The 286,465-nt window shown below is 42.8% G+C and overlaps 4 protein-coding genes and 2 long non-coding RNA genes across 17 annotated transcripts; 4 read left to right on the plus strand and 2 right to left on the minus strand.

The window, feature by feature from the left end:
* Positions 1 to 1,165: 1,165 nt before the first annotated feature.
* RGS16 (regulator of G protein signaling 16) lies at positions 1,166 to 7,634 on the minus strand. Of its 2 annotated transcripts, none has more exons than XM_019427631.2 (5): positions 7,198 to 7,634; positions 6,187 to 6,297; positions 5,366 to 5,427; positions 4,911 to 5,077; positions 1,166 to 3,025 (listed from the first exon to the last, which is right to left on the minus strand). In XM_019427631.2, the coding sequence occupies exons 1-5, from the start codon at positions 7,239 to 7,241 to the stop codon at positions 2,804 to 2,806; spliced, it is 606 nt and encodes a 201-aa protein (XP_019283176.2). In that variant the 5' UTR covers positions 7,242 to 7,634; the 3' UTR covers positions 1,166 to 2,803. The 2 variants fall into 2 exon arrangements, with proteins under 2 accessions (XP_019283176.2, XP_019283167.2); XM_019427622.2 differs by having other exon boundaries at positions 5,366 to 5,430; positions 7,198 to 7,633.
* LOC109254071 (uncharacterized) lies at positions 7,529 to 10,655 on the plus strand. Its single transcript, XR_002074634.2, has 2 exons — positions 7,529 to 7,614; positions 9,909 to 10,655. It is a non-coding gene; the product is annotated as an uncharacterized LOC109254071 (long non-coding RNA).
* Positions 10,656 to 38,658: 28,003 nt separating this feature from the next.
* Positions 38,659 to 40,422, plus strand: LOC109254066 (uncharacterized). The gene is made up of 2 exons (XR_002074630.2): positions 38,659 to 39,726; positions 40,244 to 40,422. It is a non-coding gene; the product is annotated as an uncharacterized LOC109254066 (long non-coding RNA).
* Positions 40,423 to 43,128: 2,706 nt separating this feature from the next.
* Positions 43,129 to 175,685, minus strand: RGS8 (regulator of G protein signaling 8). 7 transcript variants are annotated; one of them, XM_019427530.2, is made up of 7 exons: positions 175,583 to 175,685; positions 169,161 to 169,276; positions 71,691 to 71,764; positions 67,130 to 67,231; positions 66,001 to 66,065; positions 49,426 to 49,592; positions 43,129 to 48,196 (listed from the first exon to the last, which is right to left on the minus strand). In XM_019427530.2, exons 1-7 carry the CDS (start codon positions 175,635 to 175,637, stop codon positions 48,014 to 48,016), a joined length of 762 nt encoding a protein of 253 aa, XP_019283075.1. In that variant the 5' UTR covers positions 175,638 to 175,685; the 3' UTR covers positions 43,129 to 48,013. The 7 variants fall into 7 exon arrangements, with proteins under 7 accessions (XP_019283075.1, XP_019283141.1, XP_019283150.1 ...); XM_019427596.2 differs by lacking the exons at positions 169,161 to 169,276; positions 175,583 to 175,685 and adding exons at positions 69,685 to 69,814; positions 85,743 to 85,765; XM_019427605.2 differs by lacking the exons at positions 169,161 to 169,276; positions 175,583 to 175,685 and adding exons at positions 69,685 to 69,814; positions 71,893 to 72,102.
* Positions 175,665 to 213,447, plus strand: NPL (N-acetylneuraminate pyruvate lyase). Of its 4 annotated transcripts, none has more exons than XM_019427511.1 (12): positions 175,665 to 175,777; positions 180,340 to 180,425; positions 190,222 to 190,295; positions 192,254 to 192,341; positions 196,089 to 196,146; positions 201,252 to 201,327; positions 202,879 to 202,971; positions 203,676 to 203,824; positions 203,944 to 203,990; positions 206,555 to 206,639; positions 209,765 to 209,804; positions 212,855 to 213,447. In XM_019427511.1, exons 2-12 carry the CDS (start codon positions 180,358 to 180,360, stop codon positions 213,037 to 213,039), a joined length of 963 nt encoding a protein of 320 aa, XP_019283056.1. In that variant the 5' UTR covers positions 175,665 to 175,777; positions 180,340 to 180,357; the 3' UTR covers positions 213,040 to 213,447. The 4 variants fall into 4 exon arrangements, with proteins under 4 accessions (XP_019283056.1, XP_019283040.2, XP_019283048.1 ...); XM_019427503.2 differs by lacking the exon at positions 175,665 to 175,777 and adding an exon at positions 175,886 to 175,992; XM_019427495.2 differs by lacking the exons at positions 175,665 to 175,777; positions 180,340 to 180,425 and adding an exon at positions 175,784 to 175,992.
* Positions 213,448 to 228,505: 15,058 nt separating this feature from the next.
* DHX9 (DExH-box helicase 9) lies at positions 228,506 to 279,616 on the plus strand. Of its 2 annotated transcripts, XM_019427470.2 has the most exons (28): positions 228,506 to 228,617; positions 231,202 to 231,334; positions 232,615 to 232,755; positions 248,830 to 248,944; positions 250,418 to 250,530; positions 251,303 to 251,451; positions 253,774 to 253,820; positions 255,443 to 255,579; positions 255,942 to 256,031; positions 256,128 to 256,289; positions 256,431 to 256,508; positions 257,475 to 257,666; positions 262,041 to 262,182; positions 262,617 to 262,699; positions 265,141 to 265,297; positions 267,260 to 267,360; positions 268,370 to 268,583; positions 268,777 to 268,871; positions 269,163 to 269,236; positions 270,437 to 270,589; positions 271,925 to 272,085; positions 272,838 to 272,949; positions 273,518 to 273,679; positions 273,776 to 273,903; positions 274,829 to 275,058; positions 275,460 to 275,575; positions 276,281 to 276,481; positions 278,668 to 279,616. In XM_019427470.2, exons 2-28 carry the CDS (start codon positions 231,224 to 231,226, stop codon positions 279,032 to 279,034), a joined length of 3,831 nt encoding a protein of 1,276 aa, XP_019283015.1. In that variant the 5' UTR covers positions 228,506 to 228,617; positions 231,202 to 231,223; the 3' UTR covers positions 279,035 to 279,616. The 2 variants fall into 2 exon arrangements, with proteins under 2 accessions (XP_019283015.1, XP_019283025.1); XM_019427480.2 differs by lacking the exons at positions 228,506 to 228,617; positions 231,202 to 231,334; positions 232,615 to 232,755; ... (1 more) ...; positions 250,418 to 250,530; positions 251,303 to 251,451 and adding an exon at positions 252,847 to 252,957.
* Positions 279,617 to 286,465: the final 6,849 nt, after the last annotated feature.

Below are 286,465 nucleotides of genomic sequence, written 5' to 3' on the forward strand. Positions count from 1 at the left end.
GCTGCCCTGGGCATATTCCTTGCCCCACAAACTTCAGTTTCCTTGGTGTTATAGGCTAATACACCTACCTCACAGAGCTGGCCTAGGGACCAAATGGGACCAGGGCCTGCCACAGCATCTGACCCAATCTTCTCTGGCCCTAAGGTCCGGATCCCTCCTAGGACTGCCCACAGAATTGCCCCCTTAGATCTGGGTTTAGAGTGCGAATCTATCAGGTTTTCTGCCCGTCATACCCCGAGTCTGGCCACTAACTCAGACTAACAATAGAGGAGAAATAAAAGTCAATAGCAGGTCCAGATCTGTGTACAAACAGATAATTCAAGAAAAGTTCTTGGGCCGACAGTACTAGGGGGACCCTGAGCTCACCCTGTCCCACATTTTCAACTAGATATCATCCACATCCAAGCCAACAAACTGCAGAGTACAAACAGATAATTCGACGGAGAAGAAAAGTTTAAATACTGGTAACGGGGTGGGGCAGAGGATTGGTAGGGTAAGCAAAGGGAACAAATAGGCTCTTGGCAAAGGATGAGCAGATATGATCCTTGCAAACCTACCCCCAGATTCTTGCAAGCCCAGCTCAACCCCCTTACTCCCCTCAGCCCCTGGAGTGGAGCGGCCTTGCAGACAGAGTGGCTTCCCGGAGCTCATCTCAAAGACTTCTACGAAATTATTTTAGAAATATGAATCCTTTGAATGTGCATGAAATTCTAGTGCAAATTAAGAATGGGCAAAAGTGAAGATGCCCAAAAGCCACCCCCTAAGTGAAAACATGTGGCTACTCGACCGAGGAGTCCCGCCCCTTGTGTGTCTGTTAGAGGCAGAGTTGGGAATGGTTCGTGCTGCGTCAGCCAGGCAAAGGCCATGGGCTCCGAAATGACAGCAGGCTGACAGGGTCCAATCAACACAACAGCCAGACACCTGCTGGGGCCATCGTCAGCTGAAGGAAGTTACCAATCTTGGTGGCCACCCTTAGCACCTAGCCCCTCCTCATCAGTTCTCCCAGTCACCAGACAAACATGGGTCTTTCCCCTGTGCCTCTGCCAGGAACACAAAAGCTTTCCCTCGTGCCCTGAGGGATTTCCGGAGGCCAGCTCCCCCACAAGGCTTTCCATGGCGTTTCTCCTCACCTCTTCCAGACCGCACAGCCCCCGCAGACAGAATCTCATATCTGGGCTTTATGTTTATTGTACAAGAATATAACATGTTAAAACAGGGAAACAGGGATTGAGTACACATTCCTATCTAGGAAACCAGCTCCATTGTCAACAATAAATAAATATTTAACCAGTGAGGAGTCCCTGACAGGCGCTAAGAGGTTCCCAGCACGTAGAGGTAGAGTCTGGTGGAGAGGGAGACAGTCAGGCTGCCAGTTCCTGCTGAGATTCTCCAGCAGAGGCAAACTGAAATTACAATAATAATAAATAACAACAGCAACCACACAACAGTAATAAAATAATATGCTATGACAATGGTCACAAAACCAACAATACATTATACTTAAATAATTTTCTCCTGGAGGAGCTCACAGCACAGAGAGAACAGTGTTGCTTTTCCTGGGGCATAACGGGGCTGCCGGGTTCATTTGCCTCCGTGTCCCGGGCTCGTGCAGAAGTCTCACCAAAAATAGGTGTTTGGTGTTGCCCTGAGGTGACAAGCAGGTTCTGATTTCTCCCAGTCCGCCTCCTCCAAGCAGTCTCTCCCCCCAGCTGCACTCCCAGCTTCTAAAGTCTTCCAAGGGCCATCTCAGTTCCAGGCCCGACTTCCCCCCACACTCTGGTAAGGGCACCTCACATCCACAGGAAAGAAACACAAGGCTCCCCTTCCACTGAGGGCGGCCCTTTTTCCCTGTTCTCACACCCACAAAAAATACTGGCTTGATTTCAATGGAACTTTTGGAAACTGCCAAGAGAGTTCTCATGACCCTTTTCTCCCTAGCTCCACCCTGCTGGGCCCAAGAGCTGGGCTAGCCACTCACTGAGGGGCCCCACACCTGCCTCCTCATGGGCCCTATGTTCAAGGGCAGCATGGAGCCACGAGAGGGCACAGCCCAGCAAGAGGCCCCACAGACCCTGCTCACAGGCGGACCTTGCCGCAGGCACAGGGTCAGGGACCACCTACAAAGGTCACCAAGAGCACCAAGATTAATTTCACAGGCGCAAGATGGCCCCTTTTCCAGGCTCTCTACTGACTTGCAAAGGGGCTCAAAAAGCCAGTTTTTGAGGTATAAAACTCTTGCTTGGGGAAAGCATCAAATTGGTTCTCCAGCCTCAATAAGACTGTGAGGCTGGACACGGGAATGTTAAGAAGGGCAAGCTAAGCGACCCTCGGACAGCCCAGAGGTGAAGGGGACAGACTGGGAATGCCCTTCTGTGTCCTGGACAGCCTGGGAACTAGGAAAACAGGATGCAATCGGAGTCAGCTGTTCAACAGGCGGAAGAGCTGATCTGGTGGTCTTCCCCTCTCTCGTTTACAAGTTCCCCTTATCCAGGCTGGAATATTTCCTGCCTCATGGAGAACAAGAGCCAATGATCACTCCACCACCACCTTTCCTTTCCCCGGAGAGCCCCACACAACCCTCATCTCCAGCCCTATCCGCTGGTCCTGGAAGCGGGCGGTGGGGGGACCCACTCCTGCACAGAATTCAGTCCCACAGTATCTAGAGGAGAGGGCGCTGCTTCCAAAACAGGCGGCCAGATGGGCTTTTTCCTTCACTGTCCTCTCGGGCCTGCTTTGCAGAACCTGCCTCAGGGATGGGCGACTCCACCTCTCTTCCTGGCTGGCTTCCTCACTGCCACAAGGCTCAGGTGTGTGAGGGCTCCACCGGGCCGCAGCTGGACGGAGAGGCCAAGGCGGCCGCGGCTTGGGCGGCCAGGTCCTGGTAAGCAGGTGACTTCAGGAAGCGCGGATACGAGTCCTTCTCCATCAGGGTGCGGGTCTTCCCCTGAGCCACGTCAAAGCAAGTGGCTGTGGCGGCCTGCACATTCGTCCTGGTCAGCTCCCTGGTCTCGTGGTCTATGTTTACCTGTGGGAAGGAGGGCAACAATGTGGGTGAGTGGAGAGTGGGCAAGGCGAGGGGGTCAAGGGGTCAGGGGGCCGAGGAGGGCCTGACGGGCAGGTGCAGCAGTGGAAGGGGTACCCGACTGTGAACCTGGAAGCTGGGGTCTCCTGAGCTGACCATTAATTGGCTTTTCAACTGTGGGCCTGTCCCCACCTCAGATCCAGCATCTGCCATCAAATCTCTCAGTTATCAAGAACATATTAAGAATGTATACAAATCCGGGGCCTCTGATTCTTGATTTGGGCTCAGGTCATGATCTCATGGTCATGAGTGTGGAGCTTGCTTGGGATGCTCTCTCCTCTTTTCTGTCTGCCCTCTCCCCCACTCACACGCACTCTCTCTCATGAACTCACTCTCTAAATAAATAAACAAACAAACATTAAAAAAAAAAGAATATATACAAATCCAATCCCATTTCATCCCTGCCTCTGTACAGTCCTGGTTCAATTCGCCATCACCTCTCTCCTAGGTTAGTGTCAGAGCCTGCTAACTGGTCTCTCCCCTCCACCCTCACTCCTGTGGTCTATTCTCCAGCCAGCAGCTACAGTGAGCCTTTTCAAACTCAAGTCAGTCTGTCAGCAGCAGTGTTGTCTTCCCTGGTCACTCGGAGGAAAAGCCAAAGTGTATGCTGGGCCCGCAGGGCCACCTAGGCCCACATCTGGCCACGTGTCTGACCTCATCTCCTACTCTCCCTCCCTCACTCTCCGTGCTCCACACAGGCTCACTGCCTGGTTCGTAGTAACTAGGACATGTGTTCTCTGGCTTTTGCACTTGCCATTTCCTGTGTTAGAATGTTCTTCCCTCCCTTATCTGTTCATATGTCACTTTATGGAACAGCCCACCCATCACTTCCCTTTGTAAAAACAAAAAGACCTCACACGTCCACCCATCCGGTACTCCTGTGCTCCCCTTTTTTTTTTTTTTTTAAATGTTTATTTATTTTTGAGACAGAGAGACAGAGCATGAACAGGGGAGGGTCAGAGAGACAGGGAGATGCAGAATCTGAAGCAGGCTCCAGGCTCTGAGCTGTCAGTGCAGAGCCCAACACGGGGCTTGAACTCACGGACCGCAAGACCATGACCTGAGCCGAAGTCGGATGCTTAACCGACTGAGCCACCCACGTGCCCCCTGTGCTCCCTTTCAAATCCTGCTTTGTTTGGATCAAAACACGCACCATCACCTGACATATATTTATGTATTTCACCATTATTGTCATCTTCTCCCATTAGGGTAGAGACTTTTGTCCCTGCTATGTCTCTAATAACTATAACAGTGCCTTGCATGTAAATGGTGCTCAATAACTCTTTTATGGAATAATGTGGTAAAAATTAAAGTGCTCAGAAAATACAATACAAAATAGGATACAAAAGCAAGGTATTACTATATTCTCTCCACAAGGTGGCCCCGTGCACTTTACCAAACGCTGAGGCCAGCCATGGAGACCTGAGGGAAGGTGGAAAAATTCACCAACCACATACCAACCAGCCTGAGGCACCGTCAGCCAGGGGACTGAAGCAGGTCACACAAGGTCCCTAGGGTGACCTGTCTCCCCACTTGTATATTTTAACCCTCTAATAAGGGCTTAGTTTACAAAAGCAGGTATGCACCAAAGCCAAAACACCTGCCAACCCCTCTAAGCCCCATCAGCGAGTCTGAGGGTAACAGCACCCATGAGTGGCACAGAACCTGGTTTTCCTAGTCTCCAGCCACAGAAGCCCATTCATGCCTGTGCAAAATAAGATCACTCTCTATACTCAACCCTTGCCCTGATGGACACCCACCACCCCCAGTTCTCAGTGGGGAAGGAGCAGGCAGGTGGAGGGTCCACAGGACATGTGGAGGCTCTGACCTCTTTTGGGGCTTCACTGCGGATGAATTCATCAAAGATCTTGTGAGCCCGGGAGGCCAGCTTGGTAGCCGACCGGAGCTTTTTAAACTCCTCACAGGCCAGCCAGAACTCCAGGTTCTCCTCGCTGAACTCCGTCTTCAGGAAAGCATGGAAGGCGGCTACTCCATCTGGGGTTGAGGGGAGAGAGGGAGAGACAGGTCAGACAGTGGGACAGCGAGGAATCAAAGAAGAAAGACAGCAATTGTAGTTAATGGCTCTATTTTTAGGATGTAATTTTCTTGAACAAGGACCTGCCTTTGTATTCTGAATAGAGGCTGGCACACTAGGGGATGGATCATTATTATTATTACTACAACTATTATTTTGCCCACGCTTTCAGCATCCCTCAGGCTGTCTCCAAAGCACATGGGTACACATGTGCCACCCCCGGACGGACACAACAGGATCCTACTCACTTTTACTGCTCAGTAGCAAGTCAAATGACTCTTTCCACCCCAGCACATCTTCTGAGAAGTTTCTGCTAGAAAACAAAACAAAACGCAAAGATTTTACTTAAAAAAAAATCAACAAACTAATGCCTAGCATAAATCCTAGCCAGAACTCTCATGGAGGTTGTAGAATTCACACAAAGTGATTACTGGAGCAGACTCCTCCAACCCTTGGTTGAGGCTACAGGTATTTTTGTAGGGGACAATTAATTCAGTAATGAGAAACCAAAGCCAGGGGCCTTCTAGTCCTCAGTAGATAACTCTAAGACTGTCTCTTCACAGTCCAAAATTGTTTCTATTCCTCTGACCGTGGGCTTTGTTTTCTACATTTCCCCTCGTGGAAATAAGGGCCTCAGGAATAGAGATTAAGTCTACCCATAACCCCAGAGCCTAGAGCAGCACCTGGCAGTGTTGATTTTCAATATGAAAGGGCTTACAGGCAAAGTGCACACTAATGGGAGTAAAGTCATTGACTGAAAAGCCTCAAGTGTTCTTAGACCTTGTCCTAGCCCTGGTTGCAGAGACAGTGACATCTGCAGGTGGAGGAGTCTGGTAACTAGACATTCCACCCTGGGCACACATATCTGTCGGTGGGCCGAGAACCCTGGAGCCACCGACCCAATCACCCATAGCAGACCAGCAGGAATCTTCACTAAAATCCTCAGGAAGGGGTCACCAAGATGCACCCTCACATGTCCTAATTTCTGCTTGTATTTTCCTCCTTGTGGCTCCTCTCCTCAATCTGGATCCCTCCCCTCTAGGGCCCTAGGCCGGCCAGCAGGACTCACCCCTCTTTGCCGTGTTTGCTACTCCACTCGAACTTGCCAACACTGCCAGTATCAGAGCCCAGCTCTGATTTGTGAAGAAAGATCCCCAGCCGTGTCTTGAACTCTTTGGCTCTGGAAGACAAAGCAGGCACATGGGAGGATTCCCCATTTGCTCAGCCAGGGCAAAGAGGCGTCCCAGAAGAGTTGGGGCCGGTGCCACCCACCTTCCAGCCTCAAGGGTTCCTGGGAACCTTCAGCTGTTCCCAGGGCCTAAACTTTGCTTCTCTTCTTAATATCACCAACCCAGAACAATGAAAGTAATGTTTCAGCTGTTCCTCAGTAGGACTTAAACTTTCTGGGTTCAGAGTACAGCATACATGGCCTCTTTCCCACTTAAGTCACACTAGTCTACATTTGTGCCTGTTGATTAGCAGAATGCAGCTCGGCACCCTCTAGGCTTGTCATGAATATTTCTGGAACTTTGTGGAAACTGATTCCTGCCTTCGCCTTCACAGCCACCAGCTCCAGCAAGGGCTAGAGGTGGCTGAGTAGCTCCCTGGGAAGTGGGCACATCCCTCACTGGTGGACCCAAAACACACCTCCCTGCCTTCTCAGGGCAAGGGGACTCATGCTCCTAGATCCGGGCTGTAGAATGAAAACCCAGTGTTTAAGAAACTAGAAAGGCAGTTCTGCCTGCTGATGCCAACGTGCTCTTCGTGTAGCCGATCTTTGGCAGGTCACCTGACGACTGCCATTTGTCAGAGGCTGGGCTATAACAGTAAACAGTGGTCCCTCCACTTCCCCTTGTTTTTCCTCCTCCCTTCTCTTGGCCCGTGGCGTCTCTAGGACTCTAAGGGAAGCATCTGAGAACGTGGAACTAAGGTGACCTCTGCCTCTCCTCTCAAGTCAGTAGAGTCTCATTCTCCCGCCCACCCGGTCCCCAAGCCTGCCACTCCACTCCTTAAGGACTGGTGGGACTAGGACTTCTTCCTCTGGGCGGCTGGCAAGCTCCATGGGACAAGCTTCTCTTACCTCTCCAGGCAGGTGGTGGGGAAGGCGGTCAGGGTCCGGCACATAGCTGCGGGTTCAGAGCAGCACGTCGTGGGGAGGATGGTGATGGGCTCCAGCGGTCGCCGCGAGCGCGACGAGGCAGAGGGGCAAGAGGCGCGACTGGCACCGTTGAGCAAACTTGAGCTTTATCGGACTGCACGCAAGGAGGCGCAGCTACCGCGGCTTTTATTTCCTCGGAGGGAGTGGGGCGGGGCTGCGCGCCACCGACCAATCGAAGCGTGGAGGTGGAAGGTGGAGGCGGGGCCAGGGAGATCGACGGGGCGGGGCGCCCGCCACTTGCACGCAGCTGTGAGTCGCTGGGCGCACGCGGCGGCCCCCTCCTCCGGGCGGACGCGGCCACGCGGAGGGAGAAGCAGCAGGGAAGTTACACGGCACGAGGTGCGCCCACTCAGTTTAGTAGGAAAAAACCCGTCGGCCTCTAGTAAAAGCAGAAAGTCAAGTCAGCGGTAGCAGGCGGATTTGCGTAGGGGGTGGCACGTTGGGGAGGCACACACACAGTGCCAGTCACAGCCTGAGCCTGAACCTGCGGGGCCCTGAAGGACGGGAGCGAGGGGCGCTAGCCCGGCAAGACGGCGTCGTGATTATACTGATAGCAACCATTTACTGTGCTCCTACTCGAAGAGCCATCCCATCACCTCCATTTCAGAGATGAAGAAACTGAGTCAGAAAGTTAAAGAGGGTTGGAATTAGCAGACAAACGGCCCGGGGTCGGGGAGCTCTTTATTGAGCATCTGTATGCCAGGCATTTTTACTAAGAGTCAGGTTACGTAATTTGCTCAGCCTTACACAATTAGTGTTATGCCAGCATTCACATATGAATTTCCCATGCTTTTTCCACTGCCCTACCACCCAAAATTAGAATCCCAACACCTCTGTAAACTGATAAATGATCGACCCTGGGTTTAAGCAGCAGCTAACTCAGTGTCCTTATCTCTGAGATCAAGGACATCTTCCCTCTCTCCCCATCTTCCCATGAAAGCCTTGCAGCCACCCCCACCCCTCACCCCCGTTGCCCCTCAGTTCCCTTGGAATTGCTACTGAAGAGGCTGCATGTGAGGTTTAGAGTGTGGAATCCAGAGCTGGATTTCCAGGTTTCAAATCACGGCTCCACCACTTACTAATGGGAGACCTTGGGCAAGATTCTTAATCTTTCTGTGCCTCAGTTTCCTTATCTCTAAGATGAAAATATGATACACCTATTTCATAAAGTTATGAGGATTACATGAGTTCTTAGAGTTCCCTAGGAGACAGGAAATGCAGTTCCCCTGAGGCATTGCCTTGCTGGGGAAAGTTCTCAGATCAGAGAGGGAGTGAGAGAAGCAGGGTTAGACAGAGGGAAGAGTTAAATGCCATGCTGCTGTGATAGAGACCACCATTGGCCCCAGGGGATGCCCCCATTAAAGCAAGGGGGCAGGCCTTTGTACCTTACATTAATCATTCAATGTATGAGGTGGCCCCAAGAAGATGCTTAATCTCAAGGCAACTGCCTCTGTCAAGGGCAACTCCCAGAGAGACTGTGCTGTGAGCCTACAGCAGACCACAGGCTGGAGAATGAGGGCCTCGGTCCCAAACAAGAAATCTTGGTGGTATGCCACAGCACCCCTACCAAGGTGGTTAGATCAGTGCTGAACACATAGTCTGCACTCAATAACTTTAGCTCTCGGGTTTACTTACTAGGAATACAGGAATCACCAGACAATAAGGAAAAGTAGTAAGTTTTTTGTGCCTCTTGGAATTTAGGTTTCCATGAGGGGCATCTAAGAGTTGCTGTTCTTTAGCAAAGCCTGGGAGTAAAGGGTCAGAAGAGAGAGACAGGAGGAGAAGAGGTCCTCACCTGAGAGAGTAGGGTGACACAGCCCAGAAAAGCTGGTCAGGGAAGGAAAGGTTAAAACCACAGAAGGGGTGAGGACAGGAAGGCCTGGAGATTATCGAGGCATTGCTTGAGCAAAAGAGACCCAAATCAGAGCAACATGTGGGGCCATTTGACAAAACAGATTCTCTTGTTAAGCCAGGGCCTGTAGAAGATGACCCGGTTAGTAAAAACATAATGCGCTCTGAAGAGTAGAGTCAAATCCTTCCCCAGCCTCCCAGTGGGTCAGTGGACAGAGGCAGGTACAAACACTGGCAGCAGCATCTCAGGTGCCAGCATCCCACCTTCACCCCCATCCCTGGGTCTTCCTTTCTCACAAGTGCAGGGCTGGGTTGGTGTGGGGCAGGGGTTGGGAGGGGGGCAGTGGTGTGCAGCCGGGCAATCGAAGAATGCCTCTTGAACATCTGTGTTGCTCAGCACAACCCTCCATCCACACGAGGAAGTAGCCCACCCTCCCCATCAGCAGCACGTTCTGCTGGAGGAGTTGGTCAGCTGAGGGGAGGCCCGATGCTGCACCCGGTGCTGCTCAGCTCAATCCCCAGCGTGGGATTGATTGTATTATGCAGCTGCCAGGTGGGGATGCAGGTGGTATCCGGGACAGCTTCTCTTCAAGCGACAAAAACAAGTTTATGGACGGACTGAATGCCAGGTCTTGCCCCCAGTAGCACCATGTTGGAATCAGCCCAGACATGGCCACATAACAACAATGATAGTGATTATGCACAGACCCTCCCTAAACCTTCCTGTTCTGTCTGCATCCCTGTGAATAGGCCAGAGGAGCCTCTTAATTTCTATTTTGCAGACAACAAAACAGCCAGTGCCTGAGGTGACCTTACTTAAGGACCCTGGAACTGAAAACAGCTGAAACCCGGGCCCGCTCTCCAGATCCTGAGCTAGTGCTTTCTCCCATTGGACAAACAAGGCAAAAGAGGCAAGAGAGACAAAGGCTTGCAGCCTGGCAAATCCAATCCGAGAGCACAAAGCTCCCGGCTCAAGATGAAGAGCCCTCTCTGAGTTCAACCTGCCTCCCGGTTGCCATGGTTACCTCTTCGGTTTCCAGACAGAAACTTTTTGAAGTTCACAATGTATCCCAAATTCTCTTCCCAGCAGGTGGGCTGGTTCATGTCTGCAATTTCAGTAATGACTCCACAGTTGCTGGAAATCCAGCATGTTGAGCCCACCTGTGAACCTCACACGCTTGGGCATGAACCTGACCTCGTTTTTGCCCAGCGCTCGCAGCACAGCTGTGTTCCCTTTAATGGAGGGTGTGGGGACACAACTCGGAAGCCTGGGTCATCTGGGATCAGGATTAAATATCCCACAACATCCCGGCCACACTGCCCTTCACTCCCGCCCCTGCTCCTCTGCAACCCCACCCAGCACCACCCTTTCCACCGAGCTGCAGTCTACACAGGACCTTGTCTGCTGAAAACGATCCGGGGAAATGGAAACATTTTCTCGACTTCTGATTTGGTGCAGATGATCCTCACCAGGGTCCGAATGTTCCCAATTCCATCATCGATCTACCAATAAATATTTAGTAAGAATTGATTATGTTCCCTGGCCGGTAGAGGAAATCACAGCTTTTAGGCTCTTCACTGAGTTTAATGACCTTCTATTTCCTCCTCTCTGAGGAAACAGAACTAACACAGTAGGGAAGGAGAGGTGAAAGGAAGTTATTGACAGGAGTTGCAACAGAAGTCCCGGAAAGTGAGAGCTCAGGGAGTGTCTGCGATGTTTTAAAAAGGAGTGAGTGGGGTTTGAGCACGATGGAATACAGCCAGACATGCTAGATATGAAGGAAGGAGCGTGCTCCCAGTGGGAGAGCTGTACAAGCCAGTTGTAGTTTGGGAGTGCGGGAAGATTTAGGAATCCCTCGTATACAGCAAAGGCTCTCAGGATGCACAACTGCATATCACGGTTTGATAGAAGCATAAAAACAGCAGGAGCAGCACATACCGTGAGGCAGCTCAGTGAGGAGAGAGATATCCCTTCCTGAATGCATGAAGTAGACAGTCACCGGGGCCATCTCCCTGCGAGGTCATGACAACAACTATGGGTGCCCTCCCCTCGGGCAGGGGGACTTGAAGGACTTCAGCCTGGATGCAGGAAAGGACTGTTTTTCCTGGTTACCCTTCAGAGCACTGGGTACAGCTCACTTCAATGGCTGTTTTATTCTTCTCCCACTTCTTCTCCTCTTTCCTCTCCCTCCTGTCTGGGAGAGGTTCTGAGGGTATGGGGGTTTGGGAGGCCTGCTTTCCTCCTCCCCCACCAGGCTAATGGACCCCTGGCTTCCAAGGCAGGGCAGTCTCAGTCACTTGGGAAGGAGGCTGAAACTCTTCAGCGGTACCTATGGCTTATAGGACCATGTCTACACTCTTCTGTACGGCATCTAAGGCTCTGACCGCCTGATCTCACATCCTTCATCTCACACCCTAAAGCCCAACCAAATTCAGCAATTGGCAGGTTCTCATGTCTCCGTGCTGCCTTGCACATAGAAAGCCCTGAGCATGAGATTCTCTTGGCCTAAAGGTCTCTCCTCTCTCTGTAATACTCACTTTAAAAGAAATTTCCTTCATGTGCCTTCCAGCCAACCCCACCTACCCGCCCCCCCATCAGAGGCAACCATTATCCTTAGTCCTAAAACCACAGGACCAGTGTTGACTCTTCTTGACTTTATCACCGAATTTTGAGACCTAATTTTGATTTCCAGTCTGTTTGCTCATGAGCTCCTGGAGGGTAGGGACCATTGCCTTGGCCACCTTTTTATTATCTTCAGCCCCTAGCACCATGCCCTGTCCAATGTATGTATCTAAGTAAGTGTTGAATAGATGGATGGCTTCTGTTTCAACACCAATCATAACAGCTAGCATTTATTGAACACTTACTAAGTGCCAGGCTCTGTTCTGTGTGTTTTCCTCTGAATTATCTTCCAGTTCTCATAAGTGCCCCCACAAGATGAGTACTTTCTTGTCCTCATTTTACATTTGAGGACACTGTGGCAGAGGCTGGTTAAGTAATCGGCCTCGGGTCACACAGCTACTTAGTGGTCAAGCTGGGTTTTGATCTCGGATAGTCCAAGTCCAGAACCTGTGCTCCTAAGCACATGCCATGCCTGCTGGAGGTATGGCACTCTCCAGAAAGCGGCATTTGCTCACTATGAGAAGATAAAGGCTGAGCTTGGGAAATCATGGCAGGATGCTACAACCCCTCTTTCTGTTGTAATTTCCTCTTCTCGTCTCCTCTCCAAACATCTCTTCTTCGCTCACTCCATCCTTCTCTCGTCATGCACATCTCCCACTTTCTATCTTTGCCTTTAGTGTATGTCATCACTGGCCCTAGCCTTTTCTGCTTCCTCAGTCCCTTGTGTGTGTGCAGTTCCCAAGAGTGGTTGCAGAGACCCCCCTTTTCTGCTGAAGTCCTTCCATTAATATCTGGGCTTTGATTTTTCTTTGCAGGAAAGCTCCGAGTTCAGCTGCTCTGCCCTGCCACCCTTTCCAGCTGTGTTTCTCCATCCCTCTTTGCTCTTGTGGGACTGCGATTCCCATCCGGAAGGAGCCCCAGAGCAGCTTCTGAGGGAGGCAGATCTTCATCTCCAGAAGTTTTTGGGATGTGTTGGACCCTGGGGACCTTTGCTTGTCCTCAGCCTCCTGGGAGCCTGGCTGCTGATAGATGTTGCTTCCAGTGTTTATGCTTTTTCCTAAAGGCTGGCTGTGGCCCTTCCGCAGGCTCCTCGCTCGGTGTATGACGTCTGACCCACACGCATGGTCTTCCCCTCCTGCCTGTGACTGTCAGCCCTACCCCACACACTAACCAACCATCCACCTGCCTCAGACTCCTGAATTCTCACTGACTGCTGGTGCCCAGCATCCTCCCCACAGCATGCCTGTCCTCAGCCTGTCCCCATACTCGCCCCCTGTCACCTTCACTCTCACCTGCAAGTGCTCCTGCTGTCATATTGATGCGTTCTCTAAAGTACCAACTAAATTAATGGCTGTAAATGACCCCCATCTCACATAAGACTGCCAATTCCAAAATAGGAGAAACTACTCAAGAACCCTGGGTTTCTAAATGTCTTCCTCTTTCTCACCCTCCCTCCTCATCCCTTTGTTCACTTTTGTCACAGATGTCATATTTCGGAGAGCATTTCACTTCCACTCACTGAGACATAGAAACAAGTTTGTCAGAATGCAGATTTTCCTCCTTTAATAATTTTCCAAGGCCCTGAGGAACCACTTAGGATGAAGGATGAGGGGGGAAAATGGGAGGTCTGGGATTTGCATACGACTGAAAGATGATGTTTACAATTCCAACTCCCTGCTTCTTCCCAGGCTGAGGATGAGCACTTTTGGATCCTAGAACTGCAAAATCAGACAGGTGCTACATGCTGGGTTGTGCCTCTCTCCAGGCAGGAAGTAAGCCCCGGGATGGGGGCGGGGGGGGTGGTGGTGGAGGGAATCTAACATGCCACCCTCTAGCTGGGGAGTAGAAGGGGAGATTCTGACCACTCACTGTCTCTGCCACATTCCTCAACCAGGGCAACCACCAGCGCTTGAGATGGGCAAGGAGAAGGCACACTGTTCTCTGGGAAGACTCTGAAAACAGCCTAATTGTTGTTTTAAGGGAGGACAGGGATACAGAATAGGTGACGAGGAAGCATTGTCTTATTCTCAAACTGGGAGTGTGTTTGTATGAGTATGTGTGTTTGTGTGTGAGAGTGAGTGTGTAAGGCAGGGAAACCTCTACTGTAGCCGATGAAGCCCAAGCCTACCACCCTCATTTCTCAGGGAGCCTCAGCACATCAGACTATCCCTGATCCCAGAGACACGCAGTGTTGGGAAGTTAACCATTGAGAAGTGGGTGTTCACTTGGGCAGATCCAAAATGGCCCCAGGGAGGCCTGGCCTCCTGAACCTTGGTGCCCAGCACGGTCTCTGGCACAGCACAGGAACTCATTAAATCGTCAACGAGGAGTGAAGGAAACACATCCCATTCTAGATGAGATCTTTGGGATCACAGACATTCTTGGCTGAACTTCAACCAGACAGCTTTCTGGAAATGGGTCACAGACCGGCTGGATTACACAGTGAAACATGACTATGCATCTCCCAAACTCGTCTCCCACTGTGGCTTGTGGAGTCCCCCAGTGCAGGCGAACTGGCACTAAGTCGGGGAAGGGTCTGGCAGATGTGAGTAGTTCCAGAGCACAGCTCAAGTGGGAAACAGGGCACCAAACACACATGGAATCTGTGCCTCCTCGTCATACTTCTCTGAAGGTCTTGAGTAAGGAAAACCCCAACACACCTTGTCCCCTTCTCTCCCTCTCCTCTAAGTACTTCAGAGAGGCATGTGCTGGGAAGAAGCCGTGGGCCGGACCCAGCTCTGTGTTTGGGAGTAAGGACAGACTTCAGCCAGCTGGAGGACACCTGGCCCTACTCTAAACCCGGTCTAGGAGGAAGAGAAACTGCTCTTTGTATGCCCTGCCATGATCTAGCAGTGAGCTCAGTGCCTTATAGACACCACCACAGATGGGGAACTGGAAAATCATGGGTAAGTAGTCTAACCAAAGTGACATACCCAGTAAATGCAGGTGCCAGGACTGGAACCCAGTTCTGTGTGGCAGGTCCCAACCCAGGGCTACTCAATGCCTGTTCTCTGGTTTCTGAGCAGCTCTTTCACAGGCCCCTGGCCACTGCTTCAGGCCATGTCTCCACACTGCCCTCGTTAGGGATTTCTAGGTGCTTACGTAGGCCACTGAAGAGACGTAAGGACTGCGGGAACAGCAAACCCAGCATGTGAACATCACAAGCACATGCGGAGATGTTAGGTCAGAGCTGCAGGAGGGCCTTTGCCATCTGGTGGGAGTTAGAGACCTGCCCTCCACGCAGCCCTCTTTCCCTCCTTTGAGTCACCTTCCATGAACCCCCATGTCAACAGAGAGAGTGAGGGTGAGGGTGGGGAGGGCCGATGCAGGGACACAGAGGGAAAGCAGTTTTATGGGAAACGGGAGGGCAACACTAGCCGTGAGTGCCGGACAAGTTGTAAGGAAACGTGCCTCTCACAATGTGCCCGAGACACCTGAGCAGAGGGAGGAACGTGGTTTGATATGCGAGCAGTTGGAGGCTGGGGCTGGCGGCGTTGGGGTGGGAGGGAAGGGGCAGGCAGAGCGAGAGGAACAGGTGGTCCTTTCACAAGCTCCCAGGCCATCAGCCCCTGACATAGCAGCTGTCCTAGAAACAGGCCCAGGTGGACGGAGGGAAGAGCACAGCGGGGGGGTGCGTGATGTTCTGCAGAGAAAGAAATGAGCCCTCCCTAATGGGCCCCACGCATCTGAGCACGGGGAGACACGAGGCGAGCTGTGTGACTGAGCCGGGCTGAGCCCCTCCCTTTCCACCAGCCCGCTGGCTGTGCTGCTCCAAGTATGGCCCCAGGGAAACCTGCTGGATCCAAATCCCCAGGCTTCCTGAACCCCCACCCCACCGGGGCTGCAGTAATAACCATGATAATCACTAACATTTAGTGAGTGCTTTCTGGCTCTATATTTATGGTGCTTCTGGTCTTCATCTCATTTAAGTCTTGCACTAATCTCTGGAGAAGGTACTCTTACTGTTGTTGTTCTACAGATGGGGAAACTGAGGCAGGGAGAGGTTAATGGAGGAAGGGACAGAAGGCAGAGCCTGGTACCTGGTCATCTGACTCCTGCGCCCGTGCGGTTAGCCACTCACTCCACACACTGCCCCCACCTTCTCTGGAGCTGCAGAAAGCCCTTTCCTGGCCTGGATTTCAAAATGCTCGTTTCTCAAGCTCCAAGAGGATTCGGGAGATGAGGGTTTTTATCTTCCCTTATAGTTCAATCTGGTCTTCACTTCTTGGGAAGGGGCAGAGGGAGCACAAGAAAAGAACTTCCTGCTTCCAAGACACAGGTTAGAGAGGGCCAGTCCTGGGACGCCCAGCAGATTTGACCCCGGGGCTGTGCCATTCATCTAGAACATCCCTCCCCTCTAGAAATGGTATTTCACCTATCCAGCAACTACAAAGTCTTCACCTGGAGCTTGGAATTTGGAATTTCATGCATATGAGCTCATTTAATGCTCACTGTGAACCTGCCAGGTGGGCTGCCCACCCTCTGGCTTGCCTCCCATGTCTGTGGCTGCTCCTCTTGTCTTTTGCCCGTTCATCCAATACGGATGCTGCCCAGGGCTGTGGCCTTGACCCACCTCTCTTCCAGTATGATAGCCTCTTTCAGAATAAGCTGTGATTGCTTCTGCCACATCTGTATGCTGATGACCCCCAAACCTATCTCCCTGGCTCCTGCTAGAATTCAAGAGCCTATATCCACCCGCAAGTTGGGTGCCTTCATACTTAACTTGTCCAATATGAATTCAGTATTATATACACACCACCACATTTGACTAGATTAGTGACATTATTTAATGGTAGTAAGGCATCTATTCACTTGGCTCTAAAAGAAATCTCACTCACCACCAGCGATCCCTTTCTTCCATCCTTTCTAACTCCAGTCAGCCTCCAAATCCTATCTACTCTGATCTGATGTCTGCAATCTTCTCCTCCCATCTCCACAACCTTTGTCCCCACCCTCTCTCATGCTAACCAGTCTTCTTCCACCCACTCTGGTGCCGGATAAAGATAAATCAGAGCATGGCATCTCTCTCTTCCAGAGCCTTCAGATTCTCCCACTTTCCCCAGGGTCACGCAGAAACTCCATATCAGGACATTCCAGTTCCTCCACAGTCTGGTTCCAATCAGTTGCTCCAATGTCCTCTTCTTCCTGCTCCCCTACCCCTTCAGCTCTGGTCACCCTCCACAACCTTTTCGCCAAATACTCCATGTTGCCCACCCATTTGCTTTTCCTTGTATTGTCATTGCAGCCTGGAATGACATTCCTCTTTTGTCTGATAAACTCCTACTTATCTGAAAAGACCCAACTCAAAATCCACTCTTTGAACGTCCTTGTTCTTAGAAGATGCATGCTGAAATGTTTCAGAAGGGATGTCATGATTCCTCTCACTTACTGTCAAATGATTCAGCCATAGCTGTACCTTGAGAGGGAAAGATAATATGGCAAACTATGGTTGAACCTAGGTGGTGGTTGTAATCATCTTTCAATTCTTCCGTATGCTTGAAAATTTTTCACAGATAAAATTACCTCATCTCTGATAGTTTCCTCATTGCCTCTGACAAAATGAATGACCCCTTTCTCTGAATTCCCGTAACACTCTGCATTTGCAGCAATATAGCACTTCACTACATTTTACTTTAATTTTGTGTTCGACAACTTTCTCTTCCATAGACTGTGAACCTACAAAACCATACTAGCTGCACATAGTAGGCACTCAATAACTGTTTATTTCCTGTTTACGTCCCCTCCTGCAAAGCTGAACTGAAGGAGCAATAAGCCACATGGGGCACCTGGATGGGTGTCCAACTTCGGCTCAGGTCATGATCTCACCGTCTGTGGGTTCAAGCCCCGCGTCTGGCTCTGTGCTGACAGCTCGGAGCCTGGAGCATGCTTTGGATTCTGTGTCTCCCTCGCTCTCTGCCCCTCCTCTGCTCAAGCTCTGTGTCTATTTCAAAAATAAATAAACGTTTAAAAAATTTTTTTTAAATAAGCTGCAGAACAGGCAGCCCAGCCCCTGATGCTTCATTCTCCAATACATGGATGGATGCCTGTGAGCATAGGACAGGCACCTTGGGGGAAGATAATAGATGGCTATTTACTGGATAACAGAACATAATTTAAAACTCAGGAGATCTAGCCTCTGTGACTGGTTCTATGAGTAGCTGTGTGATCACGGGCAACCACCAACCTCTCTGTGTCTCAGTTTTCTCACTTGTAAACAGAGAGTAATAATGTAAGTCTTACCCATCAAATGGGAGGAAAGTGTGTGAATGAGCTCTGAGAAGTCTAAGAGATGTACAAAGAAGGCGGTGCTATACTGATTTTTGTGATTAAAATGAGCAAGACCTTGTCCTGACCATGACCGGTGAAGAATTCTGAGTCACTGGGTTTTGGGGCAGGGGAAGTGCTTTGCTTCCGTGAAGAATGGGAATTTCCACCCAGCTGGAAGTAATGAGCAGCTGTGGCTTGGGCCTCATTTTCCCCACCCCGCTTTCCCTTTCCTCTGACCAAGTGACAATTGCTGGGAAACAGACAGAACCAGGGATCTTAAAATAGAGCAGCAAATGTCTGGACTCTCTGCCCCAGGCTTGGTTGCACCATCAGTCAACTCACACTGCATACACACATACACAAACGACTGGCTCACAGGGGCATCCACCCCTCCCGGAAGACCAAGGCCGTGGAAAAAGTAACACATTGATTCCAGAGAAGAGCAGTCATCCAGGAATGCAGTGTTGTGGTTGGCTGCCGAGGCCCAGCTCCGTCGGGAGGAGATGCCTTCCCTGATGCTCCTGTATCCTCTGAGGCCTGGGGCTCCCCCAAGGACCAGCTCTTCCTGGAAACAATAGCAGTCGCACTGGCCCCAGCAAGCTGGGGAAAGACAACGAGAGGCCTCTAGGGGAGGTTCTATGACTCACTGGTTTCAGAAAGCTCGACTTCCCAGACTGTGAGCGCTTCAGTTGGGGATGCTTATGCAACAAAACACGGGCAGCCTAAAGTACTCTGAAGTGGAGAGTCACCTCGAAGACCGGACCCTTCACTGTGTGACCCCGCAGACCCAAAATACTAATCTGGTAAACTTTCAGCCTGATCCTAGAGAAAGGGTCCTTTCAGAGTGTGAAGGTTGAGGTGATGAGACAAAGATCATAATCCTGAAAAGCAACTGTTATGCTCATTTGAAATTCTCCTAAGTTCATTCGTTCGTAAACAGTCGGTGCCAGGCCGCACATCCCATATATGCACTCATTTAATTGTCACTGTCTACAGGAACCGTCATTCTCCCTGCTTTAATAATGGGGAAGCTGAGACACACAGAGGTCCAAACTCTCACAATGGCAGCACCGTGATTCAAACCCAGGCAGGCCGGCTCCAGTGTCTGTGGGTGTAACCACTACACTACAGCCAGCAGCTGCTGGGAACCTGGCAATGGAGGGGCCCTGGTGAGGATGGGGAGGAGGTCTGGCAGGTAGCTTACTTTCAAGGAAGGAAAACAGATAACGAACGACTATCAAATTGCCAACAGTGATTAACACAGTAAAGAAAATAGAAAGTCGGGTGGGGGGGTGAGGAGACTAGTTTAAGTAAGGTGGTTTGGGAAGGTGTACTAGTCAAGTTTCTGTTGCTAAGGACAGAAATGAACTTTCTCTGACTTAGAGAATAATTTTTTGAAGGGAGTTCGGGGCAACCCACAGAATTTTCAGGCAGTCTCAGAACAAAGATAAGAACAAAGGGAGGCTCAGCAGCCAAAAATCCCTACACAAAACCGTCCTGATGAAGACCCAACAGGTACCAGGGCTGAAGGCTAGACGTCTCAGCCCTCTCCACAACCACGGCTGGAACTCCCCAGGTACTGCTGCTGGTTCTGCTGCCCTGGAAACCGGATACCGCCGCCACCACTAACCCCAAAGTGGATTCTCCACCACCCCATTTCTTTGCACCACCAGCTCCTGACTCAAAGTCCCAGATGGGTGCACCTAATTGGTGCCCTGCTGCTTCTGACACAAAAGTCCCAGGCTGTGCTGGGAAGGCATTGGCAGCTCTTGGCACTGGTCCCACCCTGTGCTGCTGGATACGCAGGCCTGTGCTTAAGGCACTGTTGGGGGGAGGGCAAGAGGGGATGCTGACTATCCATCCACTCTTTTTTGTTTTTAATATTTTATTTATTTTTGAGAGAGAGAGAGAGAGAGAGCGTGAGCAGGGGAGGGGGAGGAGGGGGGACAGACGATCTGAAGCAGGCTCCCCTACTGACAGCAGTAAGCCCATGTGAGGCTTGAACTCACCAACCCTGAGATCATGACCCAAGTGGAAGTCGGCTGCTGAGCCACCCAGATGCCCCTATCCATCCACTCTTTATTGAAGTCCACTCCCAACCGAGTTTGGCTGATGCAGCCTTTCTCTTCCCACCAACCACCCCCACCCCCCCGCCACTGGCAATGGGATTTCAGCCTCCCTTCCAATAAAAATAATAGCTACTAATTTTGAGTGCCTATTAAATGCAAATCCTTCACAAACATCATCTCTAAGGCTTACTACCTCTTTGCAAGGTAGTTAATTACCCTCTCCATTTTCAGATGCAGAATCTAAGACTTGGAGAGGTTAGAAATCTCATCGAGGAAGTTGCTGAGCCCATATGTGAATACAGGTCTGTTATGCTCTCAGGAGCACAGGCTACCTCCCAAGGGGATTAAAATTCAGGCAAATTTTCAGCACCGATGTGACCCCCTCCTTCCGAATCCAGGACATCATACATGGGGGGAGGGAACAGTAAACTCCATCTGGATTTAGGACCAAAGGTCCTACAGCCCTTTACCTGCCAATCACCTATGGTCTTCCTGATACCCCAAGATTGCAGCTGTCCCAGCCTTTCAGGTGGCCAAGCTCTGTAAGACCATTTGGCAGGAGTCTCTGGTGCCTTCTTTGTCAAGGAGGACCCACACCCCACTGAGGCTTGCCCCACCAAACCTCCATAAAGCCCCTCTGGGGTTCTACACTTCTGGACTTATACTGCTATAAGCAAGGCTCACTTTCATAAGATACATATGGCCCCTAAAACTACATCTGAGTTGCATTTTTGTGAATCAATTCTATATACTCATTGGCTTACACCATCACTTCAGATATCATTGTTAATCTCCAAACTCTCTTCACTGCGCATTGACCACCAGATGCTTCAGCTTAAATTATCATCCCCCTGCCCCCTCAGGGCACTCCAGTGGCTCAGTTGGTTAACCATCCGACTCTCGATCTCAGGTCTTGATCTCAGTGTCATGAGTTTGAGCCCTGCATTCAGTGGAGGCTACTTAAAAAAAAAAAAATCATCCCCCTCTGCCTTCCCTACTTTTCTCTGAAAAGATCCATAAGCCAACATTTAAATGTACCAGGGAAGCTTACCATTAATGCATTTCCAAGGGGAATCATCTTAAAGTGAAAAAATTGCTCCTTGAAAAGGAAAATCATCCCCTAAGACATTCATATTATGAATTGGATGGTTTTTTTCTTGGTTTTAATGCATCATATTCCATGTATATACCTAGGAGTGTAGTAATAAACTGGTACTGTAAAATGAGTAATTTGCTCAAAGAGAATGAAGAAAGAAAGAGAGGTAATGAGAATGAATATAGATTTCTGGGCCTTTTTGTTACGGGTTAATCACAGGTCACCCAGCCAGTCATTCAGGACTCAGTTTCTCTCTTTGACACACAGAGCATAGATCTTCTGTATATTTGATGAGGCTGTCATGAGATCTTAATGAGGCTCTCTGGTTAAGGTCCTTTGAGATAAGCACAAAGTATTATTAGAATGCAATCCATATGCATCTATTAAGAGAGCAGCGTCTCACCTACCACTGCTTGCTAAGTGCCCCCCACCCCTGGCCAGGTTTCTATTTTCCCAAAGTGCCAGTGCCTGCATCATTCCTAAAAAGGAGGTTTGGCATTGCATCATTCACACTTTTCCCCAAGGCCTGAACAACAAGACAAACAAAATGGCTGTAAGGTCGAAGACTTGGTCTCTGGCTGCTGCTGGAAATGTGCGCAGCAGTATTTCCCCTGGCAACAGACAGCTGCTGTGTTAGGTGTGAATCAAACATGTAAACCTCTGGAGATTTGTCTTTCACTTCTCCGAGACACAACTTAGCAGAATTGCTGAAAATATGGTGACACATTGCCTTCGCACAGGGCTGTCAGGGAGACGGAAGAGAGGAGTGAGGATTACCCTTCACTAGTGCTCAGGAGTGACTCCAGTCCCTATCCCCATCCTCCCCTGAGCCTCCGTGCCTTGACATCATCTCTCTTCTCCACTCTGAGTTTCTGGAACTATCAGACTATAAAAGCAGAGCAGGCCCCTAGCTGCCCCAGACACCTTGGACGGTGATTACATCCCTAGAGGTGCCAGGACTCTGCCTGGAGACCCTGGGCAGGAATCAGGCTAGAAATGAGCTTGATTCCTTCATCTGTCCCCTGATTACTTTGGCTAGGAACCTAATCCATGTGTACATACATGTGGACCTACGTGCACACACATGTGTGATCCCTGAGCTAAAGGACAAAAATTCTCTCCAGAAATGCCAGTAGTTACAGCTGCATTCCTTTGTCTTTCTTGTTGGAGGGTTGATGATCCCCTGATGATGTGTGAGCAGGAAGAGACATTCTGCATCCTCCTCCAATGATGGATGTAGGCAGGCTTAACAATGTAGAAGCTGGGGGCAGCCAGGCAACCAATAGAAGCCTATCCTGAACTCTCGCACTTGGGGCCCAGGGAATTTATTTTATGTCATTATTATTTGGTACACTTGGCATTAGTTTATATGTCAATGTACACATATCAGCTAGGAATCCCAGCTCATAAACTGTTTTCTTTATTTCCTGTAGCCTAACCTAATTTTTTCAATTTAAGCACCCATTCCACAAACTGCTAGAAAAGCAAAAAACAAAGATCGGATCTACCAAAGGTACTCTCTGCAAAATGGTACCAGGGCTATGAGGCTTTCTATAGCACCAGGCATCAAGTAGTGGGAATGAGCGGCCCTCTGATCTTTGATCCTCTGTCCATTCAGGTTTCTGCTCAGACAGCTACAATCCCTATCTGTGATCAGGTCCAGAAGCTCCCTGCTGCTGTGCTACTTCTCTTGTGGAACAGGAATCTTTTACACAAGTATTGTCTTGTGGACCCCTTGCTCTCCCAGGCCTTCCTTTCTAGCATCTTGCTGCTCTCTGGAGACAACCCTAGCAAACAGATTACAGGCTCCCTCTGCTTTGATAACCAAAGCTATTTACTCCTTCCTGCCCTAGCCCCAGGGGAACCTCTTTTGAGTGGTAAGACCAAACTGCCTCAGAAAGGAGACTTACAGATACTTACAGATGCTGACATTTGGGGCTGCCCATGGGAAAACAAACAAACAAACAGGTTTCCTAAAAGCCCCACTCATGCACACAGAGCTTCCAATGATGTTCTTAGTGTTTTACTCTTAAACACAAGTGAACAACTGAGGATCGCCAGACCTTAGAACAAAATCTTGAACACAAAAGAGACTAAAATAAATGGTAAAAAGGAACCTGGAAGAAACAGAAAGGATTGAGGGAACAGAATAAAAAGTAAACAAACTAAAACAAAATAAACCCACCATTAATATCCTTAGAGAAGTAGGAGAAAATATTGCATTTATGAAATAAGATCAGAGTTTTGTTTTGTAAGAAATAATCAGAGAAAAAGCACAAGCTCTTGGAAATTAGAAATATGATAGCAAAAAAAAAAAAAATGATTTAGAGGATAAAGCCCAGTAGTCTTATTTCTAACTAGTAGGAATACCAGGGGGGAAAAGCAAACAGAGAAAACAGTGGGAAAGAAATTACCAAAGAAATATTATAAGCAAATTTTCCCCAAAGTGAAGCATAAATCTCCAAATTGACAAGACCTACCAAGTGCTCATACTGAATGTAAAAAGTCCCACATCAAGCCCCACATCATTGTAAATTCAGAACCCTGGCACATAAAGGAGATCCTAAAAGTTGAGACAACAGAGTGAGGGGGACCAGGGAACAGACCAAAAATGATGAGCAGGAATTAGAATGACATCAGTCTTCTCAACAACATTGAAAATGGAAGACAATGGTAATGACTCCAAAATTCTAAGTGAAAATAAGTTTAAGCCTGGAATGCTATCCCTCCCACCCCTGCCAAATCAAGAGTACATAGAGAATGAGATTTTCAGTCAGAAAAGTCTCAAAAAAATTTTATCTCCCATGTACTCTTTCTTAGAAAGCTACTAGTGTCTGGAAAATATGCTCTGTTAAAGTGGAAACAAGAAAATAAAAAGAGAGGATGGGGTAGGAGACAAGAATTAGGAGACAAGAGAGAGGTGAAAGGAATTTTCGGGAAATCAGCAGAGGAAAGGGTCATAACAGCTAGACAACAGAGAGAGCAACCAATCTCCATACAAGGTCAGCAGACTCCAAGAGAGCCATCTGGGAGGGGTTGAGGGGGTATCTGTCAGGCTCGACAACATGAAAATGTTATTGAGCAATGTTTCACAGAGCTATGGGAGCATGTGGGAGAACTTAGTCAAGTGTTGATATAAAACTAAATGAATGAAAATTAAAGGCAATTATTAACCCCAGGAAAAATTTTTTAAAAATGTGCAAGAACTGATATGTAATTAAAATACATTAATTGGTTTAATAGTAAACAATATTTATACAATTATGATAACAACAGCATTGTTAACCAGAAACAGGGGCAGACTAGAAGAAGAGAAGGAGGGAATGTACATGGGTTTAAAATCCTCATTACCATAATAGGAAGTCTATAACTAACATCTAAAATTGATAAGTAAGCAGCACATTCTGTGAATTGGAAATCTAGGGGAAATACCAGATGAATAACTTAGAGTTGAAAGTGGTTTTCTCTTTGCAAAAGGAGGTGGGGCAGAAGGGAGACAAATAAGAATAGCTAATCTTTATTATGTGTTTTTCTACAAATATAACTTAAAACTAAGTATCCAGGAGTAGTTTTATTTAAAATAAAAGTATATTAAGTAAATATTAAAAATGAACCCCTGGTCATGTATGTGAAACAGATAAACAGTTCTGACACATAAACAGATCAGTAGAGAAAAGAACTACAGGTGCTACCTATACTCAGGTAAGGTGTGGACACCAAAGAGAGGGGAGATGACCAAGAAATTCCTGACTTCTACTCTTTCATCTTATCCAGGGACATTGCTGCCTGTGTGCATATACAGATGTGGCTCACTTGTAAAAACCTGAGAAGCAAGGTAGAAACTCACCAAACACTCCTGGAAAGGTGACAGGGTCTGTAGGTTAGGACGCCAAACATAAGCATCACACTGCCTGGGTTTGAATCCTGGCTTTACCACTTACTAGTTGGGTCGTTTTGGACAAGTTACTTACCTTCCTCAGTCTCCTCAAATGTTTCTACCTCAGGGGATTATTTCAAGGGTTCAGTGAGTTATTGTGTAAAGGGCTCAGAACAATTATTGGTATATTTCAGTATTCTCTCAGCAGCCACCAGGTGAATCTGCTGAGTGCAGACACTGGATAAACAGTGTGTGTGTGTGTGTGTGTGTGTGTGTGTGTGTGTGTGTGTTGGGGAGGGGGTGTGGATTACAAAGAGCTCTAAGCCTGTCCCTGCCCTCTAGGAGCTTAAGGAGAGGGTAGGGATTGGGGAAAAAGAAACACCTGTAAGTAGGCATTTTACCAGTACTAGTGACCAGTAGCTGGATGCAGAAAGGGGGGGCGGGGGGTGGGGAGAAGGGCTAGTTTCCTAGAGACAGTGACTGTCAATACATGCTCCATGGGAGGGTCTAGGAGACACTCTCTGGATGGTAGCATCAGTCTCCTTTCTCTAGGAATTTCTCCTTCCCCTCCCACCTGCATGCAGTAGAAGCAGAAGCTGCTACTGCCTCTTTGCCTCCTTGGCCCAAGGAAACACATCCAAATCAAGTTAGCCTCTTACCTGAAAATTTTGGACACAAAACTGAGACAGAATTTTTTCCCTCTTGATTTCTTTGTGTTAGGACTCATATGTCAACATGAAAGCTATTGGTCATTTTTTTGCCATGGGAACTGGGAACTAGGAAACAGAAAAACAGTCTGCAAGCAGAGAAAAGGGTGCAGCCAACGCACAGATGGACACCAAGGCAGGAAGAGAAACAGGGCTTCTGGGTTCCTCAGGCTCTGCTCACTGTTTCTGATGCCAAACAGGCTATATCCCTGTGTAGGTTCCATGGGGACCCCAAGTACTCTGGCCACCCCCCATTTTATTAATGTTGCTTAGAGTTGAATTTATGTGGCAAACCAAAATTTCTTTAGTAAAAGAGGAGGTCCCTCCACTCCTTGCTCCTGTACAGGCAGCAGAAAAAAAAGATTTGACCATATTCCCTGATCTAGTGAGACTTTTGGTAAGTGTAAACCTGGAAAAACCCAAAGGAGTCCCTGGGGTTGCATTGAGATGTAGTCTGGCTCTGGGCCCAGACCAGAGCAGCTCTGCTTCCTGGGAGGGACTTGGACTGTGGAACAGGCTGAAAGAGTGGACAGAAACTCTGGGCTGTGGGAGAAGTCGAGGCTATCTGGCTGAGGCTCATTCAAGCTTGAAGGACAGAGGCTGAGGTGGGAGGACTGACAGGGAAGGACCAATAAGCATGGCAACAGGAAGGCGAAAAGGAGTGTCAGTAGCTACTAGAGGCAAAGGTGAACTAGAGGAGGGGGTGACAAAGCAAGGCTCCGGTGCAGGCCAATGAGTGGTAACCCTTCCACCTATTAACTCTGGCCTCCTCTGCCCATTGTATGCTAGGCAGCAAAACTTGGGGTCAAAGGAATGAAAGGCCAGCTTTTTGAGGGCTCTGCTATGGAGATGAGTCACAGAATTATGGGGTGTTACCATTGTGTTCCTCTTGGTGGGTATGGCTAAGGAATCGCTGATCAGCAGTTAGAAGCACCACTCAAAGCTACAATTCAAATACTCCAAAGAGCGAAAGATCAGAGGTTGGGAAACCTGGTAAGGCTTCCTAGAGGAAGTAGACCTGGAAAGATGGATAGAATTTAGACATTTAAAGACCAAGCTTTGGGAATGCAAGCTGGTGCAGCCACTCTGGAAAACAGTATGGAGGTTCCTCAAAAAACTAAAAACAGAACTACCCTAGGACCCAGCAATTACACCACTAGGTATTTATCCAAGGGATCCAGGTATGCTGTTTCAAAGGGGCACATGCACCCCAATGTTTATAGCAACACTATCAACAATAGCCAAAGTATGGAAAGAGCCCAAATGTCCATCGATGGATGAATGGATAAAGAAGATGTGGTATATACATACAATGGAGTATTACTCAGCAATCAAAAAGAATGAAATCTTGCCATTTGCAACTATGTGGATGGAACTGGAGGGTATTATGCTAAGTGAAATTAGTCAGTCAGAGCAAGACAAATATCATGTGACTTCACTCATATGAGGACTTTAAGAGACAAAACAGATGAACATAAGGGAAGGGAAACAATATAAAAACAGGGAGGGGGACAAAGCATAAGAGACTCATAAATATGGAGAACAAACAGAGGGTGACTGGAGGGGTTGTGGGGGGGGGGGATGGGCTAAATGGGTAAGAGGCATTAAGGAATCTACTCCTGAAATGATTGTTGCACTATTAGTTTTGATGTAAATTAAAAAAAATAAAATTAAAAAAAAAGATTTAGATAGGCAAATTAGAGTTCTGAACCCTATATTTCTTTTTTGTTAAATTATGTATCATAATTATGATATCTCTGTTCCATTGGTTAAGATTAACAGTAAGAATTAAATAATATCTGAAACATACTAGGTGCTCAATAAATGGAAATCGAATGTGAAAAAATAAATAAAAATAAATAAATAAAGACCAAGCTTTGCAATATCCAGTAGACAGAGAGGATTCCTCTTTGTAGCTCCATCTCCTGGAATGCTCAGAAACTACCTACTTAGTTGAATTGGATTCCAAGCAAAAGGAATAGCATAATAAAGGCAAGGGTTTGGGCGATGCATATGGGGCCACACGTAGCAGTCCTGTGTGTGGTAATACGAGGCACAAAATAGATCAGTGAAGACATATTGAAAAACAAGTTGAGGCCAAGGCTGTAATTTCGGAATGGCTGGTCCGTTCTTGAACTCCCTGAGGACTGGGGCCATGACATTCATCCCAGCCTGCCTCATCATGGGATCAAGGCCTGTGCAGAATAGACACACAGAAATTAGTCCATTTAATTTAGGACCTAGTGCACAGAAATTATTTTTGCACACAACCATTTACATTGACATGGTAAATGGTTCGGCGTGTAGACCTGTGTCTGAATCCCACTTGACTGTTGGAGGTATACTTTTTTCTGACTCCTTACGTTTTCATGCGAAGGGACTGCCCTAAAGTTATCCTTTGTGTCCCCAACTTGTTCCCTAACTTTACTCAGTCCTACTCATGGCAGTAGCAACTCCCTGGTCTGAGTTTGGAAAAAGGAACTGGGCATATGCCCAGAGTGGCTTGTCCTCAGGAAGCCGGCAACCCCTACTCTATGCTAAGTTTAGTGGGGCCTCGGGAGAAGCTTGCAATTACAGAGTTCATTTCAGTTCAGGAGAGCCTATTAGCAGACCCATTTGGCAGCCCTCTCAGCCAAGCCTTCCAAACCAGCTTTTATCAGTAATGAAGTTGACATTTTCATCCTTGTATGCCTGACTCCGGAGTCAGACGGAGTTAAGAACTCAGGAAATGACTGGGGGAAAGAAGTGTTAGTTATTGACTCCCTGAAATCCCAACTCTTACTGGCTTGAGAATTTCTTACCAGTAAGATGGTTATGATGATAATAGCCATTATATAGGCTTTAGTGAAAATTCCAAAAGGTAATATGTTAGATGTTTCTCAGTTCAGGCTGCTATTCACAAAAATATCATAGACCAAGTGGCTTAAATGACAAACATTCATTTTTCTCAATTCTGGAGACTGGGAAGTCCAAGGTCAAGGCATGGGCAGATCCAGGCTGGCGAGAGCTGACTTCCTGGCTTGTAGATGGCCACCTTCTCACTGCGTCCTCATGCGGCCGAGTGAGTACTCTGGTTTCTTCCCCTTCTCAAAAGGACACTAATCCCATCATGGGGGCTCCACCCTCATGACTTCATCTTTACCTACTCATCTCCCAAAGCCCCCACCTCCTAATACTATCTCACTGGGGGGTAGAGTTCAACATATGAACTTGGGGGAGGGGACAGAAACAAGCAGTCCATAACAGATGCTCAGTAAATGTTTCTGACATCCTCCTCTTTAAGCATATCCCTACGAAGGCAGAGTGTGTCCTATTCTACATGTCTAGCATATTTTTTGATGTTTTGTAGAGATTCGAAAAGTGGAAATGATCATTGTAGGGTCTCCCAGCGACTGATTCATTTCTGCCCATATATTTTAAAACAGTTTATTGAGGCATAGTCAACACACAGTAAAGTGTACATATTTAAAGTGTGAAATCTGATGTTCTGACATATGTAAACACCAGTGAAATCATCACAATCAAAATAGTGAGCAATCAACTACCACCCGCCCTCTCAGATTCTCTCAAATCCCTTTGTGATCTCTACTTCCCACTTTGCCCTGCTCACCTGTCCCCAGGCAGCCACTGATCTGCCTTCTGTCTCTAAGGATTAGTTTACATTTTCTAGAGTTGCATATGAAGGGAATCACAGCATATTCTTTTTGTCTGTCCACACTTTGAATATAGTGAAGGAACACTGATCCTGAAGTCAACAGATCAGGGCTCTTGTTCTGAGTAGATAATAACAGGTTGTATGATCTTGGACAAACCACGTAATCTTTCTGTGCCTCAGTTTCCTTATCAGTAAGATGGGGAATAATGGTGTCTGCACAACCTCACAGATTCGTTTATGGTAGAAATACTGCATAAGGTATAATACTAGAAGACTGCTTAGTCTCTTCAAGCAAATAACTGACTCTGTAACTTCTTTTGTCAGGGAAGTGTTATACAGAGTGGAAAACCAGAAGCAGCCCACAGATCTTCCTGGCTTTAGCTTTCTCAGACCCTAAGCCTTGATAAGGGTATATAGGTATGTAGAAAAGTAAAAGGAGAAGGGATTTGTGGGCTCATAATGATGGTGTCTTAGGGAAGCAGTAGGGAGGGTGTAGTGAATATTTCTCACCAGGCTCTCCAAAAATCCTTCTGATCCACCTCCCTCCTGATTCCTCTAATACCTGAGTCTCTCTGGGATTCTGAAGGCATATGAACTTGTATCTTATCAATCAACACCCCCCTCCTCTCCCTCCTACCCCCTCTGGGTTCAGGTTTGGCCTCTATCTTCTCTGGTAAGTCATTTGTCATTTCTCCATCTGCTATCTCCATGTATTATTGTGGGTTACAGATATGATCTAGTTTCACAGAGCTGAAGTTTATTTTGCTGTTTCTTATTCTCCTAGTGGTTTGTGAGTTATTCGTCAGAGAGGAAGGGTACAGAAACGTCTTCACGCTGCCTGCTTGAAATTGGAAACTAGTGATTTCTTTGCCTGCCACTTTTTTACGAAGATATGATTCACATACAGCAGAACACACAGGTCTTAAGTATTTTAGGCTGAGGAGTTTTGACAAACATATCACCCATGTAACTCACACCATTAGTAAGATCTAGAACATTCTCATCACCCCAGATAGTTTGCTCATGTCTCTTCCCAGTTCCCTACTACCATCCCACCCATTCCCATCCCCAGCCAGGCACTTACTTTTCTGGTGTTTTGTTGTTCTTGCTTTTCCCATTGATTGGTTTGCCTGTTGTAAAATTTCGCATAAATAGAATCATACAGAACGCAGCGTTTGGCTTCTTTTTGGAATTATATTTATCAGTAGTGTATTCCTTTTAATTGCTAAGCAGTGTTTTCTATGATATGATAGACCACAATTTGCTTATCTATCTTCCTGTTTGTTTTTTTCAAGTTTTGCCTGTTGTGAATACAACTGTTATGAACATCTGTGTACATGTCTTTTTGTGGACCTATGTTTTGAGACCCGTGAGTGGAGTAGCTGGGTAAATACACATTTAGCTTTAAAGAAACTGTCAAACTGCTTTGTACGAGCTTGTGTTCACACCAGCACTGTATAAGAATTCCAGTTATTCCACATGCTTGTCCAGCCTTGTTGTGATCAGGATTTTCATTTTACATATTTTGGTGGGTGTGCAATGGAACCTCACTGTTGGTTTTGGCCTAATTTTTCCGAATGTTCCCTCATCATTGGTAGAGCCTCTCAGAGCTCTGAACAGGGGTTTCTTGGCACTCTTTTGGGTTGTCATTTGTACGTCACAAGTGTGGCTATTTATGGGCAAGAGAGAATCATTATGAGGCTATGCTAACAGTAATGCGGGTTTCTGTGTTTACAGAGGGTGGTGACTGTAGCCCATTGGGAGATGGCTCCCTGGCAAAGAGAAATGTTAATGTGTCATTTGCGAACTTAGAAAAGAGGCCTCAGAGGCCACAAGTGAAAGATTATATAAGCATTGACATCTATTTAAAAAAAAAATCTAGCTTCATGGGTTTGGTGCTGTGGATAAAAATAATTTGGAGGCAGAGAAAAGATACAAGAAAAAGTTTTATAACTAAAATATAAAGAAGCACTTGGAAACCCATCGAACTGTTAAGGACACAAAGCTGTCTCAAATGCTGGCACCACTATTTACACAGTTAGCTGTTGGCAAACTGTTTGATTTGCATTTTCCTAGTGATTGATGGTGTTGACAAGTTTTTTAATTTGGTGTACTGGCCATTAATGTACATCCTTTTGTGAAGGGTCTATGTAAGTCTTTGAGCAATTTTAACGATTATTCTTTGTTTTTCATTGCGTTCTAGAAATTCTTTACATATCTCGGCTACAAGTTTATTGTCTGATGTGTGTTGTAAACATCTCCTCCCAGCATGCCTTCCCTGTTCATTTTAACAATGTCAATTGATGAACAGAAGTTTTAAATTTTCACATAGTCTCATTTGTCATTTTTCCCTTTTATGCTTAGTGCCCTTTGTGTCCGAAGAAACATTTACCTGTCTCCAAGCCAGAAACGTATTCTCCTGTTTTCTTCTAGAAGCTTTATGGAAACTATGGCTTTTTGAACTAGCCTCTGAGAAACCCTAGAAAGGCCTTGAGGGGAAATGTTGAGGTCTAGCCACCTTAACCCTGACTTTCTAGTTCCTTTGCTTCCTCCTTCTTCTGCCCCCACCTCAGTCAAAGCAGCCTCTCACTTCACTTTACGTATTGAGGCTTTAACTAAAATTCCACTTAACCAAAAGATCCACTTTTTCTCTATTTCTTGTTCCTTGAATACAGGAACCATGCAATCTTTTATTCTTCTTTCTGTCCTACGTACCTTGTGAACACTTAATACAACTTGTTAATTGAAATAAATCTAACCAAACTTGAAAATGAGAAGAGAAGGTCTACTCAGTTTAGCCGAACCTTACATAATATGTACTCCCGGGATTCCAATCTGGGCCAGGCTCCGCTGAGGGGAGCGAGGCTCCCAGTGAGAAGATCAGAGGCCTCTGTCTGCAGCAGGGCTCCATAGGAAGCAATAAGAAAAGCATCATCTTACACTTATGTAACCTTTTACTATTTATAAAACACCTTCATGTACCCCATATCCAAAAAAGAAAAGAAAAGCTCCTAAATGTAAAAAGACCTTTCCCTACTCATAAAGACGAACGAATACCCTAGAGTTTTAAATATATGGGGGCCATGGGGAGTGGGGAGGCTGGCCACATTTTCAATTTGAACAATTCTGGCCCCTTGGAGTGAGGAGAAAAGACACCCAAATGGCTCTTTCTAAGCTCCCCACTACCCCACACCTTCTCCAAAATTCCCACTGAAGCTCAAGATGAGCCCAGCTTTATCCCTTCAGGCGAAGGTCTTTATCCCTGGCAAATGCAAACGCTGTGGGAAGACAGGCACACTTTAGTCCCCCTCCGCAGTGAGGCAGGAGGCAGGATTGGCGGTGTGAGGTCAGCAATGGCCATGGTGGGAGGTATTTCCAACGGGGACACTGGGGGACTCCAGGGTCTCCCTTCCAAGTCTCATAGCTGTGCTCTGGTCAAAATCCGCAGACACCACCCCCGCCTCTGCGTTAGACAGGCAGGTGTGACCTAAAATACAAGATGCCCTCACTTCCTGTCTGTGGCAGTCGCCTCCACCCCAACGCCTGGTTTCTGCCCCCACATTTTCACTATTGATCTCAGGATAACCCCATCTGACCTAAGAAACTGTCTCCAGTCTGTTTCACACCTAAAAAAAAAATGAATAGTTGGAGACATTCCGATGGTTAAGATATCACGAAGATTTTTTTCTTAAGTACATAAAAAGCTCAGCCCCATGCCTACACATAATGGGTGTTCAGTAGATCTGTTTTGGAAATAAGTACAGAGTTCACCCCAGCCTTCCGGTCTGTCTCACAGACCTCGAACTAATCATGCTGCTGGGCTGGGCTAAGTCACTTTTTTGAGGGAAAAGAAGGTTAACTATCTCAGGACAAGCCTAATGATTTTTAAAAGACCGGTGGGTTGTGAAATCACCAGTACCCCCAAACCATCTGCCTGATTTCCATCACCATGAGGGTTCCCCAGAATTGCTTCAGTGACTTCCTTTCTCCTTCCTCTGCTTCTGAAACAAGGGCTGGGAAACAAGGAGACTTGTTTTTTGTCATGTCTTTCCCAGGCATCCTGCTCCAATGGACAGGGGGCTCAGGACGCAGGGATACAAATCAGCGATCCGCTTCCATCCCCGTGACAAACATCACCCGTCTATTCCACCAAACTTATCGGCACTGAAGCTTGAAATGACACTTCCTTGTCAAATCTGGATTAGGCATTTTTCACTCTGACTGGTGTGAGTCTATCAGTCCGCTGGAGGAAAACCCGAGCTCTGGAGAGGATTCAGATTCAGCAAAGTTTTTGGAGGTCTACTCTGTGTCGGGCACACATTGCATTGTGTGTGTGTGCGTGTGCGTGTGTGAGTGGGTTTAATTTATAGACCAAGCTGCATAGTACAGACGAGGAGAGCAGGGAAAGTTCGGGATCCTAACCCAGGTTTTACAGCCCTAGGTCCAAGTCCAGTGTTCTTCCCATTAGCCCATAGGAGCCACATTGCGCGCAATCCCAGGCCGCCTTCTGCAGCGTCCTCCTAGAATATTACAGACCACATTGGGCTCTCTCCTCTCTGGACATCAGCAGCATGGCCATGTGTCTGTGTCACCTGGAGAAACTGCCCAGGCCCGGGAGTTGTACCTTGTTCTTCCCATCCACTGATAGGGTGCAGGGCATATAGGAAAACAACCATTTACTGGGGGCACTTAACAGCCTGAGCCTTCTCTTATATACTGTCCCCAGAGCTCTGCAACACAGGATGGATAAGCTTTATTATTTTCTCTGGTGGGAGAGAGGAGAGGAGAGCAGGAGAGGAAGGAAGCACAAGGAAATTAATAAGTCACTTAGACTCCATCCCTAAAGGACCAAAGCACTAAGAATCCTGATTTACGGGGAGCAAGATAAGGTCCATGGTTGGCTGGGAAAATGGAGAGATTAACTTTATTTCTTGAGTACCTACTGGATGCCAGAGAGTGCATTAGGAGGTTGTTAAGAACATTATTTCATTTGATACAATCCTGTAATCTCTGCAGTCATATTTTTAATGGACTTCAGTGCACAAAACTGAATTAATCTTCTAATACTTCATTCATTCATACTATCCTTATTGGTCTATGCTTGGGTCTTAATGATTTTTTTTTCAATCATCTGTTTTAGTGATCTGATGAACACCCTCGAACCTACATCTAACCCAAGAATTGTATCTATTCATATGCTCCTTACCTATATTGTCACAAATTAAAATAATGTACCGGCCCTCTTCTGTAGTTAATTTTCATAACAGGCTATTAAGAATTGCTGGCTTAGCCTCCCTTGTCCATAAACTCTTGAAATAACAAAACAAATAAGTTTATCTGCTTGATTAAAAAAAAAATCCTTCCCTACCTCCCCTTACAACAGGCAACCCCATCCCCTATCACTTCCTGTCTCTTTTTTTAGATTGTATATCTATGGAAACTTTAAAAAATATTGTTTTAATTATATTCAAATTTTAATAGAAGGACTTGCTTTTTTAGCTCAACACTATTTTGCCTCGATTCATCCAGTGTTGCTGCAGAATCACCGGACACCATCCACTTTCACAACTATGTGATACTCTGTTGAGTCAACGTACCATAATCTATCCTCTTCTTTTGAGAGCTTTTTATGTGGTGTCCAGTCTTTTGCTACTGCTACTAAGTGCTACTGTTGCTATTTCGTGCTACTAAGAACACTCTTGTGCACACCTTTTGGTGTCCACGTATAAAAATGTTTCGGAGGTTTATATATCTAGGAGTGGAAATGCTGGGCCCATTTTACAGGTACGGAAACTGAGGCTCAGAGAGGTTAAGGAAACTGTTCAAGATCACATGACTAGTAAATAACCAGATCCAGCATTTGAATCCAGGACTACTGTGAAGAACAGAAGGTGAGGAAATACTGGGGGATAGGAGATAGAGGGGGTAACATAATTATTAAATTATATTTAATAATCTTAGCTTGAGACTAGAACTTATAATCACTGAATGTTCTCAGCACTTTGCATACCTATTCTCATGGCTGTGGCCTGTGCTGGGCATGGGAAGCTCCAGAGGTTGGAAGAACCTCTAGGCAGCCCTGGTTCTGGAGGAAGTCACTTGACTCCTTAATCCTCCGGGGCTGACTGCTTAGCCACAGAAGTGGCAAACCTTTCTGGGTTTCAGAAGCTGCCCTTTCCCAGGGCACGTCCTCCCTCCTACCAAAGATGGTGCTCCCAGACTCTGCCCCTGCCCAGCCTGCCATCCCCCATGGTGCGCATGCACACACACACACACACAACATACACACGCACAACACCAGAGCCTCCTCGCTGTTGCTGATGGGCAGGCTGGATCCTCACCCGCTCTGGCCCAGCCTGCCCCCTCCACCCCATGCATATGCACTTCAGAGGGAGGCCACCCACAGAGCCATTTGATCATCCTGAGTGCAAGGCCACACCACAGGCACAGGCAACAGGCAGGGAAAACAGGACCTGCTGTGTGGTGACGTCAGTGATGGGGCAGATGGGCATTCAAATAAAAATGAGAATTACCAGACAGATACACCCTTGGCAGAGCAGCTGTTCCCTGGCCTCGGGCTTACAGGATTCCCAGATCTGTGTATATTTAAGTAATGGCAGGGCCTATAAAACCCCTCCCCAGAGGGCCTCCAGGCCCAGATCTTGTTCCTCCGATAGAGGCTTCACTCTTTCCCAAGCCATAGACCTGCCCTCACCCACACCTTCACCTTCTATTCACCTTCTAATGGAATTTGCAAGCAGTTTTAAGGGAGATTGGAACTGAAAAAACTAATATTGAAGCCCTACAGAGAGTCAGGGATATCTATGCACAGGAAGGACAGCCCAGTATAACCTTGACTCTAGAGGGAACATCCAGGCACTCACTGTGCATCATAGAAGAGCCCTGGGCAGCGCAGGCTGCCATCCAAGAAGTATCAGACTTGACACTGGCCCTTTGGGAGCTTATAGTCTGGGTAAAAAGAGAAAGAAAATGAACGACAGATGAAAAGTTAAATAGGTAGCTTAGCTCTCCTGTAGAAGAAGTGATCTAGAGAGGTCTTTTCTTCAGGAAGGCAAAGTGCGGGCCCAGGAAGTGGTGGAAGGCCATGGCTAAGAGCTTGGTGCTAATCATTCACATTCGGTCTGCAATCCCATCCTGCCATTTGCCTGGGGAAGCGGCAATAACCCTCAGAGACCAACGTACCTTTCTATAAAATGGGATAATAATGCCTGCTCCATAGGGCTGTGCTGGCGCTTAAACAATGAAATGTTTGTAAGTTCCAGTGTATCAAATAAACAAGTCCTGGGGATGTCCTGTGCAGCATGGTGACAATAATTAACAACACCGTACTGCATATCTGCAAGTTGCTGAGAGAGTAGGTCTTCAAAGTTCTCGTCACAAGACGAGAAACTTGTAACTGGGAGGTGATGGATGTTCACCAGCCTTAACCATGGTGACCAGTTTGCAATATACACAAATAGCAGATCGTTATGTTGCACACCTGAAACTAATAAAATGTTATATGTCAATAAAAGCTCAATTAAAAGACAAAAGCAAAAGCCAGGACAGCCCTGCCTTGTGATGATGAGGGGAAAAAAAAAGAAAGAAAATGTTTGTAAAACATGGGCTTCTAAGACACGCTTCACGAATAGCAGTGATCAGTGATCCCTATGTCAAGAACTGCGTGACCCCATCAAGTTCTCTGCTCCAACTCAGCGATTATAGGGTGTGTTTTACCTCTCTCTCTCTCTCTCTCGGTCATGGATGTGTACATACGGCCTTGTTTTTCCCTGCAGCTTCAAAGAGCATCTCCTCTTCCTCTATCCCCACCAATGTGCCCCCTCCACAAGCACAGACCCCCCCCCCCAAATGGCGTGAGCCTGTAGGGTAAGCTGAACCTGTCCTCGTAGAAGAGCGAGAGCAGTAAATAGGCCGAGCCCCTGAATCTCTCCACAGCGGCCTGGCATGGCTGGCCTCTGTCTAGCCTGCTGCTAGCCTGTCTGGCTCTGGGACAGATGCTTCCCTGGGGACAGGGAAGTAGAAGCAGGGGCAGGTGCTACTAAGACAAAAAGGCTGGCAGACGGGCCAGCTGCCAGAGTGTGGAGGGGGCCCCTGTGTGTGGGACCTTAGGTGGGGCAGAGCGGGGCACGTGACGAGCATCTGGGCCGCTGCACCCTGCTCACGGCTCACCTCCCAAAGCTAATGGCCCAGGCAGGCAATGCTGAACGCCTCCTTTATTCTAGAGGCCAGGCTGTCTCACTCCTCCTCAAAAGAGGGCTTAACCCAGGCTGGCGAGCAGGTGGCCAACAGCTGCTCCCTCCACAGAGCAAGACTGTCTCCGTGGCTACAAAGCAGGTCCAGATGCCACCCCTCTGCGTGAGAATGTCTCCTCTGGCTGAGACCAGCCCCTCGGAAGAGCTGCCTGCAAAGGGCCATTTGCCAGTGGGAGGGGCCGGGTCCTGCAAGCCCCCTGGCTGCCCACAGGCACCACCTCCCCTCTTCCCTTGCAAGACCCCTTTATCTTAGCAACTGCCAGCCCTGAGTCAGGAAAGCAAACCAATAGATTCTTATGGGTAATTGCTGCATATTCGTGTCCCCAGGACTCAACTCCCTTTCTCCCCTCTATGGGGAGACTGCCCTGCTCAGCATGCCCCCACCTGGGGGATTCTGCGATTTGAATGTGATGATGACGCATAAGGTCCTAGAAGCTCCCTTCCAGCTCCTCACCCCTACCTTGCCATTTCCTGGCAGTTGTTGCCAACCTAAGCCCTGCGGAGTTGTGGATTCAAAGCATCCTCGCTATCGGTGACAGCTGACCTGGGAAAGCACTGACTGGAAAACCTCGACAATTTCATTTTATTTAAGGTTTGTGTGGTTTTTTAAAATTTATTTTGAGAGTGAGAGAGATAGTGAGTGCAAGTAGGGGAGGGGCAGAGAGAGAGGGAGAGAAAGAGGATCCCCCGCAGGCTCCGTGCTGTCAGCGCAGAGCCCTACGTGAGGCTCCGTCTCGCAGACCGTGAGGTCACGACCTGAGCCAAGACCAAGAGTCGGACGTTTAACCGACTGAGCCACCCAGGTGCCCCGACAATTTCATTTTTAAGACATAAGATTAAAATAATTTCCCTTAACCTCCCAGCAAACACATACACAGCTATTCTGCACTCGAGGTGGGTTCCGGAGCCACTGGGACCTTGAGTGAGAACATGCACATCAGTGACATTTCTCACATGTCTCCAAAGGCTACAAGTCAGGAGTAGCATTCTGGCCCCCCGCATAAAGTAGGGCAGGGCATACCAAAAGTGCTCCATCAGATAATTTGGTTTTGCAACTCACAGGATCTTGTTTTTAGCTCGGTCAATTCAAAGTTCGGGTCATTTGTGTGTATTCTGTGTCTCACGGGAAAGCCTGCATGACAAGTGAATGATCCCTGCTAATTTAGGTCGTAGGGCATGTCAGGCGGGGACCTAATACTCTGGCTGGGGCAGAGCACCCTCCAGAATGAAAGGCACCTTGTTCTGCTTCCAGTGTCAGACATCCCATTTGTCAATACAGCTTACATTCAACCTACCTCCCTGGACTTTCTACTGCCCACAGCCCCATGATCGGTTCCGGGATGGTTGCAAACCAGGGCCGAAATCTCCAATACCTGTGGGTACTATTTTGGCCTACACATGCCAGCTCCTGCCCAGTGCTTTGCCCATCTCATCTCCAATCCTCACAGCCACCCTGCCTGGAAATGTGGGTACTACTATCCCCCTTTTGCTAACAAGAAAACAGAGGCTAGAAGAGGCAAAGTTCCTTCCCCACGGTCACACTCCCTAAAAAGCAAAGGTTTCAGGATTCAATCTCAGGCATCCGAATCTCCATGTTCTCGCCTGCCATGTGTCTAAGAGGAGAGCCCCTGTCCCTTTTGGCACCTGCAAGACTAATCTTAGTGCCTGAGGAGATGGGGCTGTTTCTCCCTCCGTGGGAAGGGCATGCCCAGAGCCTGCCCCACGGCAGACGCAGGAGACAGAGACTCAGCACGTCTGGGGTTGTGGGCAGGGCTATGACTCAACCTGCCCCGGGGAGAACCACGGGCTTGGAGGAGACGGTAGCAGACCCATCATCCTAAAGGAGACAGAGCACAAAGAGCAGGACAGAAACCAAACAAACTGGCACAAGGGCACCTGAACGCACAGCTGGGAAAAAGCTCGGGCAGATAATCGGCGAATCCAATTTCCAGCCGGCTCTGCAGTGCATGCGTCAGCCACCAGCATTTTGCATCAGGCCTTCAACATCTCCGGGAGCCCAGATTTTTGAGCAAGTAAAAGATAAGGAACTGACCCCCATTCCCACCCCAACCCTCACCTCCGCCTCGGCCTGTGTTGGCGTATACATGCATCCCTCCCACCCCAGGGGCAGCTCAGCTCCAGCACCCCCTCCCCTCCCCTGCACCCACGCACCTCACCCCACCCATGCATTCCCTTCTAGTCTACAGCAAAGCAGAGGTTAAAAACACCAGCTGTGGGTTTACAGGGCTGGGGTTCTACATCCAATTCTGTCACCTGCAGGTTGCATGACCTTGGGTATATTAAGCTCTCTGTGCCTCAGTTTCCTCATCTGTATGCGGGGATAAGAACCCAAAATGGTATCTACCTGCTATGGGCTGAACTGTGTCATGTCCCACTCCCCCCCCCACCCCCCACCACCGCCAGCAAATTCATATGCTGATGCCTTAATCCCAAGTACTTCAGAATATGACTGAATTTGGAGATAGGCCTTCAGAGAGGTGATTAAATTAAAATGAGGCTGTTGGGGTAAGCCCTAATCCAACCCGACAGGTGTTTTCACAAGAAGAGGAGGAGACCCAAGGGGCATGGTCACAGAGGAAAGATGGCAAGAAGGTGGCCTTCTACAGCCAAGGAGAGAGGCCTCAGAAGAAATTAATCGTGCCTGCACCTTGATCTTGGATTTCCAGCCTGTAGAACTGTGAGGAAATACATGTCTGTTGTTTAAGCTACTCAGTCTGTGGTATTTTGTGACAGAAGCCTAGCAAATCAACACCCTACCGCATAGCATTGTGGTGGGGATTCAACGAGACAGAGCATCTAAATTGCTCTACAAAGCTCCTGGCTCCTAAAGTGTCTTCTATTATATGGCCGCTTTTGAATCTACAGCCACTCACTTTCTATACCCCTCATTTGGTAAGCCTTGTGCCAATGCTTGTGAAGGGCTAAGTTCCAGTGAGAGTTAAGTAAGTTCTCTGAGGGCCCAGGTAGTAGATTTCTGACCTCCACATCCAGCCTACCCTAGAAGTGCCTAATCTAGAAGGGCTGCTCAAAAACATTTGTAGAAATAATATTGTTTCAATAATTATCCAGGGACTGGAGTAGGGAGCAAGGCAGACAGTCTTCAGGAAGTTTATGGTTTAGTGGGAAAGGGGGAGACACTGATCACGTAACACCTTTTGCCTTCAATCAAGAAGCCAAGCGGACTTGGAATGGAGGTGCTGGCTGGAGTCCTGGTGATCCGTGGGAGAAAAGGCACCAGCTGGTACCCACTGTGTGCCTGCTATGTCCTAGGCATTGGGATAAACAGGCTTCCGTGTTAACGTACACTGTGTTCACAACAGCCCCAAGCGGTTGGCTCTGTTTTTATTTTAGTTCTACAGATGAGAAAACTGAAGCACAGGGAAATAACTTTCCTAGGCCCACATAACTTGTAAGCAGAGTTCACAGCTGAGATTCAAACTCAGACTGTCTAGCATCAGAGCCCCAATTATCTGGAAGAGTGTGCTGATGGAACCCCAGTCAAAGATGGTTCTCTCAGGCTCGCGGCTTTGTTTTCATGGCTGGGCACACAGCCACTGTGACGTGTGGTGGGGGGCTTGGTGTCCCCTCTGTGCTATAGAACCAGTCATGGACAGGGGAGGCAGCACCCATGACAGGTCCCCACACTTTCCTTCTAGCTTTCGAAATGGCTTTGCCCCCTACCTCCTGGACAGGGGACAAGAACAGACCTCAACTAAGAAATGCATCCGCAGGAGGGAGTTATATCAATGACTTCTCTTGTTTTCCGCTGGCCACTTGCTTGGTGTAGACAATAGGACAGAAGGGATTTTGCTTGTTCTCCCCACATTTACTGCGTGGTAATGAGATGCTCAGCATAGTGTTAAGTGTTTTCCATCTGAAAGAGGCTCTGTCAAGGCCTAGGAGATAGATCTCAGACCCAAAGGGTTCCAGACCCAGCGAACACTGCAGGGAAGGAGCAGAGAACCAGTGAGGGGCACTCCAAAGCTGTCCCACCAGAGAAAAAGGTCAGGGCCAGAGAGAATTTGTGAAGGTTTTTGGAACTTTTAGTGTACTATGAGTCCAGCCTCCCTCCCGAAGGGCTAAGTGCCTGCCTCTCACCTCACCCCCAGAGAGTGTGGGTATACAGCATTCCTGGGAGAGCCTGACATGTGCCTCTGAGGCTTGGAAACTTAATCCCAGCCTAGAAAATCAAAAACATGAGCTGGGGGCTGGCAGGGGGCTCTGGCTGCAGAGCAGAAGCCTTGTGATTCTAGGGTCAAGTACGCCCCAAATGCTTCTAGTCGGCCAGCTGTGGGTCTCTGAGACGAAGACTGGCATGGGGTCATCTAAGGAGCTGTCCCAAAGGGTGGCCTGGAGGAACAAACAGAGTGCAGCAGAGAGAAGCTGGGGCACTTCCCAAGAAGGAGCAAGCACCAGCCAGAGTAGGAAAGCATTCAGCCTGTTTAGGGGAGCTGGAGGTAAGAGGGAAAGACTCCTCAGAGGCAGGGTCTCCAAGGAACCCAGGAAGGACTCACCAGAGTTTTCCCAAGCCCAAAGATCCCGAGGCATGTGCATCAGGGAGGACCCCACTGCCCTGCTCCCTTCCCTCTCTTCTTTCCCTGCCCTTCTCCGTTCTGGAAGGGTCAGAAACCCAAGTGGCAATAAGGGTAAGGGGCATAGCTGGAAAGAGAGGAACCAATCACACACCCTCCCCAGCAGCAGGTCCCTGTCCTGCCCAGGCTGCTACCCCTCAAAGCCCAGTCCTCAACACTGGGTTTTGGGAGTGATGGTTTGCATGACAAAAGGCTTTTTCAGTTAACCCAAAGCATTCCACCTGTGAAGAAACACCCGCTTTCCTTTAGACAGACCTTCTCTGGTGCATTTTAATGATCTGGATTATTAACATTTCGTGTATCTCTAGCTTTTCCCCACACATGCAAAATGAGCTTTTACAAGCAGACACTGCACCCTCTTCTCCTTTGGTCCCCTCCACGGACCCCATCACCAGAGACCCTCGAAGGCTTGATGACTAAAGCACACTTTTCAGGGACACGCCGACTGTATGAAGTGCGCCGCAGTCATGAGCAAGATCAACCCCCCTCCATTTTCAGACTGCTCCAGCTGAACAAATACATACACCGTCCCTCAGCCTTGTCTCTCCCTGCATTCCAAGCGGTAGGTGGTGCTAATAAAAACCTCGTATTTGTGTAGCACTTTACGGTTCCGAAGCCACCCTCGTCACCTAAAGTCACCCTCCACCCCCCACACCGTCCCAAACCACTCCCCACCCACACGGCTGCTTTTCCTGACGGCCACCCCGTGCCAGCCCCTGCCTGGGGAGGCCACGTGCCCCCCTGGGGGAGCCCGTGTGTTGTGCGAAGCGTCTCCTCATAAAGAGTCAGCTGGCCAGAAACGTGGGCAGAGAGCGAAGGGCAGCGTGTTCAGGGTGTGTTTATTATGTTCTCACAGCCTTGTTTATAGTAAAGGTGAATGACATTATCCCACTTTGCACAGTAATGAGACAACTCAATGAGGACTCCGTCAGCCAAGCGGTTTACATGGCAGCTGGGCGGCTACGGATCTGTGGTGCACGCCGCGTGACTCAGCTAGGGCTCCCGCGGCTGGAGCGCGCGCCGCCGGCCACCTTTCCCCGCACGCGGCACACGGAAGGCGGCCGAAGGGTCCAAAGGGAGTAACGATCCACAAGGGAGCAGTTTCTCGAGCGGGCCTGGCCCCCAACCCTGGGAAGGCCAGTGGCCCCGTCCCGCAGCCTCCCATCTTGGTCCACGGCATCCCTGGGCGGTCCCGAGAGGCCACAGGGACAGGAAGACATTTCTGCTCTTGGCTTCTTCCTCCACGATCTCAGGCCAAGTGGCACAGGTTCTCAAAGGCAGGGGTGACTTTTGCCGCCTCTCCCGCTTCTGACCCGGAGAGACGCATATTGAATGAGGGCTGACGCTCGGCGCACTGAAGGACAGTGTCAGGTGGAAAATCAGATTCCTCTGCTTTGCGTGGAAGTAGGCACGGACAGGGTCAGGATGGTTCTGGGCGCTCGTGTCGATGGGGCATCTCTGCCTCTGCCTGTGCCGCTTTCACCTCTCCCTTCTGCTTCATGGAGAGGCAGCCGGCACCTCAGCCATTCATCTTTCCCACCCTGTTCCTTCCTCTTCAGTCTCTTCCCCCCCCTCCCCCAGCTCTCAACACAATGGATTCGTGTCTTTCCCTCACAGTCCAGGGCCCCGGGGCACGTGCACACCCCGGCCCGCTCGCTAGCTCCCGGAGGCTGGGCCTGCCGCCCGGGGCAGAACACCGTTTCACAGCTTTGGTTTATTCAGAGCAGCAAGTTCTGGGGCGGGCGGGGAGGGGGAGCACCAGAGAATAAAATCAACTAGGAACTTTCATCTGCCCACCCAGCCTGCGACCAAAGAGGCGATCGTGAGGGCTAACAGCAGGCACTGAAGCCCCACTGTGGCCTTGGAAAAGAAAGCTCCAAAGAGCATATTCCTGGGGTGGGTGACCCTCCGATGAGAAACCTGGAAGTTGTCGTGCTTCTGCCATTATTACCCCGACACGCCCTTTCCCCTGCTACCTGAGTTTCAACTACCACGTCATCCCATGGCCTTGGATACAGAGGCACAACCAAACGCAGACAGCCAAACACAGAGTGCATGAGAGCAAACAGACGAGGGAGCAGCCCAGGAGGCAAGCCTGGAGGAAGCACTGCGAATGAGGCTCAGGATGTGTGGGAAAACCTCTCTTAATCAAATACCCTCCAGAGCTCCCCGCCATCGGCACACCTGCTGCCGAACACTGCATGCAGCTGGAACGTTTTGATCTCAAAGGGGCGAATCAGACTGAGACAGCACAGAGGCAGCCTCCCCGAATCAAGCTCAGGGCTGGCGGGTTCCGGGTGTTGTGCCTGATTGCATCTTGGCTTGCTCCAGCCCTCTTGGCCACACGTTTGCATAAGCTCAGCCCTGCACATCCTCACTCCTCAGGCCAGTGCTTCCTCACCTCACCTGCACGTAGAATCACCTGGGGAGCTCTGAAAACTGCTGATGTCTTGGGTCGTGGCCCCAAGCTGTTCTGGGGTGGGACCTGGACATTTAGATTTCAAAACTCTACAGGTGATTCCAATGAGCAGCCAATGGTGGGAGCCACTGTCTTAGAACATCTTTTTTCAAAGCATGGTCTATAGGGACTTACTAAAAATGCAGTTTTCTGGGTCTGAAAACCCAGGTCTTTTGGATCAGCATCTCTGGGTGTGCAACCTGGGAATGAGCACTTGTAACAGGCTTTCTGGGTGAGCCTGGGCATGCTCAGAGGATCCTTCCTCACCCCAAAGGTGCCCTGGGGCTATGAATGGTTGTTACTGATTATGGTCTATTTGGTTTGCCAAAGGCAATGGGATATCTTACACCTAGCCTAAAAACAGGTTGACGCGCAAGTGGGGCCAAAAGGCCACTTGGGGGTGGAGAGCAGTCCTAAAGATCACAGCTCTGCCTGGCCTCCTGCCCTGGCTTGCCCTGGGTCTTCAGAGGTTCCAGGCCCAGAGCAAGCCTCAAGCCCAGAAGGCAGTCCACAGCACAAGCCTGGCACGAGGACAAAAGGAAGACCTTAAATGGAAGAAGTGGCACCTGCAGAGGCCCACCTAGCGAGGCAGATGAGGGCTTGTGGAAGAGGAGACGGGCAAGAGGGCAGGACCGGGAGACATGGACAGTCATGGATGAGGTATGCTTTGATATTGCTCTAGATGTTGTAAACATTTCTCTTTGTTTCGTCACAGACCAAAATCTGGGTTGGCATGACCTAAGTGCCTGAACATAGGCATCAGAGCAGAGAGCTCTGTGCCTTTTGTGGGAAGCAGGAGAGAAAGGGTGTGAGGACAGCTCTACCCCATGGGAGGATGGTCTCTGTGGTGTCCTGGACTCATGCTCACAATGGTCTCACACACACACACATGCACGCAGACACTCCACGGGAGTACCATAAATATAGCCATCACATTCCTCTACACACAGACACATGCCCACATACGCTCACATAGCGGCAAAATTCAGGATACCCAAGCTTGGTCCTTCGCGCCTCCCCATCGTGGGAGGAAGTCACTGGGTGCCATGACACCACCATCTGCAGCCTTCATTCCACCAATAGTTGGCAAGAACTCTAGGCCTCAAGTGAGGCCACTGCACAACAGTCTTGTTCAGACTTCTCCTGGGGATAGTGGAAGTGGTAAAAAGGCCCCTCTGAAACATTTCATTTTTCCATAACTCTGCTGTTCCAATTTACATGCACCTCATATTCAACAGTAGAGTTGGCAGCAGATGTACATTTCATATGTAAACAATGTTTAAAATACCCTGTTCAAGAATTTGATCATTAAATTAATTCCGGAAGCTTTAGATAAGAATGGTTTTTTACCAGTGGGGGCAGGGGAACACTACCTGATCTAACTAACAACACCTATTTGAGGCATCGGAGTTCTTGAACATGAGATTTCACAGAGTGCTTCGGTGTGAGGGCTAAGAGGTATGTGTTCTCTCCTTGATGGTTCAGACAGACTCACCAGCCCTCACTTACAGATACAACGTGCCATGGCGGAGCAATGGACCCTAACACCAGTGGGACTCAAGAGCCTTCTTGAACTTGTCTAGCTGCAGCCAAGGAAGGAAGAAATTCACAAAGTTACTGGACAGGAGTGCAAACACTAGAATCCTGTGTACCTAAAGAGGCCCATCACCCCACAAAAGGAGAATGCTTCAGCCCAGTTCTCAATCGCCTGCACTCCAGAGCTTACGCCTAATCGCAGCTATTTCATTTAGTCAAGCTGAAAGTTGTGGAGATCTGCAATGACTCCAAATCCACTGGCTGTGAATTATCCCAATAGTAACTCCACCATATTCTCTACGATTTGGTCCACCTGGAGACCAGCCTCTTCCAGACTCCTCTTCCACTTTCCAGTCTCTCTGCTGAGGATTCATATCCCTGGCACTGCAAATTTGTGCCGAAGTCCACTTTTTTTCTCAGGAAGCTAGGGTGCTTTATGCTCACCCTCCAAGGAAGAGTATCCTGACACATTTCCAAAAGGAGCCTCAGGGTACCATGAAAGCATTTTAGGAAGATTCTCCACAGCCAGATGTTCACAGTGATCTTAGCCTCACCTCCTGTTCCATGTTCAATCCCAAAAGGTCAGAGATCAAGAAGGAAGTTGCTGAATAGCCAAGATGGCCCTCATGAGAGAGACCTTTCTAAGAAAGCATGCTCCCAGGAAGCAAGCTGAAGAGTTACAGCCTAAGTTCCCATTCTCCCCCATCATAATTACATGACCTGCATGGAAGGGGGGACAGGGAGAGACAAGGAAAGTATTAGGCACCATGAAAGCTGTCCATGCTATGGGAATTCACCTCCCTTTGCCAAGCTGTCTTTCTAAGAGATCAGTGATGTGTGATGCCACAGGGAGGTGACGGCGGAGAATACATTAAGCAACAGAGAGGTTATATGGCGCCCCATTGCACAAAAGTCTACTGGAGCTATGTTCCCTGGTCATTCGACTTCTGGAATACTTCTTGGTAGAATCAAGGAAGATCTGCAAGCTGTATCTTTCTTAAAAGCAGACCCCACATCAGAAATCATATAAGAGATCTCCCAAGACCCTTCATGGAATTGTGAGGGTAAAAATGTCTTGTGAATTTCCTAGGCTAAGATGGGCAGTGATGACAGCTTTTCACACTGGTCTAATGGAAATGGAAGAAATAGCCAGCTCCATGGAGTTTGCCCCTTCTCCCAGAGGCCACCTGTCAATGACAGCGTTAGAAACCTGGGATTCCCCACAAACCTCTCTCCTACACTAGCACTGGCCACTACATTGTGACAGCAAATCACCTAGGTGAGCCGGAGTCTTCTAGCTATTCCTCACAGGGGTATAGTACAAGTTAGAGCCAAGAATCCTAACTGATGAGGGTGTGGAAGTGGTGGGAATTGCATCTGCATTATTTACACATTAGCCCAGCACAGCAAATCTGCCTTCTCAGCAGAAATGACCCAAGGCATTGTGAAGGGCAAGTTGCTGACCCAGAAGGAGGGTAACAGCAGCAAGGTGCTACCGCTAACCAAAACACAAACATGGGTTAATGGAATAGAGTCCGAGCTCTGGTGACTGGATCTTACTTTGGAATGGCCCTTCATCCACTCCTCATCCCCCAGGCTCCCAAACTAAACGCCATTGCTTTTTGAACACCTATGACATTTCACATTAGAATATGGTCTTGGCAGCAAGGGGAGGGGGGAAGCCAGTGATCTCCAAGAGTCCCCATCTGAGGTCTAACTGAGCCTCCTCTGGCTTTGGGACAGCAAATCTAAGTACATTTTGGACCTCAGGAACCTGGGATAAGAGTCTTTCTCCATGAGGCTGTGTACTTTTCCCTGCGCTTGGTCAAAGCAAGTCAGGGATGGCTCTTGCATGTTCTTCCTCGTGGCTTCTCGGGTCTGGAAGTCTATGTTTACCTGGAGACACAAACAGAGAGCATGGTCACAGGCCCTCAAGGGCCGTGGTGCCTGGCAACTGCTCCTAGCTATGTAATAATTACTAATGACAGTATCTTATATATGTAAGCTTAGTCATGCTTTTCAAACTGTTTTCATGGAGGTTATCCCTTTTAATCCCAGCAAGAATCCTGTGAGGTCTGAAGACCAGACATTCTTTGTCTCAATTTACAGATAAGGACACTGAAGAAAAGAGATACTAAAAGGCTGCTCTAAAGCAGTATGGAAAGTTAGTAACAGAGCCAAGGCAAAATCCCAAATCACTTAACTCCTAATCCAGGGGTCTTCATGATGTCAAGCAAAGAGTGAGACTGAAGGTAAGTATTAATGTGGATTCCCTAAAGGAAGCTTGCCCTCTTGTTTGTTCTTAACCACTAAAGAAACAAATGCCCCAGGAGGAGAGATTATGGTTAGAATGGACATCTCCGTTCTAAACAGCATTTTAAAGGGTCTACAGCATCCTGGGCACTGGGCAAAGACCTCCTACCTCCCAAGTCAAAGAATAATTGAAGAGTCCTAGGTATATAGCACACCAAAACTCGTAGACAGCAAACATTTTGCTTCTATAAAATCCTCCCAAGTAAAATTCTGTTTTATAACTCAGCACAGCCATATATAGAGATTCATTTTATTATTATAAATGATAATAACTTATTATAAAATAATATAAATGACTGTAATGACTCATTAATAGGCAGTGACAGATGTTGATGAGGTGCTTTATCCCTAATACTCAGAGTAGTCTTGAAAGGTACACTTTCACTTTGGGGCAAATGGGAGTCAGAGAGACTAGATAACTCGGATAAGACCACACAGCTTCTAACTGGTAGAGCTGAGACTGGAATAAGATTCCAAAGTGGATGCTCATCCCATTAACCTGTGCTGCCTTCCACTAGGAAAACTAACATGGATTCAATGGCATCTATCCTTACAGAATCCCTACAGAAACACAGGTCTTGCAGGCACATGTTTGAAAGACAACTAAAGCACTCCTAATAGAGCCCCTCTTTAGAAGCCCTGGGCTGTGCACTTTAGAAGTGATCCTCTTTTCATTAAGAGCCATCAGAGCAGCGAGGCTCAGTTCAGAAGACAGTCCCCAACAAGACTGGCTCAAACCCCCGCCAAGAGAGAGATGTGAGCCAGGAGCCATGGATAGAGGTCTTACAAGACTCTCGCCACCGCCAACACACCTCCCTCGGAGCCTGCACATCCACAAACTCCTCAAAGATCCTATGGGCCTTGGAGACCAGTTTTGCAGTTGATCTGGTCTTCTTGAACTCCTCACAGGCCAGCCAGAATTCTAGGTTCTCCTCGCTGAACTCGGTCTTCAAAAAGGCGCGGAAGGCGGCCACCCCATCTGTGGGTGTGGGGAAGGTGAAAAGGAAGAGAGATAGGAAGAGGCATAAGCTCACAGACTGTAGATGAAAGAGAGAAAGGTAGTAATAATGTGAGACTGGCCCTGATTGTCCAACCCCCACTGCTCCTCCACATCCTCTTGGAGACTCTACCTCTTAAACACACCGGTATCCCCGGAGGCAGGCTCTGCTTCCTACTCAAGGATCAGAGTGATATTAGGGAGAAATGTTTAGGAAGCCACAGTAATAATGACTGTGGGAAACCCTGGTCACTGCTCATTAGCCCTCAGTGGTCACTGTCTGTCCCCTAATGCAGAGTCAGCTGTCCCGAGTCTACTGGTGAGCCCATGTTTCTAATGAGGCCAAAGTGATATTCGTAATGCATTCTGTACCCTAATCCAAGTCAACCACCCTAAAAAAACAATCTTTTACAAGACAAACTATGGGAGGGTGTGAATGCCTCAGGGCAAATCCTTCACTACTACCAGAAGAACTTCTGAAAGTAAACACCCTACTGAAATTCAGTCGCTGAAGCCATTCTATTGCCTGTAAAAGATTCCCAGACTCTTTTAAAACCTTTTGAGGCCCCATGTTTTAATGGTTCATCCCATGGATACTTTATTTTAAAAGATCCTGCTTACCAAATTACGTGTTTTAATTAAGATTAACTATAATTTTCTCCCAATGACTTAATGATGAACACACCTTTTCATTTTTTAAAATCAATGTCATGCGGGGCGCCTGGGTGGCTCAGTCGGTTGAGTGTCTGACTTCGGCTCAGGTCATGATCTCACAGTCCGTGAGTTCGAGCCCCACGTCAGGCTCTGTGCTGACAGCTCAGAGCCTGGAGCCTGCTTCAGATTCTGTGTCTCCCTGTCTCTCTGCCCCTCCCCTGCTCATACTCTGTCTCTGTCTCAAAAATAAATAAAAACATTTAAAAAATAAATAAAATAAAATAAAATAAAATCAATGTCATGCATGTTGCCAAAACAGAGCAACGTGCTCTGATTCTAATCAGAATAAGATGAGCAGAATAAGATTACCACATAGATTTGGAAAACAACATTCATTGATTGCCTATATACTCAGCTAATGTTTTTATATTAAAATATATTTTATGAATTATCTTAACCCTCAATATACTCTTCACTATTCAAATAAGAGCTACAGCTTTCTACAAACTGTCCTCAGGGGATGGTCAGACATAGCCTAGAATAAAGTGACTGCATTGGTTAAAAATGACTCTGAGGGCACCTGGGTGGCTCAGTTGGTTAAGCGTCTGACTCTCAATTTCAGCTCAGGTCATGATCTTACCATTGCGAGATCGAGCTCTGAGTCAGACTTTGCACTGGGTGTGGAGCCTGCTTGGGATTCTCACTCTCTCTCCCTCTGCCCCTCTCCCACTCTCTCTCTCTAATCAAAGAAAAAAAAAAAGACTCTGGCTACAATGTTTTCTTTCTTTTCTAAAATTTGTCAAAAGGACAATACATTAACAGTTCTTAATTCTAAGGGATGGAATCACCTGAATATCTGAGGCCCACCAATGTGCACCAGGACAATGTGTTGCCCAGGATCATGGATTGGTGGTGCCATGCTGTTGCCATATTTAAATGTTTGTTTTTTCTTTTGTGAAACATTTTCATTTCTCCTAATTAAAGTTATTGGGTATCTTTGTCTTTAAAATGGATGTTATGGGGCACCTGGGTGGCTCCATCAGATGAGCACCTGATTTCAGCTCGGGCCATAACCTCCAGGTTCATGAGTTTGAGCCCTGCATCAGGCTCTGTGCTAACAGCTCAGAGCCTGGAGCCTTCCCAGGCCTCAGATTCTGTATCTCCCTCTCTCTCTGCCCCTCTCCCACTTGTGTTCTCTCTCTCTCTCAAAAATAAATAAACATACATTAAAAAAAAATAGATGTTATAATTCCCTCATTAGAACAACAGTCATAAAAACCAAGCCTTTACTTGCAAGGGGCAGGAAATTGGGGTAGAAAAGGGTTTTGATGCAATTCCCAAAGCCAAGCTTTAAATCAAAAAGAAATCTAAGTTTGGAGGCCTGAGTTTCACGTGTTTATCAAAAGCAGAGTAGCCATGAAATTTACCATCTAAGCCAGGACGTTTTTGAGAACGAAGAGGGGCATGCCTATTAATTACACAGAGACAATGGGCATAAACCATGACCACCACAGGCAAAAACCAGGACATACGGTCACCTTAAGACAAGACATATGGTCCTCTAAGACAAGGAGTATGGAGAAAGCAGAATATGATGTAAGGTTGTTGTCCATCAGGGAGGATGTAAATAAAATTGCTCCTGTGCCAAGGAAGGAAGAGGGGGGTAACATAGGTTAGACTCCTATGAAAGGTTGGCTCAGGGCCCCACTCACCCTCATTCCTACATTGGGTTTAAAACCTTGAAGAGGGAGTAGAAATCCAAGATAAAATGAGAATCAAAGACAGCATGAAACACTAACGTGGCAATGATTAGGCAGAGAGATGGCTAGAGAATCACTCATTCAATGATTTCTTTTATAAACTACTAATGCACAAAACACTTACATCAGAAAACAGGTCATAAAATCCCTGCCCATAAAAACCCTTGTGGATGCTCTTTTTTCCATACCTTGTCTCCTCCAAGTTCTTACGAAGGTAATCCAGAAGTTTCCACAGGCTCTGAGGAACTCAGACCTGAGAGTTAGCCTGCCTGCCTGCCAGGAGATTGCCATTGCTTGCAGAAGAGGTACCTGTAGCAGGGGCTAGAGGCAGAGGCGGGGTAGAATACCATTTGGAGCTGTGGAAGCCTCCAAGGAGATTCAGTGCCCATGAGAGCCAAGGCAGAGCTGGCTCAGCAAGGTGGTCTCTAAGCAGTGGATGGACACTATCAGTGGATGCAAGGAGGACCTAAAGACCCCAGGCCAAAGGCTTCTCTGGCTGCTTTTCCACTGTGGGCAGGGCGTGGGAAGGAAAGGGCAGGGAGAGAATGCTAAAACACTGCATTTATCTAAAACAGTAAATTCAGGGGCACCTGGGTGGCTCAGTCGGTTAACCACCCGACCTTCAACTCAGGTCATGATCTCACGGCTCATGAGTTCGAGCCCCGCGTTGGGCTCCGTGCTGACACCTCAGAGCCTAGAGCCTGCTTTGGATTTTGTGTCTCCCTCTCTCTCTGCCTTACTCCCCGCCTCCCTCACTCTCTCTCTCTCTCAAAAATAAATAAACATTAAAAAAACATTAAAAGAGTAAATTCAAAGTGACTTGGAAGAGTTACTTGGACGAGCCTGTTGTTTTTAAATCAGAAGAGACTAAATAAATACCTTGAATGGCAAAGCTGAAAGTTTGCTGTTAATGTTACATTTCGTGTTATTTTCCATTGAACAAAAACAAGCGCTTGCGAGCAACCTGAATCAAGTTACAGATAAAGAAAGAACATTACCTTTCTGCCTTCAACGATGGCATTGGTGAAGAGAGCCCTGCTCGGGAAACCATCCATGCTAGACAAGATGCAGACATTATCTCCTTTCATCAAAGTCTCAACTGTGTTGGGCGTTTGTGCAGATTAAAAAAGAGAGAGCACCTGCAAAGTGCCCTCGGGAATATTGCTGAACTTTTCTCAATTGTATAGAGCAAGAAGCTTGGAGGAGGGGCTTGACAGAGTTCACACAGGTAATACTATGTAGCATTAAAAATATAAGGTATACTAATTCCCAATCCAACACAGCAATAATGCCACCTCCACCCATCCATTCACTCATTCGCACACACCCATTATGGGACCCAGGCATTCTGCGAGGGGCTAAAAAACAGGCACAACGAAGCCCTCAGAACTTACAGTGAGAGGCTATTTGAGCCAAGAAAACATAATTTGGTAATTACGGTATACATGAAGAGTGGTATGACAGGGAAAGCAGAGGTTGCCGGGAAAGTACCCAGAAGGGGTGCCTGAGCCAGACCTAAGGAGGAAAGGCAAGATGTGCAGGAGGGAGAAGCTTCTAAGCTGAGATGTGAAGTTGAAGAGCCAGAAGCTAAGTGAAAGAAGGGAAGAGAAGGTGGAGAAGAGTCTGGCAGGAAGGGGGAGCCACACAAGTGAAGGCCTAGAATTAAGAGTGTTCGAGTAATTAGAAATAGTTCAAGAAGATTAGTGTTTAACAATAATAATAATAATAATAACAGCAACAATAATAATAATGTTAACAATTATTGGGGTGCCTGGGTGGCTCAGTCAGTTAAGCGTCCGACTGTTGATTTTGGCCCAGGTCATGATCTCATGGTTCGGGAGTTCAAGCCCGGAGTTGGGTTCTGTACTGACAGCACAGAGTCTGTGGGGATTTTCTCTCTCTCTCTCCTTCTCTCTCTCTCTCTCTCTCTCTCTCTCTGCCTCTCCTCTGCTCTCTCTCTCCAAATAAAAAAACATTAAAAAAATTAATGTAAACAATTATTGAGCCCACTCATAAGATACATCAAGAGGTCTGTGAAAGAGCCTGAGAGGTAGAAGGATAACACAGCACTGCAAAAAGCCAGGGAAGCGAACGTTTCAAGGAGGAGGAAGCGGCCACGTGTCCAGCACTACCCAGAGGTCAAGCTAGCTACGGGCTGAGATGTGGCTGTTGGATTCGGTGGTGAGATTCAGCAACCATGGGAGGGAGCAGCTTTAGTGGTGTAACGGGGATCCTGGGCACACTGTGGTGAACGTGGTGGTGAATGAGAGGAGAGGAAGCAGAAAACAGTGAACTCAGATGTCTCTTGCAAGAAGGGGAGTAGAAAGATCAGATAGCTTTACTAGAAGGAAACAGGAGGTCAGGAAAAAATGCGGTTTTCTGTGTTTTTGTTTTTTGTTTTGTTAGTCTTGAGTATGTTTGATGTGGATCTAATCAGAAAAGACTGGTTGAATAGGAGGAGTTGAAATTAAAGGAAAGAGTTTAACTAATAAAATGTTACCCCTAGGAAGGTAGAGAAGTAAGCCTGAGAACAGAATTATGATGGAGAGAAGAGGGCTGCGTGTGGATACCAGGAAGTTTCTAGTTTGGGTGCCAGAAAATGAAGGAAGGAGTTCCTGTCTGAGAAGGTGGTGGGACCTAGGCATGGTAGGGTTTTATTTTGATGTATTTATTTGGGATTTGGGGCAGGGAGTTTTATCTATTTACTATATGCCACACTTTTTGCTGGAGATTTTGCAAACACTAGCTCAATTTATTTTCACAACAATGCTGATCCATAGATAGTAGCACTCTCATTTTCCAAATGAAGACATAAGGCTTACTTACAGAAGTCGAAGCAATGTCCCAGTTACACAGCTGGCAAGAAAAGCCAAGTTTCCCTACCAGGTCCCTATGACTCCAAAGCAAGATCTTTCCAGATGTATTGCAGGCAGAAGGAAAAGAGCAAGGGAAGATAAAAGATTAAAGAAACAAAAGAATGTATCTGGTGAAGGAAAATTCTGGAGAAGGAGGGGGACCCAGAAGTAGAAGAACTTGTGCTCCTTAAAATCAGAAGTAGAGTAAAAGAAAGTAGAGTGGATGAAGACGGAAAGAATTGGTCAGGGAAGGGACATATCTGAGATACGTAAGTTTGAACAGCCTTGATCTTCGTTAATTTGCGGTGAAGTCCCTGTGAAGGTGGTCTGCCTCCATATGCTAGGTTTGCAGGATACGACATGAGTAAATCAAATGAAGTCACCACCTCACAGAACTCAAAAGCTAGTCTAGGGTCACAGATAGTGAGCAATAATTTAAGATAATTAATTGAATAATTATAAGTCCAGTGTGTGTGGTAGGGGTTTGGGAAGGGTTGACAACAGCTACTTTGGAAAAATGAATAGGAACATGATAAGAAACAGGCAAACACTTGTAAAGGCCTAGGTTCTAGTTCCTGGACAAGGTTACGATGCACCAAGAAGGAAGCAAGAACTTTTAGTTTGGGGATGTGCCTCTCAGTCAAAGAAAGGACCATCAGGTCCAGGTTGGTAAAGGAAGCTTAAACCCAGAGAACAGCAGGATTTAGGATCTAAACATTGGGACATAGGAAAAGGGGAGAAGGATAAACAGGAGGTTTAAAAAAAGTTGAAGTTAGAGGAGGAATCTTGAAAACAACCACCGCAGGCACTGATCGAGCACTTTGGGCCAGGCACTGCATTAAATGCTTTAGGTACCTCTGGCATACTTATAGCACAGGTCCTCATATTATTGCCATTTGTAGAGAAGTAAGTGAAGCTTAGAGAAGTTAAATAACTTGCCTGAGGTCACATGATTAATAAGTGGCATGGATACCAAATTATAAAGCAGGCATTCTTATGTGAGTCAGGAGTCCAGTCTCCAGCTCTGCATCATGGTGGGGCCCAAGCGATGCCTGCACCAGCAATGGCTGGGGGGAGGGGGGGTGGAGGGAGTGCTATCTCAGCCCAAGACAAGGGGGCCATGAGTAACTCCATGGATGGTGAGGTTTCCAGGAATGATGGCAATAGATGAGATGGGGAGAAATCGAAAGAGTCCCTGTGGAAGGCGGAGTTGGATCTTGGGTAGAAGAACAACCTAGAGACAAGGATGGGCACTGGATTACATTAGAAGCCATGGAGATGGACTCAGGAGGAATGGAGATTTGAAGTAAATGTATGGCAAACTCATACCCAGCTCATGACTTCCTGTCAGCTTCACTGAGGCAGCCTACAGAACCTTTCTGGTCCCACCTGGGATGGGAGCACCACTGTCCCAGTTGGGAGCATCCCTTCTGATCAGAGTCAGGCCCATAATTAGCTCTATGACCTTGGACAACACATTCGACTTCCCTGGGTCTCAGCATCTTCATCTGTAAAGTGAGGGGTTGGATCTTATTAACTCTCCCTGGGGAAGAGTCTGCTCTGCGCTCCCTTTGCAAGTCAGGCCTGCATGAGACACAGCTCTTAGCTGATTGTTTTCTGTCCTCCTCCTTAGCAACATCATCACCACAATGCACTGAGGATTTACCCCGAACCAGTTCTACATTGTCCAGTCTACATATGTCAACTCACTCAATCTTCACACCAACCCTATTATCAAGGCAGAGGTTCTGGAGCCAGAGAGCCTGTCTGGGTCCGAATCTGTGCGACCTCAGAAAGTGTCCTCACATCTTGAAGCCCACATCATCTCATCTGTAAAATGGGAATAATGCTGGGACTTACTGCACCGGATTGTTCTGAGAACTGAATGAGGCGATCCACGTAAAAGTGCCCAACGCGCATTACAAGCAGTCAGTAAATGTTAGCTCGGACGGGAGTTTGTCTCACAAAGAGGGAAAGTGAGACTTGGAGAGTTTGGGTTCAATGTTTGGAGTCACATGGCCAGTAACAGGGGACAGTGGGTTCACACACATCTGTGTGACTTCAGAGACCACTCTGCCTGTGTCTCCTCTCGTGATCGCCCGAGAACCTCACGTCATCTCTTCCTTCAAAGGAGGGATGGACAATAACCCCAAATCAAGCTGTCGCACTGAAAGTACATCACAGTGGGGCAAATGTGACACCTAGCTTACAGAGCTGGAGATTCTCCCACAGGAGGACACCTGCCATCACCTTATCTGTGGTGACAATGGAGGACTAAACTCTCTTCTTCCCGCAGCACCTCCCTGAGCATCCTTCCCAAGACACAGAAGCATCACATAGAGCAGACTGGCACGTTCCCCAACGGTGGCCTGGGGACACTGTAACAAAGCATGGCTGAGTGACCTTGTAAAGATGCCGAGCGCTTTCAGGCAGCCTCAACCCAAAAATGCGGTCATCTGCATTTCCAGGGCTGGTTTCAGACACAGTGGGAGGGGAACCAAAGCAAAATATGGCCTTTAAAATTTGTCAGGGATTTCAAAGGAAGAGCTTGAGGAGAGATGGGGAGGGTCCAGACCTGAGAAGCAGTAGCGTCTAGAGAACAGATTGTGGTAAAGAAAAAGCTCACAAAGCTCTGCACAGACTGTGCCTGCCCACAGCCCTCCTCCTCTGCTCCCCCACCCCTCTCCACCCTGATCTCTCACCACCCTCCATATTCCCAGGGCTGGCTCTGGAGGCAGGGGTGAGGGTCACTGTGCAAAGAAAAACTTCACCTGGGAACAATGGATGTGAGAAGGGGTGGGAGCCCCTCCCCCTCCCAGAGCAGATGGTGGGAGTGGGCTTTGTGTACAGACCACCTGGCCCACCTTTCCCACTTCTGGGACCCAGCAAAGGAATGGGATGGGACCAGAGCCAGAGCCATTCCTCCTCGTCAGCTACATCCTTTCTTCCTCCTTCCATCCCCTCCCACCTCATCCCTGCAAACTCTCTGTCTGGTCCTCGCCTGACTCTTCAGCATCTTTTCCCAGCGTCTCTCCCTTTTCTTCTGTCCCTTGTTGCCCCTCCTCCCCTCTTCCCCCTTCCTTCTTTCCACCAGGACCCTCTCCTTCCCTTCTGCTTCTCCATAAACTGCAGTTGGTTAGAATGAAGGATGCCAGTTTATCTCTGAAAGGCTCATGAGCATTTATGGGCATCTCTCAGCATGACCTGCTTTGCATGAGCTGTGCTCCCCAGCCTGGGGCCCTGTGCATGCCAGACCCTGCTCCCTCCCAGATACCCAGGTCCTGGAGTTTCTGAGTCCCCACAGATCCCAAGTAGAAGGAAAGAGTGACTCCTTTCTGATCCCTGAAGCCATTCTGCCTGGGATTGTGCCCTGGCTCTGACACACACTAGCTAGGTGTGACCTTGGGCACTATGCTTAACCTCTCTGTGCTTCAGTTCCCTCATCTGTGAAATGCAGATCCTAACAGTACCTGCTCCATGGAGCTTTGGGGGTGAAGGGAGTTAGGACACGCAGGGCCCGACACTCAGGGAGTGCTCCATGCGAGTTAGTGACCATGAAGCCTGTATTTTGGGGGCTTAAGGTGCCATCATACAGAATAAACATGCCTAATGCCCCAAGACAAACCTGGTAACTTAAAGGTGGTGGGTGGTGAATAGTTCAGGAAGATGAGAGAGAAACAAAAGGATCTGTCTTTTTTTTTTTTAATTTCATTTTTTTTTATTTCACTTTGGTTTTCTCTGTATGACATTCTAAGAAGTCAAGGCTCTATGAACATTACACATCTTTTTGAAATTAGTGTCTATCTAGTGCAGGAAGGGAGAGGCTCGTGTCCAGAATTCCTGGAACACTCAGCAGAATCTTGGCATCCCCCTGGGCATGCACAGAATCTCCAAGAACATACCCGTGGCCACACGTGCTGCCTGCTGCCGGCATCTTCCTCTTAGTTCTGTGATGCAGGGTGCTTACATAAGAACCGAAACTGGGTCACTATGAATGAGCGGTACAGCTGGTGCAGCGGGGAGGGTGGCTTAGGTAATAGTTCGATGTCCAGGAGCCCTGATTCAGCTGGCACGGGGTGGGCTGGAGCCCAGCTCAGTTCCCAGGCTTCGAAAAACCCAAGATCGCAAGAAATATTTTGGGGGTACCTCTCTGTTTACCAAAGTGCTATCCCAGACACCAGAGTTCTCTTGCATCCCTGATCAATAGGAAAAATAAACTGGTGAATGGGTTTCAATGTCAGAGGATAAGAAAGGCAAATTTATTTATAAAATCCAGGATGCATATACTAATGGTGAAGTCAAAAATCTCTTTGATGCAGAACTGAGTTCACTCCTTTGAAATCTGTGATGAGAACAGCGTTAGGATCAAAGTCTTTCTTTTGTGTTATCTCTAAAATAAAGGTTTTTAAACAAATAACTGGGGCTTAGCAAGGTTTAGGTAAAGAGATTATTTAGAGGACAAACTATTTCCAGTTACTGACATTTATTGGCAAGCAACTGGCATGCTAATTATACTTCAGCCTTGTGATTAACATAATTTTCTTCAATGATCTTCACTTTGTTAGTGTACGTATAGCAAAATGGTATGTTATAACAGTAGTAGGATTTGACAGGTGTTAGACTCTTCGAGCCAGAAAGGACATGAGAGATTAAGGCCTACATTGGACACAAAGAAATGGTGAGGCTCTAAGGTTGGATGGTTTCTTATTCCTAGGACGTGGTAGCAGAAGCCTAAGGACAGCCTGGGTCGTACAACTCCTATTCCAATGTTCTTTTCTATTTTATCAAGCAGAAGCTAGGTCAAGTAACAACAACGACAAAAACCAAGCTAGGGCCTGTATCCGCAACTAGTATAAGAAATTAGCAAGGAGTTTTCTATTGAAAGGGAAACAAAGAAAAATGTCCCTAATGGGTAAAAGCATTCACAAATGACTCCTTTAATACAAGGGAAGTGTTATAAAGCTCCAGGTACACCAATGCATCACCTAAAAGGTTCCCAAAATTAAATGTCCAGGAATATTTATCTAATTAGTTTGATACAGGAACACTGCAGGGAGTCTCAAAGAGGGACCACATCAGATTCGCCTGCTGGGTTGTTAAAAAACTACATCCCCAGGGGGGATTCTCTCACATACACTGAAGGGAAATTGGGAAGGGATGAGGAAAGGATACCCAAAGCTCATGACACGAAGGGGGTGAGGTATTATGGAATATGAATAAGCGCCCCCCCCCCCCGCGATTCTAATACAGTCCCCATCCAACCCTCATGTTCAACCCCCAGCTGCCCATGGAAAGAAGCTGATGCCATCTCTAGCATACAGAAAGTGTGAAATCCGTTTCCTCGATGAATTTAATGTTGTGTTATCACGAAAATAATTAAAATAGTTCTCTTTTGTGGAGCCCTTCTACGTCATGTTATCATACTTAGCATTTCACAACTATAGCCACATTTAAATCTCAAACAACTATGCAAGGCAAGGCTTATCATTCCCCTTTTACAGATGAGGAAAGCAAGGTTTAGAGAAGTTGTGTAATTTGCCCAAGGTCACAGAGCCAGTAAGCGACAGAATGGATGTTGGAGGCCCATCCAATTGCTTTTCATTCAAACCTTTTCCAGCAGACTTTGAATAGTTACCTTATCTATTCCCGGCACTCCTTCTATAAAGGCTAAATGCACCCACATTCCTGGGTGCAAGTAAAAATCATAACAATGTAGAGAGGTTGGCAAAGAGGAAGAGAAACTTCTTTTCCATCCATGTCTGCTTCACATACCTCTTTCTAACCCTTAGCCTCAGTTTATCCAGAAAACACACTTGCCATTTTGTTTATTTATGGCAAACACCGTCCACCATACCCGCTGCATAGGTAGCATCATACCATCAAAGGGTTGTGCTGCCTTAGAACTTTGGAAGGCTGTAACACAGTCTTCAGCGTGTTTCTTGGAAAGCACAGGCCACCCGTGTCACCAAGATGCTCCAGATTCATCGCTTTACGTACTTATGTTTTAGAGTGTTTCTCAAGATTTAGTGGGCATAAATATTACTGGAGGGCTTGAGGAAAAACAAATTACTGAGTCCCACCCCTAGAGATTCTGCCTCTGTCGGTCTGAGACCAAACCCCAGAATTTTCACTTCTTACAAGTACCCAGCAGCTGCTGGGGCTGCTTTCTTTGGATCACACTTTGAGTAACACTGTTCCAGAATTTTTTGGCTTGGAGAAGGATGTGGGGAGGGCTATGCAATGAATGGAAACCTGATACTTAAACTGTACATTCTAAAGCTAATGACCATTTGGATGAATAATTAAGGAATTTCATTAGCTCGTAATCTTAACGTTGTTGTTTGTTTTGGGTTTTCTGCTTGGTTGCTGTGTGACCAGATCAAGTCATTATATTTTTCTATATCTCAATCATTATCCCAAAGAGGCCAATTTTTAAAAACCAACAGCTTCCTTATTTATTGGTCTCCTTTTCTTAGAGGTGGATACTAACTCTGTGAATGCAAAAGAGCTTTCAATTATACTATTCCACTCGCCTGACATTCCCTGGGCCTGGTGGGGACAGGTCAGCACAGACCCTCCATGCTCTGGGCAAACAATGCAACAAAGCCAAGACCAAATGGATGCCCAGGGTGAGGTGTTCTGTCATCCAGGTATAGGATCAGGCTAAAAAAAGTGAGTGAGAGAAAGGGAAAGAAACCCTGTCTACACTTTCCTCTTAAAACTGGAATGAATCCAACTTTTATGTGAAAACACACACACACACACACACACACACACACACACACACACAAAGGAAGGAGGGAGGAAGGAAGGAAGAAAGGAAGGAGGAAGATTCAGAGTTTGAACTGAATCAGAGTTCAGGACTGAGGGTCCCACTAAAAGTTGGACATGAACATCAGGAGGAAATCAAAGCACACAATTTTGTGCCTACTCTCCCGTAACCCGTCAGAAAAGAATTCTCCCACAAACTGGGAGTCTTTGCTGTCCTGGGTATGAAGTGCAGAGGCAGGAAGTCTTCTGGATGTGTACATGTACATGCACACACACATGCATACACACAAACCCTCCAAGGCAGTGTAAGGAGCACAGCTCACAGACACCAAGTCTAACTGTCCCTGGATGAGCAGGAAAAAGACGCCAAATTAGCCCACATTAGAAATCCTTCTTTGGCTGATCAAGTCACCAGCAATTTCATTTTTCATTTGTTAGTTGGGGGAAAAAAAAGAAGCCCTCAGCAAGTGGCTGTCCCCCAGACCTCCATGGTATCTCTTCAGCTTGGTCCTGCACTTGTAAGCAAATGTGATTGGAACTCAAACTGGTCCAAATATTTGCTTTCCAGATTTTTCTCTTTCTAAAGTTTAAAAAATGAAGTTTCTTTCTTCTTTTCCTGAGGTTTGAGCCTGAGAAGAGCTCCCCACATGGTGGGACCCTGTCGAGGAGGGAAGGCTTCGTAACCCAGGTGCTTCAGCCCCTCATTTGGTTGCCTGAACAATTTCAGCTTTGAAGCAGCTTTACGTAACCCTGCAGGCAGTGCTGACTCAAACCACCTGCCGTAGGTGTTTGGTTATGGCTCAGTCTCCGGGATTGCTACAGACAGCATCCTAGAACAAGAGAGTAGTCCTGGATCCAGTCTCTGAAACACCGTATTCCAGATCCTTCATTGTAGAGATGAAGAACCAGATTTTCCAAGAGATTGAGGGACTCCATCAAGGCTGCCCAGCTATTTAGAAGCAGAACCGGGTTAAAATCATTTGGACACAGGTCTGACTACCAGCTAATGTTCTAAACTTAATTGTGCAGAAGCATACTCTCCAATTAAGTGCAAACAATGCTCTAAACTAAAAACAGACCCGCTGCTGCCAGGTCAGTAAGGACTTCTAATACTGACAAAATGGAATTTAAGAGGAACACCCAGTATCAGGATTCTATCTGAAATCTTGAAACTCCCTAGCCTGTAGTCAGCACACTATTATTTCTTATGTCCACGTCTCAGAAGGCTGCATTCTCCACCAGGGAGGTCCTGTCCTGTCCACCCCCAACCAACTGCTTAGCACAGACTTCAAACATAATGAACACTTAGTACACCTTTATTGAAATAAATGAGTGCCCAAAACACTCAAGCAGAGCAGGGAAGGTAAAGATGCTCTATAAACTGAGAATGGGGGAAAAAAAGAATTATCTGAAATAGAAAACTCAGGGAGGACAGTTGCCTACATACAGAGGATTACCAGGGGGGTGGGTTCTAGACTAAAGCACATTGTTTCCGGAGCTCATTCGTGATTCTCCTTTCTTTACTTTTTAGGACATTTTGCTATCTTAATTGAAAGCCCTGCACACCTCTGATCAACCACTGTCCCTCCTGAGGGACCAGCACACATGCAATCCCTTTGGAAAAGCTTAATCAGCCCTAATTGAGTCACAGCATTAACCCAAATTAATTAGACTTTAAGAAAGTTGTCAACACCCTTCAAGGTAACCTGGGCTCCAACTCCTCCCTAGCCTTCACAGAGAGAAGGCTACGGAAATTCTGCCAGTGACCTGTGAATACAGGCCTCTTTCTTCTCAAAGATGTTCGCTTATTGGCTTTTTATTTCTATGCTAAACAGAAATAAAAACAGAACATCAGACTCCAGGAAGGATCACAGAACCTCAAAGTCCAAAACAACCTATTTCTGTTGTGCCTTGACAAAGAAGCAATGTGGTGGCCCCTTAGTGGAATCCCCATCTCAGAAAGGAGTAACTGCCTTCCTGGAAACCAAATACATCCAGGATGGAAGGAGAACCAAGTGTCTGCAGTTCTAAAAGTCACTGAATCAAACAAATAAAAGTAAAACTTTTAATCTCCAGGTCTTGTCACTGCAGCAGTTCAAATATACCCTAAGATTACATCCGCTAATTTAATGACCATAAGCTTTGACTCTAATGGCTCAGCATTAATAACTGGCAGCCAAATTTGCAAACTTATTCTTAAGGCACATTTATTTTGCATTTGATAAATAAGCATCATTAAAAAAAATACCACCATATTCTTACACAACACCTTTAAGTAGAAAACCCCAATAAAGGTGTCTTCTTGTGAAGATTCTCATACCCAGGTGACAGGTAGCACACAGGTGTTTCTATCACCATTTCAGAATGAGGAAACAGCCTCAGGGACTTGAACTAAGTGAGTCAGTTATGAGGCTGAAATAGAAACCAAACTTCAAGATGACCTTGAAGTAAATCCAGCCAGAAAAGAAGGTGTAAATTAATAGTGACACTTGTTTAGCCTAATGTGACTCCAGAAAACAAGTCAAAAAAATAGCCTCATAAAAACCAGCCTTCCTGCCAAATTCAAAGTATTATTGAACATATGCCATTACCTTGGCAAATTTACCACAGAAGCTGGCTGTTTGGGGTACAGCCACATGTCACACACACTCTACCTATGCTGGCTTGTTTTCCTTCCTGACTGTAGTCCACAGAACACTCAAATGACTATGTGTCTCATGAAACTACTTGCTACAATATATGCTTAGTCTTAGATCTCACATTTCATTTTAAAATCTGTTCAAGAGCATTTGTTAACTAGTTTACTAAGATCAGGGGCATAGTTAGAGGGAACAGCCCATCCAGCAGACAGAAAAACCAGTTCTAAAGACATCTGAGGATTGGGGGACTCCATCAAGGCCACTCAATTACCTAGTAGCCGAGCTGGGTCAAAATCCAGAACACAGGTCTGAGTATCAGGCAATGCCCTTAACCTCCTCTTACAAAAATCAAGTTCCCCAATTAAGTGTAAACAAGACTCTAAGCTAAAAGCTACCCTTCTGTACCTAGATCAATCAGGATTTCTACTATTGGCAGGAAGGGTATAAAAGGAACTCTGAAGGTCTGGGTAAAACCTTTCCTCTGCAAAAGACCCTCTTCTCTTCCTCACCCCTGCTCGCCCACTCCTATGTATTTCTTGCCACTAGGATTTCTTTTTTTGTTTTTTAAGTTTTATTTATTTATTTTGAGAGAGAGTGAGAGAGAGAACATGAGCAGGGGGAGGGAGGGGCAAAGAGAGAGAGGGAGAGAAAGAATGCTAAGCAGGGGCTCGAACCCATGAACTGAACCCTGAGATCATGATGTGAGCCAAGATCAAGAGTCGGGGCTTAACCGACTAAAAATTGCCCAGACACCCCACCAGTAGAATTTCAAAGCCTGATAATTTTGGACTTGCTTATGATGAGAAAAAAGCAAGAGCTGGAAAGTTTGGCCGGCATCAAAGCACCCTTCCCACCCCAAAATATGCATGATTACGTCTGTATCTGTTGGGGGACAAAAGGCATGAGAAATGAGGAAAAGGGAAAACAGAAAAGAAGGGGCAGCAGAAATATGTTCTAGTAAAACCCACACCCATCCAGAAACTGAGGAGTGTGATACAGCCGGAGTAGTAAAGCCCCAAAATAAAAAGCAACAAGAAAACACAAAACTATGCCAACTCAAGAGACTAACAAAATGCACAGAATATACATTTGATGGATGAGTAACCCAAGGCTCTCCAGGGACTTGGAGGGAGGTCATTCAATTTTTTTTTTAATTTTTTTTTTAACGTTTATTTATTTTTGAGACAGAGAGAGACAGAGCATGAACGGGGGAGGGTCAGAGAGAGGGAGACACAGAATCTGAAACAGGCTCCAGGCTCTAGCTGTCAGCACAGAGCCCGATGCGGGGCTTGAACTCACGGACGCGAGATCATGACCTGAGCCGAAGTCGGCCACTTAACCGACTGAGCCACCCAGGCGCCCCTCATTTAATTTTATAAACAAGATCTGGGGTGGAAACTAGACGGTCATTCCACTGAGCCCATCACTCCAACTCCCTAAACTGAATTCTTTCTTGCCAGAACTGCTGAAAATATGAAGGCTTCTTGGGACCATACTTTCAACCCAGAATGCAGGAAAGAAGGCCCTCTTCCCACTACACTTAAACTGTGTTTTGTTATCCATCCACTTCCCTAAGCAGGAGGCTCTGTGAGGGCAGGGACCTGAGCTGTGTGGGGCACCCAGTACAGTACCTGGATCATGGTGGGAATTTGGTGCATCTTTTGCTAAACGGGTGATTTGCTGCGACACAATGAGACCTGACTCTACTTACACTTATGGGAGAGAAGCACGTCAAAGGAATCTGCCCACCTCGTGGCTTCTTCTGTGGATAGTCTCCTAGGAAAGAAGAAACATCTCTCTTGAATATTTCTGAAATGACCCCCCACCCCCGCCCCGCCATCAGCAACCATTGAGATTTGCTCAGGCAAACAAATCAGAACAATGAGAGGAAGGGGTACAGACGAAGAACCACACCTGGATTCCTACAGTTCTGTCACTGTCGATGGGTACATTCTTAAGTAACTGATGGCAAACCTCAGTACTGGAATTCAGTGTGTTGAGTACATTAGGTTTCAGTCTAAAAAACCAAGCTAAGTAAGCACATGATATAAAGATGCCAAGACAACAATGGAAATAAACCAGCCTTAGAGTCAGAAAAGGTAGGCTGAGCTCCTGACTCCATATTTTACTGTGACATAAATCTCTTCACCTGTGCAATGGGTATCATGATGCACATCCCAGAACCTCACAAGGGTTAAAGGAGGTAACATCTAGGACATCATTTAACACAGTATTTGCACAGTACAGGCACTGAATCCAGATTATCTGAACCTAAACACATTTTTAGACTATTTTTGAGTGCTTGTTTCCAAACTAAGAGCTCAGATGGCCAACTAAGTAGAACCAGGGAGTATCCTTCATCACAGATTCGTAAGAGTGGTGGATAATATGGTTCTCTTAAAAGTAAAAAGAGCCGGTGACACCTGGGTGGCTCAGTCAGTTAAGCATCCGACTTCAGCTGAGGTTATAATCTCGTTTGTGGGTTCGAGCCCCACTGTGCTGACAGCTCGGAGCCTGGAGCCCGCTTCGGATTCTGTGTCTCCCTCTCTCTCTGCCCCTCCCCGACTCACACTCTGTCTTTCTCTCAAAAATACAGAAACATTAAAAAAAAAAAAGTAAAAACAGGGTTCCTATTCTGAATTAAATCATGCATTTTGAAAAGGAAAGTACACGTCCACGCACTCGCGTTTAGGGATATAAAAGAAGCTGCCAAGTGGCAGGGATTTACTGTCACCCGGCTCATCTGGTCAACAACTCAGTAGAGAAGAACAGGTCCTACAGCCCCGAGGTGGGCACCCATGGTGAGCTCCCTGGGAATTCCAGGTGGCCACACTACTCACTTTAGAGCACGGTTGGGTTTGTCGGGAAGAATAGCTGTGAAATCACTACACGAGTCTGACTTGTGAGACAGGCATCCCAGGCGGGTCCTCATCCCTTTGTTCCTGCAACAACACAGGGCAGAAGGACGGGAAACTGTTGTGATCGTACCTGTCAGCTCTAGAAAGGCCCCCTGGAACTGCTGCTGCAGGAGCCTCAGCTGCCTCCCCTGACCCCCCATCCTGCCCCAGGCAGTCCCTAAAGATTTCATGAACAAGAGGAGAGATACCTAGAAGATCAAGGGATATACTCACTCCCTAACTCGACTACTGGAATGGTAATAGGTACCCTACCCCCTAGAGGCTTAAGGCTTTTTCAAAGCTAACACTCAACTTGATAGTAAGTCAATGAAGGTCATTAGCTTGGAAGAATTTCTAAATTGGGATTCTCTGTAGGGAAAGGAAATACGGTGAAGACAAAATAACAATCCACATTTTGCTCTCCCACTAGGAGGGCAAAGGAGCAACAGCAGCAGTTTCTGATTGCAAAGCCTTGGAAGTGGTACCCACACGGAGGGTAGAGAGTTGTTCGCATAAGACAGGGGTGCAGATCACAGAATCTCAGCACACAAATGAAGCTTTAAGGCAAATTAATTCTGACTCAGGTTCTCCCCACTCATCCCAAAACCTGGGGGGATATATATACATATACATAAATGGCTACGGACCAGCAAGGACCAACACCCATAGGTGACTGCAATGAATGGTCAAGAACCAGGACCTCTTTCTCAGTTCTTTCATGGACTTCACTCATCTCTCATATTCCTACTTATATTCTGGCTTATCTCAATCAGCATGTTTACAATTTTAACACATATGTGTAAAATTCTTGTACTTTATATTTTCCTAAGACGTTTAAAGGTTCTGTTATGGAGAATCCAATGGGAAATTACGTGAATGTCTCTTTCTGACTTACAACATTAGTGCCTTTTAACCTTTAACCATAGATCAGCAAACTATGGCCCCACAAGATGCCTGTTTGTGTAAATAAAGTTTACTGGAACACGACAGCACCCATTCATTTCCATATTGTCTAAAGCTGCTTTCAAGCAGGAGGGCAGAGTTGGATGGTTACAATACAGACTGTATAAAACTCAAAATATTTACTCTCTGTCCCTTGACAGAGTAAGTTTACTGACCCTGGACCTTTAACCGTGGCAGCTCCTCGCATGCAGAGCAAAGGTAAGTGGGAAGGGTTTGGGGTAATCAAATCAGGACTTTGGAGTGACCTAAAAGGGCACCGCCACATGCACACTGGTAACAATTTGCCACAGAAATAGTCCTGGAGAAGTTATTTTCCATGTGGAAGGGAAGTTCTTCCAGCCTGGCTTTCCCTTCCCCCGTTTCACGAATCCTGGACCTGGGCAGAGACATTAGAAGCCATCCAATTCAAACTCTTCCTTTCACTCCACATGGGTTTTCATCCCTGTCCCAGCTTCTCCAACAAACGTCAACTGGGATGGTATTATATTTGGCAAGGGTGGACATTTGTATTCCACAGCCCATCTCCGAGAGCCTTTTAAAGCTGGAACATCCAAGTTCCCAGAAATATCCCCTCTCCTGCAGAAAACTGGGTGTGCACGTCCTATGTTCCCACCTCTGATCTCAGCCAGGCACATTATGAAGCCATCGATTTTGTGGCATTTTAAAACATTAGTGCTAGCCATTCTATCTCCGGCGATGGTGAGCATGTTATGTCCACTCACTCTTACAAATCACAGGGTGCTCTGACACCAGGCCATGTGAGCAACTGATTAAGGGCCCCTGAGTCACCACATTCCATGAATTCAAGTAAAGGTCTTGCTCTGGCTGCACCAAGGCCAAAACCCAACTTTCAGGGAGTACATTCACTCCTCGGTGCCCCAGAATCATCAATCACATAATAGTCAGGTCAATGCCCCCGAAGAGCAATTAAGAGGACTTCAAAAAATGGCAAATCCACAAAAGCCATCTAACCAAGTTTAGCAGGGGCTAGTGTACAGGGTATACTTGTTACCAAGACAACGGTGATTCTCCCAAATAGTTTGCAAAGATCTTCCACAAGATATTCTTTGGGGCCAAATGGTTTTGATTTTCCATCTTGTGTAGCTGAGACCTGAATTATAACCCTGTTAGTTAGGTCTGAAATAATGGGAGCAGAAGTGAGAGTCAAAGGTTAAGGTTACTTAAAAACAACAACAACAACAACAACACAAAACCAGAAATCAAAGCTTGCCCTCATCTCTCTTCCCTGTTCCAGTACCTTATAGAGGTTCCTAAATGGTTCAGTACAAGCTCATGCACAGTCCCACCCCATGAGTCCCACCAGTCAATAGGAGGGGTCGGCGCTAAGGCAGGTCCCGTTTGCAAGGCCACAACTTTGCAAGAAGCACCCAGGAAGGACAGCATGGTCCACACAGATGGCCTGAGGGGCTGGATGCAAGTGGACCACCCGTGGGATTAGAAGGCTGGGGCAGGCTCAAACAGCAGGGGAGAAAGGGGAAAGGGACAGGCGCGGGAAGACAGGTTAGCATCATTACCTGCGTGGCATCAGTAAAGCGGCCATGCAGGCACACGCTTACGGTTAACCCTCTGGCCGGTGTGCAGGGACGTCAGGGCGGGAGATAAGACTGCGGGGCACAGGGGTAAATCCCTCTCACGTCCTCTCACCTAAAATCAAAGAATCTGCTGTAAGAGGGGGGCCACCCTCTCTTATCTGACTGTGCTACAAATCCTCTTGGATGGCTTTCCGCTGACAGAATACCTTCCCACACACAGCCCGCTCCCCACAAATGCCTGCTTGTCCTGAGGAAGGGTGACCAACTAAGGATGAACAGGGACAAATTGCTGGGTGGCTCCTACATCCCCAAAACACAGCCCATCAACAGTGAAGTGGGGCACATGCCCCAGGGGAGGGAGGCATGGGCCTGGCAAGCCAAAAATTACCATTCTCTTTGTCTTACTCCGGTGGGGCCCAAGTGAACAGCCAGCCAGGGGTGGGGAGTGGGTGGTCAGCGCTTGTTCTAGAATTATTTGGCTGCCTCTCTGATTCTTGCCTTCCTCTAAGGATGGGATGCAAGGAGCCTTGGGAGGGTATAAGCAGGAGGAAGGGTGAAGGCTCATCGAGCACTGTCACGGCATAGGCTTGCTCCTTTGCAGGGATCACAGGCACAAGCTGACAGAATGAATATGCCAACCTCTCTGTCTTGCCCACGGGGAGGCTGCCTGACCTTCCTCAGCCTGGGCACTGGCCTGTTCCCGACCTGAAGCAGGGAGGACATCAGGAAAGGGGATACTGAGGCTGAGGGCTCATTGACTGATCATCTCTCTCTCCTGAGGGTCCCACTCTCAGTACTTCAAGCCCTTTGTTCCCACAAAAATGACAGGAAGAAACACGTGAAGAGAGCAGCCTATCCATAAAGGGCTCCCCCGGGGAACCCTGACACCAAACATAGAATCCATTTTAAAAGAAACCTAATTTAGATAGATAAGGTCCCCACTCGATCTTACTCCATGTAAGTTATTTTGATATTACACGGAACACTTCAACAAATACTTTTTGAAATACCGTCTCGAATAATACCATAATTAATAAAATTAAAAGACTGCTTTAAAACTAAACTAAAAAATAAATAAATAAAACCAGTTAGACTTTGTGTAAAAGCTCATCCCCAGGTGACTGAGCTTAGATCATGTTCCCTGCCAGTGAGGACGTCTCCTTCATCCTTGTCCTAATGGTGCGCACACCTGCCTGGCCAGAAGTCAGGAAATCGAATCTCTTTGCAGCCTTAAGGTTCTCCTACAGCTGCAAGAAATCACTGTTTGGGGCACCTCTGCCTCATTTCCTCCTGCTTATGGGAAACAGCCACAGAGGACGGGAAGCCTGTGCCAGGGGCCTTCATTACTCTGGTGCTGAACAGAAGCAGGGACTGCTCCCCACGTACAAGGCAGGCAAGGTCATTGGGGGCAGGTGTTACCAGGCCTCCGGTCACTGCCTTGCCTCTCTTCCCGTTCCCACTGCTAGCTCCTACTGGCTTGCCGGGACTGCTTCCATGCCTGCCTCTCTCCCTTCCAAATCCAGCACTGCCCACCGCTGCCCCTCGGACCTTCCACCATCCTTTTACTCAGCTCAGCCTTGGATTCGATTAAATAAGAATCTACAGGACACTCTGGCCCCCGCTGCCTGCTTCACCCCAGCACCTTGGGACTCTAATTCCATTTGGCCCTTGACTTCTAGGGGACAGAATTCGGGGTTACCAGAGCCCAGACAGGCCTGCGGCAATGTGCCCTCTTAGGTGGACACCAAGTTACAGGTGACTCTGAGGCGGACAGGATGGGACATAATGGAAAGAGAGGATACTCAAGGAAAAAACAAAGGTTAAAAGCAAAGAGCAACGATTTTTAAAGAGGGGAAGAGAAACGAAGAGTCTCAGCAGGGAGAAAGCAATCAATATGCATGGAGAGGCAGGTTAATTAAATATGGATAATGCAATCAGCCCACATGGGCACCTTGAAGAGGAAAGAGAAAAGCAAAAGCCATACTCACTGTCTTTGACCGGTCCTCATGGCCTGCAGGTCTTTGCCAACTGGATGGTCAGAGAGGCTGCAGGTTAAGGAGTTCTGGGGAAAGAGTAGATCTTTCTTTTAGCAGTCAGATCCTCGGTGGGTGAAGAACATGTGTGCATGGATGCACAGGCACACTCGTGCGTGCACACACATATATACACACGCATGCACGCACAACACACCTCCCACCACTCGAGCCGGGCAGCAGGCGGCCCCGCTGAAAGCTCTTCTCTCTGCTTGTCACATCCAGTAAATACTGAAGCAGCCTACACCCAGCGGGCGGCGGCTCAGCTCCCGGGCACAGTCTGCACGCCCATCCTCATTGGCAGGATGCAGGAGGTGCCCCTGAACAGAGCTCGCCTGGCACTCCTCCCGTACCTTCCTCTTCAGCCTCACTAACCTGCTTCCCTGCTCTTCTGGCTGCAGCTCAGGGAGAAGTCCCCACAGCCCAAAGCTGCCTCCCTCTGCACCCAGAGGCTGTGCAGGGGGCAGCGAAGCCGTAGGTATTAACTCTTTCCGGCCACCAATGAGCTGAAAATCAAGTGTCCAGGGGGCCCTCTTCTAATGAGCTCTGCTGCTGGCTGAAGGCTGGTTGCTGCTCAGGGAGCAGGGAGCATAAAGATCTTGCCCCAGACAGCTGCTGACAGCAGGAGCCAAGCCGAATCAAATCTCCTAATGAGCCAGGAGGAGGGGGGCTGTCTTGCTGGGTGTGATGTGATGTGATAAATGCAGAGAGCAAGAAAGCTACGGGGCAGGTCACACATCTAAATTCCACCCCCTTTCTCCCAATTTCTATTGTGCTTCACTACCAAGCCGAACCACACAGCCCTGAAATTACCCCCTCTGCCACATCTCAGCTGTCCCCCTTACTCTACGAAGGCACTTCTCCCCCGTCCGTCTCTACTCCCACCCCCCAGCACCAAACACACCATCACTCCTGACTTCTTAATGAGAAATTTCCACCTCTTCTGCCTCCTTAAAACATGTATATTTCCAATTCTGCTGGCTTTTCCTACAGTGGAAATTCACCTCTCTCCCTCATCCATCACCTAGCAACTTCCCCCTACTTGCATTTGTTATGGAGTGAGACTTTTCCCTTTGTTCTGCCCAATCTGCACATTATCCCTATTTTTCTGTCTTCTGCATTTTTTGTCCTTCCAAACCACCTTACCCACATGGACCTTCACACTGTCTGGTTCAGTTCCAGAAGGAGGACTCCTTCTTCCTGCTTGCCCTAGTACAGTAGTTCTCTGAGTATCCACCCCCCCCCCCCCACCCTCCACCAGCAGCTGTCAGCATCACCTGGGAATGTGTTAGAAATGCAAATTCTCAGGCCCAACCCCCAGACCTACAGAATCAGAAGCCCAAGGGATGGAACCCACTCTCCCAGGTGATTCTGATGCATGCTAAAGTTTGCAAACTGCTACCCTGGGACAAAGCTGACCTTCTCCACATTCTACTCTAGTCTCTAAGGCTGGATCTCCTGCTCCCACTCAGGAACTAGCTCCAAGCGTACCGAACCTTTGCCGCAAGTCATATCGGACACCCAGAAGGCAGCATTTGCTACAGGCAGCAGAAATCTCTATGGAAGGTGATGGCTTTATAATAAAAATATTAGATTCCATTTGTTTAACCTTTCATAATGTGGAAAGCATGTTCGTGTATTGTTTCTCAACAATCCTATTCCATAGTCAGAGTATTAATCTCCCCAAGTTACAGATGAGAAGATTGAGGCTAGAAAAGGTAGCATGCCTTTTTCTAAGTGACACAACACGTCAGGGGCAACTCAAGGACCAGACTTGTTTTCTTAGAACTCTTACAGCAGAGCTTTCCCTACTACGTCATGCTGGGACCGAATCCCTGGCAGGTCTGTTGGTGCAGAACCCATATTCTCGCAGTGATAGGAGTATGCCTCAAGCACACACTGACGAAGGATGAAATAAAAAGTCTGATGCTGCCTCCACAGTGACTCATTGTCTCTCTCTGGAAATGTCCACAGTGTGCCTCTGTTAGGTAAATGGAACTTCGTGTTATAAAATGAGATGCAAGAGAAATGTTTTCCATTCCTCAAAATCCCTGTCTTGAACCCTGATGCTACCTGGGGTTTAGAATTTAAGCATAGGGGGTGCCTGGGTGGCTAAGTTGGTTGAGCGTCTGACTCTTGGTTTCGGCTCAGGTCCTGATCTTGCGGCTTCGGGGGTTCAAGCCCCGCATCACACACACTCCATGCTGACAGCAAAGAGCCTGCCTGGGATTCTGTCTGTCTGTCTCTCTCTCTCTCTCTGCTCCTTCCCTGCTCGCTCTCTCTCTCTCTCGCTGTCTCTTGCAAAGCAAATAAATTTTTGAAAAAAGAATAAGAATTGAAGCATAAAGAGAATCCTTTGCTTCTAGACATCTTCTTGATACATGGCAACCGTAAGAAATAGGTTCACATATAAACTGTGAATACGGCCCATTGATAAGCACTTCCCTAATCCAAGAGAAGTTATTCCACAAGGTGGATCCTCCCCGATTCCATGCATACAGCCTTTTTTTAACAAGCACTCAGTATGTGCCAGACATTGTGCTCAACGTTGCACCGCTGCTGTCTTATTTAACTCTCACAACAAACTTACAAGGCTGACATTTTTATCGTCCCCATTTTACAGATGGAGAAACAGAGACAAGTCACTTAAAAGTGGCAGAGCTGGTGCCTGATACCAAACTTCCTGTTTCCAACCCTTGCTATGCCCCTTGCTTTTAACACAAAGGTAGTATCATCGTGGGACTCCTCTTCTGGTGCTAAAATTGTGAGATAACGGCCTCCTCCAAGTCCCAGGCTGCCCCATCTGGCATCCAGGATTGAAAAGCACTGAGGAGTTAGGGCAGGACTGCAGATGGGCCCAAGTCTCACGTGGGGGCTGACTAGTATTAACTTGGCATCAGAATCTTCAATTAGCCATTGGAGAAATGATATAGTCCTAGGAAGTCAATAAGCCAACCCAAGTGTTTAAGGAAAGATAGAATCATTAATAAAAATGTAAGGAACAGCAGGAATATAAAGAGCTAGGACATGCATCTAACATGAGTAAAAAGAAAAAATTAGGGGCACCTGGGTGGCTTGACCAGTTAAGCCTCCGACTCTTGATCTCGGCTCAGGTCACAATCTCACGGTTTGTGGGTTTGAGCCCCTCATCAGGTTCTATGCTTACAGCACGGATCCTACTTAGGATTCTCTCTCTCTCTCTCTCTCTCTCTCTCTCTCTAAGTAAATAAATAAACTTAAAAAAAAAAAAGAAAAATGAAAACTAGTCCAAACTTTTTTTTTTAACCCAAACATTCCTAAACATCAAAGTGTAACTACACCGTACCCTAGTTTGAGAAGCATAGACCTAGTACAGGGTCCCTCTCAGGGGAGGACTCTAACTTAATCTTTCTTCCTATAGAGGCAGGTACACTAGGCATTCCAGCGAGGGCAGGGTGGGGGGCTCAGCAGAGCGGAGGGGGTCCACATTTGGGCATGGTCTCCTCTCCTGAAGGAGAGAGACAGGGAAGGGCACGCAGGGAGGGGTAGTAGTGACAAAGGCACTCACCTACTTGTACTGTTTCCCCGGGGTTAGAGCCCTGGATTCTCTTCTGGTCACTGCTCCTGAGTTGCTGGCTGCAGACTCAGCATAGGACATCTCAGCCGGGACACAGGGTTTTTCCCAGGAAAACAGGCATCACAAGCCCTGCTCTCACTCTGAGTTTCTCACTCTTCCCTGCCCCTCTCAGCTCTTCTCCCTCTCCGTTTGTTCCTCCTGGGAAACCCAACCTCTGGCAACCGTGCTTCAGTCCTGCCTCTTTTCCAGAGGACAGCCAGACAACTCCATCCCCCTTAGACTCTGCAGATGCAACTGTGTCCGAAACAACCTCCTTTCCCTCCAAATCCTCCCTTCCTGCTGGGCTCCCTATGCTTGCTCATGACAGTGCTCTGTCCTAGCCCCAGGGTAGTGAGTATAGGTATTTCTGGCTTCTTTTTCTCTTGCCCCGTTGAACTGATTTTTAAAACTTCTCATTACATTTCTGAACTATTTCTTAACTTTATCCCCTCTCATTCATTGACACTGCCGTTCAGAGGTCATTGGGCACCCAGCTTGGTGCATTCCTCTTCCACTCCCTCCTAAGTAGTTGATCTTCCTGCCCCCATTTCGATGCCTCCCCCCACCCCCCATAAACCTCATGGCACACTACACTACCACCAGAGTGACCCACTGAACAGGTACCATAAAGTGAATCGTCTCTATAGTCATTTTCGATGGGCTTCATTGTGGCAATGTGTCCTACCTGACATCCTGACAATTTGGTCCCATTTGCCTATCCGGTCTTGTATCCCATTGTGCACACACATGTGCCTGATTCCTCTGCTGCCTCCTCTGCCCAGAATGTTCCCCCCACACCCTGGATCTACCCTCTTAATTCCCAGTTCCTTCTCTCAACCCAATACCTCCAAAATAAAAATTCTTCTTTCCAAAGCTTTTTCAGAACACCCTCAATCAGAAAAGGAATCCCTCCATCCCAACACCACCACATTGCCGTGTGACTCTGACAGCCCCCATCACAGTCTATAGTTTATCCTTGTGATTTATGTTTTCCGATCCTCCCAAATGACTACGTGTTCCACAAAGACAGACTCTCTGACTTACTCCCCTTGCTATCAATTCTCATTGCCTCGTCTGAAGCAGGTGTTTAATAAATGTCAGCTGGATTTGATTTTGAGCTCATAAAAAAAAATTCTGAAAAATCACCGAGGATTCCTTATGGCGCAAACACTTTGGACTACCACAGTCTCAGGGTCAAGACTGCAGTCAGCCTAACGCTAACGACGCTCAGGGGCAGCAGCATGGGTATTTGCGAACTATTGTTCCCAACAGTGCAGTCAGGGCAGGGTGGAATTAATCAAGAGCAAAAGGAGCACCTGGCATTGTCACACAGGCCACAAAAATGTAATTAAATTGAAGATAAAGGGAATTACAGTCTGCAATATAATATTTTTAAAAGCCATGTTAGTAGAGGAGGAGGTTTACTGCCAAATGCCCCCTGTGTGTTTATTTAATCAACATACCACCTAAGACAGTGCCACATTAAAAGCTTTTAATGAAACAGTCATTCAGATATTAGATTTGAATTCTGGTCAGCATGCTAAAGCTCTTCCACAAATCTTTTAAAAGCAATTTCCACTCTGTAGCTTCCTAGTAACAGCAGAAACATGAATCAACATATGCTGCATTGATTTGGGGTTTCCATGGAGACTGGAAGGACACAGGGAAGGGAAGGACAGAAAGAGGCCACTCGGCCCAAAATTCTACTTAAAAAAAAAAAAAATACGTCTCGATTTCATCCCTCTGAGTATTAGCAGCCTCATTTCCTGCTCATCAGTTCAAGCATCCAGATATTTAATTTGTAATAAGTCTGCTCAACTTCTCACGAGGAATATCAGAGGGGATGCGGAAAGAAGTCAGCAAAGGTGTGGGCCCATGAGGTTTGCACAGAGACCCGAACGAGCACAGGATCTGGAATGAGAAGAAAAGACCTCTGGTCCTAACTCTGCGTCAACTAGCTCCATGACACTCACTATCCTAATGTGGTCTTAGCTATGTGGTCACTAACATCATGAAGATAAAGGGAATTACTGTCTGCAATATAATATTTTTTAAAAGCCATGGTAGTAGAGGAGGAGGTTTATTGCCAAATGCCCCGTGTGTTTATTTAATCAACAGAGCTTTGAATTTTGATTTCTTCTCCCATAAAACACAAATGAACTGTCCTGTTTATTTTTCAGAGTGGCTATAAGAAAGAAAAGGATCCTATAAAGGATCCTATAAAAAGGATGTGGGAAGGAAGATGCCTTGCAAATTCTAGTCCACTGTATGCCCTACCACAGATGGTCCCCGACTTATGATGGGTCCACCTGAGATTGTTCCCCTTATGACTGTGTGACTTTGCTGTGGTGAGAAAGGGACACACATTAAGTGGAGACCAGACTTCGTGTTTTGCATTCTGCTCTTTTTCTCAGGCTGGTGATACGTGGTAGGATGCTTGCTCATGATCCTGCACAGCGGCAGCCGCGAGATCACAAGAGTCAACAACTAATACCCTTACAACCAACCTGTATGCTTACAACCATCCCGTGTTTCACTTTCAGTGCAGTACTCAATACATTATATGAGATGTTCGACACTTGATTATAAAATGGGCTTTGTGTTGGATGATTTTGCCCAACTGTAGCTAAAGTAAGTGTTCGGAGCATGTTTAAGGTAGCCCAGGCTAAGCTATGAAGTTCGGTAGGTTAGATGTATCAAATGCATTTTTGACTTAGGATATTTTCAACTTATGATGAGTTTATCAGGACATAACCCCATCATAAGTCAAGGAAAATCTGTATTATACTTGGTGATACTCTGGACTTCTCTTTAAATAGAATTTTGCCAGGGGTGCCTGGGTGGCTCAGTCAGTTAAGCATCCGACTTCGGCTCAGGTCATGATCTCACAGTTCGTGAGTTTGAGCCTCGAGTCGGGCTCTGTGCTGACAGCTTGGAGCCTGGAGCCTGCTTTGGATTCTGTGTCTCCCTCTCTCTCTGTCCCTCCCCACTTCACACACTCTCTCTCAAAAATAAATAAAAATATTGAAATAGAATTTTGCCAGCAAGTAAGTATATATGTCTTTTTAAAAAAATCGATTTTTTTAAAAAAATTGATTTAGTGGGGAGTATACTGACCTGGAAAAAAGAAAAGTGGGTTGGACAGGCCTGAGTTTCAATCCCTACTCTGTAATTTTCCAGATCTGTGACTATGGGCACATTACTCCTCCTGAGTCGTTTTCATCACAGGTAGAATGAAGATAACAGTACCAAAGCTGTAGGCTTATTAGAGGATTGTTACATGGATTAACCGAGTGGCTCGAGCAATGCTTGGCAAACGGCAAACGGCAAATGAGTGTGTAATGTGAGCCACGATCATTAGCCGTCTCGTCTGTTTCGTCACCTGTAAAATGGGAATTAGGATTCCTACTACTTCCCTACTTCACATAGGGGATTACTTGGATGACATCTGCCCACTATTTGATACACTGTTCGGGAAAATGCCCTAAATGAATACAACGTTGTTATTAAAATATTCATGTGTACTACCTGCTAACCGAGGTGACACAAAAATGTATGAAACACGTTTGTGAGGCTTTTCAAGCGTCTTGGTGGATAGGGGGTTACATGTGTCTCTGGTACCTTTTTCATTCTCTTTTGTTCCTCTTGAGCTCTCATGTGTCTCCTTACCACTCACTGAGCCTTTTCTGTCTTCTTTTCTTTATTCACTATTGTTATGCTTCTCCTTTTAAGTGTATCTAGAAGGAATTTTAAAATTAAACTTCAGAAACTTTGGAGTCTAATGCAATTGTTCCTTAGGCCTCCTAAAATTAAATGGTACACCAACACGGGGCAAAATGACACAAAATGAAATGTTATAGGGATTTTAGGAATTATAGGACTGTTCCTCCAACAATGGTCACCAGTGTTAGATGTGTGTGTGTGTGTGTGTGCGTGTGTGTGGACACACGCACACACACACACACACACACACATATCTATCTATCTATCTATCAACCAAATGCAATATGTGGAGTTTATTTTGGACCCTGATTCAAATTTAAAACCATAAAATATTACAAGAAATTTAAGCACTGATTAGATATTGATATTAATGTGATATTGAGGGGTTTTTTTTCTTAAGCAACTTATTATATAGAAATACATTCTGAAATATTTAGAGTTGAAATAATATGTTATCTGGGAATTGCTTCAAAATCATTTAGGGTGGATGGGAGTGCAGGGTGTTGAAGCTGGGAGGTTATACACAGGTGTTCCCTGTTCTATTCTCTTGTGTATATTTAAAATTGTGCATAAAACTGTTTTAAATAGTGTGACCACTGACAATATATGCTTCAGTAAAATAAGCCTATGAAGTGTAAACTATTAGTGCAAGAAAACTGAAATACAGAAAGAGGCAATTTGAATAGGAATTGATTTCCTGTATTGTAAGTTTTCTTTCCCACGAATAAATCCATTTTCAGAAAAACCTTTTATTTGACTTCTATGGAGCAGTTGCCAAAATTCATAGAGGTTTCGAGGGGGTATGAGTCTTTGTTATCACCTACAGAAAGTAAACTTTAAAGACTTTGCCCAAGGTCACATTTCGTAAGGCATGGTCAGAACTCCAGCCCAGAGCTCCTGGGGTGGAATCCCGCCATATCCTTTCTTCCCACTGCTGAGCTGCCCATCTCCACAACCAGAATCCAGGACGGTAAGTAAGTCTTGGATCAGGATACAAATGACGACCTGTGTGCTTACCTCCCCAACCCTTCTTCATTCCTATTGTAACCTCAGCCTCAAACAGTGAACTTGGCTTTTACAAACTAGCTTCCCATTGGCCAGCTGGCTTCCATGAAGGCAGCTGAAGGGTGGGAGTCCACAGTGGAGGCAAAGAGAGGGCTCATGCAACACACACAATCCTTCACACACCCCTACCCTGATCTCCTGGTTCACCAAGATAATTGAGGCCTCAGATATGAAGTATCTCAAGCCCTTTCCCTGTCTCATCCCCTGCGATTCTAGCCACACTTACACACAACTTTCCTTCCTTCCCACCATTCATGGATGTGTCTACTCAAGGTAAATCCTTCCTCCTGTGGCCCTGAGCCCCTCCTTCCCATCTGCCCTGCTTTATCAACCCTGTACCTTTATTCTTTCCTTCTCCCATGTTATTCTATACTTATAAATAAAAATACTCTTTCATTACAAAAATATTCTCCCCTGGGGTGGGAGGTTCCTCCTTTTGTCAGCAAAGCTCCCTGAAAGAATTTCCTGTTTCCCCACTTCCTATCCCTTCCTCCATCCTTTGCAGTTTGGTTTCTATCCCTACCGCTCCCTTGAAAGAGCAACTTCCATATTGTGAGGTTCAGTGGTCCATGGTCCTTGTCTTCATGGACCTCTGGGTGCATTTGCTATGGTGGTGATTTAGTTTTGGCACCTCCACCCCCTTGACCTCCTTGGTCTCCTTTGCTGGCTCCTCCTCTGCCCACTCCATAATGCTGACATTCTCCTGCCCTCTAACCTTGGTTTCCTGCTCTTCTCTCTTTAAATGCTCCTTGGGCAATCTCATCCTCGCCTGTAGTCCCAACTACATTGGGTATACTGACCACTTCTGAATATTTTCCTCTAATTCTGGTCGCTCTTCCAATCATATAGATTCTTTACAGCCCATGGGTTGCTGAACATACCCGTCAGGTATCCCACAGGCACAACAAATAAAAATATGTCTAATAATTAACGATATCATAGCCCCTTCTTCTCCTGACCCATTTTATCCCCCACCCCACCCCCATCACCTTACATACACATACAAATCTTCCTCTGGAATTCCTGGTCTCAGTTTCTGACACCACCAACCACTGAGCAACTCAAGCACCAACAACTGAGCAACTCAGAAATAAGGAAGTAATTAGACACTACTCCCTTTTCTCTTATCTCCTATAGTCAACCAATTACCAGATCTTACTGGTCAAATCTCCCTCATCATTTTCACATCTGTCCCCTCCTCTCCATCCTTACTAGTACTGCCCTGCTACATGTCCCACTTGTTCATCCCTGGTTCTTGTCCTCGTTGTCTTTGGTATCTGTGATCAACCTACCCCCTTAACTTCAGCTCCATTTTGCAGCCATAGTAACCAGTTTAAATCACAAATATGACTACATTCACTTCTCCTCACAACCTATAAGCCCCCTGGCCTATGGATAAAGTTAAACATCCTAACACATGAGCTCCCCAAGAGCTGGGTCCCACCTGCCTCGAGGGCCACCCACCACTCCCCTGGTTTGTTTTTCATGCTCCAATGACTCCATGTGGTTCACAATCTTGAGCGCATACCACAGGCTCCACATCTCTGGGCCTCGTTCATGCCTTCTCATCCTTCAAATTGCACTTCAGGACCACTTCCTCCAAGCAGCCTCCCCTGCACACCCAGATTCCATAAGTGCCCTACCATGTGCTCCCAGACATGCTTCTGTGTATCAGAACATGGCCTGATCTGGTGCCTGCAACTCTCTTCTACTAATCAGACTCTTAGGTTCATCAAGGGCAGGAAAGTGTATTCATTCATTCATTCATTCATTCATCCATTTATTCAACTAACATTGAGGCATTTCCTGTGTGCCAAACAATGTACCAGGCAGAGTACATTACCTGTGCACATTATGTAAGTGAAAGCTGTATTTGCCATCTCTACATCTCCAACACCACGTACAGTGCCTGGCACCAAGAAGATGCTCAATAAACATTTGCTGAACCAGCCAGCAGACAAGTGAGTGAGACCATGTACAGAGTCATAGAAATGGTACAGGCTCCAGGATCTGGGGACAAGGGTTCACGTTCCAACTCTGCCCATTCATTGCTGGGTCATCTTGGCTGAAGACCTTGCTTTCTTATCTATGAAATCAGAATTACTAAGGCAATGCCAACCTCCTGTTTTACTGTAAGAATTCAGTGGGATATATAAGCAAACATGGATTGTACATTATTCAGTCTCATGAAAACATGAAGTCACACTGACGGTGTCAGTCACAGAGCAGAGGCCCAACACCAAATGGGTGTGGGGATGGAGGCTGCAGAGGAAGGGGCAGCAGGCCAGAGAGAGAGCGCAGCAGGACCTAGTTTTCAAAGCCCTGGGGCTGTGATGTAAGCACGAGGGACTGCCACAACTGAAATGTGTCTCTCTCCTCCTATCTTGTGGTGCCAGGGCGCTGGCTATCAATCTCTTCCCCTCCTTAGGCAGTAACAAAAGCTCTACCATTTGCCATCAGGGTCTACAGCTGTGGGCAGAAGGCAGCTTCGGCCCTCTCCCCTCCTCTGAATATAAAACAAGCTGTTTCTAATCCTCCATTTTCAATGACTTCAGCCAATGGCTTTCACCAGCTCCATTCTGGCCAGCCACTTAGAGTCACGCGAAAAGGAAACTCCTCATAGCCATCAGACCAGGGGCGGGCTCTGGTGCAGCAACAGTGGTAGAAATCAGTGGAGTGGAGCCCCGGCCTCCTCCAGGGACAGCTCTCCCACTGGGATCTGCTCCTACCTTCACAGAGCCCTCAGGGAAAGGAGGCAACTTGCTTTTGAGCCTGTGCTGGGCGCACATTAATGTCCGCGCTGGGGGCAGGAGGAGGCCCCAGGGCTGTGTGAGTGCACTCTGATGCACAAAGATGCCGAGCAGATTCTAACACTTTTCCTTGAGAGACAAGGCCTGGTCGGAAGAGGCCCTCTTCCTTCGAGGACCTTTTGTTGAAAAATCAGAAGCCTTTTGGAAATTCCATACACAGCACACTAGCAAAGGACCCGATGAGAAGGCTGAAGCTTCCTGGCCAGTGAAAAACATCCTAATCCCTGAGGCGCAGATGGGGAGCAAAGGAGCACTTCTAGCATCTCTGGAGGTGTAGATGTGTGGACCAAGAGGAAATAAAAGAGCACAAAACAGTCTGGGATAGGATGGGCAGCACAAAAAGTCTAAGCCATGAAGCCATCACACAAAACAAAGCTTACATTTATGTGGCACAATCACAACCTACAAATTGCTTTCACTTCTCTGGCTGAATTTGATCAGTTCTTAACCTCCTAGCCTCAATATGCTCTGGGAAGTCGAGAGGATTAAACAGCATCATGTAGGGAAATTACCTAGCAAAGGTGTCTGGCACATCTTGGTAGCTGGGAGCTACCATTATTCCTTCTAGTAGATCTCACAAAAACCTTTGGAAGTAAGCTGGGTGCTGATTATTGTGCCCATTTTACAGACTACAGAAGCAAAGTTGTTCAGTAGCCCTGAGTGAAGGGCCCATGGTAATTCCATTAATGGCCCTAGGGAGACTTGAACCCAGGACCACCAGGGCTTTCCCTACTCTATACAACATATCGGCGTGAACAGATCTTCATCACTGAGATCCACGTTTGGAGGCTTTTGTTAATGGAACTATGATGGGATTTGCTCAGCCATCCATCCACACTCTCACTCACTCCCCTAGGAGTACCTGGCATTTGTGAAATGGCTATCGTAGCTAAGGAACCATGATCTTCAGGTCAGAGTTAACTGACCCATGAAAGAAAGACCTTGGCTTCAGTATCAGACTTAATCCAACCAGACACATATTATGAGAAAGTTTTGCAATTCTTTGTGTATTAGGCACTGGGTGAATTTTTTTTTTTAAGTGACTAATGGAGCCGGTCCCCAGGGGTGGCTTAGTGACGCCTGGACACAGTGGACTACAGGGCTGTCTACATACTCTAACAGCCCTGTTCACCCCAGGCCCATGGACCTTCTCTAGGAAACCTACTCTAAGGACTGAGAAGAGAGCAAATGGTTAACAAAAACTAGTTTACGGGATTGATTCAGTGCTCACGGGGCTATCACTCCCAAAATAACAGCCATCGATAGCATAATATCACATTGCATGTTTACAGCTCTGAGCTTTTCCCAAACACTGATATGATCTCAGGATCACAGCTATCTCATTCCCCCACTTTCCAGCACCTCCTCCATCTTCCAAGAAAACCCTCAAGTTTTCCAAATCTGTAGGAACAAATAATCCAAAAAACAACCCACACTGCAGGATGCAGCAGGTTTTCCTTCTTATTTCATTACTTTGAAAGCACCCCAAGATCAGGACTTAGAAGGACCTGAAAGCCAGATTTTCAGGATGTGTGTGAAACAGTGGATTGACACTGAGTGGCTCTAACACAGAAACAGAAAAACCACTCTCCTCCTCCACACCTCCCAAAAGTCACTACCGAGACAGCCCCGAGAAGCACCCATTTAGCTGATGCCAGGGACTCATCACCTCCTATAAGTGGCAACTATGCCCTCAATTCACTGCTTAGCAATTGGTGACCTGCCAGGAAAAAAAAACACACACACACAAAAAAACAAAACAAAAACCCAGTAGCTATGTATGATGATGGATACTAACTACATTTATTGTGGCAATCACTTTGCGATACATACACAAACCAAATCATTGTGTTGTACACCTGAAACTAATATAATGGTACATGGCAATTATATCTCAGTTAAAACAAAAACAAAAACAAAAAACCTTGTCCCAGCAAGTCTAGTTTTAAGAATATGTTCAAGCAAACAATCCAGAATGTGAGCAAAATTTTAATTATGATGTTATTCCAGCAATGTATATAATAATAAAACAAATTTAATTAATAAAAGAAAGAAATCAGTAACCTGCCGATGGATGTTAGTTACCTCAATGGTGGGAATCCTTTCGCCATGTGTCTACCAGATCATCACATTGGACATTTTAAACATATCACAATTTTATTTGTTAATTCCACCTCAACAAAGCTGGGGGGAAAGATAACAACAGAAAAAACTGGTGACCTCCAATGTACCTTCATCTGCCTCCGACTCATTGTGATTGTGAATCCTGCACTGGAATGTGTCACCAGTGTTAGTCACCAGCAACACCGGGACCTGCACTTGGACGAAACAAAACAGATGCTGTGGGCAGTCAGACTGCTGTGCAGACGACCCACTTAAAACAGCAGCAGAAAAGACATGAATGGAGCGAAAAGAGGCAGTGCCACAGTCCTGATATCAACCCCCCCCCCCCCCCCCCCCCCGCCCAACAAGGGATCTGAGCGAAGAAATGGCATCTCTTGGGACCAGGAAACAGGTTTCAGGGGGTATGAGGAGTTAGGACTGGGGAGAAAAAAAGAACACAAAAAAAGGACATTTGCAGCTTGGCGCCCACTAAGTGGGAAGAATGGGCATATTCCTGCACTCTCGCTCCGGGCAAGGGTGACAGGCTTGCCCCCCTCTGCAAAGCTCTGTGACAGAATGAACAAGGACTGACAGGAGGGCAGTGCCTCTTCTGCCCTGCGGTGCCCTGCCCTTCTCAGCAAGACTTGTGGCCGGGGTTGGCCAGTCCAGAGATCCATCCAGGCCCTGCTGGAAGGAGCTGCTCTCTCTTACCTGTCTGGCGGTGGGCAGTGCCGCCGGGAAGGTGTGGCTGGCCCCGGCCCCAGCTGGGCATGGCTCGGTGAGGCCCTGAGTGACAGAGTCAGCCACCTCCTGGTACATGGGAGAGGGTGGCAGAGGGACACGGCCCACCTCACCTCTGCGCCCCTGGCAGAGCTGCTGCAATGTGCGGCTCCTGCTCCCGATCCGCTCCGCTCACCCGCCCGCCAGGGCTTTGCATCTCATGAACGGGGAAAGAGCTGGCGGCAAGGGAAGGGGGTGGGGAGGCGGAGGGAGGGAGAGGGGCACTCTGACAGATGATGCGCACTGCCACGCCGAGTTGGGGGAGGACTGAAGACTGAAGCAGGATGCCACTGCCTGTGTTGTGTGGCTCTCCCGCTGACAGCTCATCACTGAGGGGCCGGCTGCTCTGGAGAATTCAGGGAGAGGCAGAGAGCAGGGGGGTGGCAGAAGGAGGGGGAGGAGGGAGGAGGGAGGAGATCCCCTGAGTTGCACAGAGGGGAAGGAGGTGAACTCGGGTAACTGGCATGGGGGAGAGAGGAGGCACTGCCTTGGCTCAAAGACGGACCAGGCTGGAAACATCACTTGACTAGGTGGTGTGGGGGGAAAGATGAAGCACCATATTCCTAGCCTGCTGTCAAGGTTGTCTCCATCTCCTTCCATGACCAACTGGCAAGGCCACTCTGCCTTAGGAATTTGGAATAGCTAGACACTTTAGACCAAGCACAGCTCCAACTTTCTCAAAGAGAAGGGAAAAGCTGGCAAGAAAGACTATAATGCACGAAACGTTTGGTGTCACACATCACTCTACACTGCAGGCAAGTCTGAGTGCCCCTCTGCCACCTGACCAACCTGTGACCAGGAGGTTGCCGTGGCAAGAACAGGAGCAAAAGGGAGCACCCATCCAGAGGGGATGGAGCATGTCACATGACGCTTCTGTCTGTAAAGTTCCATTTGGATGGTCAAGAGCAAAATCTGCTGGGCAGCTTGGGCCAGTGCCTGGAGAAGCTTCTTAGCCTGAGGGCTAACCCGCAGCATCTGATGCTAGAGTCTACCTGACCTGCCACTGACATGGGGCAGGTTCACTGCACAGGCCCCGGAGCTGACAGTCATCAGCTCTATTTACAACCACAGCAGAGGAAGAGGCTGACAGGAAAGAAAATAAACAAACAGTGGAAGCCGGAGAAGGACCAAAGGAAGCTGCAGCTGGGGAACACTCAGCAAGCTCAGCTAATGAGGGGAAGAGAGATCTCAAATAAGGGCCTTCTCCGGAGGGAGGGGACGGGATGCTGCAAATTTCCAGGGACTTGTCCATCCCTGGTGCAAGCTAGTGCTCTTCTTCAGGTCTGTCTCCAGAGTCCTGCCAAGCACTGCCCCAGATGACCCCTCGGGTATGGCGGATGGTCAGCACACTGCCTCTACAGATGGCCACAGTCACCATCTCACTGCTGCGTAAAAACATCACACCAATTCAACAAGATCAGGTCAATTCAGCCAGCCGTCATCGGAGCCTACTGTGTGTTGGGGGGATGCAAAGATGACTAAGACAACCTAGTTCTGTCTCACAGGGTCCAGAAGGAAGACAGATTTAAATAAGTGACTCCAATGCATGGACATAAGTAAGCTCAAGACTCAGTGCCACCTCAACACTGAGGGAGGGGACAGCCACCTGACAAATCACATACGTCCTCCCAGAGGAGGCCTCATCTGACCTGCACTTTGAAGATGACCTGTGGATTTTGACAAGCTTGAGTTCAATGGGGGAGAACTCAAGGCAGAGGAACAGCCTGGGCAAAGGCAGAGTCTGAAGGTGCCTGGTGTGTTTGGAGCAGAAAGTGAAGTGGGATAGGAGGCCACCATGGAGGATGTGGTTTAAGGGGCACATTGTGACCAGATAGGAAAAAAAAAGCTTTAAATAAAAGAGTGTCATTTTCATGATCAGACCTGTGCTTTGAGAAGACACATGTGAGTGATGAGGGACTGGGAGAGAGGGAATCCAATCAAGGTTATGTTGTAAATCCCTAGGCGAGAGGATGAGAACCAAAATGAAACAGTGCACCTGAGAGGAAAGAACAAAGTACAGAGATTTGGGAAGGCTGGATTGGCAGGGCTTGATCTGATGTGAGGGACTAAGGGGGGGTGTTCAGAACAGGAGAGGGTGGGAAGGAGTTGAGAATGGACCTACAATCAGTTTGCTAGGGGACCTCAGTCCTACAACTGCAAGGAACTGAATGCAGCTAAAAAACCTGAGTGAGGAAACAGGTCCTTCCCTAGAGCCTCCAGAAAGGAACGCAGCCCTGTCAATACCTTGGTTTTTATCCCAGTGAGGCCCATGTCAGATTTCCTGGCTACAAGACCATTGGGATATAGTTTGTGATCATTTGTTATGACGACAGCAGAAAATAATATACAGAGGCTGTCCTTGGTTGTAGTTAGCACATTTCTTGCATAATGTAGACGTACAGAAACAGTTGAAGAACCAAAATCAGAAATTAGATAACCTCTGCTTTTGGACATCTGGGTGGCTCAGTTGCTTAAGCATCTGGCTCTTGATTTCTGCTCAGGTCATGGTCTTGTGGTTCATGAGTTTGAGCCCCACATCAGGCTCTGCACTGATAGCTCAGAGCCTGCTTGGGATTCTCTCTCTGTCTCTCAATCTCTCTCTCTCTCTCTCTTTCTGTCCTTTCCCCCACTTATGCACTCTCACGTGTGCAAAATAAATAAATAAACTTTAAAACAAAACAAACCTCTGCCTTTCACTGAAGTGTAAGTTCTAAATATCTCCCTTAGAGTATATCACTCTCACACATACACGCACACACACATATGCATGCACACACACACACATCCCATAAATGAATGTCTGAGCTCAGTCTTAAATGATTTGTTAGCCCCCCTCCCTTTTTCAGGCATATTCTACTCCCAGCAAAAGTGGCTGTGTCTCTCTGATTGATTAGCCATTGTTGAGGAAGGCTTCCTTTGCTCTCTCATATAGTATCACCTGTCATAGGGAACCTAGTCAATGCTTAAGGTTTAAGAGAAGGAAAGGAGGGAGGGGGCCACCTCCTTTGTCAGCAGAAGGGAACCTCTGGCAATGAGAAAGCAGAACCTGACAACCTGAAGAAAAAAAAAAAAAAGGAAACAAAAACAGGAAGAAAATCCAAATAACCCAGTCCCAGGGTAGGAAGGAGATTCCAAATAGAAAGAAATTAGAATAGATGAATGGACAGATAGATACAGTTAATTAAAGGAACAAAGAAAGCTGAAACCTACCATATGGACCAATTTATATATCTATCTGTTAGAGTTCAATCCTCTCTATACGTGGGTGCATGTGGGCACAGGCCTGCGTGTGTTCATGTGCAAACACACACATGAGCATCACTCACAGAGATTGAAACTTGCAAGTATCCAAAGGCTATTTACAGAGAATAGAACTTATACCTATCCAGGAATTCAGCTCGGAACCAAGTTATTCTGTAGGAAGTCTGAATGATCCTTCAATTATACCCACTTCTCCCCTATCCCCATTTCCATAGGCAGCAAATGGAAATGGTCAAGAACATGGATTGTGGCAAGCTAAGAACAGGTACTCTGTACACAAATTCCAATTCTGCCACTTACCAGTTTTGTGACCTCAAGCACATCACTTAACCTTTCTGTGATCCAACTTTTCTTTTTTCTGTAAAACAGGGATACCCATAGCACCTGCCTTATAGGGATGTTATGAACATTAAGGAGTTTATATGTAAGCAGCCTAGCCTACTAATGGATATCCCATCTACCCACTCAGGATCAATGTCCCCCTTGATTCCTCATAACATCCTATACTTACCCGTGCGTGTGTGTTTCATTATCTGGTTTCTCATCTGTGTATTCCCATTAGACTATAAACTCCATGAAGGCAGAAACTATATCTTGTTTCACTTTGCTTTCCTCACCTCATCCCATGTGCTCAAAAAATCAAAGATGAAATGGAGCTTTCTTTCTTACCTAAGATTAAATTCCCAGGGTACAGGCATAGGTGTTTCAAATATTTATCAGTGCCCAGCTCCTGCAGCCTCTGTGGAGATGTGAGGAAATCTCCACAAGCTTACTGGATGAATAGAAACATGTGATCTAGGGGCGCCTGGGTGGCGCAGTCGGTTAAGCGTCCGACTTCAGCCAGGTCACGATCTCGCGGTCTGTGAGTTCGAGCCCCGCGTCAGGCTCTGGGCTGATGGCTCGGAGCCTGGAGCCTGTTTCCGATTCTGTGTCTCCCTCTCTCTCTGCCCCTCCCCCGTTCATGCTCTGTCTCTCTCTGTCCCAAAAATAAATAAAAAACGTTGAAAAAAAAAAAAAAGAAACATGTGATCTAGTCACCACTATGGTACCAATCGACAACCAGTCAACTGCCAGACTTGTGAGTGAGCTCATACTAGATAACCCAGGCAACAGTCAATCCACCAGCTGACTCTGGACACATGAACAACATTAGCAAAGCCAACCCAATCAGGATTGTCCAAATAACCTACATCATTAGGACCTTAATATATGTTTGTTGTTTTAAGCCAAGAAGTTTTAGAATGTTTTGTTACACAGCAAAAGCTCAGATACATCATTGAGTAGCCCAGATTTTGAAGCCCATTCTGGGTACTTCTAGCTCCACTCCCTGAACACCATTTTCATCGTAACTGCCCAACTTTATTTCTGACATTAAAGAGCAAAACTGACATAGGTAAATCAATGAAACCCAGGCTTTATGAGAAAGTCAAGTTGTGTTTGTTTCTTCTGAAACCTTGGACAACCTTTCTTTGTCTCAGGATGGTAAATATTTTTTCAGGGTGGTTAAATTGTTCTTGTATATAATAGGTATGTTCATCTACCCACCTATAATGGCACAATCCACTTATCAAACACAGCTTTGAAAGTTAACTTCGTGCAGGCTATTTTGCCTAAGTGTCTAATTTTCCTACAGGAATTGCTTACTCTTGGAGAGCAAAGAGTCATTCCTTTTTACCCTTCACAGTGCCTCGTGTAGCATTTCAGTGATTTCCAGACCTATACATCATGGCCCAGTTAAATTTATAAAATTCCCAAATGGCAACCACAGGGTCATCAAACTTTTATTTTTCCAAATAAGAACATTAAAAAGAGTTATCTACCATTGCCATAATTTTATACAATAAAGATAAATTTTTAATGTTTATTTTTGAGAGAGAGAGAGACAGAGTGTGAACAGGGGAGAGGCAGAGAGACAGGCAGACACAGAATCTGAAGCAGGCTCCAGGCTCTGAGCTGTCAGCACAGAGCCTGATGTGGGGCTCAAACTCACAAACTGTGAGATCATGACCTGATCTGAAGTCAGATGTTTAACCAATTGAGCCACCCAAGCACCTTAAAATAAAGATAATTTTGATGCCAAAAACATACAAAGGACATAATCTCAGAATAAAGGATAATTCCTCCCATGAAAGTACAGCTAGCAACCCTGCACCCACATTTAGGTACATAAAATTAATATAAATATTTAAACACGTACACATTCATATGCACATGTATGTGTGCATATGTGTACATACGTGTGTGTGTGTGCGCATACACACACACACACACACACACACACACTGCATTGTGTTATTTTTTTCTTCCATTTTTCTGTGACCAGTGATGACTTTATCTTTGGCACCAATAGATGAACTTGATTTGGGAACCACTGGCCTACAACATTGCATGTACAAAACAATTACTTGGTGGAACAGCTAGGGGATATCTTAGCATTCACAACTTCTGCTAAAGAGGTTAGTCTTTCTTCAGACCGACCTGGAAGCTGACACTAGAGCAAGTACTGACCTCCCACCACTGCAGCAGATATAAGTGAGATAAATTTTCAGCACCATGAAAATGGACGTATTGTAACAAAAAGCTGCCAACTCACATTTTCCCAGAACACTTTGAGGGAAAACAATCTTCTTCCATTTCAGCACACTCAGAATTGTGCAGCTAATGGAGCTCAGGAATCCTACTGAGGGGACTCTGCAAACCAATTCTGAATTTTGAGAAACTGCACACTGCCTACAGTCACTCTTAAACAGGCATTTAAGAAAGCATCGCCTCTGACACTAGTATCTAACATGAATGGCCCAGTACACAGAACTGGTCAACGGACACTGCAGAAGCAAATGAAAGAATAAGAGAGTTCCTGCCTGAACTGAAGAGACATTTCCCAGTCTACATCGAGTCTTTAGATATGAGAGATGGGACATAAATAGCAGAACACACTACAGTCCAATGTACATGTGCGCAAGCTTAAGATAAGTGTTTAGTAAACTGCTTGTATATATCCTGTGTCTCATAGATGTGGAATTTCAAAACTTCCATAGAATCAAGCACCTACATCTACCCACTTAAGAGCATCTATATAAATATATGGTGCTCAATATAAAATTTGATGAAAAGATGAATGAACAAATGAACTTCTACAAGAGAGACGATTTAATTATTAACTTAAGCAACATATGTTTATTTAATGCCTCTTATGGGCCAGGCACTGTGCTAAGGCTACCTACCATTGCTAGGAATACTCCCATGGACAAAACAATCTTGGTTTTTTGTCTAGCTTTCATTCTCTCTACTCTGCTTCTTGTCCCTTCGTCAAAGTCCATCTAATTTAAGAATCCACCAGCTAGTCCTGAAGATAACTCATAGACATCCCAAGGCCGTTCTCAACGATGACCTAAGAAGCCCATCTTTTGTTTTTCAACCACTGTTGGCTCCAAATCTAGTCTGTTATTCTAAACCCTTAGGTCTGAATTGACTGCTAGAGTTTGAATCTCTTCACTTGCCCTGGTGGATCTCAAACCTGGCTCACTTCCCTTGAGGTTTTCAATCCTTCTGCCGTAGGTAGGAATCTTCACGCAATTTCCAGCCCATTAGGGGGCAGCCACTGAAGACAGCTCCTTCCTAACAAGAAAGAAGCTCTGACCCTTCTATGAGTCATTCCCTTATTCTTAAGTAATCCTTCTCTTGTCTTGAAAAAGAGCAACCCTTCAGCTATTGTTAAAAATAGATATCTGAACCAGGCTGAACTCCAGCTGACAACTGTAATCAAAATTCTGATACCCAGAGAGGGCAGACCATGTATGAAGAACCCTTATAAAATACTACCTTAACAAGGCTTATTCCTTGTTGAAAGATGGAAATAAAATACTACATTTTCTCAATTCTAAGACACATTTTTTTCTCACATTTTAACATTTCTGTGGCCAAGATGTTTTACAATCAGCATATACTTATAATGTGGTAAGGTTGGTGACCCCGATCCGCATCAATGCCCCTCAAAAAATAACGCTGTATTAAAAACATAACTCATCTTTCATTTGATGGAATCTTGTAATTGGGAAAATGTAGTGGGCCACAACTCTTCATTGCCAAAGGCCAGGCGAGTGCTTATTAAAATGATTCAAATTGAAGTAGAAGAAAAGAAAGGCCATGAGAAAGGGTAGGATTTCCAAAATCTTTAATGCATTAATAATGTCTCCAATTCAGGGAACCAGAGGCAATACTAGGAAGGAGGACACAAATAATCACTTTCCTCACTTGACAGTTACTAGAATGGCTGATGATCATGTAAAGTGAAGGATTTTGAGTTCCTCTGTTTCTCCCTTCCCCTGCTACCCTCTGCTAGAATGGTGAACAATATAAAATCAGGGAGAAGGAAGAAGCCAAAGCCATGAAAATTCAACAAACTAGTTGACAGCCTTTGATAAGGAGCTGACACCATCTGGGTCATTGTATGGTTTATTTCTTTGTTTAGATTTTTGTTTTATTGTATTCATCATAGGACTTAAGAGGGCAGGTTCTGGAACCATAAGACTTAAGAGGGCAGGTTCTGGAACCAAACTGTCTAGGTTTGAATCCTGACTCCACCACTTAAAAGCTGTGTGACTTTAGGCAAATGATTCAATCCTGCTGTGCCTCAGTTTTCATATCTGTAAAACAGGGATCATAAATAAGTTGATACCTGTACACTTACAGAAATGTCTGCCACATAGAAGCACTCAATAAGGTCATTTATTATTAATACTTGAAATTTCCTTGAAGAAAAATAATCCCTTCTCTCTGGAAAGCCAAAAAAGAATTCCATAAAGCCCTAGAAGAAACTTACATCTTTCCCTGATGCAGAATTATTTCCCCTCTAAGATTAAAGTCACATAAACCTTTCCCCAGGACTTTTCCTTTTTGTGGATGAAAAAACAACATCAGCAATCTTATCTAGGTGAAGGTGAATTTGCTGCCGAGCAAAACCCTCTTTCAAGTGTTGAAAATTTCACCAGTCCTGAATAAGAAAAGGGTAGAGTGGTCCCAGCTGGAGTCAGATGCTTATCATGATTTTGTTTGACTCTGAAATAAGTCTTACCTCATAAACACAGAATTTCCTGAGGAGACTGGAACAAGAGGAATTAGCAACTGTGTGCACACATCTCTGTAATGAACGCGTAGTTCCATATGTCACCACGTCCATGTAAGTGCTCAGAGACTTACTGTATGTCTGCAAAAAAAAAAAAAAAAAAAAAAAAAAGCACCCAGAGAAACATCAAGTATTTATTTGGGTTAGACTGTTTTTTATAATCCTGCAAAAAGTTACACACAGAAGATGGGTTATTGCATACAGGGAGCTAGGACTCAGGCATCCTGATTCATCCTCTCATATTAAAGGCAGCCTCTCCTTTCTTGCAAATGACATATCAGATAAAGAGTATCTAAAATATATTTTAAAAATGTATACAACTCAACACCCCCAAAACAAATAACCCAATTAAAAGTGGGCACAAGATGGGGCGCCTGGGTGGCTCAGTCGGTTAAGCGTCCAACTCTAGGTTTTGGCTCAAGTCATAATCTCACAGTTTGTGGGATTGAGCCCCGAGTCAGGCTCTGCGCTGACTGATAGAATGGAGCCAGCTTGGGATTCTCTCTCTCTGCCCCTTCCCCCACTCTCCCTATCCATCTCTCTCTCTCTCTCTCGCTCTCAAAATAAATAAGGATTAACACAAATGGGGACAAGACATGAACACACGTTTCTCCAAAGACATTAAGATGGCCAACAGATACATGAAAAGATTCTCAATATCACTCATCATCAGGGAAATGTAAATCAAAACTATAATGAGATATCACCTCACACCTGTGAAAATGGCTAAAACCAAACACACACAAAAAACACAAATATTGGCAAGGTTGTGGAGAAAAAAGAACTCTCATGCACTATTGGTGGGAATGCAAACTGGTGCAGCTACTGTGGAAGTCAGTACGGAGGATCCTCAAAAAATTAAGAAAAGAACTACCCTATGATCCAGTAATCACACTACTAGGTATGTATATGAAGATTACAAAAATATCCCATGTTTATTGCAGTTTTTTTAATAATACCAAAATTATGGAAGTAGCCCAGGTACTGAATGATAGATGAATGGATAAAGAAGATGTGGTATATACACGATGGGAATATTGTTCAGCCATGAAAAATGAAATCTTACCATTTGCAACAACATGGATGGATCCAGAGAGTACAATGCTAGGGGGATTAAGTTAGTCAGAGAAAGACAGATACCACTCATATGTGGAATTTAAGAAACAAAATAAATAAACAAAGGAAAAAAAGAGAGAGAGACAAACCAAGAAACAGACTGTTAACTATAGAGAACAAACTATGGTCGCTAGAGGGGAGGCGGGTGGGGGGATGGGTGAAATAGGTGATGAGGACAAGAGAACACGTACCGTGATGAGCACTGAGTAATGTCGAGAATTGTTGAATCACCGTAGTGTACATCTGGCACTAATACAATGTTGTATGTTAACTATATTGGAATTGAAAGTAAAAAGTCAATTTAAAAAAAGCACCTTCTCCTCCTGCTGCACTTCCATCATCCTGAGCTCCTCCATCTCTGGGGCAGAGGGTTTTTGGTATCATGACAGAGACAGGCCCTCATTCATTTCATCTATTTCATCTGATGTAAAAGACATTGAAAGGGGAGCTATGGCTGAGTGGGTGTTTCTTTTTTTTTTAAATATTTATGTATTTATTGGGGGGGGTGGGTAGGGGAAGAGAGAGAGGAAGAGAGAGAATCCCAAGCAGGTTCTGTGCTGTCAGCTTAGAACCTGATGCGGGGCTTGATCCCACCACCATGAGATCATGACCTGAGTCAAAATCAAGAGTGTGACGCTTCATGAGCTGAGCCACACAGGCGCCCCTGCTGAGTGGGTGTTTCTGTCTGCAAAGCCTGGTATGGGAAACACCAGAGGAGTTCGCTGGGTGTGTGGGGGTAGAGGAGTGGAGGGAGGATGGGGGCTTCTGCAGACAGACAACTGCTCCAGACACCTCCCAGGGAACAAAGATTAGCTTGGACACCCAGCCCTCAATGGCAGGAGGACAAAGGAAGCAGGCCTGAGAACTTCCCTAACCTCAGCCTCTGGAAACTGACGCTTGCCACAGGGAACGTGGAAAATATTTTACAAAAGAGGCTAGACGCACGCCATATGGCTGTGTCCGGAAAACTCCCATACACATCCTTGTTGGAGGCTCTTCTCCCTGTGCAGTGGCTCCCAAAAGTCAGCTTCATTGCCGTGGGGACTTAAGGAATCCGAAGGGACTCCAGGAACCACGGGGATTGCAATGAGGATGCAGGGAAGAAAAGTCTCCTGAGTGGGCTGCAACACGCTTCAGACTTGGGGACTTCCCGGCAGAACGGATATCTCTATTCCAGGAGCCAGGGGTCTGAAATCTAGAGAAAGGGATCCCTCAGGGACCATAATGAATGCTGTGCTCCGGCAGTGCCGGCATGGTTCAGCTGTTTGATTAATGCCACACGAGAAGGCAAATTTAATAGAGAGCAAACCCTTCTAGGGTGCCTGCACTGGATAAGATCCTGCACCTCAGACCCAGTGAAGAGGACCACAGAGGGATTTGCGAGACTCCTTCCGGAGCTCTGGGCCGAGGGCAGAAGTGTGTAAAGAGTGTGCCTCTGTCTCAGCTTCTGAGTCCTGAATGCATAACAATGTGCCCTGAGAGCCAGCCAAGGGGAGAAGGGTTTCCATCTGCTCCTTCCCCATTCTCTGCTCCAGCGAAGGGGAGGGGGTGTCCTTCAGCTGTTAGGCCGGTCCTGTATGGCTATTGGCTGACACATTTTCAAAGCCACTCTCAAAGGCTTTGATTAGCCGGCTGTTGCTGGGCAGCAGCTGAAGCCATTTGCCCTGGAAAATGGAAGGAAGCAGGTGTAACCACTCACCCCAACCTGACCCCCCAAAACACACCCCCTCCCACCCCACATACACTTTAAAACCGATTGGGTTACTTTGTCCCTATACATTTTAATGAGTGCACCCCCTTAGCATCCCTTCCCTAAAATGTAACCAAGGGCAACACTGTTCTTGACTTCTCTCTCAAGAGAAAGGAAGTGCCAGGGGTGCCTGGGTAGCTCAGTCCATTAAGCATTCGACTCTTCATTTCAGCTCAGGTCATGATCTCACAGTTCGTGAGATTGAGCCCTGTGTTGGGCTTTGCACTGACCATGGAGCCTGCTTGGGATTCTTTCTCTCCCTCTCTTGCTGCCCCTCCCCCACTCGCGTTGTCTCTGTCTCTCTCTCTCTCAAAATAAATGAATAAACTTAAAAAAAAAAAAAAAAAAAGGAAGTACCAGCCCAGGGTGATACCTGGGTGAGGCTCCAGGTTCTCCTCAGGCTGACTCTGGCTACAGAGGGTTCAGGACAGCTCTCCCATGGTCTGATTTCCATAGCCTTCAGGAATAGCAGAGTGACTGGAAGCCATAGGCATACTGGGAAGACCGAATACTTTTTTATTACATTCTCATTTTATTAAGTACACCCCTCCCCACCAAAACAACACTATACTTAAGAATTAATGCAATCTCAGGGCGCCTGGGTGGCTCAGTCGGTTAAGTGGCCGACTTCGGCTCAGGTCATGATCTCGTGGTCTGTGAGTTCGAGCCCTACATCGGGCTCTGTGCTGACAGCCCAGAGCCTGGAGCCTGTTTCAGATTCTGTGTCTCCCTCTCTCTGACCCTTCCCCGTTCATGCTCTGTCTCAAAAAATAAATAAACGTTAAAAAAAATTTAAAAAAAAGAATGCAATCTCTAATTTTTATTCACTAAATGAGATTTTGTACTTGAAAGTGCTTTGAATTTAAAATTTAATATCTGAAGGGACTCTTGCGCAATCCTCTAATCTGATCACCTTAACAATCCAGTAGGCTAAATACCTTTGGGGAAATTGAGACACCAGAAGAAAACCAAATTACCTAAGGATTTATAATAGTAATATAGAAGAACTGGCTTCATATTCAAGTTTTCCTAATCCCAGCTGAATAGCCTCTCCTACCATCCCAATTTTAATAAATAAATTGCATATATTGTGAATCATTATTGAAAAACTGTCATATATGTTTACCCAACATGCTTGTTGTGCTTTCTTGCAAGCCCGTTAAATGGGTCCCACATGACTTTTAGCCTGCTTCTTCCTCTACCTGCAGCTCTATCTCAAGTGAGGCAAAGAAGTGAAATTGGTGGCAGAATAAGAGTGGGAGTTCGAGCTGATGGACAACAGACAGCATCGCTGAGCAGGACTGTGACGCAACAGCAGCATTTCAGGAAACTTTATCTGGTAGCAAAGTACTAGCCTCAGAAGAAGAGGCAGATGGGAGTTATCACTTCTCTTGGACCATATCCATGCCCGATCTTCCTTGGGGACAAATGGAACTTTTTGCCCCTCAAAGTGTACCATGCCCCTCAAAGTACCTTCAGTGCTTGCATCACAGGGAGCTGCTGCTCCTGGGATGAGCTAAGATTACAGAGATGACCCCAAGATTAGTCTTTAGATGCATCCATCATATCTGGCAGCCTAGAAGACTGAATGCTACTTACAAAGGATTTCAATTTCCAGCTGGTGATGGTGCAGAGCCTGGATGAAACTGGAAAGCAGGTTCTTCTGTCTAAATAGGCAGAGGCAAGGGGTGCCTGGGTGGTCCCAGGGGTTAAGCGTCTGACTCTTGATCTCAGCTCAGATCATGATCTCACATAAGACTGAGCCCAGCGTCAGGCTTCAGGCTGGGTGTGGAGCCTGCTCAAGATTCTCTTTCTCCCTCTTCCTCTGCCCCTCTCCTGCTCATGCTCTTGGGCTCTCTCTCCCTCTCTCAAAAATAAAAACTATTTTAAATAAATAAATAGGTAGAGGCAAAAGTTCCAATCAGTCTTTGAGCTGAAATCCTTGAGGGGTTACGTGTGCTCTGATCTTTCCTCCCACCGACTCTTGGTTTTAAAGGACTTGCCTTGTATCTCATATACTCATTAACAAAGGACTCAACCAGCTAACTTGGGAGAGGGGTAAAGGTCTTAAGTAAAATACCAACATTATCTATGATGTTCTAAATAAGCACATATTACATTTTTCTGTGACTTCCTAAAGAAATCCAATTCTTTAACTTTGCTATCTGACCCCTAAGCGATAATAATGATGGGAATTTTAGACCAGGTCAAAGGCACAGGTCACCAGGGGATGACCCAATACTTCCAGAGACATAAAAACTTTTGTCATGACTGACACCAAACAGATGCCCATCTAACGTACTTCTATCACAGTTATCTAACTGCAGGTACGTGGCTCAGTAAGTCACCTCTAAATGGGAGTGCAGTGGGTCATTGGAAAGTGTAGGCAAATGACAAAAGGGCAGGAACAAACTTGACTGTTTGCAGCCAGCGGTTTCATGTGCTCATCCACTCATTCACTGGAGGGCCTGTTTTGTGCCCTGCACTCTGCAATGTTGAATGAGATAGAGGGGTTCCGAATGGTCCAGACTGAACATACAATTCCAAGTCAGAGCCCTGACATAAATTTTGCAAAGATTCCACCTCTAAGCTTCCACCTCTCCAAACTCCCAGCGCCTCTGCTCTGAAGAGGAAGGATCACTTTCTCCTGCAACCCAAATTTCTGGGACAGATGCCTATGTGGTAGCAAAAGCTATGACCCAGAACTGTTCCCTGGGGACTGGGGAAGTGGTGGCATCTGATGTGAATGGCAAACTTCTCTGGTCTCACAAATCCTACCTACCACCCACAGCCCAATCCTGAACAACCTAAAGAGAGAGCAAATTGAACTTGTCCAGGGGTGGTCTAAAGGTCAATTCAACATAGAATTCAGCTAAGAAAAATACCACCCTTTTGTCTTGTGTCTTCAGCTCACCACGACTTTGTTTTCTCCTAAGCCGTGCTCACAGCATCCTCCTGTCTTTTCCCTCTGTTCTAAAGTAGAAATGCAGAACCAATATCAACTATAACCTGATTATCTGCAAGAATTGGGCCAGCACAGGGTCATGGATAATAACCACAGACAATTCTGAGAAATCATTTAAATTTGCCTTTGGCCTACATTTGTTTATATGTGTGCATTTCCAAATAGATTTACCTTCCTAATTGGGTTTTGTTTGCATTCCCTCGGCACACACTGACTAGGATGTCAGGGAGGGGACAGGGGGTGGGCTGAGTGTTGAGAAAAGCTGGGTTGAGATAAAAATTTGTAGGAGTGAAACTTCTAGTTGCATCGTTCACTTAACAAATATTTATTGAACAGCAACAAATGGCATAGCACGGCACTTGGTTTTACAGGAGATGCACAGTAGGGATGAGATACAGTCTCTGCCCTAAAGAAGTTTTCCATCTTGTCAAAGGGAGTACATGAAGACTTTACATTTATACACTTGAGATTTAACTATAGCCTTAAATGTGAGCCGAAATAGCGCTGTTTTTAACTCAAACATCCGCTTTTGATCTAATGGGACTCAGATAAATAGCGATTCCTCCAGTTCCCATACTTCAGGTTTCTGTGTTTCTCTGCTTGTATAAAATGCAAGTTTCTCAGCTTATATAAAACAGCACAGGAATCATTTCCCAGAGTACGCGAGCGTTGGCGATAATGGGTTGGAGGGGTTTCCCCTTGAGACTCCATGTCTGAATTTACTGACGAGTTAATCACTGAGGAAGCAAATACTCAATGTCTTACATTGTCCTCAGTTCAACAATTTCCAGGCAAGCCCCACCACCCCTTTCTCTTTGGTGTATATTCCCATGCCTAGAATCTGCTACACTCCCCCTCAAAAGGCAGAGGCTCTCCCCAGTTCAGTTGTCCACTGAAAACATGCCAATTTTGGAAAAGCAAGTAAGGGGCAAGGGCTGTCTTGTCTTGGACCTGTATGGAAAGTGGGACAAAAGTGTAGCACTACACCTCACCCAGATTCTCCCCACTAAAACCGGTTCCCTCCCACTTTCTCTGTCATTTCCGCTACACCAAAAGGAATTAGTGATGTGGATTATGTGTGTGTCTCTCGTTGGACTAGGGAATCCCAGATCTACTCTTACTACCCCCATTTCCAGGAGACCACCTCAGACTCAAGACATCCTTGGTAGACTGCTGGGAGGAAAAAGTGGCCTCAGGCTAGGAATGAGTGATGAATTTACAAAAGGCACCGCCAGCCAGATTACCAAAGGCCAACATTATCAGCACCATCATCAGAGGCACTCATGCCACACATGACCATTTATGTACATGCAAGCCAGGTGCAAACATGAGCCCTGGCCCCCTGACTGCAAGTGACCTATGAAATCAATTTCAGACATCAAATGACACTTTTTTACGCACAGTGAAGGGAACTGTTGTTATGTGAAATGACATACGTCAAATATATTCTTATTTTGTATCATAGTTTTTAAAAAATGCTGTACAGTATACAGCATTAATATAGGTGAGCATGAAGCAAAGAGCCTTAGGAACAATCCTATAATATTTACTGAATCAATGCTAAAGTAAGAGTAAATATTTGTACATGTACAAGGAAATGACAACCTAAATTAAAGGATACGGAATGTGGAGGGTGAAGTTCCTTTTAAAACAAGGCTGTGTATAGAACTGTTGGCCCTTCCCAATTCTTGGAAGGCATTCAAGTTCCCAGAAATGTCTCTCATTCCCCTGACTCAGCAAGGAAAAAGGAGCCATCTATTTTAATAGCTTCTTCTGTAACTGAAGGGGTTTAGGAACAAGTCAGGGAGAGACGGTGCGATTCATGCCTCAGAATCCCCAATAAACTTTTTAGAAATACACTCTGTAAATCAGGATAGCAATTTGGCTCTCCTGTTCAGCTGGTGCTAATCATGCCACCTGCTAAAGTTGAGCCACAGAGGAGAAATTTGAACACCAAGATAGAGCAGGTAACTAACCACCTAAGTAGGAAGACCTGATGTTCCCAGAATGCCTTCCCTACTCTTAAAATTAGTATGAGAGTATGTTATTTTACATGAAAATCTTGGGGCACCTGGGTGGCTCAGTCGGTTAAGCATCTGACTCCTGATTTCAGCTCAGGTCATGATCTCACAGTTTGTGAGACTGAGCCCAACATCAGGCTCCGCACTCTCAGTGCAGAGCCTTTTTGGGACTCTCTCTATTCCTCTCTCTCTCTCTCTCTCTCTCTCTCTCTCTCTGCCCCTGCTTGCACTCTATTTATCAAAATAAATACATAAACTTTTTTTTAATCCAAATTCCCCTGAAGAAGTAACACTTTCAACTGTCAGTCATTTACATTTCAGTGTAAATTTGTTTCAGATCATTTTCTAAAACACGGTATTGAATGGAACTAGAAAAGATTGTGAAGACCCCCCACACACATGCCTTGGAGGATACTACTATTATAAAAGGGGCACCGAGGAAGACAGCTGGAGAGGCAATGACAGCCTTTCGACTCTGCCTTACTCAGAGCTGGCCCAGCTGAGGAACATGGCCTCCTGCCCACTAAGAACACTGGAACAACTGTGAACATTGGCCATTTGAGCTTGGCTTTAAACCTAGAAGTCCAGCTTTCTAAGAACATTGGCTTTGAACCTAGAAGTCCAAATCCAAATATAAAGCAGGGTAGGGTGTGCCCAGAAGCATCAAAAATTTGATTTTAGTATTTGTGAAACCATCTTTATTCTTTTTCCTATTCCTACCCCCACCTGCCATCAAGAGAATCATTCCAATAACCCCCTAACTTGGGAACAGATGATCTCCATGCTGTGGCCAGAAAAAGTTCAAGGGGCATAGGCATCTAAGACAGCTGTGTGGTCATCATCATCAATAAATAGCAAGTATTAGATACTTTCTATATGTCAGCATGGTGCTAAATTTTTTCTGTGGATCATTTCTTTTGCTCATCACAACAACCCATGAGATAAGGTTATCATTGTGCAATAATAACACCGAGACTTAGAGAGGCTAAGCCAAGGTTACATGGCTTGTAAGTAGTGCAGCTGAAAGTTAACCAAGGCAGTCTAACTCCAAACTCATAACCAATAGATTAAGCAGCAGCAACTCTTGGGAAGAAGTGCTAGTTGTTGAATAGTCAACCAGAAAAGTCAGCTTCCTTCTGTGTGTCTTCCACTCAGACCTCATGTCTTCATAATATGACCTGATAAAAGAATTTCTGCTCACTGTACCTCCCAGGTCATAGTGGGGAGGAAACCCTGGCCTGGGCCCTATGGTGTCCTTCAAGGAAGATGCATGAAGGAGAGACAGGACCTGGCTTACAGCCACTGTCAGCCCTGTGCTGAAAAAGCAGCCCTCTCTATGGAGGCGTGCCTGGGCTCCCCCACCCCTGAGGTGAAATAATGGCTCAGACAAGGGGTTTGAAGGCATCAATGGACTGACAGCATAATACCCATGACTTTCACAGCATGTGTCTTTCAGCTGCAGAAATAAGGGCAGGATAATTTTAGCTCTGCGTGTCTTAACACAGCTCCACCTCTCCTGCCACCAGGCTGGCTCCAGACAGGGGCCCATTGTGTCCTTCAGCACTGAAGCTCCCAGACCCTGCTAAGAACTACTGACTGCAAAGTCTGGGGAGTAAGTTTGGGCCTCAGTGGGCAACAGGGCTCTGGGCTACCACAGCTCTCGCCCCAGGCTCCAGAGCTGTGCGTCAGCAGGAAACCACTTCCTCTCTGACCACAGGCCTGAGGTGGTGACCTCTGAATATCCAAGGAGACACCGCTGCCCCAACATCTGCTCACTGACACACAGCTCCCCTCAGCAGCTCTACACAGGCAGAGGACAGGGAAAGGAAAGGATCGCCTGTGCTGAATGCTGGACAGCCGACATCCTCTGACCTAGAAAGAGTGACCTGACTGAAGTACCTTTTCTCATTGTCCACATACCTTCTTCTCCTGATTTCTTTCTTTGGTTGTAGTGGCTCTTCCTTTTCCTGATTTTCCTCCTACTTCTTCAGCTATGGTTTTATGTATGTGTAGGGTTGTGTGTGTGTGTGTGTGTGTGTGTGTGTGTGTGTGTGTGTTTATCCTACATAGGAGATTGTATATCTCTCTTGTGAAATCCCCATTTTATGGGTCTTATTTCTTAGTGGGGAAAACCTAGGGTCTCATCATCTACACTCTGGCCAATTTTGCTCTCCTCAGCCCATTTCCCTTTGCTCATCCAAGGCCAGGCATAAGTGCTTACTGAGGGAAAAGACACAGGAATCTCTGAGCCTTGAAGTATACACACGTACTCCTCCCACCCAGCCACAATATGCTTGGCTCAAACTTAACAGAGCCCTTTGAAAAGATGACCTTTCTCTTTTATGGTCTAATTATGTCTCCGTATCAATGTGGCACCTCACACCTAATTGCCTTTAGAACCCAGGACTGAGCTTCCATAGCTCCTGGTGAACTGTCAGTTACTCCACAGGGCCAAAGGCTGGATGGGCACTTACCACAGGGCATACGAGCCATTGCCACTGCACGACCCCATAATGACACCATATCTCATTGGCACTTCCCTACGTAGTTGGAATTTAAAGTTCTGACAAGCTATCTCTAGTTTCTGTCTTTAAGAGGAAGATATGAAGTTGCAAACTATTGTCAAGCTAACTCTTGTGTGTTTTTTTTTTTTTTCAAATATCACTACTGCCCTTTACTTCCTTTGTGATCTCAGGAAGTCTTCACAATCTCCTTGCCTCAGTTTCTTCATCTTTAAAATAGGGATAATAAAAACCGCCTATCCCTTAGGGCTATTGGGTCAAATAAATGTGAAACGCTACAGTTCTTGGTTGCAAGCAACAGAATCCAAATCTGGACAACTGAACCAATGAGACAGCTCCCAAACTCAAGAGGAAAAAACTGAACGCTCTCATCCCAGAAAAGGCAGGGTCCAGGGAAACACCAAGATTCTTGGTTACAGAAATGAACGATTTCCCCAGGGCAGCTCTATTTGGACTAATCAGCTCTATTCATTTTTCCCACTTTGTTTCATCCAACTCAAGTTTCGTATTTCCAAGAGAGAGACCCTGACTGGTGTAGAATAGGTCACACACCCATCCTCATTACCAGAGGAGGGCACAGAACTTGGATACACAGATGTGGTATAAGGCTTAAAATTAAGATCCAATATCATGTGTGCCTTGACATCTGGGGAAAACAGGGAGGACCTCAAGTGGCCTGACCACAAATTCTCCTCCCCCTCTGCTCCTGCAAATAAGGTCCTCTAGCCAAAGACCCTTTGTATCAAAAGACCAAAGGCAATACCTATTTGCCCTGGAGGAGCTGGTTTCACTGCCGACTCATGGAATTATTCAAACAACCCAATCACATCCTTGTGTGAGAACCAAGGGCCTACAAAGTCTGCCTCCCAGAGCCCCTGCTGGTTTACTCTACTGCCAAGTACGATCTCCACATGGCTCTGTGTGACATGTGGTCTTCTCCTCCCCCAGTGAGTGTATATGGCTAATAAACTGCTGTCAACCCACCTGTCTGCATCAGGTATCATGCGTCCAGCCATCCCTATCACCCTCACCGATGGAGTGAAGAAGTGGTGAATAAAACAGGTCCCCCAAGATGGCACACACCAGGGGATGGGTGGGTCCTAAGAGAAAAATCCAGGTGCTATTACCAGAAGTTGAGGAGGAAAGCAGGACAAGCACAAACAACGGGTGTTCAAGACATCATGAAAACTGTTCAACACAGAGCCTGAAAACCAGAAAGTGAACCCAAAAATGTAGGTAGTAGAAATACTATTTCTACATTGTCATGGAAATCAACAGTCCCTGGAAAGAATCTCCCAGTGTAGCACTTGCCATGTTTATAGAGTACTTTCTGCCCTCTTCCCTGGCACTTCTTCCCAGCACCTTCACGGCAGTGCAGAGCAACAGGCATCGGGAAGTCAGAGGGAACACCCCCGTGCGTGACACCCCCTTGCGTGGGATTCCTGCCTTGAGCAGATGGATGAGGCACCAGGGGTACATCACACAAGCACCTTGCTCTGCAATTAAACTCACTGTCAGCCCAAAATGCATCAGGCTGGAAGTGAACAGGTGATAAGCCAGTCACTCCCTTCACTGAAGCACTCCCCTGATTATCTCCCTCCTCCAGGTAAGAGTTAAAAACACTATTTCTGGCAAGTACTGGCCTTCAAGGCAGAAAGCATGGCCACTGGATGACGTATAATCACAAATGCTAGACAGAGCCCCCGGACCTCAAACATCAACCTGTTGCCTATCATTCTGTCATTAAAATGTAATTCTTCCAGTGTCTGAGAGTCCTTTTCAAAATAACACAGGTCCCACCTCGTTGGCAAATACCTTTCCAGAGGGTTGCTCTCTTTATGCTGAAAACCAAAATAGGACACAGACTGGGTACCTGACTGGAAGCAGAACACCTGACTAGGACAAGACCCAGGAGGAAGGAAAGGAGGACTGAGAAGTGGCTGGGGACACACACCAGTGACAAATATCAAGACAGCTACTCAGTGGGCTGGGGTCAACCAGCACTGGCCCCTTCTGCTGTAGGACCAGCCAACTTAGTGATGTGGCCACAGTCAGGCATCACCTTAACACCTCTGTCTGCCAAACACTTGGCATCTGCATTGACAGCCAGGAATATGCTGGCTCCAGATATTGGCTAAGTTCCAAACATTTTCAGATGCTGCATAGAGCCTGGGATCTCAGCTCCTTGAGCACCAGGAAACCCTAACTTGGGCTTCCCACCATGTCAGCCCCTATTTTCCTCCTTGGCTTCCCATCATCCTAGCGCTTCACATTTGTGTTATGTTTAGAAATAAAAATTCTTGAGTAGCTGCATACACAGCTCTCTGCAGCTTAAAAGTGCATATAATAACAGTATAGGCAACAATTAAACTAAAGACTTTCTTAAATGCCAGGGACTTTATAAATATTATCCTATTTATTTCCCTACAATAATCCTGAAGGTGGGCTTTGTTACTCCTGTTTAACAGGTGAGAAAATCTAAGTCTAGATGTCAACGGACTTGTTCAAAGCCACACAGATAGTAAGCGGTTTAGCTAGGACTCAAATCTAACTGCAAGGCCTCTAATATACTCATTGCCCCTTGAAAAAAGGTGCTGACTTATCATCATGGCCTAATCATGTTGGGAAGGTTTGCCATATACCCATGCAGGATGCATGAAAACATGACAGTTTTTCCTGGAGTTTTTACTCAGGTGTTCAGGATGTAAACTCATCCAACCACTTAGACGTCAATCCATGGCCACATTTGACCTTATTACCCAGGTCTCGGAGAGCCCAGACCCTGCCCTAGAAGTTGAATAAATAAGCATATCTTGCCACTTCTGAATTCTACCCTGAATCTTTTAGTCTCTTTCTAGAGTCCTTATTGATACATCTTCTCAATGTGTTCACATTATCACCCACGACTAGAACATAAAAACATCCCTGGCTTGGAGCACCATATGAACAGCATTTATACCTTTTTAAAATGTGGGCATCCTTTAAAATATCCACATTTTACAATAAACAATGCCATTTAGGATGTGCCGAGACAGAAGTATTCTTTTCCTTCTGTTCTTCTATTGTAGTCATGGAGACCTCAAATTTGGTTGAAATGAGCAGACAAAATTAAAACCTGCACAGAAAGTTGGTATCAGGGAAAATAATGACAGTTTATATTTCAGTGGTATTTGTGTGTGAGGCAATCAATCATTCTACAGACGTTACCTCATTCTGATCTTTCACTAAGGTAGGAAAAGGACAGGTGCTTTTCATCCTCCTAAAATCCACACTGGATAAATGGTGAAGACCATGAAAAGGAGAGACTAAGTCTACACTACATGAAACTACACGGCTGAGACAAAAAAAAAAAAAAAAAAAATGCACCCACCCAGTTGTTTGGCCTGAGACTGGTCTTAAATTAATCATTTGAAGTTAATGTTTTAATCACTCAACTGAGATGCACTGGTCCACACAGACAGGAATCACCAAATTTACCAATAAGCCATCAAGAGCAGCTGAGGTCTCTCCATTGAATGTGCCACTTAAAAAAAAAAATACATTGCCCTACCCTATGATGCTCACCTTAATGACTGCCACTGTCCCGTATATCTCCACACCATCATCATGGGGGGGAGGGGGGTTCTAAAATACAGATCTGATCACCTTACTCCATATTGACCACAGATGGACTTGAAACTCTTCCTGACCAGACCTCTTGCCTACTTTCCTGTTCTATCTCTCAACCCCTCCCCCACTGCCATGTTGTAGTCCTAAGAAGACATTCAAATACAGTAACTAGCAGTAATTTAAACACTACAAGCTGTTGCCTAGCAAGACTACCTCCCCCCACCCAACCCCACCCTACCCGGCCACCACATACACCTAAACCTTGACCCTCTCATTGCCTATCTGAAAACACCCATTTTTTTCTCCTTCTTTTTAGGATTACTTTTTAAACATTATTATTATTATTTTACTATTATAATCATCAGCATCATTATTATTACAGAAAAGTACACCAAAGATATAATAAATAAAAACAGAAAAAAGAAAATTAAAAAATATACATAATCCCATTACCCAGAGATAAAACCCTGTTAGCATTCTGGAATATTCCTTACAGTCTTCTCTATGTGCACATATAGAGACATTTTCCACCACACCAGTTTGACTTCTGAGACTTGACTCTAGTGCCACTTCCTGTAAGAAGATGCTTCTAACCTTTCCTCCCCCTCCTCCCCCAAACTTAATCATGTTCGCTCCCACTCACCCTTCAGGTCGCCACTTAAATGTCACATCCTCAGACAGTCCTTTCCTGAACACCCAAAGCAAATGACATCACCCCAATTACTCTCTCTGGTAGCACAGTTCTTTTCTCTCATTGGATTATCTGAATTTATAACTGTATGTGTGTTTATACATTCATGTCTTTCCCACTAGACTGTAAGCCTCATGAGACTAGAGACCAGAGCTGGTAATGCTGATCACTGTACCCCCAAGCCTAAAACAGCATCTGTGTCATCAAACCCACAAGAAGTATGAAAAGCTAAGTAAATGGCAGCTCCCTTCTCCACACCCCCACAAACACCTTACCAATCTCTAACACAGAATTTATTCCATCCTACCAGTTGCTCTACCACTAAACTATTTGCTCCTGGAAGACAAAGGCTATCTTTCCTCCTATGACGTATATTTACAACTGAAGTCATAACTACCCCCCCCCCCCATAACACAATACCCTGCACACGGCAGATTTCAGTTCTTCTGAATGATTGAAAAAGTGAATGAAGCAAGAGCCGTATGGGCAGGGCACCTGGTCAGCAATGCTCTTGGGTGACCCCATCTCTTACATAAATCTTTATTCCTGGCTTTTCTTAATAATGGTCTCCGTATGATGCCAAAATATAGCTGAAAAGTGAAACCATTGCTTCACGCTCCAGATGTCTCGTTTTCAGAAGCCGAACATCCAGATGACTGGACACATGTGAACAACTCAGTATCTCTTCACCAAGCTGTCTGACATCTTGGCTCATTCAGAGTCTAGAGAGAAAACAAAATGAATGCTTTGCTCCTCCATCACCAATAAAACTAAATAAATATAACTAATTTTAATGGAAACTAAAATAAATAATTACTGTGATTAAAGCCCACATTTTCAGTGCACCATAATCTTTCTACACTCCAAAGAGCACTGGCTTGCATAAGAGACAACTGTTATGTGGGAATATCAGAGAGTGCAAATAAGAAAACCCAACGAAGAGTAGCTTACGTATCAATAATTTTATTATAGCACATAAGGGGGAAGTCTAGAGGTTGGCTAACTCAGCAGTTCAGCAGCGTTAACAAAGACCCGGTTCTTTCTACCTTTCTGCTCTGCCTTTCTTAAAAAATCATCTTCCTCCTAGTTTCAGAGTGGCATGAATAATTCCAGGTATCCCGTACACCACAAATAGCATCTTGCAGAGAAGAATGCACCTCTTTAAAGGAGCAAAGAAAACTTTAGCACACTTCCCCTCCCCAGCTGACTCCTTCTCAGGCCCTACAGACCAAGACTGGGCCATATGTCCATGCTTAACCCAATTATTGGAAAGGGCGATAATATGATCACAGCTGCTTCAGATCAGGGGTTTTTAAACTGTAACAGAGTCACCTAGAGGGTTTGTGAAAACAGATTGCTGAGCTCTCCTCCCAGGGTTTTGGATTCCATAGATCTTTCTCGGTTGGGGCCTGAGAATATGCGTTTTTAACAAGGCCCCCAGTGATATCTATACTGCCCATCCTAGAACCACATTTTGAGAACTTCTGGCTTAGACCAATCATGATTTACCTACCAGGGATGGGGAGAGGGTCAAGCCTGTCAGGTATTATAGCTGCTTGAGAACTGTAGAGAATTGTGATTTTCTTTGCAAAGAAGCGGGTGGGTGGCTGTAGACTGGTCATATTGGAGTCCACCACAGTGAAATAGAATGATAATGGCTAGAATGTACTGAGAATTCACATGCATCAAAAACTGCCCTAAAAACAACATACATTATTTAATTCCCCCAAATAATCCTTTAAGGTAGGATTCACATCAGAAAACTGAGAGTCAGAAAGGCTGCATAAATTGTCCCCAGTCATGCTGCTAATAAGTTCTACGGCCTGGATTTAAACGGAGATCTGTGTGACCCCCACCATGGCCCATGCTCTTAGATACGATGCAATTTAGGGACCCGAGTTTGAATTCTGGACCCGCCGCTCTTCCATGCCTCAGATCATAGAGGTTCTGGGGTCAAATATAAACGCCAGATTTCACTGTAGAAATGATCATAGTTTGGTGGCAAATGAATGGTGTTTGGGGTCAGGCAGAAAATTAGGCCCAGTACTTGTGTGAGTTGACAGTCTTCATCTCTCCAACCTCAACTTCTTTCGACACACAATAAGCGTGCTTAATGCTTGTCTCCTAGGAAAACTGGAGCAGATATGTGGTAAAACACCTTAGCTGTCCCTGGCACATAGTAGGCAATCACTCTGAGTAGCTCTCATTACTATTACTAACCTCTGACCTAGAACATTCATCTGTACAGAGTAGTTAGGAAGACCATATAAGCTCTGAGAAAATGCCTTGTGCATTTGTGTATTTTAATAACCTGCTGCATTATAGTTGCACACCGTTAAATGAGGGCCACACTATGTCCTGGTACAAGAAGGTGAAAATTATGCTGAGGTTGGAGCGGGCAGAGGGAGGGGAGAGGGGCAGAAAAGGCTACTGGAAACCTCAATAACTTCTGTATGGAAAATGTCAGGCCCATTTTTCCTCCTGAAATGAACAGCGTCTCCTTCTCTTTACATGCCAATGACTCTGAACTGAAATTGTTGAAACAGGATGACACCTCTAACCTCAGCACATGGATATAATCACCTCCCCAGCTCATTTCATCAACAACACCCAGAAGTAACCTGCAACACCCAGAACACCTGCAAGTAAAAGGTTTAAAAGTCTATTGTTTCAGAGGTTCTGAAAGTCCTGCCCTGATGGACCACCCTAACTCAAAGAATGTCTCCCTACACCCGCACCCACTGTCACTCTTGATTCCCTTTCTGGTTGTATGTCTTCAGAGAATTTATCACTATCTGAAACCACCATGTTGGTTTACTTGTTAATTGTCTACCTCTCCCGTGGGAAGGTGAACTCCAAGAAGGGAAAAAAATTGTCTGTCTTGTCACTGGTATGTTCTCAACCCTAGAACAGTCCCTGGTGTATAATACTTACTAATTAAATATGTGTTGAACGAATCATGATGGTGGCCATGATGTCAAAGACATCATCTAGGCTGACTAGAAAAGAGAAAATTGGTGGAACCAGATCGTAGCTGAGAGGATTAGTTCATGAGTACATGTTAAGCAGCACGGAATCTGGAACCCCAGAACAGTATGAGAAATTTGAGAGGGCTAAAGAAGAAAAACACTGCTTTATAGATGTTGTCATGACCCTATTTTACAGAAAGTCTTCTTTTTATAGTTTTAATCGCCATAGAATGGTATATTTTTTTTAAAGTAACCCAAATAAAACTGGGCCATCTTCTCCTTTCACCTTGAATCCAATCTCAACACTGTGATAAATCAAAAAACACTTGCATATTCACAAATCTGATCGTAAGATCAACAAATGGAAATAGGATGTTTTTATGGGAATCTGTAAGGGATTCAGTGGCGGGTGTGATGCTTTTTATCCCCAATCAAAACTTCCTTAAAATTGCTTATACAAATGGTTTGTCCCCACCACCAACTCCCTCCAGTAGTTGCTGAGATCTTCCCACACTCCTTCAGGTTATTTCTTGTTTCCACAGCTCCTTAGTCCCTATCAATCCCAGATGTCTCATTATATCCAGCCACGTCCTCACCATGTCTGTTGCCTTCTGCACTCATCACCATAAGGGCCAGGAGCTGAGCAGCACCAAGTAGACTTCGAATCATTTTTCCCTCTATCACAGAAAGCAAAACCAGAAGATAGAATTTTAAGTGAGAAGAGAGTAAAAAGTTAAACGCTTTCTAATAATGTACTTATTAAATAATAAATGCATTTTCACAAGTGATATCACAAAAAGAAGAAGAAAACTAATGTAAATTCAGGAGATGGAGCAAGATACCTTGAAACCAGAAATATAAAATTTCTGAAATTTTCTACATCAAAAGGAAAAAACTTTTTTTATTTATATAGATTGGTAAAGGAAGAAACAAATAACATGCTGCAGAATAATCAAAATAAGTTCACTACATTTACACAATTTATGGTCCTTTTGTTAGTTGAGGGTATAAAATATGTCACATACTCTAACTGGATTGCTCACAAAATTGTTCTTTTCCTCCATGCTCCCAGTCTAATTTGACCACACCCTATTTTTTCCAGTCTGATTTATGTCACTTACCCTAGGTTCCAATCAGAGTATGCTAAATTGGTCTTAGTTTCTACGCTATTCATGTAATTTCTGCTTCTTCAGATGCTTCTCTTTTAAGTCATCTGATGGTTTTATCACTGCTGAAAATTTATCGTTTTGAATTTTTCCAAAAGATAAAATGAACCTGAAGAGAAAAAAGGCTTCTCTTCATTTTTCTTGTTTTTTCTTTCCTTTACTTCCTTTTGGGCCTTTGTGTTTCTATTTCAGAGTGCCAAAAGTTGCAAATAGGTTTTTGTGTAAATGACTGAACCTAAGCCCAGATTATCACAGGAAAATAACTAGTCATAAAATAGCAGTGGCCTACATGGTGTAATCTGAGACTACTGAAAGTTCTTTCACAAAAATCTTCACTGACCTGCTTTATGACCTTAAATCTCTATTACGTAAAAGTATATCCTTTTAGGTAGAAGCTTTGCGTTTTCTGTTAAAATGAAACTACCCATAGGAGGGATAATAGCTCACTTCTCTGCTTGAAAATCATCCACTGATTTCCCCATTGGCCAACAAATAAATTTCAAGTTCTTCAGCTGGTCATCCAAAGCTCTCAGAGATGAGCTACCCGCCTTCTGAACATCACCCCCACACCCCCCAACTCAATACCCAACAGGACCCCTGCACTCACAGGCTCTGAGCATGCCCAGTGTATTCCTTTCTCTAGACCTTAGCTTATAATGTGCCCCAAGTGTGCTGCCTGATTAGCCCAAATGTATGCTTATCAATAGCCTACCTTTAGCATTCGGTCTATATTCTACCTTGATTATAACTAATTTTTTTTTAATCTTCCTGATTTAGTAAGGCCTTCTCTGGCTTAAAGAAATCCAATTTATTCATTCATTTAACAAATATTTATTTAGGGCTTGTCATGTCCCAAATTCTAGGGGTTGAGGATACAACAGAGAAAAAATAAGGAAAAGACAAACAGTTCCAGCTCAGTTAAGCAAAAACAAGGGAGTCTGGAAAGTCTTGGCTCATGTCACTGAAAAAACTAAATTTGGTTTCAGTCACAACTGGGTCTATGGATGTCATCAGAAAAAAATCTCTCTCTATCCCTCTGTCTCTGTCTCTTTATTTCCCCACCCCACCCCACCCCCAAACACTTATCTTAATTCTGCTTTCCTTGGATAGGCTTCACTCTCTGGCAGGATTTCTTCACAGAGATATAGAAATGGCCATGGCAGCCTTATGCTTGCATCATCCTTGAGGCAATAACGCCAAAGAAAAGAGACTGCTTCGTTCCCAGGGAAAGGGTATTTTGGGGATCTGCTAAGACGAAGTTGAGCCAGGGACACATTTAGTTTGAGCTTATCTATGTGTCTATCAGTCACTTTCCCGTATATTTCAAGTCATTTCTAGCCACCCTGGTGTAGGAATGGTTTCTAGGAGGACTTTTATCACCCACTGTGCTAACTCATTCAGCTTTACAACACAAAGATGCAAGGCTAGAGTTCATATCATGACGTGAAACTGAGCAACACTGGAAGTATGTGGGAGTAGAGAAGCCATGTTTCAAGCTTACGAAGTCATAGTTAGTCTATGGAAAACTCTTATATTCACATACATATAAAATTGTAAGCAGAGAATTTGGTTTCGTTGATGTCTAGTCAAAATGTGCACTCCCTAACACACTGCATGTAATTATAAAATACCTTCCCCACCCTTTGATAGAGATGGGCCAAATCAAACATATCAGAATTGCTGTGGATAGGGCACAAGCTTATGCCAGCACCACAGGTTTTGTGTATGAAGGTGCATGCTTTAAGCATCCCAATGTGCCATGTCTTAACACGTCTGTACCCCTCTTGCCCTGATCGAGAAAGTAAATCCAGGTAAAATGTTGCAAAATTGCCAAAAACACAGAAAAACGGCCCAAAGAAGTAAGTGTCTTTTCCACATACTTATTCATTGAAAAAGCAAATATAGCATAAGAGTAATTTGGTTACATAATTGTATCTGTTATCCCTTGCTGCTTCACAGACTAACCTGCATTGGGTTGCTAGGGCTGCCATAACAAATTACCACAAACCAGGTGGGTTAAAACAACGAAAATGTATTCTCTCATAGCCCTGAAGGTCCTCAGGCCTCAGTTCCTTACCAAGCGGGCTTGGTTCCATAGCCGCCTCAGTTTCTTCATGACATGGAAGCTGGCTTCCTCCAGAGTAATGAGTGCCCTAGACAGGGAGAATATGAGCAAGGGAGGAAGAGAGAACCCAAGACAGAAACTGCAATCTTTTATAATCTAACGTCAAAAGTGACACATCATTACTTGTGCTACATGCTTTTGGTCCCACAGACCAACTCTGGAACAAGGTGGGAGAATACTACACAAAAGTGTGAAAACCAAGGGGCTGGGGTCCTCGAGGGCATCTTGGAGGCTGTCTCCCATAATAACAGTGCAGCTCAGTATATCAGGACGGCAATTTTTAAATGTATCTAAATTGTTCCACTGTATGCCTTCATTTCAGATTAATTTTGCATTTTATTCAGAATTATTGATGATTCTCAATTGTAAAAGTATTATAGAAGTGTGCCATAAGGTTAATTACTAAAACAGACGCCCAAATATAGCAGATGTTCACCATACCCCCCAGCAGGACTGCTGCTAACTTCTGTAGACTCAGACTGGATGTGTCCTAACACTTCTTTGTACACTTCCTAGACCAAAAAGAGCATTTGAACCTTTACAGTTTCAAAACTAGAGAGACCAACCTGTCAGCCAGCATAGCCATGAGAAGGAACACACACAAGGGGGACATGGTGATAGGAATTAGGGTGGGTGATAGGACAGGGATCCAAGAGCCACCTCCTATGAGGAGGAGGAGTAAGTGCTGGGGTAGCTGTGGGATCCCCAGAGCGCTGGAAATGGGGAGAAGGACCCAAAAGTGAAACTTGGTAATATGTGCCACCATTGTATAGGACTGACTTTGTAAGGCTGGTGTTCTTGGTTCTAGAGGTAGTGTGTTTTCTACTCAATTCTATGTCTTGAAATCCAGTAGGTTCAGCTACACAGTGGTGCCGGAGGTTAAGGTAATGTGACTTAATTACCCAGACATTCCCCACTCACAGGCAAAAAAGAAATATCAGAGGAGCTTTAAAAATAAAATGTAACCCCATCAAAGCAGCAAAACATGAATGTTAACAACTCATGAGTAACATATGTGTGCATTTTAAAGGTTGCACGTAAAGAAGATAGTTAATAAATTATGAACACCTAGACACAAGTAAACCAGCTGTCTCAGCTTCCACCACTCTATTAGCACTGCTTCCATTTCCTCTGGATCTTTAACATCTGGGCCCAAAACTCCTATCACTGGCTTCTCAGTAGCTTGCAGCTTGATGTTCTTAGTTAATTACAGTAAACTGGCAATGATTGCCCTTAGGAAAGAATTTCATTTGTGCCTATGTAGCGCTAATCCCAGAAAAGTCCTTAGGTTTCCAAACCTTCTCTGTTTTCAAGAAAACAGCTTTGAGTTCTACTAAGCTTTCTCTGCAGAATGCTTACAAGTATCCTCTGAGCAACCCCAGGTAACCCTCTTTTCATCTAGGGGAAAAGCTAGTTCTACAAAGCCCCCCAAACCCAATGCTGTGCTAACGTATCACTCCACTGAAATCTCCATTCCACCATAACCCTCCCTAGCAGCACTGGAAAGTAGTGCACCCAATGTTGAAGAAACTTTCATGTTGCTGCCACTTCTGTGGTTACTCTTCCAAAGCGAGAAGGAAGCTGGTGGTGGAGCCCAGCCACAGCAGCCTGTGAGTTGTACCAGGTCCCTGGCCCCCAGGAACCCGACAGCCAGGCTTGAGGTTTTTGATGGAGGCTTTTGTTATCTTAGACCCTCCTAGCTGAAGCTGGCTTCTTGGCTTCCTGGGGCCATGTGCCCCCACCCCTGCATCCCCAACTTCCAGAGACTGGGGGAGTAAAAGGTGAACAACCCATCAGCTCCTCCCTCTCTCTCATTCCAGCACTCCCCACTCCATGCCAACAACTGATGATAAGAGCTAAGCATTTTTTTGGATGCTTACTTCATGTCAGGAACTCCACTTAAGCATTTTTCAGGTATCTCTTATGTAAGAGATGACACCTTGGTAAAGAGCACAGACTTGAGTCAGGATTGCCTGAGTTCAAGTCCTGCTCTCCCACTTCCTATCTGTGTGACCTTGGAAAAATTGCTTAATGTGAGTCTTAGCTTCTTCATCTGTAGGATGAGCTAATAAGACCCATAACTTAAGGGCTCACTAAGAGCATTATGTGAGTTAATATACAGAGAGAGTAGTAGAACAGTACAATTGAAGTATTGGCTACCAATAATATGTCTGGATTGAAGACATTTATGATAAATTGAGATTTTCATGATTTGGAGTTTTTCTCTTCATGGCATTTCAAGGAAGTAAAATTGACATTCTGCTTTTTACTTATTCTCCTAAAATGTGAAGAATTTCCAAACAGAACCTTTCCTTGAGAGACTCATGACCCAAATGGAATTAAATAACTAAAAACTAAATATAGTTTTATAGGCTATTTTGTTTGGTGTTATGAATTTTAGAACATCAAATAATTCTACAAAGATTAGAATTCTGATATTGTCTATTCCACATTTCTCGACTTTGTGTTATAATTAATCTTATAAATATTTGCAGACTCAGAAAGCATATGGGTCTATCTAAAGTAACCTAGCTAATGTATTCTTTTATTATGCATATTAACTGACATTCTTTCCCTATTTATTTATCTGAAATTTCTTATTAATTATTTTTATAGTTATGTATTATATACATTATATATTATATACTTATATAATATATCTCACAATCATATTAACTATTGCAGAATTTTACTCTTGCAAAAATAACGTTTATACTTCATCTAAGAGACTTAACTAAATAAAGAATATAAAGACTTTTCACTCCAAATTACATTTAGAAGAAAACTTATCCAATATTTGAATGTTCCAGTATCCCAATACCCCAATATTGACAACAAATCCAAAAAACATGAAGTGTTCATTTTACAGGTATTGTTACACTTATATTTGATGATGGTAAATAAGCAATTACACAATCACTTCTCACACTCAACTTCAGAGATGTGAGAAATGATATTGTACTTAGTAGATATTCATCTATTAGGGCTTCAAAGACTAAGCCCAAACTAATGATGAATAGCATGTTCTGGCTAAATACCAAAGCCAAAGCCAAGCTTCAGTGTGTCTAATATATTAGAATAGTCTGCAGCCATGACGAGTGATAGTTTAAAAAATAAAGATATGGGGAAATGCTCAAGACAGCACTAAGTACATAAGAAAATGGGACACAGAATTATATAAATAATATGTTCCAAATCATTTCCATATGGACTCTTCAAATCCTGAAGACTAGAGACCCGCTCTAGATAGCACAGGTAAAAGAAGTTTGACATAAGGATAGACACTGTATGTTATGGATAATGTCAATGAAATCCAAGAGCAAAGACTTAATGGAACTAATAAAGAGGGAAAAAAATAGAGGAAGGATAAGTGTGCTAAATTCTTCGTCTAACATACTGGGTTATCAATGTCTAAAGTTGATTGAACAAGAAATGGAGATTTGAGGAAAATTTTTTTGAAGACTGAAAACAGGAAACCAACAGAACAAACAATTGCATTAAAAATTAGAAGGGGAATGGGGCGCCTGGGTAGCTCAATTGGTTAAGTGTTCAACTTGGGCTCAGGTCATGATCTCGTGGTTCATGGGTTCAAGCCCCATGTCAGGCTCTGTGCTGACAGCTCAGAGCCTAGAGCCTGCTTTGGATTCTGTGTCTCCCTCTCTCTTTGCCCCTCCCCAACTCACGCTCTGCCTCTGTCTCTGTCTGTCTCTCTCTCAAAAATAAATAAACACTTACAGCAGCACTATCAACAATAGCCAAAGTATGGAAAGAGCCCAAATGTCCATCACTGGATGAATGGATAAAGAAGATGTGGTATATATATACAATGGAGTATTACTTGGCAATCAAAAAGAATGAAATCTTGCCATTTGCAACTATGTGGATGGAACTAGAGGGTATTATGCTAAGCAAAATTAGTCAGAGAAAGACAAATACCATATGACTTCACTCATATAAGGACTTTAAGATACAAAACAGATGAACATAAGGGAAGCAAAAATAATATAAAAACAGGGAGGGGGACAAAACATAGGAGATGCTTAAATATGGAGAACAAACAGAGGGTTATTGGAGGGGTTGTGGGAGGGGGGATGGGCTAAATGGGTAAGGGGCATTAAGGAATCTACTCCTGAAACCACTGTGGCACTATATGCTAACTAACTTGGATGTAAATTTTAAAAAGTTAATTAAAGGGGTTCCTGGGTGGCTCAGTTGGTTCGGCATCCAACTTTGGCTTAGGTCATGATCTCGCTGTCTGTGGGTTCTAGCCCCGCGTTGGGCTCTGTGCTGACAGCTCGGAGCCTGGAGCCTGTTTCAAATTCTATGTCTCCCTCTCTCTCTGCTCCTCCCCCACTCATGCTCTCTCTCTCTCTCTCCCTCTGTCAAAAATAAAAAAAATAAACATTAAAAAATAGAAGGGGAAGAGGAGAATAGTGCAATACTCATGTCTGATGGGGCAATCAATAGATCTATCTTAAAATAATCAAACAAAAATTATGCAGGACAGGGGTGTCTGGGTTGCTGAGTAGGTTGAGTATCTGACTCTTGATCTCGGCTCAGATCATGAACTTATGGTTCCTGAGTTTGAGCCCCACGTTGGGCTCCATGCTGGAGGTGCAGAGCCCACTTGGGATTCTCTCTCTTCTCTCTCAAAAATAAATAAACATTTTTAAAACATTACACAGGACAAGTATACTACTTAGAAATGAAGGTAACTACCAAAAACACTAAAAACAAAACCACTTAAAGATGGTTGCCTCTGGTGAGTGGGTATGTGGTAAAGCAGATACTATTGCTTCTTTTAAATGCTCTCTACATGATCTTTTTCAATTCAAGGTTCGTGTATTACCTGAATAAACATTTTTTAATGAAATGGCAGACTGTTTAGAGACATTATCTCCCTAGAATGTGTACACCTGCATGGATGATGAAGATGTTGGCTTGTATGCAACTTCTTCCGGAATACCTGGAGGTGAAAGAGAGTGGCCTGGGTTGGTGGAGTCCTGACAGAGGTTTCTTCCATATCCATCCACTATGCTCCCTTCTACCGGCTCTGTCAGTTCTGATCATTGGCAAAAGTGGGAAACTTCCATTTTTATTCAAAAATCACATCCTTTCCTTACGCCAAAGACAGCACAGTGAAATTGTTTCTAATTTACATTTTGAAACTCCCTCACATAATAATTCATTATCCTATGAAAATGTGCATTATTCTATAAATGTGAACGGCTTCAAAAGGCAAGGCATTAGTAAAAAAAAAAAAAAATGTAATGTCCTTCCTTGCCACCTAAGCCAAATCCTGATAAAGCTACATTAGCCTACTGATTAGTAATTTTTGCACATTAAAAATTTTATATAGATTTGATAAGATTTTCAACTTTTGTTTAATGAATATTTAATTCAGAAAGCCACGAAATAATAGGTAATTATAGCTCTACAAGAACACATATTGACATGTAGTTTAAGAGACTGTGAAAGGTTCCTTGTGCTTGCAGTGAGTTTATAATTTAAACACAAAGAAAAATTTTAAGGTTGCCAATCAAATATTCATCAGCAGAAAGAATGCACGGAGGATCTCACTTCCTCAGGGCACGTATGCAAAGGAGATACTAAAAATAACATAGGTACAGGTTTGGCAGACCTTGTTTAGGCAAAATTCCAAACACATGCAAAAAGAGCTGATGAAAAAAGTTTCCCTAGCTTGGAAGCAGAGGCAATGGCATATAAGGGTCAGGTTTGGAAAAGATGGTGGAGGGAATAAGCAAAGGGCCTTAGAGGCAGAAACAAATGGGCAAGCCCAAGAATTTTATTTGAATTTTATTTCCCCACCATTTCTTTTAATCTTTTTCTTAAACCTTTTTTTTTTTAATGTTTATTTACTTTTTGAAGGAGAGAGAGAGAGAGAGAGAGAGAGCATGAGCAGGGGAGGGGCAGAGAGAGAGGGAGACACAGAATCCAAAGCAGGTTCCAGGCTTTGAGCTGTCAGCAAAGAGACCGATGTGGAGCTCGAACTCACAAGCTGTGAGATAATGACCTGAGCTGAAGTCGGGCACTTAACTGACTGAGCCACCCAGGTGCCCCACTTTCAATCTTTTTCTTAACATGAGCTATCCTCTAATATCTTTAGTCCTGACTCACAATGAGACTCAGGTCCCTCTTGCTGTCCCTAAGAAACTCAGTGATTCTAATGCATAGGGACTTAATGGGTTCTCTCTCCTGGGGCTTGGGGGGGGGGGAATTACATTTTAAGGGCCCACACAAGTTTAAAACACATATGCCTTATCATTCTAACAGATGATCACCTTTTCTTGCAAAGATTTGCCAGGTTTAAAAAAAAGAAAATTTTAGGGGCACCTGAGTGGCTCAGTCAGTTAAGCGTCCGATTCTTGATTTCAACTCAGGTCATTATATCACAGTTCATGAGATCAAGCCTCGCATCAAACTCTGTGCTCACAGCATGGAGCCTGCTTGGAATTCTCTCTCTCCCTCTCTCTGCTCCTCCCCCACTTGCTCACACAAACTCTCTGTCTCCAAATAAATAAGCATTTAAAAATTTTTAAAAAGAAAATTTTAGAGTCCTTCTAGCAACTCACCTCCTACCTTGTAGAGAAAGTCCCTAGGCCAGTAGACCTCAAATTCTAACACACTTAAGAATTTTCTGGAATACTCCAACTGACTGGTCTCATTCCCTGATATTCTGAGATTCTGAGTCAGCCCCAGAAAGCTATATTTTTAACCAGCATTACAAACCATCCCCTGGCCCACATTTAAAATGTGTGCATTGCACTAGAAGACTGCAGGGTTACAGAAATCTTCACTTCCCTCTGTTGCAGGGAAATCCACCAGGGCAGGTTTTCTGAGAATTTTCTCCAACCTGCATTCTATATTCTTGTCCTCACCCATGACTTGCTTCTGAAAATTATCAAGAATCCTTAATTGTCCTTCCTTCCCAAGCATGGACATGGGCACTAATCTGCCTGCTACCTGGTAGCTCCTACAACGCTCACTCAGAAGCATCTGCAGCCCCTGAAGATTTAGGCAGAAACTAGCTCAGTAATCCTGCACCTTCAGCCCTCACAAACCTAGCCGTGCAAAGAGACCTGCTCCACTCTGGTATTTTTAATTTCTCCAATTAACTGCCTGTTGGTTGACTGACTGGCAGTTGGATTCCTTCCTGTTTCTTGTTTACCTGATACTATAAAATAATTCCTCTTTGCCTATTCCACAAGCTTTGTGTCACCCATGTGAGTCCATCCTGCCCCCAAGGAAATAGGATAAACCCTCCAACTATAGTTAAAACATTTCCTTAGAGCTACAAAAGTTGGGAAAGTCTTTTTCTAAATCAAGATTCTTGCAATCACTGCTGAAAAAAATGTCTCAATCTGCTTTTTTTTTCAAAAGCCAATCCCAATTAAAGCAACATTACTCAGCCTCAACATTACAATGAGCACAAACACAACAACTGAAACCATGCTGCAGTCCTCAGCAAGGAAAGGGTCACTCTGGTGTTCTAACATAATCTCGAGGTTGAGGGGTTATGGTTTAAATGAAAATAAAGTTCAAAAACCCTCACAGAGTACTTGGGAATGTCCTTAGACCTCCAGGGTTCTACAGATCACAGTTTGAAAAACACTAGTATAATAGAAAGAATTCTTGTCCCTGCCACTTGTTACCTATGTGACCTTGTTTGTGGTACCTAATCTCTCTGAGTCTCACTTATAACTAAAGAATGCTCAGGAAAAGGCTACAGTATGGAGGATGGATTGCACTGGGAGAGACTGAAGTCTCCAAGACCAGATGGAAAGTTATTGCAATGGCCCAGGTATGGCAGGTAACGAATGGGACTAGGGTACTTGCAGTGGGAATGAAAGGGGTATTTACAACTTTAGAAAGGCTAATTTCGAAAGAACCAATATCAGTGACCAACTGGGTATTTTCCCCAACTATGCTCCCAAGATGTTGTTTGGTGTTCTGTGAAAACTATGATTCTATCTTCCAAGAAAATATGGGAAACTTTGCTATAAGGTAAGCAGAACAATCCTCACATATCTTATTCCAGAATAATATTTGCTAGATCCACAACTACTAACCCAATGAAATTAGAAATGAAAGTCTGTTTTAGTGTCCTCTCTAAGGGAACTCTCCCTTTCTCTCCTTCTCTCTCTCCCTCCTCCTTCTTTTCCCCTACACACACACACTCTCTCTCCCTCTGAATGCCTCAATCAGAACCTGTCCAAAAACAGGTATTAAATGAATAAATGAACAATGAGCATATAAGGAAACAACTAGATAGATGAATTTTAAGAGCCTGGAAAGTATGTATAACATTCACTCCAAATCCTCTTCCCTGATAGTTAATGTTAAAATTTCAACATTAGAATTTAAATCCTAGGGTGCCTGGGTGGCTCAGTCCATTAAGCATCAGACTATGGCTCAGGTCATGATCTTATGGTTTGTGAGCTTGAGCCCCGCATTGGGCTCTGTGCTGACAGCTCAGTACCTGGAGCCTGCTTCGGATTCTGTGTCTCCCTCTCCCTTTGTTCCTCCCCTGCTCGTGCTCTGTTTCTCTGTGTCTCTCAAAAATTAATAAACATTAAAAAAAAAATAAAAAGTTTAAATCCTTTGGCCAAAATCTCTCAGGAGAAGATACAGCTTCAGCAAAAGATTTTTCAGACTTATGAAGATGGCAGAGAACTTAAGAGTGGATGATGGTCATTGTAAAGCACTTGGGCTAGAAATAGTTTTGTTATTAGGAACTGAATGTTATATGTTGGTAATGATTGACTAATAGGAACGTGCTATTATGGAATAAGGAATGGCTGATTGAGTAGAAGCTCCTGGAAGATTCTTCCAAGGCAAAAGTAAGATAGCGGCCATAGTAAAAAGAATCAAGAGTCCTTCACCCTGGCAACTCCAAAGATGATTTCTTGTGGCACATGCCTCAGGTAGAGTCCTGGCTACAAAGACAAATGTTATTGTGGCTTCACAGAAATCACAAAGTGAAGCCATCACAGCTTAATACAACCAAGTTGAAAAGTCACTTTAGGAAATTAAAATATCCAATGAATGAAACATACAGGAAACCTGAACACAGAAGCAAATGTATCTCATGGTTCCATAGCCTGCTCTGACAAAGGATTTCAATGTCAAAAGTGTGAGTGAGGTGAATCAATTTCACAACAGAGGATATAAGGATATCTGAATGCTATATTTATAGGTAGTGACTCCTCATAGTACCTGATACATGTGTTATACAGGGTTTTCTGTTAATTAAATCTCAATGCAATTTTGTGGCAATTTTATTTGTTCTTTGTTTTAGATACTCCCAAGTGTGTTGGGTAAGAAGTGATATGCCATGCTCAAGGGGTGCCTGGCTGGCTCAGTTCGTAGAACATGTGACTCCTGATCTTGGGGTTGTGAGTTTAAGCCCCATGTTGGGTATAGATATTGTTTTAAAAAAATGAAGTCTTGGAAGGAAGGAAGGAAGGGAGGAAGGAAGGAAGGAAGGAAGGAAAAAGAAAAGAACCATGCTCAAAATTCCAGGAAATTAATTACCTAGGAGAATTCATGAAAGATTGCAGAAGTATGATGCTGCATTTTTTTAAGTTTATCTACTTTGAGAAAGAGAGCAAGCAGAGGGAGCAGAGAGACAGGGGAGAGAGTGAATCCCAAGCAGGCTCTGCAGGTCAGCACAGAGCCCGATGTGGGGCTGGAACCCACAAACCATGAGATCATGACCTGAGCTGAAATCAAGAGTCAGACGCTTAACCGACTGAGCCACCCAGGTGCCCCTATGATGCTGCATTTTTATATCCATTTGCTATATATTTATTGACTTTGATGAGTGTTAGAACTTGCAAGCTGACACAGGGCATCAGGTATCAAAATCCTTAGGAATTTTGGCAGGGTAGGATAAATGGAGCCAGCCGGTAGGAGCTAAGCTAGAACTGGGATTTGGACCCAGATGCAAGTATGGCCAGGACAGGACTGGGACAGTACACTGGAGTGACTCACCCATTTCTCAAATCTCAAGCCACACTGGAGCACAAGGAGACAGGGACAGCTTGAGGATTGAGGAGGCAAAGCAAATACAGCTAAGGACCAGGGTTCAAGGTAAAAAAAAAAAAAAAAAAGTAATGAAGAAAGATTCAGGCATATCCACCTCCAGTACCAAGTGCTCATCTATACTGTCTAATAAAATTAGGAATATATGTAGACACAACATCAACAGACTAAACAGAGGCTCTTGACGTCAGTATTCTGTTTAATGGCATGGCCAAAACAAAAGACACAGCTTGGATGCCAAAATTATTTATTTCGGCTTCCGATCTGGGTAAACAAGAAGCAGGTCAGTCACAATATGATCTAACACTCCACATTCATAGATGGGCGATGACTGACTGGAAGCTGAATAACTCAATTATAATGATGATGGTTACGATTCTCAGAGCCGAGTGTTATGAGATCTGCAGCAAAAAGAGCTTTATGAAGTCCAATCATCCCACTTGAGAAGAGGATAATACTCGCCAGATAAAAAGATTAGAAGATTCGCATCAATAAGCCAAAGAAAAAAATAACTGAAGGAATCTTGGGCTTGTTACAAACATATTTTCAATATCCTGATACTCCTTTATTCTTCTTTGACTTTGTAGTTGATCCAAATACTTTTCTATGCATTTTTATGTTGTTTCATTATAAGGTATGGTTTTGTAAGAATTAGGCTTGACCAAGATGATCTTTCCATAATAGAATCTACTAATATTAACTAAGGAGGTAAGGGAATTGACCTAAATACCCAAGTTAGGAACCAAAGAGCCAGAATTTTGTACTGTCAGCACTGAGAGGATGTTGGGAAATCCAGAGCACATGACCATTTAGTGTCAAGTCAACAAAAAGTTGTGATTTACTGCAAGTTGAACTTAGTATTTTCTAAGGCAACTGTGTCCATGGAAATATGTGAACCACTAATATGCTAATATGAGTAGCACTAATATGCTAATATGTAAATTTAAATTTTCAAGTAGCCATATTAAAACAGGTAAAAAGAAACAGGTGAAATTAATTTGTATAGTATATTTTAATGCAATAGAGCCAACGGTATTATCATTTCAACATATACTCAATATTTTAAAATTATTAATAGTATACATCCTCTTTTGTTACACTAAGTGTTGAAATTCGATGTATATTTTACACTAACAACACATTTCAATTCAGACTAGCTCCATTTCAAGTGCTCAACAGCCCCATGTGGCTAGTGGCTACTACCCAGGGCAACAGATCCTAAGAGATCCTAAGATCCTAAGATCTCATATGGGTAGTGAAATTCAAATAGGCAAAAGCACTTACTGAATATATCATCTGATGAATCAAATTCCCCAAAACATCAAACTGTTCTAACATATATGTATTACATTATTTATAGAACATTATAATCATCTGTAACTAAAGAAAAGTCACTGCTATATATTTTTTAAAAGAAAATAAAGTGGGTTTTTTTTCATCTCCAATAAAATTTATTTATCAGTTAATTTTTGAGGTAAAATGCTTCAACCCAACAGAATTTGAAAACAAATGCTTTGGGATAACAGGGGTCATTTACAATTCTGAAAAAAAAATCTCAGCAAAATTTGATGAGCTCAGGGTGAAAGAGAAGGAAGAGGGAAAGAGAAGGAAGGAGGGGACAGGAGGGCACTATGCCACTGACAGAGGACCCAGTTGGGGGGAGGTGGGAGGGCGCTTTGTCTCCACTGCATTTTTACCAAGAACCAGTCCTGATATTGAATAAATTTATGCCTCTATACAGCTCCACTGCACCAGTATGCAACTACTTATTCCTCTGGTTCTCTCTTTTCTACATTCATAAGACACACCTTGTAAGGGCGTGGCTCACCTATTCACTCTGACCAGCTTCATGACTGATACTGACCACCAGCACCTCCCCGACATAAAGGAATCAGCAGTGACCTACAAAGGGCCTTTCTGCCCTCAAAATACCTCCTTCAGTTCCCACTGTGATGCCTGAAATCTACAAAGAGCTTTCCCTTGGGTTAGGAGAGTGTTTCCCAAAGTTCAATCATTTGATTATGTCTGTCATATCATTATTTATTATATTTTCCTTAAATCTATATTTTTTATTTGTATATTAATATATAATATTATATATTATATTTTCTTTAAATTAACTTTTTTTAATAAAAATACATTCATTGAAGAAACTCTATCACTCCCAAAAAAGTAAAACCTATACAATTTGCCATAAATACTCTAAAGATAACTAAACGACTATTAACATTTTAAGTGGTCATACACGTAACAACTGAAATTCTTTTGCCTCTCACCAGTGGTAAAATTATCACTAATTAAGAACTACTGAGTTAAATATTTCCAAATACTTAAAAAGGCGACTGTGAAAACACAAATATCATAGAACAGGTGTGTCGCATTCACAAACAGCTACGAAAACTGCTTGAGGTGGGAAAAGGGTTTAGGTTAGCGTTCTCATCTTTATTGTGCATAGGAATCACCTGGGAAGCTTATTAAAAATATAGGTTTCTGGGTCCCACACCAGATTTCATAGATTTAGCAAAACTGGGTTGGGCCTAAATATCTGCATTTTCCTCAAGCTCTTCAGGTGATTAGGATTTAGCTGGTCAGCAAATGATGCTTCAAGAAGCCTAGCACAGAGCACTATGACCCAGTAAGAGATGTGAAGCTATGTCATGGATTATAACGCCCTGGGATAGTAGCAGGACGCCAGTACAGAAGAGATGCATGGAGAGAGAGGAGGGATCTGAACATCAGCTCCATCAATTCCACTGTTTTGTGGAAGGTATCCTTCCAGAGGAACAGAGCTAAATGCAAACAGTCTACCTGCTTCAGCATAAACCCAGCAACAAAACTGCTTCCATATATCAAAAGTACTTGTATATATCAGTCCTACACAGAATCTTTCTATGGATGTCTCGTTTTTCTCCTCTTTCAGAAAAGATAAAGGTCATGTGTTTATTATGCTTAGAGTACTGGGAATCCGTATAAAACTTCCAGTTGATCTTGAAAGTCTATATGAAAGATACGAGATTTTAGGTTGGTGTAAAAAAAAGAGGGGTAGAGATTATGTGATCGGACTCTTCCCAGCAAAGCAGGGTGAATCAAAATGGATTCTACAGGAAATTATGTCATTCCTAACAAGAGCTCTCCAGGTAAACGCCGCCGCAGCAAACGAACGAAGTGAGAAGCAGAAAAACACTCAGCAGAGGCCTGTCTGCAATTTGAGATGCTTTCTGGTTTCCCCCTTATCTCACACCAAATACTGTACAGCTTGCTGTGTGGGAAGCTTCTGAGACGGCCCCCAGTGATCCCTGCCTCCTGGTATTCATGCCCTCCTATAATCCCCTCCCCTGCTGTGTGGGCTGAACCTTAGTAGTTTGCTTCTAATTTGTAAAATATAGCAGAGGTGTTGGGATAGTATACTTGTGTTTCAGTTCTACAGCCATGACTTCCTTCTTGCTCACACTCTGTCTTGCTTGCCGTGTCTGATGAAACAAACTACCATGCTGTGGACGCCCTGTGAGGAGGCCCATATGGCAAGGGGCTGAGGACAGTATATTAGTTCCTGTGGCTGCTGTAACAGCTTACCACGGACTTGGTGGCTTCAAACAACAGAAATGTGTTCTCTCAGTTCTGGAGGCCAGAAGTCTGGGATATGATCAAGGGTCAGCGAGGCTGTGCTTCCTCTGGAGACTCTAGAGGAGAATCTGTTCCCGCCTCTTCCAACTTCTGGTGGCCACCAGCATCCCTTGATTTGGGCCTCTGTCATTCCAGTCACTGGCTCTGTGGTCACACTACCTCTTCCTCTTCTGTGTCTAATCTCCCTCTGTGTCTCTCTAATACTTCTGATGGCAGTTAGGGCCCACCCAGATAGTCCAGGATAATCTCCTCATCTCAGAAGCCTGAATCTCATCATGTAAAGCTTTACCATAAGGTAAATCTTACGCTATGTGTATTTTACCACAATTAAAAATTGTTTTTTAATTTTTAAGGTAATGTTCCCAGATTCCAGAGATTAGGACCTCATAACATTGGGGGCCACCAGTCAGCCCACTATAGGTTGTCCCTAGCCAACAACCAGGAGGGAACTGAGGCCCAGATCAACAGCAAGCAAGGAACTCTGTCCTGGTAACAAACACATGAGCGAGCTCAGAAGCCAGTCCTTCTCCGGTTGAGTCTTGAGATGACTACCCAGCTGAAGCCCTGAGTAGAGCCTGTGAGAGACCCTGAGCCAAAGAACATGGCCATGCATAGATTCCTGACTTAACTGTGAAATAAATACTTTTGTAAGCAACTGTGTTCAGGAGTTATTTGCTACCCGGCAGTAGATAACCAACAGTTGCTTTGTCAAGGCTCATAAAATGGCAATTTATTACATTGTATTCACATCTATTTAAGATGACAAGCCAAAACTATTTTATTAATGGAGGCAAACTGATATTGTGACAAGAGCAAAAGCCATAGATTTAGAAAAAGCCCACTTACTGCATGACCTTGAACTTCCCTGGGACTTTGTTTCCACTTGAGGTAGGTGGTGATAACAATACTTTCCTAATGGTGTTGCTGATAATGTTTAATGACATATGTAAAGCATCTATTTCAGGATCTGGCACATAGTAAGTGCTCAACAAGTAGTAGCTTATACTACTTCTATATGCCTTAAGAAAATATTTTTTTTTTCAAAATAAAAATAAATATATTTTAGACTTCTCATCCTAGATTCTTTAATGAAATTATAGTTTTTCAAGGCCAGTTATTTAGCGTTACTTGAAAAAAGAAAAAAAGAATCTAACATCTCCTGTGATGGACTCACCCAATTCCATGGGCCATGGGCCAGCTATACTATGGGCACCCTTTTTATGGCCAATCCTTTTTGAAACATCAAAAGAAGTTAATATAAAGGACACCTGGGTAGCTTAGTTGGTTAAGTGTCCAACTCTCATCTCATGGTTCATGAGATCAAGCCCTGCATCCGGCTCTGCCTCACAGCACGGAGCCTGCTTGGGATTCTCTCTCTCCCTCTCTCTCTGCCTCTCCCCCACTCATTTTCCCTCTCTCTCTCAAAATAAATAAATAAACAGTTTTTAAAAAGTAGTTAATATAAAATATGGAATCAAGAAATGAGGGAATAAAGAAATCAAGATGAAATTCTTTTGCTGGAGTCAGTGAACATTTATTGACAGAAAGAGGGAGAGAGATGATGCAAGCACTCAAGAGTAAATAAAAGACCTTGAAACCAAGGATGAGTCTGGGAAACCAGTTCAGGGATGGATGGCCATTCAATTCAGGCAGCTGAGGCAGAATGAAGAGGCTGTAATATCACTTGGAGAGCCAGGGAGACAGTTTTAGAAGCATTTTGTTGGGCAAGAGGCTGAAGGTTAATGGCAAGGACACTAAAAGATGTGAAAGCTGGAGAATTAAGAGAACATTCTCTGTCTTTCATGGAAGGTTTGATCTGGAGTCTCATCCCTGAACCTGATAAACACTTAACCTCTGGTCTTTCCTCATCCCTGAAATCGGGGATCATCCTGGATCGTCTCCCAGGTCCCTTCTAGCTGACACTCATGGCTTCTGCCCGGGTGAAAATGGATTATTCTGCCACATGTGTGCTGGACAATACTCAGCTTTCAGGTGAACAATGAAATATGCTGGTCAGAGTCAGCTGCTGTTTTGCTTCTCTATCTGCTCTCTCTCTCGTGTCAGTATGTTATTCCTCTTTAGGAAGAGAACCAGTGCTTAATACACAAGAGTGAAGCACCTGAAAGATGGCTTTCCAAGGGGGTTCTGCATAGTCTGGTAAGACAATTTATCTTCTCCCTGTGCTGACAGAAATAGTCACTGGGGCAGCTGACATTGAGTACTGAGATGAAGGAACTGATGTGCTTTGGATGGGGGTATTAAGTCACTGGCAATCATACATACACATACATTTTCTTGGAATTTATGAAGAATTAGGTTTCCTTTTAAAGAAGAAAAGAAAAAAAAAAACAAAAAGAACAAGCTAAACTGTTTTTTCCTTTTCCAAGGTATTTTATATTTACTGGCTTTTTATTGCGCCAGAGATTACTATGAATGGGAAAAGGCGGTGCTGAGAATTTCTTTATTATTTCTAAGTGTTCAGGCCTCCCCTTCTTCCATAAGCCTGGTGGGGATCTCCGAGGCACTGATGCCTCTGGTATGTGTAGAGGTATATGCGTAGAGGCACTGATGCTTCCTTTCCTTTTGGCCTTGACCTCTGACTCCTTGCACCTTCCTCCCAGCCACCCAGCCAGCGGGCAGCCAAGCACAGCCCACTCCTCCAGAAGCCCTTGCAGGTGCCAGCCAGTTACCTGGCAACAGAGACAATCATACAGGAGACAAAACAGCAGTGAAGACCAGAGAGAGGAGCTTCCTCCACAATCTAAAAGATGGAAGAGGCAGGGAAGCAAATGACCCTTTTTATCAATAGCCTTTCATCCCTGCCCACATTGTTCTCCTGAATCTCTAACCCCCAATTTCCATCACTGCCTGGTAAGAATGGCCTCCAATTGGAGAATTCAATCACAGCCACAGAATTCATATGAAATAGTGTACTTGGGGGGACTCAGTAATCACCAACCCCTAACCCCGGTGTAATGTTCAGGAGTTAATCAACCCGAATTTCCATCTGTGCACATGTTGTGTTCCATCCGATCCAAGGATGTATTCTGACCATCCTTTCATAACAGCATCCTAACTGTCCTTTCATAACAGCATCCTAAACTCTATGTCCTGAGAAGCACCGACAAGTGATTACCTCACTTCTTGCCTTCCTAGCCATCATTCTACAGTGAGTGGTACCAGAGAGGGAGGCATACGCAGGCTAGCTACTAATAGCTGACATTTACTGAATGCTTCCTCCATTCTAGGCACTTCCCTGAGCACCACACAGGCACATTTAACTTTCAAAACAGCCCTATGAAATCAAAAGTATTATCATCTCCATTTTACAGATGAAAAAACTGGGACTTAGGAACAGATGGTCAAAGAGTGTGCATCTACGAAGAACAGGGTCAACACTGGAACTCACTTCAGGATTTCAGCTTATGTTCCCAACCACTTTGTTACGCAGATAAAAGGTGAGAAATGGTAGGTTTGCCAAGAGGGAGTCTGGCTAGTATGGCAGAGATGAAAATTACCAAACTGTAAGAGTCAGTGGATAAAAATGAATTATGCTAAAGTCACCTAACAGAATATGCTAAGGAAACTTTACTTCCTCAGGTAAGGTGGGACTGTGTAATAATAAGAGAGTCTAACCAATGCCTTTTAGCAGAGTCCTGTGAAACTGCATATACACCCACAGGCTGTAAATGTCAAAGAAGACTCCTGAAGACTCTGTCACCCTCATCATCCTTTGATTTGAAGAGAAAAGTAATATGGCCCATTTGAGTCAATGCAAACAGAATGGGATGTGGAGTTAGATGTCCAGAATGTAAGTTCTGGCTTGGTTGTCCACTCACTTTGAGATCTCAAAGAAGTCAGGTCCATAAATATTTACTACTCCTATGTTTTACACCAAGTGCTGATTTAGGAGAGGAGGATATAAGAATTACCAGACATAGGCCAAGTTCTGAAGTGAGAACATGGGATCATGGAACAGGGAGAATTATGGACAATTTCCTACATTTTTCTTTTTTAAAAAATTTTTGGATTTTTAAAGTTTTTAAATTCTAGTTAACATACAGTGTAATATTATTTCAGGTGTACAATTTAGTGATTCAACACTTGCATACAACAGCCATTGTTCATCACAAGTCCCACATTTTTCTTATCTATAGACTGAGATGGCTAGTCGCAACTTCTGTGGTAAGCATCAAACAAGATGGCGACTGTGAAAAGCACTTATGGATGGCATAATACATCATGCAAAGTTAACAGTGATTTTTAGTGCTAAGATGCAGTGGGTATAAAATTCACAGATATTACCATGATTATTACCTACATGATCTGACTCCTGCCAACCTCTCTAACTTTCTTTCCCACTACCTCCCTGTCCCTCTTCTTGGTGGTACAGTCCATGATACTCCTGCCTTAGAGTCTCTGCACTGCCTGAGATATACTTATCTCACTTATCTGGATGGCTTACATTTTCATTTCATTCAGATCTCTGCTCAAAGTGATATTCCCCAGGATGGCCTCCTATTTCACCCTGTCTAAAATAGAGAACACGTGTGTACTCACACACACACATACACACAGAGATACACACGCAGTGCACACATTAGAACACAGGCACACAACACGCACATGTGTATACAGATATGTTATACACTCAGATACATACACACATATACACATACACATAAGTATACAAACACAAATCACTCTCTATTTCCTTATCCTGCTTTTTTTTTTAATCCGTAGTACTACTTCTTCCTAAAATTATGTTTTTACATGTTTGCTTACATGTTTATTGTCTGACTCCCCCACTGGAATGCAAGCTCCATGAGGGCGGGGACTCAGTGTCGTTCAATATTCTATTTCTTTTTTTTCTTAAAGGTTTATTTTGAGAGAGAGAACAAGCAGGGGAGGGGCAGAGAGAGAGGGAGAGAGAGAATCCCAAGCAGTCTGTGCTGTCAGTGTGGAGCTCCACTCAGGGCTCAATCTTGTGACCTCAAGATCATGAGTTGAGCCGATATCAAGAGTCAGACGCTTGACCAACTGAGCCACCCAGGTGCCCCAAGATTCTATTTCTAGTGCCCAGAGCACTAGCTTATAATCCAGCTCCATAATTATTCAGCAATAGTTCCCATACCATACAATTCCCCTATTTAAACCATAAAATTCAATGTTTTTAATATATTCACAGAGTTGTACAATCGCCACAATCAATATCAGAACATTTTCACTGCCTCCGAAAGAAACCCAATACCCATTAGCAGCCACTCTCCATTCCCCTCTAAAGTCCCCACCACACTCCACCCCGGGCCTACTAACCTACTTTGTGTTTCTATAGATGTGCCCATTCTGGACATTTCATATAAATACAATCATATAATATGTGGTCTTTCAAACATTAAATATTGAGGAATGAATGGGGAAAAAAGTTAAATCCAATTTCTTGCCACACCCTGTAGATATTAACAGCCCCTCAGAAAGTTTCCCTCTTACTGAGCAGTCTATTATCCAATCTAGAAAATGAAGAATTCATCCAGAAAAAATATGGCAAAAATATCATTTATGGTACATTTCTATTTGTTTTTAATTGTGATATTTGACAGGAGTTTATCAGAAACTTCCCCTTGAATTATCAACAGAAAGGAGGAAGGGCTGACAACAAACAAATACTTGACATGAAATTCTGAGGGGTCTATTTATTTCCTTAAGAGACCAACTGTTTTCAAACACTCCGAATTACAAACGATTTAATTCTAATCTAAGCAGAGACCAGCAAGCCTGGTGCTCTGATATGCTGATTACAAATCATTCTCTATTCATTAAAGCAGAATCTTGATCAGGCAACTTGGGTAGACATAACTCCATGCACCCATGGACTTGGAAGTTATAAAATGGCCTTTTATTATTTATAAGCATTTCATAATTGGCTTCATCAACCAAACTGTCTTTCCCCTTCAATTATTTTAAATCAGTGAGGTTTTAGTGCATAAATATGCTCTTCCCCAACATACATTGTTAAGCCATTTCTCATATTTGATTCACATACGAGCAAATGACATCAGCATCTAACTCAAACCATGAGCGAAGTTCTTAGAACTGGAATGGAACTTAAGGTCATCGGGTATAACCTCTCACCCGATGCTGGAATCCATGCCATCACTTCCCTAGCTTGAATGTGTCCCAGGGATCTGGAGCACATCATTGCTCAGGGCATCCCCCACTCCCACCCCCACGCCACCCCTGCATCATTGCAAACAGCCTCAACTGTTGTTCCTTATAGTAAATTCCCCTAAGTATCCTAATTTAAAGATTTCTCCCACATATACATGACTGTCCCCCTGCATCTACCTTCTTTTAGTCCAAGTTCTACCCCCACGGTAAGAGGGGAGCAGCCTATTTCTTTCTACCCAGGGCAAGTGAGTCCCTCAAATATCTGAAGACAGCTTGCCTCCCTGGGGATTCTTCCCTGAACTAAACATCCCCTAGCCCATCTTACAACTTGGTTTTAGACCCTCTCGCTGCTGCACTCCCACACCACTGTCCCCCACCCGCCAGGTTTCTGATCACACACCACTGCAACAATTCATTGTTGTCCTTCAGTACAAATCAACAATATGGGTATTTAATCATAAAGCTGCCCAATGGACAAGGGGCCACACATGTCTCCTGTTGTTTGCTAATATAACCTGTTAAGTGCAAACACAATGATATGAATTGTTGAGACTGTATCAATGAAATAATCCATATTTACAGACTTCTGTGGGCGTTTCACATTCACTTGCGGGCCAAAGACTGCTTTGAAAAGCTAAAGTGAGCAGATTCCCTTTAAGCAAAGGACGATATCCATTCAGGAGGTCTGACCTGCACATCCTATCTTCAGACACATGTAATTTCAGCTGCAGTTATCATGAATTGAACCAGGAGAGCCAGAACTATTTCAGCAACCATGAGAAACAAAAGCAATAATACCAAGCTACTTATTTCCTTTTAATTTGGAGCTTTCCCAAGCAGAAAGAAGTAAATTTCAGTGTGCTTCCCATTGAAAGATATCATACAATGAACACTGTGTGGTTTCACAAGTCCCTTCCAGTGGCTCATCAGCGCTTTAAGGGGAAGAACTGCCAGCCTATTTTTGAAAGGGCCACAGAGACACTACCTCAGTGAGAATACTGCATCTCCTGCCACAACAGTCTGGGCTGGATCACCTAATCAGACATTCTTGAGGGATTACCTTTCATCCTGGGCAACTGTAGGATGTGCATCGATCTCTCCTGCTCAGGGATGGCCAATGATCCCAAGCCTTGACATGGAACATCCACAGGTGGTTCCTCTCGGGAACAGCCCTTCCTGGCGTAGGCAGCCTGTAGCTTCTGGGGATGCTCAGGCAGGCGAGACAGTGGCAGCTCTGTCTCCTTCATTAGAATTTCCTCCCATTGTGCACCTCCAGGAGGGGAACTGACTGTGCGGTGGTGACTCCAGAATGATGCTAAAGTTGGAACTGGGCATAATCCAAGTTGGCTGCCGCTGAATCATGAGGAGATTGTATGCTGCCACTTGATCTTCCATCAAGCTCCAGTGACTCAGTTGTTTAAATCTTGTGGCAAGACACCTGGAAGCTATTTATCTTTTTTACTAAGGATTCATTCACAGAGTAAAAATGTAATATAATGTTCATTTACCATCACTCCATTACCCTGAGAACCAGATTGCTGCTAATTCAATGTGGAGCTGATTCAGTCATCACATCACTGAGGCAACATTCTCCTGCCATAGCTATTTATGTCCTAGGACCATCTGAAATCCTTTCTGAAATGTTCAAGTCCCAAGAGAGGCTGCCTGAGCTGATGAGAACGGCACTGAATGTGGGTCCAAGGGGAGCACGTGTGAAGGTCAGCCAACCACCCTGGAGTCATGCCGGCCCCCAGCTCCAGGGACACCTCCCCCTTATCCTCAAACTTGTGTCAGGACAAACTTCCTCAGATTCAGAGAGTCACAGCCCACCTCCACTCTGGAGCAGTCTCCTGCTCACTGAAGGCAGGAAGAAGGTGGAGAAACGTGTTGGTAGCTGAACATTTGATAACATTTGCTTCAGACTCACCAGTGGTCTGGCATGAGAACTTGGTCATCCTGCCCGGCTTCTCTGTGCCTCAAATTCCCCATCCAGAAATGAGGATATTTACCTCCCATTGAAGGAAGGCAAATAAATGATGGGATGAGGGTAATTACACACTAATGAGTGGTTGGACACCCAATGTGAAGCCAGGAGAGGGGCAATATTTGAGCCTATTTATGCAGTGAGGAAATCCTTGGGTTTGTTTCCCCATCCTCTCAGAGGGCCTGAGGTCTCAGCTAAAAGAGTGATCATCAGGAAGAAAACAAGCCAATGCTGTCCTTGCTTCCTCCCTCTTTTCCAGGCACCCAGGTGAGAGCAGTTGATAACATGCTCGTGGAGGACCTTAAATTCCTGAGAGACCGGTGCTATATGACTAGAAAGTGTTCTTATACCACAAAACACCGGAGAATGGCTTCCCCGGAAGTCATCACGCACCAGAGGACAGATGGAATAATTTATTTTCCTTTCTTCTGGTCTCTGGCTAACAGCTTGTCAGTCATTTAAGGAGGATTTAATCCACTAGTGGACTGTCCCCAATTGAGGACAGCAGGGCTAAAGTTAGTACTGACCTGAACACAACAACCACAAGGGGGAAGAGACCACAGTTTCTCTCTACTGCTGCAAACTAGTCACCAGCCAGTTTGCACACCTGTTGCTTCCCCGGAGTTTGGGGGGACAAAGTGTTCCACCACAGTCTCTCTCCTTTGGAATGCCTTTAAGCCACAGCAGGCTGAAAAAACACCCCTCTGGCCCTTCTCTCATCCCTGATTTTCACTGCTTTTCTTCAAGGGGCCTACTCCTCACTGGTATAGGGCCTCGCTCTCAGCTGCTAATCATTACTCCAGTTATATTGTGGTCCCTCTAAAGACCCTCCTGTAACCACAACCGATTTTAAAGCTCTGAGGAAGAGTCTTCCTAGGGGCTAAGGAAGAAATTGTGAGAGTAGGAGGCCCATTCTTTTCCCTTTAAATTCCTCCATAAAAGTAGCTTTCAATTCCAGCCTTCATATTGGTCCTTTTCTGAAGGTCCAGAGAGGACCAAAGAAGAAGCAGACACACACAGCATGAAAATTAACAGGTAGAACTGGAGGTGTTTCACTTAGAAAAGGAGTCGCTCAAGGAGATGCATAGGTGTTTTCAAATATGTGAATGTATGTTATTGTAGTTTGGCTTTTATAATAATAAACTACAGGGGCGCCTGGGTGGCTCAGTTGGTTAAGCGTCTGACTTTGGCTCAGGTCATGATCTTGCAGTTCGTGAGTTTGAGCCCCGCGTCAGGCACTGTGCTGACAGCTCAGAGCCTGGAGCCTGTTTCGGATTCTGTGTCTCCCTCTCTCTCTCTCTCTGCCCGACCCCCACTTGCACTCTGTCTCTTTCAAAAATAAAATAAACATTTAAAAAAATTATAATAATAAACTACAAAAACCCATTCAAGCTAGCTCAAGTAAAATGGGATAGTTAGAGGACTTTTAAGGGGACTCCCAGGGAAACCCAAAAGATGGAGCCATAATAGGCCTGGGCCTCCTGGAGAAATGGGTGGGAGTGGATTTGAACTTAAGGTGGTCTAAACACGACAGTAGCAGAAGCTCAAGTGCTTTTTTTAGAAAAGTCACCTTTCACATGACTCATCTACAGGCCACCCATCTGCTTCTCCCTCCAACAACTAGCAAATTCTTTTCAAGTTTCTTCATTTAAATACCATTGAGTGAGAATCCCAGTGGCTTGGCTTTCTTTCTTTTTTTTTTTTTTTAAGAACTTCATGTTTTTAGAGCAGTTGTAGGTTCACAGCAAAATTGAGAGAAAGGTACAGAAATTTTCCATATACTCTTGCCCTCACATGTACACAGGCTCTGACATTATCAACATCTCTCACCACAGTGGTACATTTGCTACAATGATGAACTTGCACTGACACATCATAATCACCCCAACTCCACAGTTTATGTTAGGGTTCACTCTTGGTATTGTACATTCTGTGGGTTGGACGAATGTATAACGACATGTATCCTTCACTGTAGTATCATATGGGCTAATTTCACTGCCTAAAGAAATTAACCCACTATTCATCTCTTGTGCTCTGCCTATTCATCTCTTCTCCCTTGCCTCCAACCCCTGGCAACCACTGATTTTTTTTTACTGTCTCCATAGTTTTGCCTTTTCCAGAATATTGTATCATACGGTATGTGACCTTTTCAAATTGACTTATTTCACCTACAAATACGCTTTTAAGGTTCCTCTTCATCTTTTCATGGCTTGATAGTTCATTTCTTTTTAGCACCGAATAATACAATGGATTACAATAATACAATAATACAATGGAATATTGTCCGGATGTACCACAGTTTATTTATTCATTCACCTACTGAAGGAAATCTTGGTTGCTTCCAAGTTTTGGTAATTATGAATAAAGCTGCTATTAGTATCCATGCACAGGTTTTTGTGTGGACATCAGTTTTCAACTCCTTTGGATAAATACCAAGAAGCAAGATTACTGGACCACATGGTAAGAATATACTTAAAGTTGTAAGAAACCACCATACTGTCTTCCAATGTAGCTGTGCCATTTTGCATTCCCACCAGCAATGAATGAGAGTTCCTGTTGCTTCACATCCTCATCAGCATCTGGTATTGCCAATGTTTCAGATTTTGGCCATTCTAATAGGTGTATAGTGGTACTTCCTTGCTGTTTTAATTTGCATGTCCACGATGTCATATGATGTGGAGCATCTTTTCATATGCTTATTTTCTTTTTTTAAATATTTTTTAATGTTTTTATTTAATTTTGAGAGAGAGAGCAGGGGAGGGGCAGAGAGAGGGAGACACAGAATCCGAAGCTGGCTCCAGGCTCTGAGCTGTCAGCACAGAGCCCGACAGGGGGCTCAAACTCATGAACCGCTAGATCATGACCTGAGCCAAAGTTGGATGCTCAACTGACTGAGCCACCCAGGCATCCCTCATATGCTTATTTTCTATCTGTATATATCTTCTTTGATGGGGTGTCCATTAATGTCTTTAGCCCATTTTTCAATCAAGCTGTCTTCTTGTTATTGAATTTTAGAATTCTTTGCATATTTTGGAAACAGTCCTTTATCAAATGTGTCTTTTGCAAATATTTTCTCCCAGTCTATATCTTGTCTTCTCATTAGCTCATTATGGTATTCCCAGAGCAGAAGTTTTTAATTTTAATGAAGTCCAGCTTACCAACTACTTTTTAGCAGATCACCCAAATAATAAGTTGCAGTCTACCTATGGATGGCCTAGCATGGATCAGGGATCCACCTCTCTTTCAGTCAGCCTTAGCAAGAGGGTAGAGTTAAATAGTATATTAAAAAAAAAAATTGTTCCTGCCATGGCAATCTGGTCTGGGGGCAAGGCAGCAGCAACTTCTCAAAAGAAGCGCAAAAGGATGAGCAAACTAACATGGAGGTAAAGGGCATCGATCCTGGAATTACACTATCTGGTTTGATTTTGTGCACACTGGATAAATTCATCTTCTCTGTGCCTCAATTTGTTTAACTGTGAAATGGGAAAATAAGTAAGATTGTTAAAAAAGTTAATCAAGCAATCCACATAAAGCACTTAAAATAGTGCCCAGCATAAAGAGGTGCTCAATAAATATCTGCTGTTGTTACTCTCTCCAATACAGTGCCTCTCCAACTTTAATGTGAATATGAATACTTGAGGAGCTTTTAAATGCAGATTCTGACTGAGTAGATACAGAATGAAACTGGAGATTCTACATGTCTAGTCAGCCTCCAGGTGATGTCAAGGCATTTGGTATATGGCTCACACTTTGAATAGCCAGGCTCTAGTCCATAGGACATGGAGCAGAGGGATTAGACTATCACTAGGGAAAAGAACTACTATAAAAGTCTTTAAATTAAAAAAAAAAAAAAGCGGGGTGCCCAGGTGGCTCAGTCGGTTGAACGTCTGAGCTCAGGTCATGATCTCACAGTTCATGGGTTTGAGCCCCGCGTCGGGCTCTGTGCTGACAGCTCAGAACCTGGAGCCTGCTTCAGATTCTGTGTGTGTGTGTGTGTGTGTGTGTGTGTGTGTGTGTGTGTGTGTGTCTGCCCCTCCTCCACTCCTCGGGCTCTGTCTCTCTCTTTCAAAAATAAATAAGTGTTAAAAAAATAAATTAAAAAAAAGCAACTTCAACTCAAAGTAAGAAGTTTCTATAAAATGAAATCATCCTTAAATAGAATATATGAGCTGCTTTGTAAGATAGTCAGTATCCCCTTCTGGAAGCAGGCCCAATGTCTCCTTTAGGTACAGGAGGCAAGCGCCTAGGACCCATGATTCTTTTAAGGACCACAAAATGCTTTAATTTCTTTCAAAATCATAGGAAAAATGAATATATAACCATGAATCCAGCCTGGATTATAGTTGGTTGTACCAAGAGAGTCATAAAATACAATTTTAAGTATTTTTTATGGAACAAGAGGCCTACAAAAGCAAATGTACCTCAGACCTATGAAATTCATAATGTGGCTCTGGCAGGGTGTTTTCCCAGGGATTTGAGCTTGATATAAAGGATGGAGATGAAGGAACTCTAAGGTTCCTTCCAACTTTGAAAGTCAATGCTTCTTTAAGTTCTATGACTTTGCTCTAGGTCAGCTACCTCAAACCTCACATCTGCAAAAGTTCACTTCCTGCTTGTTCCACATTCTTACACATAGACTAACATTGCTTACCCATTGTAATGAATTAGCACTTTACAAGCCACCCCTGCAATTTATAATCCACCTCTGCCTTCTCCTAGTTTGCTTCCAAAATAAAAGTATGATTTTTATTCTTACAGAAGACATTTGATTCCAGAAGCATTTTGCAGATATTTCCTCATATAAACCGCTTTATCGAAGAAGGTGAAGTTTTGCTTTGTTTCCACTTTTTTAAAAAAATTTTTTGTGTTTATTTATTTTTCAGAGAGAGAGACACACAGAGCATGAGCGGGGGAGGGTCAGAGAGAGAAGAATACAAAGAAGGCTCCAGGCTCCAAGCTTTCAGCACAGAGCCGGACGCGGGACTCAAACTCAGGAACCGTGAGATGGTGACCTGAGCCAAAGTTGGACGCTTAACTGACTGAGCCACCCAGGCACCCTGCTTCGTTTCCACTTTTGAAGTGAAAAATGAAGCCAATAAAAGATGAGAGGTATGCTTTCAAACTCAGAGAAAGAGAAAAAAAATGCCTAAGGTGATGCCTATTATTATTATTATTATTATTATTATTATTATTATTATTATAGTTATGGGTGTGAAGCATATTAAGCACTCAGAAATCACTTAGGAAGTGACTCTCAACCATTGGTACAAATTAGAATTACCTATGTAGCTTGGACCCCATGGCAAACCTCCCTAAGACCCAGAGAGCAAAGCCCCAGCTCTGTGTTTTGAAAAATCTCCCTAAGTGAGTTACCATTATAAGGGTTTAAAAACCACTATGTCAAATCCAGAGAGAAGGACACAGCAGAAGCCTTGGAAGGATAAAGTTCCAAGCAGGGAATGGTTTGGAGTTTGAGGATGCACAAAGATGAAACAATATGGAGATGGAAAAAGGTACTTTGAATTTGGGGGAACATTAGTGACTTTGGTGAAAATAGTGACCTTGGGCCATGACGACAAAAACCAGATTACAAAAGTTTGCTTACGCTAATAAACAGTGCAGATACAAATATCTGCAGTCAGCAGATACAAATATCTGCAGTCAGCAGATATTTGGAGAATCATAAACCTGAGATATGAATGGAAGATAATAAAGTAGGTAGGGAGTACAGGGTTTTTAACCTGGGGTTCCTATATCCACCCCCCCGCCCCGCCTCCAAAGGATCAAGGGATCCATGAATAGAATTCAAGGAGTTGATGAACTTGGAGTGGAAAAATACTGCATCTTGATTTTCACTCCCCTCTGAAATGTCGTCTTTCCTTCTATTATAAATATAGGCCTCACTGTTCATTAATGCCAAATTATGGCTATTTTATTTTTTATTGAAGTACAATTGACAATGTTATATTAGTTTCAGGTGTACAACATAGTGATTCAACTTCTCCATACATTACGCTGTGCTCCCCACACATATAGCTACCATCTGTCACCATACAAGCTATTACATTATCATTGACTATATTCCTTATGCTGTACCTTTGATCTCTGTGAATTATTCATTCCATAACTGGAAGCCTGTACCTCCCACTCCCCTTCATCCATTTTGCCCATCCTCCCACTCCTTTCCCTCTGGCAACCACCAGTTTGTTCTCTGTTTTTATGGGTCTATTTCTGTCGCTTTTGTTTGTTCATTTGTTTTTTTTCTTTTTTTTAATGTTTATTTATTTTGAAAGAGAGAGAGCAAGAGTGCAAGCGGGGCTGGACGAGAGAGAAAGGAAGAGAGATAAAGAATTCCAAGCAGGCTCCATGCTGCCAGCACAAAGCCCAACATGGGGCTTGAACCCACAAACTGTGAGATCATGACCTAAGGTGAAACCATGAGTTGGACACTTAACCAACTGAGCACCCGTTTTCTTTCTCAGATTCCACATATGAATGAAATCATATGGTATTTGTTTTTCTCTGTCTGACTTATTTCACTTAGCATAGTACCCTCTAGGTCCATCCATGTTGTCACAAATAGAAAGATCTTTTTTATGGCTGAGTAGCATTCTGGTGTGTGTGTGTGTGTGTGTGTGTGTGTGTGTGTGTGTGTGTGTGTGTGTGTATACGTACATATGTACCTCATCTTCTTTATCCATTCATCTATTGATGGACACTTGGATTGTTTACACATCTTGGCTATTATAAATAATGTTGAAATAAACACAGGGTGCCTATGTCTTTTCAAATTAGTGGGTTTTTTTTTTCATTTTCTTTGGGTAAATACCAAGTAGTAGAATTAGTGGATCACATGGTAATTCTATTTCTAACTTTTTGAGGAACCTCCCTACTGTTTTCTACAGTGGCTACACCAATTTACACTCCCACCAAAAGTGTGAAAGGGTTCTTTATTTTCCACATCCTCACCAGCAATGGTTATTTCCTGTCTTTTTGATACTAGCCATACTGACAGATGTAAGGTGATTATCTCATTGTGGTTTTGATTTGCATTTTCCTGATGAATAGTGATGTTGGACATATTTTCATGTATCTGTTGGCCATCAGCATGTCTTCTTTGGAAAAATGTCTATTCAGGTTCTCTACCCATATTTTTTTCAATTTTAGTTTCACTATAGTTAACATGCAGTGTTATGTTAGATTCACATGTGCAACATAGTAATTCGGCTATTCTATACATTACTCAGTGCTCATTGTGTTAAGTGTTCTCTTAATCCCCTTCACCTATTTCACCCATCCCCCCATCCACCACCCTTCTGGTAACCACCAATTTGTTCTCTATAGTTAACAGTTTGGTTTTTTGGTTTGTCTCTTTTTGTCTTGGTTCATTAGTTTTGATTCTTAAATTACACATATGAGTGGAAGCATACGGTATTTGTCTTTTTCTTATCAACTTATTTCACTTAGCATTATATTCTCTAAATCCATCCATGTTGTTGCAAATGGCAAGATTTCATTCTTTTTTATGTCTGAGTAACATTCCATTATACACACACATTTTCTTTATCCATCCATCTAACAGTGCACACTTGGGTCGTTCCACATCTTGCTATTGTAAATAATGCTCTAGAGGGGTGTTTTGTTTTGTTTTGTTTTTCCTTTGGGTAAATACCCAGTAGTAGACTTACTGGATCATATGGCAGTTCTATTTTTTTTTTTTTTTGAGGAACCTCTATACTGTGTTCCACAGTGTCTACACCAGTTTGCATTCCTACCAATAGTGCATAAAGGCTCCTTTTTCTCCATATCCTAACACTTGTTGTTTCTTGTGTTTTTTACTTTAGCCATTCTGAAAGGTATAAAGTGATATCTTATTTTAGTTTTGATTTGCATTTCCCTGATGATGAGTGACACTGAGCATCTTTTCAAGTCTTTGTTGGACATCTGTACGTCTTTTTTTGAGAAAAGTCATGTTCGTGTCTTCTGCCCATTTTTAATAGGATTACTTGGGTTTTTTGGTATTGAGTTGTATAAATTCTTTCTATATTTTAGAGACTAAGTCTTCATTGGATATGTCATTTGCAAAATATCTGCTCCTATTCAGTAGATTGTCTTTTAGTTTTAATATTTCCTTTGCTATGCAGAAGTTTTTTATTTTGATGTAGTTCTAATAGTTTATTTGCTTTTGTTTCCCTTGTCTCAGGAGACATATCTAAAAAAACGTTTCTAAGGCTGATGTCAGAGAAATTACTTGTCTTCTCTTCTGCGGGTTTTATGGTTTCAGGTCTCACAATTAAGTCTTTAATCCATTTTAAGATTATTTTTTGTATGGCGTAAGAAAGTGGTCCAGTTTTCCCAGCACCATTTATTGAAGAGACTATCTTTCTCCCCATTGTATATTGTTGCCTCCTTTGTCGTAGATTAACTGACTATATAAGAGTGCGTTTACTTCTGGGTTGTCTATTCTGATCTATTGATCTATGGGTCTATTTTTTTATTAGTTCCATAGTGTTTTGATTACTATAGCTTTTTATCTTGAAATCTGAGATTGTGATACCTCCAGTTTTAGTCTTTTTCAAGATTGTTTTGGTTATTTGGGGTCTTATGTGGTTCCACACAAATTTTAGGATTGTTTGTTCTAGTTCTGTGAAAAATACTATTGGTATTTTGATAGGGATTGCATTACACTATAGATTGCTTTGGGCAGTATGGACATTTTAACAGTATTAATTCTTCCAATCCATGAGCATAGTACATATTTCCATTTGTTTGTGTTGTCTTCAATTTCTTTCATCAAAGTTTTACAGTTTTCAGAGTAAAGGTCTTTCACCTCCTTGGTAAGTTTATTCCCAGGTATTTCACTATTTGTGGTACAATTGTAAATGAAAATGTTTTCTTAATTTCTCTTTCTGTTACTTTGTTATTAGTGTATAGGAGTTCAACAAATTTCCATATGTCATGGCGGTTTTAATGTCATATTACAGTTGATATAATGTTGTAAAATATTATTTACAATCATCCCTCCTTGGACATTACAGGAGTTACCACACCCACTTCAAGATCTGGTTATTTAATGCATTAATAAAAGACACACAAAAATAAAATAAATATACTCTGTGCCAGGATGAGTGCCTAACTTAACTCACAGAATCTTTCTCCCGGAACACTCTATCCTGAGCCCTGAGACACAAAACAGGTGGCATTCCATTCCTACACTACCCAAATGATGATTTGCATTTAGTCTTCTGTCAACTCTTCCATATCTCTTAAAAGTGAAGGCTAAAGAACAGAGGAGCAGAAGAGGAACCGGGAAGGTTTTTGTTCTTGTTTTTTTTTTTTTTTTTTTTTAAGGACAATAGCAGTAAATACAGGCAAAAGGCAGTGAACAAGGATCTACAGAGTTAGTAATAAGAAGAATCAAAAGTAACCCATAAATCCTAAGAGCTGATAACCTAAACAATGCTCAATATTGTAATTCTCCTCACCCTCCTCCAATCCTGTTCTATCTCATTGTGTACTATTCCCTTCTCTGCTCACATACTTTTGTCAAGTTGAATAAAGTCACCGGACAACAGAGGAAGAATACACCATAATGCAGAGTTCCCCAAATGCCAGGCCCCAGAAGGGGACTGTTCTGGGAAGAGCTTTTACAAGGCCCCAGTGAACTGTGAAAATTAATGACGAGGTACTGAGTATGCTACAAACTAATATATTCAATTTCAAAGACTGTTTTTTATTCTGAGATTATAGCTTTTTAATATTTTTTATATTGAAATGCTGTTTTATCAAATAGTACTGATATTAGATTTGTTTTGTATTTTAATATTCTTACTTGGCATTATAAAGTTTTATAAGCCCTGTGTCTATTTTGCAATTTTTAAAATGATTTTTATTGCTCTGTGAAATCCACAAGGCTGGGAAGTACTATCTTATGCCTTTTGTTTTATTTACTCCTCTCTTTTTAGAGATGAATTCCAAACAAGGCAATGTGACTTCCACTCCAGAATGTAGGTTTAGAAGCACAAGCTTCAGAGCCTGGTTTTGAGACCTGGGTTTGACCCCTGGTCTGCCTTTCTCCACTTGTGTTACCTTGGGCAAGGAACTTGATCTCCTCAAGCCTGTTTCCTCATCCGTAAAGTAAGAATAATTTTTACATCATGAGATAGTTAAAGGATAAAATGAGATAATGAATGTAAAAGTACTTTGCATATTACCAAATAAAGTCATTATTATTACTATCATTACCATCATTTTACTAACTCAATATCCCATGGTTAAATGGCAGAACTTGGCTTCCACATTGGGCTGACTCCCTAACCTTCAAACTATCACTTAGTGAATCTATGTTGGATTGTGTTTTCAGTTTAGCTCAAGAAACATTAACCACTTATTTAGTATTCCTGCCAAAATTGCATAATCTGACTCTAATCATGAGGGAACATCAGACAAACCCAATTTTAGGGACATTCTAAAAAATAACTGCTGTAAATTCATCAAATTTATCAGTCATGAAAATCAAAGAAAGTCCACAAAATTATTCCAGATGTATGATTCTGAATTGGATCCTGGACCAGAAAAAAAAATCATTGCTATAAAAAAACCATTATGGGAACAATTAGCAAAATTTAAGACCTGTAATTACATAATAGTATGTCATTGTTAAATATCCTGAGTGAACATTCTTCTTAGAAAATATATACTGAAGTATTTAGGGACAAAGGGGCATGATTTCAGAAACTTGCTGTCAAATAGTTCAGAAAAACTTATATATATATATATATATGTATACATACATATAATCATATGTAACATATGTGTGGTGTAGTTTCTAATTAATTCCCTACTCGGAACTCTCTTCTATGAAAAATCTATGATTTCTTATTGTCCTTTATTAAATGAGGGCTAGCACAGAAACTGGTAATTTTTTTATATTCTCCTTGTCAGACACCAGTAAAAACACAATGTGCATTATATGTGTTGTAAATGAATTACACAACTTACAATTATCCTTATTAAGTTTATCCCTATTAAAGTTTATGTTTATATATGGAAAGAAGGGGAAAACCAGAGAGAAAGAAAAAAGGAGAGAAAAAGAGAGATGGACAATAATAAAACAAATTTGGCAAATGGTAAGTGCACCCATTCAATGTAAGGCATTGTGATAATAATGTTATGATTTGTTATGCTACAATGATATGTTATGATAATAACACCAGATATGATGCAGGACTTTACAGTTTACAACATACTTTCATATGACTTCCCATTTGATTTGATTCTCATTGAATTCTAAGTGAAGTACAATGAAACCACGTCTTCTGGGGGTGGGAAGGGGAAGAGGGAGTCTAAAATTTCAACTAGGAAGGCAAAAACTCATAAACAGTTTTAAAATATTATCCCCCTAGAACAGTCTTCAAGTTTACTATTTATCTTGTAAACACAAATGGTTTGGTCTTGTATCTGGGACCAGACTGTCACAATGAACAATTCTTCAATCACTCTGCTCACTTATTCAGAGTATACAGACTGAGCACAGCAAGATTCTCCAACTATGAGAGGTACACCAAGGAAACAGAGAGACTGCATCTCCTATCACACATTCATGCCAGATCTGAGGTTCCCTCCTTGAATAGAGCGTTCAACACAATTGCTCAGCATATTTAAATCTCCCTTTCTCCCTCAATGAACTGATTTGGTTATGCTGAGTGCATATTGTTGAACTGGAGACAGTTCGACATGCATATAATAGGACTCAGGTAGGGCAGTGTGCAGGATTTGATTAATTGTGGCTCAGAATCTGTTCTCACCTATATCCAAGGGCTTTCCAATGTGACAGAGGCTGGAACTACACCTTCCAGATTCTACTTAGGGGTCTGCAGCCATCTTTCTGCTACCTTTTCTGTTTTCTGTGGACAGAGAAGATGTCAGCGTTGTCTGTCTCCATTCCCTGCCTTGTGGATACTGAAAGCTGCTTGGGCAACGGAGATCACCAGATTCCACATTCCACCGTCTAGATAATTTGCAGAAGCAGCAGCAGTAGCTGCTTCTTAATGCTATCTTTTTGATCTCTAGATGTATGCCACTGTGTTGTGAAAGTCAATGGTTATAGCCTCTGGCTGCCTTTCCTAACAGGGGCCAGAGGTTCTCATTTCTCTTGTGGGTCAGTTCTGCAATGTCCTAGGAGTCTTTGTGAAGGTTCCGCCTAGCACACACTCCTCCTATCTCTTCCAATAATTTTGGAAGTACCCAGTCTCCTACATTAACCCCCTTTCTGTTTAAAATACCTAGGGTAGTTTTACTTCCAGAACTGAACACTAACTGATGTTTCCCTGTCTCCCAGATGTGAGAGGTTACAGTGGTCGGGTGCTTGAATGAAGTTCTCATACAATCAAGTACAGTAGCTAGGATTTAGTGCATCTGGTCCATAAACACAACACTGAGTTTGGACCCCTAGACTCTTTCTCTCTTAGATGACATGCTCCTAAAACAGAGATTGCAACTCTGCACAAACTATGTAAGGGTGCCTAGCATTGACCAGGCTCAGAAAATAGTAAGTATTCTAATTATTATTCTAGAGTTTTTCTTCAGGAAGTTAAAGCAAACTTCCCTTTGTTATCTGTTCATTTTTCACTTCCTAAGGCAAGAGAAGGAGTGGAGGGGCACCTAGTTGGCTCAGTTGTTTGAGTGTCTGCTCTTGATTTCAGCTCAGGTCATGATCTCAGGGATCAAGCCCTGCTTCGGGCTCTGCACTCAGCATGGAGCCTATTTGAGATTCTCTCTCTGCCCCTCTCCCCCATTTGTGCTCTCTCTCTCTCTCTAAAAATAAAATAAATCTTTAAAAAAATAAAAAGAGGAGAGTGCTCCGGACAGAAATGAATACAGGTGATGTTAACTCTCCAGATTCAATGGTGATGAGTAGGGACAGAAAACACTCAGCAGGAAATTTCATCAGGAGCAGAGGCTCAAAACCAAAGTATCCATAAACAAATACAGTCTCTATCTTACCTCTGAAAAGATAAAAGCAGAAAAGATAGGTGGATAATGGAAAGAGTTAACAATTAACTAACATAAAAAGCTCTTAGTCAATTTTCACAGCAAACTTAAGAGGCAAATACATTATTATCACCATTTCCTGGGCGAGGGGACTGAGGCTCAGGTGAAATAATCACTCAAGGTCACACAGCTATTAAACATCCTAACTCAGGTGGTGGCACATGTAACCTAGCCCAGGCTCCCGTAATGCCAAAGTCTAGTCCTTTAACCACTGGCAAAATAATGCAGCCTCTCCACAAGGTGAATGATTGCCAATATTTTTTCCACTCCCCAAAATAGTGTTTTCTAAGCTGAAATAGACAACCATTGATTAAACCCAGCAGCCCTCATTAATCAGTTTCTTGAGTGAAAATAAAACAGTAGGTTCCAGCATTTTTATTCTTAGCTCTCTTACTGGAGGAAGGAGAGGAAAAAGGAAGGAAATTAGAATCAAGACCCAAGATGACTGAATCAAATCTATCCTTCCGCCTCCCGAGCCAGCAGCCCCTGGATTCCCTCCTATGTGTCCCTCCCCCCAGTTCTACACCAGAACGTCTGTGCCTCACCCCTGAATCCATGCAAGATTTCCATTCCCTATAACCACTTCTTCCTCCATAGTGAGTAAAAATTTTGTTTCTCTAATATTAATAGTGAGTTTCGCACAACAGCGACTGGCTAAAATTCTCAGGTTAGAATGAGAATGGATCTGCCATGAGAGCCCTCTTACCGCCTCGCTTTCCCCTTCTGTCCAGGTAGTTCCTGCGGCTCTTGATTACAGTGCCAAGGTTCAGACACTCCTCCCGCCATCGCACAAATGGCCAGTGATCCATTCATAACTGTCACCCAAGCCTTCACCGCTCACTGTTGCAAAAAGAATTTTTGAATCTCTGGGATTTGTAACCGTCCCCATTTTTCTTTTTTGCTGACAAATTCTGGAGAGCAGTAGGGATAGCAGTTAAGACATCCATCATCTTGTGGGGTTTACAAGCAGCTGGCGTGGCATACTCAGCCAATATGACTGCAAGCTGACTTTAATCATGGTCTGTTGATCTCAGCTTCCAGGAATATTGCCTTGATACATCATTCCATTCCTTCTCTAAATGCTCAGAGGAAGGCGTTCTGAGTCTCACCATCTAAGCCCCAGGGAGGAAGGTGGAGGGAATGCATAGAACTGTTTCTGCATTTGCAAAGGTAACTGGAAAACAGCTGGATTTTAAAAGTCCATAGACCTTGAAAGAAGACCATTAAAGCTAAAATCTGAGGACATGAAAGTATTTGCAAATGTTAGCAAAGTCGGTGCCAAACAAATGTTCCATCTTGCTGAATTTCACTGATTTCTTCCAATAAGTTTCACTGAGTATTTCCACATTTTCCAAGTTGACCCTTGGATTACCAATAAGGCCAGTTGCTTTTATATAATTAATGGCAATCTGAATTTGAGTCTTCCCCAAAATTTCACTTTCTGCAAAAATAAAACTCAGCTGATTTAAACATCATTCCAGGCTCATTACAACTTTTGATTATATGAGGGGATGGCTGAGAAATGGTAAGCTGCTGTCCCCTGCATCTGACAGGATAAGACAACTTGCCCTGACATTTGCATCTGGCAAGTGCTATGACCAGTGGCCTCCAAATATTTTGCACATGCACCTCAATAAAAAATGTGAAGCATGCTGCCTGTGTTAAGCAGAAATAACAAAGAGACCGAGATGTGTGTGATGGCTCAAATACACAAGTTTATTTCTTGGTCCTATAACAGCCTAAGGTGCACGTTCTTGGTAAATGAGTGGTTCCCCTCCCAGTAATGTTTCAGGGACGCAAGTTCCTCCCATCTCAGACCTCTATCATCCCCAGGACCGGGGCATTTTCTGCATCTAAGCCAGCAGAAGAGGTAAGAGTACAAAGCAGGCTTGCTTCTCAAAAGCTTTGGTCCAGAACTAACAGGTATCACTTCTACTCACCTCCCATTGGGGAGAACTGGTAACTGCTACTTACAGAGGGTCTGAGAAAGTTGCCTCTGACTGGGCAGCAACTACCACTACTCACAGCTACAACTGTATAATCTGCAACCAAGGACAGATTTTGGTGAACAATCAACTATCTGCCATGACTCTTAGTTTATTCTCTTTTATTTAATCATTTTTATTTATTCACAAGTCATATACAAATGTATATACATAAAACACATAGTGCTAATATGCATATTATAAAGCATATTTATGCACACTCAAAGGACGAGAAGAAAAAACAAGTTTAAACAGCAATTTTAAATGTTCTTCCTGCAGCCCATTGGATCATCTTGTGCCTCCCCTGGTCAAGATTCACACCCAAAATTCATCGCTCAAGGTTCTGGAAGGTCCAGGGAGTTAGCAAGTGCTCTTCTAGGGTAGAGTTTTAAGAAATGAAGGTTATCACATTAACAACTCAGGCAACAACAGATGTTGGTGAGGATGTGGAGAAAGAGGATCTCTTTTGCACTGCTGGTGGGAATGCAAACTGGTGCAGCCACTCTGGAAAACAGTATGGAGGGTCCGCAAAAAATTAAAAATAGAACTAACTACCTTATGACCCAGCAATTGCACTACTAGGTATTTATCCAAGAGATACAGGTATGCTGTTTCAAAGGAACACATGCACCCCCATGTTTAGAGCAGCACTATCAACAATAGCCAAAGTATGGAAAGAGCCCAAATGTCTTATCAATGGATGAATGGATAAAGAAGATGTGGTGTGTGTGTGTTTGTGTGTGTGTGTATACACACACACACACACAAACACACACATACACATACAATGGAGTATTACTCAGCAATCAACAAGAATGAAATCTTGCCATTTGCAACTACATGGATGGAACAAGAGGGTATTATGCTAAGCAAAATTAGTCACTCAAAGAAAGACAAATATCATATGACTTCACTCATATGAGGACTTTAAGACACAGAACAGATTAACATAAGGGAAGGGAAGCAAAAATAATATAAAAACAGAGATGGGGACAAAACACAGGAGACTCTTAAATATGGAGAACAAACAGAGGGTTACTGGAGGAGTTGTGGGAGGGGGGATGGGCTAAATGGGTAAGGGGCGTTAAGGAATCTACTCCAGAAATCATTGTTGTACTATATGCTAACTAATTTGGATGTAAATTTAAAAATAAAATAAAATAAAATAAAATAAAAAGAAATGAAGGCTATCACCCTCCCCTAGTCTTTCCTATTTTTAGATCACTCCCCCCCCCCCCCGACACACACACACATAGCTACTCAAGCCCAAACCTAGAAATCATCTTCAATTCTTCACTGCCCTCTACCTCCATATCCAGTACCTAGCTAGGCCTGTCCACTTACCTTCCCAAACAGACCCGGAATCCCTACTTACCTCTCTCTCCACCTCCACGACTGCCAACCTATCCTAGACACTATCATCTCTTATCTGGACCTCTACAACATGTCTTATCCTGCAAATCCACTCTCCATGGGACAGCTGGTGCAATCTTTAAAACATGTAAAAAAGATTGGTGACTGCCCTACAGAGACTCTCCAATGGGCGGACCCTTCAAATAAAATCTAACCTCCTTAACCTCCTCACTCAAGCTTACAAGGCACAGCAAGAACTCAAATATCTCTTAAATATTGTTAAATCTTGTCTGCATAGTAAAAAAAAAATCTGAAAAAAATATATACCATGCTAAACACTAAAGATAACTATAGTGTTAATTTGCTGAACAGCACCTTTTATAATCAAAAACAAAGTTATTTGCATTTTGTAAAGAAGAAGATAGAGGAGAATAAAAAGAAGAAATGAAGAATATCTGTTTCCAGATAAATTCTACTCTAATGACTAGATACTATTATTTTTATTACTATTTTCCCCTTCTAATTCAAGAAGATTCTAGCTCACATGCCTTGCAGGTGGTTAGCAGCAAGAACAAACAGAAAAGATACTTCACTTCCTGGCTTGCTTTTTTTTTTCCCTCCCAAGAGCAAACCCCACAGAGGATAATCAGAGTTTGGTGAGGGGAAAAGGACATCAGAAAGAAAGTGGGGAGGGATTTCCCTCTGAGAAAAAGATCTGGCCTGGTTTAGGGAGAAGAGAGACTGATTGAAGAGATCTCAGAGGAAAAGGCCCGATGCCCCTTGGGGAAGCTGGGAGGCTGTGTTGTCATCTGGGGTTCTGTTTTAGGACCTCAAGGGCCAGAGGGATCCTGGGGCCAAAGACGGCAGCCATTTCCACGGAACCAGTAGAGATAATTGTTCTGCAAAACGTTGGCCCTGCATAAGACACTAGAATCTTGACACAAGCTCACTGGAAATAACAGGGATTAGTTCAGAATGACAGAGGCTAAATTTCCTGCCAGTCCAAAAGGCTGGGTGTCCAGAGCCAAAATTAAGGTGATTTACAGAAACAAAGGAAATGTCCTATTTCTTGGATACTTTTCTTTTCACCATGAGATTTATTCCCACTCTCTTCCTGTATGAAAATATGCACAGGATTTATCACCTTCATAAATTACTTCTGATTCAATGCCATTACTATAATAATGTCACTCTTACTCATATGCATTCTAAAATGCTTTTCTGGGGCAGGAGGGTGGGGTGAAAGGGGAAAGGAATGGAATTATGCACAATGCTGGTCCTGTCCCAGAGAATGTAGCTCATGCCATGCCTACCGGGGGCATACATTTTGGGGAGCCAAGGGCTGATACCCAGAGTTCTACGCCTGTCTCAGTCTGACTTGATTACAGTTTCTTGTTTGCATCCCTAGCCATGTCTGCTATAGAACCTTGGACATAGGGGATGACATAGCACAGTAGGTTCTGGACTCAGACTCTCTGAGATGAAAAGCTCTGCCAGCTCAATAAGCTATGTCATATAGAGCAAGTTTCCTAATCCTTCCATTTTCTCATCTGGGGATAATGATATTCTTACTTCACAGGGATATTGTTAAGACGAAATGTGATCATTTTTTTTAAGTTTATTTATTTTGAGAGAGAGAGCACAAGTAGGGGAGGGGCAGAGAAAGAAGGAGAGACAGAATCCCAAGCAGGCTCTGCACTGACAGTGCACAACCTGATGTGGGGCTCGAACCCACGAACTGTGAGATCACGACCTGAGCTGAGATCAAGAGTCGGATGCTTAACAGACTGCGCCACCCAGGCACCCCTAAATGTGATAATTTTAAGGTGCTTAGCACAGTGCCTGCCACGTGGTAAGCTCTCTTAATGTTAATTGTTATTATCAGCTTTTATTAGAGTAGGCATGTAAAAATGCTGGATGAATAAATGAAGGATGTATCTCAGGGTATTGAGAGCAGAAAATTACCAAAGAAAAATGGAACTGGTGAGGTTATCTCCCACTTAGGTGTTGTTCTGGGCCAAATACGGCCACACTTTGCTTTTGTGACTGAAGTACATATATTTGGGCACACATCACAATCCTGAGGAGGTGGTCAAATACTGCATGGAGCACACTGTCTCACCTGGTGACCCGTGGCTGACACTGGCAAGAACTTGGGCCACAATGAAGAATACACTTTGTGGTTATGCCAAAGAATCTTCTTCTTCTTTTTTTTAAGTTTTCTTTTAATGTTTATTTATTTTTGAGAGAGCAAGACAGGGTGTGAATGGGGTAGAGGCAGGGAGAGAGGGAGACACAGACTCCAAAGCAAGGCTCCAGGCTCTGAGCTGTCAGCACAGAGCCCGACCTGAGCCGAAGTCGGATGTCTAACCAACTGAACCACCCAGGTGCCCCTGCCAAAGAATCTTCTTCCAGAAATGCTAACTGCCTTCTATGGGAATCCATTTGCAATTCTGGCCTCAAGTAGCATTAGAATAAATCAGTTTCAGGAATAATGGGAAATCAGGAAATGTGTATTCTTCTGAGGTTGTATTTAAAACACCCCTCAGCCAACAACTCAGCAGAGTGAACAGTTGGACAGTAGCCATTTAAAAACACTCACATTTTAAGAAATGGTGTTGATACATTCCTTTCCAAATATCCTCTAGGAAAACTTCTGCAATGAAATAAAAATGATGCATGTATGTTCAATAGCTCTATGTTGCTTTCCCACCAAATTTCAAAGCAAGAATCACAAACATGTCATATTTTCTCACATCTTTGGGCCTTTGCCCATGCTGTTTCCTCAGCCTGGAACATCCTCCAATACCCACCGTCATGCTATCCTAACCACCCCGCTAATGTCAGCAAATCCCAGCAGTATAGTGCAGAGGTTAGTGGCACGGGTTCAAATCCCATCTCTACATTTCCCCAGCTAGGTATCATTGGGCAAGTTACTTAACTTATCTGTGAGTCAGCTTCCTATGGGGATGATAAAATAGAGTTTGGGAGAAATTAAACAGGTTAATATATGGAAGATGCTTAGAAGAGGACAGTTCGTGGAACAGAGTAATCACTAGATAATTGGTGTCATTCTTGTCCTTCACATCCTAGCTACAGCTCCAAACCCCTGGGAAGGTTTCTTTCATTCCCCTGGGCAGAGTTACATACTTCTTTCCCCATGCTTGTGTTCTCTCTACTTAGTATGTATCACACTCAATTACAACCACTGGTGTGCATGTCTGCCTTGCCACGATGCACAAATATGAGGAATGCAAACACCAACACTTTACCTGGGGAGTCTCCAGGCCTTACCACAGAGCCATGAACATGACAGATGCACAATAAATATAAGGTGAATATATGAATGCATTAATTAAATGTTACGTAAGCTTTTGAGTTCCCCAAGCCATGTGTTCCCCTCCTTGCATGAAACTGTTGAGTGATCACTGTTGCTGTGCATGCTTCTAAAGCCAAAAGAGGCAAGGCTCTGAGCTACCTCAGAGTTTGTGCACTAATCACTGACATCATAAAAATTCGTCATTAGCACCATTAACAGAGTGGCTCGCTGTTATCACTGAGACGGCAGAATGACTCGGCCCAGCACGTTATCGCTCGAGATGAGACTTAGCATTTCCCCCAGCAGCTCTCAAGCACTGCGTTCCTCCAGCACTGCCCGGGACAAGGGACAGGTCACCCTTCTGAGGGGTGATGTGGGAGTGCTTAGTCACAGTCTATCTGCAAGCAGAGAAAGGCTTTGGCAGGAATGTGATCCGAGGAGACACTGAAAATAGCAAGTCCACTGAAGGCCAAGGGAACTTCCTCTTGTGAAAGTGGGAAGAAGGGCTTGATGAAATAAGCTGCTTCCTGGCGGAGGAAAGAAAACATCCTGTCTGAGCTGGACAGAGAGAGAGAGAGAGAGAGGGGGGAACCAAGGAAAGTTCTGGAGGCCTTGGGAAGGCAGGGAAAGCATCAGATTTGGAATCAAAACAATCAAATCTTAATCCTTCCATTTGGTAAGCTTTCTCCACTTCAAAACAGAGAATCAAATGAAGGCCACCAAAAAGCACCAGATAAACACAAGACGTGATTCAATATGGTTGGAAAAAGCCCCTTCACAAGGGAACTCACAGAAGGGGCTCCACCCAGAACAGAGGCCTCTCCTTCTTCACTCCAGGGTAGAAAGAGATGTCTCTGCCTCCTTTTCATTTAAATTAGCAAGTTTTATTTTTTAATTTTTTTAAACATTTATTTATTTTTGAGAGACAGAGCGCAAGTAGGGGAGGGGCAGAGATAGAGGAAGACACAGAATCCGAAGCAGCTCCAGGATCTGAGCTGTCAGCACAGAGCCCTACGTGGAGCTTGAACCTACAAACTGTGGGATCATGACCCGAGCTGAATTTGGACGCTCACACAGGTGCCTCTAAATTAGCAAGTTTTAAAGAAGTTTCAAAGGACAATAAGTTTCAAGGTTTCCTTGGAATAAAACACTTTATTAGGAATCTGCCTTTGCTTTATTTTTTGGGTTTTGGCCAGTGTAGCTTTAACATATATGAAACCATGCTGCGTGATTTATGGCCTACGTGGAGTTTTCTTACCTTTCGAGCAAACATTTACCATGCAAGCAGTGGTGTGCTCTGGGAGCTGTCAGCAGCCAGCAAGGACTGATTTTGCACATGTCCTCCCAATTCCATGTTTTGTGGCACCGCATCCATAGCTTGAAATTAACCATGGTGGGAGTATTTCACCCTGGCAACTGACAAATGCTATAAATTAGGTTTTTTTTTCCCTCTCCCAAAGTTGGCTTGCCAGCACACCACTGACTGAGCCCAAAAGGATTCAAGAGTCCCCCAGCCATCCCTCTCCACTCCAAATGCCACAAAAAGGCAACTGAAACCACATACACAAATATTGGATGGGAAACATTACAGAGATACATCAAATCTATGCAGACAGAAACACAAAAACAAACTGAAAAACCGTGGTAAATTATCTGTACATTCCTACCACACAAGGTTCTGGCAATGAGGTGTTGATATTTTTTTTTAACTAACAGTAAATGTAATATGGCCAGAGAATTTTGAATCAGCCTTATCTGGAGCCACAAATGAACATACTCAAAAGACATACATATTACTGCTGGAATCCAAATATCTCAATTGCACACTGAGGGCAATATAATGATGGAATAACTGACTTGTCAGAGTAGGTGATCTGTCATTTATCCCAGTAAGCAAATGTAGTGGTGCATTTTTAGTCTTGTAATGGCCAATGAATAATAATGGTTAAATGAATTAACAGTCTTTGTTTCCTCTTATACGTTTTATCTATTCTCTTAATGTTTAAATGGATTGGTCCTTTTTGTCTGGAACTCTAAACATTATGCTATGTTCCCAAGGCTGGCAATTGTGATAGGGGAAGTACATATAAGATGCTGGATGGTTCTCAGAGGACTTTTTTATATGCAATTCCTGATTAATGCTTACACACACCCTCCAAAGTAAGGTGCACCCATTTTGAGAGAAGGAAAAAGATGTTCGTCAGGGTAAGAGCTGTGGACTCTGCACCCTATTGTGATTATTGCTACTGAACATTGGAAGATGGCTATCATAGCCATCAACACCACGGCCATAAGAATGACTACCAAACTGCCCCTGCTTCTTTCTGTCACTCTCACTGTCAGGAAGCTCAGGACAAGAGCTTGTCTCGTGTCTACACACTAAGTCTCAGGTCAAAATTTTAAGTGAGCCAATATCTTGTCTTTTTTTCCTTTCTGCTGTAGGATGAAGATCCTCCACCTAGCAAGACTCTCAAAATGACAGATGCCCCACACAGAAAGGAGTTCAAATTCTGGACGTATATTATCACTATCATTATTTTTATTATTATTATTGGCATCTATCTTATTCATGGCAGCTTATCTTTTTTGAGACTCCTTTCTAAATTTAGGGAAATATTCAAATCATGAGTCATTACCACTCCAACACAGGAGTCAGAACACACTCTGCAATCTGAGGATTCGGGCACATGAATTAGTTCCTGCCAGTTAGGGACACTACCACAAGATACTGATTCAGAATTAAGCAACAAAAGGAAAGAGGTGCTCCATGGGCCTTCCATCTTTGCATCTTCGCTGGTGAGGCAGAGGCAGAGGTGTCTGGTTTTGTAGTGACTGTTCTCCAGGGACTGAAATAGTACTTTTCTCATGTAGAAGCAGCAACTGTATAGAAGCAGGAGCTTGGTTTGGGGTACTGTACCCCAAGACTTATCCTCAAGCCATTTTCCAGTCCACTCAACAGTTCTGTGATCCACCTGGTAATTTTTTTTAAGTTTATTTATTTATTTTAAGAGAGGGAGTACCAAGCAGGCTCTGCACTGTCAGCACAGAACCCAATGTGGGGCTTGATCTCACAGACCATGACATCATGACCTGAGCTGAAATCAAGAGTCAGACGCTTAACCACCTGAGCCACCCAGGTGCCACCACCCAATATTTTTTAAAATAAAATGCTTTTTCATTTATTCAGCAAGAGTCAGCTTCTATTTTTTAGAGAACTCTGACTAATACAAGAACTCTAATACAATTATTTTTCCTATTTCTCAGATATGGAAACAGAGCTTTAATTGGTTAAATTGCTTACAATCACAAAGTCAGTCAATGAGAGAGCGAGAATTTCAACTAGGACTATCATAATCCAAAACCCACCTCTAAACCAGAAAGATTATACCACAAGGCCATAAAACTAATGAATCAGAGTTGAGTCACTGCTGTTTTTTAATATATAGTCTCACCTGAAGTTCTGAAAACTAAAGTGTCATAGAAGAGGACACAACACAAGTCTTCTTACCTGATGTGCTTTCCATGGTACCTCTCATCCTCATAATCCTGCCATTTTTTTTTTTTTTTTTTGCTTTATATGTTTTGAGATGAGTTTTTAAGTGTAAATGAGTTTAAGAATATTGTACAGGAAGGAGGGGACCAATTGTTTCTTGCATCCCACACTTTCCTTCTGTGTTGTGTCCATCTTACCAAAATACATTCCTTGGTAGTTCTTTCAGCAGGAGTCTATTTTTAAATTATTTACCAGAAAATGCCTTTATTTTTTTCCTCTTTTTTTTTTTTTTTTTTTTGGAGAGAGAGAGAGAGAGAGAGAGAGAGAGCAAGCAGGGGAGGGGCAGAGAGAAAGGGAGAGAGAGAATCTTAAGCAGGTTCCATGGCCAGCATGGAGCTTGATCTCACAACTGTGAGGTAATGACTTGAGCTGAAATCAAGAGTCAGATGCTTAACCGATTGAGTCACCCAGCTGTCCCAAGTTTTTCCTTATTCTTGAATGACAGTTCAGTTGGATATTTCTAGGTTATTTTTCACCAACACTTTGAAGATATTATTTCATTGTTTTCTAGTATTGAAGCTGATAAAAAGTTTACTATTGATCTGCATTTGTGATTAATGTTTTTCTAGTTGTTTTTAATGTCTTACTTTTCTTTAATAGTCTACAATATCAGCCCACTGTGAGGTTTGTTCTTAGTTATCTTGCTTGGGACATGCTCAGATTTTCATTCTTAGGACTGTTATCTTTCAACAATTCTGGAAAACTCCCAGTCATGACCTCTTCTAGCATTGCCTCACCTCTGCGGGATAAACTGCCAGGATCTATAGGATCTACTTCTATTTCCTTTGGGAAAAGAATTACCACTTTTTTTATTTTCTGGGAACACAGCTCTCCCTGCCTCCCTAATGGGTTTGTGATATGAGAAGTGACATGTGCATCTTCTAGATAGTGCCTTTAAAAGACATGGGCAAACATGATCCTTTTCCCTTCTCTGCGACCCCGACCCTGCCACCGCCACTGCTGCTTAGGATGCAGACTCCAGGACTAGAGCTAAAGAAGCCACAGATTAAAATAACAGAGCCACTCACCAGCCCTTAGTATCTGTTATATGGGAGAAAAATAAATCCCTATCTTCTTCAGGCTTCTATATTTTAGGTCTTTTTTAAAAAAAAAAACAACTTCTACTATACCTTAACAATTGTACCTCTGTTCTGTCTACTCTCTCCCTTATGCCTTCCTTACTGCGTGTGTACCTGTCTGCATATGCGTTCCCGCGCACGCACACATGCACACGTGTCTCTCCTTCTTTTATTTCTCTTATTTTCTTTTCTCTTATTCATATTCATATTTTCTACCTCGTTATTTCTCCACATTGCTTTCGAGGTGAATGTCTTTAGATCTTTCTTACACTTCACTTGTTCTCTTCAGATGTCTAATGTGCTATTTAACACATCCCTTTGAATTTCTAAAGTCAACAAATATGTTTTTAATTTCTATACTTTCTATTTGGTTATTTTGCAAATAAACCTGTTCTTTTTACATAATAAATTATTTCATTCTACTCCTTCCTTTATGTCTCTGATATTTAAAACATACCTATTTCATAACCTCTCTCAGATATTTGAAGTTAGCTCAGTTTTGGGGTAACTAACTTTCCTCTTTATTTTATCTCCAGATTCAGGGTGACTTATTTCCTCATTCAGTTTGTAATTTTTTTTAAGTTTATTTATTTATGTTTGAGAGCAGGGAAGGGCAATGAGAGAGGGGGAAAGAGAGAACCCCAACCAGGTTCTGTGCTATCAGCACAGAGCCAGATGTGGAGCTTGATTTCATGAACCATGAGATCATGACCTGAGCCAAAATCAAGAGTCAAGATGCTTAAGTGACTGAACCACTCAGGGGTCCTGGTTTGTAATTTTTAATTAAGACTTCATCTTCAGCAGGACCATTTATCCCAATGGATATCTGTGTGATAAGTTGTAGAAATACCCCTAACACAGCAGTTTATTTGTCCCTGGTGAAATTCTGAGTTTCAAAGGTCCTAGGCCAGCTTTTATAATTTCTCAGATTAACATTTCTATACCCATAGATAATATAAACTTGAAATCTATATCTACACATGGTAAGGCCTGGGGAACACTTACATTTTCCCACTAACAGCCCCAGACCAATTAAAGCTTCCTTTCTGCTTCTCCACAACAGTTGTGCATGTTTCTCTAAGGTAGTTACACCCAGGTGGTTACACAATCCCTTCACAGATGAGGCACCCCTGCTGGCCTCCAGGATTTATTGAGAGAACTCTGCCACAGAATTGTCAGATAAGATACAGAATATCTGGTTAAATCTGAATGTCAGATAAACATTTTTTAGTATAAGTATGTCCCATTCAACTTTTGGAACATACTTATATTTTTAAAAGTATTAATTGTTTATCTGTAATTCAAGTTTAACTGGCATCCTGTACTTTTAAATGTTAAATCTAACAAGACTAGTCACAGTTCTCTGCCTAAACTTGGCCCTTGGGGCCATATATCCTGTCCCCACAAGGGCCTCAAAATGCCAGCCTCCAGATTCTGGGACCTTTATGTAGCTCCAGCAACATTAGCTACAGTTATCACACTGGCTCTGAATTCCTTTTTTATACAGAGAACTAGACTATTTTCCTTACTTTTTTCAAGACTAGTTGTATATAAATATTTGAAATTTCTGCCACATTTTATCTAGACTTTCTACGTGGCAGTCACGGGAAGGAAGGCTTGTCCATGTCAGCGCAGGCTGCCACTGTCACAAATACTTGAGTTGCGCACTGCACCATGCCACCCAATGGAAAGCCTGGAGCACAGAGGGGTTAATTCACCCAAATTAATTGGAAGATGAGGAAATGTGCAGGCACAAGTCCTCACAACTTGTGCTCCGGGGATGTTGCCCATTTTGGCAAAAGGAAGTTGTCCTATAGGATGGATTCTTCAAAGAGAAGCAAACACGTCCCAGTGTTAGCTAAGGTTTGACTTCTCAAGAACCTGGGTATCCAAGGATTTCCCCTATATTTGGAGGGCCCAGGAAACGCAGTAAAATTCTGACTTTACTGCACTTTATTTTCACTGGGCCAACTAAAAGATGAGAAGCTAGATGGGGAGGTAAAAATAGAAAATTATTAACTAAAAGGGGTTGAAACATGTATATTTTAAGACCTTAAATTAGTCAAAATCTAGAAAATGGAAGACACCAAGTCATCAGATGAGAAAATACAGTGCTTTTGTATTGCAATGTTTCAGAGAAAAGCCCCTTTCAATATAGTTCTAAATGAAGTCCTCAGAATAGAAAAAGAGTATTTTGTTTTCATTTTAGACATGGAAAATCCCCTGGACCAAAAATTCCAAAATCTTTCCCAGATAGTTTCCGATTTTTTTCAATAATTCCACATCCCCCACATGGTTTCCAGGCAGAGCCTAATTTAGCCTAGACCCAAATATTCACCAAAGATCGCAAATCCAGGCTTTTAACATGTTCCCAAAATGATGAAATTTAACTTCCTGTTTTTGTATTCTCTGTGTTAAAGGTATTGATTTGTTCAAGATAAGCATTTTTAAAACACCACAAATTTTGAAACTCTGTTTTGGTACATCTATATATATATTTTTTTTTTTTTTTTTTTTAGTATTCCGTAAGTCTAAAAAATTGATCCATGCTCTGGGCTTTCTGCCCCCTGCCAGGTTCTGCTGCTAAAAATTCATGTTATAAAAGCCTTAAAGAGTACGCATACCTCCCATTATCTCCTAGCTTGATGTGAGTCAATGAAAATAAACTACACATTCTGCTAAATAGGAATCATTTATAATTCAAAGAAAAATAGAATAATGCTTCTGAAGCTTGTCCCTTGGCCCCGAACTTCTTTGCTGCATGAAATCTGAAGCTCTAACCTACCTCCACCTCCAAGGTCTGTAGGAATCCCTTCCAGGACAGGTCTAGTCCACTCTAAGAAAACTCACTGGATGACAGTCCAAATTATGACTCTCCAAACTTTCAAAACAAATTAAATCAGAGAATCATAGGATTTTTTTAATGTTTATTCACCCAAATTAATTGGAGGATGAGGGAATGTGCAGGAACACATTTGAGAGAGAGAGAGAGAGAGAGAGAGAGAGAGAGAGAGAGAGAGAGAGAGAGAGAACAAGTGGGGGAGGGGTTAAGAGAAGGAGAAAGAAAGAGAATCCCAAGCAGGTCCCACACCGTCAGCACTGAGCCCACCACAAACCGTGAGATCATGACCTGAGCCAAAATCGAGTCAGATGCTTAACTGACTGAGCCACTCAGGGGCCCCAAGAACCACAGGATTTTAATAAATGTTTTCAGAGTAAACCATGTAGCTTAGAAAACATTTGGAAATTTCACAAAAGCATAAAGTGGAAATAATATATATCTCCATCATTCAGATACGCTTCTTTGCATAAAACATATGTTTAACAAAAATGGAATCATACTCTAGGAGTTGTAGAATTTTTTTTTGCTTATCTATATATTGTGAACATGTCCCACTACGTTAAATGGTTTTGCATGGTAGCATTTTAGTGACTACACATTCCATTTTTATAAATATGTTAATTTTTTATTGGTCCTCTATTTGGGGGCATTTAGATTGTCTCCAGCCCTGTGATAATTATCCTTGTAGAAGAGTTATTCTTGCAGCCAGCCATGATTACATCGTTAGGATAAATTCCCCAAGTAAAAATGATAGACTCCAGAATAGGCACATTTTCAAGGTTTGAGGTACCCACTGCCAAATTACCTTGCAAAAGGTTTATCAATCCTGCCAGTAGTATATGAGAGTTATCTATTTACCTACTTTAAGGAGTTTTATATAAACTAGTGATTATCTGTCATGCAAAAGTACTCTTCATTAATGAAAAGGATTTTCAGCATGATTTCTGTAAACACTGAACTCTCCTAGTACACTGTAGTACATTATTCAATTTAAAATATGATTTTAAGTTTCTGTGGAAATGTTCTGTAATGCAATTAATAAAGAAAATAAGGCATTTCTCTACTTGATTTTCATTTTAAACAGAGAATGCCACCTCTCAAAGAATTCTTTCCCTTTCTGCCCTCATCTAGGCTGAGAAGAGATAGCAAAGTACAGCACAGTTATTCTGCTCTTCATCCACCCTCTATTTCGTATTCAGTTTCCCATCATGCACCAGATAAACACGGCAGCCCTGACATGATGAGAAGCCTTCCCTGAAGACTACAGCCCACACTCATCCATCCCTTCACTGAACTCCTATTATACTTATTGTCTGTACCACACAATTAGCACTTTATTATATACTGTCTTGTTCTCTAATTGTCTGTACCACACAATTTAGCACTTTATTACATTCTGTCAGATTCTGTAATTGTGTCATGTATTTTTGCCTTGTCTCTCCACCTAGATTATAAGCACCAAAGTGGCAAGGGCCCTGTCTGGTGCTGCTTCGGCATTCCCCACAGTACCAAACACTGCCCTAGGAACAACAAAGTGGGCTTTCGACAAATACCAACTGCTTTATTGGTTGGTGCGTGGGTTGGGAGACTGGTAGATTGATTTTGTGATGGGCGGAGCTATGGAGAACTCAGAATGGGAGATAGGGAAGGTGCTGAGTGACAGGACACCCGGGTGCTCTGGTCATTCTAGCCACTCCTCTTCAGTAGGACCTGTTCTGTCACCTAACAAGTCATTGAGTTTCTGAGTTTTTCTATGTACAAAGAACAGGGAAACCAAAACATGTGACCAGACAACAGCATTTTTAAAATCACATGAAAATCACATGCTTTTCATCTGAAGATTTTCCATCGAACATTCTCCAACATGGGAGGCACTGCTATGCAGAGAAAGAGGTCACTCTTTAGAATTAGACAGACTTCTTACCACCTGTGTGACCTTCAACAAATTGTTTAACACCTCTCTCTCCCTAAAATTAAACCCTGGTTCGTCATCTCTGCAATTATTCCAATGACCGTGATTATATGTGATATCGCCACTGAGTATCCATAAGACTGCTGGAGTATTCTTATTTTTTCCAATTTGTGCAAATGCCATGCCTTGAAGTAAGTGTTAAACATTGTTATTATAATAAACATAATCAGTACCTCTTTTAGTCTCACACACTAGTTGAAGAGGATTGACCTTGCCTGTGATTCATGGGTTTGTTTCTCAGAAAATAAGCTCAGGTAGTTACACAATTTCTTGATCTTTCTCTGTTGGAGGGTCGTTTACACTCAGTGGTCTACCACATGACACCAGACCTCCTTCTAGTAAATTATAAGAGAAGAAACACCCGATGTCCAGCATTAGCAGATCCAAGCCTCAGTCTGTCACTTTTACCTCCACTGTAAACATTTAGGTGACTGGAGCATTGAGTTAACCACATTTCTCTGAATTTGGGATGATACAAATAAAATGTTTTGTTCCTGTATGTCATCTACCTTTTCCCTTTCCAGTCAATATGTTTTGCCATACTGTACCCTGTCATGTTTTTGTCCTTGTTTCTTCAATTGGCAGGTGCACAGTAAAATGTAACCAAACAGTTGTTCAACATGTTATTCTCTCAAAACAAGACCAATGGAAGCTCCCAGAAGTGCTGCTCTCACCCTGCTTCTTCTGCTCCCCTGAAGACACAAGGAGCCCAGAGAGCCTTGAATGGCTATTTTGTAGGGTAGGGGATGTCCCTTTACAAATAGCTCCCCTCCCTCTGTGCCTGTTGCCTGGATGTCCTTTGGTAAAGAGGAGAGGCTTCCTTTTGCATATCTAGGCGAAATGACTGTGATCGATTATTCTTCAAAAAAGTATTTATCAAGGTCTGCCCCATGAAAGCAAGGACTGGGTGCTGGCCAAAGATGCATTCCACACAGTTAGGAGCTCATACTTGAGGAACTTGGGGAAGGAGACATGCCAACATATAATTACCACACAGTGAGATAAGTGTAAAGAGAACATCTGTGGCCAGGGTGCCAGCCCGAGTCCAACTGTGCCTATCACAAAAGGTCAACTTTGATAAATCTAAGGGCACAGCTGACCTGGCTAGGAGTTGATTAGACTCAAGGAAGCTACTGCTGGAAGACAGTTTTGTGGCAGCCTCGGGTGGAGAAAGGGGGACAGGAAGGGTAGGCTTGGGGTGGGGAAGTGGGGTGGGTAGGAAGAAATGCCTGATCTCGGTCTTTAGTTCCCTGCCTTGGCTCCATGGACTCAGTGAACCTGAGGCCTGTGGAGCAGATCCTTCAGGTGGAGAGGAGGAGGCTCAGTAAGACACTCAAGTCTCACTTCAGCAAGTCATGCTGCTCTGGGACCTGGGTGACAGAATGTGGCAAAGCAGAAGAGAAAAGCTTCTCTGCACAATTTTAGGCACCAGAAGACAGCAACCCTGGCTTAAGAGTGGCTGGGACTGTAGCTGAGACCAGACACTGCTCCCTAGTAGCTGCACAGCAGAGGACACCAACAAGGAGCTCAAAGCAGAAGAGGAAAGGATGGAAGAGGGCACAATGGAAGGTCCACCCTGCCTCCCAGGCAAACCAGGGGAGACATGGAGTCCGGGGCGGTTCTGCACCAGGCAGGTGGATGCCCAAACCAATGCAACATGAGTTCTTACCATGGTTATGACAACCACTGCCATTCGTGCTGATGCTCAAACAAAACTTAGGGAAGCACAGGTTCTCCAACACAGAAAAAATAGAAAGAACACATATTTTCTGCTCACAAGATTAAGCACAGTAATGTCTATCCTAGTTGGTAATGGAACTGAGGTCTGGTAAGGTGGAGAGACAAGAGGTGCAGGATAAGTAACAGAAGGAGATTCAGACAGTAACGCTGAGGACTGGGTGGAGGCGGGGGGGTTGGTGCTGGTGAAAGGGGGTCAGCGAGGTGAGCAGAGGGGTGTAAGCAAAGCTCTGGGTGGAGGAGCTGCCTGCAAGATGGAACAAAAGAGAATAGCCCTGAGTCTGTAGGCAGACTGGAGTCGGATGACTAGACAGAAATGTCCAGAACCAAATTCTAAAAATAAGACTTCTCCCCTGAGCCAAACAAAATTAAATTCAATTTCCAAGTACGTGATTGAATAGAATTCAAACAACAACAAAGCATTTCAAACAGTGCTAAAGGGCACGCTGAATACTAAGTCCGTCCTCCTCAAATCCCCGCTCCCAGGAGGACCCATGGATAGCTGCTGGGGAACACCAGGACAACCACATGTTGTTAAACTGCTTAAAGGTTCTCTACAGACTAGTAAACAGCTGCTGCTTCAAGCCACTGGAATGCTGCCCCCTCCCCCCCAGAACTTCAATCAGTCATTACAGGGTTAAAGCTTAGATATTAGAAGATCCCCAGCACGCTTCCAGATCTCAAGCCAGCAGCCATCCCTGTTCCCAGAACCGACCCAGTTGTTAAATATTTGACTATCACTGTTATCCTTCCAGATAACATACCTTCACATACAGGTACGCCCCTACACGCACCTTGTTTTCCTTTAATACAAATGGCAGAATTGAATACCGTTCTGTATTTTGCTTTGCTTATTTTTTTAACCTACTTGGCCCACCTTTAAATGTATGGCCAAATATAGATTGGAGGCATTTCTTTCAGAGCTGAGATAATTTAGCCGTAACTAAGATACCTAGCCTGCAAAATGGAGCACAGGAATAGAGTGAGATTTTAGAATAACTTATGGGAACTTTCCAGTAGGCCTGGAAGAACCTCATCAATGGGGGCCATGGAAATAACACTGGAAGCTGGGGCCAGCAATGCACGATGGCCTGAGCAGAGGAATGAGGAGGGGCAGGATCAACAAAATTTCCCGGAATACCCCTCAGGAGGCCATCTGAGCTCCCACCCCCTTCACCAGCTGACAGAAGGTGCCTAAACTTCCCCAAGTCCAGACCATTAGTGCCGAGTTCAGCTGTTACCCAGAACTGAAGCAGTCTTAGGTGGAAGCAAATGAAATTTCAAGTTGCACTTACCTCACCGAACACTTTCCAGGGAGTCTTCCTTTTGCTCAAAGAGGACATAAAACGAAACTTCTTCATAAATGAGCTAAAATACATTCCTCCTAAGAGCTCCATCTTCACCTCAAATGCTGAAAGGAAGCATAGAGTGATTTATATTCCTGAGGGAGAAAATACTTATAAACTAAACTTGAACCAGATTTTTAAATATCCTCTCCCTATAAAAAGTCAAGGGGCTCTAGGGTGGCAGTTCGTTGAGCATCTGACTCTGGATTTCGGCTCAAGTCATGATCTCATGGTTCATGAGTCTGAGCCCCACATTGGGCTTTGCACTGACTGCTTGGGATTCTTGGTCTTCCTTTCTCTATCTCTCCCCCACTCACAATGTCTCTTCCTCTCCTCTCTCTCTCTCTCTCTCTCTAAATAAATAAACTTGAAGAAAAAAAAAAAAGCCAAGGGACACTTGGGTAGCTCAGTTAGTGAAGCATCCAACTTTGGCTCAGGTCATGATCTCACAGTTTGTGGGTTCAAGCCCTGTGTCAAGCTCTGTGCTGACAGTTCAAAGCCTGGAGCCTGCTTCAGATTCTGTCTCCCTCTCTCTCTCTGCCCCTCCCCTGCTCCCAGTCTCTGTCTCTGTCTCTCTCTCTCAAAACTAAATAAACATTAAAAAAAAAAAAGCCAAGACCACTGAGTGTACTCTTTTTATAGCCATATTTATCTTCAAAACCCAAAGAAGTAGTATGGGAGGGGAAACTTAATTTTCTGTGTCTGATTTCTGTGTCTCCATACATCATTTTTTCATTACTTTAATATTAAGGAAAGAGAGATTAAAGAAGAATGTTTGCCATTGAAGATGTCAGCTCCATAGATTTTTGGGAAAGGGAGGATAGGGAAATGGGATCGGAAAAAGATTACCTAATATTTTTATTTTTACTGATATTCCCAGAAACTTGCAGTTGGGGAAAGAGTCATTAAATGAGAAAGCAATTTCTGCTGACAGACTGTCACCTAGTGGTGAGTCCTTACCTAATTCATAATATGAGCAGCTATTGAGCTTTGGGAAGCTTTTGGAAGACGTGTTTATTACTCTTTAGATCCCCGGGGAACCTTACAGAGTACTGTTACAAGTAGACCAGACTCACTTGCATGCGTCCCAACAGCCTCATGTTCATCAGGCAATACCTAACACAGGCCGAACATCCTTCAAAGGAAGTTTAACTCTGTACTTTTCTGAGTATTGTCAAAGAAACCTGGCCAAGCAAAATTAATATTAACTTCCTTTTCTGTTTTCAGACTATGGCCCCCTCATACTTTCCCCCTTGCTAGTCATCAAACTAGGCCCACATTTTCAAAGGGTTTTCCAACTATTAGGGGATGATAAATCAATGTGGGTAACCCATTGGCACATTGGTCCATACATACAATTCAGAAAGAGGTCTCAAAGTCAGCAACAAGGCAACATCGTCCAGATTTAATATACATCAGGAATCCCTCCCTTCATGCTCTCAGAGAGACACTACAGTCCTCTTTATCTGGATCCAGTGTCCTCAATGCTCCCTAGTTCTTGTTCTCTGTGTTCTTACCACCCTTCTCGGCCACAGGCGTCCTTACTCTTATATCAATACCAGTCAACAAGGGGGTAACCCTCCTCCCATCAGTGCAAAAGGCTATGTTCTGGCAACAGAGCTAGGATACCTCTCTCTGTTACCAACAGTCATTCTGCATTGCATAGTATTTCAACTACTTATTGAGTGCCTATGATGTAGCAGGCACTAGATGTGTCCCAAGGAACAGAACAGACAGACCACTGCCCTCACAAAGCTTACCAACTAACGGGGAGAACTAAACACACTAATAAGTTGTGACAGGAATGGAAAGAACACAGTGCTAGGAGGAGGGTCTGCACAAGTCAGCTTCTCAGGAGGGTTACACCTGAGCCATGATCTGAAGGATGAGTAGCAGTCAGACTGAAGAAGGGCCGCCCAGGCAGGTGTAAAAGCCCTGATCTTGGTAAGGACTTGGGGCTTCTGAAAAACCAAACAGAAGCCAGAATGCTATAAACGAACTCCACTGGAAAAAAGGTGCTGACAATATTCCAGGAGGTCTAAAATCCACAATCACAATAATAGCATTATTCATAATAGCCAAAAACTGGAAAGAACTCAAATGTCCACCAACCAATGGATGAATAAAATGTTGTATATCCATACAATGGAATATTGTGTGGGTATAAAAAGGGATGAAGCAGATTCCTGCTACAATATGGATGAACCTTGAAAATACTACACTAAGGAAAAGAAGCCAGACACAAAGGACTACATGATGCATAATTACATTTATATGAAATGTCCAGAACAGGCAAATCTATAAAAATGGAAAGACTAATGGTTGTTTAGAGCTGGGGGCCAGGAGGAGGAAGGGAACGGGGCGTGACTGCTAACACATATGGGTTATTGGGGGGGGGGGTCATGAAAATGTTCTAAAATTGTAGCAATGATTGCACAACTCTGTGACATAATAAAGAATATTGAACTACCATATGCTTAAAATAGGTGAATTGCATAGTATTGAATAGCATCTCAATAAAGATTAGTATTATTAAAAAATTATTGCTATTAAAAATCCGGAGTCACAGAGTCCAAGTTAAGAATGCCAATATGGAGTTACATCTCTGTTCATTTTTTTCCTTTGAGCTGGAAACCAATATGCATTCACCAAAGGGCTGAGCCAGGAGACAACTGAGCACAAGTACTCTCAAAACTGTCCCTTCCTGTGACCCAAGGGGTTCTCTGAAACGCAGCTTATGCATAGGACTTTTCTTCCCTCAAGAGACATCCTTCTACTAGTAGGCACTTAGTCTCAGAAATTAACCTATAAAAGGGAAGAGTCTTTGTCATGGGGACTAGCAATCTGTCCAACTTCTAGTCATGGCCTGCTTCCTTCTCTGAAGATCTATGGACTTTGATGCAAAAATAAACTTGTGCTTTTCTTCCAGCCCCACCGACATACCCACACAACCAGAATTTCCAGGAGTGATTCTCATACCTATAACTTGGTTGTATTCCTTTACATGGAATGCAAAGGACTGTTCTTCCTCACCATGGAGAGAACTTTCTCAGGCCCACGATGGAGAGCAACGCTTCAAGACCCAAATTCCATTCTCCTTCCTTCATGAACGTTCCCCAATGTAGCAGTATTCTGGCTGTCTACAACCCATTTCCTCTTTCCTGGTAAGGACAACTGTAACATTGTCATTTATAATAAAAACTATAAATTTGGTCTTCCATTTCTGGCACAGAGCTCCTAAAACTCTTGACATTTCCGAAGAGATGAGAGCAATGAATGTCTTTTGTTATGTTAATGAGGTGACTAGCTTTTCGAAAGCATCTTAGGATAGGGGCTGGTTGCCAAGAGAATCAATCATGTGATTAGAAGGTTGAAACTTTCTGTTCCATCCCCAACCTTCTCCAAAACTGAATCAATTACCAATGGCCAGTGATTTGATCAATACTGCCTATGTAGGGGCACCTGGGTGGCTCAGTCAGTTAAGTGTCCAATCTGCTCAGGTCATGATCTCACAATTTGTGGGTTCTAGCCCCATGTCAAGCTCTGTGCTGACAGCTCAGAGCCTGGAGCCTGCTTTGCATTCTGTGTCTCCCTCTCTCTCTTCCCCTCCCCCACTCACACTCTGTCTCTCTGTCTCTCTCTCAAAAATAAACATTAAAAAAAAATACTGCCTATGTAATGAAGCCTCCATAAAACCCCAAAAAGGAGGGCAGGCAGAGGGTTTCCAGCTGGTAAATATGGAGATCTGGGGAGAGCATACACTTGTGCTCAGAAAGGACATGGAAATTATGAGCCCTTTCCCCATCCCATGCCCTATGCATCTTTTCCACCTGGTTGTTCCCAAGTTATAGCTTTTTATAATAAGCCAGTGATCTAGTAAGTAAAATGTTTCTTTGAGTTCTATAAGCTGTTGTAGCAAATTAATCAAATCCAAGGAGGGGGTCAAAGGAACCTCTGGTTTATAGCCAATGGGTCAGAAGCACAGGTAATAGCCTGGATCTGATGTAACATCTGAAGTGGGGGTGGGGCAGGGAGGGCAGACTTCTATGACTGAACCCTTAACCTGTGAAATTTGATGCTATCTCTGGGGAGATAGTGTCTGTCGGAATTGAGTTAAACTGTAGGACACCCAGCTGGCATCAGAGAACTATTCCTTCTTAGTGAGGGGAACACCTCCCACACAGTGGAATTGGTACTAGAACATTTCAGCACCATGACAAGAAGGTAAGGGGAACCTTTCTGGGAAGGTTTCTCCAAGTCCACTCAGGAACCTGTGATAAGGCTCCACTGTCAGCACCAAGGATAGAACGTGTGGCCAGTCTGATCAATTACAGTGTACTGTATCCCCCCAAGCTCTTTTCTCCACATCACTGAGTTTCAAACTTGAATTGTAGTGAACACAATACGATGAGGAACCCCAACATATATATTTTTTTAAACAAAGCAGAGTTGAAGGGAGTAAACATCTCCAAATCCAACCCTCTTTGCCTGCAGGTAGATAAGCACTGAGCTCTGCGCTGTGGGAAAAACAAAGAAATAGGACAAACAAAGAAATAGGACAAGGTACCTGCCTTGAGCACCTCACAGTGGAATGAGGGGGCAAGAAAGAAAAGCATAAAAAGTAATGATGATTAAAGAACACTGTACAACAATAAAAGAAAGGCCACAGAGCCCTTGCCACTTATCAGACAAGTGTTAGAGGACTTCGGGCCAGCAGTGAACCTTGGCTGTCTCTCCCTTCTTCTAAGGCCTCCTCCTTGTCTAAGACTGCTCAAGTGTCAACCTCCCCCAGGAAGACTTTTCAGAAATGCTCTCCTGCCTCATCATGCCCACACACTCACCCCTCTGCCCAGATCAGAGTCTTTCCCTCCCTCAGTGTTTCATACCTTTGTACCAGCATACGTATTTTTAAAGGTAAATGTCTTCCCCACAATTCATTGGAGAGGCTGTGAGTTTCTTAAGGGCATGTAGTGGAGGCTATGATGCTCCCCCTCCACCATTCCAGCGAGACTCTTCCCCACCCCCTTTCTTTCCATAGCTTCTACCACAGGTGTCAGCCCTGTATGACCATCAAGGCTCTCCCTGCCTTCTCCCTGGGTCCCTCCCCAAGTATATTTCCTGCACCTCAAATCCAGTTTTAGCATCTGTTTCTTAGCAAACCCTAACACACTATTATAAGCCATTGCTTTGTACTACTACATATATTTAAACAGTTTATTCATTTAACATGTTGGTTTATTGGTTGACAATATTAAGCCTGATGTTCTATAACTTTTGGGTACTGAAATACTTAATTTTGCATGTATTAAAGTATGACTTTGAAAAAACTTACTAACGTCCCATTAGGATATATTCTTGTTGACATTCTTAGACAGACATAACTAGGACTTTTCCCTTCCTTTTTTGCAGGAAAACATAGAGTAGTGGTTAAAAGTATCATCTCCCGCACTACTTGAGACCAAATCACAGCTCAACTACTCATGGGCACTGTGGCCTTTGGCAAATTACTCAAACTCATTAAAATACTTTTTTTTTTTTTTTCTGATCTTTAGAATGGGATGGTGCTGAGGCACCTGGATGGCTCAGTTGGTTAAGCGTGGTACTTAGGCTTAAACAGGACTTCAGCTGAGGTCATGATCTCACCATTTGTGAGTTCCAGCCCCGCATTGGGCTCTGCACTGACAGCGTGGAGCCTGCTTGGGATTCTCTCTCTCTTCCTCTCTCTCTGCCCCTCCTCCACTTGCACTCCCTCCCTCTCAAAATAAATAAACTTAAAAAAATAGAATGGGATGATGGTTCCTCAACTGTAAAATAGGACTTTAAAAAATAGTACTCACGACAAAGGATTGTTTTATGAATTGATTAATGAATTAATTTCTGGAGCCACATGCAATGAAAGTACTTCTACAATGGGTTTAAAAGCATTTAAAATGCAAACTAGAAAGCCCTAAGGGAAATTTATTTTCCCTAAATGAATTAAGCATAGGCCATTGTCTTTTATGCAAAATTGAGGATAATTCACATTAACAAGAGAAACCTGAGGACTTGTCTATGTTTCTGATGTATTGGCACAGCATGTGACACTAGAAAGTAAACTCTTGACATTCCTACAAGTAGAGATATTTTGTTTAAAAATAATTATCCCGTTCAAAACTCTTTCAGTTGTTCTCCAGAATACGCAGGAAAGCTACCGCTTTAGAAACGAATCCAATTTTAATATCCGTTCATCACCTTTGAACATGTGGGCATGTGGGGTTGGGGCAGCAGCACCAGCCTGAAAAGCACAGACGGGATCCCCGACTGGCAGGCAGGGTTCTCAGCACGCTTCGGAACCGGCAGCCCAAATTTCAAAGCCCACAACCACGAAGTACCTGTTGCTGCCGAGCCCTGGACAGAAGTTAAAGCGAACAGGAGCCCAGGAGGCATCCGCAAGCGGTAAGACCCGCGCAGCAGAAGGGGAAGGGAGAGTTTGCCCCGCGGAATCTGGGCGCGCGTAAACACGCGCCGCGGCTCGGGAGGCGCAAGCTCGGAAGCTCGCAGTCCCGGCGCCTCGCCCACACCCCCAGGTAACGCGGAGGGAGGCTAAACTGCACATGTGCTCAGCGTCCGGGGCGTGCGGGGCGCGCGGCTCTGCGCGGGCGCGTAGGCACGTGGTGCGGGGCCGCGCGGCAGCGGAGGAGAGAAAGTCCGCGGCGGGGGCGCGGGGCGGCGCGCAGCACTGCGGCGAGCGGCAGCAGCGGCGGTGGCCCACCCGCGACCGAGGCGGACCCGGGCTTATCCGGTGAGCGCGGCCCGCGCGGGGCGGATGGGCGGACGGAAACCTGCAGCCCACCCGGGGATGGGGGCAGGGGGCCAGGGGGGCAGGGGGGCAGAGGGGCGGGGGGACGGGGATGGCCCAGAGGAGAGGGGAAGGCAGAAAAGCTGGGACGTGGGGCTAGAGGAAGTGCGAAAGCGACACGCTGCAGTCCTGGGGCAGGGGTCTGCACAGAGGGACCACTCCCCTGGATTCTTTCCGGACCGCATAGCCTTCTCCAAGGACCCTTCAGTGAGCTGAGTCAGCTGTGGAGTGGAACAGACTTTATCATTGCATTTGACCCAATGCCTTTATTTTATGGGAACTTGGTTATGTTTCTGCGTTTTGGTTTTGTTTCTTTCGTTTCTCCATTTCTTTTCTTCTTTTGCGCGTATTTCTGGAGTCATTCACCATGCCCAGAGTTGCATCCTCTGTCTCGCCCAGAGATTTTTTTTTTTAACTTTGCCCTTTTCCGAGGATTTGACTTGAATTCTTTGTACTAAGTGTTGGTGGATAGAGATACAAGATTTCAAGAGTAATAGCCTCTCCCCAGCATCTCTATTAACATTCTAAATTCGCATTGAGCCCTAGGGTGGAGAACATTCTAACCACTTGCTTTTGATACAAGCTACAAAGAATGCCAAAGCTTGACGTTGACAAGTTTATTTAAAATTTGAATGTACAAAATATCAATCATTACCTATTACAGTTTTTGTGATCTTTTGCCCCCATCTCTTCCTGGAAATTCAGCATTCACAAAGTCAGCAAATTTTGGTCTTTTCGTGTACTGCTCTGTGCAGAGACAGATTTTTTTGAAGCTGTTCCTGCTCCCTGGTGGCTGACGCTGTAGAAGAGGAGCCAAAACCACCCTGCTAATAACATGTAACATTTTTAAGGAAAAGCAAGTGTTTGAGGGAATTTTGAGGAGTAAGAAGTTGTCTTCTTCTTGGGAGATCAGGGAATGTTCTTTAACTTGTACAGTGAGTTTTAAAAGTTGTCTAGACTCAAGGGGCTGAAGTGGGAGATAGTCATTCCAGATGGGAGAACCTAAGGAAGCAGGCCAGATGGGAGAAGGCGGTTAGGAGCAACAGGGAACACTTGAGCTAGTGCCCTTCAGGCATGAAGAGATTTATACAGAGCCCTGGACCAGGAAGTTTGGCATTTCTCCTACTGAAGCCAGGGGAAGTCATTAGCATTTTCTGAGCTGGGCCAAGGCAGGCTTAGAAATGTCTGTGCTTCCAGGAGATTAACCTGGAAGCCTATGTGGATTGGAGGAGGAGAGTGGGGATTAAGGTAGGAATTCCTGACTCTGACCCCACATCCCTACAGGTTCTATGTTTTTGAGATTTTGTAACCAAATTGCATTTACATGCACTTAATTTTGTTTCTTTCAATCAAAGCCATATATAAAACTACCCATCCAAGCTTCTGATGATCCTAAGAGTATCTGTAACTGCCCTAAGTGTGAAATAAATGTAACTAAAAGCTCAGAATACAGAAGTCTAGTGTGAACAGCCTAGCACTGTTTGAATTAGACTTTTGGTGCTGACCCTAGCTCTTGAGACTGTTATCATTTGAGCCTTCTTGAGTCCCTTTGGGCCTCTTAGACCTGGGGTTGTGCCCGTTGGTCTAGATAAGAGGTAATAAAGGGTAAGTTATGAGAGAGGCAGTAAGGGGGCAGGGAAGGAAGATGAGAGGCAAGAATACTTGCTAATGTCCTGTAGCCATCTGGTGCGACTTCATACTGTACTTGCTGTGTGCCGGGCACCGTTGTTAATCACTCTACAAGAATTCATTTAATTCTCAACAACCTATGAAATATGACTACTGTTATTGACAGGAGTGAACACCGAAGCACAGAGAAGGTAAATAACACTTCCAGGCTCACCCCACTGGGAACTGGTGGAGCCAGGATGCAGACCCATGGTGTCTGACTCCAGAGCTGATGCTCCACCTCCTCCACTGTAAGGACTAAAGGAAGCAATCATAGGGGACAGGTGGCAGGTTCAGTCTGAAGTGTCCTGAGTTCAATGCTTGCAGGAGTGCCCGGTGGAGATACGCAGCAGGCATAGCGTCCATCTCCTTTAATGCACAGACATTCCTCTGGGATAGATGGGCCTATGTTATTGGCCTTGTGTTTTCCCCATGGGCCAGGTGATTACATTTGTTTCAAACCGCCCAACAGGATTTTGGTCTCATCTTCAAACTAGGACAGGGCAGAAAAATCCTAGTATCCCGTATATCACGTAAGGTTCCCCTTTATTGCCCTTCAATACAGAGCAAAACTACCTGAAGGATTTGGGCTTAATTTCAGGAGCAAGTCTTGCTAGGGACGTATCTGTAAGGGGGGGGATCACGTTGGCTTCCTATAAAAGCAGTAAATTTTGCCACAGTGTGCCCTTTCATGTCTTTGTCTTTGTTTTGTCCTGTTTCTGGCTTGAAGGGCTCACCTGAGCCAGAACTCTTGGAGGAGACAGAAAAAGTAAAAGATATGATCTTTGTAATCTGTAAAGTTTATGCTCCTATTTGGGGAAATGAGGTTAACAGTTATAAAGAGCAAGCAAAATGAAACAGTTGATAATTGTTACGTTGTGTGGGTCAACTTTAAGTATAGTGGATACTGGGCTTTTTAATGTGCCAGTGACCTCAGACCTGTAATATACCCCAACTTGTCCATTACCTATAGACATCACCGTGTTTGCTCTAAGCCAACCATGTTTTGTCTAATTGTCACCAAATACTATTTGGTTATATTTTATTTTCTTCTTCAATTTTTAAGACTTTGCATTCATGGCTTCGCATTTTTGTGTCTTACAGTTCAAAAAATAATAACAGTTCTGTAACTAGGTAAGTGGAAAAGCTGAGAGTTGAGCCAGGCAGTCAGCCTATGGAATCCAAGCTATTAACCACGATACTCTCTTGCCTCTCATTGGCTGTTTTCGACAGCCTCTTGGCTTTTTTACACTGGTGCAGACAGGTGTATTCTCTGCCAGATGGGGAGAGATCCTTTTGCCCCACATAAGTGGGGTCAGGTTGATTTTCTCAGCCATGATCACCCTGTCTGTGGAAGTCATTATCCAGCTACAATTTGAACACCTCATTCAATTACCTACATATTCATCCCTTTTTAATTGAACACAAGATGTCTTACCAGGTAACTCAGTGCAGGAAAAGCAAAGGCAAATGAAATGTATTCCCTGTCCTAGGGAGCTTGGTCTAGTGGGGGAGAGATGAATAAACAATTATGATACAGTGTACATGGTCTACTAGAGCTAGGAAAACAGGGCAAAACTAGTCAAAATTAGAATTTTCAAACATAGGTAAATCTGAAGATCATTAAGTAGATCACACAGAAGCCTTAAGACTGTAAGTGCTGGTTTTAGGTGAGCTTCTCCTTAAAAGAATGAAGATATGGAAAAACAAAAGAATGTCTCTTTTCTCCTGGCCATATTTCAATTTAAGTAATAGTATTTATGTATATATAATATATTATTTATATTATATATATTATATATCATTGTATATATTATGTATTATAATTATATATGATATATTATCATATATTATATATTACATATAACTATGTATTATATATTATATGGTATATAGTTGTAATTATTATTTATATAATTGTATATTATATAATTACATATATAAGTTATAGATTATATTATATAAATATATAATATATAATATATATTATAATTATATATTACATATGTTATATATTTTATATATATAATGTATTATATATAAAATGTATATATGTTATATATAATACATAATATATATAAATATATATAATATAAAAATATATATTGTATATTATATATAATACGTTATGTATATAATATATAGGATAATATATATAATTTTATACATATGTTTTATGTTACATATGTATAAAATTACTATTAATTAAATTGAAATATGGTCAGGAGAAAGAGATATATATATATATATATATATATATATGTATATATATGATCTCCTTGAGTTAAATTGATGTTCTTTCTTGGGCCTGCTGTCATGTACCCCCTCTCTGTGAGGTTTCAGGCTGCCTGAATCACCTGTATAGACAAAGTGGGAGGCCTTTCTGATAGTATTTTCCTGGAACACTTGTCAGCCCCCCCCCCCCCACTCCTGTCTTTAAAAATAATCTCCTTGTCTGCAAAATTAAGCTCTACATTTTACATTCTCTTCATTTGCTCTGTGTGTTTGTGTACTTGTAAGCATTTTTCACAATTTTAAACTGGGAATGGACTTTGCCTGGGAGTTTGATCATTAATTGGCATTCCTTGAAGAAGGAGAGGAATTATATTGTATGTTTTGCAGACATTTTTCAGCAGCTCAATGGCCTCCCAAAAGAAGAAACTTCAAGGTCTTGTTGCTGCAACCATCACGCCAATGACGGAGCATGGGTAACTATCACTTGGGACCTAAGGGGATCTGTTCTCATTCCAGCAACATGGACAGAAATCCTCTACACTAGCAGTCACTTAGACTGTGCACCTCTGTGGTACTGTTGCCAAATGGCAGCTTCTGTCAGTTATCCCCCCCCTGCATGGTCTCTGACCCCAAGTCAGAGAAGAGGTCTCTGTGTCACAGACTGAACAGGAAGAGAGAAGGTACAATGTGGCATCTTGCCTTTCTCCCAGCATCTGTAGCTCCAGAAAGTAAATTCTCTTTGAATTTCATCAGAGCCCTGGCTTTCCCAAATAAGGCCGGTGGAACTGGATGAGGAGAATCTCATTTTAGCAGGATTTGCTATTAGCACTGACCTGGCCCCTCTAGATCCTGTCCCTGGAAAGCTGCATGATTCCACCCCAGGCTATTCGTAGATGTGATTAAAATGCCCTCCCTTGAGGAAAGTGGGGAAGTTAGCTGCAAGGTGGACCCCTTAGTATGTTTGTAATCACATTTCAGCATTGGTTAAATGTTGGCAGCCTGCAGGAATTCGAGGTAACAACAGATGATTGCTGAGAACTCCTTACCCAAACAAGTATTTTAGCTCCTAGATGAATGTTATGGCAGGCCCTTTGCTCGGTCCTAGCAGATAACGGTCACGTGCCGTAGGTGTCCACATGCAACGTGTAACTCCTCCCCAGACATTGGCATTAACCAAAAAGGGATTTATCCACCTGGATCTAAATGCTTTTGACCTGTTAGAGGGGTCAGTCTGCCAAAAACAGTCAAAATTCTGGATTCTTAAAGCTTCTCCTTTCTTTCTCTATAAAATTCAATGGTAATTCACCTGCATGGTGGACTTACAGGTGTTCAAGTGAGGTCATCCATATGATGGTGCTCAGCACAGGGTCACTATGCACTTAGGTCAATAAGTTTGTTTGAACCACTGTTGTGGCATCAGATGGGGATGAAAAGATGATGGGGCATTTAAGATATCTTTATGCATGGCATTTTATTTTTTTGGTCTTATGTTGCTGAATTTGTAAACCTTGACCCTTCCCCTTTAAAAAAGGTGAAATTTCTTAGGATTTTGTATTCTCATTCAGAGCTGGCCATATCACAGTTTTCCCTCAGATCATTGGAGTTCAAAACCTCCATCTTCTCAGTTTCCTGAAAAATCGTCTTTAACTAGGTCTAAATCGAATTCTTGCTGAGATGGCATTTAGATTACTCAGTGATTCCTAGCAGTTTTTTTCTGTTGCTTCTCCATTTCCACAAGTTCGAAGAAAGACTGAAGTCAGCTCTTTGTGTGTTAGCCACTGTTGGCCCCATAAAACAGATAAATCATGTGACTGCATGAGCAGGCAGGATTCACTTCCTGTTATTGACTAGGATCCTGTTTGCAAGCTCAGAACACGACTACTGGTTGATGCTGCTTTAACCTTTTTAATCAGACCCCTCAGCCTAGAAGGGACCTCTTGAACAGTCTCATTTGTTCCTTTGGGACTCACTGAGAGTGTCAATGTGTTCTTCCTCCCCATTCCACTGTTTTCCCAGGACACCAAGCCCCATGTATTAGAGATAAAGGACTCTGCTTTTTTGGATCCTTCTCCACTCCCCAGTATCTCTGGCCCTGCTGTCTCCATTTCTCTATTTCTTCCTCTTCTTCAATTCTTTTCCTTTTCTAGAACCTTCACTTTCCTGATGTGTGAAATTGGGGGTGCCTGGGTGGCTCATTCAGTTAGGTGTCCAGCTCTTGGTTTCAGCCCAGGTTGTAAACTCACAGTTTGTGAAATTGAGCCCTACATCAGGCTTTGTTCTGACAGTGTAGAGCCTACTTGGGATTCTTTCTCTCCCTCTGCCCTTCCCTGCTCGCTTACATGTGCATGCTCTCCCTCTCAAAAAAATAAACTAAAAACAAAAAAAATTTTTAAGAATTAAGTTAAATTAAGGAGAGCATGGGTGGCTTAGTTGGTTAAGTTCCGACTCTTGATTTTGGCTCAGGTAATGACCTCAGGGTTCGTGAGTTCGAGCCTCGTGTGGGGCTCTGGGCTGATAGCTCTGAACCTGCTTGGGATTCTGTCTCTCCCTGTCTTTCTGCCCCTCCCCCTGCTTGTGCTCACTCTCACTCTCTCCCTCAAAATAAATACATAAACTTAAAAAAAAAAATAAAATGTATGTCAGGGCATAGCACATAGTAAGCATATAAGTTATATTAGTTCCACTGTCTTCTTCTGCCTGCCCCATCCAAGCTTTCCTGTAGGTACAAGGCAAGATTGGAGCACCCACCGAGGACAGGTGGGCATTTGCCTACTTGCCTACAGGGGAATGTGAACTTCTGACATGTTTCCAGGAGATAAAAAAAGGGTCATGTGGAATCAAATACCTGGAAATTCTGCCTGGTGACCTGACATCATGGGTGTTTCCCTAACCTGGCTCATAAAGTAAGCCACAGTCTCCATGAGTGAGAGTGGTTGAAAAAGAACTCTTCCCTGCATCCTTTTTTCTTCATAAGTCTAAGAAATACTCTGATTCAATGCTGAATGTAAGTTAAAGTTATGGAATGGGGAAGTTCTCAGAAAGAACATGGTTAGGTGAGTTTCAGTTAGAATGTCTGGGTTCTTGACCCCCACCCCCCCAGCTTTACCACCAACTAGCTGTCTGACCCCAAGGAGGTCTTGTCACGTGTTAAAAGTTCTCTTTCATATTCTGTAAAGAGAGGGAGTTCAGCCATATCCTCTCCAAAGCCCATTAAAATTCAAAGAGTCTTCTCTGGTGCTATGTCATGAGGGATACTGCAGTGGTCCCGTAAGAATGTGTAAAAGCACCTGTAACCCCAGTCCAGCCTGCACACTGTAGCACAGTGAGCTTCCTCATAAATAAATCTGATTACGTCCTCTTTAAGAATCTCTGCTGACTCCCTTTTGTCTAAGCCTTACTGCTTATCCACGGACTATTTGCTCTACATCACATGGGAACTTGCTAGGAATGCAGAATCTCAGGCCCTACTACATACCAACTGAATCAGGACAGGCATTTTAACTATCCCTGGATGATTCTTTAGCACATTAAAGTCCGAGATGAACTGATCTAAGTTCAAGCTCAGACTCTCTTGGATACCTCTCCTGCTACATTTCTGGTCCCCCAAACACCTCATAGTTTTTTCCCTCAGTGCCTTTACTCATTCTGTTTCCTCTGCCTTTTTCTACCACCATCCTCCCCTCCCTCTACTCCACGTGAGCACTTCTACTCATCCATCAAAACCATCCTCTGGTGCTTCTTCCCCATTTTCCGTAAAAAGAATGATAGAGTCCTTCCCCTGGGATTCCACGTCAGCCTGTGTACATCTTTACACGTTACATCAGCCTGTGCATGCCTTTTACGGTACTCATTACCTGTCTCTCCCTCCAGGTTTGCAGCTGCTTCACCTTATTCCACGGATATTTATTGAGTACCAGGCAATCCGCAAAGACTGAGCATGTTTTTTATTCATCATTCTGTCTTCAGCCTGTAGCACAGTGAATAGTACATTTTGTTATTTCACTAGGAAAAGAAGCTAACACTGATGAGCTAAATACTAGGTGTCAGTCATCATGTCGGGCATTTTAATGTACATGTTCCAATTTTGTTTAATGTTTATTCTGGGGAAGAGAGAGCATGATCAGGGGAGGGGCAGAGAGAGAGAGAGAGAGAGAGAGAGAGAGAGAGAGAGAGAGAGAGAATCCCAAGCAGGCTTCACGCTTAGGAAAGAGCCCAATGCAGGGCTCAATCATGACCTGAGCTGAAATCGAGTCAGACACTCAGCCAACCAACTGAGCTACCCAGTGCCCTGTACATGTTCCAATTTAATCTGAGAGAGAACTACAATGTTGTTTGTAGAGTTGATGAGACCAAGATCCTAAAGGTTAACACACTGCCCCTAGCCATGTCACTGGAGAGAAAGATCTTTCTCTACCCACCTCAGTTCTCATCTTTTTCTACACAAGAGTAGAAGACGTTTGTTTTCCTTAGTTGTTTTGAGAAGTCACTCCTTCCCTTGGGCCAGTACAGTGTTTAGAACAGAAAGTCCATTTCAGATTGGCCAAAATGTCAAGAAAAAGACTATTTCCTCCCCAGAATGCCTTTGGCTTCATCACAGGAATCCTCATATCACCCTCTGGTAAAAACAGACCTGTTACCCCAGTCCGAAAGGGCCTGGACCGCTGGAGTTGGAATTGTGTAGAGTATTGTTTTCTTAACTGTGTTGAGAGACTACATGACCCAAATTCTCAGAACAGAATGTTTTCTGGCAAGGCGGGGCAATTATGGTCCCTGAATACTTCCCTGCTGAAGGAGTTTTGAAGTAGCCAAGTAATTATTTTGCCAAAAGTACACATAACTTTCATCTGGTTTTGAATACTGAGAGTTATATGTAAAAGGCCAAAAAAAAAAAAAAAAAAAAAGGGAATATCAGATATTCTGACAGGCATGCTCGTGACCTGCCCCTTTGATTATGTATTCTCAAATAAAGGGAACCTTTCACTTAGTGTCATACACCAGGAGAGGAAGTAAACAGCAATAGAGATTTTTCTCTGAAAAGCCACTTCAAATGAATTCTGTTATCTTTCTCCCCTAAGAGAAGAGATACAGTCTACATACGGTCTCAAACTGCACCCACTCAGGGCCGTGACTGGTGGCAAAAATAATTGGATAAACATTCTGTCCTCTTACATAGTCTACAGGTGCACTAAATGTCCAAGGGTAGAGGATTAGCTAAATTAATTCTGTTCATTCATACAATGAAATGCTGCATAGCCAGGCTAGTAACAGAATATCTAAAGATGAGGGGAAATATTCGATTTGGCATGCTGAGTGAAAATATAGTACCATATTTGGTACATATTTATAGTACCAAATATGACCATATTTATTTAAGAAAATGCTTTATTATGTATTTGCAAATAGAAAAGTATCAAACTAATAAGAGTGATAACATCCAAAGAGATCCTGCATAGGTTCTTCTCTCCTTTTTTATGGTGTGTACTTTCAAATATAAATGACAGAGCTTCTACAGTATGAAGAAAGTTAAGCACTTTTATGAAAAGAAACTCATGAGCCCAAGGCAAAGAATCTGAACCCCTGGGAATTGAAATTAAGGTATTAAATTGGAGTTAAATCGGGGAGTGACTTCAACAAGCCTGGCATTTGGTTCTGGATCATACAACCCTGAGGTGGCCAGCAGTGAGATGTGTTCTTGGGGCTCATGAAGGAAGACACACACAATGGAAAGCCAGCCTTTGGAAGTGAACTGGCTTGTGCCACTTCTCACTTCCTTGAACAACAGGCCCCAAATGGCCATCCAGTGGGGATAAGAATCATCCAGTCTTAGTGTTTCCATTACTGCTGGTGACTTCCTCCTAGCTGAGACGGTGCCTGCAGCAATTTACATAAACCCACACTTCACACAGAGAGAGAGTAGGGTGGGAAACCAGAGAAGGGAGTAAAGTTCCCAGAGAGGATTATCATCCTGTTCCCACCTTAGCCCTGCTGTTGGGATGCTTTTGTGACAAATATGGTAACAGCTCTGGGTAATTTCACTGGGTTCACTTGCGACTGGAGCCACTGAGCCAAGGGCTGCAGAGATCTGAAATCCCTGAGTTGGTCTGGGGTGGGGGGGCGGGGGGGGGGGGGGGTTCTGTGCCTCCAAAGGGGACAGCCTCTGCTCTTCCCAGCCATTAATGCTGTTCAGAAATGCAGGCCTGGAGGTGCCTGGGTGGCTCAGTCGGTTAAGCGTCCAACTTCAGCTTAGGTCATGATCTCACAGTTCATGAGTTCAAGCCCCACGTTGGGCTCTGTGCTGACAGCTCAGAGCCTGGATCCCACTTCAGGTTCTGGGTCTCCCTGTCTCTTTGTCTCTCCCCCACTTGCACTCTGTCTCACTGTCTCTCTTTCAAAAATAAAGAATTTAAAAAAATGCAGGCCTGGCCTTATTAGATCTTCTGCCTTCTCAAAGTCATTTTTTTTTTAGTGTTTATTTTTTGAGAGAGAATCGGAAGCAGGCTCTAGGCTCTGAGTTGTCAGCACAGAGCCCCATGTGGGGCTCAAACTCATGAGCCCCATGAGATTATGACCTGAGCCAAAGTTGGTCACTTAACTGACTGAGCCACCCAGGCCCCCCTCAAAGTTATTTTTTTAAACAAGAAAATAAATGTTTAATGTTGTGAAGGTCAAAACACTTAAGAGCCATCTCTTTTCCACCTCTCTCTCTAAGAGGATTTTAGGAGCATTTTATGAAAAGCAACAAACTGCTTTCTTTCTTTCATTTTTTTAAGTTTATTTTGAGAGACAGAGAGAAAGAGCACATATGTGCAAATGGGAGGGGCATAGAGAGGCAGAGAATCCCAAGCAGCTCTGTGCAGTCATCTTGGAGCCCAATGTGGGGTTTGAACTCAGGAACCATGAGATCATGGCCTGAGCTGAAACCAAGAGCCGGATCCTTAACCAACTGAGCCACCCAGGCGCCCCAACAAACCGCTTTCTTGAGGGGCTAGAAAATGTATCACCCATAGCATCCCTAACCCTAGTATAATTGTGGCTCCCATCCAGCAAGGCCTAAAGGAGTAGTGAGAAGGGGGTCAGTGCAGATGGAAGCACTACCCACTGAAGCCCTAAAATAGTATGGAGTTCACTGAAAGAGGAGAGGAATCATGGGCTTCATGTACTGGCCTACATTTGTCAAAGGGTGCAGCCAACTCCCTGGAAAGAGAAGGGCCAAGGGAGGGAGGAGCGCAAGATTTCATCCTGTTTATTCCAGATCCGCCTCCTCCTCAAAGTCTCTGTTCCCAGCCTCCCTGATTAGAATAATTAGCCCCTCTTCTAAACCCCTGTATACTTAAAAAAACTTTTTTAATATTTTATTTATTTTTGAGAGAGACAGCGTGAGAGCAGGGAAGGAGCAGAGAGAGAAGGAGACACAGAATCTGAAGCAGGCTCCAGGCTCTGAGCTGGAGAGCTCCAGGCTCTGTCAGCACAGAGCCCAATGCGGGGCTCGAACCCACAAGCCGTGAGATCATGACCTGAGCCACCCGGGCACCCCATCCCATATACTTTTTGATTCAGTCATAGCCTTTATCATGTTTTCTCAATGGTCTAGTTATTTATATACTAGTTTCTCCTTTATTCAGTTAACGTTATAGGTTTAAATGTATCCTGCGGGTGTGGGGATAAGCTGCTTTTAAGACAGCGATCACGGGTGTTTCACCATCATTGAGTCTCTGCACTATGCCAGGCACAGACTAGGGATTGTGAGGTATAAAAGGCACAGGCCTGCCTTCTGGAAGTCCTTGCTCTAGCCTGCAGGGTGAGCATAAACAATTTACAAAATGATTCTTGGGGTGTTTGGGTGGCTCAGTCAGTTTGGCATCAGACTTCACCTCAGGTCATGATCTCTCTGTTGGTGAGTTTGAGGCCTGCATTGGGCTCTGTGCTGATAGCTCAGAGCCTGCAGCCTGCTTCAGACTCTGTGTCTCCCGGTTTCTCTGCCCCTCCCCAGTTTGCATTCTTGTCTGTCTCTCTCTCTGTCTCTCTTAAAAGTAAACATTTAAGTAGGGATGTGAACTTCGCTGAGGGTGTGAGGTGTTTCTGGGTTTTGTCATGAGGAGTAGTAACAGAAATAATGATTGAGCCAGGTAGGGTGCTGAGCACGTGTACTAGACTGGCCATTAGAGGCCCACGTGGCAGTGTGGGTCCCTGCTGAGTTTAGAGTCCATTCTGGGGGGACACACACACACACACCCTAACAGACTAAATCAGTTTCTCTCCTTAAGTATTTCTGAAAATGGAAACAAGCTCTTCAGCCTCCCTTTCCAAATGAAGAAGCATTAGACTAAACCAAAAGAATGCACATCAAAGGACAGTACCTACCAGCCCCTGACAATCTGGAGCTCTATGGGCTCCTCCTTGGTGACAAAGCCAGGCCTGCTCTAGGTGGTCTTCAGTACGTGGCCGGGATGGGATTGGGGAGCTGTCAAGACCTCAGTGAAAGTGTACAGGAGCCACTGTGTTTGAGTCTGTGATTCCAACATGGACGGTTGCCCACCAGATTTCTTTCCAGCTTCCAGTCTGATTTGGAAGTTCCCTAGGTCTGCCAGAGCTATTTGCTGGTTGCTTGCATTGGTAGATGAGCACTACTGGTCAAAATCAGGGTTAGCCATGCACAGACAAAGCCGCTACTGATTTTCTTGCATCTCAGAGCTTATCCCAAGTGGCGGAGGGCTAATGGAAGCAGCCAGAAGCAGGTTCCAAGTGGCAGGAACATAGATATTCCCAGTTGAACAGGTCAAGCTGACCTAAATGAGGGTATTGAGATGGATTGTCTAGGCAGATAACTCACCCATTCTCCCTTTAGGTGAGAACAACCTAAATTTGTTCTTGTCCTGTATTGAGGGAGCTCCTCTGCTCAGCAAGACTGAGAGGCCAGGATTTGGTATTTGAGCAAGGGGGGCAGGGGCGGCAATGTTCTGAGGCTGTGCTCGTGAGCCATTATGCCATTATGCCATTATGCCATTATGCCATTATGGAGGGAGTCTGCTCCCCTCAGGGGGCCTTAGAACTGCTTTAAAGCACACTTTCCCAGTTGACTGGCTCTGATTAGTTGTCATTTGCATGTTGTGGATAGTGACTGCCTGTGCATTCTTTGCTGTTATCTCTAGTGTTTCTATTATCTTTGATAAATATCCTTTGATGTCTTTGTTTTCTTTATGCATCAGATTTTTTTTGTTTTGTTTTCGTGTGGTAAGGAATACAATAAGCAAAGATGAAAAGGATGTTAACAAGGTTAAAATTAAACTGAGATTTTCTGGTCCCCATTGACAAAAATGTAAATGGAAGCCAACTAGCACTTTTTGTTCTTGGCTGTATAACCATGGGTTCTGTGGCATTTAACACCTGCTAGCCACAGCACAGTTTTCCTTTGAGTTTTCACTCTCTAGCCCCCATCATCCTCACCTGCACTTTGATTGAGAACAAGTCACTTTATATGATGTGTGTAAATCTGTTTCTAGATTTTAAAATCAGTATGATTTTTAAGGAAAAGAGCCCTTATTGCCTTAAGCATCAGATCCTTACAGGGTCATTGCTCTTCAGACTGCCCAGTGCATGCATGCAGATCACAAGGGAATCTTATTCCCATGAGGATTTTGACTGGGGAGGACTGTGTGAGGACTGGGACTCTGCATTTCTTACAGACCCCAGATGCCTGTGCTACTCTTCCACAGACCGTGCTTTGAGAGGCAGTGACAGCCAAGTTCCTCTCCGATGTTAATCCTGTTCGATGTAAAACTAGCAAATACAATTGAAGCTTAATTTGCTGTCACAAATATTAAGTGCTAAAATTCTTAAATATTAAGATCGAATTTTCCTACCTTGTAAGCCTAAAAGATGATTGCCTCTCACCAAATGGAATATGTTAAATTCTCATTTCACCACGGCTTCGACCATTGTTCTTCCCCAAAAGGGCAAAAGCTTACTAAGTAATTACTTTTTAAATCTTACTTGTGGGGATATTTAAATGTAAAGCCTTTGCTGATAAATAAGTGATGTGTTGCTCACGTAAGTGAAGCATATGTGAACAACTAGAGAAATCACTCAAAAAACAAGGAAAAACTCAGGCATTATTTAGAGCAGGCTAACAGTTTTACACACCAGCCTGGTGGACTTTTAATAACTAGTAACAAAAGGGAGCAGTTTATAGATTTAAGGGTTGGTTGAATAATATTCTAAAAAAGTCTTAATATGCATTTCTTCTTTTTTTTTTTTTCCTGTGTCCTTTAGAGAAATCAACTTTTCAGTCATTGGTCAGTACGTGGACTATCTTGTGGAAGAACAGGGAGTGAAGAATATTTTTGGTGAGTCATCTTTAGAGATTTCTCTATACATCTCTAGCCAAATCCTTAGAGAGTAGCTCTTACCTGGTTACTAGTAGGTCACAGTGTCTTGTGCCATAGTTTACTGGCTAAGCTAAGTAAAATTTGTGAATCTGTGGACTCATCAGTTTTAGATGTGAAAGGCATCTCAAGAGATTATCTAATTTGGTGGTGTACCTTCAAAACAGATAAGGTATTATTTTTATCCCCACTTAAGGAGGAAAATCTATGACTCAGATATATTATTCAGGGTGCCTAACGCACTGAACCAAGAAATGGTAGAGTAACAGCAAAATCCAGACTTCTCTGTCTTAAGAATGGGCTTTATTCTGACCTCAACCAGACCTTTCGTATGGTAAATGTAGAAAGACTCGACATGCAGCACACAAGGGAATCACAGGTCCAGCAGTTACCCTCATTTATTTCAGAGACGGTGGAAATTAAAAAGTCAGACCCTGAATATTTCAGGCCTGAGAACTATGCTTACCTCTGGTTGAGTTACCCCTTGTGTTGTGTTCTGGGTGCTTGACTCCATAGACTGGACACTACGTCTTTTTCCTGAGCTACTGCTCTACCAACAGGGGCCCCTTAAAAACTGGAAGCATAAGGTCAGAATCAAAGGAGGTTAAAACTTCTGTGAAAAGGTGTGCAGGCCACACATTAAAACCAGAGCCTGATTACAGAACCACTTGGTGTCCGCCCTACAGCTCCAAGCTGTAGTGAAGAAGACAGATTCTTACTCATCGAAAGGCCACAGATGTCCCCTGGGTGTAGGGAAAAACTAGGAACATCCCTACTAGTAGAGCATGTTTGAAATTTCTTAAGACCCCAAAGGAGTAGGAAAAACACTCTTTCCTACTCTCACTCCCCTTCTCTACCCCACCTGAGTGCTCAGTGTTTGGTGATCCAAAGTGCTGCCATATGCCTTAGGCTCCGGTAATGTATCCTAGTGCTGTTTGCATACTTTCTGTGGTCCATTAAGAGATTATTGTATTAGGGCAAGTTTTGGAAACACACAGATCTGGATTCAAACTTAGATTACTTAATGATTCAGAGCCTCATTTTTTCATCTGTAAATGAGAAAAATCATTTGTACTTTGCAGGGTTACTGTGAGAATAAGTGAATATGTAAGAGTGCTTATTCAAGAAATATTAATATCCTTGGTGTTTAATTATGAATTACCATTTAAAAATTGTCCTAGAGTGCTGCCATCATGTTAAACTGTAGACTGAGGTCGTTTTATTTTTTTTTATTTTTTTATTTTTTTTTTTTTATTTTTTTTTTCAACGTTTATTTTATTTTTTGGGACAGAGAGAGACAGAGCATGAACGGGGGAGGGACAGAGAGAGAGGGAGACACAGAATCGGAAACAGGCTCCAGGCTCTGAGCCATCAGCCCAGAGCCTGACGCGGGGCTCGAACTCACGGACCGTGAGATCGTGACCTGGCTGAAGTCGGACGCTTAACCGACTGCGCCACCCAGGCGCCCCAAAGGTCGTTTTAGATACGCAGTATGCACCACTACCCTCATAAGTAACTCCCATGTGTGATGCCCTTGACATCCCAGCTCTGGATGGTGTTGATCTTCCTGCCATTCAAGCCCAAATAATAGAACTGGGTGGTTTTGCCCAAAATTTGCCTAAAATGAGGACAGTCTCCATTCAAATACTTGCTATCTGTTCCTGATAGCAAGAACAGATTTGTAATTACAAGTCATAAATTAGCCTTCCCGCTGCTTTGGCCAAGGTGAAGATAGAAAAAAGACAGAGTCTTAGATAAAAATGGAAACATAGCATTCCCCCTGCCAGATTCCATCCTCTGATCTTTCCCCATGTCCCTCCCTCGTAAGCAGGGAGTTCTGACCCTGCGTTTCCAGTGTTGCTGTTGGAGGAGCAAAAGGAATTGGTTGGCCCCACTGACTGACTCTCTGTTTGGAACAGTGAATGGCACAACGGGAGAAGGCCTGTCCCTGAGCGTCTCAGAGCGACGCCAGGTCGCAGAGGAATGGATGACAAAAGGGCGGAACAAGTGAGTGGTGTCACCAGGATAAAGGGTCTCTTGCAGAGAGCTGTGTGGAGTACTGCTCTTTTCTGATGACACAGTCTCCCACCTTCTGGTCAGAGGTCAGGCTTGAGGCATGGGGATCCGGGCACTTCAGCGAGGCACTGAGGTAGAGGAGTGCCCCTCCTTTCTAGGTGGAAGCAGGCAGACTGCAAGGCCCACCTGTCTCCCAGAGGATACATCTGGAAGCTGCCCCTTACTGTCTATAAGGGTTACCTGTCCTTGGACTGAGGGGATAAGAGGGAGTGGGGCTGGTGACAGACTCTGCTGTCCCCTGGCTCTTCTGAACAACTCCTCTCAGGATGGGTGCCTGATGCTTATATCAGCCCTGGCTTCCCTCCATCTTCTCTGTGCACGCGACTCAGCATGCTCTCTGTGGTGCTTCCTTTTGTAGTCTTAGGGAACTTTCTACATTTTCTAAACTTCAGTGTAATGATATATTTTTGTTCTAATGCTCCATTCATGCCATGGTAAGCAAATAGGACAGGATCCATTCAGTAAGCACACTCAGTTAACCAAGCTTTATTTGTCATGTGTGATGCACTGTGCTGGCACTTGGGAGATGAAACAGAGTCCCTGCCTTCAGGTTGCTTGTCATCCAATGGAGATGTCCAATCACGAAATTTAACACTGATCCTTGTGATAACCAGCATAAGCAGGGGTCAAAGAAGGCAATGGTTGATGTTGCCTTAGGTGGTGGCAAAGACTGGAGGTAAGTCCCAAGTGACCCTGGAGCAGAGGTTTTCAGAGTGAAGCCCATGACCTCCTTGGGGATCCTTAAGTGACTTCAGAACACCTTGAGTACTCTGAAGCTACACGCCAAGTCTGAATGCGTGTCTGCATACACGTTTCCTGTTGACCCATCACCTTTCAGCTCATTTCCAGTCAGATTTGGGCCCAAATTCCAGCAGGCCCAAACAGATTAAAGACCATGGACACAAAAAAGAGGAAAGTTAAAGATCAATATTAAGAAAAGCACCAGAAATGGGGAGAAAGTGAAGGGGACAAAGACAGAAAGCCCTCAGAAGGGCAGGAGAGAGGTCAGGGGTGAATCCCGCCACTTAAGGAAGAATAGTTTCAGAGCACGCCAATGTAGCGCAATTATTAGGAGTGGGGACTGTGCAGCCAGACTGCCTGAGTTTGGGTCCTGGTTCTGTCTCTTACTAGCCTTCTGAACTCAAGTCCTTTAACCGCCCTGTGTTTCACCTATAAAATAGGAATAAAAGTACATGTCTTCTAAGGTGGTGGCGAGGATTGAGATGGTGGCTGGCACACAGTACCGAGTGTTACATAGGAATTCATTGTAATTCTTGGCAGTAGATGCTGTGTTATCACATTTGTTATAAATATTGGATGTTGTGAAAGTCAGTAGATGGAGGGCTGAGAAGACCGCTTGGTTTGCAGTGACTGTGACCAATGACCTCAGAGCAGAGCCAGTGGGGTTGTTGAAACAGAAGCAGACCGCAGTGAGCTGTAGAAGGCAGCAGGTGTGCAGAGGTGGGGGCCATGAGTGCAGCCCATTCTCCAAACGTTTTCTGGTGAAGGGAAGAAGAGATGGAGTAGTATCTTAGGGAGGAAGAAGCAAGATTAAAAGAAGGGTAATTAGTTATAAAGCAGGGTAGTTCTGAGCATGTTTCTCTGCCGAAAAGACACCGTTATGGGAGAAAAGATTAACAAAGACAGCTGCTACCTTTGATAGGAAGGTCTGGGGGCACGCGGGGCTTGAAATAAAACCAAAAGTAGATAATGTTAGAGGACAGCCACGAAGCTAGGAGGAAAGCATAGATGGGGAGGTAACTAAGTGTAGAGGCACAGAGAAGGAGAAGGGGGGCAGTCTGTGTATGAAACGTCTTTATTTCTGGTGTATTGGAAGTGAAGACATCTGCCAGGAACAAGGAGTTGGGCTGGAATATAGAGCTTGAGAGTAGTCCAGATTTGAAGTAGCCATTGCAGGGAATTGGAAGGGAAGTCCGTCGTGATGACCAGAAGGCTTTCTGGAGCCTCGTTCTCCTGAATTGGGAAATAACGAGTTGGTATCAAAGCCACAGGGTGGTTTTTTCTAGCAGCAACTAACAGCAGGATAGAAGGGAGGAAGGAATGTGTGACTTGTTTTAACCTAGGCCAGGAGAAGGGGTGTGAAAGGTTTGAGGAGGTCATGCGGACAAGCTACTGGTAAGAGTAGAGCACATCAGTCAGCCTTCCCTTCTTTTCGAGGGTTTTTCCTATAAAAATGCAAACCTGATCACATCACCTCTTTAGTGAGGCCCATTTCACCTGAGACCTAACAAGTCAAGAATCGCTGAGGACTCACTGATCGGGCCTAAACAAGAATGTGGTGTCTCCATCCCCTGAGGATGGCACATGAGTCATTCAGGGGCCCCTCAGAAGAGTCACTGGGATGACTGGCCTCACAGCTGAATTTTATTAACCCTCCCTGAGAACACCCGTCTCACTGTGGCCTCCGCCCACGGGGTCACATGGAGCACCTCCGAAGATGAATATTGGGGTCTCAGAGGAAACCTCTCTTATAAGAGGCCAAATTCTGAGGACTTACAAGACAGGGAAAAGCTTTATGCAGTGAATTCATTTCTCATATGGCTGGTTCCTGGCTGTACTCTTTGAAGAACCTCTTTATTTTTATCTCCAACCAAAAAATGTCTCAATTTTACACCTATCTCCAGGCACCTATCACCATCAAATACACCATCTAAAACAGCGCTTCATCAAAGATAGTATTCAAGTATCAATCGCGCTGGTCAGAGTGGCTAAAATGAACAAATCAGGAGACTATAGACGCTGGCGATGATGTGGAGAAATGGGAACCCTCTTGCACTGCTGGTGGGAGTGCAACTGGTGTAGCCTCTCTGGAAAACAGTGTGGAGGTTCCTCAAAAAATTAAAAATAGAACTACCCTATGACCCAGCAATAGCCCTGCTGCTCGGAATCTACCCAAAGGATGCAGGAGTGCTGATGCATAGGGGCACACGTACCCCAATGTTTATAGCAACACTTTCAACAATAGCCAAATTATGGAAAGAGCCTAAATGTCCATCTACTGACAAATGGATAAAGAAGACATGGTTTATATATACAATGGAATACTACTTGGCAATGAGAAAGAATGAAATCTGGCCATTTGCAGCAATGTGAATGGAACTGGAAGGCATTATGCTAAGTGAAATAAGCCAGGGAGAGAAAGATAACCATATATTTTCACTCATACGTGGATCTTGAGAAACTTAACAGAAGACCATGGGAGAGGCGAAGGGGGAAAAAAAGTTACAGAGAGTGAGGGAGGCAAACCATAATAGACTCTTAAGGACTGAGAACAAACTAAGGGTAGATAGGGGTGGGGGAGAGGGGAAAGAGGATGATGGGCAGGGAGGAGGGCACTTGTTGGGATGAGCACTGGGTGTTGTATGGTAACCAATTTGACAATAAATTATGTTTTAAAAAAATATCGATTAATCGGTTATTGGTTTCAAAATTCTGCTTGGTTGGACCTTAAATTTTATTTCCTGGACATTCTTTTTTTTTAATCCTTTATTAGATTAGTTTTAAATAGACCACTATAGAATTTAATGGTTTTGAGATTGAGATTAGTGAGGCATTAGCCGACTTCCAGGATTAGTGAGACAGCACAAAGCAGGATAGTGCAGCCCTTCTGTGTTACTCTAAACTCCCAAGTGATGCAGCATGTTTTCTCCTTTGCAGGCTTGATCAGGTAGTAATTCACGTAGGAGCACTGAGCTTGAAGGAGTCACAAGAACTGGTATGTATGGAGGTCTATCTGGGAGAGACCACTCTAGGGTCCTCCTTTTTCTCTTATTACTGGAGTACAGTTGACATGTACAATGTTATATTAATTTCAGTGAAATTCATATAGTGAGCTGATAATTGTATGCATTAGTCCGTGTTCACCAGGGTAAGTGTGGTCACCAGCTGTCATCATACATGGTTATTACAATATTATTGTCTATATTCCCTATGCTGTGCTTTTCATCTCTGTGACTTGTTTTACAATTGGAAGTTTGTATCCCTTAATCCTCTTCATCTATTTTGCCCGTCCCCCCACTACCCTCTCCTCTGGCAACTACCAGTTGGTTCTCTTCATTTACGTATTATTGTATATCTCTCTTTCTATTTTTTTGTTTATTCATTTCTTTTGTTTTTTAGATTCCACATAAGGGAAGGGGCTCCTTTTTTATGCTGAGGTTAAACTCAATACAGTTTTTGCTGTATATTGGACGCTGTCATGGGGAGTATGAGATGAGGGACCTCAGAGAGCTCACCATCCAGAAGCAGGCAGAGAGCCATGATGAGAGTAGCCCGAGGTGATAACTCCTGTAGCAGAAGTCAGGGTGGGTATAGATGGAGCTAAGTTTGCGAGTCAGGAGAACTTGAGCGAACCTCAGCTTTTCCTCGGAAGCAAAGAGCAAAGCCATCTGCTGGGCATGAAGGAGATGGTAGATGGGGTTCAGGTGTAAAGAGCAGTTACCGCCTCAGAGAATGGGAGAGAGAACTGAAACACAGGAAGACTGTCCCACCCATGTTCGAATCAGCATTATCTATAATGTAAAGAGGCAGAAGCAGCCCAAATGCCCATCAGTGGATAAATAGATAAAATGTGGTATAGACATACTATTAAAGGACAAAAAGGCAGCTGAGTAATTTAAAAGATCCAGTTGGCTTTGAGTGATTCATGAATCCAGCAGCATCCAATCTAGCAAATAGAAGGGAGCTCTGGGGGGCCTGGGTGGCTCAGTTGGTTAAGCATCTGACTCTTGATTTTGGCTCAGATCATGTCGTGGTTCATGAGATCGAGCCCCACGTCAGGCTCTGTGCTGACACTGTGGAGCCTGTTTGGGATTCTTTCTCTCTCCTTCTCTCTCTCTCTTCCCCTCCCCCACTCTCCCACTCTCTCAAAATAAGTACAGTTTAAAAAAAAAAAGAAGGAAGTTTTTTGAAGCCTGGAAAAGGAAAGGTTTTTAAAGACAGAGAGGGAGTGAAGAAAAGAAAATTATTAGCAAAGAACACATTGTTTTAAGCAAGGTCATCCTCCTAAGGGGAATGGAAGGGGTCTGGCAATAAATTTCCTCATGCTGACCAGGAAGTTCCATGTTGACAGTTTAAAGGTTACATTCCTGGGAAGATTGAAACTGCAGTCAGGTTATGTATTAAGTCTTGGTTTGCTGATGTGGGGCCTTAACATAAGTGACTCCATCTGGGTCCTGTGATTTTCTTTTTAACAATACAGTGGAATATTATTCAACCTTAAAAAGGAAGGAAATCTATCCTGTCACGTGCTGTAATGTAGGTGAACCTCCTTGAGGACATTATGTTAAATAAGCCAGTCACTAGAAAACAAATACTATATGATTCTTCTTAAATGAGGTATCTAAAGTAGTCAAATTCATAAAAACAAAGTAGAATGGTGGATATCAGGGGCTAGAGGGAGAGAAAAAGAAGAATTGTTTAATGGGTATAGAGTTTCAGATCTGGAAGATGAAAAGTTGTAGAGGGGCGCCTGGGTGGCTTAGTCCTTTGAGCGTCCCACTTCAGCTTAGGTCATGATCTCAAGGTTCACGGGTTTGAGCCCAGCGTCAGGTTCTGTGCTGACAGCTCAGAGCCTGGAGCCTGCTTGGGACTCTGTGTCTCCCTCTCTCTCTGCCCCTCCCCTGCTCACACTCTGTATCTCTGTCTCAAAAATTAATAAAATATTTTTAAAAATTTTTTAAATTAATAAAATTAAAAGAAAAGTTGTAGAGATATGTTTCATAACTGCTGAACTGTACACTTAAAAATGATTAAAGTGGTAAATTTTATGTGATTTTGTCACAAAAATTTTTTTTAAGTAACTTATATGCCTCACATTTGGCAGACTTGAACTCAAAACCCTGAGATTAGGAGTCAGTCACATGCTCTTCTGACTGAGCCAGCCAGGTACCCCTAATTAGTCAAATTTTTAAAAAGGATTGCCCAGTGGTGCTGAAAACCAACTGAAGCTGAGTCATAAATTTCTCATACCACCATTCAACTAGGTTATGGAAATTTCTTCCTAGGTACAGTCTTCAACCAGAACATAGGTTCAAGAACACAAACAATTGCATTGCTCTGGGTTTGAAGATTAGCAGATTAGATGGAGCAAAGGGTAGGAGTAGAAGGAGTCAAAGTTGCTGGCAGAAAAGTACATGACCTGGTGGTTCCAGGACTTTGTGAAATGGGTAAAAAAAGAAAGCTCAACAATGTTGCAGTGTTTACCAGAAGGCCTAGTACCTGGACCACTGCTAAATTAACCATGTTTTCAGAATTTATATATTCTAATTCCGAAGATTCCAATGACTTGACCTGGCCTCAACATCTTCTTGATGTGTTTTGTTTCTCCTATTACTGAATTTAGAAATGGAATGCATTATACATATTTGCAAAATTGCAGTTCAACACTCTTAGGCAAGCCACACAGGAAGACATATTGCTAGATGGTTGCTTAATAAGCCTAAAATCAGAAGTTGGAGACTTGATTTATCCTTATTCTTGATAGGTCTTTCAGTTTAGGTAGTATCATGTAGGAAACCTTTTTTTTCCCATCTCTTTTCAATTGCTTTCTTTCCCTATGTGTGATATAAATTTTAAAGTATTGTCATGTCATGACATGAAAACCGTCCTCTATTGGGCTAACCACTAGAAGAGTATAATCTTAGTATAGAAATAATCCCCTGCTATAGGGATAATCCCCTGCTATAGGGATAATCCCCTACTATGGGGATAATCTTACCAATGAGATGATAATTTTGTATCTGCTTAGCCATAACTCCATTGGATGGGGTTTGAATGGGCACTGCCATCAACTGTCTTTAGCTGTTTCCTTTTTCCTTATTTGCAGCTAAGGTTACCCTTCTACTTCTTGCCCTAAACAGAGTGCTAAAACAAATTATTCAAATACATTACATTCCAACCCCATGTAAATGAAATTACACCCAATGTCACAATTGGTCTTTGGACTATATCCCGTTCTTCTTTTTGGCTCTCCTACTTCTGCAGAAAGCTAATCACATCTATTAGGTATAGATATTAAAGTCTCAAAGGGAAGCGTGTTTCCATTTTAGGTAGTGGGACATGTTCTGAAGCAATCCGCAAGTCCCTGCTATGTGCTCAGCACCATGATTAACTAACTGTACACAAGAGTAAAATCTGACCCCTGCCCTCAGGGAACTCATTCTATTTGAGAACAGTCACTGTACACAACTCTCTTGCCATGTAGTAGACTTTAGGTACTCTACTTGAAATAGATAAGGATGTTTGAGGGCCCAGCAGAAGGAAATGTTATTTTTCCTGGAGAAATCTGAGAAAACCTCAGAATAGTGGTACAGTGTATCTTCCTTTATGTGCATAATCTTTTTCTTCTCAACCATCCTCAACTTCATTCCCAATCCATAAATTAAAATTTTTAAATAAATTTAGAATAAATTTTAAAATGTGACTATTAAAGCACTGGACAGGAAAGATAGCGTCATCCAATGGATCCAATGGGCTGAACACTAGAAGAGAAATTACACCTGCAAGTTTCTCTTTAATGAACCACTCATGTCTTCTTTAGCAAGGTTTTTTTGTACTGACAGAGTCTGAAGAAGAATCAGATTAAATGCACAGGCCACCTCCAACAGCGGTCTCTACTTTGCAATTTGGGATTTTCCTGGTAATGACATTTATCATTAAATTTGGCTTATTTTCTGTTCTCTAGTGGTGCATCAGTTGCATCACTTCAAGTGCTACTGTCAGTAGTTTGTTGCTACTCTCATTATCTAACTGAAGGTGCATATAATAAGTCACTTATTCCAAGTGATATTGTAATTTATAATAAATATGTATTTGGTCTTTGCTCAGCTTCTGGCACAGAGTTCCTAACACTCTTGGAATTCTCTGTGATGAGAGCAATAAAGGTGTCTCTGGTTACGTGAATGAGGTGGCTTTTAGAATGCAACTTAATCGAGGGGCGCCTGGGTGGCTCTGTGGGTTAAGCGTCCAACTTGGGCTCAGGTCATGATCTCATGCTCTGTGAGTTCGACCCCACATCAGGCTCTGTGCTGACAGCTCAGAGCCTGGAGCCTGCTTCAGATTCTGTGTCTCCCTCTCTCTCTGCCTCTCTCTCTCTCTCTCTCTCTCTCTCTCTCAAAAATAAGTAAACATTTAAAAAATTAAAAAGAATGCAACTAAGGATGAGGGCTGGTTGCCAGGAGAACCAACCACATGATTAGAGGGTTGGAACTTTCAGTCCTACTCGACCTCCACCCCTGGAGAGGGAGGAAGAACTGGAGGTTGAATCAGTCACCAGAGGTCAGTGATTTAATGAATGGTGCCTCTACGGGGAAGCCTCTATTAAAACCCAAAAAGGCAGGTTTCAGAGAGCTTCCATGTTGGTGAACGTGTGGCAATCTGGGGAGAGTGGTGCCCTGGTGCTGGGAGAAGATGTGGAAACCATAAGCCCTGTCTCTGTCCCTGATGCTATACATCTCTTCCACCTGGCTGTTCCTGAGTAATATACTCTTAGAATAAACCGGTGATCTAGTGAATACATAGTTTCTCTGAGTTCTGTGAGCTGCTCTAGCAGATTAATCAACCCAAGGAGGGAATCATTGGAACCCCCAGCCTGTAGCCAGTGAGCCAGAAACACAGGTGACAACCTGGGCTTCTGACTGGCATCTAAAGTTGGAGGAGGTGGAGTAGTCTTATAGGACTGAGTAGATAGCATCAGAGTTGAGTAGAATTGTGGGACACACAGCTGGTATCAGAGAATTGCTTGCTGATGTGGGGAAACCCCCACACCCACATATCAGAATTGTGCCTAGACCCACAATGGTCTTATTTCTTCTTTTAAAGGCCCGACATGCAGCAGAAATAGGAGCCGATGGCATCGCTGTCATTGCGCCTTTCTTTCTCAAGCCATGGAACAAAGGTAAGTAGACGGTCCAAACACATGGTGCCTCACACGGGCCGCTTCTTTTTGCCTTCATTCAAAATGGTTACACTGAACTCGTGAAAGTAAAGTTTTATGGACTGACAGTGTGCAGTTGCAGTAGTACACAGCAGTGGTCCAGGATATTTGGCCTCCCTGGATCCATGTGAGAAAATACTCCTTTGAGAAGGGCTTCAACTCCTTTGCCAAACAATCTGATTGGGTCATCATCCACCAAGCCCCGGGTCAGCCTATAGGTGCCTGTTTGAGTCAGGTGTTCACTCCTAGTCCTGCCGGTTTTGCAGTGTCAGAGTAACATGGCAAAACATGGGACCGGTTTTCTCAAAACAGAGGAATATAAGTGATGGGCATCTTGAGAATACACGTTCTATTCAAGATTGAATGAGTAATGAATTTGAGGGAGATTTCACAGAAACATCCATTGTCTCCCAAAATAACAAGTTAATTGCTTTCTCCTTCTCTGCTTTCTCTATGGAAACTACTTGTGGTTTCCAAGTATACTGAGTCTTTTTAATCCTCCTGATTAACAAACAAAGAAATGCAAATTTTGAAAAGATTGAAAACAGACAATCCATGATTGAATGCATGATTAATAAATACACAGCTAGGGAAGCCTGGGTGGCTCAGTCGGTTAAGCATCCGACTTAGGCTCAGGTCATGATCTCGCAGTTGGTGAGTTGGAGCCCCCACTTGGGCTCTGTGCTGACAGCTCAGAGCCTGGAGCCTGCTTCAGATTCTGTCTCCCTCTCTCTGCCCCTCCCCTGCTTGTGCTCTATCTCTCTCTCTCTCTCTCTCAAAAATAAATAAATGTTAAAAAAAAATTTTCTTTAAATCTCTCTCCCACTAGCCAAAGTGCAAGCAAGTCTGCTAGATTTATTTATCATCTGTAGTAATGTTGCAGTTGAAGCTCACAGTGGATGATGTAGGAAATCGCAATTTCTCAGTAAAGTAGAGTGAGTTCTCTTCTGCCATATCTGGATTTCTCCCCAAACAGGGAAAGAACCAGCCTCTGGTTGAATTATTGTGAGATATGCCTCTATTCTTATAACTTCCCTCTTTAAGCAAATGTTGTTTACCTCTTTGTTGTAGAATTTTCTCAGTTAAAACTTGATGATTCTGATCCTAATGCAGATTCCTTGTTGTTCCCTGACCACGTTTAACCCTTGTGGGAAAAGAGCATAAAAGTCTTCTTGATGGGCTTCTGGCTTTTATGAGAGTATTTCATGATCTTCTCTTAATATCTGGGAGGGTTTGCACCAGTTTTTTAATAGTATTTTAGTATGGTACGAAAGTGATCATCTTATTTTGGCCTTTCTCCAGAAAGGAAAATAAAACTTTGAATGGAACAAGCTGCAATGACATTGCCGTAACAATCTCAGGGATGGTAAGAGTGATCAAGAATTTTCAGCTGCTGAGAGGGATGGTTGCATTTCATTAGATGGTTCTTTTTTTTTGTTTTTTTTTTTTAGCAGGGAAAGCCAGTGTTTTATATGCTTGTTCACACCACGGCTTTTCCTGCTCTTCTTTCAGATGTCTTGATTAATTTCCTAAAGGAGGTGGCTGCTGCGGCCCCAGCATTGCCATTTTATTACTATCACATCCCTGCCTTGACAGGGGTAAAGAGTAAGTGTGGCTTCTTTCAATGTTTCTGTCCCTCCATCCCATATCTTACCGTTTCACTAAGAAAACTCCACCCCACATCATCAAAGCACGATATTGTTGACCAGACAGTTCCAGTTGATCCACAATAAGTCAGTGTTATCCATCGTTGACCCTTCCTTATAATGGAAGTTTTTAAGTGTGAAAGACGAGCTGACACGTAGGCACTTCTAGCAGATATGTTGTGTCTATCACACACACCCCTGCTTCTTATATGAGAAGACACAAGCCTGTAAGACCCTCAAGGAGAAAGACTGTGTCTACCATGTCCTCTACCGTATTCTCAGTGCGGTAGGTACTGAGGTACCCTGAGCCCTCCTCACTTCTCTTCTGGCTTTTCTTTTGTCGTTACTATGCTTCTCCAACAAGGAGATCATTACAATTAGATGACATTTCTTAGGGGCTTATTTTTTAGATTTCATTCCTTTCTACTTCCTTAAAAGAAAAAAGTACAAGTTGCGTCTTGGAAACATGCACGTGTTGTCTTCAAAGAACAGAAGGTTTGGGGCTGTAATTTGACAAGTGTACAGGAACTACTAGGTGAGGGTGTGTGACGTCCAGCTGAGAACAGGTTCTGGCACTCTGTGCCGATGCAGGGGGACCTACAAGACGCGGTTTGGCATCTTCTGGAGTGTGCAGATTAGTGAGGCATTGACTGTTTTGAGCAGTTCGTGCTGAGGAATTGCTGGATGGGATTCAGGAGAAGATCCCCACCTTCCAAGGGCTGAAGTTCAGTGACACAGATCTCTTAGACTTCGGGCAATGTGTTGATCAGAATCGCGAGCGGCAGTTTGCTTTCCTTTTTGGGGTGGATGAGGTAAGTCGCTCACTTGTCAGGCTAGTTGCCCTCTGGAACCATTTATAAAGCTATAGAGCAGCAGCCTCTTGCTTTCTCTTGTTCATAAAAGCGAATACTCTGTGTCTGTTTTTGACTAGCAACTACTGAGTGCTCTGGTGATGGGAGCGACGGGAGCGGTGGGCAGGTAAGCATGACGCATTATAAATGTCAAGTCCCCCAGGGAGAGGTAGTCACCACCTAATTCGTTATACTTCTTGCACAAACACCGTTTTTAATACAAATTGCCTTTCTTTCCCCCAGTCTTTCAGTACAAAGGAATTAAGTAGGGCATAGCAGTTTGTTAGCAACCCAATCATTGTCCCTACAAGCCTCTGCTGCAATCAGAGGTGAGGCACCAGAACCAAGAGCATGCGCAGAACCCATCAGAAATCATTTACTTACTAGTAACAGAAACCCATTCAAAGGAGCTAATGTAGACAAAGATAAGGTATAAACTACTGGAAAATTACATAAAACTCAAGAGGAGGAAGTGCAGCCAGGCCTCAGAGAAGATGAGAACCCAGAACTGCAAATCTCTCAGCAGCCACAGCAGAGCACTCTCCTGTCTGTGGCCCTCTGGAGACTCTCGCCCCTGTGTCTCTCTGCGCACCCCTCTATTTCCCCTCTGGCTCTCCACGTGGGCTTGCTGTGCGTCAGCGTGTGCACATGGCCAATCGTGGCTGCCCAAGCATGGCACCTCAGGGTGTCACCAGATCGCACCTCCTGTTCAGTTTGCCTGAAGTCCAGTCACCTGCAGCCAAGAAAGTAGAATTATGTGGCCTGATGCCTACTTAGACAGGCTAGGGAAGGCAGGAAATTCGATTAGCATGTCCACTGCACATGGTAACCTAATTTATTAGAAAAGTGCCTACAAGGGATTGATTGAAATAATTTGTATTCACTGAAAGGACATTTCCTCCCTATAGGAAAAGTGTAGGGAGAAGCAAAGTAATATTGATAACATGTCTTGGTGAGTGCGGCTTTGATGAAGAATAATTAAGTTGGGAGCTCCTGGGTGGCTCAGTCGTTTAAGCATCCGACTCTTGATTTCAGCTCAGGTCATGATCTCATGGTTTTATGAGTTTGAGCCCCATGACAGGCTCTGTGCTGACAGTGCAGATCCTGCTTAGGATTCTCTGTCTCCCTCTCTCTCTGCCCCTACCCCACTTGCTATGTCTGTCTGTCTGTCTCTCTCTCAAATAAATAAATAAATAACTTACTTAAAAATTTATTTAAAAGAAAAGAATAATTAAGTTGGATAATTTAATGGCTTATTCACCAAGTCAGGATGGCCGGAAATATCCATTGTCACTACAGGGACATTTCTGCCAAGGAGACCTGAATGCCTGGATATGCTGGCTGTGAAATTCTTACTTTTTTTCCCCTGTAAATTCTTACTTTTTTGACTTTTGTTTTTTTGGCCCCCATTTGGCATTTTTAATTCTGTCAACATAATCTGGAGGCAAAGTACATTTGGTTAGACTTTATTTCTTCTTCACTGTAATCACATTCTCTCTAACCAAATATGCCTACGACCCCTGGGATTTGAATTTTAGTATTCTGAAACTCCTCTGACGTTCACATACATATCGTGACCTAGAAGTGTTCCACATCTATAAGTGACTTATCTCAGCTATTATGTTTTATTTTTCCTTACTTTATGACCAGAAGGTAATGTGGAACTTCACATTCTTGGAATCCCTTGCTGCTCATTCCAGGGTCTACATATATGAAGTACCAACAACATTCTGTTCTTCATATACCAAGATAAATATATTTTTCTGATACTGACTTAACTCTATGAGAAGTCGCTCGACACTGGGGAAGCATCCTTGTTAAGAATTTCTGTAAACATCTACCTTGCCAATTTCTCTAAGAATTCAGTGATTAGTCTAAGATATTTGTCTTTATTGGTAGCTAGAGACTTTTTTTTTTCCAGCCTACACTCTATCAGATCAAAGGACTTATTCTCACTTTTATGTTTGCTGAATTGTAATAGATGGTGGTGTGAGGTTGTGAAAGCCTTTGCCACAACTCTGTAGCCTTCTTTAAGCTGGAGTTTTTTCACAGTGAAACAGAAGCCAGGCTTACCCTGCAGGGCTTTGAGAGGATTAGACATGATTTATGTCATGCACCTGGAACACAATAGACAGTAAATGATCTGTTTTATTATTATCTTTATTAAAATTATTATTAGAAACTAGCTTCTAGATAATACATGAATTAAGCGTATATATTACAGGTAGCGTATAAACTGGGCAGAGAATTTAGACAATCTGCTGGGATTTGCCCCATTCACCCAGTTCTTCAGCATAAGACTTCAAGGCCTCAGCTCAGATGCTATATTTTATCCACAGCTCTTGGCTAGCATTGTGCCTGCACATGTGCCCTGAGGCAGGTGTTGGCCTCATTTACTCCCTACCAAATACACTAACTCCATCTCTTGCTTTTTTCCCTTTTCTTCTAACTTTATCATTTTCCATTTTTCTTCCTTTTCTTTATCCCCTTTGGTGTTCTGTGCCTCCTCTTGGCACTGCTTAGTGTTGCTACAAAACTCAGAACTGAAGACACCTGATCTCTAATAGATTAGGGCCAAAAAATACACTTCTGGAAGGCCTGGTATATTTTTCCCTTTTAAGCATCAAAGGGATTGGAAGAATCTCTCCCGCTGAGTTATTGATCTTACAGTGTATACTGTTTTCTTTCTAGTACCTATAACTACCTGGGAAAAAAGACAAACCAGATGTTGGAGGCTTTTGAACGAAAGGACTTCTCTTCAGCCCTGAACCATCAGGTTAACTTGATTTTCCCTTCACATAAATCACAGCCACTTTTCTTTCCACTGGATAATTCTTATTCTTTCTCATCAGCACTCCTACCTTACCTGCCCTTGTTAAATTGCCCAGCTGCCTCTCTCTTCATTTTCCTTCTGCTTCTTACCTGTTCTTGTTTAAAACCAAACCTGTCCCCATTGTCTGTGTTCCCTGCAAGCTAATCAGGACCGGCCCTGTACGGGAATGATCTCTCTCTGTTCCTCCTACAAACGATCTTTTACTCTATGTTCAAAGTATTTTTGTGAGTATGAAATAACAGTGATAGATTTCTGGGAAAAATGTGACCAAATGCTGTCCCCTTGAGGACCTGACACCCAAGTCTCCAGAGTTTATGAAGAAGCTGTGAAGCTGGTAACCCCAAATGGGAAGACTTGAGCTGAAGTCAGAGCCAGTCAGTCACCTTCACTTGCAGTGTGCTGAGAACTGGTGGAAGCATCCACCAGGCAGAAACAAGAGGCTAGTGAGTGATCTAAAAGGAGACACTGGCTTTGAACTAGGAAGAGAAAAGCAGCAGGAGACGATGCTTTACAGGGAGGACCTGGGGGGGATAGTGGCCACTGTTAATGCTACATGGAGGACAGGCCAGCTGTCCAGAGAATGAAGAGACTCCTGAAGGGCAGAACCAGTCTCGCAGCTGGGTAATATGTGTACTCGACATAAGTGGAATGGGATGGAAAGAAAGAGCGTAGGCACAAGAGAAGGACTTGGCCTCCGAAATAGTAAATAATCAAAGTGACTGAGTAGAGTATAATAATCAAAGTGACGGAGTAGAGTATCCCAAGAAAATAAGCTGAATGAAAGGCATAGGCAAGATCAGAGCAGGTGCTCAGTCCCAATAAGATTCAGATAAGGAATCTTTTTTAACAAGACAGGCTGCCTTTAGGGAAATTAGAGATTATAGAGCAGAAGTGCAGAACATCCTGGAGGTTAGAGGGAGAGGGGGTGACCTGAGCTCCAAGTCAGAGAGAATGTGAGGTAGCAGTTGCCAGGAATGATTAATTCCCCACGTTTTAGACCTGAACATTGAGCGATCCTAAATCTACTTCCTATTTCAAGTTTAAATAGCTGATTTAATAGTTGCCTTTGTTCAGCCTCAGATCACGTGAAGCTGAGAACAAGAACAGGGTAGGGACTTAGGAAGCTTTGCCAACTAAACCAAACATTGACAAGACTTTGGTTTAAATTAAGATAAGTCTGTCTGAATTGTGCAGACTTTGCCTTTTTTTTTTTTTTTTTTTGCACCGATGGTTATTTTCTTTTTCCTTAGTTTCCCAGTGAAAGTTATTTCTGAAAATTCCAATCTGTTCTAAGCTGAATGACAGGGAAACCATATGATGGAGTAGACAGTAAAACAGCTGTGATAGGAGCCCTTCCATTTAGTGGTTTCTTTCATTGACTGGTCCGGTTTCCATCTCTTTCTTTTCCCCCATTAGTCCCACTCAAAATAGTATTGGTAAGGAATTTAGTTTACCACATTCTCTGTTTTATCCTTATAGAAGGCTAGTGTGAGTGGGTCTCTATTTACTCATTTATTTATATGCCAAGGGCTGGGCCAAGTGCATAACTTCATTAATACTGGTCTCTGCTCTAAGGGAATATACAATCAAGTGAAGAAGCAAAAAGTTAGGGCAGAATTTATTCATTCTAATGGACTTAAATGCCATCTGTTATATTTACATAAGTGAAATGACACACGTACAGAGATGTTCCGTACAACCTTGTTTATAATACCAAAAGATGGAAACAACCCAAATATCCACCCATAAGGAAATGGTTAAATGCATTGTGTTTGAGTTACGCAATGGAATTCTATGCAGCCCTTAAAAGGGTGAAATCGTTTTCTATGTACAGGCCTGGAAATATTCCATGATATATTAAATGTAAAAAAGCAGCAGGGTATAGAGTCATGAATGTGATGTGCTACAGTTTGTGTGAGAGGGAGAAAAGAACATAAATACATACGTGTTTGTAAGGTTCTGGGTGTTAGAATTTCATTCTGCACAGAATTTTCTGTTACTAGACTGTATACAGTTGATGAAAACAACGTAAGAGTAAAATGTTACTGAAAAGGCATCTCTTCATGAGACGGATGGAGTCTTTTTCTTATGAATTAGTTCACAAATTCTTGGATGAATATTACTAATGCTAGCATGAGTTTAATTTCAGCATCGATATTATTTCTAGTTTTGGTTTTTAGAGAAATGAGTGCTGCGAAACCCTGTAGGAATGGAAGAAATTTTGTTACAGCAAAGTCACTCAATTCTTTGAACAGTTTTTGAGTCATGTTAAAAATCACAGAATGCTTTAGTGATTTTCAGCTAACAGCCTGGGTAGCAACATTGAAAATAATGTTGAAAGCAAGAAGTTGAAAGCCCTATGGTTTTTTTAGAGGACTCGTTACCCATTAATTAGAGGAGTCGCTTTGTCACTTTGTCAGTGCCCATACCAGTATTTTGATCTGCTCCTTTATTTGGTTCCCAGAGGTGTCCCAAGGCAGTGATATGGGAGGTATGTCTTTATTTTTTTCAAAAGTGGGAGAAAAAGGACTATGAAAAGGAAATACAAAAGGACAACCTGTAGCTGTATTACATGCGAATTCTTCCCCTCATCAGTTTTAGAAAATAGCATTTATGGATGTTGAGGATCTAGAAATTATTTATCCCCATAAATCTTAGCCTTGGCTAAGTGTCCCTTAGGTATCTTGGAAAGAAAGTGCCCCAGAGGTTAGTGTACCCCTGTTTGAGAACAGCCACAATAGCTGATAGTTTAGCTATGCAAGCTAGATGAATAAAGGGTGCCTGCCCCCATCTTAGCTCTAGCCTACAATTCTATCTTTGGCGCTTCTTTTCTGCAAGAGCCCTTTTAATAAAGCTTATGTATGTGAAAAGATCCTACCTTCTCCTGGGTGGATCTCAACCCCAACCTCACTTGGCTGTTTTTTTCCACTCTGACAGGGCTTCAGACAACTAGGGTGTGTGGGCTTTTTAGTTTGGGGTTTCTGTCCTTTGACTTCCAAAATTTCTAAATTGTTATCACAGCTTAGTAATACTGACTATAGATTTGTGTTTTTCTTTTTCCTTTCCAGTTTTGCATTCAGAGATTTATCAACTTTGTGCTCAAACTTGGTAAGTTTTCTGCTTTGCCTGCTATGAGTGTAAAGGAAATGGAACACCATCACTGTGAGGGTTCAACAAGGACACCTTAAAAAAAATTTTTTTTGATGTTTATTTTTGAGAGAGAGAGAGCAGGGGAGGGGCAGAGAGAAAGGGAGAGAGGATCTGAAGCAGGCTCTGTGCTGTTGGTGCAAAACCCAATGTAGGGCTCGAACCCACCAAATGTTGGATCGTGACCTATGCTGAAGTCGGACATTCAGTCAGCTGAGCCACCCAGGCTCCCCCAACAAGGACACTTCTTCCTGTTCCGTTGCAAGCAGAGTTTTATTTCCAATACTAGCTTTAAGGCCAACCCTATAAAATGGTGAAGTAAACCTATTTGGAGGGTCTTTGGCACCCTTCCACAAATCTCAACCCTCCATTTTATCACTTTGTTTGCCTCCCCCGCCTCTGCACACCATTTTTTTTATCCTTTTCTCCCACCATCCTGCCCTTGCTCATTAAAATTCTACCACACAGATTTCAGCCCGAGGGCTTGGTGGGGGAAGTCAGTCTGAACACAGACCTTACTAAATTGTGAATGACTGGCAGCTCTCCCAAGAGTATTTGCAATGTAAAGAGAGTTTATTAACATAAGTAAGCTCAGATGATGGAGGTTTGGATAATAGGACAGAGTAGAATTTGAGGGAAATACAGTAAATTTGCATAGAGAAACCTCCTCACAATCTCCTAAATCTTACCCCGTGACAAATGCCACCATTTAGTCCACCTCTTGAGGAGGTTGGCCTTTTCTGAGAACTTGGGTCGAGTCCAGGAAAGGTTTTAGGTTTGTTCTTGGCAGACCTCCCACCTCCCTTTCAGAGCCTTTTGTCTTCTGGCAACTCCTCCCGAGCTCCAAGCACCTATCATATGGAGCACCTCATTCCTGCAAGGTCCTCCACTAGCTCTCTTAATCCTTTGAAGACGCTGTTTCCCATTCGCTCTTCCACTTCCATGATTGTTGTCCTATTTATGTGCCACAAGTACTATATTATTCCCTTGTCCTACCTAAGCCATACTTTTCACAAAATTGTGGGTTTGGTGTGGTAGGTGTGTATGTTCCTAAGGTACATTTAAATAAATATTAAACTATTAAAACTAGAGCTAAAAGTGTGCTTGTGTACATATAAGATCGTCTAGCAGTGACACTGCAACATTTCTGCCACATAGAGCTCTAACATACTAGCTGATACTCTTGCCAGAATATTTGCATTTTTTTTAAGTTTATTTATTTCATAAGAGAGAGAGAGAGAGAGAGAGAGAAGGGGAAAGAGAGAATCCCAAGCAGGCTCCATGCCGTTAGCAGAGAGCCCGTTGTGGGGCTTGAACTCACAAACTGTGAGATCCTGACCTGAACTGAAATCGAGTCAAACACTTGATGGACTGGGCCACCCAGGTGCCCCCAGAATATTTGCGTTTTGAATGTGGACTCTTGAAGATAATTTTTATGATTTAAGAGAACACATCTTTAAAGAAATCGTTTCAGACTTCCTTGGCAGGTTGGAGCTTTCGTGATTTAGTCAAGGAGAGACTATCTTAATAAATTTGTAGTCTACAGGGCACCTGGGTGACTCGGTTGAGCATCCGCTTCAGCTCAGGTCATGATCTCGTGGTTTCTGAGTTCAAGCCCCACATCGGGCTTGCTGCTGCTATATGTGCAGAGCCTGCTTCAGATTCTGTCCCCCTCTCTCTGCTCCTCCCCCACTTGCACTCTCAAAAAATAAATGCTTAAAATAAATAAATAAACTTGTAGTCTTACTATGAGGGTAGCTCCCTATTCCACCATTTGTAATAAGCCTGGGAGGGCCATTTTGCATTCATCAAACTATACTGTATCTTTGGTCATGTTAATATTTTCCTTCCCAATGTTCAATTAGTTAACTTAGCAAAAGAAAGTTACGTTTCATACCCTAGATCTAAAAACGATAGCTGATTAAAACAAATATCTGGCTGTGCTGTATTGTTTCCTTAGATCCGCCTTCAAAATCCCTAATTCTATGTTTAGCTCTGTTTTCTACTATTTCATTTCACTGAATGTAAATTTTTCATTTCTAGTATTTCTTTTTGTTTTTTCCCCCAGATATTTCTGTATCATCAATTCTCAGGATGTGAGATTTGTCAGTTAAGCATCTGCTAGATCTTGAGTGACTTCTTTTTCTCATGTGTTTTGTAAATTTTAATTCTGAATTTGTCTTCAGAGACTTGTTTTCTTGTGCTCTAGTTTATAAGGTGTCCTAACAAGTGGTTTTACATTTGCCTCTGTTGGAGCTTTCACCAATTCTAACCAGTTTTTAGGTTAATTTCTTAATCCAGTTCTTACACCAAGTACCTAATGCAAATGTGGACCCAGTGTTCATATATGGCAGAAGCTTAGGGTTTCTTTCATATGATCTTCTTCCATCCACAACCCTGGTGGAAATGAAGCTTCCTTGCCTCTCTATGCCCAGGCTGGCAGGCTGGCTCCCAGTTTCACACAGGGAGTTTAATTCAACCCCCTCTATGCACAGACCCAAGGCTTCCTCTTGGATTCCTGACCAGCTTTATAACACCAGCTCTAAAACAGCAGCATCTTAAATAGTGCGTTTCTCAGGGACTTCTTAGATTTACTTGAACTAAATTCTGTCTTAGCGATGAAGTCCTATCATTCGATCCATGGCAGTATATCCCTGAATCAGATTATCCTCCTGGACCAGTTGGCTTCAGCAACTCCTCACCACACTGACTTCTCTCTTCCCGATACCTTTGGTCCCTCCTTGTTTCTGAGGTTGACTTTGAGTCTTCCTTTGTTTTGTTTTACTGTTTGTCAAGTTGTTTAAAATATTCCATCTTTTCTATGTGTTTGAGACAGGAAGAGGAATTTCCTGTGTCTGCTCAGTCTGCCATAGTGACCGGAAATGTTCCCCTCTTTTATTCCCACCTTATCCTGTCATAGAAGTCACTGTAAGAATGTGATCTCGCTTTGAGATGTTTGTGGCAAAGTGGACAGTCCCAGTCACATTTCATCATTTGTTTTTCTTGTCTAGGTTTTGGAGTGTCGCAGACGAAAGCCATCATGACTCTGGTTTCTGGGATTCCAATGGGCCCACCCCGGCCTCCGCTGCAGAGAGCTTCCAGAGAGTTTATTGATGAAGCCAAAGCTAGGCTGGAGAGCCTGGATTTCCTTTCTTCCACTGATTTAAAGGATAGAAACTTGGAATCCTGTAGCTAAGGCCTTTCTATCAAATCAGAGTGTGTACCTTGAATACTGCATTCATTTCTCAAGGGCCTTTTAAATGAACTTGAACTAAACACTTTTCTAACAAATGAAATCTCACCTCAATCGACAAGTATTTAAGTACATTCTATGATCCTAAAATGTTTAATTTTTGTGAAGGGGCAAAAACCCTAAATGGGGTCATGAACCCTAAGTCATTCAATATTTCACAACATTTTTGTGGAGAAATTTCTGCTTATATGGATGAAACGGAATCAAGAGGAAAATTATAAGTGATTCATTCCACTTGCCTTTAGGAGCTCCCATTATCTTGATTTCTGATTCTTAATCCTATTTTAAAATTTTCTAATTTTAAACCCGTATAATGTACTTTCATTTTAATAAATATTCATTTGGAATCTAGGACAGCTCTGAGCTACTGCATTTAGGCGGGTACACTTTACAACATGACTCAACTTTACACAACTATTAACACACCAGCTCACTTTGCTGCTCAGTCTAACTCTAGACTATCTGCTTTCAGATTAACTGTGATGTCACAGTTTTCCCCCCAAACATTGGGTTATGTGGAAACTTGCTTGACCACTAAAGGGCCCATGAGAGTGCTTTTCACAGAACCAAGAAAAGGCCCTCCCCAAAGATGACTCAGGTCTCCACTTCTTGCTATGCAGAGAACTTGTCACAGCTCAAAATCTCAAAGAACCAAAGGTCTCTCCCCTGGGCACCACACACTTCCCCTTTCCCCATTGAGAAGAAAGTGTCTCCCCAACAGGTCCCTGAATTACTGGAAGTGAAGGCCAATGTCCCTTCTACAGTTAGCCCAGGGGCCCCTGTTATTTCTAGGTCATACTTTCAAGCACATTTCTTCAGTGAAGGAAGATTTGAGGAGGACCCAAAGATTTTATTTCAGTCTAGCTTTCCTTACACACCTTCTTTACTCTTTCCTTTCTACGTACTATATCCCTGGCTGTTTAATCTCTTTTCCAGCAAACCCTTGTGAGCGCTTCCTAGTAACAAAATATACTGCCAGTCAACCCTTGATGATTTTATTTATTTAAAAAAAAAATTTTTTTTTTTTAATATTTATTTACTTTTGAAACAGAGAGAGAGAGAGAGAGAGAGAGCATGAACAGGGGAGGGTCAGAGAAAAAGGGAGACAACAGAATCTGAAACAGGCTCCAGGCTTTGAGCTGTCAGCCCAGAGCCTGACACGGGGCTCGAACCCACGGACCGCGAGATCATGACCTGAGCCATAGTCGGACGCTTAACCAACTGAGCCACCCAGGCACCCCAACCCTTAATGATTTTAAACCTGACTATCCAGTCTGTCACTTATCTAAGATTTTGTTTTTGTTTCTTCTGTAATGAGTCTACTCATTGGCAAAGGGCAAGTACTTGAAATTCATGTCAGGTATACTTTTTATTTATTTATTTTTTAATGTTTATCTTAGCATGAGTTGGGGAGGGGCAGAGAGAGGGAGACAGAGGATCTGAAGTGGGCCCTGCGCTGACAGCAGGGAGCCTGATGCAGGCTCTAAATCATGAATGGTGAGATCATGACCTGAGCCAAAGTAGGACACTCAACCGACTGAGGCACTCAGGTGTTATTGTTTTTGCTGTGTCTGGCATCTATCAGGCTCTGTCGTCATTGTCTCCAACTCTATTGCTTGGTTAGGTAGTGACCATGCACAGTCTCACTCAGCAGCACACCTCTCAGGGTCTACTGCATTAAGTTTGAATTTAATGTTAGATCAAATCCTCCCTGGCTTTTGAGCCATGGGTTACTGTGGCAACACATTTAAAACTAAACTTAGAAGAATAAAATACTGTGACTTACTATTTTGTAAACAAAACCAAGCCTATGGGCAAAATGTACATCCTTACTGGGATATTCTGGGCTGGTACATTTTGTCCCTAAGAGGTGACACATCACTTTTTGTGCTCTGGGACATACTGATCACTGCAGCTTACCCTGGATTCCTTATTTATATACCTCTTGCCATTCTTGCTCTAGGTGGGGTCTCGTCTTTCCAACCACACATAGGTGCCGTGAACACAAGGTAATTTTCAGATGCTTGTTTGTTTGTTTTTTTTTTCAAAGAGAAAAACAAGTTTTAAATATGGTATATGCCAAGTCCTGAATCTCGTATGCTTATTTATCTATTCTTTATAGTTACTTTTGAGGTAGGTTAATGATGTTTCATCGAATTTCTAAGATGCTCTTCATTGTAAGATATCATTTGATATACCTCTGAGGAAGAAAAAAACGCTGATAAAGTAGGACATGCCATCCCATTCTAGAGGTATCAAAATGCTTTTCAAAGTGTATTTTAGAACTGATACAACAGAGCATCATCCCTTTTTTAAAATGAGGTAGCTATGGCAAAGAGAAGTTTAATATCTTGAGGTCACACATGGTCTGTGGCAGAGCCAGAACAGGAATCTTAACTGGGTGGAAACCAGACTATATTCCACACCAAGAGTCTTAAACACGTATGTCTACTTTTAACAATACCTCTTAGCTAGTGTTATCCCTAAGATTCAAGCCCAAGGGCCTACTGATATAGTGGAGAGTTGGGTTCAACATAGTATGAAATGACAGACGGTATGGCATGGTTGTATGAAAGGCAGGGTCACCTCATGGTGAGGAGTATGTGCTCAGGTCCAGGCTGTGTGGGTTCAAGTCCCGGCTCCACCACTCTCTGTGTATGACCTACAACATTTCATTTAGTTTCTCAGTCTTTCAGTTATCGATAACATGAGAATTATAATATGTATTACCTGTCTCCTGGTTATTATGAGGATTACGCCAAATAATACATATAAAGTTCTTAATGAATATTGAATAGTGTCTGGCACAGCATTCACACAGTGAAGTACTAATTTTTGTAGCTATCCAAAGCATTCATATATACTGTTTATACAACAGAGAAATATTACATTACTGCTAAACCTTTTAATGAATAGCTGGCAAAATAAAGTTGAAAATGAGACTAAACCCAAGGCAAGAACTGCAACAGAAATCTGCATTTATTATTAATGAAGCCCAGATTATAGTGCCACTCTCAGGTTTTTTCCTGGGTTGGGAAGTTTTTACTGTGTTTCCATCCAACCATAGAGGGTAGGAAATGAAAGGTATCTGTGGGCTTTTCCACAATGAGATACCACCTCACACCTGTCAGAATGGCTAACATTAACAGCTCAGGCAACAACAGGTGTTGGCAAGGATGCAGAGAAGGGATCTCTTTTGCACTGCTGGTGAGAATGAAAACTGATGCAGCCACTCTGGAAAACAGTATGGAGGTTCCTCAAAAAACTAAAAATAGAACTACCCTACAACCCAGCAATTGCACTACTAGGTATTTATCCAAGGGATACAAGTGTGCTGTTTTGAAGGGTCACATGCACCCCGATGTTTATAGCAGCACTATCCACAATAGCCAAAGTATGGAAAGAGCCCAAATGTCCATCGATGGGTGAATGGATAAAGAAGATGTGGTATATATATACAATGGAGTATTACTCAGCAATCAAAAAGAATGAAATCTTGCCATTTGCAACTGCATGGATGGAACTAGAGGGTATTATGCTAAGTGAAATTAGAGAAAGACAAATATCATATGACTTCACTCACATGAGGACTTTAAGACACAGAACAGATGAACATAGGGAAGGGAAGCAAAAATAATATAAAAACAGGGAGGGGGACAAAATAGAAGAGACTCATAAATATGGAGAACAAATTGAGGGTTGCTGGAGTGGTTGTGGGAGGGAGGATGGGCTAAATGGGTAAGGGGCATTAAGGAATCTCCTCCTGAAATCACTATATGCTAAGTTGGATGTAAATTTAAAAAATTAATTTAAAAAATATATCTGGGGGTGCCTGGGTGGCCCCGTCAGTTAAGCGTCTGACTTCAGCTCAGGTCATGATCTTGCGGTTCGTGAGTTCGAGCTCCGCATCGGGTTCTGTGCTGACAGCTCAGAGCCTGGAGCTGCTTTGGACTCTGTGTGTCTCTCTCTCTCTCTGCCCCTCCCTGTTCATGCTCTGCCTCTCTTCCTCAAAAGTAAATATTAAAACATTTAAAAATTTTTTTAAAAATCGTGCAAAAAATATGTCTGTGGGTTTTTGAATGAGCTGTGTGTGACTATTTGGAACAGGGACTAACAATTAGAGAATGCCTTGTGCTAAGTGATTTGAGAACAAGCAGGTCAAAGAAGCATGGGTAAGAAAAGGGAAAACAATGAGTCATCATTATTGAAAAATGTGTGTATAGGATAGGGAGGTATGTGACATGACTTTGTATTAAAAATGTCACTCTTGAGACAATATGATGAGTAGATTGGAAGACAGAGACCAGGAACAGGTAAACCATTTGTTGGCCTATTGCAACTGGCACCCAATGGTGAAGCCCTAAACTAAGGAAGTGGCAGAAAGGAATGAAAGAATAGAATCTGAATATAGAAGATATTTGTATTTGTTATATATTCTTTGTAACAAATCACCCCAAAACTTAGCAGCTCAAAACTGCAAACATTAATTAACTCACATAGTTTTTGAGGGTTGAGAATCCAGGAGCAGTTTAACTGGGTGGTTCTGCCTCAAGTTTCTTTTACAACCTTGTAAATAGCAGTCAAGCTATTGACCAGAGCTTCACTCATGTCAAGGTTCAACTGGAGCTGGAGAATCTGATTCTAGGTTCACTTAAAAAGTAGTGGGCAGGCCTCAGTTCCTTCCTGGCTGTTGACCAGAGGCTTCAGCTTACTTCCTCTGGAAAGAGAGAGAAAGAATGGGCCAAGAGCCCAAAAGAGAAATAATGGTCTTTTAAAGAAATCTCAGAAGTGACCTACCATCCCTTTCTGTATGCTATTAGTCATACAGAAGACCAATTCTGGTACAATGTAGGATGGAACTAACAGGGTATGAATTCCAGGAGGCAAGGACCATTGTTGGCCATCTTGGAAGGTTGTCTACCACAATAGTGAAGGAATCAGAATTGACACCCAAGAATCAGAGCCTGTGGGACATGATATAGAGAGGTCCACCAAGCATGTATATATGTTAATCTGAAGCTCAAAAGAAGGTTTGGTTAGGAGATAGAGGTTGAGGAAATATCAACATAGAGATGGTAGTTGAAACGATGAGAAGAATAAGATTATCCAAACAGAGTATACATAGAGGGCTAAGAAGAGAACCTAGGCATGACTGGCATTTGGAGTGCCTATAGAGGAGGTGGCATAGGAGTCTGAGATGGAATGATCAGAGATATGGGAGCACAGCTGTGCTCAAAGGAACTCCAAATCCTCAAATATGACGGGTGGTAATGTTCAGAACATTTGCTTGGAGAAGAACATAGAGTTCAAAGGAAAATAGTTAGCAAGGTAACAGCCTCAAAGGACCAGAGCCTCCCAACCACCACCGAAGGCCTCTTTGAAGTGTAGGTAGTCCTGGAAGCTCAGCAGTTGGGTACTGCACGAGGTACCACTCTCAACCACCCCATCACAGGCTGAGCCCCAGGCTTAAGGTAGCTCAGAAGCAGCACAACTCACCATCAGGCTTCACAGGCTGCAGGGAAGAAGACTGGAGCTGGAAGACCAGCAGCCACCCAACTCCTGACTCAAGGGAAGGAAAGACTCAACCCAAAACAGCTGAAGGACCTGCCCAGACCAGGGCCACTGGTAAGTGGACAAGTGGTCAGCAACTGGCTCTGGCAGAGCATGGGGTTGGGGGGAAAAGGCCCAGATTTGTCACATTTGCCAATTTCTGTGGTCTAAATATTCCCACCATGGTGATATCAAATTACAACATGACATCAACTGGCTTGCAGACTTCTTGGAGATGGAACAATTGGCTCTCGGGAGCATGACTCTAATACTTTATATATTACTGTTTTAAGTTTTTTACTACTATATTTACATATGCATTATTAATTTTATAAATTATATGTGACCAGTTAAATATAATTCAAAAAATTATATAAGTAAGTTATTTTTTATATAAAACATTAGCCAACCAATCATACCCTAGAACCCAAATGACTCTCCCTAGAGAACATGACTCTCCCATAGGATTCATCTGGACCAATATGTATGACCACACTGTTCTGTTCAATAGCAGATACCCATGGTCTCATACCGCAAGCCTGGGGTTCGATTCCCGATGAAGCACAACTCCTGGGCACTCAAACAGTGCTACTTGCCACATTCCAGGAAGTAGGCCCATCGACAAACCATTCTCAGGAATCAGAGCCTATCTCCTAATTCCTTCCTGCAAGTTTCTTCCATGCATTCCCGCCTGTCGTAGACTCTGGGTCTGGAGTTCCTTCTTGTCCAGCAAGAAAGCGGGACGTAGGATTAAAAATGTGAGAGAGGCTGATGTCCGGGGAAGACAAGAGCCCCAATTAAGGGTCCTTGCTCCGTTTTTATTAGGATCAGAAGGCTTACAAACGTGGTGTTGGACGTGCACAAAGAGACAATGAAACTGTGAACATTAACTCATGGGCATGAGGGAATGGGGGTTTTGAAAATAAGTGGTGTTAGGGGTTTGGTTTAATACAAAACAAAATCCTAGCGCCCTTCGGGGAAGATTGTTTACAGTTGTTTACAGCAGACATGAGGCTGTTTACCCAGACTGTTCTAGGGGACAAGAAAGAGCATGCTACCTCAAGGTCAACAAGGCATCTTTCTTTTGCTAATTAGCTCAGCTTTGGGCAACTTCGCCCTGCAGAGGTCTATAGCTCTATTTACCTGTTTACCTAATTTGGTCCTTCCTTCCTGCGAAAGCAGCTTTCTGCTATAGAACCAAGTTGGGGGGGGGGGGGGTGCTTCCACCCTGAATACCTAATCTTGTTTACCTCATATTTGAATGTTTTCATCCTGAGATTCCCTATTTCTATGCATTTGTCCTATACAGGGACCTTTGCCCCACTTTACCTATTCTTGATTTACCTAATCTTGTTTACCCAAACTTTGGTGTGTACATCCTATGGCTTTCTAATTCTTTATGCCATGTTAACCCATCAGTGCAGGCTCAGGAAATTCCTAAGCTTATTCCCCACACCTGCCCACGCCCTTGTTAGCCTTCCAATAGGAAAACCATCATTTGCTCTCTGATTATGGACCATTGACCAGCCACTTAAAACTCTTCAAGCTTAGCATCATAAAATTTGTTTACTCTTCCTAAGAGCAAATAGGACCACAGTCTTTTTAATGTTCTACCAAGAATGTGACCACAGAAATGTGAGATAATAACCAAATGTTGAGTTAAGCCACTAAGTTTATACTAATGTGTTACGTAGCAATAGAAAACTAAACTTTAAGACAGTTTTGTGGAAATGGTACATTCGATATATATTCTTTTTTCCTTTAGCCTCTGAATTTCTTCTTTAAAAAAGTTGTCTAAGGTCTTTTATGTTCTTTTAAATCATGATCAGAAGACTCAACTATTTCTAAGCCCTCATTATTGATGATAGTTGGATTAAAGGCTACAGGGCTGGGGCCACATTTAAATATTAAATATTGCTTTGATGGAATTCTAATACTGCAAGCAGTTCAAAGGGCTGTGGTTTCCCCTGTTGCAAACTAAAATTAAAACTAAACACAGAGAAGCCAAAGACTTAATCAGGAATGTCCATAGCAACTCTATTCACATTAGCCAAAACTAGAAATTACTCAAATGCCCATCGTCAGGAGAGTGGATAAACAAATTGTGGAATGTTAATAGAACAGAGTACAAACAGTAATAAAAAGTACTGCTAGATCTAACAACATGGATGAATCTCAAAAGTATTATGTTGAGTGAAATAAGCCAGATCCAGAACGGAACATGATGCCACTTTTATGAAGTTGAAGAACAAGTAACATTATTGTCATAAAAGTGAGAATGATAGTTACCACTGAGAAAGGACACAAGATAACTGTCTGGATGATAGAAATGGTCAGTATCTGGATTTGGGTGGTAGTTCTATTGGTGTACACATAGGTTAAAAAAAAAAAAGAAAGGCTGTCCATTTAAGGGTTTATAATCTTTACATATGTAAATACCTCAATTAAAAGATAGGGACCACAATTAACTGAATTAATTATGCATGAAAATTTGGGGGGAGTTCTTTCAGTGTAGTCTGTATATAATTGAAAGCATGGTGATCTGGGGGCGCCCGGGTGGCTCAGTCGGTTGAGCCTCCGACTTCAGCTCAGGTCACGATCTCACGGTCTGTGAGTTCGAGCCCCGCGTCGGGCTCTGGGCTGATGGCTCAGAGCCTGGAGCCTGCTTCCGATTCTGTGTCTCCCTCTCTCTCTGCCCCTCCCCCGTTCATGCTCTGTCTCTCTCTGTCTCAAAAATAAATAAACGTTAAAAAAAAAAAATTAAAAAAAAAAAAGAAAGAAAGAAAGCATGGTGATCTGTACACCCCCTTGAGAGAGTTCAGAAAAGACCATGCTTGTGGCCCACAGGAGAATCACAGACTTTTCTTACAGGGGATTGACTAAAAATGGATCAGAAGGAATGAAATAAAATGCAAAAATTATGGCCACTAGGTCTGCTTCCAAGGGAGGAATTAGGATCATGTGAGGAAATAAAGCCATTTATTCCCCCAACATCCTCTCCTTCAAAATATCCAGTTATCTGTACCACAGACCTTACCTACTAAGAGCTTAGGCCTTTACCATAATTTGCCTTGGCCTGTGGTAGAGTTTCTCCTCTGAGATGTCTTGTCTTAAACCCATAATCTTTGGACCTTCTCGGCTAGGAAGATATGGGTTCAAGGCACTTTGAGAATAGAGACACTGTACTGTTTTAAACGTTATCCCACCCTACATGACTTGTTACCTCTTTTCCTCCTTACAGGGAGATATAAGAGTCTGTAATGCTCTTCTCCTCATTCTTACATGACTGTCTTCTTGTCTGCCATTCAGACGTTAGCTTAAATACTACCTTCTTGGAAATGATATTTTTAACCATCCAAGTTTAAAATAGCCACCCAAATTCTATCTCAGCATTATATTTAATTCTCTGCATAACATTTGTTACCAGTGAATATTTTATTTGCATTCATGTTAATTGTCTGTCTGCTAAAATGCAAGCTTCCTTGAAGCTGTGGCTTTATGTCTTCATTGGTGTTAGGGATGTTTCACTTCAGACATTGCATTTTCTCCATGCTATCTCTCTTCTACTTTTGAAACTTTAATTATGTGTACAATAGAACTTTTCACCACGTTCCACTCATCTTTTAGGTTCTTTCATGTATTTATCGTTTGTTTTTCTCTGCAAGGTCAATGTGGATATCTTCTATTGATCTATTTCCAATTGATGAATTCTCTTTCCTGCTATGTACAATCTATTACCTCATTGAGTTCTGAATTTCGGTGATTTCTATTTTCACTTCTAAAATTTCTATTTGATACTTCTCACTTACTCCAGCTCTCTGTAAATCATCTTCAATGTTTTCATCTATTTTTCCTTTTTTAAAAAGTTTATTTATTTATTCATTCATTTATTTATTTATTTATTTACAGACAGAGACAGCATGAGCAGGGGAGGGGCAGAGAGAGAGGGAGAAGAGAGAGAATCCCTGGCAGGCTCTGCATTGTCTGCACAGAGCCCAACGTGGGGCTCAAACTCACAAAACTGTGAGATCATGACTTGAGCCAACACCTAGAGTCCACGCTTAACCGACTGAGCCACTCAGGCTCATCTATTTTCTTGAGCATATTAATCACAATTTTTATAAAGTCTCTGATGATTTCAGTGTCTGGATCATTTATGGGAGTGTTTCTCATTTTTTCTCTTTTTTAAAAGTTTAAAAAAAATTTTTAAGTCTATTCACTCATCCATTCTGAGAGAAACAGAGAGTGAGTAGGAGAGGAGCAGAGAGAGAGGGCAGAGAGAATCCCAAGCCCCATGTGGGGCTCAAACTCATGAACCGTGAGATCATGACCTGAGCTGAAACCAAGAGTTGGATGCTTAACCGACTGAACCACCCAGGCACCCCATCTTATTTTTTTCCTCTTGATTTTCAGTCATTTGGCCTGTCTCCTGGCTTGCCTGGAGACTTTTTTTTCTTTATTGAATTTGGGAGATTCTATAAAAAATTTTACAAGTTACAGGTCATTCTGCCAGAAGAGGAGGACAGAGCACTTTGGTCCAATGAGAAAGTACGATGATTCAAGGCTGGTTCTCATTCCCCTGAGTTTGTCCTTCCTTCTAGAATGTACTTCTGCAGGGGGTATCAGATGAAACCCTGGCCTCTCTTCCTTGGTCCAGGTTTTGTCTCTCTAGTATCATTAGGCTCCAGAAAGCTCTACCTAGTTTTTCAGCCTCATAGCCTCTGTTTTCTATTTGGCTTCTTGATCTCTTGCCCTAGGCAGGTTAGTTAGGAATCAGCAAATGCATCAAAGTGCAAAGTGATTCAAAAGCTCTGCTCTTCCCTCTTCCCCAGGATTTTAACTCCTCAGATATTAGCTGCCTTACTTCTAATGCTTCAAACAGCAGTCTTGTTTGGATTTTTTTTTTTTTTTTCCCTTCAGATTTTGGAGTTGTTATTGGCAGGAGAGTCGGTCTGATAAAACTACTGTATCATACTACACAGAAGTCATCTCTAAATGCAAGCTCTATGAGAAAAGGATGTCATCTGTCTTATTTATGGCCATTTCCTCCAGAACAGTGCCTAGTAAAAAAAAATTTTTTTAAGCCCTCCATAAACATTTATTTTAATTAGTATAAGTAAGAATTAGACCCTATATCTGTCCTTGACATCTGTATCATTTACAGTCTTGCATATCTATCCAAGGGATTCTAGAAGGGTAGATGTTTTCCTTTGAAAATAATTCCTCACCCACATTCCCTCCCAATACAATAGACATCCATTCTACTGTGTTTAATGCGTAACTTTTAAAAACATTTTTTTGCAAAACATCTAGTATCATTTTTTTTGAAGTTTTTAAATTTATTTTGAGGGTGGAGGAGGGCAGAAAGAGGGAGAGACAGAATCCCAAGCAGGCTCTGTGCTGTCAGCCCAACACAGGGTTTGAATCCACCAGCTGTGAGACCATGACTTGAGCTGAGATCAAGAGACAGATGCTCAACTGACTGAGCCACCCAGGTGCCCCTAGTGTCATTTTAAATTGACATAGATAACTTATTTTGTTCCTTTTTTTTTTTTTTCCACTAACCCTACACCCTTAAGTTCTGTGTATATCCAATTCATTTCTTCTGACCATTGCATTAGATTCCATGGTTAACATCCACTGGATTTTACCTGTCTAGGGAAGAACATCAAATTGCCTCTAACTCCCTGCCAACGTGAATAATGCTGTAATAAACATATCTTAAATGTTCTCTTTTGGACTTATGTAAAACTTTCATATATATCTATATATCTATAAATCTATACATATATAGATATATATAATCTATGTAAAACTTATGTAAAAACTTATATAGATATATATATCTTATCATATGTGTGTGTATATACATGTATACATACATATACACATATATATGTGTATACACACACACACACACACACACACACACACATGAGCAGACTTGTTTGATTTTACCCATACAGATTGTTTGAGTAAGTAGTACCTGATTTCTCCCCAGGATGGCTGTATCAGTCTGCTTTTTTACAAGCTGGGCATGGTGAACCTTATATCCCAACATCATCACCAACATTTGACAGTATTCACTTTTCTAATGTTTGCTGATCTAATGGGCATGTGGTAATATCTGATTATTGTTTTAATTGCATTTCTCCTGGTACTAACACTTTTGAGCATCTTGAATATGCTTAGTGACCTTTTGGTTTTCCTTTTCCGACATTGCTTCTTGTCCCCTGCCCATTTTTCTGTCAGGATTGCTACATTTTTCTTGTTGGTTTGAAGGAGTTTCCTGAATAGTTCAGAATAGTTAATCATCTCTTGACAGCCTTAAACATCTCTTGACAACCTTGAACATCATGAATATCTTCCCCAACTCTGTCAACTATGCAATAACTTCATTCATGGTGTCCTTTTTGAGCAAATATCCTTAATTTTAATATAACCAATGCCTTTTGTTTTTTTCCTGTGGTTCGTACTTTTGAACTTTTCCTTAAAGGGACTTTTTTTTTTTTTTTAAGTTCACTTGTTGGGGTGCCTGAATGGCTCAGTTAGTTAAGTGTCCAACTTCTGCTCAGGTCATGATCTCCTGGTCCATGAGTTCGAGCCCTGCATTGCAATCTGTGCTGACAGCTCAGAGCCTGGAGCCTGCTTTAGCTTCTGTGTCTCCCTCTCGCTCTGTCCCTCCCCTACTCATGCTTTGCCTCTCTCTCAAAAATAAACAAACATAAAAAAAAATTGTTTTAACTTCATTTATTTTGAGAGAGAGAGAGGGCATGCACAAGTAGGGGGAGAGGCAAAGAGACAAGGAGAGAGTGAATGAATCCTAAGCAGTCTCTGTGCAGTGCAGAGCCTAACATGGAGCTTGACCCCACAAACCATGAGATCATGACCTGAGCCGAGATCAAAAGTCAGACACTCAACCAACTGAGCCACCCAGGTGCCTGTAAAGGAATTATTTTTTATATATCTTTCCCTGAAACTAACATCCAGATTCTGTGGATGCACTTGTGAGGGTGGCAGACGAATTTGGCCCACAGGATAACTTGGATTGTATACCCTCCCGGAATGCAGAGAGCACCCAACTTGTCTTCCTCCTTGGGTTTTGCCTTTCTATCCGTCACTTTCACTTCTTTTACCCTTTTATATGTTCTTAATGTAAACCTACCAACTTTAACATAATTTATTCTGGTTTTAGAAGTGAAAAGGGTGTAAACAATTCTCGGAAGACCCTGAATACAAGGACCCTAGCCTATTCAGCATTATAGGCCACTTCCTAAGACTCTCAAGTCAAGTTACCCCATCTATCAGGAAGTCTCTAACAGAACAAAACAAACAAAAAAACTTCCTGTCTGAATGCAACATTGTATATGGTAGTAGTACAGGAGTGTTGAAGGTCACAAGTGTGATTGATGTTCACAAGTTATGAGTGTGTTCACACTTTACCAACACTGACTTCCTCAAGACATCATAACTCTGCTTAAATTCTAGTTCTGGTCCCTGGCATTCTTCTTCCATTCCCCCATCCCCAACCTTCTGCTTATTTGAGGAACAGAGGAAGAGTGATGAACCAAAACATTCTCCCTCATTTCTCATCATCCATTTCAACTATAGGTGTTGGTAATAACTGTCTCATTCTCCCTGGAAGAAACTTTGCCTCAGTCCATTGGGTTGGCAGAAATAACAAATGACATGAGAAACTTTGCTGGGTTTTTTTCCCCCATGCACTCTTCAGATTGACTTTAATACATATCTTTAGAATCTTTATCTTCTACCAAACTCAGGAACCAAGTCAACTCTTTCAGAAGTTATTTCTAGGGGCGCCTGGGTGGCTCGGTCGGTTAGGCATCTGACTTCGGCCTAGGTCACGATCTTGTGATTCGTGAGTTCAAGCCCCATGTCAGGCTCAGTGCTGACAGCTCAGAGCCTGGTTCCAGATTCTGTGTCTCTCTCTCTGCCCCTCCCCTGCTCATGATCTGTCTTTCTCTCTGTCTCTCAAAAATAAATAAATGTTAAAAAAAATTTAAAAAAAGTTATTTCTAGGTAATAACTTAAAAACTTGAAAATAACTTAAAAACTTAAAAAAAATAAGAATAACTTTAAAAAGGTAAATGTGAAATGTTAAGTGGTCCAGTCACACTGCTCTATCCTGCTTTGCCAACCTCTGTAGTCTTCTAGATAGTCCTATACTGGAAACATCTAGTTGTTATACTGAAATCTGACCACACTCTACTACAGGTTTCGAAGCTTCATTTACAAATGTTAAGATGTTGGAGGGTGATAGTTGCCAACAGCAACCTACAAAGGTAATGCTAGTTATGGTCACCAATCCACTGGGGACTCTAGGTCTCAGGAGGAGAGCAAGGCCCAAATTAAGAACCAACTTAATAACAAAATTCTTCATAATTCTTGGAAGCTAAAGATACACCTGTGAAAATTTTATTTATACTTGACATGTTGTCATTTTTGCTGTATTTGTTATCTAGTACAAAACATTTGCAATCCACGTGTGCTCCTTGAGTTTCCTTTATCATAAATAACTGTCAGGCACCCGCTGCTTTAAGCACCCTGAAAGGTACAAAGAAATAAAAGATGAAGATCTTTCTCTGAATGATTTTACTCTTAATTGAAGAGAGCAAACACATGAAGAAAAGAAAAGAAAAAATAAATGCTAAACTTATTCTAACTGTAGGAGCAACAGGGTTTTAGAGGAATTGATCGCTATTAGCTAGAAGAATTAAGAAAAAAAGCAAGAGGGGTGCCTGGGTGGCTCAGTCAGTTAGGCCTCAGACTTCGGCTCAAGTCATGACATTGCAGTTCATGAGTTCAAGCTCTGCATTGGACTCTGTGCTGACTGACAGCTTGGAGCCTGGGGCCTGCTTTGGATTCTGTGCCTGTCTCTCTCTGTCCTTCCCCCGCTGGCACGCTCTCTCTCTCTTTCTCAAAAATACATAAACGTTAAAAAAAAAAAAAAAGAAAAAAAGCAATAAAAGGTGAAAAGTGAGGATGGATAAGATATGATGGGCCCATACGATTGTTTAGTCTGGAGTCTCTGGAACAACCCAACTTGAAATATTTTTTTTTTTATTGTTGCCTTCACGGGAAACACTAGAGTTCAAAAAGGTAACAATGACTACTACAATATTTAAGAATACAAATTAGTCCAAAGACTCTGAGGACAAGTATTTTTTTTGTATTGCCTTCATGGGAAGCACTAGAGTTCAAAAATGTAACAACGACTGCTACGATATTTAAGAATACAAATTAGTCCAAAGACTCTGAAGACAAAAGATCATCCAATTTAAGCAAAAACAACCTTGCAGGTTTTATCCACTCATTAAGCTGGGTTTTACTGAACGCTTAGGATTTGCCCCACACAGCAGTGAGTGGCCTCAACTAGCCAGGCTAGTTTCCTCCCTTCACAGCTACTGAACACATACTATGTCCCAGGTACTGAGCTAAACCCCTTTCATGTATATGCCATCTAATTTAATTATAAAGGTAGCACCTAAGATTCGAGGGAGACATCCACCTATCTTCTACCATTTATCTGTCATCTACTGAAGGTCCTATGATAGAGGCTATGAAACATTTTGCTACATCAAAATGCTACAGATCCCCAACTCTCAAAAACGTTAAAAGTGGGTAGCACAGTACGGGAACAATTGTGGCTGGGGCGCAGGAGGCCCAGCGCTGCAGGCCCAAAGCAGCAGATCAGATCTCCCTGGCGACGGGACGCTACCCGGGGCGAGGGAGCTGCAGCCCCGCCCCTCCCCCCGGGCGCCCTCGGTCCCAAGCTCGCTTCCTGCGCACGCGTACGCGCGCTGGCCCCGCCCCACTGGCGACGCTGTCGGAGCCATTTCGCCGCCGCCTCCGAGCGAGCTGCGGTGTTTGCCCCGGGTCTCTCTGAGGAAGGCCGCGGTCGCGGACGGTCTTAAGAGGGCTGTGTTTTCTGGCACCAGGAAGAGAACGCGGTAGGGAAGAGATGTCCTCGCCACCCGTTGGGGGCGTGGGGCCCCGCGCTCCTGCAGCCGGGCTTTGTTGCGAAGCGCGGGCGGCTGTGGGGGATGGGGGAAGGGGCGAGGCGCCCGCCGGGTTCCCGGATTGCGGGTTGCACGCGGCTCGCCGCACCACGCCTGCGCTGTCCGGGTCCGCTTTGTGGACCCGTCTTTCCCCCAGCGATTGCCAGTCTGGTGTCCGTAGCGTTCAAACCCTTCTTCCTCCTCCGGTCTGCGCGTGGCGGTGGCGCTGTTGCAGCCTATTGAAAGGGGGGAGGGAATCACGGGGTGGTGAGCCCGCCATGATGCCGCCACACACACTTAGGGCCCTCCATTCATTGTGGCAGCAAATACCGGGCGCTGTCCTGCGGGCTGGGTGGTAGAGCCATAAACACGTGGGGCACAGTCCCTACCCCTCCCCCCACAAGAAGGTTTCTGTCGTAGTGGGAGGCAACGGGGAAAAAAAGCGTCTGCGGGTTTCAGTAAAAAAGAACGAGGAAATGGGAGGTGGTGTCAAGGGAGCTACTTTCATTAGGGTGGTAAGAGAAAGCGTTTCGGAGGAGGTAGACTTTTGAGCTGATATCTCGGCCCTTAGGTTGAGAATGCGTCAGCTATAAAGATGGGGAGGAAAAGAATCGCAGAGGTAGAAGGAATTAGCGCTTGAGAGCAGAGATTGGGAAGAAACAAAGACGGCCATGTTACTGGGGTATGGTGGGAAGGAATTAAGAATAGATTTTAGGGTGGCCAGAGTGGAAGCAGGAATCTAGAGCTATGAGATCTAAGACGTTGTTGCAGCACTCCAGGTGTGCGGTAGTGATGGCCGGCGACGGAGAGAAGCGAATGGATTGCAAACATGTTTTGGAGGCAGAAATTGCGTAGTAGATCAGGAGGCAGACTACCTGGCTTGGAATTCTGGGTCTCCCGGTTAGGGGCTTTGTCTTCTCTGGGGCAAGGTATTCTTTGTCTCTGTTTATTCTTCCCTAAAGGAAGATAATAATAATAGTCTTATCTGTACAATTATCCTAAGGGTTAAGGAAGATAGTTCTTGTAGATGACCCTCTAAGGTTACTGCCTGGCGCATGCTGAGGTCTCTCAACGGATACCTATGGAGGATCTTAAAGGGAGTGTATGACTCCCAAGTTGTGATAGGAGTAACTTGGTAGATAGCGGTGCCATTTTGGGATATGAAAACACTTGGACCTAGGGAAGGAGGAACAGATTTGGGGAGGAAACTTAAATTCTGATTTGACTGGGACATCAAGTTAACATATGCACATTAGTGCGCCTGTTGGATGAACTTGATTTTGGAGCTTAAATAAGAGAAAAGACTAAATTTTCAGTGTATATTTGGGCATCATTACAATACAGTTAATATTGACTATAATGGCGTCAGATGAGACTGCTGGGGAGGAAGGAATTTGATAGTGTAGTCCTTCATATTTCATGTTACTCATTCACCGTGAGGGCTTGTTTTTTTAAATTAATTATTCAGGGGTGGAATTTACAGATAGACCTCATGAGCTTTCCACAGCTTTTCAGTCAATAGGATTTCCCCAGGGTTCGTTAGTGGCTACAGAATAAACAAGTTTATACTAGGGTCCAGTTTTATGACATTAGATTTAGGTGCTAATAAAATGCACTTAACGTTAACAGAAGACAGATGTGTAATGCTAGTAATAGGGTTTCTTCTCGCAGCAAACTAACTTTATTTGCATATTTTCTCTAGATCTAAATTTGGTCCCAGGTACTGTATCTTATTTTTAATTTAGAATCAGATTTTAGACTCACAGGCGCCGTATCTTTTGCTGTCTTTATAAACTGGACTTAGGGAGAGTGCCAACATGTATGGTATGTTGCACTTCAAGAAAACTTAATGTCCTCAAATTTTAATGAATAACAAGGCCTAAAGGAGAAATTTGGTGTTTAAGTTAATAGATTACTGTTTTCAGATCAAGTACTGAATTCTTGGTGTAATATATAGTGTACAACTTGGAGGATAGTCTGCTAGGAGACATACTTCAGAATGACAGTAAACTGTTTGATGTATACACAAACTGATTGATGACCATTTCTTAATATAGTAGTTCGAGTTTGAATTTATGCCTCCACAGTGGGTGACTTGGAAAAGTTACCTAAACTTTCTATGCCCTCCCTGGTTTTCTTCCTCTGTAGAAAGTGTTTAGGATATAATTTTATCTGTCACTGAGGATTAAGTGAGTTAAAATGTAAAACATAGGCCTTTCATCAAATGTTTTTTAGGAAAAGGTCAAAATCACTTGTGGTCACCCAAAGATAACCATTTTGAGGGATATTTCTTTTTCAGACTTGATTTATGCATATATACTTTTATATAGTTCAAATCATGTAGTTTTGTATCCTGCTTTTTCACATAGCATGTGATAGACCTTCCACTTTTGTCGTTAAAAGTTTTGTCATGCAGTTTTAATAGTAGCATGCTAGAATATCATGTATTTAACCTAGATTTTGAGTTAATTCCAGTTATTGGATATTTCTAATGTTTGCTCTTACAAATAATGCAATTTAATTTCTGTTTTCTTAGGTCTGAAGAAGACTCTTGAATCATGGGTGATGTTAAGAATTTTCTGTATGCCTGGTGTGGCAAAAGGAAGATGACCCCATCCTATGAAATTAGAGCAGTGGGGAACAAAAACAGGCAAAAATTCATGTGTGAGGTACTACAGAATACAGTTTACATTTACGTGAAGTTTTGTTTCGTTTTTATTTTAGAGAGCACACTCGTGAGCCAGGGAGAGGGACAGAGGGGGAGGTAGGGAGAGAGAGAATCTTTTTTTTTTTTTTTTTTTTTTAAATGTTTATTTCAGAGACAGAGACGGGTGGGGAAGGGGAGAGAGAAAGGGAGACACAATCCAAAGCAGGCTCCGGGCTCTGAGCTGTCAGCACAGAGCCTGACATGGGGCTCAAACCCAGGAATCATGGGAACATGATCTGAGCTGAAGTCAGACGCTTAACTGACTGAGCCACCCAGGCATCCTGAGAGAGTTTTTTTTTTTTTTTTTTAATGTTTATTTATTTTTGAGACAATGTGAGAGACAGTGCAAGCAGCAGAAAGAATCTGAAGTGGGCTCCAGGCTCTGAGCTGTTGGCCCAGAGCCCAGTGTGGGGCTCGAACTCATGAACTGTGAGATCATGACCTGAGCCAAAGTCGGGTGCTTAACCAACTGAGCCACTCAGGTGCCCGCCCCCCGGGAATCTTAAGCAGCTTCCACACTCAGCACAAAGCTGGATACAGAGCTTGATCCCATGACCCTTGGTTTATGACCTGAACCAAAATCAAAAGTCAGATGCTCAATCAACTGAACCACCCAGGTGCCCCCATTATGTGTTTTTTTTCCGGCTTGTTTTGTTGTTAAGAGAACATTGTTTTCTGTTTGGGAATGATAATGTGTTGCACATTCTTTATTGTCACTTGCCTGCTATTCTGTTTTATTATAAGTCATTTTCAAGGGAGCATTACTTTTAAAACAATCTGATAGGTAAATTCTAGTGAGAAGATGTGTCTTCCTTAACTTCCACAGTACCAGTAGTGCAGGTTAGAAAAGTCATATCAGCTGTTTGTGGTTTTACTAATTTCTGTAGAAAGTAGAGCAATTCTTGATTGCTTCAGGTCAAATCAGTTAAAATAAATGCAAATGGAGAACTTGTTCTTGGGTTTTAAAAATCAGATTTTAACGTGGAACATTCTGTTACATGAGAAGAGAATATCTGGGCCACATAAATTATAGTTTTTAGATTAGTTTATCACTGGAAAACACAAAGCTTTTTTATAAGTCAGCCTATGAATTCCCTGGATGTTATTTTCAGTGTTTTTATAGAGTATATCTTCAACATTTAACTGTTATCCCTTAATTCATAATTGAATTACGAGTTTTTTAAATCCCAGAATTACCCAGGTCAATCTCTTTTAATACATTTTTTTTTCTGACCATTAAAGGTTCGGGTGGAAGGTTATAATTACACTGGCATGGGCAATTCCACCAATAAAAAAGATGCACAAAGCAATGCTGCCAGAGATTTTGTTAACTATTTGGTTCGGATAAATGAAGTAAAGAGTGAAGAAGTCCCAGCTGTTGGGGTAAGTACTCATGGCCCAGCACTTGAAATGTATGTTACAAGGTCATGCCTTGTATATATTGTACAACTAGATAATTGCCAAATTTTTTATTACTTGCCATATGGAGACATGGGATGATGATTTTTCAATGTTGTTTTCAAATGTATTAACGTGTTCCTTAGCGAACCTCAGAATCTTGTTCTCTTAGAGCGCTTTCCTAAGATTGGGATTTCATTCTCATTATGTACCTGACTTGTGAGTTTGAAAAATTCCTTTAATCTTTGTATTTGTGGTTTTATATATTTCATTCATTCATAAACTAATTTTCAGAGCCTGTTGTGCTTTGTATACTTCTAAAGATAACATTTCAAACAGAATGTAAAAATCAGTAACACTTTAAGACACAGTGTTTACTCCCAGTGGCAGTTCCTTATTACAGCAGAGAGAAAATTTTGTTTCATGCAATGGCATAATCATTCATAATCATTTTGATACCATGATAATTTAAATTATATTATGTAAATATGCAACATAGACTCCTGTCTAGTACTGATTTTAAGAAATAAACTTTATCTAATTAAAAAATGAAAATTTGAATTTTTATATGATCTTAAATTTTAAATCTATATGATCTTAAATCTTACATGATTTAAGATAAATACCTAAGGTAATTTAAATGAAGTACTCAGTTTTTATAAAACTTACAGGAAAAATATCTATATCAATTTCAACAACTTATTGTCACTGCGTTTATATTTTGTGTTGTTGTAAAGGTTAATATATATGTTTTATTCCCTTTCATTGTTTTGACCCAGAAGTTAGGAGACTTACTTTCTAGTATATTGTACCACTAGATAATTGCAGAATTTTTTATTACATTGGTTGGTCAATCTGCAAAATGAAGGGATTAGAGGAGATTATCTTGAAGATTCTTTCCACCTATGAAAAGAATGTTGCAAATATCTTATAATTTGAAACACTGGCATCTGCTCTATCTGTTATGACCTATTCTGTATCTTTTAACCTCTTCCTCTCTCTCAAAGTGTAAGTCTGCTTGTGGCGGATTCTTAATTTTCTTTCTTTCTTTCTTTCTTTCTTTCTTTCTTTCTTTCTTTCTTTCTTTCTTTCTTTTTTTTTTTAAATGTTTATTTATTTTTGAGAGAGAGGGAGACAGAGGATCTGAAGCAGCCTCCATGCTATCAACAGAGCCCAGTGCGGGGCTCAGACCCATGAACTGCGAGATCACTTAACCCACTGAGCCATCTAGGAACCCCTTAGTTTTCTTTTGTATGAAAATGTTTTTATTTTACAGTCTCTCACATATTTTCACTGAATGTATAATTCTGCAGTACCACTTTCAGCACTTTCAAGTTGCATTGTTTCCTTCCACTGTTTGATGATAAGTCAGTAATAATCAAATCATTTCTCCTTATATGTAATGTGTTATTTTCTTTGTATTTATTTATTTATTTATTTATTTATTTATTTATTTATTTATTTGGTTCCCAGCAGTTTGACTATGATGTCATATATGACTACATATGGTTTTCTTTGTACTTAATCCTGCTTGGAATTTGCTGAGATTCTTAAACCTATAAATTTATCTTTTACCAAACTTGGGGAATCTGGCTATTATTTCTTCAAATTTTTTTTATGCCTCATTTTTTCTCTGCTCCTTTTGGGACTCCTGTGTTAAACTTTTTTTATATTATCCCATAGGTCCCTGAGGCTTTTTCTTTTCTTCCCTTTTTTCTGTTCTTCAGATTCAATGACTTTTAACTGATTATCTTCAAGTTCATGGATTGTTTTCTCTGTCAACTCCATTTTGCTGTTATCAGTCCATTCAGTGAGTTTTTATTTCATACATTGTCTTATTTCTAGAATTATCAGGTGGTTAATTTTTTTTAACAGATTTTATTTCTGTGGTGGCATTTCTTCCTGTTTCTTTGGTGATAGCATGTGTTCATAATATGAATGTAAATTTCCTTTATGTCATTGAGCATAGTTACAATAGCTGCTTTAAAATCTTGACTACAAATTTTAACATTTGGGCCTGGTTGGGCTCTGTTGATTTTATTTTCTCTTGAGATTGGTTCACCTTTTTCATTCTGTATGTCAAGTAATTTTGGATTTATCGTGGGCATTGTGATAATTATGTTACAGATACTGTAAGTTATATTTTTTTAAATATTATTGATTTTGTTGTTGTGCTGTCAGTTTGGTTGGAACTCAAACTACATACCCTGTCTTTTGGGTAACTGCTCACATCTATCTCCCTTGAGTTTTCTGATCTTTGGTAGGCAGCTTGGAGTCTGTCCTGCACATGTGTTGTTCAGGGGTTAGCCAGTGTTTTGGGCGAGTTTGTACAAAGAATTCCTTCTTTCCCTTTTAGGATTGTCTCCTCACTTTCTAGCAGTGTTTGTTTCCCCAGGCTCATATTCTCTGATTCTTCAGGCCAGAAGGACTGGGGAGTTTTAGCTGCTTCACATGGTCTTCCTCAGGCTAAAAGCCATAATAAACAGGAATTACAGCCTTTGCTTATCCTTGATTTCTCATTTCAAGTCACCTCCAGAATCTACCAGCTTTTGTTCACTTTTTAACACCTGCATATAATTGTTAGGGTCTTTGGGGTTTGAGGGCGGGGTTTCTTTTCGCCCTTGGATTTCTCGTTATCTGCAGGAAGGTCAGTCTAGTCTATGCATTTGCCACTTTCTCCCTGACTTCCTCTTTTCCAGCTACGCTGGCTTTCTTGCCATTCCTCAATCTTCCAGCACCTTTCTACCTCAAGACTTTTGTGTTTCTTATTCTCTTTCATTGTTTCATTTTTCTCAATAGCACTTAACTAATTTCAACCCATTGTTTGTCAGCTGAAGGCGATGTTGTCCCCTAGGGATATTTGGCAATGTGTGGAGTCATTTTAGTTGTTACAACTGGAAGGGGGTGTCAGCAATACTGACATATAGTAAATAGAGGCCAGGGATGCTACCAAACATCCTACAATACACAAGATAGCCTCCTACAACAAAGAATTTCCAGCATAAAATGTCAGTTGTACATAGTATAAGAAATTCTCTTCTAACCTAATATTCCCCAGACCTTCATATGAGAACAAAAGGTCATACGAGCAGGATTTTTATCTGCTTTTTAGTTCATTACTGTGTCTGTAGCATTAGAATGGTTCTGGTCTGTACAGCAGGCACTTGAAGTTTTTTGATTGAATGAATGAATGATCAATGGGTGAATTTGAAAAAAGGTCATACAACAAGCCCAATTTCTACTTCTAGCTACCATCTTTATCTCACCTCTTCATCCTTGCCAAATCCTGTTCATGTCACTTCATCTAGCATTTGCCCTTTCATTGCACAAATTGCTCTTGCCAAAAGTGGCCTGTTTCTAAATGCAAAGGATATTTTTAAATTTTGAAGGAGGGGGAGAAATTTCAAATGTGTAGAGAAGTAAGAATAATATTACAAATCCACGTTGTCAAAATCCAATTGCAGTATTTCTCAAAAGGGCTTCTCTACTTTCAGATTATTTTAAAGCAAATTCCAGACATCCTATATTTTATCTGTTACTATTTCACTTTGTATCTCTAAAAGATAATCCTCTTAAAAACATAATAATTCCATCATTGTACCTTAAAATATTTGTTTATTTTTTTATTTATTTTCTATTTTCGGGAGAGAAAAACCTGTTTAGGGTAGAAGGGCGAAGTGGGGAGAGAGAATCCTGAGCAGGCTCCACGCTCTGTGAGGAGCCTGATGCAAGGCTCCATCCCAGGACCCTGGGATCATGATCTGATCAAAATCAAGAGTCAGACACTTAACTGACTGAGACACCCAGGCACCCCCAAACCTAAAAAATTTTAAGAATTGTTTCTTAATGTCCTCAGACATCCAGTTATATTCAGATTTTCTTGATTGTTTCATAAATCCATTTTTTACAGTTTGTTTAAATCATGCTCCTAATGATGTCCTTATACAGCAAGTGATTGATACTTCTTTTAATCAGTAAATTCTCTCACCCTCTTTCTTACTTTTCTTTGCAATTTGTTGAAGAAAGCACATCATTTATTCTTTAGTCTCATAAAACATTTCTCTGCCCCTCTGTTTCCATAATTGGTAGTTAGATCTAGAGACTTGATTAGACTGAGACTTGATTAGAGTGAAAGAGCAAGAACAAGAAAACTCCAAAATATTCTACACTTCTATCAGGAGGAGGTACATAATTGTGATATTAGCAGGGGTGAATTATAGCTGTGTAGATTTATTATTTCATTATCAATTTCCTTTGATTTTTAGCTGGAATACTTACATAAAAGGAAATTTCTCATCAATAATCACACCAAGTTAGAATTTAGACAGGGAAATGAGATAAATGTTTGATTCTTTTCCTTTATTTAAAAATATTTTGTAAATTTCTGTTAAGTCCTTCTGTTCTAACAAGTCATTTATTTAAATCCAATGTTTCCTTACTGATTTCTGTCTGGATGATTATCCACTGATGTAACTGGGGTATTAAAGTTCCTTACTATAATTGTACTATTAACTCTTTTTGTCTTACATCTGTTAATATTTGCTTTATATATTTTGGTGCTTCTACGTTGGGTGCCGAAATATTTGTAAATACTATATCCTCTTGCTGGATTGACCCTTTTATCATTTTGTAACACCCTTCTTTGTCTCTTATTACACTCTGTTTCAAAGTCTATTTTGTCAGTTTGATACCCCAGACAAATGAAAATGTTTGTTTCCAGTGCATGGGATATCTTTTTCTGCCCTTCACTTTCATTCTGTGTGTGTACTTAATCTAAAGTGTATCTCTTGGATCACTTCTGACCTTCCTCTAGCTGCCATCTTGCTTCTCCCCCATGTGTGCCCCTAATCTCAGCTTGTTCCTTGGAGACCCTCTGAGCACCAACCCTAGTCCCCCCACCGTGGTCCCATTTCTGCTCCAGCAAGATGAAAGAAGCTGTTATGAACCAGGAGAAACTCACCAGACTGCAAGCACAAGTGCACATTAGTGGGAAAGGAACTGCTTATCGAAAGAAAGTGGTTCATAGAACGTCTCCAGTAGATGATAAAAATACTTCAGTACTCCTTAAAGAAGTTAGGGGTAAACAACATCTCTGTTATTGAAGAAGTGAATATGTTCACAAACCAATGAACAGTCATTCATTTTAACAACGCTGAAGTTTAGGCATCCTTGGCAGTGAACACTTTGACGATTACAGGCCACGCTGAGACAAACTAGCTGACAAAAAATAAAGTTCCTTGCCTGTCAAAAATTAAATAAAAATAACATAACACAAAATATTGTATCTCTTGTAGACAACTATAAACGGTTCGTGCTCTTATATCCATGCAGCCACTCTTTTTTGATTGGAGAATTTAGTCCATTTACATTGAAAGTAATTATGGATAGGTGTGTGTTTATTGCCATTCTGTTGTTTTCTAGCTGTTTCTCTAGTTTCTATCTGTTCCTTCTCTTACTCTTTGTGGTTTGAAGATTTTCTTTAATGGTATGCTCCTATTCCTTTCTCTTTATCCTCTATTTCACATTTTTGCTTTGATTACCTTTATGCTTACATGTAACAACACATATCTACAATCTGTCTTAAGTCAGTAATTTAAGTTCTAAAGCTCAACATTTTTACTCCCTTCACCACATTTTAGATTTAAAAAAAAAATTTTTTTGTGTTTATTCATTTTTGAGAGACAGGACAGAGTGTGAGTGGGGGAGGGGCAGAGAGAGAGAGGGAGACAGAATCTGAAGCAGGCTCCAGGCTCTGAGCTGTCAGCACAGCCCAGCGTGGGCCTCGAACCCACGAACTGTGAGATTATGACCTGAGCTGAAGTTGAAACTCAACTGACTGAGCCACCCAGGCGCCCTGCACATTTCATATTTTTGATGATAACATTTTATATCTCTTTATTTTGTGTATCATTTAACCAATTGTAATTATAGTTATTTTTACTACTTTTGTCGATAACCGTCATACTGGCTTTATGTATAAAAGATATTTATTCTTTCATAATTTGTTCTTACCAATAAGTGCCCTTTCTTTACAGCTTAAAGAAGTCCCTTTAACATTTCTTGTAAGGCCGGTTTAGTGGTCATGAACACTTCAAGCTTTTGTTTTCCTGGGAAACAATTTCTCTCTCCTTTAATTCTGAATGATGACTTTGGCAGGTTGTGTATTTTTGGTTGGAATTTTTTTGCCCCCCCAGCACTTTGAATATATCTTTGTCTTTCTCCAGGTTAGGAACATTTTCAACCATTATTTTTTCAAATAAGATTTCTGCCCCTTTCTCTCTCTCTCCTTGAAGCCCAATGATACAGCTCTTAGTCCATTTCATGTTTTCCTGAAGTCCCTTAGGCTATCTTTACATTTTTTCACTTTTTTTTCCTTTTTGCTGCTCTCATTGGGTGAATTCCACTGCCTTGGTTTTGAGTTCACTGATTCTTTCTTCTTTTTCATCTGGTCTGCTGTTAAACACCTCTCCTGTATTTTTCAGTTCAGTTATTGTATTTCTTAGTTCCGTGACTTACCTAATTCGTACTTTCATTTTCCATCTCTTAGTTGAAGTTTTGTGTTCATTCCTCTCCCTAGTTTGAAGAGTGTTTTTATAACCATTATTTTAAAGACTTTATCAGGTAAATTACATAGTTCCATTTCATTAAGGTTTCATCTTGTTCTTTTGGCAGGTATTACTGTTTCTTCATTTTGCCTATGTTGGTTCCTATACAATAGATGAAACAACTTCTCCCAAGTCTTGAAGGAGTGGCCTTGTGTAGGAGATGAACTTTTTCATTCAGCCCTGCCCCAGCTCTTGGTTGTTTCTCAAACCTCTGTGCTTGACCAAGCAGCCTGTTATATTTTTAATAGCTCCTAGTAGTTAGGATATGCTGAGACCTCTCAGTGTCCAGAGGGTAGGATCTCAGCACCTAGATTCGCAGACTAGAAGCCAGACCCTTGGGCAGCAGCTTCTAAAAGTAATGCAGATATGTATAGTTCTGAGGTGCCCAAAAGCATAAGCCCTGCTGACCACCAGGGCCAGATAATCTGGAGGTGTTCCCTGGGCTGCATTTGCAAATTTGGGGGGTTCAGTCAAGTGTATAGTCTCCTTTCTGGGAGATACCAGCAAGCTGAAGCAAGAAGAGGGAGAGCACGAAGATGGCTTCCATAGCATACATTCCTTCAGAGCAGCTCCATAGCCAGTGAGTGCCCAACCTGAAGCCTGCCCCTCTGTCTGGAGCTTCAGGACAAGCAAAGTGACCTTCACAGAAAGACGGGGGGTGTGCCTCAGTCCACTGTCTGTACAGTGCCTTGAGGATTGTAACCTGCCCAGAACCGCTGCTCTGATTGACACCCTCCTAGGGGACCCCAAGAATGCAAAGCTCCTCTGGTCACCAGAGCAGGGCAATCAGAAGGCATCCCTGGGTGTTAGCTGCAAAAAGCGCTCAATGTAAAGCTTCCCTTCAGTAGACACTGGCATTCTAGAACACAACAGAACATAAAGATAGCACCTTCTCTCAGAAGTCTCTGGAAAGGATTACAGTCAGCCCCTTTCATTTCTAATGAAAGAGATGCTTCTTTTATTAGAAGCCTCTTCCTTGGGCCACAGTCATGATTAGCTAGTAGGCCTCCTTTACAGACAGACTCAGCTCCTGGGTCTGTTGAGCCTCTTTTTGTGCTATGGGTGCAGTAGCTGTTCAAGAATTGTCTCCAGCAAGCTTATCTAGTCATTATGTTGTATACCTGAAACTAATACAACATTGTGTGTCAACTCTACTCAAAAAAAATTAGAACTTTTTCGATGGGTTAGACTTGTGAGACGCAGGAGCATAAGCTGCACGGGGCACCCGAGTGAGTCAGGCAAAGTCGAGGTGTCCTCTGGCAGCAGTCATGAAATTTGGGACCACAGACAGGTTTTTGAGCTCCTTTCTGGGTAATGCTCATTATTACAGTCGTATGTGACCAGGAACACAAGCTTCCCTGGCCTCCAGAGCCAGGTGATCAAGAGGCATCCCCTGTGCAGCAGCAACAAAAATTAAGGCACCAGGCACGTGTAAAGGTTCTTTTCTGGGAGGTACTGGTGTTCTGAAGCATGCAAAGACAGCACCCACTGGTCTCCATTCCTGGGTACAGCTTTCTAGATGTGTGTGTTAAAATAGATACCTGCCCCTCGGGCCAAGGTTTTAATATAAGCAAGTGCCTTGCCTCCTTTCACTTTAACTCGGTGCAATTGGCTACTTCTGAGTTGAGCCTTGGGGCAGGTGAGTCCAAGCACACAAGCCCTTTAAGAGGCATTTTACAGATTGCTACCATCTTGTGGGTCTTGGAATGTGAGATCTGTCAGGGTTTGTTTTTTTGTTTGTTTAGAGAAAGCACGAGCAGGGGAGAGGGGTGTGGGTGGGGGAGAGAGAATCCTAATGCACATTTGGGCTGCTACCATAATTTGGCTATTGTAAATAATCCTGTGGTAAACAGAAGGGTGCATATATTCTCTCAAATTAGTGTTTTCGAATTCTTTGGGTAAATACCTTGTACAATTACTGGATCACTAGTTGATATTTTTAATTTTTTGAGGAACCTCCATACAGGTCTTCCACAATGGCTACACCAGTTTGCATTCCTACAAACAGTGCAGGAGGGTTCCTTTTTCTCCACATCCTCAACAACACTTGTTGTTTGTTGTGTTTTTGATTTTAGCCATTCTGATAGGTCCAAGGTGATATCTTATGGTTTTGATTTGTATTTCCTTGATGATGAGTGACGTTGAGCATCTTTTCATATGTCTGTTGGCCCTCTGGATGTCTTTAGAGAAATGTGTGTTCATGTCTTCTACCCATTTTTTAATTGGATTATTTATTTTTTGGGTGTTGAGTTGTAGCAGTTCTTTATATATTTTGGATACTAACCTTTATTGGGTATGTCATTTGCAAATATCTTCTCGCATTCCCTTGGTTGTCTTGTAGTTTGTTTCCTTTGCTGTGCAGAAGCTTTTTGTTTTTATTTATTTACTTAATTTTTAATTTGTTAAAAGTTGTTTTCGTTTTTGTTTTTTTTAGTTTATTTATTTATATTGAGAGAGTGTATGCCCGCAAGGTGGGGAGGGGCCAAGAGAGAGGGAGAGATCCCAGGCAGGCTCTGCACTGTCAGTGCCAAGCCCAATGCAGGGGTCAAAACTCACAAGCCGTGAGATCATGACCTGAGGTGAAGTCAGATTTCTTGACTGACTGAGCCACGGAGGCACCCCCAGAAGTTTTTTGTTCAGTTAGTTTATTTTTTTGAGGGGGGGAGACAGGGAGAGAGAGAATCCCAAGCAGCAACCCATCAACTTAATACAGACTGATATATGTGGAAGGTATCATATACAATCTAATGGCAACCACAAATTAAAACTACTAACAGATGTGCAAAGAATAAAGAGAAAACAATCCAAGTATATCACAGAAGTAACCCAGCAAACCATGAAAGAGAGAAAAACTACAAAAACAAGTTAAAAACCCATTCTTTACGCCTCTCCAACCCCCACATTTTATGTATATAGTGTCCTATTTTACATCCTTTTATTTTGTGAATCCCTTGACTGACTTTTTATAGAAATACTTTTTACTGGTTCTCTGTTTCCTACTTTTCATACTTAACGGTCTTTTCCTTTCCGCTCTTTACAGTTCTCTTTGGTATTTCTTGTAGGGTTGGCTTAGTCATCTTGAACTCCTTTAGTTTTTATTTGTCTGAGGAGCTCTTTCTCTGTCCTTCTGTTCCAAATGATAGACTTCCTTGGTAGAATATTCTTGGCTGTAAATTTTTTCCCTTTCAGCACTTTGAATATATCATGCAGTCCCTTCAAACTGCCAAAAATTCTGCTGGAAAATCCACTAATAGCCTCATGGGTTTTCTTTTGTATATGTACCTGTTTTCTTTTCTCTTGTTGCTTTTAATTTTTTTTTTCCTTTATCTCTACTTTTTGCCATTTTGATGGTTATGTCTTGGTGTGGACTTCCTTTGGTTGATTTTTGTTGGGGATCTCTGTGTCTCCCGGGTCTAGATATCTGTTTCCTTCCCCAGATTAGGGAAGTTTTTAGCTATTATTTCTTCAAATAAATTTCCTACCCTCCTTTCTCACTCTTCTTCTGGGATCCCTGTACTATGTATGTTATTGTGCGTGATGGAATCACTTGAGTTCCCTGAGTCTGTTCTCATTTTGCATAATTCTTTTTTTCTCTCATTTGTTCAGCTTGATTACTTTCCATTCCTCCATTTTCTACTTAATTTTTTCCTCTACTTCCAGCCTGCCATTTATTCCATCTTCATCTCTGGTTCTATTTTATGTTTTCAGGCTCTTTCTTAAGGGTCTCACTGATGTCCTCAACTCTTTTCTCAAGTCCAGAGAATATCTTTATGATCATTATCAGGCATGTTACTTATACCTGTTTTGCTTAGGTCTCTTGCTGTGGTTTGTTCTTTCATTTGTGACATGTTCTTCTGTCTCATTTTGCCTAATTCTCTGTGTCTGTTTCTCTGTGTTAGGCAAGTCACATATGTCTCTTGATCTTGAAAGTAGTGAACAGGATGTGTACTTTTAACAAAGAGACACTGGTCATCCTCCATAGGGGACTCAAAACTGTCACAGACTGAGCTGGCCAGGGCCACTCCACAAAGTGTGGAGACAGGTGGTTAATACCCTCTTTCCCTCTGCCTTCATCTTCATTGATCAAGAAATTTAAAGATTTAAAAAAAAATCCTTCCTATTCGGTTCAGGCTGCTGTAACAAAGTACCATAGACTGGGTGGCTTATAAACAACAGGAACATATTTCTCACACTTCTGAAAGTTGGGAAGTGTAAGTCTTAGGTTCTGGCTGATTCAGTGTCTGGTGAGGCTCTCCTCTCACTATATCCTCACGTGGCAGAAAAAGCAAGAGAGCTCTCTCATTTTCAATAAGGCACCAATCTCTTTCATGTGGGCCCCTCCCCTAAGACCTAATCACCTTCCAAAGGGCCTGCTTCCTAATATCACATTGGAGGTTAAATTTCAAAATACTAATTTTGGGGAGATAGAAGCATTCCATTTGTAACACTCTTCATCACTGCAAAACAGGAAGTTATCCCACCCATACACCTCAAGTCTTGAGGAAGAGATTTTTCTTTTAAGTTTACATAGATACAGAATGAGGTAGAACAGCATTTTGGACATGGAGTGGGCAAGGTGGTGGAAAGAAAGACAAATCAGCACCAGTGTTGCCCACTGTTTTTCTTTTCCTGGAACTTGGCTGTTAGAGCTGTCCCTAGAATAAACTATACTGTGCCTTCACAGCCCTAACCTTGGAAGAACACTGTGCCTCAAACTATGTGCTATCTTTATAAAATAAAGAAGTCTTCCAATTAGATTGAAAGTAAAGACCAGAGTAAAACTATACTAGGCAAATGAAGTACAAAATAAAATGGGAGTAACAATATTAATATCAAAATAAACTTTAAGAAAGCAGAAAATACAAACAGTTCACAACATACCAATCCCCACTTACTATTAAAAATGCTTATGTGTATATTGGCAAAACTAAAATGGTAATGTGAGAAAGTAGCAAAGGGACCAAAACAATCCTAAACATTAGGAAATTTAAACACTTGGTTTTAAATGAAAATTGAAAATTACAGGCTGTTTAACAGTGTCAGAACTCTGGAAGGCCAGAGGAATTGTCATTTACTCAAAGAAACATCAAATACTTGTATTATTGCATAAGAAATAGTTTTTTTTTAAATGAGTAAACTAGTGATTTTTCAGCTCAGGAAAATAGAACAGACTTAGAGTAAGAAGAAATTAATAAAGATAAAATCAGAAATTTTGTAGAATTAGAAGTAAAAGTGATGAGTAAAAATTTTAAATAACCCTTTCAAAAGATAAATAATCCATCCCAAGGTTAATTAAGACAATAGTAAATAGATTCATATTCCTTTATCAAAAAACCATGTGCTTAGGTGGGTTTGAGAATTCAAACTTTTCATATTTTAGAAAAGTAGTATGGTGTACATACCATATCTTACATGACACCTCCAGTACATCTGAAGCAAAACCCTGTAGTCGAACTTTCTAGCTACATCACATTGAGTTTTTTGAGAGAAAAATGCTAACTACTCAGTGGTTGAGTTAGTGGAGGTTTAAAAAAAAGCATTTGAGGGGCGCCTGGGTGGCTCAGTGGGTTAAGCATTAGACTTCGGCTCAGGTCATCATCTCGCGGTTCGTGAGTTCAAGCCCCGCGTTGGGCTCTGTGCTGATAGCTCAGAGCCTGGAGCCTGTTTCGGATTCTGTGTCTCCCTGTCTCTCTGACCCTCCCCCGTTCATGCTCTGTCTCTCTCTGTCTCAAAAATAAATAAACGTTAAAAAAAAAATTTTTTTTTGAAATAAAAACATTTGATAAAATGCTTATTACAAATAAAGTACTAAGGAAATGAAGTAGAAAAATACTTCTTGGCATGTTGAAAAGTGTCCTCTAAAAATAATAGTAGGGGTAGCTGGCTGGCTCAGACAGTGAAGCATGCAACTCTTAATCTCAGGATTGTGAGTTGGAGCCCCACGATGGTGTAGAGATTACTTAAAAATAAAATCTTTAGGGGCATCTGGGTGGCTCAGGTCGGTTAAGCATCTGACTCTGGCTCAGGTCATGATCTTACGGTTCGTGAGTGCTGACAGCTCAGAGCCTGGAGCCTGCTTTCAGAGTCTCTTTACCCTACTCTATGCCCCTCCCCCACTCACAGTCCTCTGTCTCTCAAAAATGAATAAATGTTAAAACAATTAAAAATAAGTAAAATCTTTAAACAATAGTAAAAATAATAGTAAATACTAAAAACAGGTATAAAAACATGGAGCAGCACTGCTGAAAATGTTTGTTATGGTGGTAAGTATAAAAAGGAGTGCACAATTAGAAATGCTAATAGAGTGACAGCAGTTTTACATTTGTTGACTATAATAATTAGAGAACTTGGGCTTTGTATTTTGTATGTCTGATTTATATTTCTAGCAGTTCATTTTCATTGTATTTACAAAAATTTTACTCCCAGTGGATTAGGGGGAAAATCTCAAAACCAGGTCTTCTTTGCAGATAGTTGTAAAGTTAAGACAAGACCCAACGTGTCCACTACCACTGCCATTACTCTCAATGTGACAGATTTTTACTGAAGGATAGTGTTAAGTCTTAAAGAGATTTTACCATACTTGCAGTCTAATGATTCAGCCTAATGGCAGAAGACACAAGACTTCTGAGTTAGAGACAAAGGATGTTTACTACTCATGGGATAGCAGGCAGCATGAGCTTCATGTTTGTATTGCCCCCCCCCCCCCCCCCCCCCCCGCCATGTCCTTAAATCTTTTGGGGACAATGTGGAGCAGGTCCAGGCAGATCCTGAGGGCACAGTTAATTGGTATTACACTTGAGGTACTTGGAGTTTAGGAAACTGTCGGTCTTAAAAAAAAAAAAAAAAGGAGCTGCTGGCAAAACTGCAACCCTATCTTTTTTACTATCCTCATTAGGAAATAAATCTGCTCCCTACCCTGGAGTAAGATCTTACCTCTGCCTTCCAAGGTTATTATTTGCTATTCAAACCTCCTTGAAAAGATGTTTAAACAAGACTTGGAGAGCCACAGATATTCATGGAGAATTGTCTTAACAGATAGAAGACTTGATGAAATATAGAGCCATACCGTGTTTCTGGGTGGGAGGTTGCATTATCATGTCAATCAGTTCCTTGTTAGGAAGGCCATTCTCCTTGAGTAAATTGTATAAATTTAACATTATTTGATGAATTAGATTTAAAAAGTTAATTAGGGGTGCGCCTGGGTGGCTCAGTTGGTTGAGCGTCCGACTTTGGCTCAGGTCATGATCTCGCGGTTCGTGGGTTTGAGCCCCATGTTGGGCTCTGTGCTGACAGCTCAGAGCCTGGAGACTGCTTCAGATTCTCTCTCTGCCCTTCCCCTGTTCACATTCTGTCTCCTCTCTCTCAAGAATAAATAAACATTTAAAAAACATAAAAAAATAAATAAACATTAAGTTAATTAGGAAAAATAATTGCTGAAAAATAGCCAAGAAGAATTTGAAAGTATACCAGCTGATCCTACCACATATTAATGAAGACTTTTAACTATTGTAAGATTACAGTAATTATATTTACATAATACTATTTCTAAATTAAAATATATATAAAATAATGCAGAACAGGTTTTGGACAGGAGAGGCCATCTTATGGAGGCTAGCACAAGGAGAAACTAGATTTGATCAAGAAACAAAAACAAAATAACCTTTTTGGACAGTAAGCAGTAGTAACAAAATTAAAAAAGGAAAAGGACAGTAAAACTTACTTGCTACTTGTATGACAAGGAATTAATAGCACTGAAATGTTAAATTCTTAGAAATTAATGAGAACAATGGATATCCAGATAGAATAATAGGCAAAGGAAATGTAAATTAAAATAGGCTGTTATAGGGGCGCCTGGGTGGCGCAGTCGGTTGAGCGTCCGACTTCAGCCAGGTCACGATCTCGCGGTCCGTGAGTTCGAGCCCCGCGTTGGGCTCTGGGCTGATGGCTCGGAGCCTGGAGCCTGTTTCCGATTCTGTGTCTCCCTCTCTTTCTGCTCCTCCCCCGTTCATGCTCTGTCTCTCTCTGTCCCAAAAATAAATAAAAAACGTTGAAAAAAAATTTTTTTTAAATAGGCTGTTATAACAAAAAACTGAGCTAATATTGGTACAGGTATAAAACACTTGCTATAATTTCCAGAATTGAAGATGTAGAGAAATAGATTGTCGTATATATAGTGCTGGTGCACATATAGAATTGCAGTTTTTCTGTAATGCACCATGGTGCTTTTTAAAACATTGATGCCTTTTAGATTTAAAAAAATTTATTTTTAAGTAATCCCTACACAACATGGGGCTTGAACCCACAACCCTGAGATCAAGAGTCTACGCTCCACCAACTGAGCCAGCCAGGCACCCCAGGTGTTGATGCCTTTTAACCCAGGAATTTCACTTTTTTTTAATGTTTATTTATATTAGACAGCAAGGGAGGGGCAGAGAGAGACTGATACAGAATCCAAAGCAGGCTCCAGGCTCTGAGCTGTCAGCACAGAGCCAGACGTGGGGCTTGAACTCATGAGCCATGAGATCATGACTTGAGCTGAAGTTGAGGTTTAACTGACTGAGCCACCTAGGCACTCTCCAGGCATTTCACTTAAGTGAATCTTTCCTGAAAGAAGCCAAAGTACAAAGAGTCTGTGTAGTGTTGTTCTATAATTTAAGATTGGCTACAAGCTAAATGTTCATCAACGTGGTATTGCCTAAGTTATGCGTACTACTTCCATCCATTGGAGTAGTAAGTCATTAAAATTCATGTAGATTAATATTTAAAGAAGTAAAAGATATATCTAAAATATTTTACATTTTATATACAATGTATATAAGACAACTGGAAGTCTTTTCTACCCATACTCTTGGTTGTCTCCTCGGTTTCATCTCTCTCTTCAAGTCACTTAGGAGTATGACTTTCCTAGTTCACTTCATTTAAATAGTGGTCTCGCATAGTGTCCCTTTTATTTACTGCGTAATTTTTCTTGGCAGTATTGTATTGTCCTTGACCTATTATGTGTTGTTTAGCTTTGTAAGAATGTAGAATTATAATACAGCTATTTGAATATAGCTCTGTAAATACAGGACAGCTGTCTCCTTTGTTCATTTTTTCCTCAGTACCCAGAACTACATAGAAAGGGTCCCGACAGATGCTTCTTGAATGTGGAATGTATTTATAAAACTACTGAGTGGAAAAAGATTAACTATATACCATAAACTAATTGGACTTTTTTGGGAAAAACTGTTATTTGTTTACATATAAAATCTCCAGCTGGAGAATTACGAATAATTTTTACTACCCTTTTTTCTGCCTCAAGTGAGAACATAATAGTTTTTTAATCACTGAAAACAAAGATACTAATATTATGGAGATACGAAGGGGTGACGTGTGGACTTCCTTTATGTGAAAGAATCTACTAGTCCCTGTGAGGGTGAAATTACTGACACCACCTTGTCTCTTCCTCTTGCAGGTAGCACCTCCCCCACCTCCACTTACTGATACACCTGATGCCACGGCAAATGCGGGTGAAAGTTTACCAGCAACCATGGGAGGACCTCTTCCTCCCCATTTGGCTCTTAAGGCAGGTAAGGGACTGGAAAGTGCATGGATGACAGTGGATAAGATACACATGATCCTGCTTAGTTACTATCTCTTTCTCATTTGGATAGAAAGAAATTACTATAGTAAACTCATAATGTTGAGAGAATGCAGGGGCTTCATAAGTTTACAAATACCACCAGTGATTTCTCTTATTAAGCATGGTATAGCCTGATTCCTTAGCTGTTGTTAGCTTTTACAAATTTTTTCTTAAAGTTGTAATTATTTTGAGAGCATGCATCTGAGAGAGTGAGGGCAGGGCAGAGAGAGAGGTAGAGCAAGAATGCCAGTCTGGCCCCACACTCTTCAGTGCAGAGCCCAGTGCGGGGCTCAGAACTCACCATGAGACCGTGAGCTCATGACCTGAGCCAAAATCAAGAGTTGGATGCTCAACCGACTGAGCCTCCCAGGAGCTCCAGCTTCTAATTTTTATCTTTGGCTAGATTTTGCACAGGCTAGAACATTTGATTAAAGGGTCTTGTTTATTGCCCTTTCTTTTTTATTTTTATTTTCATATTTTATTTTATTTATCTGTTCCAAGTTTAATTTTTGAGAGAGAGAGAGCATGAGTGGGCAAGGGGCAGAGAGAGGGAGAGAGAGAATCCCAAGCAGGCTCCACACCACCCTCACAGAGCCTGATGTGGGGCTTGAACTCATGAAGCTGTGAGATCATGACCCGAGCTGAAACCAAGAGTTGGATGCCTAACCCACTGAGCCACCCAGACACCCCTGTTGCCCTTTCTTGTTTCTGACTAATTCCTCCCAGATATATTGTAGACTTGTTTACTTTATGGATCCAAAGTGTTGCTGAATTCTATATATTATTATCAAAGCTTTTATTGGTCTGCCCAGTATAGGAAAGATTTACTAGGATCTTGGTCAAGCTGCTTAAGTCTCAGATCCAACATTTATGAAATGAGAATAACAGTAGTATTTACTTTGTAAGAAGATTGTTGTGAGGAGTAAATTTTTTAAAAAGGATGTCATAATCTTTGTAGAGCTAATAGGCAATATTCACTATCTTTCTCTATTAACTATCTTTCTCTGCTTTCCTACCAAGATTCATCACTTTCTTACACCTTTTCAGCTTCTCCTAATCCCCATCACTAGTGCTAACAGTTTTCTCTTAAGGTCATAGTTAGCAAAGAAGCAGTTTTAACAGATTTAATCAGGTATCAAGTTTAATCAACTTGAAAATGTGTGCTAGATTGTCAGTAACTTATGATCATTGCCAGGAGCCCCCCTCTACATACAAGCCTTGAGATTATCAATTTAGACCTATACTCCAATCATGAAACACTTTTTAAGTAAGTCATGAAGATTTGGGGCCCATTTCCAAATAATTGAAACTTTGGCTTTCTATACAGAATGCCAAGCTCTAAGAATATTCTTTTGTAATGTTTTAGGATCTTCCTACAGTTTGATTCATTAAGAGAACACTAAATTTCTTTCCTTAATAGAAAATAATTCTGGAGTTGGGGCCTCTGGCTATGGTCCTCCTGGGCCCACATGGGATCGAGGAGCCAACTTGAAAGACTATTATTCAAGAAAGGAAGAACAAGAAGTACAAGCGGTAAGACTGTCATCTTTTGTCACATATCCAGGATTGTGACTTAGTGCTTGATTCACTGCAAGGTTCAAGATAATTCAGTTTAATAATTTGGTGATTCTTTTAAGTTGTCGTTTGAGACTACTTGTTCACACAAGACAATATAAACCCAATCTACCCATTAACTCTGGTCACTAGGATCGCCTGTGAAATAACAGTATTTTTCAGGTGGTAAAGTGTGTCCTCATCTGCTTTACAGGAAATGTAGTTACCTCAGTAAACCTCATTTCACGAGCAATCAGAGTAAAAATGTCTTAATAGGATAGCTTATTTTTCCACTTTACATATTTGAAGTGTTAAAACCAACAAAAAAATTCGTCAGTGTTTCTTGGGAACAGTTTAAATACAGTATGTTTAGCTAACAATAGGACCACCAGATGCAGTAAAAACTAATTCTGGTTCAATTTTGACTAGGATTAGAAACTTTAAAAACCATTTTTGCATTGTAAAGGATGGTACAAAGAAGATACTGTTAAAAGTTTTTATACCTTTTTTTTAATGTTTGAGAGAGTGGAGTGGGGGAGGGTCAGAGAGAGAATCCCAAGGAGACTCTGCACTGTCAGTGCAGAGCCTGATACAGGCTCAAACCCATGAACCATGAGCTCATGACCTGAGCTGATATCAAGAGTCAGATGCTTAACTGAGCCATGCAGGCACCCCTAAATTTCTTTACCTTAAATATGCATAACTAAACTAAAATTAATGGAGCCAAATTTAATTATCATTGATTCAACAGACTTTAGAGTCAGAAGAAGTGGATTTAAATGCTGGGCTTCATGGAAACTGGACATTGGAAAATGCTAAGGCTCGCCTGAACCAGTATTTCCAAAAAGAAAAGATCCAAGGAGAATATAAGTACACCCAAGTGGGTCCTGATCACAACAGGTTTGCTTGTTTCAGTCTTTTCCTTCTATAGTAAGTTAGGTTGTTTTGTATATTCATCGTTCTATTTTTGTACATGTTCTCTGATTCAGTTTGTGGATTAGAAGTGAATTGTGAAAACAAGTTGCGCAAGAAAAATTGTCCTTGATTTGTAATTAGTAGTTTACTAGGATTTTCACTTAGGTGTGTGATTTTTAGAAGTTCTGCAAAAATCTGTGTTGCTAGACTTTTGAGGTTCTCCTTTGTATCTGTGAGAGGCAAAAATCATAGCCACAAGTGGTGGTTTGTCTGTGTTTGGCTTAACAATTAGCCCAAGGTGGTGAGTTTATTTACTGTCGCTGTGGTATTGTTAAAGGTAGTAGTAAGGATTATTTAATGGATCAAGTTAGACACTCAAGTTTCAAAGTCTCGGGTGAACTGCATGCGTCTAGATCCAAATTTCCCTTTAGCTTTGAAAGTTGCCAGCTCTTGAGTCCTGTTGAAGTGTGTAAAGGCTTATTGTAAAGCTGAAGGATAGCTTCAGTCTTTGTACGTGAGTTAAATTAGCCTACTTTTATCCTGTTAAGTTTATAAAACTGAACATAAAGGGAGGTCATTGTAACAGTTGACAGTATGTTTCTCAGCCTGCTTGCTGTTCTTCCTGAGAGCATTCCAGGGTGTAGTAATTATTACTCCCAGGAAGGCTCATATGGATTAGACTCTTCTGGGGGCACTGTATTTTTATTGGAAGGTAAAGAAGGCTATGGATACCTTCTGGATGATTTAATTTGCTGTCCTTTATGTGAAATAAATTACTCAAAATGCATTAAAAGTATTTTCCTTGAAAATCAGAGTGTTCTCCCTTCATTACATCTGGTAATCCTAAAATAATTACTACCAAAATAAAATTTTGACACTATGATCAAAATGATGTTCAGAGCATGGTTCCCCCTGCTTCCTACTGTTTGTTCAATCCTGAATTCTCAAAATACTTAATTCTGACATCAGACTTTCTAAAACCCTTGGAGGTTATAAAGGAAGGATCCATTTATTGATTTTTCTTTAATATGTTGTCCTTCTGAACTGATTGAGCTTATTAGTATCACTTGGTGACTTTAAGAACAGATAAACCAAGCTTGTTGTAAAACATGTTTGATACCAGTATGACTCCTGATTCAAAGAATTGAAGAATTCAGGATATGACAATGAGGGAGGCAAAAGACCGTTGGGGGAGCTAGGACAGCATCTCCTTATGTCCTTTATTTAAAGGCATAACAGACAGCAACACCAGAGGTCTGTGTTCATAACACACATGTGCTGCTGCTTAGGCTGAACTAAGCAATCACATGGAAAACTATTGTAAACTGATTTCTGGTGTCGCTGTTCCCCCTAGGTGGAGGAGAATGAGATTGAGTGCTGACTTTAAGCCTGGCTGAGAAACATACTGGCATCGGTGTCATTAATGAAAGGGTGGATGTTGTTCCCCTGAAAGCCAGTGGCCTTTGACCCCTGAAGCCGCTGTGCCTGCAGGTCAGTTCACAAGAGGTATAGGAAGGAGTCTAACATTTATTTTTTTCTTAAGCCTTACCTAACCTTTTATTCAAAGCACAGAGTCAAGGCTAGAATGTACCTGAGCAGTGGAAGGATCAGATAGCATACAGTTTTCAAAGGACAGTTTTTGCTTTATTGAAACCTAAATTCATTCCCTAGAATCTGCTAGTGGTTTTAGCTCTAACTTCCAAAAAAAATATCTTGTTCTCTGATTTAATAAATAAGTGTGATACAAGTTTTTTGTTATCAAGGGCTGCTTCCAACTGCAGGCATATACCAGACCCCTGCCTCAGGAGCCACAGATGCATGCATAGTGTTTGTATGTTCACGTGTATGTGTGCAATGCATGCATATATTTAGTTTATCTTAACAGATTGAAGTCATTAGTGGGTGGCCCATGCAAAGCAATCTTAAAATAATCACAATTATAATTTCAAGAATTTGGGGCCTATTTCTTTGCCCCAGGCTAAATGGAAAATTCCTTTTCATTGAATGTGTTCTAGCTATTCAGACTGCAACCTTTGGAGTAAGTAAACATCATCTAAACCTTAACATTTTCTTTTTTGTGAACAGTTGGCTTGTCAACTTTGATTATGGTTGTCTTGTGCCATGTTGTACATTATTTGAAGTTTACATACACTTGATTTATTCTAGGATTGAACAGAAATAAGTGTTTACAATGGTTTTTTGCTGTGACTTGCCTAAGCAGTTGGAAAGCCTGCCTGATTTGGGAGTCCTGGATTTAGTCATTTCTAACAGTGAAATTCCTAACCTTGTTTGTATATGTTGTTACAGGAGCTTTATTGCAGAAATGACCATTTATATCAAGCAGCTGGGCAGAAGTAAGTATTACTGTTCTTGTGATATTCTGAGTCTTTCATAGTGGAGTAACAGTCTTCAGCCACATATATGTGAAGCTATATTAACTGAAAGAGTATTAATTGAAAGGTAGCATCTGGGGTATTTTAGAAAATTAGTAATTCTATGAATAAGAGGGCTCAGTTTCCCAGTTTGCATGTGAAAAAGAGATCATGTTAGTATATTTCAAAGGGTAAGAAGAGATGGTAGGTAGGCAATTTAGGAGTCTACCAGTGTTACAGAGCTTTAAAACTTTTTTTAATATCTTTCTACATGAGAATGTTTCCCAGTTTGTTCAGGTAAAACTAGCAAAGTGAAATTTAGAAAGTAAGTTAAATGATAGCATTTGAAGCCAAAGGTGGATGTGTAGCATTTCAGAGTCATAGAGTCAAGAAGAGGTGAGAAAGTTACCCAAAATAAACACAAAGAGGTTGGGGTTATTCATAAAGGAAGTAAAAAGACAAAGATCTGATCATGTATTCTCTATTCTAAGACCGTAAGTTTAAAGCAGGCAGTGTTATTATACTTGAAAGGAAGGAGCTAGTCCTGTGTACCTGGTTTTGTCACTAATGTTGCTGAGACTCCATTTACTTATCTGCAAATTGAGAGAACAGCGTAAGATTCTATCCAGCTTGAGAATTCTGGAACTAACATCAATGATTTAAAGTTATAGTATATGAAAGACTTCTCATAAAATCAGATCTTCAAATCATCAAGAGATGATGTTGAATTTTGTTATCCTAGACTTTAAAAATAAGTTAGACTTTGAGTGGATGAGATACTAAGGGAAGAGGATAAAGGCAGTCTAATTTGTGCCATTTTCTTGAAGAATTTGAGTAGCTGCTGGCTTCATTCTGGTGCCAGGAACAGCAAGCTGCAGGCCTCCGGCCAAATATAAGTTCACTACCTGTTTTATAAACAAAATTTTATTGGAACATAGCAACACTCGTTTGTTTATGTCAGGGGCTAGCAAGCTTTTGTAAAAGGCCAGATCATAAATATTTTAAGCTTTGCGGGTCACATCTATCACCTGTTGTTATTTTTATAACTCTTCTAAAAACAGATAAGCCATTTTTAGTTCTCGGGCCCATAGTTTGTCATACTCTAGTTTAAGTGTTGTCTGTGGATGCTTTCGTGCTTTCAAGGCAGAGTTGAGTGGCTATGACAGACACGATATGGCCTGCCAAGCCTAAACTATTTATTATCTTATTCTTTATAGACTATCAGCGATTCCTGGAATCAGTGACCACTTTTGACCCATTTTTATTCCTTATTCTGTTTTTCAAAAGTTAAACTATGTTTTGTTTCTCTGTTTTAATGCCAGATGATATACATAGTGACAACTTTGTTGAAATACGTTAACTGCTTTCATAATGATGATTTGTCTGTGTCTTTGTATCAGCCTGTAATCAAGATAATTGATATGCTGTTAATGGAATTGCTGTTGGTTAGCAGTTAGAATGAAAAAGAATTTACAACCTACTCTATTTTGGGGGGGGGGTACTTTTGTACCTAAGCCCCTTAGTTGATGGGGCTTATGATGAGATTTTTCTTTACTCAGATGACTTATCCTATTGTCTTTGGTAATCCTGACCTTAAATTATAGGGATTTTCGCACGCGAACATGGATCAAATAAAAAACTGGCAGCACAGTCCTGTGCCCTGTCACTTGTCAGACAACTCTACCATCTCGGAGTAATTGAAGCTTACTCTGGACTTACAAAGAAGAAAGAAGGAGAGACTGTGAGTCTTTAGACTTAGTAGTACGGAGAGATACTCTTAAGATTCAATTTAGCTTTTGATTTGTATTTGGTTAAAGAAGTTTAATTCCTAGTTTTAGGAATCTTACCTCAAGAAATGGAAATGGCCCTTCTAATCCTCTGTCTGGCGTGATGCTGTGTTCAGAGTGGGCAATGAGTAAATAATCATTAAAGTCATTTTTTCATGACAGGGAATTGACCTATTGTTGGTTTTAGGAATATTGTAGACCTAGTTAACTATATGCTCTTAACCCTGCTATAGTAGTTTTGAGTAGTGCTCATATGTGACATAATTTTTATTCATATGTATATTACATAATTTTCACGGCTTTCCTTTTTCGGTAGGTGGAGCCTTACAAAGTTAACCTCTCACCAGATTTAGAGCATCAGCTGCAAAACGTCATTCAGGAGCTAAATCTTGAGATCGTGCCCCCAGTAAGCATACAGTTATTTAATACACTTTTGTATTGAACATCTCTAGTCAGACAACTAACTGGTATTGCCTTTTTTGTTTTTCTTGTTTTTTAATAGCCTGAGGATCCTTTTCTGCCTGTTGTACTTAACCTTGGCAAATTGGCTCACTTTGAGCCATCTCAGCGACAAAACCAAATTGGTGTGGTTCCTTGGTCACCTCCACAATCCAACTGGAATCCTTGGACTAGTAGCAACATTGATGAGGGGCCCCTGGCTTATGTGAGTGCAACATTGTTTTTGAGCTCAGACTCTTATCTAAGCTTTTAAATACATTTCATTAAGATATCCAGATTATAAAAACTTTTCAATTTAAATATAAGTTATGTGCTTTTGTTTGATTGTTGCCTTCCCATTTTACAGGCTACTCCAGAACAAATTAGCATGGACCTCAAGAATGAGTTAATGTACCAGCTGGAACAGGATCATGATTTGCAAGCAGTAAGTCATTGAAGTTTTTAGACATATGGTACCCAGAGCTTCAGAACTTTATAGGTAGGGTAAAAAAAAACAGTGGATGATACATTTTGCCCTTCTAGGAATATAGATCAAAGGTATTTATGAAACCAGTAATTGTAGTTACCTCTGAGGATAATGTTTTGAGTTAAGGGCCTGGGGTTGTTTTTTGGTTTTTTTTTTTAAATGTTTGTTTATTTTTGAGAGAGAGACCACGTGTGAGCAGGGGAGGGTCAAGAGAGAGGGGGAGACACAGAAAACCGAAGCGGGCTCCAGGCTCTGAGCTGTCAGCACAGAGCCTGAGAAGCAAGATCATGCATGACAGCCAAAGTCTGACATTTAACTGACTGAGCCACCCAGGCACCCCAGGAGCCTGGGATTCTTATGTAAATGAAGACATTAGGCTAATCCCCCCCCCCCCCTTTTTTTTTTTGGCATTTTTAACTATTTCCTGAGTAAAAACAACATTAACACCTTACAAGAAAGGGAATGTGTATTGAATGTTCAGGGAGAAAGGAAAATAAGGGTGTGGACAAGGCCACAGATAGATTCTTCAGAAACTTAGTGAAAAGAGTTCTGTTAATGATATAAATATGTATATTGTTTTATGGAAAAAAATGTGTTTTTTTAAATTTATTTTGTTTAGAGAGAGTGCACAAGTGGGGAAGAGGGGACAAGGGAGAAAGAGAGAAACTTAAACAGGCTCTGCTCAGCTTGGCGCCTGAAGTGGAGCTCAATACCATGACCTGAGGCCAGAATCAAGAGTCGGACACTCAACCGACTGAGCACCCAGGCGCGCCCCGCCCCCCCCCCCCCCCCCAAAATGTATTTTGAGTATGGAGCTAGTGGAAAGGAGTGTTTTTATAGAGATGGGAAATTTTTTTAGGATTAAGACAGTTGCTTTTAATGTATATGTTGGTAGAAATTTGATATGTAACTTTTATAAAACAGATCTTACAGGAGAGAGAGTTGCTGCCTGTGAAGAAATTTGAAAGTGAAATCCTGGAAGCAATTAGTCAAAATTCAGTTATCATTATCCGAGGCGCTACTGGATGTGGTAAAACTACACAGGTTCCACAGTTTATTCTAGATGACTTCATCCAGAATGACCGAGCAGCAGAGTGTAATATTGTAGTAACTCAGGTAAGTAGTAAGCCAACTTAGAAGGTATGTGTCTGGTGTTGATCAAGTTTGAGAGTAGGAAAAACGTAGCGGCCAGGCTATTTCTAATTCTTTGATTAACTCCCCTTTGTAGCCACATAAGGTACTGAAATTGGTAGAACATTAGACCCTTTAAAAATTAAAAAAAAAGAAAAAAAAATAGGCATTTAAGTCTTGTTCTAATTTCTTACACTGATGGGCTGAACTGAGCCATGTGAGTGATTCTTTTTGTCCTGGCTAGGGGGAATCTTTTGGCCTAGAATCAGACAGGACTGAGAGTACTTTCTCCTTAAGTTCACATGCAAATCTTGGTCCTCTCCATCTTACCACCTTAATACTGAGAGCAAGAGTAGGCAAGCTAACAGAACAGGTAATGGTTGACTCTAATGGAATGGTTACTCTCTGCCAGGTTCTGTTTTAAACAGTTGGTATTTTTTTTAACTCCTTTAAAGTTTATTATGACTGTAAGATGTACCTATTATTTTGTTTAATATTTCTCCTTCAGTAAATTAAGGTACAAAAAGATACTAAATAAATTGCTCAAGTTATTAACACAGGATATGGTGGAATTAGGATTCAAAACCAACCGACTTGCCTCCAGCATTCTTCCCTTTAACTACGACATTGTATTACCTTATTAGCAATAGGGAAGAGCTGATTAGCTCTTCCAAATCTTCTCAGGTTAAAGCAGTTCTCATCAGCTCTAACCCAGTACTTCTGGCACTTAGAAGGAGAGCATTACAATAAACTAGATACCACCTCTCAGGCTGGCTCAGACCTTGACTTAGGGATTCATAACCTGGGACACACAGTTGATATTTGGGAAGGAGTTGTGAACCTTGAAATAGCAAAACATGTTTGTGCCTGTGCGTTTATGTGTGTATGTACAAATCATATTTTTAAAAAATTTCTGAAATTGAGGTATATCTTTTAATTGGTTTCTGTGTTTGATATGACAGTTGGGTTTTTTTAGCCTAAAAAAGAATCACTGAAGGAATGAATGTTGCATTAAAAATCAATGCTGTCTTAGGCTTAAGAGATATGGTAGGTCTGCATTTTTTCTAGGAAAGGATCCTTAGCTTTCTTCTTTTTCTCAAAATGTTCTTTGATTACCCCTCCCACTCCCAACACTGGCTGTAGATCCTTTGCCTTACAGTGAAAGTTCTAACCCCAAGTACTGTGATCAATAAAATATCCTTGCTCTTAATGTTTACCTATCTTGTAGGAGGTGTATTGTTAGGAGTCTTAAGCTATCCTCTGCCCACCCTCCTTACTACCACTCTCCACTTTTAATCTCAAAAATAGTCATCTAGGAAGAAATGCAGAATTCAGCAGATGAGCTGAAAACCTGTGTTCTCACTCAGAAAGTGGTTCACGTCATGAGTAGAATAAAACTGCTTCTTAAGAAGGTGTGTTCACACTAGCCATCCAATAAATGTCAAAGCCAAATTGATCCAGCCAAAAATGGCTTTATGTGTTCTAGACAAATTGGCTTTTGTGTTACAGTCTTCATCTTCGTATAACTTGCTTACTAGCGTGTGTCCCTTCCCAAATAATTTGGACATTTCCAATGGCTTGATCTATAAAATGCACAGGTTTCCATAGATAGACTATAACAAATGTAAGCAGTGAGCTACAGGATGGAAGGGTATGTCAAATGTTTTACTTCTTTGCATATGAAAACAGCTTTCATTTCTCAATTAGTCCTCTTGTTTTCCTTGATAAAGTGATAGAATCATGAAGTTGAAAGATACTTCAGAGAATTATTTCATCTTTGGATGGAATGTTCATAACAGGTGGTCACTTAACTTATGCTTTAAATTTTACATCAGTTGGGAATGTAGCTTGTGTTCTAATTTTGAACAAGTGACTCTGAACTGTTACATTGAATCTTTTTGTCCTAGTGCTTGTCCCAAAATCAGTCTCTGATGCCTTTTTCCTGTAATAAGTCTTTTTTTTTAACGTTTATTTATTTTTGAGACAGAGAGAGACAGAGCATGAATGGGGGAGGGTCAGAGAGGGAGGGAGACATAGAATCTGAAACAGGCTCCAGGCTCTGAGCGGTCAGCACAGAGCTGACGCGGGGCTCGAACTCACGGACTGCGAGATCATGACCTGAGCCGAAGTCGGACGCCTAACCGAGTAAGCCACCCAGGCGCCCCTGTAATAAGTCTTTAAAAGCTTAAAAATTTGTATGATGTCCTAATATGTTTCCTTTGTTTTAATAAACTTTTATGCACTTTATCATATTCTTAGGAAAAATTCCATCAAATCATTTATGAATAAAATCTTTCTTTCTTCAATATGTATTTTAAATGGATTTTTTTGTTTTAAAGTGAAGACTGTTGAGGAAACTGGAAGCTGAGAGGTCAGAGAAGGATACAAAAATTAAGGGAAGAAGATTACAGGGTCATTTGTCTTTCTGCTGTTTTGATGAATAGTCCTCTTGATACTGGTGATTTCTGTGCATATTCAAGAAAATGTGGCCCATAGTGCTTCTGAAGATGGTTGTTTTAGCACCTCTTATGTTAATTTGTAACCTTTTTCATTCATGGCTTTCTTGAGTCTCTTAAAACAGTTGTGTTTGGGGGCCATAGAGTTAAGAACTACAATAGGTACTGATTAAGGAATATGCCATCTCCTGTCTGTAGTCATTTTAGAAGGCTGGAAACTACAAAGATGATAGACCTGAAAGTGGCACCAGGGAGATAAAAATCAACCCTCAAGTATCCAGTAACCTATGAATATACCTCCAAAGAGTCAAATATCCTAATAGATTTGAAGTTCTTCTAAAGTCACCTAGTTAGTAGAAATGTTGAGAACTTCAGAAGAGACAAAAATAGAGCAAGGAGATAATAGCAGTGTCCGGAATTTACCTGTTTGTAGAATGCAGCAAACTTCTTGAAAGGTCCCAGAAAACATTGTATTTTGTGCTTACTAGTGGAATATCATTTTCACATTTCCTGATATAAGTATATAGCAGAACTCTTCTCTTGAAGGATAAATACAGAGCTCAGTTCTTCATGTGATGCTTGTTCACAGTTAGTGAGGTGCAGAGTACAGGTCAGTAGTGGTCAGTAAAAACTAGCATAGGTCAGCAAATCAAGGCACATAAAGCAGAGTATAAGCTCAGGAAAATTCAACACCATGTGTTCAAGAAGGCATCTTTTAATACCTATGTGGACAGGATAAATATGAACTAGGTAATTGCATACTTACCTATATTGGTTATTAGCCCCATTACCTAAGAGACTCTTAAATTAAGGATAGAAAAATCATAAATCATTTTTTTGTATTCAAAGGATATTGATAATTTTAGTGAAGTCATTGAATTTTTGTTATGGATTTTTTTCTTTTTAAGATTGTTATTCTCTGATTTCTTAAATAGTACTGTCATAACCTGGGATAACATACTGATATTTAAACATGAAACTCAGAAAAAGTTTTCCCAAGCAAGGAACTTGTACTTTATAACCCTGCCATCAAGAATTTTTTGACAAAATCAAATTCAAGTCAACTTCGAAGCATTCAGTCTTTATAAATCTGCATGTACCTCCATACCTATATCTCCAGGATATCATAATAGCCATAGTATCCACCATGTAAATATTGCGTGCCTACAAGAATATGGAATACTTCAGAAGATTTTGTTTTCAGAAAAATTAAGGTCCAACGCTTAAAACATTAGCCTATGGCATTCCTCCTGGGTTTAGTATATTTATTGCTGGAAATAGTAATATACACTCCAGTTTTCCTCGCCGTGTAAGCCACGAACAGGCGTGATTTCATTCGGTTTTCTATCTCTAGCACTGTCTATGGCTCCTGATACAAATATTCAAAGACTACTTTATGAGTTAATAAAATGATCAAATGAAAGATGGTCATAGTACATAAGGCAAAGAAGGAGCGTATTTACCTTCTAAAAGCTATACAGCTCAGTTAAATAATTTTTTAAACATGTGCCCTCGCTTTGGTACGAAGTTACAGGAACCATCTCCCACTGTGTGCCTACCCCCTTCCTTGCTGGAAAATTACTCTGAATATCATTAAGCATTTAGCCCAGTGGTGGAGAAATTTTATTTTCTATAAAAACCTGAGGATTCCTTTATATACAGAATGAAAAACGGCATTTTTAAGAGTCTTGCCACAGAATTAAATGTTAATTGTTTTTGTTATGATTTATCGTAATAAATTTTGGAGTTTGCTGAAAAGCTCATTACTATTAATTGTTTGTGTTGATTGTTGAGCTGGCAGTGATCTGGCAGTGGGACAGATTTACTACACTAACTTAGTCACCCTAATAAGTATAACTAGCTTTTTTAGCTTTTGAATGACTTTCTTTTTTTCTTGTCTCAGCCCAGGAGAATAAGTGCAGTCTCCGTGGCTGAGCGAGTTGCATATGAGAGAGGAGAGGAGCCTGGGAAAAGCTGTGGCTACAGTGTTCGATTTGAGTCCGTCCTTCCCCGCCCTCATGCCAGCATAATGTTTTGTACTGTCGGTCAGTAATGGGTTTTATTTTGGCCTTTCACTGGGGGTTTATATTGTGTCATTTGTGAAGAAAACTTGGTACGGTGCAGAGTGGCTAGAAATGAGAACTCAGGAGCCAGTCTTAGAATTCCAGTTTAAATAGAACTTCTGGCACTTTTTTCCAAAATGGAGAGCATGAAGTTACCCTCTTGTTGTAGCTTAGGTTAGTAGAGTTGCATCTTTTAATACTCTTTTCATCAAACAAATATGTTTCAGAGTACACTGTTAACCTTTTTAGTAACTTAAGTATTCAGGTTGCTGTGTCATTCTTAAAATGATGGTGGGGTTATATTAACTAAAGCATAGTGATTGTCTAGAAGTTTGTTTCTTTTCACTTTTTATACTTCCCTACTGTAATCAACATAGAAACTTAACTCCAGGTGTTGCTCTCATTTCCTTTTCCAGGTGTGCTCCTAAGAAAATTAGAAGCAGGCATTCGAGGAATCAGTCATGTAATTGTAGATGAAATACACGAAAGAGACATAAATGTGAGTAACTTGAGGGTTAAAGTACTAATGCTAGGATTCTGAATTTAAAAAATTAAAAAAGTAGAATGTCTTTCCCTTTCCCCACTTTACATCTTCTATCAAAATCAGAAACTTCAGTCACTAATACAGTAGACAACTGTTTTTAGCACAGGCAGTAAACCTTTTTTTCTTGGTTAAATGCACTGAATTCTGAAAGTAAAGTTCTCTTGTTAAGTGTCATTGCAGTGATTAGTAAGAGCTAGCATAATTCAGCAACTGAACTATTTATGACTGAATCACTGATAGAATTTTAATCAATTTTTCTTTGAACTGGAGGTTTATCTATGGTAAATGTTATTTTTAAATTTTATAGAATTAGTAATGTCTTTTTGGATGTGTGCAGCTCTGATCTTTTCAGATGTTAATGATAATCATGCTCTAATTAGGAGGAAACTAGAATTTATTTCACACCCTTCCTTTTTTGGTCTTTGGCAAAAATTGTATACAATTACTATATAATTGTATGATTTGAAGATTGATACCATAAAGCAACAATTTGTTTTTATGCCACTGTTTTCCATATCCAAAGGTGTCATTGAATAGACAATATGTCATTCAAACTGTTAGCAAGCCACTGTTGCTCAAAACATTCATTGGCCTTTTCTTCAGACAGGACTCTTACAGCTGTTGTTGCTAGCCATCTTTATTTTGAGAAAACTTTGACCTTTATGGTTGAGCTAAAATGACTAAGAAAGTTTGGTTTATCAGATAACTTTTAAAATCTGAAATTTAACTTTCCAGTAGGATAAAATTTTTGTGGTTTTTGTCATTCAGAATCTCTTGAAAACTGTAGTTCTTTTTCTAATGAACTTAATCAAAATGAAATGTTTCAAAACTGTCTTAACCAGCATGGGTACAATCCAGTGTTTTTAGTTTATTCCAAATCCTACTGGAAACATCATGGATCATCATTGCTATTTTCCTAAAAAAGATAAAATAAAAAAAAAGTTTTGGTCAACTTTCCTTCAAAGACTGTCAGGTCAATATGAAGGTACCATTCAATGAAAAAATGAAAAAGTACCTTTGCAGAAACTATATTCTCTTTCAGATGAACCTTATCCTGAATTATCCAACTTACAGATGAATTATTCTAAATACCAGAGGAATAGGAAAATTCAGCAGTGCTGCTGGATTAAAAGGTTAATTACCTGAGTCATTTGTATTTTGTATATTAAAAACAAACAGCTAGAAAATAAAAGATAACATTGCTGTAGTCAGAATGTCAAGTACTTAAAGAATAAATCAATCCTATAGATGTCTATTCTTCCCAAGTTGATGCGGTTTGAATGCAGTTCTCATCAAATTCTCATCAGTGTTTTTCATAGAATTTAACAGGCTGATTATGAATATTTACAGGGAAAATTTATGGCCCAAAATAGCCAGGATTTCTGAAGAAGAGCAGAAAGGATAGTCTTGGCTTTCCAGATATCAGCACTTAAGTTGGAAGTTCTAGCAATTGAGATAGTATAGTCCCTGGGTTGACCATTTGACCACTGAATTATTCAGAGTGTAGAAACAGATGGTGTGTTGAATGCACCTTTGGTAAAAGAGTGATGATGCGTTGAGTCACTGGGAAAGGGGAATAGGTTCTACAGCAAACAGAGCTGGAAACAGATGGTCATCCATAAGGAAATAGGTGCAGTTGGATCCTTGCCTCCTATCTAAATACAAAAATCAGTTTCCAGATAGATTAAGGATAAATGCCAAAGCAATTTAAAAACTCTTTAAGTAAAAAATATTTGTAAACATCTAGATAGCACTGACCAATAGAAATATATATATGTCTGTAGGGTACCTGCATAGATGAGAGAGGAAAGGTATATGAAAAGGAATAAAAATTCAGGATCGTTTTCTGTACTTGAGGGAGGCAGAAAGTGACGAGCAAGAGGGCTTTGCAGCCAGAGAAGAGTTTACAGCTACAGGGCTGTAGCTTTTGTGTTATTTGGTAGGTAGATGGATACGGTACCTTATTAAGTAATAACTATTTTGGCTATTATTTTGTTTGAATGAACCAAATACAACCTTTGTAACATTGTAAAACATATTAGCTTTGCAGGTGGTTGGATAACTGAGTTTGGGCTCATGGCTTTCCCATTTTCTGTAGCTAAAGTTTGTTTGCCTACAAATAGAAATTGCACTGAAAATTTTGATGAATTCTTTGCGGTCTTTTATTTTTTTTTCCTCTTCTCCTTTCCAAATAGTACTCATTTCTAACCCCACAGCTATTAGTCTAAAAACTGTTGTTAAAAATTCTACTGAATTTCACAGTGGCCCTCTATGTTACACTTTTGGAAGCTACCAAAGAACCTGAATTTCACTGATGTCTGCATAACAAGAAATCTCTTAGGTGTCTCTCATTAGAATGAACTTACGCGATTGTATTTTCATTTGTGTTTTAATAGACTGACTTCCTTTTGGTAGTGTTGCGTGATGTGGTTCAGGCTTATCCTGAAGTTCGCATTGTTCTCATGTCTGCTACTATTGACACCAGTATGTTCTGTGAATATTTCTTCAATTGCCCCATCATTGAAGTTTACGGAAGGACTTATCCAGTTCAAGGTAAATAGTTTGGAGGTGGGGTGGGAAGGTAAACTTCTTTTATGCATTAGTGTTTGGATTTTCTTAATCTTGGAGATTGGAATAATAGTTCTAAAGACATTTAAAATACAGGCTAATGTAGAATATCAAATGAATCATGGCATTCTTGGGCCTTTAGTAAAGCTATGGCAAGTGTAATCTGAGGAGCAAGAACAAGTTTCATTCATTTCTTGAGGAGTTGGCAAGTCCAGTAAATTTCCTGACTCTTCCTTATAGCCGAAGATAGCTTTCAGAATTATATACAGTCAGGTGTAAATCAGTATAGCCTATAGATGTTTATGGGAGATAACAGTATAAGCAGCCAAAGTCAAATTAACAAGAGAATCTTTCTTAGAGCCAGAGCAGGCGTATTTTAAAATGACATTAAGGTGTGTGTTTCAAGATCAAGTATTTCTGATGGTTAGGACCTCCTTTTTCAGAAGATTTTATTATTACCGTTTTTTAGGACAGCCATCTAATAGCTTGGTTAGAAAAATAAATTCTAGCACAGTCAAATTCAGGGCATGAAAATCTAAAAATTTTGCTATGTGGGTATGAAATGATAAATGGCTATTTAGCATGCTGTTTGTTTTTTTTTTTGAAATTCCAAAGTAAGAGTAGGTCTAAAATAAAAGCCAGGGCAGTTGTATCTTGTGAGGGTAAGGGCGACAATTCTAAAACTGCTTTACATGTATATTAAGATTGAAAAAACAATTAAGTGGATGGCAGATGGGGGAGTCAGGTTTACTGTTGGAGTTTAGAGGGTACAGGTAAGTAGGAGGGAAGCTTTGAATAAACTGGGTGGTATTGGATTACAGTTAGAGACAATCAGTAAGATGTCATGTTCAGATACAAGTGAATAGATAAAGAAATCATTACAGATATGTATGGATACACAGATGAGTATACATGCATATATTTCCTAGCTCTGTTGACCACAGTGGTGGAGACTGAGGGACACAGGAGCTAACCGGAAAGAGCTGGAATAATTTGACCAAAAAGAAAGGAACATAGTACAGAATTATAACCCTAAGGATAAAATAAATGCCCATGAATCTGTATGGTGGTTGAATAAATAAATGGGTAACAAAGGCAGATCTCCTATGGAATAATTCCCAAAAAATTATGTACTCTCCTCCTTACCTCAAAAACATGACTTATCTCCCTGTCCCTTGAGTGTATTGTGCTTAATGACTTGCTTCCACAGAGTAGAGTGTAGAAAGGGAGAAACAAAAGTAACTTCACAGTAATTTGGAGTATACTTGTATATTCTTGTATATATACTGTTTGTAGTAACTTGGAGTAACTTAACAAACAGTACCTCAGGTGAACAAGTTTAACATCGTCAGTGATGAGTCATGTAGGTTGTGTGTACCCTTGGTATAATGTGATGATTTGCACTTGGGACTCTTAGCATATAGAGGGGAAGTGTTCATAGATTATGAGACATTTCTTGACCCAGCAGAGAACCTCAGGGATATAATTGGTCAGCAGATACTCCAACTTTGCTGATGTCCCTCTTTAGAGTAATAACCAAAGGGAGACCATTTTATATGTACGTCCTGATAGAGGAAGGATGGACTACAGTATATTACTGTATAGACCTCTCTTTCCATATCTAACTGCTGTACCATGGGAGTGTACAACACAGTGCGTGTGCCCTGCAGCCATACCACAAATGTTTGATTATTGTATATAGAGGATACCCTGTCTGGCTTAGTGGGAACATGAATGAGAGACATTTCACCCACCTGCAAGGCCCAAGCCTTAGTCCAAACACTAAGTTTGGAAAAAGAGGTTATTAACACTGGAATTTCTTGCCAATTGTGAAGAATCAGATTGAAGGTATTAAGGTAATTTTGAGTTATGAATTAGAAAATGAGTTTTGAAGACTGTTCCATTCTGAAAGTTGACTGTACTTACCTGACTGGATTGTCCTGGCAGAATATTTTTTGGAAGACTGTATTCAGATGACCCACTTTGTTCCTCCACCAAAGGATAAGAAAAAGAAGGAGAAGGATGATGATGGTTTTGAGGATGATGATGTAAGTGAATCTCATGGAGAATTTTCATTAGGGACAGGTGGTTAATGCAGTGAACGGAATGATTAAAGTAAAAAGTTGCAATGAGTTACCATTAAAGAAAACCTTTTTCTTGTATTGTATTATTGCAGAATTCAATAATAATCTGGGATATTTTTAATCAGAAGACTTAATATAAATGAACAACAAATTAGTTTATCGGGGGAAAAAAAGACCAGTTGTAACAATTCTGTTTCTCATTACTAAAGGTTTGGTTTATCACTGATTCTCAGGCAGACTTTATAGAAAATTCAGACACTTTTTATTTTTTTATTTTGAGAGAGAGTGGAGGGGCGGTGGAGAGAGAGAATCCCAAGCAGGCTCCATGCTGTCAGGGCAGAGCACCACACAGGCAGAGCACCACACAGGGCTTAAACCCCTGAACCATGAGATCATGACCTGAGCTGAAATCAAGAGGCAGATGCTTAATCGACTGAGCCACACAAGTGGCCCAGACACATTATAATAGAAATAGATGATCAAGTGAGCTGCCAGGAGGACATTTATTTAAAAATTAAAGGACTTCATATTTGGTATGAGATGAGCCTGGGAATTCTACAGGGAGATATTGTGTATAAGTAAAGTAATTGTATGGTAATTGATACATAGGATCATAGAACTTAATTAGTAAGGAAAATATTTTTGAGAAGTCAACAGAGTATAGTCCTAAGAGAGATAAATACATTTGGTAGATGGAGCCATTCAGAGTTGCAGAACCGAATTTAAGAGATTGTGCTTGGATTTTGGCATTGCCAATGTATTTCCCATACATAGGTCATGAGAAAAATTTGGTATCTCAACATGTAGCAGGTTCTACATTTTTAGAGCTTAAATTTCTATATGCAGATCTGATTAATCAGCTAGAATTAATAAGGACATTAGGTGTTATTTGAATGTGAAGAACACATACAAGAGACACCTCATGAGCTGTAGTAATTGAGACCATTCAGAATATGTCTCCTAATTTTTGCAGGCAAATTGCAACCTTATCTGTGGTGATGAGTACGGTCCAGAAACCAGGATGAGCATGGCGCAGTTGAATGAAAAGGAAACCCCTTTTGAACTCATCGAGGCTCTACTCAAGTACATTGAGACCCTCAATGTTCCCGGAGCAGTGTTGGTGTTTCTGCCTGGCTGGAATTTGATTTATACTATGCAGAAGCATTTGGAGATGAATCCTCATTTTGGTGGGTGTTCTTTGAATTCTTCGAATTCTCACCCAATATTTGACAGTGAAAGTTAATAGTTTTGCTTGTTCCCTAGCCAGTGTGAAAACAAAACGTAGTATTGTGTCAGTATTTGAATAAAAGTATGCATTACGTAGAGCAGTTTTAAAATACGCTATTATTTTTAAACTTTAACTTTTCCTTATTCTTATAGGAAGCCATAGGTATCAGATTCTACCTCTGCATTCTCAGATTCCTCGAGAGGAACAGCGCAAAGTATTTGATCCTGTACCAAGTGGAGTGACCAAGGTAAAAAAACAAACATTTACACTTATGGGTTGGGAAGTTCCATAGATTCTAAGCAGATGTTATAGGCCTTCAAAGAGCTACCCCTAAAAAATTGTAATCCAGCTAAATTGAGGAGGGAAAGAAAGGGTCTTCTCATTGTGAGTTAAGTTTTTCATAAGTCAGGCTGCAGGTGGATGGTTTTTTTAAGGCTCCTGTAATTCTCTTGTCATTTGTTACATAAACAAATCCGTTCTTTTAAGTGCATAGTAGAATATTTTCTGAAGTATAATTTTTCTTAATATTTCATCACAGGTTATTTTGTCCACAAATATTGCGGAGACTAGCATTACCATAAATGATGTTGTTTATGTCATTGACTCCTGCAAGTAAGTTTCCAAGGCACCTATTTGCGTAGAGTAAATCTGAAGAATGTTCCATGTAGTATCTAGTATCGGAATCAAAAACACCTTTTTTTTTTTAATTGAAGTTTTGTGTTCTTGTACTGTCAGAATTGCTGTGCACTATACATACTGTGATACAGGCTAATTAGTAATTCTTGGTGTTGATTTGTCATAAGTGTTACAGTAGAAAGTGAAAAGCTTAACACTAACTTCTGAGCTTCCCACTGCTCTTGTCTGCTGATGTTTGCTCATTTCTCATTGGGTGTTTCCGTTGACCACTGCCACACAGTAGCAGGCTGGTTAGTGTATAAAGATGACCAGTATTTATCTCATGATAAGATATCCTACCTTTGAATCATTCACTTAAGAATTAAAAAGCTTCAAAAAAATTTTAAAAACTTCATATTTGGTACGTGATGATCCTGAGAAATACACAGGGATGCATTGTGTACAGATAAGTACACAAGACCCCCAGAGAGAAGAAAAAGTCAAAACTTTGTTATGTCTGGCCCATGTCTTCTCCACATAGTCCCACAGCCTGTCCCAGCAGTCGAGAAAGATCTGCCAGTGCCCGTTCTAGGGACTGGTGCAGAGCACGCAGCCCTCTGGGCCACTTCCAATCTCTTGGTGCCAGCTGCCTATGTGGATCGTTGAAGGAATCTGAGGTTGCTTAGGGGTTCAGAAAGACCATGCAGGCATCTGTTGGTGAGGTCGTCAGAAGTGCCACGTATTCTGGTTCAGCACATAACTTTTAGGTCATAGGTAGCCTGGAAGTTAAACTAAACATTGGAATAGAGTTGGTTTGAATCATTATCATTTACTTACAAGTGTGTACTAGATCCTGTTTGTATGCTTTACAGACTTCATTAATTCACTTAATGTTTATAAGTAAAGATCCTGTGAGGTCAGTAAGAGTATTATAGTCATTTTCAAATGAGGAAAATGAGGCACAAAAAGATGAGTATTAGTAACTTGGCCAAGATGTCAAGCACATGTGGCACATATGTGTTATTTTTCCCTCTTAGAAGTTTGACAGATCAGAAGATGCCATCAGGTTCTTACTGGTGCTTTTCACAGATAGTTGGCATAGTTCACTGGAAAGCATCCACCCCTCAGTGGACATAACAATAGTTATGTGCTGGTCGTGCATAAGAGTCTTAGAATTAATCGCTGTTTCCTATTTAGGCAGAAAGTGAAGCTGTTCACTGCTCACAACAATATGACCAACTATGCTACAGTGTGGGCGTCCAAAACAAACCTTGAGCAGCGGAAAGGACGAGCTGGCCGCGTACGGCCTGGATTCTGCTTTCACCTGTGTAGCCGAGCTCGTTTTGAGAGGTGAGACCAATTTTTTTTTTTCTTTTTAATTTTTTAATGTTTATCTATTTTTGACACAGAGTATGCGAGCAGGGGAGGGTCAGAGAGGGAGGGGGGGAGACACAGAATCCGAAGCAAGCTTCAGGCTCTGAACTGTCAGCACAGAGCCTGACATGGGGCTCGAACTCACTAACCTTGAGATCATGACCTGAGACGAAGTCAGATGCTTAACCCGACTGGGCCACCCAGGCGCTCCAAGAGACCAATTCTTGAATAAAGATTAAGGATTTTTTTTACCCCTTCATTCATCCCCTCCCCCCACCCTGCTATGAACCTAATGAACTCAGAGTACATACCCACCCTGCTATGAACCTAATGAACTCAGAGTACATAAATGCCTCCAGTTATGTATATTGGAGGATAGTTGTCTTTCATAACAAGGTTGTGGCAAGAATAAAATTGTCATTGATGGCATGTTTGATAGTGGTTACCTGATTATTACTAATCTTTTAAAGGGAGGCTGTATGGACATTATTTGGCAAGAGTGGGAGGGGCAGAGGGAGAGGGAGGGAGAGAATTCTAAGCAGGCTCCGTACTCAGCATGGAGCCCAACATGAGGCTGGATCTCGTGACTGAGATCATGACCTGAACTGAAATCAGGAGTTAATAGATGCTTAACCGACTGAGCCAGCCAGGTGCCCATTTGTTTTTGAGTATAGTTGACATCTGATGTTAGGTTAGTTTCAGGTGTACAACACAGCGATTCAATAGCTCTGTATATTATACTGTGCTCTCCACAAGTGTAGCTACTGTCTGTCCCCATACAACACTGTCACAATACCATCGACTGTATTCTCTGTGCTCTACCTCGGACCCTTGTGGCTTATTTATCCCATAACTGGAAGACTGTATCTCCCACTCTCTTTCACCCATTTTGCCTGTTCCTCCCCTTGTACCCTCCTCTGCCCCTCCACTCTGTCGAGCTAGTATTTTAACCATGTTTGTCAGCAGACAGGACCTGAAGAAGTCCTAGGTGTGATGATGACATTAAGGATTCAGGATAATTTTTCATCATTCTTCACTCAGATGAAAATAACATCAAGATATAAGTATAAAGTTACAAGTCACTGCTCAGTTAAGAGGGTCTTGTCCAGAGAGTCTTTTTGTAGTAAATATAAAACATGCTTTGGTAACTGTAAAAGCATGAGGGAAGGAGAGCTCTATAAATCTGATGATCTCTCTGCAAAGCATGAGGAAGGAGAACTCTATAAACCTGACGATCTCTCTGCAAAGATTTTATTAAACAAACATGTATATACAAGGGAAGATGGTTATTTTATGCTTTTTTTCTCTCAGACTGGAAACTCACATGACACCTGAGATGTTCCGAACACCATTGCATGAAATTGCTTTGAGCATAAAACTTCTGCGTCTGGGAGGAATTGGCCAATTTCTGGCCAAGGCAATTGAACCTCCGCCTTTGGATGCTGTGATCGAAGCAGAGCACACTCTTAGAGGTACCTGCAAATACAGACCTACCTAATACATGTAAATTATGCCATTTGTCTTGTCCTGCAACTAACATGTAACAAATGAATCAAGATACAGTCAGCAGGGCTGTGAGAAGACTTCCGATGTTGCCATATGTATTTAGTGTGGTCAGTTTTATAAAATGAGCAACATGAAGTAAGAAGGAAGTAACAGGAGTCTTTCTTAACCAATATTTAACGATCAGAACATGAGTTAGTCACAATACAATATTTTATGTAGCTCTCTTATTTTACGTAGATCTATTTGTGTTTTATAATCACATCATAAAAGTGGTAAAGTTTCGGAGAAAAAATAAGGGCATTGGAGCCAGGGGAATCTGGTTTTGAATTTTGAATCTAGTACTCATCTGTTAATATGAACTTTAGACTTTAGATTCCATCTCTCTAAAAATTCGGTAGATGGTATTAGACTTGTTAGGACATGTGTATTTAATGCTGTTACTATTATTTTGACTGCATGTATAGAGTTCTCATGGACTGTATTCCACTTCACAACCTACAGCAGCCTAATTCTAGTACCCTCTTCTTATCAGGTACTCCCAAATTTGGTTTTGTTCTATTTTTGAGTGAGGAGAATTGCTGGCTGTGGGCATGGTGCTCGCGGTTGGCTTGACAGATACAGAAAACTAACCTTAACCTGTAAGGAAGTGTTTCACCTTTGCCTCGGTTAAAGGGGCATTCATTACTGCGTCTGCTCATAAACAAATCTCTCCCCACAGAGCTTGATGCATTAGATGCCAATGATGAATTGACTCCTCTGGGACGAATCCTGGCTAAGCTCCCCATTGAGCCTCGTTTTGGCAAAATGATGATAATGGGATGTATTTTCTAGTAAGTGCTTTGTCTTATTGCTGATACTTAAGTGGCAGAACAATGTCAGAATCTTATTCCCTTCCCCATAAAAAACAGAAGACAAAACTAACTTCTGAAGTATAGAAGTGGCCTACTGTAGATACTGAGGAAAGTATGAAGTGCGGAGAATGAATCGTTTCAGTAGATGGACACCTGGGCCCAACTTGTTGGGGGAAAGCTAGTTTCTCAAAAGAGAAGTGCAGTTACTCTCAGGGGCTTAAGTAGTTGTTTTTGAAAGGGAAATAGCATTAGGAAATTTTGAAGATGGAGAGATTTGAAAAGATGGGAGAAGAGAGAATAAGGAAAGAAAAAATGTAATACTTGGTCATAATTTATGATTAATATGCATCCATTAATCTCAGAGCTCCTTATTTATTTTTTCCCTTTCTGCTTCTGGAGAGAGCAGCTATAGAAGTTCTTTGTTAAACCAACTCACTGCAAATAAAGCAGTATCATGGCCAAGAAAGGCTCTGACCCACAGTGACAGTACTGCTCGTGAACTGCTAGAACCAGACTGCGATCTGACTGTATTTCCTGTCTCTTTCAGTGTGGGAGATGCCGTCTGTACCATCTCTGCTGCCACCTGCTTTCCGGAGCCGTTCATTAGTGAAGGAAAGCGACTGGGTTATGTTCATCGAAATTTTGCCGGAAACAGATTTTCTGATCATGTGGCTCTTTTATCAGTATTCCAAGCTTGGGATGATGCTAGGTATGGGTTTGAAAGAGAAGAGTTGTAAGATGTGAGAACCGTCTCCAGCTTCTAATGTGATACTGGGCTTTGAGAATGACTCTTTGTCTATTTCAGAATGGGTGGAGAAGAAGCAGAGATACGTTTTTGTGAGCACAAAAGACTCAATATGGCTACACTAAGAATGACTTGGGAAGCCAAAGTTCAGCTCAAAGAGATTCTGATTAATTCTGGATTTCCAGAAGGTAATGACTCACATTCTTGAAACCTCCCTGAAGGATGTTTATGTAGCGTGCACACGTTGACAGTGCAGTATATTTTAGCTTCACTTTAGACCCTGTGCTTTTTCTGTGTTCCTAGCTATTTCTTAGTTATTGGAACCATAGTGATAATCCGTTTTTCACCTTTATTCAGCCTTTTAAAAAAGGAAATGGAAGGTTGTGATGCTCAAATTGTAACACACTACAAAGATGATTAATAGATGTTTTAAAAACTGTACTACTTTTTAGAGACTTTTTAAAGTCTCTTTTATCTTAAGGGGCATAGCTTTTAGCAGTTTTAGAATGAGTGGTTTGTTGAATTACCTCAATTAGTGGTTTGTGAAGTTGACTGATCAGCCTGCCCACGTGTTCACGTGTAGATATGAAATTTACCATGTTAAATTTTAAGTGGCTTTAATTAAGGCTTTCGTGTGCTGGCAGGTAAGAGGGCTTGGATGTGTGCTGGAGAAACAATCCAGCTGTTTATTTCATATGTGAATTGAGCTATTGAACTCCATCTTCTCTAGAAAGAATGGCTATTTAAGAACACTAGATGGAATATTTTTATTGTCCTGTTGGTCTAGCTCTTATTCAGAGAGTAGATGATTAAACCAATGTATGCAGAGGGGTTTTGTTTTTTTGTCTTTAAGTAATCACTCCAGGCTTATGTTGTGGTCAAGTCTGTATTAGAAAATACAGGTATTTTAGTTTTTTTGTTGTGGAGACTCAGAGTTTCTCCTTGAACTTAATGTGGGCGCAAGAGTTCAGAGAATAGAGGAAGTCAGGCAGGCAGGTTATCGGAAAAAAGACATGGGAAGGAGTCAGTTCGCCTAATTCTCTTAACTAGTTTACATGCAGTATGGGATCATTACCCAGATATCTGATATTTTTACCCCATTCCTCTTAACAGATTGCTTGCTGACACAAGTGTTTACTAACACCGGACCAGATAATAATTTGGATGTTGTTATCTCTCTCCTGGCTTTCGGGGTGTACCCTAATGTGTGCTATCATAAGGAAAAGAGAAAGATTCTCACCACTGAAGGGCGTAATGCACTTATCCACAAGTCGTCTGTTAATTGTCCTTTCAGTAGCCAAGACATGAAGTACCCATCTCCCTTCTTTGTATTTGGTGAAAAGGTAAGAAAAGATTCGCTTAGAAAAATTAGCATTGAAAATCTAGGTTGTCCTTACTTATTAAAGTGCAGTGGGAACATGAGTTTTCATTTTCTTAAAATTTTTTTTTTTTGACGTTCATTTATTTTTGAGACACAGAGAGACAGAGCATGAACGGGGGAGGGGCAGAGAGAGAGGGAGACACAGAATCTGAAGCAGGCTCCAGGCTCTGAGCTGTCAGCACAGAGCCCGACGCGGGGCTCGAACTCACGGACCGCGAGATCATGACCTGAGCTGAAGTCGGACACTTAACCGACTGAGCCACCCAGGCGCCCCGAGTTTTCATTTTCAAAGCATAAGTTCATTATCATTATTTGGGAATTAGAATGTCCTCTATTTCCTCTTGCCTCTTTTTCCATCTGCAGATTCGAACCCGAGCCATCTCTGCTAAAGGCATGACCTTAGTCACCCCCCTGCAGTTGCTTCTCTTTGCCTCCAAGAAAGTCCAGTCTGATGGGCAGATTGTGCTTGTGGATGACTGGTACGGAGTTTCAGATGTGAACTACAAACTGCATTCTTAAAGTTGTGGTGTAAGGGGATACAGCTGCCAGTCTAACTTAATTTGTGAAACATGACAATTTCGTGACACAGTGAGGTGCTTTATAACATTGTCTTTTCTTGGAGAGTGGTATACTTTGGCGGTTCATACTCAGTAGTAAGTCTTACATGACCTATACCAATAGAAGCAGATGCATTAGGCATTGGAGCTATATCTGCCCCCATGAATACTACCCTAGGGAATCAGAATCCAATTGGAACTTGGGGGGTACTTCTTTTGTATACTCTGTTGGTTAGAGACGACTGGTAAGCATGTAGTAATTAGCACTTGACAAAAATGGAGATCTTAGTGACCAGTCAGTAGGCTCAGTCATATTCCTGAAAACTTGTAACACTCCAGCAGTGTGTAATTTCTTCCATTCTTTTATTGAAGCTAAGTGATCTGCATTGCTAACCTAACAGTATTTTGCTTGAAAAACTTCTTGGTTCTCAATACCTGCCAGTAGCTAGCAGTGAGTTTTAAGAAATTAAGTGTAGACGGTTATCGTTCTTGATACCTGTAGTTGAAAGTATTGGTACTTAGTAAGAAGTTAAATTTATTCTTTCAGTTACCATGTATGAAATAGGGAGGTAGTAGTATTTTGCTATATGTACCCTTGTTGTACTTTGTCGTTTTTCTCTATTTTAGGATCAGATTGCAAATATCTCATGAAGCTGCTGCCTGTATCACTGCTCTCCGGGCAGCCATGGAGGCTCTGGTTGTTGAAGTAACCAAACAACCTAATATCATCAGCCAGTTGGACCCCGTTAATGAGCATATGCTGAACATGATCCGCCAAATCTCTAGGCCCTCAGCTGCTGGTATCAACCTCATGATTGGCAGTACACGGTGAGTACCCCAGTAACTTCTCTTTGAACCAAGCTGAGGACAGGAATCTTTTTTTTTTCTTTCCTGTCTTAAACTATTTATTTATTTATTTATTTATTTTGAGAGGGAGAGAACACGAGAAGGGGAGGGACAGAGAGAGAGGGAGAGAATGAATTCCTAGCAGGCTCCAAGCTGCCAGCATGGAGCCTGGTATGGGGCTTGATCTCGAGAATCATGAGATCATTGACCTGAGCTGAAATCAGGAGTCAGACGCTTAACCAGCTGAGCCACCCAGGGGCGCCAGAGGACAGTGATCTTACACTGGCCTAAAATTCCCACAGTTAACTGACAGAAGCCTGGTTATTTAAGTTAAAATTCTAGACGTACACTCAATATGAAATATAATGCTGGTTAACACACTCAGAAGGATGTTACTAACTTTTGTCTCTGTTAATGATATATTATGTCAGTGCATATTGGGAGTTTGAAGGGGACCTTGAAAGTACATTCAAAGCCCAGGGTGGGTCACATGACAGGAAAATGACAGAGCCCAGACAGTTCTTTTTGCACAGTACTGTTTTGCTATCTCTAGCGAAAAAATGTTGGTGGGTGTTAAATTGCTGCTTCTTCAAATGAAAAGCCTCAAGGTTTATCTTAGGGAAGTGGAAGAATGTGAATATCTTAGAATGCCTGGGTGGCTCAATCGGTTAAGCTTCTGACTCTTGATTTCAGCTCAGGTCATGATCTCATGGTTTGTTGAGTGCCAGCGCCCCAAGTCACGCTCTGCACTGACAGCATGGGCCTGCCTGGCTCTTCTCTCCCTCTCTGCCCCTACCCAGTTTGCTTTCTCGCTCTCAAAATAAATAAACTTTTTAAAGAGAAGAGTGTGAGTATCTTGAAGGGTAAAGAGAAGAATGTGAAATATCTTAATTCTTAAATTTTTTTCTTTGGTTCACTTTTTTTCACCTTTTTATTTGCCCACAACCTTTTATATGGAAACATTTGATACCTGCAGAAATGGCAACCCCCGTATGGTATCATAACCTAAACTCCCTAATCACCAGCATCTTGTGCCACTTGCTTTCATATATCTGTTTGCACAAACACACCACTTTTTCTTAATCCTTTGTGATGGACTCTCAGCGGTTGTTATTTTACATTGGTATACTTAGTGTATCATTTAAGCACATAGCTGCAATACCATGATCACACTCCAAAAATTTAAGTGTTGTGATAACACTAATATACAAACATACTAAAATTTTTCTAATTACCCAAAAATATTCCTTAATCTCCCTCTTAAGGATCACTTACTGCATTTGGTTATAAACTACTGTAATTTTAACATATAGAACTGTTATGTGCTTTATGGATTCTGGGTCACATCTCGCTATAACTGATTTACTTCTTAAAACTTATTAATCATAGCACATAGTATTCATTGTATTCTTGGCACTGTGCTAAGTGCTCTTCTGATATTTGATCTGTGATGTAGGTAGATCTTGTTCCTTTAATATGAATGAGGGAACAAGCACAGAGAAGTTCAGACTGAAGGCCATAGAGCTAGTGAATGGTAGGACTGGATTCAGACTAAGACCATAGCGACTCCTAAAACAGTACTCTTATTTATTGTGTTAATACTTTGCCCTGCCCAGAGGGTCAAATATATGAAGAATTATTGAGAATAGTCTTCAAAAAGAAAGGTAGATAATAAGTGTCATAGGCAGATACAACTGTAGTGCTCATGGGTGTTTAGAAGAGGAAAGATTACTTTTGGCAGGAGGGATCATGATTAAGGAGGCTTCACATATAATCTGCTCTGTGAAGGACAAAAGAACCTTTCTGACCTAGAAAGGATGGGATAAATACAAGACAGAGTTCAAGTTGCGTAAATATAACGATGGCCTGAATTACAGTAGGGAGAATTGAAATGGAGAGAAGTGAGTGGATTAGACAGGTTTGCAAGAGAATTGGGAAGAACTGGTGATGGGTTGCAATGGGGGGGAATAGTGCATGGAAGGAGTGAAGACAAACCCCAGCCACATTTCTGACTTGGACAGCTGCTGAATTCAGAGTGCTAGTCTCTAAGGAAAGCTGCAGAGGAGGAGGAGTAAGCAGTGTGGGGTATGCTGAACTGGGGTTTTTGGTGAGACATCTTGATTTATGCAGTTTTTCATTACCCCTCATTTTCTTTGTACTTTTCCTAGGTATGGAGATGGTCCACGTCCTCCCAAGATGGCTCGATATGATAATGGAAGTGGATATAGATGGGGAACTTCTGGTTATGGTGGTGGAGGCTATGGCAGCGGAGGCTACGGAGGTGGCGGAGGCTATGGTGGTAGTGGAGGCTTCGGTGGCAGTGGCTATGGTGGTGGCCCCAACTCCTTTCGGGCAGGCTTTGGCGGAGGCTATAGAGGAGGTGCCCGAGGTGGCTTTAGAGGTATCTCAGGAGGCGACTACAGAGGGGCTAGTGGAGGAGGCTTCAGAGGATCTGGGGGATTCCAGCAAGGGGGTATGAGAGGGGGCTTTGGGGGAGGTTACTTTGGACAAGGAAGAGGAGGTGGTGGCTATTAAAGCTTGGTTATGTCAGTTCCTATGCATAGACAGTAAAAAAAAAAAAAAAAAAAAAATTTTTTTTTGCATGCTACCTATTTCCCCCAAGTTGTTTATTTGATGCCAGTAAGTAAACCCATTTTCCATCCATTTTGTGGTTCATTGTAGTTTAAGGAAACCAAGCGTATAGCTACATTAGTGGTTTTGTTTATATTATGTAAAATATGATGACCTATTATAAAAGTACCACAGTTTGTATTTTTTCTTTAAGGAGTAAAGATTTGCCCTTAAAATTAACTTGATATTTTCTTGGCTTTAGTTTACTACAATAGAAAATAAAGTATTATACCAAATACTGGCCATGTAGTTCGTTGTTGACCTTACATGGTAGAGTAATTTTACAATGCCAGTTACATCTATTAGTTAGTTTTAAGCTTCACAGGAAAAATTGTACTTTCAGTTTTCCAAAGTATACCAAGTGATATTACTGCTTGTAGTAGTTAAAATAAATAGCCTTGAAATGGAATTGTTATTCTTACAGCAAATCCTGGCCAGTACACAATTTCACATGGACCTCTGCACTTGAATAAAACTTTTGACCTACGGCTGAATGTTTTTACTTTTTCCCAAGCTTTGTCTTTGAAAAGTCTAAGACCAAGGTCAGCATTCTCTTTTCTAGTTAGTTTGTAGTGTAAAAATTAATTTTAATTAGAATTAGAAATTAACCTACAAAACTCTTTAATGATTATAAATCAAAGAATGAACCTTCACCAGTGCATCAAGTTTTAGTAGAGATGTTTATACATTTATAACACTATATGGTTTTCAATAAATTTTCACGTTTCTGACTTGAGAAATAGCACAGTATAGGAGAGATTACAAAGGCTTGGACTGAGTAGAATTGGGCTCATCTTAAAGCTGCAGATCTCAAGATTGTACTTCCAACTACGATTTCCTTTCTGAGCATCAGATCCTATTAACAACTGCTGCTTAGATATCCACAGAAATCAAGAACTCCGCACTTTCCAGACTGAAGAGAACCACCTAATTCACCCGGTGCCCTATCCTATACTGTGTTCCCCTGTTCATCTGTGGTTTTTGGTGTGTGTGTGTGTGTTTGTTTTAATCACAGGAGTTTTAGCTGCTTCTGGCCAAAGCCTTAAACACTTTCTGGTTGTGCTTTTGTAAACCAGCTGCCTGTTCTCTTCAGGCTTGTGTTCACTTGGAAGTGCAGTGATGCTGCAGCGTAAACATTCCCATACAAATCTCATACCACCGCCACCCACTCCTGGCTTAAACCATTGATTCCCTAGAGCCTTCAGAGTAGAAACTGCTCTCCCTTCTCCTCCAGCCTCAGTCCTACTCCCCAGCCATACTGAACTTCTAGCCTCATCAGTGCACCATGCTTTCTCTTGCCTTTTGCACATGTTATGACAACTCCCACAGAACATATACACTCAGTAATACCTCACTCACCTGGTACTCATTTCACCAACAGCTTTAACTACAAATGAGAAATCAAAAGATGACCAGAATGGCCAAGAGAGATGAAAATTACATTCCCTAGAACTTGAAAGAACCAATTAGGCATAATCTTTTAGTCTTTTGCTAAGAACCTAGGGAAATGCCTAGGCAGATTTCTAGAGCTCTTCTCTTTGTGGCTCCCTGCTGCCTGTGTTTGCTCCACCAATTATAGCTATCCTCCCTAAAACAGCCTCTGTCTCTTGAGCTCCGTGAAACTGCTTGTGCTGTGCTTGGTTCTTTCTTCCTCTGCCATGATCTACCAGTTACATGTATGGAGATAACAGCTTTGTGGGTTTTTTTAAATAGGTCATTTGGTTTTCTAGTTGTTTGCATGGGAGTGGGGAGGAAAATCAGCCATCAGACTGTCCATAGCGGAAGTGGAAGTCAACTTAAGTTGATTTTAATTGTCAAAAGAACCCATTATAACCTCCAGAAACCATTCCTTTTTAAGAATTATCAGACACATGGAGCGGAAGGCCATGTGGAGGATTACTTTGTGGCATATTAATATACCTGGAGATATCGAGGCACCTGGGTGGCTCAGCTGGTTAAGTGTTCGACTTCGGCTCAGGTCATGATCTCATGGGTTCCTGATTTCGAGCCCGGATTGAGCTCCATGCTGGCAGCTCAGAGCCTGGAGCCTGTTTTGGATTCTGTGTCTCCCTCTCTCTGCCTGTCCCCTGCTCACACATTCTGTCTCTCAAAAATAAACATTAAAAAAAATACCTGGAGATACCAACCAATGTGCCGTGTTTCCTTTCTTTCTCAAACGTCCCTCTATATCTGCCTGGAACGAAAAGAATATTCAGTTTAAGGGATGTTGCAGGTGCGAGGTGACTGGAAAGCGTTTCCAAAACGAGAAAGCCGATTGTACCCCTTTCCCATTCAGGAGATGAAAAGGGCTAGACACAGTAGGGTGAAAGAATTGAGGAGAAAGATCTGTGGAAGGGTGTAAAGTTGCTGCTCACCGCACACGTTCATTGGGGTTTGGAAGTGTAGGGAAATTTGGCACTGACAAAACCGGGTCTCCCCTGCTAGAAATTTAGGCCGGGATAAGAATGGACCTGTCGTGTGATGGTATCTTCACTGTGTACTTCTCAGTTTGAAGATTGTAGCAGTGATGACTCAGTAGCTTTCTTTGAGGCTGAGGGTGATACAGAAGGGAATCGCAGAGATTCCTCTGGGCCCAGAGAGGGAATAAGCCAATGTGCCAGTTCTGGGAAACCGTGCTCTGTGTAGTCTTTGTGTCAAGAGGCTGTCAACGCTGTGTCCCTAAACAACAGCTACAGTTTGATGGGATCTCCTCTATGTTGTGAGTGTGCACATAAAATCCTCTGGACCTCACCTCTGCCGGAGGAACAGACCAGGAGACCAAGAACAGTTGTGTCTGCTTAGGGTCAGCACAGACACCTAGAAAGAGGACCTCAACTGTGTGTGGCAAAGCACATATTTGAAAGCCAGTTTCCCTGCCTCTGATTTTAGAAGCAGAATTGGGATAAGAGAAACACCGCCAGAAATGGAAGTGTGAATTACCCTGAAACTGATGGATGGTTTTGGTTTTGACTGGAAAAAGTTCCTGAATCCACTGGATTTACCTGAAAGGCAAGTTAATTAGAAGTGTATTTGTGTCCTGTGATATTTGTAGACTGTCCTATTTGGTGTAGTGTAAATTCTGAATCATGTGAAGAAAATTTACTACTGAATCAGAGCTGATTACAGTTATTGAACTACTTAGTGATAATTTAGCTTTTAGTAAAGAATCTACTTGGGAACTAATTAGGGTGACCAACTGTCCCAGTTTACCCAGGACTGAAACATGGAAACTGCTAAAACTGGGAAAGTACTATGCAAAGTGGAACAAGTTGGTCCCCGTAGGATAATCTTAATGGGAGATCGTTCAGGAATTTCCAAACTTTGAAATCACATATTCCCTTCAAACCTAGAAATTAATTATAGAGATGTTAAAGGAAATTATATAATCCAGTGTTTAACACTTCTCACTTTGGTAAACCTATGTAGTATTTTCCATACTAACCTATAAAAATATGAACTATATATACTTAGTGGTTATTTTTAATACTTTAGTAATTGGAATGATTTTAAAAAAAATTTTATCTTTTTAAAATAATAGGAAGTACAATAGGATTTGATTAACCCTCTGATATAAATAAAATCTAAAGTTTTTTGGCATTAGTAATAGTTCTAAGCATTTCCAAATTAGACAGCTGTCAATGGCTTCAGAATTTTATTGGTAAGTAAAAGTGCACCTTATACAAATGCAAAATCTAAAAAATGATAAAAAATTTTGTGTTGTCATGTTTGGTATTAAAATAGTTACAAGTTGCCCTAGTTTTCTACAGAACAAATGAGTGTTCTGTAGAAAAAGCAACATAATTTTGTTACAAGACCACTTTAGGCTTCAGTTTGAATAGTAACGAATATGTGAAAAGAGACTTAAATATTATGCATATCAGTGGTCAGAAGCTTCTGTGGGCTGAGAGGCTCCTTTGAGAATATGATGAAAGCTGTGACTCCCCACCAGAAGGCATGCACAAAATTTTTTACTTACAAGTTTCACTAGATCACAGACCCTTCAAGCCCCTATGTACTTCACTTTAAGAACACCTGATTCAGTTCAATCCACTGAAGTGTACTACTATATTTGTATAGTCTTCTCGTCTTTCATTTTAATAGTTTGGAAAAATTATACCCCTGTCCTCAAATGTAATGTTTTCAGGGTGTAGCTGTTGAATCTAGAAGAGAACCCTTACTTCGGGGCAGTTGTCTTGCAAGGAATGGCAACTTTCTCCTATAATCAGAGCAACTTTTCTGTACCCCTTGCTGCCAGAGGAATGCCTTTCCGTCCTTTGATTTGTAGCCAGTTTCACTGCTGCTACTTTGTAAACTGACAGCAGGCTTTGGCATTGTGGGTCCCATTGTGCTGTTCAGTTGAGGTTCTACCCTTAGCTGCTACTGGCATAGTAATGAAATGGGAAGTTTCCACTCCCACTGCCAGTATTACAAAAAAGAAAAATGGGGTTCAAACTCATCCCTTTTCATTCCACACCACGGGCCGCTCATCTAACCTTGATTTGATCAGTCTTTGACCTCTAGAATCCTAACATTTTCATCCTCAGCAACTTTGATGAAATGTCCTTAAAAAGTCCTGGATTGTAAATCTCAGCCTTCAGCACAGGCAGAGACGCCCTAGTATCATTCTTTAAAACTATTGGGGCGCCTGGGTGGCTCAGTCGGTTAAGCGTCCGACTTCAGCTCAGGTCATGATCTCACGGTCTGTGAGTTCGAGCCCCGCGTCAGGCTCTGTGCTGACCGCTCAGAGCCTGGAGCCTGTTTCAGATTCTGTGTCTCCCTCTCTCTCTCACCCTCCCCCATTCATGCTCTGTCTCTCTCTGTCTCAAAAATAAATAAATGTTAAAAAAATTATTTAAATAAAACTATTTAGCAGTTACTACTTAGGATGCATGGTACTGTATGGGATGCAATGTTCCTAAGACCTGAGGCCTATATTCTAAGAAATTTACAGTGGAGGGGCACCTAGGTGGCCCAGATGCTTAACCAACTGAACTACCTAGGCATGCCCCCCCCTCCCAAAACAAATGTGGTTTTAACATTGTTTTTGATACTTAGTCCAATAAGAGCCTTAGGTGGTCTATGTAGATAGTAGGGAAAAATTAAGTTTATAGCCAATTCCTGATTCATTTCCATTTATCTGCTGGGAACTGGAATAAAGTAAGACAACACAATAGCACTATATTATATAGAATTAGGTTCAATTGTAGGAGACCAGGAAATCCAAAGTAAGAAGTAAACAATACAGAAACATTTCTTCCTCATTCAAGAAGTCCAGAGGTAGTCAGTATAGGGTCAACAGATGTTCCATGTTGGTTTTCATTGTAGGGCTGGTAGGTAGGTGTTCATGTTAGAAATTCATGTTTCTTCCATCTTGTTTTACCATTGTATGGTTTCCATTCAGAATCACCACATGGGCCAAGATAGCAGTTGTTTCTCAAGCCATTACGTTTGAATTCCAGCCAAGCAGAAGGGATAGGACCTTTCTACAAAGTTGTGCACATTATTCCAACTTGCATGTCTCCCTCCAGCTAGGATCTAATCACCTGGCTACACGTAACTGTAACTGAAGTTAGGCATTATGTCTAAATTTGATGGCCGGCTGGAGTGCCTGGGTGGCTTGGTGGTTTAAGCATCTGACTCTTGGTTTCAGTTCAGGTCATGATGTCGCGGTGGTGAGATCGAGCCCCCCCGCCTCTGACGCTCCATACTCAGCATGAAGTCTGTTTGGTGTTCTCTTTCCTCTCTCTGCCCCTCCCCTGCTCATGCTTTCTCCCAAAATAAGCATTAAAAATAAATGAATTAGATGGCTTATGTTCCCTCTAAAATAGGGGTTTCATTTTCTAAGATACAAAAAATGGCCTTTTTCACAAAGCAGAACTATGGATTTTTGTTTATAAAAGGAAATAAGCACTCAGCCTCAAACACTTATCTTTCTTCCTTAATTTGACTTTTACTTTGCGTTGCCTGTAACTCAGCGAAGGTGACTCTGTTGCTGTAGAGGATCTCTTGAGGCTGAGAGTTGAATAAGGCAAGGTTATTCTTCAGTTTCATCAGTAGCCTTTTTTTATTCTTTTACACAAGGTCTTGTTAACTGGGTGACATAATTTAAGGTATTGTCCACGGAGGCTTTAACAAGAACAGTCTTTCTATAGTGAATTTAATGAGCTATAAGAGGAGGAATTTTCCTTTCTAATCCTCTTCCTCCACTTCCTTGTTTTTGGCTTTAGGAAGAGGTGATGGACAAAGACAGGATCTTTTGAGAGTGAGCAAAAAGCAATAGCTTTGCAAGAGCACGCTGCTCACTCACGGGTCATCTGACTTTTATCTGTTGCTGCCGTTGGTTTCCAGTCTATTTCTCTTTTTTCCTATGCTCACTTCAGAGTAGTTTGTTTTTGTGTGTGTGTGTGTGTGTTTGCTTTTTTTTTTCTCCTATTCTCATGTCCCTAAAGCATGCGAAAGCATTTTTTAGATTTTCTAAGAAATTTGATTGTTCACAAAGTTTTCTCCCTCCTTCACCTTCCCATCTCTCCTTTCCAATGTAACAAATGACCACAACTTTAAAGGTTTAACACCAGTTTATTATCTTACACTTATATAGATAAAAGTCTGACATGCGTCGCCCTGGGCTAAAATCAAGATGGTGACAGGAACTTTCTGGAGGCTTCAGGGGAGGATTTATTTCCCTGCTCATTTGGGTGGCTGGCAGGATGCAGTTTTTTGCAGTTGTAGGATTGAGATTTGTTTCCTGGACGGTTGTCAGCCGAGGGCTGCTCCCAGCTTCTAGTGGCCAACTACGTTCCCTGGGTTATGACTTCCTTCCTCCACCTTCAGAGGAGGCAACAATGGATTGAGTCCCTCTCCTGTTTTCAGTTTCTCTCGCCTCTCCAGTTGCACCACCCTGACCCCACCCTCTTGCTTCCCTCTCCCACTTTTAAGGACAAATGTGACTAGATTGCACCCACCTGGATAATCAGGGACACTTTCCTCCTCTCAAGGTCCTCAACTTTAATCACATGTGCAGAGTCCCTTTTGCCATGTAAGGTATGTATTCACAGTTTCTGGGGATTAGGGTGTGGACATCCTTGGGAAGGTCATTATTCTGCTACCACTTATCTTAACCAACTTTCTGGGTCAAAGGCAGACAAATCCTAATTCTCCTCAAAAGAGATTTAAAAAGTTTCCTCCAGGGGCTCCTGGGTGGCTCTTTCAGTTAAGCATCCAACTCTCGATTTCGGATCAGGTCGTGATCTCAAGATCATGAGATGGAGCCCCGCTCCGTGGGCTCCGTGCTCCTGCACCGAGCAAGCATGCAGCCTGTGACTGTCTCTCCCTCTC

The sequence above is a fragment of the Panthera pardus genome, unplaced genomic scaffold (genome assembly GCF_024362965.1).
Source record: "Panthera pardus isolate Hobbes unplaced genomic scaffold, ASM2436296v1 HiC_scaffold_21, whole genome shotgun sequence".
NCBI classification, from domain to species: domain Eukaryota; kingdom Metazoa; phylum Chordata; class Mammalia; order Carnivora; family Felidae; genus Panthera; species Panthera pardus.

Excerpts from the sequence above, each read along its gene's own strand:
- RGS16 (XM_019427622.2), bottom strand. The coding sequence starts at position 7,241 with ATGTGCCGGACCCTGACCGCCTTCCCCACCACCTGCCTGGAGAG. Across the intron at positions 6,298-7,197 it reads CCCACCACCTGCCTGGAGAG|AGCCAAAGAGTTCAAGACAC; the intron begins GTAAGAGAAGCT and ends TTTGTCTTCCAG. Across the intron at positions 3,026-4,910 it reads GCAGTGAAGCCCCAAAAGAG|GTAAACATAGACCACGAGAC; the intron begins GTCAGAGCCTCC and ends TCCTTCCCACAG.
- RGS8 (XM_019427530.2), bottom strand. The coding sequence starts at position 175,637 with ATGCCTCCTGGGCTCCTGTTCGCTTTAACTTCTGTCCAGGGCTCGGCA. Across the intron at positions 169,277-175,582 it reads CCAGGGCTCGGCAGCAACAG|CATTTGAGGTGAAGATGGAG; the intron begins GTACTTCGTGGT and ends GCTTCCTTTCAG. Across the intron at positions 66,066-67,129 it reads AAACCCAACCGTGCTCTAAA|GAGACTATCCACAGAAGAAG; the intron begins GTGAGTAGTGTG and ends CTTCTTTCCTAG.
- NPL (XM_019427495.2), top strand. The coding sequence starts at position 175,805 with ATGTGCTCAGCGTCCGGGGCGTGCGGGGCGCGCGGCTCTGCGCGGGCG. Across the intron at positions 190,296-192,253 it reads GGGAGTGAAGAATATTTTTG|TGAATGGCACAACGGGAGAA; the intron begins GTGAGTCATCTT and ends TGTTTGGAACAG. Across the intron at positions 203,991-206,554 it reads GCGACGGGAGCGGTGGGCAG|TACCTATAACTACCTGGGAA; the intron begins GTAAGCATGACG and ends TTTTCTTTCTAG.
- DHX9 (XM_019427470.2), top strand. The coding sequence starts at position 231,224 with ATGGGTGATGTTAAGAATTTTCTGTATGCCTGGTGTGGCAAAAGGAAG. Across the intron at positions 232,756-248,829 it reads AAGAAGTCCCAGCTGTTGGG|GTAGCACCTCCCCCACCTCC; the intron begins GTAAGTACTCAT and ends TTCCTCTTGCAG. Across the intron at positions 276,482-278,667 it reads CTCATGATTGGCAGTACACG|GTATGGAGATGGTCCACGTC; the intron begins GTGAGTACCCCA and ends TACTTTTCCTAG.